The 278,475-nt window shown below is 42.3% G+C and overlaps 3 protein-coding genes across 13 annotated transcripts; 2 read left to right on the top strand and 1 right to left on the bottom strand.

Annotated features, from left to right (window-relative positions):
* Positions 1-36,713: 36,713 nt before the first annotated feature.
* Positions 36,714-193,900, bottom strand: SLMAP (sarcolemma associated protein). Of its 8 annotated transcripts, none has more exons than XM_090021064.1 (24): positions 193,766-193,900; positions 192,659-193,687; positions 128,797-128,950; positions 123,240-123,312; positions 119,157-119,193; positions 114,177-114,239; positions 103,767-103,862; positions 103,328-103,399; positions 102,042-102,182; positions 99,863-100,000; positions 97,989-98,157; positions 97,853-97,903; positions 97,227-97,277; positions 77,925-77,981; positions 73,964-74,044; positions 73,634-73,693; positions 67,337-67,459; positions 66,440-66,514; positions 61,762-62,082; positions 56,798-56,915; positions 53,825-53,996; positions 50,890-51,024; positions 46,905-46,994; positions 36,714-45,848 (listed from the first exon to the last, which is right to left on the bottom strand). In XM_090021064.1, the coding sequence occupies exons 2-23, from the start codon at positions 192,854-192,856 to the stop codon at positions 46,911-46,913; spliced, it is 2,469 nt and encodes an 822-aa protein (XP_089877190.1). In that variant the 5' UTR covers positions 192,857-193,687; positions 193,766-193,900; the 3' UTR covers positions 36,714-45,848; positions 46,905-46,910. The 8 variants fall into 8 exon arrangements, with proteins under 8 accessions (XP_089877190.1, XP_089877192.1, XP_089877188.1 ...); XM_090021066.1 differs by having other exon boundaries at positions 128,803-128,950; XM_090021062.1 differs by lacking the exon at positions 46,905-46,994.
* Positions 193,901-211,117: 17,217 nt separating this feature from the next.
* Positions 211,118-252,366, top strand: DENND6A (DENN domain containing 6A). 4 transcript variants are annotated; one of them, XM_090021800.1, is made up of 20 exons: positions 211,120-211,546; positions 214,114-214,152; positions 214,249-214,291; positions 223,838-223,950; positions 224,600-224,680; positions 226,925-227,030; positions 230,436-230,515; positions 231,990-232,052; positions 236,083-236,138; positions 237,150-237,272; positions 237,567-237,662; positions 240,602-240,696; positions 243,896-243,961; positions 244,054-244,118; positions 246,117-246,206; positions 246,940-246,993; positions 247,077-247,186; positions 248,360-248,462; positions 249,522-249,596; positions 250,405-252,366. In XM_090021800.1, the coding sequence occupies exons 1-20, from the start codon at positions 211,376-211,378 to the stop codon at positions 250,534-250,536; spliced, it is 1,761 nt and encodes a 586-aa protein (XP_089877926.1). In that variant the 5' UTR covers positions 211,120-211,375; the 3' UTR covers positions 250,537-252,366. The 4 variants fall into 4 exon arrangements, with proteins under 4 accessions (XP_089877925.1, XP_089877926.1, XP_089877927.1 ...); XM_090021801.1 differs by lacking the exon at positions 211,120-211,546 and adding an exon at positions 211,659-211,720; XM_090021799.1 differs by lacking the exon at positions 248,360-248,462 and having other exon boundaries at positions 211,118-211,546; positions 250,405-250,543.
* A 5,645-nt stretch (positions 252,367-258,011) lies between these two features.
* ARF4 (ARF GTPase 4) lies at positions 258,012-274,467 on the top strand. The gene is made up of 6 exons (XM_090022025.1): positions 258,012-258,267; positions 267,021-267,101; positions 267,478-267,587; positions 271,819-271,890; positions 272,218-272,343; positions 273,495-274,467. The coding sequence occupies exons 1-6, from the start codon at positions 258,201-258,203 to the stop codon at positions 273,579-273,581; spliced, it is 543 nt and encodes a 180-aa protein (XP_089878151.1). The 5' UTR covers positions 258,012-258,200; the 3' UTR covers positions 273,582-274,467.
* Positions 274,468-278,475: the final 4,008 nt, after the last annotated feature.

Genomic DNA, 278,475 nt, shown 5'->3' with positions numbered 1-278,475 from the left:
AATGGGCAAGCTGGGCACGAGCCCAGGGGGCTTTACCCATTCAGGGCCCCGGGATCCTTATCAGCAGGGAAGTGAAAGCTGCAGTTTTAAACTCAGCACCCTTTTTTGGTGCCAAGTTTAAAACTGCAGCTTTCACATTTGCTCCCCTGGGAGCTGGAAGCAGAGCCCCTCCACCAATGGGGCTGTGGGGGGAGAACAGGCAGGGCTGGGGTCAGGCCAGGAGAGCTCCTGGGGGAGCGGAGCGGGCTGGGTGGTGCTGCATCTGGGGAGGAGGGGCCCGAGCCAGGCTGGGAGAGCTGTACCCCACCTGGCAGGGAGGTGGGATGGTTAGAGCGGACCAGCCGGGCCAGGAGTGCCATGCCACGCTGCACCTTTGCAGGTGGCAGCGCTGGGAGGGACTTGGGGGCTATAGTCCCCCATGGCCACCCCTCCCAGTGCTGCCGGCCACCTGTAGAGCCACGGTGCAGCATCCTAGCTCAGCCCACCCCAGCCCAGCCTGGCCTTCTGTATCAGTGCGGCTGCACGGGACAGCCGGGCAGCAGCTCCCTGCAGGTAAGTGTAACAGGGGCCAGGTAGGGAGTGAGACTGAGCTGCAGGCGGCTCGCACGCGGGAGCGGGATGTGCAGGACTACCTCCGTGTGATCGAGACTATGTGTCTGTGTGTGTGTGTCTGTCTATGTCCATGTGCAGAGTGAGAGTAGAGTGCGCACACCTGTGTTTGTGTGTGCCTGTGCGTGTGCATGGGTGTGTGTACACTCGGCTGTAGCAGGGGCGGGGAGCAGGGAGAAGAGGAGGGCGTGTGCTACCCAGCCTGGCAGGGTCCACCCAGCCCTGCCTGCCAGCACTAGGAGGGGAAGGGGCCCCTCTCCCCCCGTGCAGCCCAGCCCTCATAGAGGAAGGGGGCTTCCAATTTTGTGCTTGCCCAGGGCCCCAGTACACCTTAATCCAGGCCAGGGTTGTCTGCATACTGATTAAGGCATCATGGTGCAGCTCAGTGGAAGTTTGCTTGAATGAAAACTGAGCAAAAGGGTCTCCAGGATATGGCCCAAGCAGTGAAAGGTCAGCTTGTTAGACTGTGAGCTTGTCACATTGGGGACTTAGTCTTCTTATTGGCCTGTCCATGGTAGAAAAACTACTGTGATTCTAAGAGCAGGTAGTTTTGTAGGACAAACAAAGAGCTGGGCACCAGGAGGTCAGCTGCTTATTCCTGGCAAAATGAAAAAAAAAGTTGTTGGTTGTGTCCTTGACCTCCTGCCACACAACATAACCCACAAGCTCTACGCTTTCATTTCCCCGTCCGTAAACTGAGGATAACCCATTTGGGCTTCATGAGTCTCTAGAATCTGACCATGCTGGTCATGAAGCACAGAGGGACTTGAGGGCCGTCCTAGGGGAACTCAGTGTTTCACAGAAATGCAAAGCAGTGTTGTAGCTGTGACTGCCATGGCTTCACCTTCGCCAGGGGCCAGACTTGGGAAGGGTTTTGCTTTCCCTGACAGATTCTCACCCCTCTAAGTACCTCCTCCTGCCATGGGCAGTCATTCTGCTGGGCGCCTTTTCCTTGGTTGAAGTTTCCCTCTCTCCGTTTGTAGTGAAGGTATCGAATGTCTCCCATGCAGCCAGCCTGGAGCTGAGAAAAGGAAATATTTTTGGCTCATGCATATAAGATAAAGTCGCTGCAGGAGGCCTGAGCCTGCAGACAGTTTGATGTTATTAATAGCTAAGGGAGGTCAATTTTAATGTGAGAATATTTGCTATCTGCTGTTGACACAGTATCACCCTCTGAAGGTGACCAGCCAAACACAGCTTACGGCAGTTGATTGGGGCTGGCCTATCCCTCCCTTTTCCCCTGCTGAAGGAGGTTAGGAAACCACAGCAGCTTGTCCTGAGGGAACAGCATGTTCCACCGGATGAAGACGGGGGAAGAGATGGCCAAAACAGGCCACCCTTTAGCCTGGGACACAGCAGGACACTGGGAATCCTTTGGGCTCTCTCTGCAGCCTGTTCCATTCCCTGGGATGCCTTCATGCTGGATGACACTGTTAGAGCCTGGTTTTTTCAGAGGGGATGCGCATTTGCTGCTTCCCCCAATATTAGAAGGGCATGTCAAATATGGAGGCCCTTAACGTGTAGGCAGTGCAACAGGACAGGCCTGAAGAAGGCTGTGGTGTCCCCCGGGTGGCTGCACAAGAGCTGTTCTCACACTCAGGCTTCCCCAGGGCTCTGCCCTGTCAGCTTGCGTGCCAATGCTTTGATGTAGAAACTGAAGTTAATTTGGGAGGCTGCCCTCAGAATACCAGAGTCAGCCTCAGGTGCTTCATTCTGCCCTGCGCATCACTGCACTGCCTTGGTCTGTTCTGATTAATTCGGCTCCCTGTGCAAGGCATTTCTCTGTGTCCTTGGCCTTGCTCCACCTCACCCTGTGTGTCTCTGTTCTTGGGGCTTGCCCTTCCTCTTAGGGTCTGCTCTTTCTCCGATCCCACAACTGGTTCCCTCTGGGTCTGCGATCAGTACCACGGACCCAGTCTCCCTGGGGCCTTGTTTGTAGCTGTTTTATCAGACAGCCGTTATTCTGGCCCTGTTGCTAGCGCTGCTCAGTCCATAGAGTTTGCTTGCTCCTCAGCTCCATCTACTAGGCTTAGATTCATAGACGCTAGGGCCGAAAGGGACCTCAACAGACCATCAAGCCCAACCCCCTGCCTAGCCAGGAAGGAGTGCTGGGGTCAGATGACCCCAGACAGATTCCTATCCAGCCTTCTCTTAAAGACCCCCAAGGTAGGGGAGAACACCACCTCCCTTTGGAAGCCCATTCCAAGTTTTGGCCACCCTTACTTGCCTTCAACACAGCCTTTCAGTCCCCATGTCAGCCCTACCTCAATGCACTGGGACCCTTGTCAGCACTACCTGCCTGCTAGTCTTTCCTGGGCTCTCTCACACTAATCCCCTGACCAGTAGCCTTGCACCAGCCCCTTGGTTTGCTAGTCAAAATGCTCAGTGCCCTCCCAGGCACCCACCATGGTCCTTCTCCCTTCCAGCCACTTACCTTATATAAGGTATATATGATTGCTTTATAATCATAGCAAAAAAAATCCTTCCTGAATAAATACAAACAAAGGCACTTCTTCATATCTGAAACTGAAAATAGGTAGTAGTTATAGAACTGTAGGGCTCCAACCAGACACCATCAGACTAAGCTTCGTGGCATACAAATTATGTTGTCTTTCATCTCCTTGCAATACATAGGCCTGGTAGGTTACATTTCAGACCAAAATTTGCCCTCACTATTGGAAGCATCTATGAAAGAGGTGAGAGAGAGAGGAAAGAGTCTCTTTCATGCCCCCATGTTCCAGACCATGTGTGTAGCAGAGTGTAAGAGGATCCAGACCCATATCATTAATTCTAGATGACATCTGGCATTTCCCTGATTTGACCACTGAAAGAATGGCAACATTTTGAAGCATAATCCCACAATTGTGGGATTGCACAGCAGATACCTTTCCAAAGGCTAGATCAGCTTTTGATCTGATATTCCAGATCTGTCGCACTCTTTTGACTTGACTTAAATGCCAATAGTTAATATAATTTTTCCAACCTTGTTCTGGCAGGATGGCTACTGGGCTTTGTCTTTCAAATATGAAAAAAAAATAATTAAAGATGATTGTGACTCTTGCTAGAGGGGGAATGCAAGAATCCCCTCACTTCTCATATTCAAAACCTCTCTGCATTTCATAGGTCTTGCTTGTGTGCTAAAATAAAAGGGGTTTCTGCTTTCATTACAAAACATATTTGTATTTCAGTCTGAAAGGGCTTCTCATTTGGGAACTCCCTGGTGGCCAGCAGTCTTTCCTGAGTCTGGTGTTACTTAGCCAGCATTTTTTAAATGTATTGCCTTAGGGGCAAAAATGCTATTCAATAGGCAAGACAGGGGTTAAAACTGCTTAAAGAACAAAACTCCATTAGAATGCTTTATTAGTATCTTGGGAAATTACTTTAAAAATATATGCACACAATATAAGCAACAGTAACATACTTTTAACAGTCTATAGGTAAAAAGTAATGATGTTTTAAAAAATTACACCAGTTTTTCAAACTCAGGTGTACCGAGGGCATGTGAAATACAACTTATATTTTTGTCATATGCAGGGTGTACAAAATACTCTTCAGTTGGCTAAATGTGAATGCTTTAACGGCATATTTGTTATACACTCAGACACTTCTATTTAAATTAGTGTTTTCTTTAGCAAACCCAAGCTTTCAGCATTATACAATAATGAGGATGTTTTCATAAACTGCCTTCATTTCAGTAGTTAACAGACACTTATATAAATAGCATATGACAACAAATTAGTCTAACCCAGAGATGGTGGGCAATTATTCCAGCTAGAGGGCTGCTTGGTGAGCTTTCTAGGGCCACAAGAGTAGCCCTGTCCCTTGGTGGAAGCCCCATCCCAGTCACCATCTTGGGATCAGAAGTCCTACCTCTGCCTCAGAAGTATTCCTTTTGGGAGGGAGGGTGCTGCTCTCTTTAAAATACTCCCCCCCCATCATATCCTAAAAAAATAAAGCATTTACTATAATGTATTTTAATTTAATTTAAAAATATTTTTGTCCTGATTTACATGTGCTTACAGAGTGTATCTAGAGGCAATTGCATAATAGCTCAAAATACAGTCCTACTCTTGTATAGCATGTGTGGGTGGTAAGGAGGTGTATGTGGGGGATGTGATTGGGCAGTGGATCTGTGTGTGTGGTGGGGTGTGGGAAGGTGTGGGGTGTGGGTATGGTGGATGGGTGTGGGGTATGTGGTTGGGATGGGGGTTGTGTGGGTGTAGGGTTATGGTGGGTGGGGTGAGAGAGAGAGAGAGATATGGGGCTGGGCTGCTTGCTCCATTGCACATGTGGCTGTCACAGACTGCATGTGAGCCTGACACAGTGCAGCCAGGCAGACCCTGCACACAGGCTCCGTGATCCTGCCACCTCACCCTGGGTCCCTGCTGTCTCCAGTGCACTAGCACAGGCTTTGCACTCCTGCCCACCTCCACCACTGCCCTGCCACTTTCCTACTTTCCCTGCCACATGCCCCATCCACCACTTTTCAGCTGCTGCTGCCATTCCCCACACCTGCCATGGCTTCCCACCACCCACCGCCCCACTCCACCATTTTCTGCTGCCCACCTGGCTGCCTACCACTTCCCACCACCCCCTGGCCCACAGCTGCCTCTGCCTGTCGCCACTTCCCACCACCATCCTTCCCCTCCATGTGCTGTCACTTCCTACCCTCCCCCACACCACTCTGGCTCCAGCCCACTCCAGCCAGCACCACGCAGTTTCCATCTGCGTGACCAGGGCCCCACTGTGTGGCATAGAACCAACCTGGCCTGGCATGGGACCTGCAGCATGGGTGGATCATGGTGGTTTCTGTCCCCCCCCCCTTGGCCAGCTGCCAACTCCATGCATGGCATGGATCCAGTCTGGCCCAGGTTCTGCAGCATGGGCTGATCATAGTGGTTCCCCCCCTCCCTCTGACTGATCTTATCTGACTCTCCACTTGGACAGAGAGAGGATGAGGAACAGCAAAGGGTCACCAAGCCAGAAGCCACAGAGGCTTCCGTTGGGGTTGGGGTTGGGGTAGGGCCAGGTGGGCCTTGCTGCTCAGTCACTGGGTCCTGCCACCCCCTCCTCCTGGGTCCTGCTGCCACTGGTGCCTTGTCACCTTTGACAGGAGGCCATGTACAGATAATAATTAATTTTCTAAATTTTTCAGGGGCTGCATGGGTTGGATAGAATAGCCAGAGAGAGTGCAGAGACAGGGCTGCAGAGAGCCCGGCGAGGACAAGGGGCTGAATTAATATGAGGCCTAGGCAAGACAACACCAGTATCATCTGTGAGGCTTGGGGCATGGTAAAGGGGTGGTTGGAGCCACGCATACCGTCCATAAGGCTGAGAGACTCGGGAACCATCCACAGTGAAGTGGGATGTCAAGGGGTTTAGGAACAACAGGGTTAATAGGATCTAACCCGACCATATCCAAAACTAAAGCTCAAGGGCAGCCTCCCTATATTCATCATACCAACAAGATGTGGCAGGAGAGAACGAGGGTGCTTGCAGGGCAAGACTGGCACGGTTAAGGACCTGGGGGTAACACATTACCATCTTGACTGCAAGTGGGAGGATCAACAGAAGCACCAAGGCTTTCATTCTCATTCATATGTGGAGATTGCACAAGAAGATACAGCAACTTGAATGAAGAGCAAGCCCAAAAATGTGTTTCTGATAGCTAGGGACCTACCAAATTCATAGTGGGAGTGCACTGTGCAGTGGCTCCTTTAATTTTGAAGGTTCCCCTGTGTGTAGCCACACTGTTAATTGGTGGAGGGGCCCCACTGCTTGATCCTGATGGGTGGGGAGGCAAAGTTTTAAATATGGCGCTATTTTTGCCACTCACCACTGATTGGCCAAGGGGCCCTGACAGCCCTGTGGTCCATTGCTGATTGACCAGGAGGCAAAAACAGCACTATATTTAAACTGTGGTTTTTGCCTCCCCACTGATCAGGAGTGAGCAGTGACCAGTGCGGAGGGGAGGTGGCGTGCATGTGGAGGAACCTGCAAAATCAAAGCAGCCACCATGCACCCCATTCCTACCAATTTTGCAGATTCCCTTATGTGCCCCCTGCCACCACTTGCTGCTTACTCCTGATCAGCACTGAGGTGAAAACCATGGTTTTAAATATAGTGCTGTTTTTGCCTCCTGGCTGGTTAGCAACAGACAGCAGGGCTGCCAGGGCCCCTCAGCCAATCAGCAGCGAGCAGCAAAAATGTCACCATATTTAAAACTGTGGTTTTTGCCTCCCCACCCATCAGGAGCAAATGGCAAGCAGCAGGGCCCCTCCACCAATTAATGGTAGGGAGGCACACAAGGGGAGCCTTCAAAATTAAAGGGGTCACTGCACAGCCCACTCTGCCATGAATTTGGTAGGTCTCTACAGATAGCCTTTATACATTGATCCGTTTGATTTTGGAAGATGACAATGATGACTTAGATGTTGAAAGTTGTGCACAAGATAAGAATATAGAGAGGTATGGAATCTATGTCAGGATTTGGTTTACCTGCAGTCAGAGGGCAAAAAGCTAACACCAAAACATGTTGGGTTAAGCTTGCTGATACATCACACAACTAGATCTAAGAAGTTGGTGCCAGAGGCTGGGCTGGACATGCAATGGGGCCAGGCAGGGCAGCCATGGGGGCTTCTCCAGTGGCTCTTCCAGCTGTGCCTACCTCTGCCCCAGTGGGGGGGAGCAGCAGGAGCTATGCTCTGCTGCTGCTTGCCCAGCTGGTGGGCGCGGGGAGGGGTGGTGCAATGCAGGCACAGTTCATTCTGGGTGGCAGCAGAGCAGAGACCTTGCTCCCAGCACTGCCATGCCTGCATCCCATGCCTCCTCCCCCACCCCCGCCTCTCCAAGTAACGTGCCCCCTGCCCCAGCTGGACAGCTTGTCCCTCCCCCATGCCCCTTCCCCAACAGACTTACCAGCTGTTTAGTCTATGCCCAAATTTCCGAATCGGCTGAAGCTTTTCTGAATGGATTCAGATGCTTCAATTAATTCACAGCTTTTACTTGATCTCCCAATTTGATTCGGATTTGGAGATTCAGTCTCTGAATCAGGCCAAATCTCCTCCGAATTGAATCAGCTACTGAAGCTTCACACAGCCCTAATAATAATTACAGAGATTCAGAAATTGATTCAAGTGATGAAGAGATCCGAAAAACTGCAATTACCCATTGTATTAATGTTATATATACCATTGTATTACTGTTGTATTACCATTGGATTAAACTATTATATTTTCCTATTGCCTCAAGCCAAGCATATGTTTCATTGTGTGTTTCATTGCCATTGAGTTACACATTATTAATATCTAACTTATCCGCATTCTGAAATTTTAAAAAATGTTATTGTCTTATTTAATATAACGTAAAATAAGTAGTCTAGTATGAGTTGTAATATTTTCAGTTCTCTAGGCCTGCCATGAAATTTGTAGTGATAGAATTTGAGAGGTTTTAGTATTAGAGTATTGTTTACTAGGATTTTAAGTACACCAAGTCATTACATACATGCCAATGTGTCAGCCATCTTGGAGTCTAATATGGCTACCAGGACAGAAATGTTATGATTGATTTCCTCAGTTCATACAAGTTGGCTTTACCATTGGAATTAATTTCCTAACCCTAGTGGGGGCTGAAATGTTGACCAAAATATGAATTCATGACAGCTATCTTGGATTCCAATATGGTGGCTATAAACACTACTTGCCAGATTGGCAACATGACTTTTTCTGACATAGGTAGAACACTTCTATCTGAAACATGCTGTTCCCCCTTGTGGCAATGAGCTGCCTAAACACATGCATGGGAGAGGAGTGGGAGGGGTGTTAATGTCCAGGAAAGCTGCTCTGATTAAAACATCCGAGTCACATGTATTAAGCCCGAGCACATTTAAAAAAGGCCACAGAACACTTTAACTAACAGTCATTCAATGAGTTTTAGTTAAAGTGCCCCAGCAGCCATTTTTAAACCTACAGGGGCTTATACACATGATACTGCGGAAATGCTAGAGCATTCTAATTAGAGCACATCAAAGCACGTGTATAGGCACCCTGATTTTCTGATGTAAAGATCCAGATTAGCATAGCCTGTAGAGATATGGAGGATGTAGTGGAGGTTCTCAAGGGGCAACAGACCCTGACCTATTTGAGCAGGTCATGATCCAGCATGAAATGGCTCCAGGAACCACTTTATAAGTCACTTTCTCCTTACCAAACTTTCAGATGCCACTAGCTCCAACTAGCAGGCATCCCATTGCAGAAAGAGGTGGGTGATCTTGAGAACAATTCTTTGTGTTGTAAGGTAAACCCACGTTCCATTCTGGTAGGGAGGTATCATATGCTGTTGGAACACAGGAGCAGAGATACTCTTCATGTCTAGGTAAGCATGGTGAGATTGCTCCAATTTTTTTTAAAAGGAGACACCCCAAATGTTAATAATACAATGAAGTAAAAGTAAAACTGTGGAACAAACAACAGCAAAATAAGCAGTGATCAAATAAATGATCATTTTCCTGGTTAATTCTGAGACATCTCCTACTTTTAGAATCATCTCAATTTGAGGTCATATTTCATTACTTTTTGTTCTCTATCAATGCGTAGAATATTTTTCAGCCTGCATTTTCAGTTTTACAGTTAACCAAAAGGACCATCCAAAGTGTTGTTCTCATTAAAAGTTCTACTTCTGTTATAAAAAAACCCCCTTTGTATATTCTTACTGGACACGAGGACAAATCCGTGATCTGATTTTTCTGTTTTCTACATTAGAATGAACATTTCTAATCCTTGTTACCTCCGATAGTTCTGGAAATCAGGCTCCAAGGGAATGGAGATGTGAAATATTTCTCTCCCTAATGTGCAGTTTTCTTTTATAGCCTCCCAAGAACTTGGTCCAAATGCTAGAAATGCTGTGGAACCTAAACCTAGAGGAGAGATGAGTAACACAAAACTGTTGTGCCCATTTAGTGCCTCCAAGAGCCTTTCATCTTGTTCTGAAAACCTCATTGTTAATCAAAATAATTGTATGAGAACCTATCAGGAAATTTCTAAACATTCAAAATGAAAACTTGTCACTACAAATTCACCAGGCTGGTTAAAAAGCAGATTATCTCTGTCAAGCTGTGTGGGAAAGTTTGCTTTACAGCAATGGGGGCAGAAATAAATATTCTTCCAATCTATCTTGTTTACCTTTAAAAATAAACATACATACACAGCACTCCAGCCAAACACTGCTTTCTTTCCCCCCATATGCCTATCTTTTAAATTACCAGCTGAAGCTGTTGAAATGCACCTCTCCTTGGAATTGGGTTGCTGGCTTGTTGCCAACAAGTCAGTCATATGATTAAATCACCATGGGGCAGGTTGGGCTGCTTTGAATTTTAAGCATCACTTCTTTGCTCTCACCTCTGATCCTATTCAGCTGGGACTGACCCCTCCACTGTAATTTAGAGAGATTTAAAGCAGATGCAGACTCTCACTGAGAATATATTAAGGCATTTTTGACCATAAATATATCACACATTCACAGCCTGGTTTGGAGCACCTGAACTGAAGACAGGTAAGATCTGCCAGTTGTTCAGAAGTAGTCACAGGAATTTGAGTAGCTGGGACCAGCTTCTTTTCTTTTCTGCCAGGACATTCTGAGCATTTGCCAATGTTTGTTTAAATGGTTTAGTATCCCTACACTGTCCAAGGTCACAGTGTATGCAAACAGAGGTGAAGTGGGCAGGGAACAGAAATTAATGGAACAATTTTATCCATGTAGCACTAGGGCTGAATGGGTGCTTCTTAGGGAACTTCACTAAGAGATAGGAGATAAGCAGACTCAGATGTCTGTCTCAGCAGGACCATAACCTTCCTACTACCCTGCTGGCTGACATCAGGGTACAGATACTTTCTGACACCAGTGGGCTTGGGCAAACACTTGCACATGCCTATTTTTTAACACACTCATATCACTCATGGCAGTCAAGTTAAACACAGGTATAAATATTTGCAGGAACATGCCCTTGGTAAGTACTGGAATACATTCCCTGCTAGCAAGCCGATGGCCTCATTATTTGTATTTGTATAGTATCTAGGAGCCTAAGTTTTAGTTCAGGACTCCGTGATGTTAGAGACCATAATATGTCACCTCATTTTTCTGTCCCCCTCTCCGCACTCCCCTCCAGTACCACATCTTCCTCATCCTGGGCCTGATCATCTAATCCGATGTACTCAACCTGCCCACTGCTAGATCCAGGACAACAGGAGGGTTAGGAATGCAGGAAGAAAGTGAGTGCATCGGGACTGGCATCTCCTGAGACCAAGAAGCCTACCATCCTCAATAATCATGGATTTTATTTATTTATTTATTTATTTATTTATTTATTTATATTCCCACTCTTGAGGCTGTACAACATTGCTTTGATACCCCTATGACAAGCAAAAGCTTCAGAAGCGTAGGTGAAAAGTACATTTTTTGAGAAAGAATCACTCTCTAGACTGCTCAGGGATGTCATGCTAGAACAATTGGGTTTAAACACAGCTGTTCCCAACATAACTTCAGCAGGATGTGTGGTCTTGATGTTATGGCTTTATGACTTAGTATCCCTAAAGTAGTTCCTTTAAAAATAAGCCTTTTTTTTCTTTAATACTGCTTCTCCTAGAAGCACTTTCACAAGGTGGGGTAGGTAGTTCCAAGCGTTGACCCATTTGGTATCTTTCCATAATATCTGTTTGCAAAGTTAGCTTGAGCTTCATTTCAGAATGAAAACATCATTGTGAAAAATCTGTTTAAAATGAAAATCAACCCCTAAGGTTTAATATTTCTGAGTAGCCCCTACAACAATGAACCAGTGTGTAAATACTGGCAGAAGGGGGCAGGCATCTATTAATAAAGATGTGCATCTGATCTTCAGATTTCAAAACACCTCTTAGACACAACATGAAGGAAAAATAATTTAAAACATTATGAAAAATATATTGATGAATAGTGCTTAAAACAGTTGCCAGCCGTCTTGATGTTGCTGCTGTTATCAGAATAGAGAGCACCTTTCTTTCCAGAGAAGCTTGCCAGACTCTGTTCATAGCACTGTGGGACAGTGCAAGGGCACTTGTTGATCTCATTGGCATTAGTTTAAAGTGGAACAATCCTTTGTAAGGTACAAAGACCTTTTATAAATGTGTTCTTCCCTGGAACAATTTGCAGAGAAACAAAATAAAAGTGCAACTTTGTCCAGACCTAGCCAGTTTTGGCTCTTGTTCCTCCCAGGAGATTAGGAGCCTGTTCCTCCCACTCAAGTCATTGGGAACATTGCCATTGGCTCCAAATGGGAACTAGATCATATCCTAGATGCTTATCTACTTAGCTGACACCATTTAATTTCCTATAGCCCATGTTAGCCATAAATCTACCAGAGATTGGGGCCTCATTACATTTAGAAGTAAAGCTAGATACAGTGGAGAAAAGAACATTTTGGTTCCCATTTCCAAGTCAGGTGCCAATGTTCACTTTGGAGTGGTAAGGATTTCTTTCTAGGAGTTCAAATTCCCAGTCACTAGTGAAAACTTTGCAGACAACCTGGCACTTGACAGTTACTCCCATGCTGCACGCCGTGGGCACTTGGCACATCACAACAATAGTGGAGGTAATAATTAGCTCTGTCCTACTCCAAAAGCACAGTGACTGGAGAGCTGCTGTTAACCACGTGAGTCCTATAACTCAGGGTCTGACACAAGGCACTAGTACACGTACACACTATCAGCTTGGGACAGTACACCATGCTCTAAGCACAGGCTCTGTGCAAGCACCTTTCAGGGTGGAAGTTCACAGCTGGGGGCCTGGCAGGTTGTGTAGTTGAGAAGCCTGCCAGGTTTTTCCAGAAGAGCAGAATTGGTAGACAACTTCCCTTTCCCTCGCTGCTCTTCATTATGTCACAGGCCATTCTCCACTTCAGTGTTACATGCATTGGGCTGGGAGAATAATATTCTTCAGGCCTGCCTGGACATCCAGTTTGAGCAATTCTGTAATTTTTCCTGTTTTCATCTAATAATCTCCCTGACTACAAACCCTTCAGTTCTTCATTGTAGAGCAGTGAAAGGCTCAGCTCCAGACGATTGCGACAGGTGTGGATCCTGCTCGAGAGCGGAGATTCTCACACAGGTGTGGGAAGTCCTATCGGAGGAGGTTTGATACGGCACCCTGTCTTTCAGGAAGCCGTGTTGTGTTCCTATCGATGGAATTCAAGTGTTGAACTATTTGTATAAAACATGCATAAGGCAGTGTTAGGAGATTACAGACAATCAGACAACTCCTATGCTTTGACCACATTTTCTCCACCACAGCTATTACTACCAGAGCTAGGCTCTTGCAGCACTTCCAGTTGTTAGTCCTGCTACCAGCATTGTTTTGGCATCCAGCACTATTGCTGCTGGCTGCTGAGAGAGGACTGATCAAAGCCAACTGACAGTTCAACTGCTGAACAACACTTCATTTTCCAGTGTAGGCTGAAGATCAACCTCCTCAGAAAAAAATTTGCCGGGGAAGTGCACGCACCTCCTCACCGACATGTGGTGGCAAGGTCTAAGACAGCCAGTGAGGTCTCTTCCATCTACATGAGGTGAAAGGAGAAAAACAAGCTTGAAAGAGAAGCCAAGCAGCCCCTAGAGAGGAATAGGAGGAGATGGGAGGTTGGGTTGGGAGTGGACAAGGCAAAGCAACAAGGTTACAGGTTAGTAACGTGTGCAATATGATTTAATCTAGATTTGTTTGAATTTTATAATAATGGGAACAGCCTGAAGCCATACAGTGTGGTGCTGCGATCCTGCTAGTTCTCACAAATGGAGCAGGGCTAGGCTTGCTTGGGAGAGCTCCAAGGAACACGTAAGTGCTGCAGGAAGTGGTGCTGGTGAGTCACTGAGTGCACTCCTATTTTTGTGTCTAATGAATGAATGCCCCCCCACTACAGCCCCATCATACTAACTTCATGGTATAACTGGAGAAGAGCCACTGAAGTGGGAGATTCCCACAGGAGAGGTGAAGAGTAGGTCTGAGACACACAGCTCCCAGTATCAGGGGGTTCCTGGGAAGAATGGGGGAGATTCACTCGGCATGTTGGCAACTTGGAGCTGAAAAGGAGCAGTCTAGGACAGGCTGCCTGAAGTCAGAGAAGCCCCAGAGCTGCTCTGATTTATGCCAGAGCAATTGGTGGCTCCATTCTTCAGCTGGGCTGCACCTTCAGTGCTGTGCTGGAAAGTATGGAGCTTTGCTGGGAAGGGGCACATGCTGCTGAGGCTCTCTCTGCCGCAGGAGACTTTGTTCTTGAGGCATTCGCCTTAGCATCCTGGACTTGCTCCAGCATGTGTAATTGGCTTACCCAGAGACCACCTCTAATTTAGCTCAATGTGCTACTTCTGCCTTTCCTCCCCTGGGCTGCTGTGCATTGCAGCTGTGTGCTATTACACTATGGCCACAGTCCCTTCCAGAAGGAACCGTGTTTCTCTTGCATGTGGAGTGATAGGAATAGAAACTCTGCCAACCGCTCAGAAATGAAGCTTGCTTAAATGTTGTTCACTTGGAACCCTTGTCTGAAAAGAGCTATAGAGAAGCAAATCACTATTATTATACCAAAGAGAGATGAGATGCAAGGGAGACAGTCTCTGAACAATAACAGATGTATGATTATAGTCTTCATTGTTCCTCTCACCCAGAAGGATCTTACTGATAACCCAAATGCCTGAGGTACTGTGCAGGAAAACTCTTTGCTGGCAAGAGTTCACAAAGAGGCAGGAAATAATGGCCAGTTGGACTATCAGAGCAAGCTAGTGCCTCAGGTGCAATGACTAGACATCTAGTTTAAAGCCATTCTTTTTGTGTGTTTATTACATATTTATCCAATGCAGTAGATTGCAACTTTATTTTGCATAGTAGTTATATATACACACACATATATATATATATATATATAACACAGATTACATATAGCACTATGTCACAGAATGCTTTACAGAGCAAAGCACTAATTACATGATAAAAATAGGGAGAAGCGATGAGGTCCTGTCCAGTACCAAGCACACAACACGCTTGCCAAGTCTCTAATTTTCCTTGTCTAACATGGTTCTCTCTACCCTGCTCTTACTCCACAAGGGAACTCCCTGATCTACAGGGAAATTCCCACTTCATTTACTGCTGTGTCCCCATTCCCTGTCTCTGGGTGAACAGCAACCTTCTCATGTGCAGAAAAATAACCTGGCCCCTCACCAAACAGAGCTAGTGCTTTCTCCCCTCTCCTTTGTGCGGAACAGAGCTATTTCTGCCTCAGTTCCCATCTTCTCTTCACCCAGTGTAGAGAGTCAATCCATCAATGCTCCTTAACCACTACACTAATGCTGTGTTATCATGAATTACGGTTAGAAAAAATCATGACTGCCAGCCCTTTAAGCACTCACAACAACAGTACTGACAAGGGAAGAAGGAATGTTTTCTGGGATTTGAACAAAGAAATGGCCACGATGAAGCAGAAGATGGTAGCAGGAACTCCAGGAAGTAGCAGGCTCTCCTATCAACATTAATAATAAAGCCTGCAGGATGAGAGAGAGGAAGGCTGTTGTTAGATAGTGTGGGGCTGGAAAGAGACAGTGTTGGCTAAATAGGCCACAGTTAGCATAAGAACAAGGAGGAAAATTTACAAGTGGATCCTAGAATGCATCTCTATATGGATTCTGAATGAAATGCATGCAAGCATGCAAACAATATCTGCAATTAGGAGCAAGAGGAAGAAACTGGTCAGTTATAGAGAATGCTACACCAAGGTGTCAAGTGCCACATCATGAATACTGCACTGCTTTTAGAATTACTTTTATTGTGCAGCGGGGTGATAAGCCCTCACTTTCTATCCAAGCCTTGTTCAGTGGTGTCCAACACATCTGTTTCCGCAGGCCAGATAAATGGCACAGGCTGGTCCACAGTCTGGATCTGAAGCACACAACCAGTCTGCAGCCTTGGATCTGGAGGGTAAAGCTGCATTATCTGGCCCACAGGGCTGGAATTTGATTGCAGCAGCATTAATTGCTGTCAATCCCAGGCTGCAGCAGCTGCTGCTCCTCTCATCACCAAATTTCCAGCCCTTGGAGGAGCCTCACAGGCCAAGTGATGCAGCTCCATGCTCTGGATCTGGCCATGGGGCTCTGGCAGGCATGACAATTAACACTTCCACAGTTTGCCACACTTCCAAATTTCTGGGGCTCTAAGATGGAAAACGTAGCCCCACAAGTCATATCTTGGTCACCCCTGGCCTAATGAAATACATATATGGCTATCAAGAATTTGGGAAATGATGTAAAAGTATTCAGCATGTATAAAAACATGGAAGGATCACATTCCCTGCCATGAAGAAATTGTGGTCAGACACATTCAAAGCAAAATTGGGGACAATCATCTAGCTAAGCAATGAGGGACGCAATGCAAAAATAACTGATAAGATAAATATAGGAATGGCTTGCAGAAATGTTTCGAATATAAAGAGAAGGGGGAGAAGATGGCTGGTGGTCAAGACATGATAGACCCTTTCTTGCCTCAGAATTTAGCTAATTCCCTCTGTCCTTCTTTGCTCACACACCTATCACAGCCATGACTTTAAACGTACATCTGTTGCACACCTACACCCCATACCTTGGAATGGGAGACTTAGCCAGGCAAATGCCTGCTAAAATAAAATAGATTGTTTTAAACAGTTTCCAGCTATGTTAAAAATTTAGATACTCCAGTTTCTTGGGTTGCAGATGAAATAGACTTTTCTCCCCTTCTATATCTCATCCCCCCCACAAACTAGAAAAATTTCAAATCTGCATCAAGTTTTTGTCAGACCACTTTTTCCCTAAACATAACCCTATATTTTGTCAACCAAGAGGAATTCTCTGCTTAAAGGATCTCTCCATTTAAACTGCACCTCCTCCAGTCCTTGAAACCACTTCAAGTAGGATCGGACTCCTTACTTACCAGTGTGGTTCTTCAATATTCAAAGAATTCACCCTGGCCAGGGACCAGGATTTCTACTGGCCCAGGAAGCCAACCTACATCAGCTGCATTTCATTGTCTGGTGCTCTCCATCTGACAAAGCCTTGGATTCTAACTATGCACCTAATTATAATTGCGTTTGTTATGAAAAAGAAACAGTACAACCCATGGCATCACAACGTGCCTATTAACTTAAAATACTGTGTCAGAGCAACAGTAGACAAGTGCATATGAACCAGATAACCCCAATGAATTCAATGAGACATGTTATACAGAATACCTTGCTCCAAGGGCCTGGTTTAAATCGTGGGTCAATCTCACTAATGTAACGGAGGGGTTATATATTGTGTTTTTTGTGTGTTCTTTTTTTTTTGTAGGCAAGATGACCCATGTTTTGCCCATGTGCTCAGCACATAGCAAGTTGGAGTCTATATTGGTAAAATATGTAAAAACCTGTGGCCTTACTGGCCAGGGGAAGCAGAGGATTCCTCAGGCTGATTGGTTGGGAGAAGAACCGGAGTGAGGTACTCCCTGCCTGGACAGGGCCAGGGTGATGTTGTGCAAAGGAGTATAAGAAGAGCTAGACTGGTTAGGGGGAGAGAAGCTGCCAGGGGCCACTGAAGAGTCAAGTCTCCTCCAAGGGAAAAGGAGTTGCAGATAGCAAATAGGGAAGCTCAGGTAGAGCAGAGAGAGGGAGAAAATTGTCTCAGTGTCAGGGAACTCCTGTCTCCTCCTTTTTTTCCCCTATTTCTCTTTTGAAGTTTTAAGGTGTTAGAAATATTGTTAGAACTGCACAGTTTGCATCTCGTACCTGATAAGAAGAAACACTGCCAAGGACATTTTTTTTTTTCCCCTTGGCCATTGCTAGCTTTTCTAATGCTAAATTACTCTCTACTCCCACACTCCCCCTGACTTTCACATGCAGATTACAGAAGCTGGAATTCAACTGACTGTGTCCTTGAAAGGGGGGTGGATTTCAACTCTTGGTGACCTAGAGAGCTTTCTGAGCGTGCGTAATTAGCTGATGCATATATGCCTATCCGCCCCGCATACTTAAGTAGTTAATTAGAATATACATGCGACGGATGAAGTGACGTGATTGCATATGTGTTTGTATGAACCGGAAATGAGCTGTAAGAGTTCCTGTTTCTGCACACGTGCCCAGGAGGGAGAGCATATAGTACCTGCTGCAGATTTCCTCAGGGGGCGGAGCAATTTGAGATTTTCTGTCTCTGCTCTGACCCTATTTGCAAATACACCTTTTGTGCTGCTAATAGTGTGTGCCTGAGAATTATTATTTGCGAGCCTCCAAAAGAAACGAACCGCAATATTTTGCAAGAAAGGGATAAATACTGGGAGAAAGAATATTGGTTCCTTGAGTTTGCTGGCCAGGATTTACGCCTGGCAGCTTAAATAGGGCTGGAAGTTGGGAGTTTCTAACCCTGCCAGTTTGGGGCCAGGGCTGAGGCTTGCCACTTTCTGCTCCCAGTGGAGCTGAGAGCCAAATCACCTGCAGCCCAGGCCTAGAAGGGTAGGCCTGGTCTTTCCCCTTGTTCCTTTTGATAGTCATTTGCTTTAGTCACCTGTGTGGGTGGGCCAGCTGTAGCCATTAATCAACCTGTTTCCTTTGGAGTTTGTCTGCAGTTTTCATTTCAGCAGGCCGTATAATCCAGCCCAGAAGTGTGTCCATGCTGTCTGGAGCTGCAGTCATTCCCCCTATATACATACAGCCCCTCCGTGGCAGCGAAGATTGTCACACCACTATCTCTCCGAGAGCACCAAGGGGCCCCTTGCACAGCCAAAGGACCTGTGCTCTCCAGCAGCTTCCCCTGGGGCATTGCAACCTACAGATGGCATCATGTAGTTACTAGCATTTCATGTTGAATTTGTTGTTTTCTTCTGTTTTTTGTATTAAACTTATTGTTATGGTTACACTGCTTGCAAGGAGGGTTTTTTTGTTTATGCAGGACACCCTAGTAATTAATTTAGTGCTCCCAGATTTCTGTGTGGGGGCTCGAGCCAAGGCAAAATATATTTACTACCCCAAAATTTTGAACCCGGTGCCCAGCAGAAAGGTTACACTAATACAAGGGTGGGCAATACTTTCAGGTGGAAGGCTGGTTACTGAGGTTTGGTGAGCTTTCGGGGGCTGCATGGGTAGCCCCATCCCTTGACAGTTGCCCCACTCCCTGGTCACCATCTTGGGGTCTGAAATCCCGCTCTAACCCCTAACTTTTGCCACCAGAAGTCCTTCCCCTTATCCCCTCCCCCTAGAAATACTCCCTTTTGCGGTCGCCATCTTAGCAAAACAACAGAAAAAAACAAATCATACACCAGAAGTCAAACACCTACTATAACGTATCTTAATTTTATTACAAAAAAAATGTTGGCATGGTTTGTGTACTGTATATAGAGGTGATTGGATAAGAACTCAGAAATAAATTCTTAGTCTTTTACATTGTGTGTTTGGGGTGTGTGTGTAAGGTGGGGTGCATGTGTAGGGTGGGGTGTGGGGGAGCACAGGGTATGTTGGGGGATTGTGTGGTGGTTGTGGAGTGTGGGGATGTGGCTCTGGAACACACTGCCCTGTGCTACAGTCAATGCAGGTAACACTGCAGTGTGGGTGTATGGCATTTGTGGGGTATGAAAGAGGATGGAAGTGGTGCAAGGACCCCCCCACACACACACACTCGCCCATGGTGCAGCAGCAGGTGGAGGCACTTGGGGCACTGGTGCCTGTCTCTGGAAAGCGCTGCACATGACAGTGAGAAGTGCAGCTCCTGCTAGACAGTCCCTATTGCCAGCACTCCCTAGCACTAGAGCCAGCTGCCTTCCCCACCCCAGCCAGCTCCAGCACCTGGGGCTTCTCTCCTGTGCCATGTGAGTGCAGGGAGAGCTGGTGATACAGACAGCCTGGTGGGGGCTGCAACCCTCACTGGGATGTGCAGTGCTGGCCAGATCCAGGCACCAGTGGTGAGCATGAACACCTCTGCCTGCCACCACTGCTGCTGCCCCCACTGCCTACCAGGGCCGCACACCATGAGGGAAGTGTGGAGGGGTCCCCACACCCTCCCTCACACCCACGCACTGCCCAGCTGAGCTCCATGCTGCTGCCAGCCCCATGCTCTGTGCTCCCATCCACTGCAGCCGCTCCCACCCCCGCTTCCCTACCTGCTGCCAGGAGGAAGCAGGATGCAGGAAGCCTGCAGCAGCAGCAGTGCTGCCTGGTGGTGATGGGGCCAGGCTCTTCTGCCCACAAGGGTGGAAGGAAGGCATAATAGGGGTATGCTGGGGGCAGGTTTAGGTGCCTCACTCCCACCCTCTGGTTGGAAGAGCTGGGCAGGTACAATTCATTGGTGGGCCCTGCAGGCCAGATGAAAGTCCCTAGTGGGCTACATGTGGCTCATGGGCTGTATTTTGCCCACCCCTGCACTGATATCATGGCCTGATCATGGTGGAGGCTTCCATTTTCATGCCCAGATTGTGACACCTTGCTCCCCACAAGGTTGTCTGATTGTCTGAGGGGGCAGGTTTAGGGCCAAATTTAATTGCAGTGCCAGAGGCCTTGCTACCAAGGTGATCATTGCTGAAAAACCCACAGTCTCCCTTCCCCCTGTTCTCACTAGAGGGGTTGCAAAAGGGACAGGAAGGAGAGAGCTTGGGGATGGGTAGGGGAGGAGCTGTTTGCTCCTCCGGGTGGGAAAACTGGGGCATGGGGGGTTGGGGATGCCTGGATGCTGCCATGGCAGATGACCCTGGCATTGGGTAGGGGAGGGGCTGTTTGTTCCACCACGTGTATGTTCTGTCCCCCAATCCCTGGCGCCCCAGGTTTCCTGCCCAAAGGAGCAAACAGCCCCTCTCCTACCCATCTCCAAGCTTTCTCCTTCCCCTGTCCCTTTTGCAATCCCTTCCCCGCTCCCCTGGGCTGCAAGGCTTTTGCTGCTTTCCCCAGCCTGCAGCAGCCATCTTGTTGCAACAACATGCTATGATATGGTCACTTGCTGGGGAACGCCCCAGCTAGCAGCCATATTGTGGTATTTCACTGAAAACTGCATTTTTCATGAAACTCACTTAATTTCATGATTTTCATGAAAAATTAAAAATTGCAATTTAACCCAGGCCCAGTTACTATTGTCAAGCTTTGGACTCTAGCTGTTTCTTAAATGAACTAGGGTTTAGAGTAGACACTATTAAGATCAGACTATGCCTGAAACATACTGGGGGTAGGAAATGTACTGTCTGGATTCTATTTTAAGTTTTTACAGGATCTGATATTTTGTTTGACTAAATCTCTGGCCATGATGCACTTACACTTATCATAGAATCATAGAAGTAGGGTTGGAAGGGACCTTGTAGATCTTCAAGTCCGACCCCCTGCCTGGGCAGGAGAAAAACTGGACTCAAATGAGTCCAGCCAGGTAGGTATCAAGCCTCTTCTTAAAGACCCCCAGGGTAGGAGCCAGCACCACTTCCCTTGGAAGTTGGTTCCAGCTCCTAGCCGCCCTAACTGTAAAGCAGTTCTTGTGGATGTCTAATCTAAACCTACACTCCAATAATTTGTGTCCATTATTCCTTGTTATGCCAGGGGGCACTAGGGGAAACAGTGTCTCCCCCAAACCCTTCTGGTCCCCCCTAGTGAGTTTATAGACAGTCACAAGGTCCCCCCTCAGCCTTCTCTTGTGAAGGCTGAATAGGTTTAGGTCCCGCAGTCTTTCATTGTAGGGTGTACCCTGTTGTCCCCGGATGATGTGGCTGGCCCTCCTCTGGACCCTTTCAATGTTGTCCAGATCCATCCTGAAGTGGGGCGCACAGAACTGGACACAGCACTCCAGCTGTGGCCTGACCAGGGTCGCATAGAGGGGGAGGATCACCTCCCTGGCTCTAGTTGAGATACACCTGTGGATGCACGACAAGGTCCGGTTAACCCTGCCAACCGTGACTTCGCATTGTCGGCCCATGTTCACCTTGGAGTCAATAATGACTCCAAGATCCCTTTCTGCTTGCGTGCTCTCAAGAAGGGAGTTTCCCATTCTATAAGTGTGCTGCTGGTTTCTACTGCCTAAGTGCAGCACCCTGCACTTGTCAGTATTGAAACGCATCCTGTTTATGTTAGCCCACTCCTGTAACCTATCCAGATCTTGCTGCAGTCTTTCCCTCCCTACCAGCATACTCACCTCACCTCAAATTTTGGTATCATCAGTGAATTTAAACAGGTTGCTTTTCATCCCGTTGTTCAAATCGCTGATGAAGAAATTGAACAGCGCGGGCCCAAGGACCGAGCCCTGGGGGACTCTGTTGCCCACTTCCCCCCAGGTGGAATATGACCCATCCACCACCACCCTCTGAGTATGACCCTTGAGCCAATCTGCAATCCATCTGACTGTGTAGACATCAATGCCACAGTCGCCTAGTTTTTTAATGAGGGTGGGGTGGGAGACGGTGTCAAAGGCCTTGCTGAAGTCCAGAAAGACTACGTCCATGGTGACACCTGCATCCAGTGCTTTTGTGACCTGATCATAAAAGGCAATCAGGTTGGTCTGGCATGACCTGACCCTAACGGAACCGTGCTGGTTGCCCTTAAGCATCATCCCTGAAGCTGGCCCATTGCAGATGTGCTCCTTGAGGATGTTCTCAAAGAGTTTCCCTAGGATTGATGACACTAAGCTATGGGGCGAAGTGGACACGCCGGAGGGCAGGGAACAGCTGCAAGCAGACCTGGACAGGTTAGACAAGTGGGCAGAAAACAACAGAATGCACTTCAACAAGGAGAAATGCAAAGTGCTGCATCTAGGGAGGAAAAATGTCCAGCACACCTACAGCCTAGGAAATGACCTGCTGGGTGGCACGGAAGTGGAAAGGGATCTTGGAGTCCTAGTGGACTCCAAGATGAACATGAGTCGGCAGTGTGACGAAACCATCAGAAAAGCCAATGGCACTTTATCGTGCATCAGCAGATGCATGACAAATAGGTCCAAGGAGGTGATACTTCCCCTCTATCGGGCGCTGGTCAGACCGCAGCTGGAGTACTGCGTGCAATTCTGGGCGCCGCACTTCATGAAGGATGCGGATAACCTGGAGAGGGTCCAGAGAAGGGCCACTCGTATGGTTAAGGGCCTGCAGGCCAAGCCCTACGAGGAGAGATTAGAGAAACTGGACCTTTTCAGCCTCCGCAAGAGAAGGTTGAGAGGCGACCTGGTGGCTGCCTATAAGTTCGTCAGGGGGGCACAGAAGGGAATTGGTGAGTATTTATTCACCAAGGCGCCCCCGGGGGTTACAAGAAATAATGGCCACAAGCTAGAGGAGAGCAGATTTAGATTGGATATTAGGAGGAACTTCTTCACAGTTCGAGTGGCCAGGGTCTGGAACGGGCTCCCAAGGGAGGTGGTGCTCTCCCCTACCCTGGGGGTATTCAAGAGAAGGTTGGATGTGTATCTAGCTGGGGTAATGTAGGCCCAGCACTCTTTCCTGCTTATGCAGGGGGTCGGACTCGATGATCTATTGAGGTCCCTTCCGACCCTAGCATCTATGAATCTATCTATGATTGAGGTAAGACTGATGGGCCTATAGTTGCCCGGGTCCTCTATCTTCCCTTTTTTGAAGATGGGGACTACGTTATCTTCCAGTCATCTGGCACCTGGCCCGAGCACCACAAGCGCTTGTAAAGCCGTGCCAAGGGCCCTGCAATAACCCCAGCTAGCTCCTTCAACACCTTATAATAGCAGAGAATTTCTTGCACCAAGTACAGAGTAGGTGGCAAAAAAACTTTTACCACCCAGCAGATGTTACAACCAGGTACAATATTTGGTTTTTCTTTGGTGTGATTAAAGAAGACCCCTAACAGGAATGGAATTTGTGGAGAATTTTTATAATCTCCGTTTTCTTAATATATCAGCAGCAGATCTGGTGGCTATTTTAAAATCAAGCCTAAGGAAGTTCTTGGAACCAGTTGTTTAGATGGGACCATTTCTTGGACCATAGCAGAGAGGTTATTCATTTCAATATGATCAAGTTGATGGCTACTGTACTAATGTATGAGGCTCTGCCTGTGGAAAATGTCATTGAGATTTATATATTCACATCACAAATGGAATATTAAGGTAATACTGTGAGTGTTTTCTGGAGAGCCTCAGGAAAAGCTCTGCAACCTTGGCAGAAGTTAGACAGACACTGAGGTTTTCATATCTCACTGGGCAGAAGGGCAATTTCACTGCAACTGCTTTTGCCTCTTAAGGAGAATTTCTTAGGCTGTGAATATGACGTTTTCTTTAATTTAACCCTAACAAGAAACAAGAGAAAACAGGCCCGTCTACAACACTCTATAAGCTTTTTGGAGGTAGATCGAGGTTATACTATCTGTAGAAACATTCGCTTGCCCAAAGAACTGGCAATCTAAAGGTCCAGTCCTGCAAAGAGATGCATGCAATCAGGCCTTTGTTCCCTTATGGATCCTTATTGGCTGTAAGTGAAACCATCGCTATAGTAACCAGGTCTGCAGAGATGTCTCTTGTCTTCTGTATCACAGACCGAAAACCTGTCTAAGACTTGATGTAGACCTTTCATGCATGGATGTGTTCAACCAACATCAAACCCAGCAGAATCTTCTCTGAATCCTTATAAGTTTATATTATGGCTTCATGAGTGAGGCCAGACAGTGAGGCTTACACAGCATCCCATTCACCCTGATGAGACATGGTAAAGGAGGCAAAGTGCTCTCCAACAACAGGCCCACTCCCTGGCTATCTATTTCTTCTGGCATGGAACAATAGAACCCAACTAGCTAATTTACAGCTATAAAATATTTTGGTTTTGATTTTTAATTCTAAAATCTCTAGTAGGGCATTTCTTTCACTAGAAAATAATCTCTCTCTCTTTTTTTTTTAATCAGTTTCAAGTACATTTTTTTTCAATGTGTAATTGTCAAGCATGAGATGTATGCTGTCTGCAATGGAAACAGTAGGTAGTTCTGCTGAAGCAGGACATTCTTAAGCCTGCAGCGTCATTTCCTGGTATTTCAAAAGGACTGTGCAACAGAACTGGCCTTTAACTAAGAGGTAGCAAAACAGGTCTCAACACATCTGGAAAGACTGGAGAGATCCCCAGTGCAAGCAGATTGCTAGGCAAATCTTGCTTATAGAATCATAGGAAGTTAGGGTCAGAAGGGACCTCAGGAGCTCATCTAGTCCAATCCCCTTATGTTTGTTTTATTAACAGAAAATATAGGAGCCTTTTAGTTAGCCCTAATAATATGCTTGAAATTCAGTATATGCTTCCTGTGCATACTAGTGGACAAAGTATCTATCACACGCATTGCAAAAGTCATGTTTTTCCTCTTGAGAACATCTATTCTATCCTTATTTTCTGTACATTTATTCCAGCACTGTAGACAAGGACATCTTACCATGTTTCTAAAGCAAAAGTATGTGTCTATTGCAAAATAATTCAGAATTTCTAACCAATCTCGTCAGAAAAAGACCAAGGCATCCATACAGAGGTGTGAAGAGGGTTCCCCCCCCCCCACTACAGCATAAGCATTGCTTCAGGCTGAACTGACAATTAAGGGCAGCTGCCCAAGCCCCCAACAGCTGTTCTTGGAAAGAGGGTTTTGAGTTTCAAGCTGGCCCGCCTTTCATTTCTGGTAAAAGATTTATGGCATAGGTATAGGGTCTTTAACCAATGCCATCTTGTAAAACAGCATTCCTTGAAAAGGCTGAAATGAGAAAGGAAACTATATTTGTGTATGCACTTCCCTCATTTCCTTTCATTTTTTATTTATTTAGGTTTTATTTGCAGCTTTTTTGTGTGTTCCCATTATATCATAAACATGCAAGGAGATACTGTGAGGTCATGGCTCTTTACATGTTGTCACTGAGGCCAGGAACAACAGGGCAGAGATTCTGGGGGTGACATCTCTAATTTAGGACTTTGGATTGTTGAGGAAATATCAAAATGAACTTAATAGAGAGTTCACAGACAAGACAGAGGAAGAGCATAACTGCAGAGATCTGTGAAAAAGAAACACTCATGCTCCAGAGAAGATATCAAATGCAAGACTGATAGGACTCCTTACTAGACTGTCACCCATTGCCAAAGACCAATCAACTGTGGAAAGGGAAATGAGACAGAAAAATCTACCTAGGCATTTATTTCTTGATGATATCTTGATGTCTCTTGAGAGAAGAGAACAGGTGCTTTTTTGGAACCCTTCCAAAAATCTGTGCGTCTAATTGCACCAGCTGTTCTGTGCCCGCAAAAACATAAATTATGTCCTGCAGCACTGGCACTCTAGGAAAGGGTGTGTTTAAGCAGCTGGGGAATGTGAAGCATCAGCACTGGTCCTGGGAGCCAAAGGCAAATGAGCTGTGAGATCCCTGCTGTGAAGGATTAACAAAAAGGTAGCCTATGCCCATGTAACATGGCAGAGAGGCCAAGGAAAGAGGCAGTACTGCAGCCTTATCAAAGCAAAGGCTGCTTCAGAGCATGAAGGCACTTGTGTCTGGCTCCAGCTACAAAACATCCTGGTGAATGTCTAGCTGGGAAAATGTCCTCAGGGCTGGGTGATAGCACCACTTGCCAGAAAATGGAAGTCAGAGGTGACTGAAAGTGGTGACAGCCATTCATTCATCCAAAGAGCTACAAGATGATATCACAAACATGAATCCAAAGCCGGTTTAACTGAGAAGAGCTCATGCTTCTAGAATATCTTTGAATCAACAGAAAATGAAACCTCTGGGAGTGGTTCTGAATTGGAAGAACTTATGAACAATTGACTTTGCTTCTCTGTCTTGGTGCCAACAAGAAACATTCATTTTAGACTTTGGTAAACAATGTCTTTCCACTACTCCCTCCCTCTCCCCTTAAGCTCGACTAGACTTCACTTGCCAAGCATTTTTTGCTCCTTGCTGCTTTTATTATTCCTTGGTCCATTTCTTTGTGGATTTGATTAAATAATCACTAACCCACCTGCAAAGGATGTGAGTTATTTTGTGAGGAAGTATAAATGTATCACATTTTAGAGATATATGTGTGTTTATATATTTTTCAAAGGCTAAGGTTATTTTTGCAGCTAGAAGCAGCAGTTACATGAGCTTGGAAATTCATTTTAATTTCCTTTCTAACTTATTACTGATAAATAGACCAAAGGTGTACAATTGAGAGCAAGAACTTCAGACATCTTTGCTTTGTCTCTAACTAGAGAACTTCTCTTCACTACAGGAACTGGAGACAAAATGAGGGGACTTTGAGCCGCCTCTGTAGATAGGGTGGGAGAAGGGAAGGGAATCATTTTATACAGGGTATGTAGGAAAATATATATAAATTAGGGTCCACCAGCTTTTTGTCTTGAAAGACCACAGATGTACAGCAAGAGGAGAAAAAGATGGGTCCCTTCTCCAGGACCACCAGGATAATTATGGCAGACTTTATTTGCTGTGAGGATTATAAGTAGGTTAAATCAGTCTCAGGAGAGCTCCTTTTTAATCACCGAATGCTGAGGTATGGAATCAGTGTGGCGTTCTCAGGACTTGTCTTTCATGATTGGGGATATCTAGTTGCTAGAGGGCATTAGAAATAGTGCACAGAAATAAATTTTAGCTCATTATCACAATGACAGATTTGGCAAATTAATTCTTTAAGTAACCATAGGGAATGAGGGGGAGGAGAGGGAAGTTATTAAAATTTTACCTGGATGTATCAGAAAGCCACTAACTAAATCATGGACTGAAACATCTTCACATTACAAAGGGAATAAGCTCCTTTGTATATAAATTCTGATCCAGACCTCCTTTGTCTCTTCCCTAGTTTCATTCTGTACTGTGGTTCCTGACTCTGAATGCCACTCCTTTATCTACACTGTCTTCACCCACCCATAAGGCCCTATTCCCTTACTCTGACTTCTTTGAAGGAGGGAGATTGAGAGAATAAAATAGACACATTTTAAAGCTTGTTAGGAGGCATCCTATAGCTCCCCAGCCCAGACATTTATTAGTCTAAATTATGAGCTCTTTAAGGCAAGAAAGGGAGAAGTTTAAATCTTACTCTGATGCAACTACTAGACTTTGGGCTCTAAAAATGAGTTTCTTCTGCAGAGGCTTCACTGAGGCACATATGGGGAAGGGATCTGGGAACCAGAAGACAGTGAATGCTAGATTTACTTCTTCAAATGCTGTCATTAATTCTGTGCCCTTTCCACTGAGTAAAGCCCCTGCTCCATTGATAGGGAGGGAAGTTGCATAGAGTAGAAATCTACTGCTCAAGCTAAAGGACATATCCCTTTAACTGGAAGTTGTAAAGGTCTATTATCCTCTGTGCTACAAGTCCAGAAGTAGAAAACACTGCAATAAAAGGGTGTGCATGCAGGAGTACCATATTTCAATCAGTACTGAGCAGTGCTGATAACTTGATGATTTGCTTGGAGGCAGGAGGAATAAGTGGATGAGATCTGGGTTCTAGTCCCAGTTTATAAAACAGCTGAAGGAGATCTGAGATGCTCTCAGTGACAAGGGGTTTGGAAAGGTGCAGCTTTATGAACACCAGCCAGTAGAAATGCCAGGTCCAGAAGATCTGGTCTTGTGTACTTTCCCCTATACCAAAAAGAGTACTTGGGTCTTGTGCTATTACTGTTAGTGCTCCTGCAACAGCAAAGGGTATGCACAAACCTGGGAAAACGCTGAGGGATTTTTGGTAGCAAACTAGGAACCAGCTGTAGGGGAAAAAACATGGCCAGGAAATGGCAGTTTCCAGTTGTTTATAACTTGGCCTAAACTAATGGATTTTATGATTAGCAAAAGGCATGAAGTGGACACCGAGAGTGAAATGTGGCAGGAAAATAAAATCCTGCTGCAAACCCTGGAGGAGATTTCCCAAACCACATATAGGTTTTAGCAGCAAGAATCCCAGTAAATTTTCATGGGACTTGTACGTCTAAAGCCCTTTCGAGGTTTTCAAAACTCCCCTGGAGACGTGAGAAGTAATGGCACAGGACATTTTTATAATAAAGAATCAGTCAACTTAAAAGCAGTTAGAACCTAGTCCATTTTCCTTTAACAGTTCAGTGTGATCACCACAGGTTGGTTGGTTTCCTCTAGATGTTTTGGCAGAAGCAACTCTTACAAAGGTGTCTGAAAGAAGAGAGAGTAGTAGCTTAATAGGTTGGTTTGAGAAGAACATTGCATGAGTAAGGAGTATCTTAAACAGAATTTAAAGTTGGTTGCTGTGCTTCAGAGTTTCCTGATGCATGCAAAGAGAACCCCACTCAGCTAAGAATCTAGGCAGGTACAGCTAGGAAGGAAAGGGAGTGAGCAAGTTATAACACATGGAGTTCTGAATCTTTTCTTAAGGGAAAGTTACTTACCGGTAATGGAGGCTGTATAAGCGCCTCCTTTTTCCCTGCCTGCAGGTGTACAGAGCAGATGATGGCCAGCACACGTGTTATCCACAGTGTGGGGGCAGGCTTGTTTGAGATGCAGGTCCGAATATTTTTATATCCCAATTCCTGTCTCTCCAAAGGAGTCAAGTTGCATCTTCTACTGGTTAGTGAAGGCGCAAAGTCAAGTCCCTGCCAACGAGTGGAGAAACCCCCTTTTGGGGTATCATTTTGCAGTAAGTTCCGGGGCTGTTTCCTGCCTGCTAAGCCAGCTTTCTATACCAGCTTTCAGCCAGCTGCTAAAATAGGCTGATAGTTAGTTCAATGAACTATGAAAACAAAGTTTCTCAATATTTTCTGAAAGACACAGAGCCACATTCAAGAAAGGATTAAGACATCTAAAACAAGTCTTAGGTGGACACTTGAGGTGCCCAGATGCCACCTCCCAAAAGTGTCTTAGCCAGCAGAATTATGGCCAAGGCTAAGTGAGGGCACCCTGCACCCCTTCTCTTGAAGCTGCACCACAGTGCAGAAAGAAGGGCAAGATTCATGGAGCTAGAAAAGAGAGTTAGCAAAGAGCATGACTCTTACTTAGCAGTTAAGGTATTTGCCCAGGAAGAGTGTGTCCTGGGTCCTTGTCTCTGGTTCCAACATTGTTCCAGTATTTCAAATTAGACATTATCTAAAAACTAGAGATAGTTCCAGGAGTAGGACTCCTGTGTCCAAAGTAGGCATTACCCCACTTAGCATAGCATGTGGGTCTTCTGGATTATCCTTCTGATGCACCTCACTCCTCCCGTGCACTGTGCACAAAGCTGAAGTGCCTAATTCTGGGTTTTGGATTCCACTTCGGAGGCTAAGCACCTGAGACCTTAGTGTTGCAGCACTTAACTTACAGGCACCTGCCTCTTTTACCAGGATCTAGCGCTGTGTCCAAATACACTTGATTGTTTTCTTTGCACCTAGACTATAACACCTTTCCTGAAAGTAGTTCAGCCCTTCAGAATGATAATTTGAGACAATAGTGACTATCAGGGTGAATCTGAGAGTTACTCATTATAGCACTGTATATCCAAAAAGTGCAAAGGGAGACTCGGGATTTGAATGAAAAAAGACAAGCCCCCCTTAAAGTATAACAGTTGTTTAATGCAACTTTTTAGGGAAAAGGGTCTCAGAAATGTATATAGGGTAGAAATCCAGTGTGCTGTAAAAGCTCAAGAAACCAGAGGTCTGCACTACAAGCAATGTAGCTAAAAATACTTGCTGCCACCGATAAAAATAAATTGCACATTACGCTGATAGAGCCATGGGAAAGAAAAATGTTTCATGGAGCAACAAGCACAAAAGATGTCTCAAATTCTAGAATAAATCTCACTGGATCAGATTGCCCAACTACCGACAAGGACCCCTAGCAATGTCAAGGAAGAGGCATGGGTTCCTGAAGCCCACTGAGAAAAGAAAGTCCTGCAGGTAAACAGAATAGAAAACACTTTGGGGAATCTCCATGTGAATATGGGACGCGAAGATCCTTTGATTGAGGGCAAGTGGATCCAAGGAAGGTAGGATGCATCTTAGGCTCCAGAGTCAATCTCTAGATGCGATCACACGGAAATGATGTGGGCTTTTTCAGGGGAGGGGGATGGGAAGGAAAGTCAGGGCACCAACACAGACGTTCTCTCATCTCAAGATCAGCTAAGATTTTGGTACATGCTTATGAAATGCAGCAGCCTTCCCACAGCAAGAGGGTCAGCCTCACTGCTGTCAGCCCACCTGTGTTTAGAGAAGCTCTTTGGGCGCTTCTGCATCACAGGCAAAAGACGGGAGAATGACAGACAACATCAGAGTATTGCCAGGGTCTAGTATGAAGCCTGACAAACCCAACTCTACCAGAATTCCCATTTCCCAGAAGCATTGCACCAGGAGGACAAAACTGCTTTAAATATGGGATTCCTGAAACCTAAGACCTTAGCCTGAGTTAGGCCTCAGCCTGCAGAGGAAGATGGTATCCTGGTGCCTTCCTCCCAATCCTTCTCAAAAGTGTGAATCCCCAAAAGGAAGCAAACCCTCCAGAGGTTGAGCAACAACCTCCTACCTCCTAAGAAGCAAGAAAAGTCTGAGAGCTGTTTAGAGATCAGGGGAGAGAAGAGAAAGCTGGGAAGTGAGCTCTGCCACCCTGAGCTAGGGATGCCAGGCAGATGGGGCCATAACAGACTGGGGCTGCAGGCACCATGAACTGGGTCATGGTGGGAAGGGCCAGGGACTAGAAAATTCCTCATGAGTAGAAAGGGGCCCCCTGTTCCCACCCAAATTACCGCTTGAAGTAGGACAGGCTGATGGGTCAGCCTGCAAAGTCTGGGGGAAGCCAGCTACATGGGGGAGAAGCCATTCTAGCGGGTGACAGGGAGGGAGCCCAGACACATGCCTCCAAGCAGGCACTGGTGCAAGGGCTGCTCTCAGGAGCCATGGGGTTGGGGTAGGGGTTGGGGCAGGAGATGAGGGAGACTCTTGTCCCTGGGAGTCTGACTGTCCCTGTGCCGCAACTAAAAGGTGAATCCCTTGCAGAGGGAAGCTGGGTGCACAGGCCAAGAGAGAGTTCCCCTTTCGCCTGGGAAGTCCGGGGGCAGCATTCAGTCATGCTGTTTGTATGTCAAGCCATCTCTTCTCAGACTCCAGGCTTCCCAGGTTGGGGCATCTCTTCAGTGGACCTGCACTTGCCGGAAAAGAAAATGGGAAATGGACTCAACAAAAATACCTGGCCCTTTCCTGCTCCATTTGAGGCTTCCATTTCATTTTTGTTTGGCTGCCCTGGCAACAATAGCATCTTTGCCTTTCTCCCATCCTCCATCCTTTTCTTTCTTCACAAGGGGCAGTCGCATCTAGGCCAGCAGGGATTAAATGTAGAGGCTTCAACCCGCCCTTGCTTCCTTTTGACCAACTTCCAGCTTAGAGCAGTGCAGCTGGTGTGTAGCCAAGGGGGTTTTGCAAGGGCACGCAGCAAAGTTGACCTCCATCAGCCCAGTGCTCTCTGACATTCACAAAAAGTGTTTAAAAAGGTGAGTAACTTCCCTCCGCAGAGGAGCTATTCACCACAGAGACATTCAGGATGCAGACCTCAGCGCATCGTTGCTTTCATTGTCCCAGCACTTTTCTAAGATGCAACATTACACTGACAAACACAGCATGATCCTGTTGATGCTGTCCGACAGGCCTGAATATCCTTTCTCCAGTAGAAGTACAGCATCACCATCAGTTGAACTGTCATGGGACACTCCCAGGGACTAGGCTGCCGAATCATAGGAGCAGAGCAGTTATTGCTATCCTGTGCTCTGGGTGTGATTCACACATTTCTAGAAGAAATATCTGGAGCTTAAGAGATAAAGTCTATGCTCAGAGTATCATGTGCTTCAGTCAATTGCAAGTATAAATTTTCATGTACTTTTGCAACGATTTATAACTTTCCGTGAACAAATTATAATTCAAGGTGGTTGGCAGCTGTTAAAATCAGATATGGAAAGATAATTTGACCCAGACTAAATGGTATTTGATAGACACACATGATTCAGGATGGCCATAAATTTTACAGGGACATCATTCCTAAATTTTGCTCTCTCAACCTCTTCTGTGGTTGCCTGTTCTGCAATTAAATAATCAGAGAGAAGATAATATCATTTTATTTATTAATAAAATTGGTGCTAAGCAGCTTATTTCAAGTCAATGAAGCTGGTTTTCTCCCTTGCAAGCTTCAGTGAAGATCTTTAACTCGCTTACCAGTAGGAGAAAGCAAGCTGGCCAGGACATAAATAGAAGCAGAAAAAGGCATGAAACCGACTCCCCGCAAATGCATGCTTAATGTATTCTCTTCCTTGTTCCTCATTCTTAGGATATTGGCTGTTTAAGTTAAAAGTGATTTCATTTTCATGGTGCTCTCTCCCATCTGTGAGCTTAGATTTTTACAAGAGAGCTATCACCAAAAAATATTGCCATTATATTAATCACAAACAAGTTTGACTGTAACATCAAGCATGCAGGTGGTCGCCCCCCCCCCCCCCCCATCTTTCATTTTTATATGAGAATTGTGGACAATCTCCTTCAGGATGATTAGATAGGAAACTCCTTGAAGCAGGGATACTGTCATCTTCTATGTATTGCACAGCACTGAGCACGCAAATGGCACTTAAATAATTATGCATGAATTTGTCTCTGTCACTGTTGCTCAACGGTAGTGATCCAGGAGCAGGTCTTGTCTGTCATGTTTGCAGGTGTTCTGTTAAGGAGCAACTACTAGTGTTTATTTCTGCTTTGCAGGAGCAATTCTGTTCAGGAGAGAATAGAAAGGGATTACTTTTACCTTATAATTTAGTCTCCCAAGGCATGACCTCACTCATCTCCCACCCATGTATGACAACAGTAAGAATCAAAATTTATATTAAGTACAACACACTGAAATGTGGAATTGGTTCCCTCTGGACACTGGTCACAACCTTTGTGGCTGTTACGATGAAGGAAACAAAGGTTCAATCCCAAGGCCACATCATTGAATTGACTGTTGTATTTAGACCACACATGGGCCGTCTGGAGTGTTATGAGACTAGTGTACTTGACCTGTCTTGCTCTTTATAATGCAGGAGGCTGTCTCATCTACTTGCATTTTACTATTATTAAAAATTAAAGAGTACTACATCTGTTATGCTGTCTGAATCTGTGGGATCCTAAGGGATGCTCAGCAAAACTTTTTCCACTTGTGTTTAAGGAAAGTGCTCTACTCAACTCACTGTAGATATTTTTCCCCATATATTATAACTTTTATATCTTAATATATTATAATATATGAGGGAGTAAAAGGGATGAGAACAAAAAGTGACCAAGAGCAAAGATCCCGTGGAGGCTCACAGGAATCCTTGTCTTTGTAATAAGAGGAAAGGTTTAGTGAGGTTCCATGGATGGGATAATGAACAATGAGGTAAACATGATGGGTAGAAGTATTCCAGCCATAACATGCAATGATTTGGCCTAGGCAGTGCAATCTTGCATGAAGACAACTTAGAGGAGATGCCCTACATCAGCTCCATTTTTGCTTACACAAGACATTTTTTACCAGGAAAACTCAAAAGGCACAGCCAGACACAAACCTATGTTTAAATGAGTCTCCCAGATAGAACCCCTCCATTTTTGCTGAGAAAGTCACAAATCTTCCCTCAGCCACACTGGACCTCACTGTAGTTCTCCTGGCAATGCCAGCATAGTACATACATACACACATACAAACACAACTGTAGGCTGATATAAGCACACCCCTAGCAGCAATTCCACAATGCAACATTCCCTTTACCAATTATTTTTTCTGGTGACCAGAAGCACACCTCCCATTTAAAATGCCCTGTGCTTCTGTTCTCGTTACTCAGTAAGTGGTGCAAGCACAGCTTCAGGTAGTCTTCATGCTGCTGCACAGGACCAAGGGGAGATCTTGATGTTTCTGATGCTGCAGGGAAAGGGTTGTACACAGCTAGCTATGGCACTGCCTCAGGACTGAGAACCTGGGACAAGGGCATCCCAGGAGGCTAAGGAGCACAGCAGGAAGTCTGATGTTCCTCTTGAACCCCGCCTCTTTTATGCAGAGCTTCATGCTGTATTACAAATGAGCAGAGACACCGCACACCCCTGGCCCCAGTAGATAAAGATGTGTTCACCACTGGCCAGGAAGGGGAGACAAGGCAGATAAGAGTGAGCCAACTGCCTCTAGGTCAATGTTTCTCAACCCATGGGTTGTGGCCCAAAAGCGGGTTGCAAAAATATATGAAAAGTTCACAAACAAACTTTAAAAATGGATTCTTCTTTAAAGGAGAAAAATGTGGAAAATCATAGGTTTCCCCTTGCAGGCTGACAGAGTTCTGGGCTGCAAGGGGCTATTTAGGGCTGGCAGGAGAGGGAGATCAAGTAGGGGGTGCCATGAGCATGTGCATTCACATAGCAGCCAGGCAGTGTGGAGAGCAGCTCTTGCAGGTGTGTCTATGGGGGCACAGGTGACACTGCTTGCCACCCCACCTCCTCTCTGGGGTAGAGCCATGGCCAGACAGGAGCGGTGGTGGCAGCAGCCAGGCCATGGTGGTGGGGTAGAGCCACAGCCCAGTGCATAAGCAGCTAGTGGGGGGAAAAGATGAGAGCAGCATGTTTCCCCCACAAACCCCTCCATCTGTTACTCCTCATGCTACTGGCAGTGGCTGGTACGGGGGTTCTGGTGACAGCGGCAGCAATGAGTCTCACTGCTCCGCTCTGCTGTCTGGTGCTGTCCCGCTTACCAGGCTGCTGAGGTGGCTTCTGCCCATGCCAGTCCAGCCAGGCTGCAACCCTTTGCCTGCTGTGGGTACACAAACCTGGGGGAGCATTTGCCTCCCACACACTGAGGGGGCTGGGAGCAGCAAGTTGCAAGAGGAACTGTGGGTTGGGAGTGAGGAGCGCCAGAAGGGTCAGGGGGCTGTTTTCTACTTAATCTATTTGCTGGGTTGGGACTGGCCTTCAGTGTTTACATATAGGTGGTCCTGGTCCCAAAAAGAGGCTGAGAACCACTGCTCTAGGCAATACATTCAGCATCCCAGGAGGAAGAGACCTCTCTAGTAGGTACAATTAGCATTACTGCCTTGTAATATAAATTGTAATCAACCTCAATAATTATGGGTCTTTTTACTTATACTGGCAAAAGGAGTAGCATGCAGCCATATGCACTCCTCCCCAGTATGGCTAAAAGCAATGTCTGTCAGTTCTCCAATCACCACCTACCTTTATGTTAATATTTTCTGCTGAGTCCCTTTCTAAATGCATCCCATTTAGTCAACCTGTTATTGTGCCTAGGCTAACCCCACATAGAAAAGGCTTGAGATGCTGTTCAGTGAATCAGGTAAATGTCACTTAATGACACTTACTAGTATCTAGAATGGAAGGATGGTCCAACAATTAAGCAATAAGTCTAGAACTTGATTCATATCCTAGGTCCACCACCAATTTCCTGTGTGATGCTGGAGGAAACCAGTTCTCTGTGCTCCATTGCCCATCCATAAAATAAGGCAAGTATAAGACTGTGAGGTGCTCAGGTATGATGGCAATAAGGCATATAAATACCCAAGATGCACAGTCTCCTTCAGCAAAAGAGAAGAAAACTCAATCACATTTGGCTCCTTCAAAAAAGCTGAACATGCAGCATTTTCCACCAAAAAAGATGTGCTGTCAACTTGCTTTGAAAATTAAGTTTGGGGCTTTTTAGGTTGTCAAAGGCTCTGTACTTTTAAAAGTCATAGCCTTCATGTAATACTTAGGACAGGAGGGAGGGAAAGAAGGGAGAATAAATAACCTTCCCCATTTTGAACAACCATAAGAGTCACAAGGCAGCCAGTCTGTAAAACTGCAAAAACCATCTCTTCCAGTTGGACCAGCATTTGTGTACCCAGAAGGCCTCTATCTATCTGAAATGCAGTGGTGAGATCAGTTCCCTTTTCACACTCACAGCCCACAGCTTCAGCAGAGGCCCCAGCACATTAAACACTAGATGCCAGCTACTTCCCACGTGCTTCTGACATCCTGAATTTTAAGGACATGACTAGCTTCAATTGTTACTTGAAAAATTCAAATGATAATTTGTTTCTAAGCACAATTTCATTCTGCCACTGTGGGATATTATGTAATTAGTTTCCCTATAAATTCATTTGTATGAAGGGCACCAGCACCAGGCTGTTAGTGACATAGAATGGATTTGAATAAAAAACAGTCAGGAAAATGCACATCTTTTTTTTACAGTAAGTAGCTGAACACACATCCTTTGAGTACAAATGGATTGGTAAACCAGTTAGCTATTTAATACACTTAAAGCCAGGGCTCAAGTGGAAAGAAGAGCTGTTATTTCCTTTGCTCCACCCACAAGTCAAAGTTCAGCACCTGAGATACCAAAATGAGACACTCTCCAGAACATGCAGGTGTTCAGTATTTGACCACTCGGGTCCTCAGCCCAGGCTCCCTCTCAGCAGAGTTCAGAGCCACATGATGGAGCAGACTAGGTATAGGCCCTCCCCACATTTCAGGAAAACATCTAAAAAGCCCTTGAGCAGCTTTCTGAGAGCAGCAGAAACTTGGGATTTGCATTTTTACAAATTCTAGTCCCACTGATTGCAAAGAAAACCCTGAAAATGAGAACAGATTTTAATTAATGCCACCATATCTGCCTCAGGCTGTGGGAAGCCTCCAGAGCCTGTGACCATGTGGGCTGCCTGGTCCCACACCCTGCAGAGCAGACCTTATCCCTTGCTGCTCTCCCAGGACCAGGACTGGCTGGTTTCAGTATTAAAGCAGCCAGTGGTGAGGGGATTGGCAGCCCCTTAGCAGGGCTCTTTCCTCTGTGTTTTTGGCTCCGTTGGCAGTGGATAGGTGGGGATCCTTCTCAAACATGCTCAAGACACCAAAATTAGATGCCACTCGCAATAGCTTTATTAAGATCCTGCCCTAAATGACTGCACTGCTGGCAAAATACATAAACTACCACTGCACCTACATTGTCACTCACTGAGAGTATGGGGGCAACTGCTTTGACAAGCTCCGGTTTCAGGTTCAGCACATGGAAGAAGGGATCCCCACATCTGTTTTGTTTGTGAAGAAAACCTTAACAATACTAAACAAAAAGGACTACCCTGACTTCAAGGAGAGCCTGCACTTGGCAGAATGAAAGAGCTGCTGCACTGAAGGAGGGGAACAGGTCACCAACCCAGAATGATCTACTCATATTTACAGGATGGGAATTTGTTCAAACACACAGACGGGCAGCATCTTTCTAATATATCATCTGTCTAAATTAAAAAAAACAAACAACAAAACTCACCATGATAAATAATCTTCACCTAGTAAAGTTTATTTCTGGGGAACTGAAACAGCTGACTTTAAAGAAACCAAGTTAACCACACACTATTGGTCTGTTTGTGTATAGGTGACCAGATGCATCTTTAGCACTGTAGTCCCATCTCCTAACCTGATGCATATTGTAAACAAAGATCTGCCCAATTCCCTTTGTTAAGGGTGGTAATGAGGATAAAAACACATATTCCTAGGAGATGCAAGACTCCATACATTTGTTAGAAGTGAATCAATGAACCAGAACAAATCTCAATTGCATTCCCTACCAGACCACCTTTCCCAATTACTAGTTTTCTGTCAATGCTGTTAGTAAGGATGTGTGGCAACTGTGATCCAAATAAGACCATTTTATTTCATATTAACCCATCAAATGGTAACAACCCTTATGCATTATCACCGTTCTGTAGGTTTGAAATAAGCAGCTGTATTTAAGTCAGCATCTCCTCACTAGTATCTTCTAAAACTCTCTTAGTAAAATAGTAAGGATGTAATAAAAAAACTTCCATTGTGTATTATGAGGAATAATTTTTCCATAAAATACTAATTAGGGAGATTATTAATAATGACTTGCTTAAAGCTGAATAGATCTGATGAAAGGGCATTTATAAATCGTGCCAGTGAAGCAAAGGGGTAGGAACAGGGGACAAGGTTTCCAAATTTGTAAACAGATTTGTAAGAATCAGATATAACCATGAGGTTTGGAAGCCAGAGTTAAATGGCTTTCAAACAGGCCTAACTAGCAGCCCACAGGCACCCCCAAAGGGATAACTTGCAGCCCCCGGCTCCTGATCCAAGAGTTGCTCTCTCCACTGCTCCAGCAACTGCTTCTGCTGGACTCTCCAGGCTCCCCTCCATTCTCCAGCTTCTGCTGCCTGATCCCACCCCCAGAGGACCTGTGGCTGGGTGGCTTGGGTGGACCCAGAGAACCCATGTGGGGCTGCACAGGGTGGCAGCGTGGTACACTGGAGTGCCTGAGGCAGTGTGACACAGGGACCCAGGTGACATGGCATGGCATGTATGGGGCCACAGAGGGTGCCCACAGTGTGGGAAGTGGGCATGTACAGTGTGGCATAGCATGCAATATAGAAGGTGTGTGGGACCAGGAGGCCTGGCCCCCACAGCCACTCAGAAGTTGGACAGCTCTGCTTTAAATGCATGAGGGACAAAATGAAAAACTAGTAATACAAGAGTCCAATTATAGATAAAAGTAGCAAAAATGTTAATCATGCTGCAAAAAAGGCAGAAATGTTCAATAACTTCCTGGTCTCTATTTGGCAAGAAGCAGGATGCTGTATTCATATCCTTAAGTGATGAGGAAATACTTTCTATTCCATTAGTAACTTGGGAGCTATTGCATTAGCAACTATACTATAATATAAACATTTTAAATATGCAGGACCAGAAAACTTCCATATAATACTATTAAAAGGATTGGCAAAGGAATTCAGAACTAGTCAAGATGATTTTTTAAAACAGATCTTGGAACACTAGGGAATGTCCACAAGACAGGGAAAAAAAACACAAATGCTGTACCCATACTAGGGGGAGGAAAGTCAATTAAAGCTGATATGAAATTGGGAAGAACTGGTAAAGTGTCAGTTTGCAAACTGTAACTGTGATACAGCTGTTACCAATAGGGTCCTGTGGGGATCTGTTCTTGACCCAGTGCTCTGCAACATTTTTGTTAGTGACACTGAGGAAATGATATATGCATTAATGGTAACATTTGCAAGTGAAACAAGAATTTGTGGTCAGACAAATGACAGGGCAAGTCAATTGTTCAGGCTGACCTTGGTCACTTGATGGGTCAGGCTCGTTTGAGCAACAATACTATCAAATGCAAAATTATATATCCAGGAGTGGAGAATATAGGTCTCGTTTGCAGGACTAGAGATAGAAGAGCACCACTGCATTTCGGGATACTAAGTAACTTAGGGGCTATGGTAAATAACCAAAACTCTCAGTGTGATATAGTAGCTAAGAAAGCTAAGATGATCCTTGGACAAGAATGCAGATAAATATCAAGTATGAGTACAAAAACGTCACTATCCCTGTATATAGCATTAGTGAAATCACTATGGAACAGCAGATCCAGTTCTGGCATTCACACTTCAAAAGGGATAGTGAAAAATTGGAAAAAAAGTTTTTAAAAAGACAAGAACAATTAGAGGTATGGAAACCCTCCTTTGGTCATTTAGCTTATCTAAAAGAAAGTTAAAAGGTGACTCAATCATGGTTTAAACATATGTGAATAGGGAATATATTTGCATTAGTAAACTTGAATCTAGGGAAAAAGGTGTAGCAAGAATGATGGGAAATGAAAGCTTGACAAATTCAAATTAGAAACAGCCTCAATTTTTAATACCAAAGTTAAAGACTTGTTGCAGCAATTCTTCCAGAAGCGTGACGGATTTCCCTTCACTTTAAATCGAGACTAGATCTCTTCCTAAAATAATGTTGCAATTCATCTGGAGATCATAGGCTCAATGTAGAAATTAGTTTGTAATGCATTATGGTCTCTGTTATACAAGAGGCTCTACAATAAGCCATGAACTAATTTCAGCTGAGACCAGGGTCAGCAACCTCTGGCCCACAGGCCAGATCCAACCATTAGATCAGGCCCATGGATGTAGGGGCTTGGCAGCATTCAGCAGCAGGGGGTTTCGGCTGCAGATGTTCTCCCTATGTTGCTGCGGAAACAACCGCCAAGTCCTAACACCCATCCACTCACCTCTAACTTGGGGTGGGTCATTCTGACGTGCAGCTAGGAAAGGTTGCCTACCCCAGGTTGGTCCAGTTTTACTTTGCTTGTTAATTTCTATTCTCTCCCCCAGTCCTAAGATAATGAGTGGGTAGTACCCACTGTTTCTAAAACAACCTGCAACTCTCTCTCTCTCTCTCTCTCTCTCTCTCTCCAAGTAGCGGTCTCTGAGTTTTAATGAGTTAAATGTCATTAACTAATCTGACTGAAATAACACAGGGTAAAATCCCAGGGAAGACTAGACAAATTGTAGTTTCCCCCCACACATCAGCAAGGTCAAGGTAAACCCTAAATTACTACATCCTTAACTCTACCGCCTCACTAGTTATTGAAAAACTACAAGTTTCACTGTCTTCACTAGGATTCCACCTTATGTTAGCCAACTAAAGCCAGCAACACTCCTTTCTCACTTAAATATGATGCACTCTGTTAGAAAACCAGTTAGAAGTCAAGGCAACACTGACCTATACTCCACCAATCTGGAGGAATTGTTGAAAAGTTAAACAGAACAATAAGGGGGGAACTGATAAAGGTGGGGTGGAAATCAAAACAACTGTGAACTACAGAATTAGCCACTATATTTCATTTTCTCCCCTACATACACTGAACAGGCAGGATGGCCTGCAGGGTTCTAAGCAAGCATCAGTGGCCATTCTGTTAACGAAATGCTAATGAAGGAATTGAAGACAGCACTGTATTACTGCCATGCATTTCTTATAGCAGGCTCTAAATCCTTTTGGGATCAGGGCAATACTTATTTAGGTAAGTGGCATCACTGACAATAAATTAGATTCCATCATAGCTTGGGATCAGATCTAAGATACAGCACTTGTAGTAGCAGAAGCTATGCCATGCTGACTAAAAGAAGGAGGAAACTAGAAAAACGGATAATGTCAAACAAAACACACCCACTCGTAAAGACTCCAACCTTTAAAACTTGTCAGCAATGACTCTGGCAACCTGGTGTTTCAGCACAGTCTGATGGCTTGGCGGGAGGGGGAGGGTCCTAAACTAAAGAAGCTACTGTCTTAAGCAATACAGTTCTATAGAGGGAGGCCAGTAGGACAGATGGTCAGTGACAAATCAGTTAAAACTGTGACAGACATTTCTACAGGATTTGGTTAAAGGTAAGAAAATAAATTTAGGGCTCAGGAATTCACTCTCAGAGGGCTAGTTACATTTACTCCAGCCATCATATAGCACTTTATCTGATACTGAATCATTCTTGACAGACTGCTGGTTTTCTTCTGAAATAATTCTGTGCAAAATACACTCTGCATGTTCATAACTCTGTGCTCATTTAACAAAAACAAAAGAAACCCCAAGAACAGATGGCTCAGGTCATTGATTTGATAGCAAGAAGAATTTCAACCATGCTACAGAAAAGAGAGGTTATATTTAAACAGATGGAACATGTAAAAAGTCCACCATTTTTCTTTTAATTTATTCTATTCATAACTCAAAGGAGTAAGAGGCCTGACGGTATAATTCTCATGCTGGTAGAACTCCCCCTGAAACAAACACTTTTCATCAGTAGGGACTGAAGGACAAAGTTAAGCATTAGAACAGGGGTGGGCAAAATGCGGCCTGGGGGCCGGATGCGTTCCACCAGGCCATTCTATCCAGCCCACAGGGTCCCTAAAAATTTTAGAAAAATATTAATCTACCCTGGGCTTCCTGTCATGTGGCCCTCGATGGCTTGCCAAAACTCAGTAAGCAACCCTCTGCCCAAAATAATTGCCCGCCCCTGTGTTAGAACATAGAGCAGTTCTAATTTATTCAGACAGGAAATGTTTTATTTGTGTAACTCTTCCTAGCAGCCCTATGTCACTGATGAAAAAGGTTGCTGGAATCCATCCTGGAAGCTGTTGAGGGCCTTTCTAACCTCATCAACTTCAACGCAAGTTGAGGGAACTCATCATTTTGCAGCAAGAATCCAGACTCATGGAGGATTGTGAAAAGCTCTCCTTTGGGGCTGTCATAACCCCTTAGACCAAGCTAATTAGTTGGCTATTATTAAACCTTGCAACTCCAAAAGGATAAGTGTGCATGCAAGTGAGCAAAGATATATAGCATAAGCGAAAGTAATGACATTCAGTTGTGAAACAGGTTTCCGGGTGGAGGGTGTTTTATGTTGGGAAGCTTTTTTAATCATGTTCCCTTCAATGTAAAAGTACTTGTGACTGGAAACTTCTCAACAGTACTCAATGGTCTCTCAGGGATCACCCTAAGAAAGTGAGTGCACATCACATATTAACTCACCCCTGACCAACTTTTTAACATGCAAAACCCAGTAGATCCCAGCAACACCACTGTGCTAAGGAAATACAGCAGATGCAAATGCACAAATCCATGCAAAAGTGGATTACTTATTTAAGCCTGTGTTCATGATATGAATACAAATATGCACACATGCATGGAGTTCCAACAAACTAAGAACCTGTTTTCTTCCTTGAATACAGACATACTGGATTTATTGTAGCTGTTTGGTATTATGAGGACTTGAAAACTACGTCAAAAGGTCATTGTTATAAATAAGATCTATGGCACAGTAAAATTAAGTTGCCAAGTGTTAGGCAGCTCTTGTGACATATTTGGTAGCCCTGTCATGCAAGACCTACAGCTGAATTGCAAGAGATTGTGAAAGGGATTGACTACAGTTCTTTCTAGCCACTAGGAGCTACTGGTGTTTCAGATATCCAGTCCCATTATGATACACCTCCCTTCTGCTCCCCCTACTGACATGAGAGTTGCATGGAGAAGCATTAAGGATGGGTGATGGAGAGATGCAAGTGAATGAAGGCTGGGGGCAAAGAAACAAGGGCTGAAGTCAGAAAGAGGTAGAAATGAAAAAGCCTAACAAAGAGAGGTGGCAAAGTACAGAGACTACCTAAAGCTCCTCATGCCTTCAATAACTCCCTCCCCAGCTCTCTCAGATTTTCCCTGACCACCCTACCCTGGCTTTCCATCCTTACCACAGGCTCTCACTAAGTTCCACCTTCTAAAAAATCCCTCCCCCTGATTTTTCTATGGCAGTAACCCCCACCAAGACCTCTGTCGGACCTTTCTTTTTCCCTTAAAACTAGACGTGAGTGTGGTGTACAAGACATTCAAATCTAAACAATGCATATGTGAGATGCAAGGTGAAATCTTTTGATTCTCAGTCCTACCAAACATGCTGTGTATGTTGTGCCCAATAATTGTAGCAATGCCTAAAATGAAATGAACTTAGCACAAATATATTGTTTTCAAATGAGATTCAACTCAAAACATGCACAGGGAGAGTAAAGTTATTTTATTAAATCATGCACATCATGTGTGTTAGTGCAAATAGTTTAATCTGTACTCCAGAAATTCTAATGTACTTTTTATATCTTTACAAAATAGATTTAAAACAATTATTTACTTTAAAAAATGTAATTCTGAAGTTAAGCATTTCAGAACAATATTTGCAATAACCTATATACAAGAGGTACTGAGTACCACTGGCAAACAAGTGTTTTGTGGTTGGGTGGCTTCCTGCAACTGAAAATGATAAAAGAAACAAACTAGATGATAACAACACTTTCTAAGAGTCACTTGTGGACTATTTTTTCCAAAAATCTAATGATCCTCCCGTTAGCAAATCCCAAGTAGCTTAAGATAGAACCTTTAATTAAAAGGACAGATAATGACCCTCAAAACCTCACAAGGCAAATTATATACTAAATTTCTATTTAAATATTTAACTAGATCTGTTGATTGCCATTAATCTTTTAAAGCCAAATAAATCTTTGAGATAATCGTCCTATTTTGAAGTCTCCCTTAACCAAACCATTTTCCTTTGCAATCCATTTTAGCATACTGTACAAGTCCTTAATAAACATTTTTGTTAGAACTGTTTGAGTTGCGCAAGACAACTTGTAGCCAACATTTAAATTCAATGCTCAGTTACAGTGGTTCTCATTAAAAGTCAATAATTAACAATAGTTAACACTCTTAAACTAGGAAAATACACTTTTTAATGGGGACCACTGTACTGTATTTTAAGACCATGTTGATGCAAAGCTTCTAATTACCAAAATGAAACCATCTCATCAACTGATGCACACTTGATCAGTTAACTGATCCCAGCTTTGCAATTACTTTGTCCACCATGGAATCTTTTTTCTCAGTTAATCATATATGTGCTTTTGCAGTTTTCTTAATGAAGTTATGTCAATAAAAGCTTATCTGAAGAGACAAATATTACTTCTCCAGCTCAATTTTGAAAGTATTAAATGATTGAAAAAAAAAATGGATAAAATGTGATATGTGAGAAAGTATTCATACTTTTAAAGAATGTCTCTTTAAATATATGAAATTTAATAAATTACATTCAAACTAAAAGTTGAATCACTGCACTATGTCTATCAAATGACCAAGTATTTGCTCCCAGAAATACCTTTTAGTTCACTCAAGAACACACACATGCTTGCACTCACGCACACACAAAATATTCTAGGCTGGTGTATGCCATCAATGTCTTCTCTATCTTATCTCTTTAAGGCTGGACATGAACTGTATTTATTCCCCAAAATCATTAATAAAACAAAATCCTCACCAAAGAAAATTATTTGCTTCTTTCAAAAGCCCTGGAAAGAGACATTATCTTGTTCCCAATAGCTCAGTGACTGACAGCAAGTCAAATGGTATATATTAATGTGAAAAAAAACCCAAACTGAAAGGCACTGAGCACACCACATGTGTTCCGAGTAGCTACACGGTTATTTGGCATGGGTATCCAAATCAGGAAAGCATGTTTATCCTTTAAACCTGGCAATCAGATTCTAAAGCAAAATATCCACAAACCTAACCATTATAAATAATTTGGTACCAAGAAGCCTATTTTAGGCCACCATTATAGTATTCAAAATCCCAACATACCAATTTAAAAATTACATGAACTTGTAAGCAAAAGTATTGCTCACAGTAGAATGAAGTCACAATTTTATTCCCTCTTTATAGACAGATACATTTTATACAGTTTAAAGCAAATGACTCTACTGCTGTTCTCACGCAGAGCTGCATTGTATTAAGAGGTAAAAAGGAAGAGAATTAATCTGTTTTCCCCCAGTATGAGTGATGCCAGCTTCTAAAAGGGAGGACGGTGTATGGATTCAACAACAGTTCTCATGGAGAAGCTCTGGTTAGGCCTGGGTACAGCACCACGGCTGTTACAGCAACCAAAGCTGCCATCACAGGCATCCAAGGCCACTGTCTCTGTGTGGAGAGAAAGAAAAAATCAATGTCATATTTGTTCTAGTTCACACTAGTCAGTTAACCCTTTGGTTCCTTAAGTCCTGAGCACCTGTTGGTAAGTATCACTAATATACTTCCCATGAGCCCTTAACTGCTGGGAAATCTTGACTCTTGGCACCAAGGGGTTAACTCTGTTTTCTAGCACAAGGTATTCCAATAGACAAATCTTCATGATGGGACATCAGCAAGAGATTTTTTGTTAGTGCTGTATTTCCAAGTGCATTACAACACACCCCAAAGAGAACATCTCCTCTTAAACAATGGAGGGCTGAAGATGCTCACAATATAGCTTGTGCCAAAGAACTGCTAGACAAAATGACGACATTTTAAACTTCTTTGTTTTTGTGTTTTTAAGCTGAATCTGTGACATAAGTTCTTAGTGGAACCTATCAAGATAATTTTCAATGGGTCTGAAGGATATCTTAGGTTGAGGACAATATTTTACAGAAGACACTAAGAGACACTGGGGATTGTAGTGTAAGGTGAGAATTAAAAATACAAACCCACCACCTATTTGTCATTCCCATCTTGTCCTTTTTCCATCTTCTTCACAGCAATAGTGAGAAAGTGAAGAAGTGTTTAAAGTTGGAAAAGAACTTCTAAATCCAAAAAGTAAGAAAAAAGGGACCAAATTTCTATTTAAAGAGGCAAACTCTTCATTTTTCACATGCGATTCAGCAATCAGTTTTTTGGGTTTTTTTTCAGGTCCTGACATTGCAACATTGTATAAGAATTTACCCCATTTTGCTAAAGACAAACAAGACCAAGTGAAAAGAGGTACATTCAAAACTGGTTAGGGTTGAAATTAATTCACTGTTAGAATTAATCGCCAAGAAACCACACAAACATTAAAATGATTAGTAGTTGCTCAGCTTGTCAGTATCGCAAGTATGGTATAGTAAATGAAGGGTTTGCTTCAGGTAAATCCTGTGAGCACTTCACCATGCATATTTTACAGAAATGGCACAAACAGGTGAGAGGGACAAACATACATTAACTGAACAGTAGTGCTTGTACCTTTCTCTACCACAATGGGCCGTAACACCAATACAGGAAAGCCAGGATTAGGCCGATGAATACGGCTGGGACGGGTTGTAATATGGAAGGCTAAAGAAGGGAAGGGATATTAAAAATCATTTTGTGCTATAAAATCAATCAGGTAAAGAAGATTTAGATAGGGGGAAATAAGTCACAGAGTGAGATTTTTTTTTAATTGAAATGAATTAAAGACATCTACCACGATACAGCATGATCTAATTTGGTATACAAAGTTAGTACACCACTCTACTCAAATGAACATGGATATTTAAAAATACAGTGAAGTAAGCAGAAAAATGTTCTAAAGAAGCCTTTGTTGCCACTTGGAATTTAGAATTTCAGGTCAAAGTTGAGGCTTATATTTATACTGATTGCAGGTCTTCATCACATTAGTGTTTTGGGGGTTTTTCCCCTTATTTCAATGGTGCAAGATGCAGCATGAGTTTTCCTTTATATTGCGTCACCTCATCCAGGCATCCCTACACACCAGAATCAGCATATTTGGAAGGTCCAAGCAGCATAACAGATTTTCCACCTTTTCTTCTTTTCCTTACAATTTCAAGACCCATAATTACTTTTCCTTCTCCAATGAATCATTTATGAATCACCCCAGCAAGCCATGTAGTCAAGACATGCATGACACTGCAATATTGCTCAACATTAGCAATGAGGTCCTTCAAGTGATGGAGCACGGGTCAGCTGGGAATCCTGAAATGTGACTATCCCTACCTGTGAGAACCCCAAGCTGGATTTAAATCATATTCCCCTGGGCTACAGCAATGCTTTTTAATCTCCAGATTCAGGTCATCAAGACACCATAACTCATTTAACTTTGTCACCTTGTTTCCACTGCACACACACTTGTTCAGTTAGGGTGCTTGTAGACATGTGGGGAGGCTGCTCCGATGTGCTGTAATTATAATTACTCCACTAATCGAGTCTGCTGGAGTGTGCTAATTAGTGCACTACAGCAGCTTCCACATCTCATGCATCAGCATCCCCATACCTCAAAATGGTGGCGGGGCACTTTAACTAAAGCTCATTTGACACTGTGGGCACTTTAATTAGAGAATCTCAGAGCTGCTCTAATTAAAGCACCCCCCACCCCCACCCCTGGAGCATATGTAAAAACACCCTTAGTTTCAAGACTGCAATGCTTCAGGCTTGGACTGGATAAGAATTATCCATAGTATTATAAATTGAATAACTGTTTAAAAGAGATGACTGTCAAAGTCATGATAATCGTATAGTGATTTTTTTTCTTAAACTAGCCTTGAAAGACACCCGTTTTCTCCGTGTCTCTGCTACACACAAACATCCCCCCCTCCACCTCCCCCCTGCCCCCTTCAGATCATGATAGATGTCTTTTTTTGGAGAAATTTGGTTGTTTTATTTTTTGTTTTTGGGGCTGAAGCCAAGTTGATTTTTCACAGAGCTAAACATGAATTTATATTTAACTCATGTTTGAGGATTTTCTGGAATACATTTTATGGGAAATTTTATGAAAATCAAGACAGTCATTTCATAGTAAAACAACAAATTTGGCCCAATAGACGTAAAATGTAGGTGTTCTATCCTGGACAATACAAGCATTGATCTCATGTTAGCTGACATTTGTTTTAACTAAGGCAAATATCCTTTATTCAAATTATATGAAACTATCATAAATTCATGTTCATGCAGCATTGTCTTGCAGTTGCTGTCACAAATCAAAGAAGCGTGTTGTTAGAAATAATCAATGCAGTATCCAAAAAAGTTGACATTAAGTGAACCAAAAGCAGCTAAATGTTCTAAAACCATTCACAAACAAATCCATCCAGTCAAATCTAATCAGTAACTACAACCATGCAAACACATGTAGCACACCATAGTGCTATGCTTTCAGAACATGACGTAACTTTTTTACATTCATGCTTTACCTATCCAGGAGGAAAAAGGTGATGCGTAATTATAAAACACCAAACACAAAGGAACTTGTGGGCATCTAAAATTATTTCAACTGGAGTAAAAAAATTTTCTCTGCTCTAGCATTTATAGTACACAGAAGGTTTTATGGCATTTATTTTATTCATTATATGTATGTATATATGCCTGTGGCATCTAGGTGCATGACAATTTATAACCAAATACCATATTTAATGCAAGTGTCCAAAAAGATGATAAATTATACTCCCTTATCAAGCATCATCATGTAATGAAAGTCTCCTTTCTTTTGATAAACAGGCAAATACTTGACTAAAAATATGCCCATGAACTCAGGTGCTGACATGCCCAAAAGGGAGTAAGTTATACAGTTGCGAACCTCCCTTTGGAATATCTTGGCCTTCATACCTCAAAAGTGAGGTAGAAAAAAGAGTGGACTCTAGACACCAAATGATCACTAGCATCTGAAAAAGCTTCCAGCCCCTGGGGCTGATGCCAGGTGCAGAAGGATGAGGTACCAAGTGAGATGTTTCTTGACAATCCACAAGTGTAACTAAATTTTAGGATTTTTTTTTAAAAAAAGTCACCTCATGAGTGTGTCGAATAGAAGTTTCTTCAGTAAGGCCATAGCCCAAGCAGTAGTGCTGCTTGTACCCTAACTAGTTCCTCCAATCCTCCCTAAAAGTGGTTTTCAGCTAGTGTTATCGCTCCTTACTTGGTTGTATATAACTTCAGTCCCTCTTTTCCCCCACAAGAATCCCCCTATTTCTATAAATACACCCCCTTCTCTCCCTGAAAATCTTCCTCTTTTCCTGCGTAGCTCTTCTACCCCATTGTCCCCCTTTCGATTATTCAGTTTGCTTTTGAAAGACCAGGCTCCTAACAAGGCAAAGGCAAGGAGCCTACTACTCACAATCCATCCACTCAAAACATTATGAAATAGCAGGTGGTTTCTTTCTGTTTGTTCACACTCTAGCAGGAGTTTAGCAAAGGGTCCCAAGCAAGAAGCAGAAGGTGAGAGAAGACTATTACCAGGCATACTTCCAACAGCAGGAAGCAGCAGCATAATGAAGTGGGGGCACTGATCCTTGGGTGGGCACAAAACTAGCAGCAGCAGTGCTGCAGGCCTGACGTAACCACTGGCGCTAGCAGCACAGCTCCTGATACTTTCTTGCATGCCACTGCCACTCAGGACACCCAAGTGCCCAGTTATGCCTTTGGCAGGAAAATTAAATGTGGCCTCCCATTCACTTTCCTCCTTTGTCAACTATATCTTAAAAAACCCTAGAACAGTGGAGCTAAAGCCGCCCTGCCACTGTTGGTTGCATCTAGAGGACTTCAGCCATCATAGCACCATCACAGGTCTGGCTGTTGGGTTAAGCCTGCTGACAGCCTTTCAGATTAGTTACTCCAGAAGAGGCCATTCCAAATAGTGAGGTAGAAACTGTAGTGCATTTCAACTTTATGGTCTTTAATATGTGTAACAGAAGCCAAGCACCCCAGGGACCTGTGCCCTTAAGAGGCATGACCATGAATTAGGAAACATAATCTGCTTGAAAAATCACCATCCAGATAGGACATCTTTGGGAAAGTTGGGTCTTCCTTTTATTTTTGAAAGTTGTTTTTGGGTCCAGATCTCTTGGCTTTCATATAAAATTTTTTCTGCATCATTTTATGAAGGGAAATGTTTTTCCAGCTTCTGGATCACTAGTAATTAGGCCAGATTTTTCCAAAAAGGCAGCAGTCAAAGGACAATTATAAGCCTTTGTATGCCACACACTTCACCTGTATGCACACTTAATGGAATGGCATACTTAATCTACAAATTTGTATGTGCAAATGTCCAATTCAGAAACAAATGATCATTTGCATTTACAGTGCCTGCATGGCCACATCAGGCATGCAATTTCCTCCTATAGTTTTGTGTACAACTCTTGAAAACTCAGCCTTTATTGTATAAAACAGAGATGTTCTCACTCAACTGGGAATTGCCACCACTGTGCCAAGACCAGAGGCCCATACACAGTTTGTACAGACTTACATTGTTTCTTTTTTCTTGTAGCAGCTTCAGGTTTTCTTTACACTGTTTGAGCTCATCTGTGATTGATTGCTTTTCCTGCTCAGTCATCTCAAGCTTCAACTTCAGCTCTGAGAGTACAGCCTGTGTCTTTTCATACTAAAGGCAAAGAAAAAACAATCTACAGACCCATTTTAAAATCGGATGCGAGAAGATAAGCCCTGTTAAAGCAACTTTGGGTACAATACTTTCATTTTCAGCAGTACATTTGAAAATAATTTGGCTTGAATTAATATTTGTATTTAAAAAGACAGCAGATAAAAGGCCTGTTTAAGAGTAGTTAAGACTATTTCCCAAAGAGAAACAAGAGCAAAGCACTCTGTTCTCTTTTTTACTAAAACAGTCTGCTTTTAAACTTGAATTTCATCCCCACAAGATGAAACAGTATGCTTGCTTCCTCCTTTTGATAATAAAGGGAACTTTAACACCCTGCTGGAGGTAAGACAAAAAAGCAGTCTTACATTCACATAATATTTTATCTTGTAAGATGACAATGATTTTAACAAATGACACGTACTTCAAGCAAAAATTATTTCACCTATCCCTGGAATGTAGCCTCTTTCTTAGATCAAAGGGTGCTGCTAAGAGTGGGCAGCACATTGCACTACACATCAGAAAAGTAAGTAAAAATTAAAATTTTTCAAAGGAAACTGCATGAGAAATGAGTAGAGTACAATTACACACAGTCAAGAAGTAGAAGCTAAATGACCCTAAATACCATGGCGCACAACCTTCACTGACCACAACTTCAGAACTCTTAAATCTCATTCAAAAGACAATAATATCCAACCATACTCTGCCCCTACAAATGTGATGGCCATTAGTTCAGAACTCACTCAAAAAGAAATATTTTTTCACTCCTTTTCTTAAATCACTTTGTATAAGACTCTGGTGTTTTTGCCTTCTAAGTTTCCTGTCCTGGAACTGAACAAATCAGACCTGCTTTGTTTTAACAGTAAGAAGCAATACTTCCATCATCAACTTTTAATTTCCCGGGGTATTCTGGAGACAAATGGTTAGTGGATTCTTTTACCAAAGAAGTTAAAATAATACTCTGGATAAATGGTGTTATGCCCTTTTCAAGAAGAATGGTGAACGTCAGTGCAGCATGTTGACTCCCAACTACATCATAACAGTACCCAAACATATTCAATTTATGTAGTGTACCAAGCACAATGCATTATTACCACGTTCATCAATAATTGGGAAGGACAACAATGCATTAATGATATTAACCCAGAAGTGTTATAGTCTATTACGTATCCCTTCTGTGGCAATGCACAGAACTCTACATTTGAAAAACTCTTTAATGGCAAAAATCTCCAAATCTACGAGACATTTTGTGAATGGCTGATGCATTGGTATTAGTAAATACAACACCACCAAGTGAGTACTCATTGAGCTACAAAGTGCCGTACAGGCCAGCCATGGACTGGAGAGAGAGAAGCCTACTTCATTTCTGGTTAATTCTCACATCTGTAATATAAGCAGGTATCTGCACCAGTCAAATGGGTGCAACAAACTGAAGGTCAAGTAAGAAGGTCAATCAAATCCTCCCACCACAACAAAGCTGGGCTTGAGACTAAAATTGAAAAGGTTACAAAAATAAACATGGGTTCTTGGCAGATTTCAAAATATTGTGCGCTATTAACATCAGGCTGTTAACCTCTATGTGGCCCAAATATGGGCACAGGCTTCAGTCAATGTTTTACATTCCTGCATCAAGGGAAGCTTGTCCTTAGCATTTAAGGGGTAAGCAATGTTTTTGGGCAGAAAGCCAAAAACACCTGCAAGCTCAACTTGTAAGATGTTGGCGTGCCAGGAGCAGAGCATGGGAGCCATGAGGGCCCGATCTTTGTTATGACAGCACAGTCCCAGCCCCTTCCCTACCAACTGTCCGGAGGCACATGTGCCAAGCAAAATGCCTTTCCATGCCATGCTCTGGCACCCTTGATGAGGGTTGCCTACCCAATTTAAGATATACTTAGCTTCAGTTTTTTTGCTGATGCCTACCAGAGGACATTAGGTATGAGAGAAGCCTTGACCATTGACACAGGCCTATTACATGAGCTATAAAGATTAGTTCCTTCATGAACACACAATATCCACTGGTTTTAACATTTGATGTTAACAAGATTAACTTACATTATTTTCCTGAAACATGAAAATGGCATAAAACATCATGGTGGTGAATTCATGAGAAAGCAAGGAAAGAAAGGGATTGCTAGAAGCATATGGAAAATAGCAGTGATTGGACAAAAATTAATAGCAGTTGTGAGAATAAGGCAAGTAACTATGGGAGGTTATAACTTTTATCTAGATACTTTCCTAAGACCCTGGGCTTCAAACAATCTAATTTGAAGGATTTCTGGCTCTATCATATGCACTTGCTAACTGCCTGCCAAAGCCCAAGGATCCAAGACAGACCCTATTTAACTATAAGGGGCCCTCACCTTTGAAAAAGATGCACATCCCTAACCTTGAGAAAAAGTGAGTGTAATCTACTGCAAAAGAGCAGTTAATTCATACTTGTAAGGTCTACTGAGAATCTGAGACATTCTGGCAAGGAAGACTATGGACCACCTCCTACTTAAATCATAGCTGTGTAAATGAAGACTGTCAGCGCACAGCTTAAAACAGTGCATCACTAATGTAGTTCAATAGCATACAAGAGGAAATATGCAAAATATTTTCAGACACACAACTTAAGATACACTTTCTATTCTAAGCGTGCAAATCCCCACTTTGTAAATCATGAACAACTAACATAAAACCACTTGTATGAACAGTGAGGAGTTTTGATATTATAGCTGCTTCCTATTCTTTTTATTTGATTTTCATCTAAATAGCATAAAAGCAACTGCTAGGTAAAGAGTCCAGTCATAACAGGAATAAATACCTCTTTCTGTACATCCTTTGCTTGATTCTCAGCCTCAGTGAGTAGAGATTTTAGACTCACTGCATCCCGTTGATGCTGTTCCCTCAAAGTTCCCATTTGATTTTCAAGTTCCTTGCGAGTCATTTCAAGAACACTTAGATCACTGGTTAGCGCTAAACTCTGTTTCTGAGAGCTGCAAAACAATACTCAATTTATGTCTCATCTTAAATTATTCAGATAACTTGTAAAGTCATTTTTCATCCTCAAAATCTTTACGTGCTATACAAATATCAAAACAGTACTATCAAAACTTGGAATGGTCAGCAATATTGTTACCCTGTATATAAAATGAACTGGGAAAATTTAAGCCAAAGATTTAAATTTTTCACATAACTGCGTAATATTTCAAATGCAAAATGGTCTTTACTCAAAATATTTGCAAGGAACTCACAAAAAGAGCAGTGGAACTCAAGGAGCTAATTACTAATAACAGTTTTATAAATATACTATATTTACTACCTATACTATATACTCTTTATATTTTCTACCTATACTACATTTTATAAATAGTATAATAGTTATAGTTTATTTTACTATAATTTATAACAGTATAATTGATATAATAAATAAATTTAATGTAGTTAATTATAATTAATTATGAATGGGTATGCTCTTAAGTAGAAAATGCATCTGTCTTCTTAAAGCTCTGAGAGAAAAATGCATCTGTAATCTCCTCACAAGGAAGTTCATTTTATTAACATAAATCTAAGTTGAATAAATATTGAACTAATGATGTATATCGATGTTTGCAGTCAAGCCCCATACCTGAACAAGCATTTTTTTCTGTGAAAAAACAGGTGCAAAAGTGATCATGCATTTCTGTGCACAGACTATTACCTCTTTGTCAAGAAAATCTGGCTCTGAATTTCTAATTTTTACTCAATCCTAGGTAAGCAGAATCTGACAGGGAATGGATTGACTGGTGGGAATATATCAGCACACTGGATAGTGTTAAAATGGGCCCTTGAAATGGAGTGAAAGAGGACTTGCTGGATTGGATGCAGTAGAAAGAGATGGGGAAGAGGTATGGAATTAACAGAAGATGGGAAAAGATGTAGAAAGGCTTTCCTTCTGTTTCCTTAGCCAATTGATTTATCCCTGGTCTGGAATGTTTTTCAGTACAGGGAATCTTTCATTAGTTCAAACAATGCAGCTAGAAATTAGGGCACCCTAAGCATAGGGACGGGGGAATGGGGAGATCAAAGCAAAAAAATACAGACACAGTATTGTCCCAAGATTACACTGTAAATTGAATCAAACTACAAGATGTCAAAACTGAAAGACAAGAATAGCAGCAGGCAAGGGGATAACACAGACAAATTGCTATTTATGTTACATGTTTCAGGCATTCCTTAGCAGTGAGGTAATAGGTTTGAAGAGTGCACAAAATGTAACGCATTATGAATAATTCTGCACTCTATAAAAAAACTGGATGCAAAGTATACAATTCATAAGAATGTGTGGTTTATTTTTATCCACTGTTTTCATAACATAGTAATGAAATGCATTACATAAGATTACTATAGTTCTCTATGGCTATCAATATTGTGACCATATAGAGAATAACAACTCATCTCAACGTTATTTGCAAGCTCCAAACGTTAGAACTTTGCTAATCCAAGTTTATCTATATTGGGTATTGTCATTTTGGGTAACAAAAGAAGATGCTTTTTACTACTTTTAACCAATGTCACTAGCATATTCCCCAAACCCTAATTAAACAACTAAATTATTAAAAATAGAACCTGCTTTGGATAAGTTCTTATATTTGTATGCAACAAATACTAGAAAACAAGTTTAAAATTAGTAAATGCAACTAAGGATTTATACAAATGTTCATTTCTAGTTACAGAAAATTTCCACTGCTAGCAATGTTTCTGAGAGAGGGAGCAATACAGATATTCAGCCTGCAATGGCCCCCTCACTGTTCCTTGAGCCTTTCCCAGCCTGAGGAAATTGTGGGCCTCCCACAACTGGAATGTCCTCCCATTCCCAGACAAGGCATTCCCCTTGTCCACTTCTTAAACTGGGAACTCTAGCATGAGAAGGAGACAGGGGATAACAGTGGCGCTCCCTCTGCTCAGCTTTTAGTACACATAAAGAGAGCAAATGCAGAAGTGGGGCAAAGTCCCCACATGCTCCATACCACTTGGGACTCCAGTGTGAGGAGCAGGTGAGGGTCTTTGTACCATTATGCCAGAGATAGCTTCCTTGACCCTGGCTTCCCTTTGCCCTCCCTCTCCCAGCTGCTAAGCGGGGGGGGGGGGGGATGGGATGAAGTAGGGAGAGGCCAGGGAAGCAGGCAGGGTTCAGTGCCACTGCTGGACACTTAGCTGCTTGTGCTCAGAAGCCGAGCAGAGGGATCAGTGCAGCAAAAGCCCTGCTCACTTCTCACACTGGTGTGAGAAGCAGGCAGGGAGATGCTCCTTCCTTCCCAGTCTACAGGATGGGCAAGAGCAGCTGCCCCTTGACCTTCTCCAAACAGGTGATCCTTGCCTTACGAAGATACAGGAGCCTTTCCCCTCATTCCACTCCTCCTGGACCTCAGGAGGACTAAAACCATGAGAAAAGTCTCCTGGGAGAAACTCTGCGAGGAATCATTTAATCCTGGTTGTTTCTGGGTTATTTTCCTCCCGGAGTGACCATTTTTGCTCAGAGAAAAAGCTTGAACATCTGTGCGCTTGTGGTTTCTACCAGGAAAATGGTGATTCTCCCAATAGAAACTGAACATCTGTACCCAAATAGAATCTCTGTCTTAAGTATAATTTCTGCTTGACCAAGGTCATCCCTAAGCTGAACCATGCATTTTAGCATCCTGTATACAAGTTGTTTTTGAAAATAAAAACAAAACTACTGTCATTAAAATAATGCTAAAGTTTCAAAGTCCTTTTCACTTGCTATAACAACTTTAAACTAAACCCTTTCAACTTGTACCTGTGTAGCTCCTTCTCTTGTCGCTGAAGCTCAGATGCAAGCAAAGTATTCTCTTTCTTTAGAGTAAGGCATTCGGATTCTAGAGCATTCCACTCCTTTCTCAGCTTTTCAAGTTCACCTACAAAAAAAAGGGGAAAGGTTAAGTCACCGAGTAAAACAAGCAAACAAACAACAGCTTTCAAAGACCCTAACCAGTAAACGAAAGAACTCTTTGAAAATATCTGTAAACTGTGACTTGTCAGGCTGATTGTTATTACCATAATTATCACATATACACATACCTTCTCCAAAAATCAGCCCCCACCAAAACTGGGGAGCATATCTTAAATAGGAAAGCTGATTTTCTACCCAGGACAGAAACACTCTACTTTGATTCCTACTCCACAGTGTAACAGTTGTGGCATTACTATTCCAGGCAGCCAAGGAAGTCAGCTAACATAATGGCTCACTGTTCTTCACTCCACAGGTGTTAAAGATCATCTCTTCTTTTTAATGGTCTTGATGTTCCACTAATCAAACTACCTTTCTAAGTACATTTTTTGTTTGTTAGATGTCCCTGGCCTCTCTCCTCCTACTTTACAGCCCTACAGACCATAGCTCTTTTTAGAATCATAGATTCACCCATGAAGACCAGTCTTCAGGAGCAGTTAGGGTTTCACCTTTATTTCAACAGGAAAGGGAGGGTGCATCTTATGAAAACTAAGCTCTGTGTCTGACCTATGCAGCCAAAAATTCAGAAAAATCTTTCTTTATTCTGCCTTTCAAAACTGCAGGTGTGCTGTATATTATACTGCAAACTTTGCTAGATGTGAGAAAATGCAGTATGTCATGTTAATTTCTGGCATAAAACTAGTAGGTAGCACGTCCCAAACTATGTGCCAATACTATGAATCCCTTGAGATGTTTGTTTAAATAAGTTAGTGCAATTTTTTTTGGAAGACAAGAACTTGGTGTTGGCTGTCGGGGATGACCTGATAGGAGAGCTGCAGATTTGTAGTCACCCTGGGGACAGTGATCAACAATCAACTGAATTCACCATACAGCATAAGGTGAGAAAGATAACTAGTAGGGTGGAAGTGCTCGACTTTAGGAAGGCTAACTTCAGTTTGCTCAGGAGTTTAGTCAACGATGCAATGAAGGATTGTCGTTCCTAAAGGAAGTGATCCTTCACGCACAGAGAGAGATGATCCCATTGTGAGGGAAAGGGGCCAAAAATGTTGGCACATGGCAGCATAGGATGGGTCCATACTGAACAAGCAGGAGCAACTAGTGACAGACGGGGGGGGGACAAAGCTGAGCTCTTCAATGAGTTTTTTGCCTCAGTGTTCCTGAACAACGGTCAAGAAAAGTCCCCTAATGGGTTTTCAGATGGGCAGAGTGACACCAGCCCACCAACTGTCAACGCTGGCTTGGTGCCGAGTCCCTTGCATGGACTGGATATGTTCAAGTCAGCAGGCCCAGATTTGCTGCATCCGAGAGTACTAAAGGAACTGGCCAATGTCATAGCAGAACCACTGGCATGGCTGTTTGAGCGCTCAGGTCAGGTCCCAGAGGACTGGAAAAGAGGCAATGCGGTCCCTATTTTCAAGAGGAGGAGAAATGAGGATCCGAGTAATTGTAGGCCAGTCAGTCTCACCTCCATCCTTGGAAAGGTATTTGAAAAGATTCTGAAAGATTATATTTATGGGAGTCCAGCAGGAAAAATAATATAGCAGGGAAACTGGCATGGAATCATGGCAGGTAGATCATATGCCTGACCAATCTGGTTTCTTTTTATGACCAAAGTCACAAAATGCTTAGACACGGGAGTAGAGGTCGATGTCATTTTCTTGGATTTTAGGAAGGCCTTCGATACAGTATCTCATCATCCCATTCTCATAAAGAAATGAAGAGGCTGTGACTTAGATGATTACACAGTCTCATGGGTGGCAAACTAGCATGAGGGTCACACCCAGAGAGTGGTAGTAGATGGGTCAGTATCGACCGGGAAGGATGTGGGCGGTGGGGTCCCACAGGGCTCAGTCCTTGGACCTGTACTCTTCTATGTCTTCATTAGTGACCTGGATGTGGGCATGAAGTGTACTCTGTCCAAATTTGTGGATGATACTAAATTGTGATGTGACGTGAACACACCAGAGGGTAGGGAACAACTGCAGGCAGACCTGACAGGTTGAAAATGTGGGCAATACACAGTAGGATGCAGTTCAACAAGGACAAGTGCAGAGTGCTGCACCTAGGGTGTAAAAATATCCAGCACACCTACCAGCCAAGGAATGACCACCTCGGCAGCACAGAAGTGGAAAGGGATCTTGAAGTCATAGTGGATTCCAAGATGAACATGTCTTCAGTGACGAAATCATCTGCAAAGCTAACTGCACTTTATCATGCATCAGCAGATGCATGACAAACAGAACCAAGGAAATGATACTTCCCCTCTGTGTGGCATTGGTCAGATGCAGTTGGAGGAAGGCATCCAGTTTTGGGTGCTGTACTTTAAGAAGGATGTGGAGAACCTCAAGAGGGTCCAAAGGAAGGTCCCTCATATGGTTAAGTGTTTGCAGGCCAAACCCTATGAGGAGAGACCAAAGGACCTGGATCTCTTCTTTGTCCGTAACAGAAGGCTGAGAGGTGATCTTGTGGCCACCTACAAAATCAATGGGGGGGGGTGTGCAGCAAGGAACCAGAGATGCTCTGTTCACCAGGGTGCTTCTTGGGGTAACAGGGAACAATGGTCACAAATTAACAGAGAGCAGATTTAGGCTGGACATCAGGAAGAACTTCACAGTAAGGGTGGCCAGAATTTGGAATGGGCTTCCAAAGGAGGTGGTGCTCTCCCCTACCTTGGGGGGTCTTTAAGGGAAGGCTGGATAGGCATCTGGATGGGCTTATCTATCCTCAGTACACTTTCCTTCCCAGGGCAGGGGGTCGGACTCCATGATCTGTTGAGGTCCCCTCTGACCCTAGCATCTCTGAATCTATGAACTTTATATTAAAAAAAAAAAAAAAAAAAAATCAGTCTAAGTCTATCACTAGCATTTTTAAATTGAAAAACTGTGGCAAAACTTAGTCTCCTTTTGTAGCCACACAATTACTACCACTGGTACAACTCAGGAAATAAGGTGCTATTGGCAGTCACTATACACCACACACATCCCAGAGCTAAGTGCCAATACATTCGAAGCAAGCATTAAAAGCATAAATTCAACCTTTTGATTATCAGTGACGAATGTATTTAATAGAAAACAAAGTTATACAAGTCCAGTAGATGGAACAAAAACAGATTAGAATTGGACTATACAAAACTTTTTCTCAGAGGATTTTAAAAAGAATAACCAATGAAGAATTTTAAGTGCATTTTATATGTGCTACCTTCCATCCACACACCACTGAAAGAGTTTCAGGGTTAACAGAGTTAGCAGTACGCTCTGTCATTATATATTGTTATCTGCATCCTGCAGCTCCTCAAAAATTTTTCCAAAAGGTATCAATATGGCCAACTTCCTAGCACTTGTGCCTCTAACTAAGAATCACAAGGAACACCACTACTTGGGTACAGATTGAAAGGTGCTAGTTTGGTGCAATACCATGTGGGCAAAACGATCACATTTTTTGTACTGGAACTTCTCTAGAATGTGATTCCCCTGTTGCAGAGTCAACTCAAAGGACTCTAAGAGTCTTTGGCTCTCTCAAAATTCCTTGATCAAAGAAGTTCCTCTTGCAGTAAGAAAGTAGTAGTAGCTGTCCTAAGTATCACTCTGGTTACGGTAGAAAAGCTTTAAGGGAGAACAAAAAAACGGTCTAGCAGAAAGGCCTAAATGTACCAGATTCTGGGCTTGTTTTATTTCTCCTGGGCATCTGCTACCTCTATCTAGATTCCCTTCACTAGGAAATACAACAGGACTTTGTGACCTGCATTACTCTAGACAAGTGCAACCATGTGGCAATTGATACATGCCTTCAAAAAACTGGATTAAATTCTTAAACTGACAGAAGAACTAGTCTGAAACTTAGTGGACCCTCCAGGAGTAATATAAAATGTCTCGATGATGACACTACAATGAGCCTTAGCTAAGCGCTCTGCAATCCTATAACAGCCTTGCAAGTCTGCCAAGCTTTTCATCCACCATATTTTCTTCTCTTTAGCTATTAATGTGCCTGTTCTAATGTGCATTAAATTTAGTACCTCTGAGCGCCTATACACAAGTGCAGAGGCTGCTCCAACACACTGAAATTCCAGCATGTAGGAGCAGGCTCAATTATTAAAGTCTGTTGGAGTGTGGCAATTGCCATGCTCCAGCAGCCTCCTGTGTCTCATGTATGAGCATTCTATACTTAAAAATGGAGGTGGGCTGCTTGACCTAAAGCTTGAACTAACTTTAGTTCACATCCCCCCACCACCATTAAGCATGGGGACACTGATACAGGAGATGCAGCAGTGCTTTAATTAGAGCAGGTCTCAGAGTTTTCCTAATTAAAGTATTGCCTCTCTCAACCCTGGAGCACATGTAAATGTGCTTTCCAATATGAGGTACTAAATTAACGCACATTAGGCTGGTCTGCAGTGTTTAAGTGACACTTAATGTGCAGTAGATTATTTTACTGTGTATTAGCATAATGTCACATTTTCTTACGTGATACTTTAATGTGCAGTAAATTAGTCTACTGGACATTAAAGAACATATGTAGATGTGCCCACATTTAACTATAACCAATATATTCAAGAAGTAATTAAGGCAGAATTTAAAACTGCTCTCAGAAGGAAGGAGTTTACAAAACAGATGTACAAAATTATTTTGTAGTATATTCACTTAAATTTCTACCTTGTTTTTTCATGCAATAGACTCTGATAGGAAATAAAGTGCAAGTGAGTAAAGACCTGAGTAATTTAATTCTAGAATCCAGGTCTTCAGACAATTTAAGGCAACTACTGCTGTTAGCACTGGTTTGAGATACTGCCGCCTTACCCTGTAAATGATTAACTGCCTCCTTCTGCTGAACCTCACACTGTTGACATCGGAGTTGAAAGCTGGCTTGCAAATTGACAATTTCTTTTTCATATTCGGAGGCTTCTCTCCGCCATCGCTCAAGCTCACCCCGTACCTTCTGCAGCTCTTCTTGCAAAGTGGCGATATCAATGTCTCTTTCTGATGCAGCCTTTTCTGCCATTTGTTGGAGAAGCAAAATTTCATCCTGAGCACTGAGCAATTCATTTCGAGTGCTTGAAATTTCATTCTCTTTTTCTTCACGAAGATTGTCAATATCCTGTTGTAACCTTTGTAGCTGAGCTGGAAGAGATGTACAAAATACAAACTTTCCTAGGCCATATTAAAAAAGCTTGCAGGGAAGCTCTTCTTTTAATCAGCTGAAGCTCCATGCAACTGAAAACTAACAACCCTCTCGAATAGAAATTCAGATTTAACTTCATCCATACAGAAGCTTCCTTCTAGCCTTTTAGAATCCAAAACATAATAGACAACCGATCTGCTCTCAAAAGAACAAAGAACAGCACTTGTGTCGTGTGATAGACTTAAATTTATAGGACTGTACTGAGAATTCTTATTATAATGCTTCCCTGTTCATCATTTAGCTTTAGCTTGTCCTGTCACTTAAGTTCATAAATAATTAAGATATGTAGTATTCAACTTTCACTTTATTCCTATAAAACAAAATATAGATTAATTTCCTCTTAATGACAAAGCACTTTCAGAAACATCTGGATTCAGGATCCCAAAGGGAGCTGAGCAAATGGTCTGAAAACCATTCCTCTGTAAATTTAGCCTGCTTCTGTTTTCCAATTGTCTGTGAACAAAATGTTTTTTTATATTCAGTATTTAATATTATCCAATTAGTGTTTGCACTTCAGTTTCCACTTAATTGCACACGGTCCATTAGCCTTCACAAATTCCTTTGACATTCCTAATTACAAAGCTGAGGTTATATAATTGAGAAATCATTTTTCAGGTAGTGCAAATAAACTACTGAATTTGTTGATATTTCATTACCAAATAAATCTTTGTTATGGGTCCAAGATGTCTTTGCCAGCAAATCTATGTTCAGACTTTCCAGCAAAAAGTATAAGAAGGGGGGCACATGAAAACAGTCAATACAAAATTATATTTAGATTACTTGGGTTTTCTTTGGTTACAAAAAAATCCATACTTCATTGAGAATTTATCCCTGTTTTATAATATTCTCCACTTTCCAAAGCTACATACACAGAAGCAATAAGTGAAGTTTCCTTGACTGCAAAGCACTAATAGGTCTCTCCAAAGCCCTAGATTTAGCAAAGCATTGAAACACACTCATAACTTTAATCAGGGGCTTAAACCCAATCAAATCCATGGGCTTGAACAACTTGATGAACAACAACAGTATTGAAAATGAAGTTATGAATGGTTTTATTATTTTGTTTTTCACCTGAATTAAAGTAAAAATGAGGACAATGGAAAGAAATGCAACAACAGAGAAAAAACAAAACAGAACCTAATTTTGTGGCCAGAATCTATTCTATTAGGTGCATAAGTAAACTTAGGTGCCTAAGTGTAATTTCCTGCCTGGGTCCCTGAAAATCCACTGATGCATGTGCTTTTTAAAAACACCAAAACACATGGAGATTGAGTCACAGAAAGCTAGTAAGCAGGAAAAAGACCCACCTACTTCTTGCTTTAACTGTTTCTCAGGGACTCAGTGCGGAATAGAACTGCCTTTAGGTGACTATTCCTTAAACCCATAATAGGCGGAACAGAATCGGGCTGTTCATGTACACAATGAGCCATGGGGCTCTTTAGCCTGGAAAAGCGCAGGCTCAGGGGTGATCTGATGGCCACCTATTAAGTTTATCAGGGGTGACCACCAGTATCTGGGGGAATGTTTGTTCACCAGAGCACCCCAAGGGATGACGAGGTCAAACAGTCAAACTACTGCAAGACCGTTTCAGGCTGGACATAAGGAAGAATTTCTTTACTCTCCAAGCCCCCAAGGTCTGGAACAGCCTGCCATTGGAGGTGGTTCAAGCATCTACATTGAACACTTTCAAGAGTAAATTGGATGCTTATCTTGCTGGGATCCTATGACCCCAGCTGACTTCCTGCCCTTCGGGCAGGGGGCTGGACTCAATCTTCAGAGGTCCCTTCCAGACATAATGTCTATGAAATCTATGATATATCAGCTTATGCAGCACAGTCCAAGAGTCTGCCACCTCTTCTGTGATAGGCCCAACAATGGAGAAAAATGCTCCCACAATATAAGTGTCTAAATGGATTACTGATGACTCAGTTCTCACGTGCTAGAAAAAAAAATAAAAGAGCAGAGGAAAATTCATAACAAATGCCATATACTGTAATAAGTAAGATGAGACAAGCATGCTCTATATATCAGATGAATCAGCCTGTCAACCCTAGAATGAAGATGTTCATAACAGAGCCTAGAGACAAGTCTCAAAGTTTGTGGAAATCTATACCTTGCAGTTATAATGACTAAGAGAAAGAATATAACCTCTTACTTTTGTTTCCAGCTTTGGTTAGAAAGTGTTACTACCTTTGTCAGGTTGCATCAAAAAGGTAGCAAGTTAAGACACACAGAAATATTATTTTGTCTTCTGAAAGACATGAGCTGCATGCAGCACAATGGAATACAGGCACCCCCTGCTTAACACCGTTTTGCTTAGCGCTATTTTGCTACAGTGCTCATTTTAAATTCATACCTGATCCCACTTAGTGCTCAGCAAGTTTCATTATAATGCTCTAGCATGTGGTGCCAGAGCAGCTGGCAGGCAGGTGGGGAGAAGTAGTGGCGGCAGGCAGGAAAGCAGGGAAATGGTGGCAGCAGGCAGGGAGGCGAGCAGCAGTGGAGTGGGCAGACAGGCGTGAGCTTGGGGCCCATGTTGATGCCCCAGGGCCAGAACCAACAGAGGCCCAGGGCAGGGCTGCAGGAGCATAGAGCCCAGATTGGCAGGGGAGAAGGGGAACTGGGCTGGAGTGACCACAACTGTGGCTGTGACTCCCCACTCCCCGCCCACTGCCCCACCCAGCATGGAGGGGACCACCAGCACCACCCTGGTAACAAATTATATTTAATTACATTAATTCCTATGGGAAAATGAGTTTTGCTTAATGCTGTTCCATTTAACGTTCAGCTGTTCGAGAACCAATTAAGAGCTTTAAGCGGGGGTTGCCTATATTAACAATCACTTTGCTGTACGTTGTGGCAGCAGTCCCTGGGACACAGACCCTGATTCTTGGAAGCAGCACATTATGACAGAGGAGGCAGAACTGCATTATAGTCTGCTAACCCAACAAATGCGCACTAGAGGGTTGGGGGGGCTAGTGGGCAGCAATCTGGGGGGCTAGGGGAGTGGGCAGAGCTGGCAGGGGGCTCCCCATGGTCCCCTTCTCCAACCCCTCCATGCCCCACTTACCAGTAGGAGCCTGGGTCCAGCTCCCTGCGGCTGGCACACTGCCTGCCCCGCATGGGCAGGCAGCATGCTTTAGCACTGGGGCAAGGGCCAGCCATAAAGACACTCTGGCAGGCTACCAGAGCGTCTCTGTGGAGGACCTGCGGCACTGACGAATGCACAGTCACATGGGTGGCAAACTGGCTCCAGGGGCACACCCAGAGGGTGGTGGTGGATGGGTCGATGTCGACCTGGGGGGGGAGGGGGGCGGCGGCAGAGGAGTCCCCCGGGGGGGGGGAGTTGTTGATTTTTTTTTCTGCCAGAATCAAATTTCCTACTTTTCCTACTGCTTTGGGTTGGTTGGAGACCATTTTCTGTGGGGTTGTGTCAGAGTGACAGCAGGCCCAAAAAATCAGATTCCTTCCCACATTCTTTTGTAGAAGGCTATTACCTGAGCAACAGAGAAAGACATATATATTCTTTGCTAGCACACATTACTGGAGAGCTGTCCAACTGGCAGCCTGCAAGCAGCTGTTACTGCTGCTACAGTATTTCACTGCCTATCTCCAACACTGCTGGCTCACAGGTAGGCAGACAGTAGTCCTTCTTTGGAGGGGGGTCAGTTCATGCCAGGATGGGGGTGCAGTGTAGGCAAGGGTAAGGATGGGAGGCATCATGATGTGGGGTGTAGTCAGGACATCCAGTATGTGGGTAAGTAGGGGACTCCTGGGATGGGGCAGCACAGTGTAACAGCATTGCTGCAGTCAAGCAGGGTTGCCTACCCAAGATTTTTTTTTAACACTATAGTTAGCATTAAACCCCTAAATATGAGCCTGGCTCTCATCCAAGGCCCAGCAAAAGAATTACATTTATGCTATGTAAAACATACGGCAGTAAAACAAGTTTGGTTGCCAGTAAAAAGTTTGCAGATTGTCAACAAACAAAATTGGGTTAGCAACCCTGGAAATGAGTCCAATAAGGAGTTCTTATTGTAGACTCTGAAGTTGAAAGTCTTTCTAGTGTCAATAAAAACTTATTTAGGGAGGGAAAAACAGTAATCAGAAGTGTATTAATATATAAGAAATGTACAAACTCTCACCTTATTTCATGAGAAATTAGACTAAGACTTATGGGTAAATATCTCCCTGTGCAAGCTATCCAGTGCTATTTGATGATTAAGAAATTATTAAAGAGTCTTTCCTTTTGGGCCTGCAACATAGAGAGCAAGGAGAAAGACAGTTGTTTCATACCTTGTAGAAGCTGTATTTGCTTGCTGGACTCCTCAACCTGCAGTCGGTATGCTTTTCTCTCTTCTTCCAATAATGCTATAAATGAAAATGGAAACTTGTCTGAAGTTTTTGTTAAATATTAATAAGAAATTATTTCCGTTTTGTAATTTGTCAGTTTAAAAGGTAATCTTAAATTATCTCCCTCTTTTTTTTTTTAGACTTTGAGAGATTAGATCGATCAAATTATCCCAAAAAGTTATCAGAGCTGATAGTTATGTGAGTGGTTTAATAAGTTTATATTCAATAAAATATTCTATTATTTTTGGTTGTAGCATAATTAATCTTATAATTAATATTGTCCATCTTTTGACCTTAAAAATGCAATTTTGCATTATGTGGATTGCTGTGGGAGGGGAAGAAGAAACAAGCTTGTGGAGATTTCTCAAAAAGAACACTGAACAGGATGAATTTGAAGCATACTACACTGTTTTCTGTAAAAGGAAACCAAGACTAACTGGTGACACTACAAGCAGGGAGTATGGATGACTAACCTAATGCATCAGTAATTCATACTCATGTATTCAAATATTTTGCATTTCATCAACTTACCTAAATGTATACTGATCACAGAATATCATGATTAATTTAGGTCTCTAGCAATTTAAGTACTGGAATAAAAGCCACTAACCTGTCTGCAGCTTCTACATAAACATACCTTTTTTTGACATTTTAAACAGCATACAAATAAACACTGTGCTAACAGAATATTTACCGTAGGTTCAAACAAACAAAAAAATAATGCAAGCATTCCCTTTTAAGATTACTTATTAAATTTATTTAAAAGGACAAGTATTTGGGATAACACTTAAGTAACATTTTAATGGGTACCCTATATAGTCAAATTTATCTGGGTCTCACCTTGAAGTTCAAAACATTTTTGTTTACTTATTCTAGCAAGCTCTTGGGCATCAATCAGCTCCTTGTGCAGATGCTGAATTTCTTGTTTAGCCTCAGTTTCTGATTGCGCACCCTGCAAGTCATCTGATAAAAGAACATTTTTATTTAAACCATGAGCCTGCAAAACAACTTAAATTACACTGCCATGTGAAGAGTGACAGTTTTTCGACTTAAGTCAAGCAGCATTAGTTATAGTAATGCTCACCACTGGGTTAGGCAGAAGTTAGCAGAAAATTTTAATATCTTATTAACATTTTGTTTTACTTTTGAAAGGAAAGCAACATTACATTATATTTTAAAATCAATATACAGAGAAATAGGAAAACAGAATTTGTACATACATATGATCCTAATATATGGGATCCTAATGCCAAGCATACCATTTGAGATCCATAGTACTAGCAAATGTTTGGCACTACTGAAGATTTTGTCTTAGAAAAATCTAGTTGCATGCTGTTTCACTTCGATATTACTCTTAACATTTTTTATATTTCCTTAATTTAAAATGATGTCCATGCACATATTTTAGCTCAAATAAAATTAAGTGAACAACAACAGCACAAGTGTTCTTTATCATTTTAACATCTTTGTTAAACAGCAAAAATAAAGTCTTCTGGGAATAAGAAAAAAAGACAAAGCACTGGACCAAAGGGCTAAAACAAGTCATCACTGACTGAAATAAATACAATATATATTTAAAAAAATAATATACATTTTAGCAGAATAGAGAATACAGGAAGCAAATGTATACAGATATTCCTCACTAAAAACAGTGCATCAGCTACTTCCATCATTTATTGATAGTTGAATGCAAATTGGCATGATAGACTGTGGAGGAAAACAGAGTTCTAGCACAAAATATTCTGCAAAATGAGGACTAGGATTCTCAAAGCCCATACTCAGTTAAGATCTTTCAAGTAAATGACAACCAAGAAAGGGATTGCACAGCATAGTAAACAATATTGCCAAATGTCATAAGACATAGGGGAAAGGATGAACTTTAAGCAATGCACATCAGTTGTTTGGTTGAGCAGGGGAATGCTAAGGAGAAAAAGGAGAATGAGACAACCTGGCTATCTGTCATGGGAAACAAAAAGCATGCATTACATGGATTATAAATTCTGTGTCAGAATTCATACAGGTTTGAAGTTAACACCTAAAGCATAGAAAAAAACCTTCAGTTAAGACCCAGAGCTGTTTTTACTGAAGAATCCAGATACATTAATTAGGACTGTTATTAGTTACGTTTTACTTTGGCTATGTACAAATATTTATACTTGTTTATACACTTGGGTCTACAGCAGACCACAGAAATAATTGTTTTGGTTGGCTTCTTTTCTCAAATTATTATTTTCCTTAAAGAAGTTATTTATCTTGTCACCACACCATCATATCCCTTTAGAGAAAGATCTTGTGTTTCTCTTATTCTTATATTAATTCCATTCCTTGAACTTCTTACAGTTTCTTTAACCATGTTATTTTTGCATATTTTCCCCTTGAATGCCAAAGTAGCGTTCAAAGTTTACATGCTATAGTAGTTAATCTTTTGAACAGGGATCCTTCACTGCACCTGATACTGTGGCAGCTATGTCCCCTAAAAAAAATAACTTGTATTTTTGTCTAACAGTACAAACTATATTTTGTTTCAGGGTCCGCAGCTTGAGGGGCAGTTCCCCCCAAGCCCTTGCACCAATATTCTTGAAACTTGGCAGACTTTGTGGCCTCAGTAAGAGCTACCACCCCTGCAGTTTTGACCCCCGTGTTGCAACACACATGACGGGAGTTTTGCTTTCAAGAATTTGGGGTGCCATTCCTCCCAAACCCCTGCACCGATCTTATTGAAACCTGGCAGGTTTCATCCTCTCTGCAGAGTCTACCACCCCTGAAAATGTCATCCAAATTGGACAAAAAACAACAAAGTTATAGATATTTTATTGTTTCCCCATTATACCCTATGGCCAGATCTCCAAGGAGGCTCCAAAGTGCTTCGGAAGCTCCAAACTGCTTTGGGAAGCCTAGCGAGGCCAGCGCTTCAACCCGGATGTGCTACTTCGGACCCCAAAGCCTCCAAAGCTTCTCCGGATCCGAAGCTCTGTCCGAAGCCTCACATAACCCTATTTCAGGCAAAAACGCCCTTTGTCAGGCTGCGGAAGTGCCTGTAGATGGTCTGTGCTCCTCCTGAATGGAGTGGTAAAGCAGCCAGAGGCCAGAATATATGAGAAAGCCAGTGAAGTTAAAATGTAAATTGTAGAGGTGCACTGATGCATCAGTTCAATATCGGATCAGCACTAATATAAAGAAAATTGACAATATCAGAAATTGGTCTGATGTGACCAATAAATGCCTATGTGTGCATGAAGTCACAGTGCAGCACACAGGCAGCAGGACGTAGAGCCCGGCAGGGTGCAGGTGGTAAGTCTGTTGTGATGAAAGGGGAGGGGGGGGAAGAAAGGGGCATGGTGGAGGGGGAGGCAGATCAATGCCCCCCACGATAAGGGAGGCAGTGGGGCTGGGGCTCAGGCAGGCTGCAGTGTTGCAGTTGGGATGGGTGGCAGTGATGCTGAACCCACCCAGATCTAGTGGCACCCCCACACCTGTGCCCTCCTGGACAAGCGGTGGGAGCAGTGGTGGGAGCCACCCTGCCCCTCCCTGTGCCCCCAGATGAACCACAGCTCCGTCCCAAACCCACCTCAGCTGGGTAGCACCTACCCGAGCCCCAGCCCCATTCCCTCTCTCACTGTGGGAAGCACTAATCTGCCTCCCCATGTCCCTTCCCTCCCCACTCCCCTTTCACCACAGACTTACAGCTGCATCAGAAATCAGATCAGTATCGGCCAATATGCCTCCTTAAATATTGGTATTGGCCCCCAAAATCCCTATCTCTAACTAGTTTAACAATCAGTGCAAACAGCAGCAATTAAAAGTATCCTTGCTAAACAGTTTTCAAAAGCACTCAAAGTTGGCCTAACCGTTCTCACAAATCAGCAAGAGTTGTATCACTTATTTCAAAAGGAACAAAGTTAAACTGGCAAAGAAGTTCTTTGAAAAACCCAAGCCTTTGTTTTTCAATCATTTAATCCTACTGATAAAAAAATTCTAACTATGATCATATAATTAGGTATACTTCATTTTTTTCAACAAAATTATGCTTTTTGATCTCACAAGCAAGTGTGACTTACAGTAGCAAATCAAATAATTTTGTCAAAAGGCAAAGCTAAAAAAAAAAGCAAATACACAGATGTATGTTTACAGATATACACACACACCTGCAACAGAATCTGGGAAGATAAGAAATTTCTGAAAAGTGAGAAATAAGTAGACCCATTTCAAGAATTCTGAAACTCTGATGAACTGAAAGGGATGTAAAAAAGTTACTGCTAGTACATAAGATTTCCAAACTCCAGCATATCTAGAAAGGGATAAAGTATATTCCTACAATAGCAGTCTCTGTCAGTAGTTTCTCAATGGCTATCATCTATGTAGCTCCATGGTTCAACGTTCAAACAGATTTAAGAAAGGCATTTCGAGTTTTATGCAAAGATAACTGCTTCAGGGACATAAAGGCGTCTGTGCTGAGTACAATACATCTACTACTGCTTAGTAGATGCTAGGAGAGCTCCTATCCTATACAAGCCTTAAAAGAATAGGTTATGCCTTCCTTTTGCATACTTCTACTTTGCCTCTAGGGCTGGACTTAGAAGTGCTGTTAGAAAGTCAGAACAATCTGTGCTAAAGCATTCTCAAGGCATACAAGACACTTACTTTTCTCCAATTTGGCTAAAACCAAGAACTACAGTTCAGACTTAGGGAGACTACCCATTTCTCAAACTAGTCAGGCATAACACGTGGTATGAGGGAAACTTGCAGAAAGACCTTCTATGCAATTTATAACTGCACTTTCTAATGTCCGAATTAGACACTAAATAAATTATAATGCGCATTAAAACCATCGTAGGAAAAAGAAAAAACTCAACCGAGACCAAAACGTCTCCACAATGATGGAACCTAGACAAATAAAGCACCAAGACAGCTCCATCTGTGTAGCTGCCCTCGCAGAAGGCTTCTTGGCGTCCTAGTGTGAAATCTACACTCAGAACCATGGGTACATTCTGCTTTCTAGTCACCCCATGTCCAGGCACAGCTTGAAGACTATCTGGGGAAACAATTTAATTAAGACAAATCTGTACAACTCCCACAACAGTTAATTTCCAGAGTTTTTGAATGACCCTATCCAATATCATAACTCGGGGGGGGGGGAGGGCAGACATGTTGTCCAAATGAAACCAAAGAAACTTAATTAAAACTTCAGTTTTCTTCAATATTTTGAAATCCAGAGCATGTAAACTACATTATACAAGTAGTGAGCATATTGCTAAAGGAAATGTTAAGAATCTGATAAGAACAAAGGCTTTTGCCTTCCTATATTTCTACTAAGGCAGCACTTCTCAACTGGTGGGTCGCAACCCAAAAGTGAGTTGCAAGAATATTTGAAAGGGTCATGAGCAGGTGCCCAGCAAAACACATGAATGCACGGGTTCCCCCAAGCAGGCTGGCACTGTTCCAGCCTGCAAGCAGCTATTTGGGATGATTGGAGGCAGTGGGCAGATACATGTGGCCAGCAAAGAGAAAGGCCAGGTTGTGGGAGCAGCCCCAGCTGCTGGATGCAGGTAAGCATGGGGAGCAGGGGATGGAAGTCCAAGGGACTGTTGGGGGGGGGGGAGGGGAGAGGTTGTGCATGCCTGTTTGGGGGGGCAAGGGAGGGAGGTTGTGCTTGCACACATATGTATGTGTACATGTCTGTGTGTACCTGCATGCCAGCACTGGGGACAGTGGCTGAGGTAGGGCAAGGGGAACAGGGAAAGAATCAGTGAGGGAATGAGGTGGGGGTGGTGCTTTGCAACAGGGAGCTACATGTCTGGGGCCAGTGGCACGGAGCAGTGCACATACATGCACGGGCCTGCACTCATTGCTCACACTCTGGCCCAAGCAGGATGGAGGCAGCGGGGAACCCCCTTTGGCAGGGCTTGGAGCGGGGAAGAGAATGCAGATCGGGAGTGAAGGGCACCAGCATGGGAGGGGGGGGCAGGAGACTGTGGACTGGGCGCAGCGAGGGCCAGGGGGCATGGGTCAGGAGAAGCCAATAATCTTGGCAAATGGGTCCCAGTATGAAAAAGGTTCAGAACCACTGTATTAAGGCACAGCAAAACCAACTGCTAGCCCTGAAGTGGCACGTAAGATCTTAAAAGCAATAAATGCTCTGACAAGCTGTGTTGAATAAAATGACTGGCTAATAAGCAGCTATGGATGAGAATTACAACAGATATTGCTAGTTTATTGCTAACAAATCTCACAAGATGGGAACGCAAGGGAAAATATCATCTGGTAAATAAACAGAGTTTTCCTATTACTAAAATCATTAAAAATAATTCAAGAGCACAACTGCTTCTGCAGGGAGGTAAGACAAAACAGATTCAACAAACCAAAATACAATAATGAAATTATATTCCTGCTTTGCAATAATTTATAAACTTGGTGATGACTACTTGAACTTTTAAATACAGAAGGTCAATATGGGAACAACGGGTAACCCAGAAGAGTTAAAGAAAATAGCAACAGCAAGGGAGTGGCATCTCTGTTTCAGTGCCTGAAAGCATCAACATACGTGATTTTTTTTGTGGTCTGATAGGCCAAAGTACTATTTTTTCATATGCAATAAGCAGAAATGGGGCTAAGTAAAGCACACACACAGACATTCAGTAGGGGTGAACTTACATATTACAAAAAGTGAACTAGATGATCGGCTAGATCATTTCCACTGTTAACTATTTTCATCAAAACCAAAAAAATATGTACAACTATGTTAATCTTCCAGAACTTTTTAAAGAAAAAAAATAGTGTATTAAATTGTAAAAGCAACGCGTCCCCAATACAAAGTATCCATCGTTCCCTATAAGACACCAGGAGAATTTCAAAGGGTAGCCAAACTGAACTCTGCCAATAAATTAACTCTTTCCTTCTTTGAGACCCAATATTACACACCAAATCTGGGTAAATTTACATATTGCAAGTTATTTTTTGGCTCCTGTGCATGAAGGACTGCAGATGCAAAGCACCATTACATTCTTACATACACGTCATGCGCTTTGCTTATTAAAGTTCTTCTACATGAAGAAATGGAACAATCAAAATGCACAAGTTATGTAAAACGTAGACCTTTCTTAATGCATCCAAAATTTTAAAAAGTAATTTTCTGTTTACCTTTTAGAAGCGATACTTTAGCAATAGGTTCATTTAGCTCTTGTTCATCCATCTGGGCATCTAAAAAAAAAAGACGTTACATTGCACTGGGTAGACTGAAGTCAAGTTCTGTAATCAGATTCTGTAAACAGATCAGAGGAACTTTCACTGTTTCTTCCACCCCTTACAATTAGCTCCAGGGCAGCAAGATGCAAAAATCAAATAATGTTCTCTACTTAAAAGATGCAGTTGGTTCAATTTAATAAATTCTTAATGATAAGCTTAATGCTAGATGAAAAGAGAACACTTGAAAGCAATGCAATCTTGCAGAAGCTTATATCGAACACTTACCTGTAGTGTCGTCACTGCTTTTCTCCTTGCTTGGGCTGAGTGTGTCTGACAAATCAGATTCTTTTGCTTTTGCTTGGTTTTCTGTAGGAAACAAGAGGAAGCTCAATTAAAATTCACCTATGTTCCATACAACTACCCCCCACCCCCACTATAAATTCTAGGTCTGCCATTACTTCTAAGTTGCAAGTGCAGAACTTCAGAAGACAGGCACATTTGTTCTTTAAAGGAGCCAAAATTTTCCTTAGGTCTTTTACAGTCCTCCAAAACTGACCGAATAACCATAGGGTCACATCTCAAATGCTATAGTCTGTCACGGGATGTAGCAGTCTCACACATAGCCAGAGCTTTTGTTTAAAGCTGTACTCATGCCAGTTGGAACCCAGCGTAAAAGCCGATTGTTTTATTCCATCATTCAGGGAACAAATCAGGAAAAAAAATAGAACAACCTTTCTAGAACAATACAGATATTGTAGTATGCAGGAAAGAAACAGCTATTAAGAACAAAACCCTATTTTGCAGCATTTTGGACAAGTAAAATAACAGTAACAGGTGCCTGTATACATTGTAATGGAATAAGAATAGGAAATGAACCATAAATAAAGAATCTGTAACATGATCAACATAAAAATTAATAACTATAAGTCATTTTAAGTTTTTGTTATATTACTAGGAAATGAGCTACATCCCTTCCACTAAAGCACCTCTGAAGGGCTTGTGAAACAGCCTTCCCATGCTTTGCTCATAATATATTAACATGACATGTACCATGGCCACAGAAAATAACATTTTAGTTAGGTCAAGGGGCTAAATGAGGAGAACAATGAGAAGGGCTTAATTATACAAATTCATCCTCTTGCCCATGCACCTGTCTTCTCAACTCAAAGAGGCTAAAGATTCATTTTTACATGCCTCCTTAATTTTATTTCCAAACTTCAGGGTAGCTCAGATGGATGCACACCTCATTAAACAGACACCGCAGGTCTGGACCAAAAAACACTAAGGATGTGTCAGTTACAAATTATGCCCTTAAGAAAGACTTGAGGTATATATAATGAATTTTTGGCTGAATACACTCTGCCTTGGTTTGGCTGCCTACCCCAAATTAGTGGACACTTCTTCTAAAGCATGACTTAAGTAATGAAGGATTTAAACAGAGCTATTATAATGTTACCAGCAAAACAATCTTTTCTTCCCTACAAGTACACAGCATTTCTTCACCTACTAATACAGTACATGCAAACAAGGGATCTGGACAGAAAGAAGGAAGGAGACCGTGCAATTATAGACAAATAGATGCATGGAAAATTCATTAGGATTGGCAGGCTGAATCATGTGAAAAAAACCCCCAAACAATTCAGCATTGTGAGCTTAGCGTTTTATGCCAGAAAACAACCTGAAAGAACTGATGAAGAGAAAGAAACCAAACCACAAGCAGCAAACCTTGACAAGAAGACTAGACCCAGACAAGTTAATGATGGAAAACACTTTTCCCCTTTCCTCCAGGACAAAGAAAACAAAACTGTACATGCTTGCTGCCCCAGAATACCCAGGTGTGTGTGAAACAGAGGAGACTAAAAACAAGCCAGCAAGGTGTCTCATTCTGGCTGATTTACATCCATCTGTTAACAAAGGTTGCACAACCATCCACATAGGGGAAGGGTGGACTGGTGAGCAGAGCACAAGACTAGGGGTTTAGGAGACCTGACACTAATGGCTCTAATTTAAACTTCATAATTCACTATAGACAAATTGCGTAAGCTCTAATTTGTTTGCCTGGAAAATAGGAATAGTACTTTTTTTTTTTTTCTTCTCTCTCTCAGGCATAAAACATCTAATGTTTTTAAAGTATTTTCTCATATTTAGACAAAGGAACATTACACTACTGAATACTTATAATCTTGCCATAACGCTAACCAAAGCAATATAATTTTCCTTAAAGACAAGCCACTAAAGTCAAAACTAGCTGTAAAAAGCCATGCACATGAGTTATGTCAGTGGTCATTTGAGAAACATTAATATGAACAATTCTGGCATCTGGTTTATTCAGGTTTCCACATGGCCATATATGGAAATGGAATTTTTTATTCAATACAAAATGGGAGGCAAAATACTAATTCCAAACCTGGACTCTGTACCTCCCCAAGCCCTCCTTCAAAACTTTGAATCCTTGAACAGGGTTCGACTTTACTGGATCTTACCAAAATCATGTGACAGTTCTAAACCTGAAACGGCAGAGGGCAAAGGCTTAAATGGCTCAGTAGGTCCAAGAAAAAAAGTAGGATTCAACAAAATACAAGGGACTTTGGTGACAATCTCATTTTCTCATTGAGAACTGCTTTGCACCGATGCCCTAATGGGTTTCTCTGTGACACAAGACTGCTAAGCTGAAACACACTACCACTGCTTTGCCAATGGTAGCATGCAGTTGCACGACTTCTGCTTTGGAGGCTGTTAGTGCAGAGCTACACACAACAGTCAGCAAATTTTTATGTGGAGGACTTTTTGATTATCCTTGGTTAAGCTGTCAGAGTCAATACTGAAAACAATAGAGCCATTTACAGGTCAGGACTGAGGTGCACTAGCAAAATCATGGGGGAAAATTCACTAGTTATTCTAGGTTTACATCAATTAAACATATTTCAGAGTCTAGCTAAGTGAATATTACTTAGTATATCAGTAATTAAACTATACTCACCTTTTCAAAATTTGCAAGAATAGCATTTTAATAAAAATATTCATTTTTATGTAGCACTCTAGTGGCACATTTTCCTCAACTTTCAATACAGTTTAAAAAGATAAAATCTTTTGAAATTGATGACATGACACTTATTAGATGAGATGGAATGCACTGACATCAATACTAAAAATAACTCACCATTTTGCAAGATAATTGGCATGCAAGTGTGAAGTTACAGTTGTGTTTATTGTATGCATTCTTTTGCCAAATAAGGCAAATAAAGCAAGTTGTCAGTAGTTTATACAAGCTCAGAAACAAGCTAAAATGTAACTGCACAAAGAAGATAACAGAAAAGAAATCTAGATTTTAACTAATAGGGTTTAAAGAACAAAATGCTGGACCCTAAAATGACCAAAATTTGTTTTAAAAATAAAAAAAATCAGTGATGAGTGAAGGACAGAGGAGTTAAAAGAAATTATCCTATACTGAACCATATCTATGAAAAGCATTAAAAAAATAAGTAATGAGTGTCAGCTATCAATTTACTGCCAGAAAATAATCAAATAGCTAACAGTTAACAAAACAAAGAACTATCAAATTAGTTATACACATTTGTAGCAGTCTTGATTTTGACTTTGGAATTTAGGACTGATCAATACTTAGCGATCTAAGTGGAACATAGGCATTTGAGTGCTTTTTAAAAGAAAAAGTTTGTTAACGTTCTGTTTCTTAAGGGAAGCAAGCACCTTCATATGCTCTTGTTTTTAAAAGCAGGTTTATAAGGATGGAGATCAATTTAACACCATGTTACTTAAATTATTAACAAGTTAAAGCACACACTTCACTTTTCCTCCTAACTGTTAAGGCCAGACAGTGTTTCCTGGTTTTCATTACAGTGAACAATCCCAGTTTGAGAGGCTACCCAAGCTCATTAAAACACACCCCAGCCTTTAAAAGACAAAAAAAACCCCAAACCCCCTAATAAAAAACTTTGAATAAGAAAAAAAAAAATCAGTCAAGTCAGTCGAGACTAGTCTTTCATGCATCCCTACCCATCAATAATACTTTCATCTAGACATTTTGCTAAACTAATCCATGAAGTGGAGGTTCAGCAGATACAAATATATAGCCCCTTTAGGGTCTTTAAAAAAAAGAAAAAAGAAAAGACTAATTCAAATATTTAATAAACCACCAATAATAAATCAGAAACTGTGACAAAGCATCATTCAGAATATGTAAAGCACATTTTAAAGAAAACAGAGTTATATAACCGAGAAGTCTAACCTTTTAATAGCTTTGCTTCTTCCACTTTGGTTAGATGTCCCTCGTCTATGAGCTTGTCTGCCAAACAAAACAAGTGTTACTATCCCAGCTCAAGTTAAGCATTTCCCTGTACACGTCTACACAGTCTACATTCCATGACCAAATTAAAAGCTGATAATATTAGTCTATGACCATGCTTGAACAAAAAAACTTTTTTTTAGTCTGACATAGCAAGAGAAGCAGATTATCAAAAGTCTGCTGTAATATAAAGCATAATGAACACAGCAGAATTTATATTAGACCTTTGCTCTACAATTTGCTGAATAGCTTCCACAGTCAAATTCTTCAGTCCTCCAGGAAATTAATGAAGGACTAATTTTATTTTAAATAAGTTAGGCAGAACTTCTTAGAAAAAGCTATTTTATAAAAAAACCCAAAGGTTTAAGCATTTACTTCCACCGTAGACTTCCATGCCTGGTACTGTGACAATCTAGAAACAAATTGCAGGTGGTGTCAACAGGCAGGGAGAATCTAAAAAAAGATCTCTATATCTAAAAACTCTGAGATTTGCCAAACAAAACTGTTTTGGTGCTAACTAAACATACTTTTGTAAACTGCCCAATTTAGATGTGGGAAGCTCCTTATCTGTATGCAGTAGTTAAGGGATGGGGTTTGCTTGTCTACATCATATGCTAGCAAATGTGCATGAACACTTAAGGAATTGGCAAGTTTGTTGCTCAATTACAGCCACACCATAGAGCACGTAAAGGCAAAAAAGAAGGACACATGGAGACTAAGTATGAATTTATGAAGGAAGGAATTGTTAGAACTGTTGACCTAGTAACTAGCTGGTAACTTCATGAAAGGTGCTTCCACAAAGGTCCTTCAAACTTAAAAAACATCTAGTGGTTCCAATTCTCAGAACTGCCATGTGTCTTGCATCTTACAAGTCTCTCTCCTACCATCCATCTTTGGCATCTGGCTATGTTTTAGACACGGATCAGGGAATATTCCCTTGCAATTTCTCTTATTGGCTGGGAAGAGCTACGGTGGCAACAGGTTTCAGGCTGCCTCTCTGTCTGTTTCCTGTGCCCCTGCCCTGCTGGATTCTAGCAGAGAAGCAAGAGCTTTAAACAGAATGGGATGCCGTTAGATGACAAAGCAACTAGATGTTTAGCCTCATGTCCTACTTGTGGAGAAGCAACAAGGTGCGATAGGAGTACCTCGGTGGTAATGAAAAGGGTTAGAAGGCTCACAACTGAGAGCTCATATTGGAAAAGGACAAGAGATGTGGAGTACAGGATAATGTGAGGGGGAAAACAAAAGACAAATGGTGAAGTACAGATTGGGAGACACTCAGTTGTATAGAGATTAAAAAGATACATAATGATATAGAAGGAATAAGCATAGAAATCAAAGCAACATTACAACTTTAAAACTCTACTACAGAAAGTTTGCTTAGTCGATCATCTTCCCTTATGACTCAACAGAAGAATGTGCACAAGTAATTTTCATGAAGAATTTCAGGGTTTAAATGATGATTACACCATTTTCTTAAAATTTCATATCATTATTGCCATCTTACATAGACTTAGTAGATTTCCAAACAAATAGCATGTGGTTTGTCATGACTAAAGACATCTCTCTCACCTCAATACTAGTTCACAGTGATGTGCCATTATCTCTTGTACTAGGTTACCTAGATGCATGTCAAGTCGTGTCCTCTTTTAGTCTAGCTCGCAGTCAAGGCACTCTCACTTGAGATCTTCAAAAACTGAAAGGGAGCAACATTTGGCCTGCACTCCCCTCTCTGTCTACTTAAGTTCATCTGTGGGGTGTCCACACTAGTGATATCATCCATTCAAAGAATACAAAATTATCAAAGCAAGAGATTCTTGATATTTGCTTGTTGAAAGGCACCAGCACAAGTCTGACAAAACCATACCAAGATACAGTATGGAGAAACTAAAGATGAGCTAGGAGAAAGTGAGAAACTGGGGGAATATAACCCACAGAAAGTGGACCTCTCACCAAAAAATGCAAAGCAAAGGGTGGGGGGAAGTATTCTTTAAATTTCTGTGCAAAAAACCCTTTGAGAATTTATCTACTAACAGGCTGCATGCACCAATAGATGCATGTAAATCTGGCCTAAAATTGCTCAGAACAGCATGAATAAAGCAGATGGCATCATGGCAGAACTTGCCCACAGTGGCTCCTGTATGCTGTGCTCTAGACATGATATTGGAAGAAGATAGTGAAATTAAAGCCTCCTGGGCAAGGGAGATCTGAAAGGAAGTAGACGTGTTGGAAATGGATGCTTATTCACTGGAAGCAATGTAGCCACAACTGTGCAGACAGACCAATTAGCTTGGGGACAGCTATTTGGCTTGGACACCAATTAGCTTGAGGAATTAATAAAATAATTCCTCAATTCTCTCTCAAGCAATTCCTCTGAAGCAAACTTGAGAGTGCTGCTGCTGAACAGTTTATGGTGAGGACACAGCCAAAGACAACAGCTTGAAGAAAATGGCTTCGCCTCCTTAGATTTCCATAAACTACTGGACTGTCACACTGGAAGCATATAGTGTAGAAAATGTAAATGACTATAAATAGTACATTACGTTCCTACTGAGCTGGTCACAAAGGAATACAACCTCCAGAAGTAGATCTTAGCACTTTGAATATTTAGGTGAGATGGACAAAGGCTGTAGCTCTCCAGAGTCCAGTTTGAGGATCATGAAGTTCTTGGAAGAATCACACATTTACACACCATCTTCTCAAAAGGAAAATGAACAAAACCAATTTCTTCCCAATCATCCTCCAGGGAAACAATGGAACCCTACACAGAATCTTCCAAAGGAATCTGCCTTTCTGGAGTAAATATCTAAGATTTTGTTCTACTGGGGATACCAACCAACTCCCTCCTGTGCTATTCTATGAAGAAAGACACAACAGAAGGCCAGTCAGGATCCAGGCTAACCCATTCCTTTTGCAAGCAACCCCTTTGTGACAGGGAGTGTGAAAGAACAATGAGGTTGTTTCTATTCCTAGAGCTGCAGAGATGCCTTGAAACAGAGAAAAAGGCTAAAAAGCCTGTTCCCCAAGTGCTATGGTTGTGTTTAGCAAGTTTTTTGGAGAAGCCTTCAAAAAGAACCTTTGTAGATAAGAGTACAGAAGAAGAAAAGATGTTACCTAACTAGGTTATGAATTTCCTTTAAAAAAAAAAAAACCAAAGGAGACAACTAGAAGACAGCAGAGAGACTATCTAATATAACAAGTGCATCAACTTGTGATGTGCAGTTTGAGTCTCTGAACTCCTGGAAGAATCATTCTTGGGTTCTGGTCTCAGGAGTCTGCAGGGCTTCTAAAGCATAATACAGTAAGCAAGGTCAGAGCTGGTTCTACCCCTCTTTCAAGCCTGAATATAGAAACTGTCATTGAGCATGCAGATGGGTGGAGCAGATCCTTAAGGCTGCAGGAAAAAAAAAAAATCTACAGGAGAGACACTATCAGCCTTTCATTCTGGATCGTGTGTGGTGGGTCTTTTTTTGTTGTTGTTGAGAGGACAGTCCATTTGTCCCTCCCTGATAGATGCCATTCCAAAACTCTACTGAGGTTTGGGATAAAGACAGCATTTCAGTCATATACCAGCTGCAGCTGCTCCCAGGGAAGGGTGCGAGCAACTGGGGAAATCTGCCTGCAGGCTTCGAAAATGTCACACTCAGATTAGCTACCACCTGCCTGATATAAAGACAAAAATGACTCATCCATTCCAGTGGCAGTCAACGCCATGAAGCAATTACTCAGGATAAGCTTGTAGCCTGGCTCTGACAACAAATGATGATTTTGGAACTTCTACAATTCCCTGAATGGTAAAAATTGAAAGCCATCTAGAGAGAAATGAGTCTTTTTGACCTGTCTCCTCTTCCTGGGGGGGGGAGGGGGGTACTTATTTCAACAGTCTCTCTTTTTTATTATTTATTGCAATTAACATTAAGGTTAAAAAACATGCTTAGCCCACCATAAAGGTTTGTTGTGTTTTAGTCTGTGTGGACAAAGTATTTTAACATAAACGTCATGAACTATAGCTCAATTTTATTTTATTTTTAACTGACGAAGCAGTGGCAAATAGAAGCAACCTCATTCAAACACAAGTGAAACAATTCAAAGCTGATACCGGTAACATTATCTACTTTTAGTGACTAAGGTCCTCCTGTGCTATACAACAATTTAACAGCAGTAAGCAATCTGAGAGCTAAAAACATGTAAATCCATGCAAAGTGCAATGAAGCATTAGTGTATTTCAAAACAAATAGTGAACAGTTTGTTTCAATTCGTCCATTTTTATAAACTAACAGGAACAGATTATCACCCTCTGAATTAAGCATAAGATTACTCTGTAATTTTGTAGCGAGTTATAACCCAACATGACTAAGGGTGACAGAACCTGGATCACATTCAGGGAATATTAAGTGACATTTAATACAATGCTGTTAGCATCTTGTGACCACTTTATTTTAGAGAGGGACTTAGGAGGCAAACCAGATGCACAGTTTGCTAAATATATGCATTTCTATTATCAGAATAGAAAAGCAAGTAAAGATTTCAGCTTTACTTTTTCATGAAAGTACAAGTAGTTTTTAACTATTGTATTATCCAGCGACTGTCCAATGAGAAGGCAAGACACACCAGTACAGCAAACTAGCTTACTGTAACAAACTATTTACTTAAAGAACAGATTTTTCAGTTCATCTTTAAAGACAGGCTTGTGTTGGTACATTTTTATTTATGTCAAGTGAAGATGACCTGGTGTGGGTTTTTTTCCCCCTCCCCTTTTTTCTTTTTAACAAAGGGTAGTCTACTTTTTTCTAACTGAGAATTACCCTTGGTCTTTGTTTGGACCAGGGTTGGGTAATTATTTCAGCTGGAAGGCCACTTAATGAGTGTTGGCGAGCTGTCAAGGGCCACAAACAATCTTTCATAAGGTATCACTGTAATATATTAGAGTTTAACAACAAAGCATATTAAAAACATCAAACATCTACTATACTTTTATCATTACTTTATACACTTTATACCTTATATAATTTAATATATGCATTTTATTTTAACAAATATTTTTGTCCTGGTTTATGGGGGGATTTTTTAGTAGTACATACATGGAGGTAATTACATAATAGCTGAAAATAAAGTCTTACTCTTGTATACTGGGGAGGGCTGTGGGAGGTGGGGAGTGTGTGTGGGGAGGTGGAAGGAGGAGTGGTGGAGGGTTGTGTGGGGGTATGGGCATGTGGGTTGGGTGGGTGTAATGAACACGTGGGGGGGGGGGGCCGCTGTCTGCCTGCTAGGTCCTGAAAGCCACCCAGGTTGGGGGGAGAAAAGGAGAAGGGAGGGGCAGAGCATGCATGCAGCAGAGCTCGCTCAGTTGGTGTGGTGAAGATGCAGGTTCAGTCTGCCCCACCATCCAGCCCATAGCACTCTGCTGGAACTGAGCCCCACCTGCTCCCGCCTGGGGCAGCCCACACCTGCATTCCTGCACTAGATGATATCACTGCTGTGGACACCCCAAAGATGAACTTATGTAGAGAGAGAGGGGAGCTAAGGCCAAATGTTTCTCCCCTGCAGTTTTTGAAAATCTCTAGTAAAAGTGCCTTGACTGAACGCTAGAATAAAAGAGGATGCAACTTGAAGCTCTGCACCTTCCAGACAGCACCACTCTGGCCCTGGCCAGAGAGGGCCAGCTTCCCAGGAGGGCTGCTGCGGCACCCACCCAGGTACTGCTTGGCTTCATCCACCTCCAGCAGCTCCTCCACCTCCTCCTTACCCCTGCTGCACTGCTCCAGGCAGCAGCTAGCACAGGGAAACCATGGGGACACATGCTGGGCAGCAGCCGGCGGGGGGGGGGAGGAAGCTATAAATGGGAGGCTCCTGCCCTAGTGGAAAAGACTTCAGCTCCAACTCCCAGATGCCTTCCACCCACTCAGGCACCCACAGGTGGCTGCTTATCACACCAGGCAGGCAGCTAAGTGGGTGGAAGGTGGCTGGGAGCTAGACCCCACATAATAGGGCAAGAGCCACCTGGCTGCAGCTTCCCTCCACCCTGCCTGGCAGGGCATCTACTGCCCGGCAGGAATCCCCATGGCTTTCCATGTTACCTGTTGCATGGAGTGTTGCAGCAGGGACAGGAGGAAGAGCTGCTTGGGGCTGGTGGGGAGCCGAGCACCTGCCAGGAAGCTGTATGTACTGGCCAGGACCAGGGTAGTGCTGTCTAGCACGTGCAGGGAGGGTGCAGGCATGAGACTATGATGGCGTTGCCTGCCCCACATGGGAGCCGGCAGAGCTCAGCCCCATGTGGAGCATCATGGGGACAGCTGTGGGCCAAATTCAGTCAACTGGTGGGTGCCTGACAATGGGCCAGATCTAATCAGTTGGCGGGCAAGATATGGTCCACAGGCCATATCTCGCCCACCCCTAGTTTAGATTGCAAGAACTTTAGGATGAATACATCACTCATGCCTTACTACTCTCCCCTGCCTGACTTCCTATTAACATGGCTAACTACCTCTCTCAAGTTGCAACATGCTAACACCTCTGTTACTACCGGTAAAAGTCATTTTTTTTGGGGTCAGAACACGTTCATGAGTTAGCACCTATACAGAAAGGCTGGAGTAATTGCGTCTTCAAGTAGGATATCCTTATTCCAAGATGTCACCAATGTTAACAAACAACAAACCAAAAAAAAAAAATCCCCTAAACCTAAACAGCAGAAAAGAGCAGAAATATTATGAAATGCACAAAAATTTTAGCTATTTAAATGGCTTTGCGTTTCATCACTAATGTGCCCTATACATAATTTAAGAAAATATTATAAATTGAATATCATAATGAAGTTGGTTGTGTTGTATAAGATATAGCCATGTTTATGAAAACAGAAGAAAAAAGTTATGATGAGTGGTGATTTCATAGACATTAGGGCTGGAAGGGACCTCAGAAGATCAAGTCCAGCCCCTCGCCCAAAGGGCAGGAAGTCAGCTGGGGTCATAGATCCCAGCAAGATAAGCATCCAATTTACTCTTGAAGGTGTTCAATGTAGGTGCTTGAACCACCTCCGATGGCAGGCTGTTCCAGACCTTGGGGGCTCGGACAGTAAAGAAATTTTTCCTTATGTCCAGCCTGAAATGGTTTTGCAGTAGTTTATAATCGTTCGACCTCGTCATCCCTTGGGGCGCTCTGGTGAACAAATGTTCCCCCAGATACTGGTGGTCACCCCTGAAACATGGAAGAGAAATTGTATTGCTTTCCTTCTCTTCTGTCTGTGTGCTGTTTTGGGCACTTTTAGTAGCATCATGTGTCCCCTCTGATAACATTATAATAAAACATTCACAGACCTACCCCATGAAATCATGGGCCAATGAAGTCAATGAAATATCAATGGGGTTAGGATTTCACCTTATAATAATATGGTGAAAAAGTTCTGTAGTTAACAGAAATTTGCAAACTAAGGGAAACGAGATGTATTCAACAGCCATATCAAGCTACTGCTGCCCAGGATCATTCAGAACACGCGCTCATAAAATTTCACAAAGGGCAAGCATGGAATCTTGAAAGACAGAAGCTTGTTTTTTAAAAAAATTTGTGAAAATTAAGGGTCTACTCTGGCACCAGAATTTCATTCAGTCACAAAGCAAACTCCCTTAGGCTTGTTCAAAATTCCAATCCTTTATTACCTTGTAAACTAAATCTCCCTAAGGGCAAGCCATTTCATGATCACTCAACTTCTTTTCAGCCTGTTAATAAATGATTGCATAACAGAGAATCACAGAAAATTAGGGTTGGAAGGGACCTCAGGAGGTCATCTAGTCCAGTGTTTCTCAACCCATGGGTCATGACTCAAAAGTGGCTCATAAGAATATATGAAAGGGAAGCGAACAAACTTTAAAAATGGATCAACAAAACGGAGTCTATTTTAAAGGAGAAAAATGTGGGAAACCATGGCTTTTCTCTTGCAGGCTGTCAAGAGTTCTAGCCTGTGTGGGGCTGCTTAGGATCCCCCCTGTCCCCCACACACTCCCTGCCCCACACACTGGAGGGCTGGGGTCTGGGGGTGGAGGGGGCAGTGGGTCAGGAGTCAGCAGCACTGGGTCAGGACTGGCCAATGATTACAAATGGGTCCCAGTACAAAAGAGGTGGAGAACCGCTGATTTAATTCAACCCCCTGCTCAAAGCAGGACCAGCCCCAACTAGATCATTCCAGCCAGAGTTTTGTCAAGCCAGGCCCTTAAAAACCTCCAGGGATGGAAATCCTACCACTTCTCTGGGTAACCCATTCCAGTACTTCACCACCCTCCTAGTGAGATCGTTTTTCCTAAGAGACAACCTAAAGTTTCCTTGCTGCAACTTGAGACCATTGCTCCTTGTTTTGTCATCTGTCACCACTGAGAACAGTCCAGCTCCATCCTCTTTGGAACCCTCTTCAGGTCGTTAAAGGCTAGTAGCCCCTCAGTCTTCTCTTCTGCAGATTACATAAACCCAGTTCCCTCAGCCTCTTCTCAGAAATCACGTGCCCCAGCCCACAAACCATTTTCACTGCTCTCCACTGGACTCTCTCCAACTTGTCCACATCCCTTCTATAGCAGGGGGGGCACAACACTGGACATAGTACTCCAGATGTTGCCTCACCAGTGCAGAAAAGAGTAGAATAATTACTTCCCTCAATCTCCTGGCAATGCTCCTACTAATGCAGCCCACTATGCTGTTAGCCTTCTTGGCAACAAAAGCGTACTACTGACTTGCATCATCTTACTGTCCACTGTAACCCCCAGGTCCTTTTCTGCAGAGCTGCTGCTTGTCCAGGCTATAGCAGTGCACAGGATTCTTCTGTCCTAAGTGCACGACTTTGCACTTGTCCTTGTTGAACCTCATGGGATTTATTTTGGCCCAATCACTCTGAATCCTAGCCCTAAGCTCCAATATATCTACCACACCCCCCATATTGGTGTCATCCACAAACCTGCTGAAAGTGCAACCAATTCTATCTTCCAAAGCATTAAAGATATTGAACCAAACCAGCGCCAGGACCAAGCCCTGGGGGACTCCACTTGATGCTGGCTGTCAGCTAGACATTGAGGCATTGATTACTATCTGTTGAGCCCAACAATCCAGTCAGCTGTCTATTAGGGCTGTGCAAAGAGGCAAGTATTCAATTTGGATTTGGCTGATTTGGAGGGACAGTGATTCGAGTCACTGTCACGATTCAATTTGGCTGGACTGGATTTGAAGATTCAGTGCCAATTCAGAGATTTGGCCATAAACTGAACAGGCAGCAGTCCCCACCCCACTGGACACAGCTGCCTCCAGCTGGTAAGTCTGTTGTGGTGGAGGGAGGAAACAGTGTGTGTCCAGCATGGTCAAGGATTGCTGTCTGTTTAGTCTATGGCCGAATCTCCAAACTGGCACCAAATCTCTCCAAATCAATTTGGAGGCTGTCAATTTGATTTGGACCTTTTAATGGGTCTCCTGATTCAGTCTGGATTTAGATTCAGCTGCCGATTTGAGCCGAATCTCCTGCGAACTGAACTGGCTGTGAACTGAATTGGCTGAAGCTTCACACAGGCCTACTTTCTATCCACATTACAGTCCATTCATCCAACCCATACTTCCTCAGCTTCCTTACAAGAATGCTGTGGGAGGCAGTATCAAAAGCCTTGCTGCAAGTCAAGGTATATTATGTGTACTGTTTTCCATGTATCCACAGAGACAGTTATCTTATCATAGAAGGCAATCAGGTTGGTCAGGCATGACTTGCCCTTGGTGAATCCATGCTGACTGTTCCTAAATCACCACCTTCTCCTCCAAGTGCTCAAAAATAGATTATTTGAATATCTGCTCCATGATTTTTCTGGGGACTAAGGTGATGCTGACTGGTAAGCAGTTCCCCCTGGATCCTTTTCCCCTTTCTTAAACATGGGCGCAATATTTGCCCTTTTCCAATCATCCAGAACCTCCCATGATAGCCACGAGTTTTCAAAGATACTGGTCAACAGCTCTGCAATCACGAGACAACTCTCTCAGCACCCTTGAATGCGTTGCATCCAGCCCTATAGACTTGTACACATCCATCTTGACAGACTGAGAACATCCTGGTAACTGGAATACATTCTTACATGGAAAAACATCACCAAGTATTCATGCATTTAACACAATTAGCAGATTGTCCTTTTTCTTATGCTCTTCATTTCATTTTCTATCTGCTTTCCTTTCTTTCCCCATCTCTTACTTTGAAAGAAGGGGTGCCTGTTCTCTTAGTGAGAACATGCTTCCTTCCTTCTCCTCTCCACCCTTATCTACCGGGGCACCCTTTTATAACATTCTACAGGGATGCCTCACTCATATTCCCTGGTTATTTCTCACTTGCTTGTCTGGCAGCTCCTGTCTTTAGAGCTCCTTTATGTCTCTTATGAAGTAGCAGAACCAAGTAAACATCACTAGGCTGGTGGCTCCTTATTTCCAAGGATTTTTACAGTTCTCCAATTTCCCTCTTTGCAATAAAAAAACCTGGACAATTCAAAGAATTTCTGGAATCTAGAAGGAAAGTATCATATCACCAGTTCTGAGGATTAGTCATAGTCCTAGGTTGGGACTGTCAACTCTAAGTTTTATTATGAGCCCCATAATATTCAGTTACATTTGTAAACCCCTATAAATACGTTGAGCAGCTAAGCTTTTTTTTTTTTTTTTTTAATTAAGTAGTTTTCTAGCCTTCATGGCTTCTGAAAGGGCTTTAAAGCATAACTGGAGGTGTTGTATGTGTATTCAAAATCCAGAAGGTAAACAAAAGGAGCCTATTTTTAATTTCACAGCTGTTTAGGGCCTAGCTGAATGCTCGGGTTGGCAATGTCTTAACTGACAAAATTACATTTTGGGAACTGCTGATTAATAATAATATCTTATTTTGTTTCTTGTTTAGTTGGAGAGATAAATTTACCTTCTGCTGGAAAAGCAAGTGCATTTACATTTATATACATTACTATCCATGATGTTGATGGCTAGTGATTTTACAAACAATGTTACTGTTATAAATAATATCTTTGTAAGTTTTTGTCTGTGCTTTCAATAAACAAATTCTCCCTGCCTTTTTCTACATGTTTTATATTCCAGGCTCTCTCCCTGTTTTCCCTCTCACATTCCACTTCAAAGACATGTTGGAGTCTTTTCAGTTAAATAATCATAGTCACTTTTGCTTCCCAGCTGCAAACAGACTATTCAGCTTTGGTTTGCAGATCTTGGCTAAAATGATGTTAATTGGCCGGGTTAAATTAGAGTTGTCAGTAAACAGTGATTACATGTGCACACGCAAACAGAACATCCCTGTGATACTAAACGTGAAGCTCCTTTGATCAGCTATACAAAACTCATGTATATTCACTTTATCAAACATTTAGTAGACCAAGTTCACTTTCACCATGCCTTGTGTTAAGAAAAAGAAGCTTATAAAATCTGTTAGATTTACAGCTACTAAGAAGAACTTCTTCTTTAAATTCTTTTGGGGAAATTTTGGAACATTCCATAAATTCAGGTAACTACAGCACATCATTAATTTTAAAATGAACCTTTGCTTCATTTTTATGTTCTCATATACTGATTATTTTAAGTGAAGCAAACCTCACACGCTAACCTTAATGATTAGTTTTTGTTTCCATAGTTTGCTCAATTTCAGTAGTTCATAAGCTAAGTTAAGGCTTCACAAAAGTTGTGTCTAATGAATTCTGTAAAGTCCTCTGTATTTCAATCGAAGTGGGGGGAAAAACCCTTTCTTTTTCTCATATTGCCTGGCTTTTTAAAAAAGGCCTATTCTCTACTTACATTTTGATAGCACGTTCAGCTTTCTACCAAGTTGATATATTTGACCTAGATCTCAGAGGCAGCAAAATAGTAACATCCTGATCATCTTTTTTAGTAATCAATCTAATTGATTTCAATCAATCTGCTCCAAACAGACTGAACTACTTTGCTACTTCCTATCCTCTCAAAGTAATTTGCTTTGAAAAGCAAGGTGTTAGAAAGTCAGTGTTACATTCCACAAAGCATTTCCTACTTTTTCACATAAAATTACAAGCCTCGCTTTCCCCACAAATCCTTTTCTACAGTCACTTGATCTAGTGCAATTTATACTGTAAGACTTTCAATTATCAGATACATTACAGAGCTGTGCAGAGGAGAGAGAAAAGGCACCATTACCTCATTTCTATCTCTCTGCTGCAGCCTGCAATATTTGTTTTAATTGGCAAAAATATTGAGGTTTGAAGGTTCCCTTATTTTCCATCAAGGTTAAAAAATTAGGTCAGCCTTAAACTGCACGGGGCCAATTTTCTCTAGTTGATAGAAAGCAATGGTAAGTTAACTTTTAAGCACAGACAGTCATAACTTTACATGAACAAAAAGGTATTCCCATCCCAAAAGAGCTCTGCTTGATTACAAAGTGCTTCAATTTTACACTACAACACATTTTGCTACTGACAAATATATCCTCATTTTAGTTGCATATTTTATTTCCATTTTAAAGTGAATGTGATGAATGCTCTGTACTCACTCTGGCATTCTATGAACTGATGAATAAAAGTGCAGTCCCCTCCACTCTTTGAAAGAAAGTGCTCTAGTAAAGACAGAAACACTTAAGTTTGCATTATCTTATCCTAGAATTGATGCACACCAAATTGTATACTAATAATATTTCTTATTCTGTTGCAAAAAAATTTCAAGAAGCTGAGTCAGTTTAATATGCAAACAGACATGACCTATTCTTTTTAAATAATCAAGAAATCTTTTTGGAGACAGAGGCATATTGATTGTCCTTTAGACCTAGCTGGTGAAAATATTGAGAAAGTATATTTTAATTGAGATTATTTTTCATGTGCAGCTACCTTTGAATACTAGTAAACTCTAATTGAAGTTGCTGAATGAATGGAAAAGTACTTTACCTAAAGCAAAGCTACTGTTTTTGAAAAATCTTTGACAAATTCAGTAGCAACAATTCATTTGACCAAAAAAACATTCTGCATCATTAGAATAGTTTAACTGGTGGCAAATGGCATCCACATCATTACCTCTAATCATACCAAAAATATTCAACCAAGTGCTCACCAATAAGTTTTAAATTACAAATAAATTTAGAAGGAATAAAATTATACAATATGGGAAGGTCTCAAGGATTACAGTTTACTTAAGTATTCAGCCCCACAAACTGATGGTCCATCCTTTTCCTTTCGATTAGCTTAAAAATTAGAGCTGAAAAATAAAATAGTACCAAACCCCAATGCTAAGCCCCCTAGCACACACTGCATTTGGTGAGTGTTATGTAAGAATATCATGCAACAAATCATAACATGCCAACCGGTCACATGTTAAAATTATCGATACTTCCGCACCACAAAAGGTGCTGTTTAATGAGGAACTTTTTGTGTGTGGCCGACTTGCCATTTTTGTCCGGGAATAAAAAACTGATTTAATGTCTAGCTTGTTAAGATTTGTTGCGTAATTTTTGAAAATAACATGCAACAAGTGCGTGTGCCAAGAGCCACAGGGTTTAAGAAATCTTTTTACTGTACTTTATTCTTAAGCTTTACATACTGTACCTCCTGGGAGTTTCTTAGCACTTTTATAGTACAAGCAATAATAATAATGATAATATAGCTTCAACTTTTAAAATAAACAAGACTTTTCAACTAACAAGTTGATCCAATGTAAAAAGAGCATACTGAATGGAAGCTAACCTACATTGTGAACATTATCCTACTTGTAAACGACTCTACAATCTTAAGAGTTGACTCAAAAATTCCTGACCTGCAAGGACAAGTATGTTGGCTCTTGAAGACAATACTTAGTGTTTATCTTCAAAGAAGGAGGTGTTATTGCATGTTTTTATATAACTTTTGATAAGATCACCACAATTTCACTGATGGATTAACTGGCAGAAAAGATGAAGCAGTTTTATCCAAGTTGATATATGAAGTCAGTATCAAAGGCTGAACAAACATGGTCCACTGAAAAGATACTTAACTAGTTAAATTAATTTAATTAAATTACATAAATTAACTAGTCTCAAATTCTGTTCTCAGCTATACAACTGATTTACTTCTGACTCTAGCAAGTCACTTAACTTGACTGTACCTTCATTTCCCAAACTATAATGTGAGAGTATTAGTGATTACTCACTTTACTAAAATAAAGCACTTTGTGACAGAGATGAGAAGTTCCTGGTTTCTGAGCTTACACTATTCCTTCTTCTGCACTGTGACCAAGGAAATCCTCATATGTAAAAATGCCACAGATGTTACATTCCTTGCAGTAGTTAAAAGTAATCAGCTGCACCAAGTTAAGTAAACCTTCAGGGACTTAACTTAGGATTTTACAAATAACAAGACTCTGGAACTTTAAAAAAAATATGTTGCGCCTAAAATATTTTACCTTCTTTTGTCCCAACTTATATAACTTACTTCTAAACTGTATGTCAAACATACAGCCAGAGGAGGAGCCACTCCATCTCATCCAGCGAGCTATGCTGAGGCCAGAAAGTCTGGAGCATGGCTAATGGTAGGTATGCCCTGCAACAAAATTTGAAGCCCTTGGGCAGATACATCCCTCACTCATCCTGCAGTAACTTGGCCCACTGCTGCTTTGAGCTACACTCACCACACCAAGTGGCTGCCTGCCCCAGGATAGCTTGCCTTCCTGCCACAAGGGTGGTCCTGTGGTCTGGATCTGGCCCAGGGAACAAGGCAAGTTTGACCAGCATTGCAAGATGTATGATAATAATCATATTTGTACAATCATTTCAACCTTTCTACGATGTACGATAAATAACACAAGTGATCAAAACGTACGATTATTTGATGCAGTTAATTGATGCAGCATATGAAAAACCCAAGTCACTCAAGGAGCCTTAACCAACTTTCAGGTTTGCCGTCAGCACTCTCTCATAATTGCTTGCCTCAGAATAAGGAAATGCTTCAACTTTGATGACCCACTTCTCACTTCACTCATTGAGGATGTACAGTGAGCAATATAAAGTAACTGCATAACAATCACATAACTAAATCTCATTATGTAATAATACTAAGAGCTCTATTTTAAATGCTACCGATGCTCTTAAATAAATAGAACAACAGTATAAGGCAACCTGATGTTACTTAAAAAAAGACTACTTATTTGCATACTTCCCCCCCTCCCCCCAATACAATAATTTGAGCTTCCAATACAATAATTTCATATTCAAGACCTGGCAACACCGAGTTCGACATCCCTAATGTACAATACTGCAGCATTTGATGAAACAGTGAAACTGGCTGTGTACAGAGCCTGGCCATGCAACACTAACACCAGCATAATTTATATCAGCTTTAGACACTGGAGTAAATTACACCAGGAGCATGAGTGCACAGACGGCCAATTTTTATTCTAGGGTAGGTGCTATTTTAGCACTTGACCACTAGATGACAGGGGTGCAGATAATATAGCCTGTTTGCCTACAGTGAAATGCTCCCCTGCAATTAGATATCAGGAGGCACTACTTCCCAGTCAAGGCAGCTAGGATCTGGGACCAACTTCCAAGGGAAGTGCTGCTCGCTCCTACCCGGGGGGTCTTCAAAAGGAGGCTAGAGAATCACCTAGCCAGGGTCGTTTGACCCCAGCATTCTTTCCTGCCCATGGTAGGGGGTCGGACTAGATGATCTGCTCAGGTCCCTTCTGACCCTACCAACTATGAAACTATGAAATTTAAGTGGATATTAATTTGTTCACTCAGACAATTAACTGCTTGTCACGTAGTAACAAGGTGCTGTAATAGAACCTGCTATGAACAGATGCCTCTGAGTCACTGCTTTTCTACCTGCTCTCAACCCCCTGTAATCCATATGGGCATATAGCACACTGGTAGAGGTATGTCATTTGACCAGACCCTTAGTCACAACACAGACAAAGCATGAGAGAATGTAGAAGTGCAAGAAATTATATTGTAATGAATGCAAAAAAGGGAATGCATTAGGACAAGGATGCTCAATCCCTGGCCTACAGGCCAGATCCAGCCTGCAGAGCCGTGTCATTTGGCCCACAGAGTTCCCCACAGGTCTGCAAATCTGGCAGCGGGGGATCAGTGCCACAGCTCCCCTGCTGCCTAATTTCCAGACCCATAGGGCTGAGCGGGGCCAATGCTGGGCCCCAATTCCAACATGCAAGAACCAGGCAAAGGCAGCATGAGGCATTCAGGGCTATTACAGCATGTGGGACAGATAAAGAGTGATGCCAGGCCCCAGGGCCTGATCTTGTTATCCAGGGCTCCATCCAGCCTGTGGACTGGCCCTGGGCCATTAATTTGGCTCACAGCCAAAAGGTTGAGCACCACTGTATTAAGACACAGGATGCAAAACCACAAAGTAGTCAACGAAATTCAGGGGGCATCAGAAAGAACAGGGGCACAGGAGAACATGGTATAAGACAGGGAAAATGGGAAGGGAAGGAAACCTGTTGAAGAGAGTGGGAAATATGCAAACACAGTGAATAATAAGAGAAGATGACAATATAATAACCTTAGTGGGAGAACAAACAGGCCAGTTGCTAGCTTGTTAGTCTAGCGAGTGGCAGAGAGAAGGAGAGGGAAAGGGAGAGGGAGAACTTGGGTTTTTTTAAGCTTAATTTACCATTATATTTGGGAGCCTGCTGCTTAAGCTTTGAACAGTCAGAGATGGCAATACTGCTATTACAACAATAGGGAAAAAAATTTCTTTTTTTCTAATGTAAATATAACTTTCAATATCACAAGAATTGCTATGGGTACAGTACTTAGAGATATTACTAATTAGGGATAATTCCTGAAACTAAAGTTAAATTTGTGAAACACTGGATTTCAATACAATGGATATTCTGATACCTATATGCTTTATTTTCTTTTTAAACAAGGAGTCCAGTATCCTTTTTTGAATAAATATTTCAGTTTTCCGCAAACACTATTATTTATTGAGGAGGAGGAGGGGGTGAAAGGTTCCTGCCCCCTGATATTTTCCTATTATCAAGAAAATGTAAGATTAAAAGGAAGATTCATAGTGCACCAAAATGTTTCTACATAAAATTTCACAATGTCTAGTGGCACAATTTTAGGAGAAAGAACATGGCATTTCAGTACAAAAAATATGAACACATCTTCTCATAAAAAATACAAATCTATCATTTTGGAAACTGAAAACAAACGTAGTTTGAAAAAATTCTTAAAGGTTTATTAAAGTTATCACTATGCTAAGTAAATATACATTCAATCTACTGTTTAGGTGAGTAGCTCAGAGAAACACTGTATGCAGTAGATATTAGACCTCTTTCTTCCCAATGTTAATATGAATCACTGTTAAATGCTTGGAATGCCATGGAGGTTAGCAGACATGACCAGTACTCAACTTAGGGAATTTTACAGCTAATCAACCTCTTCTTTCTATAGCAAAGAAATACGAGGGCCGACAAAGTCATCCAACAGTATTAAGGTTAACTATTTATTTTCTTCACAAGTTAGTCAGAACCATGAAACATCAGCAGAAGTTCCTTCTGCTGCCCAATTAGAGTAAAAGGCAGCAAGAAATCTTTTAGTGAAAAAAAATTGAGCATAAATTGAGAAAGTGTAGTTGTAGAATGTAGAAACAATTTGGAGAAATTCAGAAGACTGGAATAGTACTTGCCTGGCAGGGGGCAACATTAAGCATGAGAAATGGAGAATGTATGCTTGGAAGATGAAAAAAGCCTGCATATTAGGGGTGCGCAAAACAGGCCATATTTGATCCGGCCCAAATTGGGGCAAGTGATTCAATTTGCTGATTTGGATCACTGTCCCAATTGGCCCAAATCCAAATCTGAAGATTTGATGCCGATTTGGAGAATCAGCGATTCGGCCATAGACACAGATTTAGATGATATTTCTACATACCTCGAGATACCAGACATGGCTCATGAACACTGTGATGCTGGGGCAGATGGAGTGTCCCACAGGAGTGCAGGGAGGCCCCCACATGCTTGGCGGTGAACCCTGAAGTGGTTCCAGGTCTGCCACTGAGTGCATGGGGGGCTCCCCCCACCCCTGCATCCCTCCCTGGCTGTGCAATCAGTCGTTGGGGGACCCCAGGTTCTCCCCCCGGACCCAGGAGGCACCAGTCGCCAAGCTGGGTGGTGGGGTCCCCCGCATGCTCCCTGGTGGGCTCAGAAGCGGACCAGAAGTGCACGTGGTCCACTTGCAGGTCCGCTGCCAAGCTCCTGTGGGATGCTCCATCCACCCCAGCACTCACAATCTGCCTGGTACCTTGAGGTATGTAGGAAAAAAATGTTTAAAGCTGTGTCTATAGCCGAATCATTGAATCTTTCCAAACCTCTCCGAATCGTTTCGGAGGATTCCAATTTGATTCAGAGATATTAAAGGGTCTCCTGATTCGATTCAGATTTGGAGATTCGGCCGCTGAATTGGGCTGAATTTCTGCCAAACTGAATCAGCGACCAAAGCTTTGCACAGCCCTACTGGATACTAGATATTATGACAAATAATTAATGTGCAATGAAAATAAAAGGTCCAAAAAGTAACAACTTTGTAGAAAAAAATCATTTGGTTAAGGGCACTTATGATCATTTTTAAAAGAGCACTTATATTTAAAATATCAGGTGCCAGTTTATTTATGAAGATTAGTGACCAAGCACGATAATTTCAAATGATAAGTCTTAAAACAGCAGAGAAAAAGAACACCTTAAAGGGTTTTTGGCCCACACCAAAATAAGTTATTTTAAATTCCCTTTAGTGTAAAAATATTTTCTATTTTAGTATAATTTAGAATGTGTTTTCAAAATACCAATTCTACAGCATAAAATTCTATTAAATTTGGATTCTTACCATATACAATAACATGCACACAGGAAGAAAGACAAACCTTGCCAAAGCATAATTAAATTAGATCATTCAAAAGGTTTACTGAGTATAATTCAGAGGGACATTAGCAGGACAAAGATAAGTTTAAATTTGTTTTTTAAAACAACAGATCTATGTAATCATTTATTAGAATTGTAGATAAAGTCCTGCTCGAGTTTCCAAAATCTGATTTAGTTTATGCTGTTTAGATATTTATACTTTATATTTAAAATATTATATTTATATCTATAACTTTCTTAATTTCTTTCTTTAATTAAAAAGAACCCAACAGGAAATATAAAATATACAACAAAACCAAAAAAACTTTGAATGATGAATAGAATTTGTGCACTTTCAGACAATAACCATAGGAAAAAAGGTAGTCTATTTTTATACACTACCTTTTTCTGTGCTCCCATTAATTTTAGGTATGAAGTCATCAACTTGTATGCCTAGGATTGAGAAAGGGTATTATTTCTGGAACCAAGCAAAAGTTTTCTGGTTTTTTTCTTTTTTAGTATACAGCATTATGGAATTTAGCTGGCTCTCCCAGCTGTTTTATCTCAAGTATCCAAGTAGTAACAACTCCAAACAAGCATGTAATGCCCCCTAATGAAATTTTAGACAAGCATCCCACATCACATGCTCTATTTCATTGATCAAATGTACAAAAAAACCCCACTTCCCAAAAGCTACTGTCTATTACATAAAGGTCCTCTTTTTTCACTTTTCTTTGGTACAAACACTACTGAGCTCTGAAAAAAGTGAAGAACAGAAGTTAGTCTGGATAAACAGTTTAAAGTAGCAGCACCCTCTGCTGGCAATTGTTACATCTGTGCTTATTTAAATGTTAACAAGTGATACTAAAATGCATTCAGCAATTAAAGAGAAAGAGCTACTGACTGTGTAATCTGAAACTCTTTTTCCTAATGGTCAGAAGTACCTGGAATATAGCATTACAATAATAATAAATAGAGTAAAGTGAAGAAATCCAGCTTTAAACAAAAACCATTAATATTACACCTACCTAAACTGTTGTGTTCTTTAAGAGTTTTCTCTTGAAGATGTTCTAACCGTACTGTAAACAGAATTCCAAGAAAAAGATATTTCACAGATTAAAAGAAAAAATAAATAACCAAAACATTTTTTGACTAGCGACTAACCTTGTAAAGCAGTTAGCCGTTCATTGGTGAAGTCACTGTCAGCTTGCAAAGCTTCTATTTTTGCCTGAAGTTCTTGTTCTCTCTCTTCCATTTCATCTATTTTATGTTGCAATTCTTTTTTCTCAGCCAAGCCCTTCTGCTGGATTTCCTCTTGTTTTCCTTCTGCAACCTACTCAAGAAAAATAAAAATCAACTGTTCATTAAAAAAAAAAAAAGAATTACATTTTCACATAAATATTCAGGAGCGACTTCTTTATTCACCACCATTAGAAACATTCATATACTTGTGTAACTTTTCTCAAACTCATTTCCAGTAGTAAACTCACAGAGACCTCCTGTTTTCACAATGTGAAGCTCCTTTTTCTGTATCCCTGTTTTTTCCCCAATCCCAGGGCTCTAAACCCTACAGGCTTTTTTCATCCAGATACACCTTGCTTGGAACACAACAGAGGAAACAACTTGACAGAGCAATATTTACAATTTTAATTAAGTTTATCATTTAAAAGATCAAACATTACAGTTTTATTGGACTAGTACAAATGTTCAAGAACTTTCTACAACACCATAAGTGTTTCTTGGTTCACCAGCCAGAACAGTCAGGTTTGTCAAACATGGACACTGACAAATGTGACAAATGTGTGCGGCTTCTTCCTTGTTAATTTAAAAAGAAAAGCTGTCATAGTGGTAACAGACAAAATAAAAAGGAAGTTTTGCAAGATTTCTCTCCATATTCTAAAAAAAAAAAAAAAGCTGTAACCCTGATCCTTATTTAACAAATCGTTCAACATCAACAGTAAAATTGTATTTGTGAAACCAATACTCTAACACTGGAATGTTCAGTGTGCTCACTACTTATTTCTTTTAGGATACTTTTTATTGCCCATGGAGGGTGTTTTGTACCCAAACGCTTGTTCAAAAGGTCTCCCACCTATATAATCTATCCAATAAAAGATATCACTACAACAAACCCTTCTCTCTCCTATGTAACCATCATGGCCCAGGAAAAAATACTCTACCCCTACGACAGGGAAGTTATCGAAATCTGCTATTTATAGGGAAAATCCACAACATTAAGAGAAAGAATCCAGGCTACACAGTGACTTCTACTTCCTCAATTCGTGCAAGAAACGTAACATTATTCCTAGATGACTTACCACCTACAAACCTTAGGCTAACACACACAACTCCAAATATGCAACAGAGGACATCAGAAAAAAATGGAAGCACCGTCTTCCTCTCCTCACCTAACCTACTGCAAAAAAGACAGCAGACTTGAAGCACGCTTTTGGGCCTGAAAGCTTGTCCAATGTCTCTCCCAACCATACAGGCGATTTAATAATAATAATAAATTTTTGCCCCAGCCACCCACACTGCACACATGGTTTAATGTGCAACGCGTGGGATTTGTGGTACCACAAAGAGGTTTGGGCAGCACCACAAACTGCACGTACCCCCACGTCAGGATCCAGCTCACGAGCTTACATATTATGTGTTATTTCATTCTAGTTGCCATTGCACAGAGTTGCGTCATGAAATAGCAAAGTCTGTCTGTTTAATTCTGTTTAGTTTGTATTTCCTATAACTGTAAGAAAGGCTTACATCATATAGTTACTTAAGCAAATAAGAAAAGGAGAAAATAACCCCTTTTTTTAAAATCATCTCAAAGGAATTTTCTTTTCAGAAGATTTCAGGTATGTTTAACTAAAACAAAGAAAACAGGGGTTAAGGGGACTGAGGTATCTATTTCTCCATTTATCTGTTAGTTTAAGCAAAGTTTTCTTTACTTTAAATAAATGTGACACATCTGTACTTAAATATGTACTGCTTCCATTGTAGTTTTGCAGGTAGTTATTATATAAAAGGTCTGTCCTTACCTTTAGCTTGTCAGAGAGGTCTTTAATTTCATTTACAGCTCCATTGTACTTATTGGCCAATTCTCTCAATTCTTCCTGAGTCCGCTCATTCATTTCTTTCAGGTGAGTACATTCATCTTCCGTGTTACTTAAACTTCGCTGTAAGGAAGGAATTACTGTCTATAATTGCCAAAAATATTTTGTCACGTGAGTAATCAGTTACAATGACTTCTTTCAAATGCTTGTAAAATGCCTCAGTTTCTAATTTCTGACAGTAATCATAACATTAAAATCACCTTTTTTCTATAATTTTCTATAAAAGCCAAATGGATATGTAACATGCTGCCAAAACAGAACCTATATTAATAGCCTCTGTAAGAGGAATCACATGTTAAGTGGAACGACATGAACTATCTGGGTGTAAAAAAGTATTAAAGTAAGTTTTGGGAATAAGTACAATTACTAGCAATAAAGAAGGGAGGAAGATGTTCTTTTTCTTGGTTCACACATAGATCTCCTTTAACAATAATGTAGCTTTGCAATCCTCTGTGGAAGTGAATATTTACTGTAGAGTTCAGACACACTTTCATTTGGGATAAAGTGTGTTTAATATATTTTATAGAGCACACAATTACAAGTTAATTTGTTACCTGCAACTAGATTGTATAACCTAAATCAAAATCTATGCTAAGATTTCTTGGATAACTACATTATCAAAGTGATTAAACCACCTATTTGAAAACAAATGATTTAACAATACATAATCTACACACTGATGGAGGACTCAGGCTGGCACTGATTTGGTAGGTGGAGGATATACACAAAACCAAGCCAGGGTTCAAATAAATGTTCTCTCTTTGAGAGAGCAACCCAGGAAATAAATACCCTATGAATGTGCCCGATATTAAGAGTTCTGACTATTACAGAATCAAGAAAGAAGAGGCAGGCACACTTGTTGCAGCAGCCACTACAATATTTGACAAACTTATCCTGAAAAGTTGCAAAATTAAAGCAGCAAAAGATAAGCATATTAATATCTTCAGTCTCATAGATTATGTCACCTTTAAACTGAATAGCACTTTGCATAAATGATGAACTGAGTATTACCAAACATCTACTGATCTAAGGAATATGCTTGAAAATATATATGCATATGTGCAACTTTCCTCATATTACTAAAGCTAATGAGGCTATTTATAGTAGCACAAGCTATTCTTTGTAACAAGCTAATCTAGGATATGAAGATAAAGAAAAAGGAAAGCAGAAAAGCAGATTAGAAGGTGAGCTTAATTACAGCAAATAGAGTTTAAAAAACAAAAAAATTTTTAAAGAGAATGGAATTGGGCAAGAGGGAAGAAACAGATAGCAAAGGAGCAGAAGTCACTGGTGAAACAGAAAATAAGTCAGTTGGCTGAGGATGGATTTGAAGACATGGAATGAGAACCAGCTGTTGGACTGCATCTAATAATTTAATTTTAGATACACTCTAAAATGGTTAAGCTTGCAGGTCCAAATATGTTTTAGAAATCTTATTTAAAACCAGTTAACCTCCATATTTCATACAATATACTAGTTTCAACATGAAAACGCTGAAAAACAAGATTTATGGCACATTATAACCTGCCTGCCATCTGATAACCCCAGGTAACCTGTCTGCATTTCACCAGCTACTTTCTACCACCAGTTCTACATTCCCACCCCCATCCCCCCTCACCCGTCTCACACCGATTGTCTCCCATTCCCTCCGACTATCCCTGGAGCCCACACAGAGAGCACATGATAGCTGACAGCCAATCCCCAAGTGGCCAGCCCAGGAGGGCAGAGGAACAGGCAAAAAACCCAGAAAACTGGCTCTTATTTTAAAAACCTGCCCAGACACAGCACAGGGGGCCAGAAAACAGGACATGTCCAGGAAAACCCAGACATATGGTAACCCTACTTATGTCTTTAAACCAACTTGACTACAACTGAAAAATAGGAAGCTTAGTTATCAAGTTCTTCTTACTTGCTCACTATGCCAGAGACTGACTACCAGGAAAAATATGCATCCTCAAAACTTCCTAACAAACTGTACCTGATCCATGAATATAAACACTATCACACACTGGTGCAGTGTAGATGCCAGACAGGCTTGAAAGACTAGCACTTAGAAAGACTTAAATGGTCCTACAAAAGTGGTCATAAAATAAAATCCAAATACCTCCACTTCAGAGAGCTTTCTGACCACTTCAATTTTTTCCTGTAGGACCCGCCTCAGGGACTCTTTGGCTGTTGTCTCATAATTGTGTTTGTCTTCCTGTAATGCTATAAGTTCCTTTCGTATACTGTCTTCTGTTTGATTCTGTAAGTAGCAATATAGAAGATAGTTAGGATAACTCAAAAGCAGCAACTCCTAAAATAGGTTAACAGTCTGATATGTATACAAAAAAAAAATCCGTATTAAATTTTCATCAAGACCTATTCTGTCAAGGACTGCAAAACAATTCTGGCTACGGTAACAAAACAATAAGGACAATAAAATATTTAGAGCAATTGGTTTGACTTGGTATAATCTAGTACAGGATTTTGAGTATTTAGAGTAGAAAAATCTCTAGAACTAGTTTTGATTATAACAAGAATTCAAACAATCTGTGTATTCCAACTGATGCACTAACAGTGCTGTGCCTAACTCTCCAGCCCTCCAATTTGATATGTTAGCATAGTGGTCCTCAAATCTCTTTTTAAAATTTGCTATGCGTCATGGATTATAAAGAAGTAATGCTATTGTACTACTATGTCATTATACTACAACAACTGTAAACTCTCTACTCTTTCATTTGCATTTTCCCCTTTTCTAGCTTCTGTTTTCTCATTCCTTCCCTTTGGGTCCCCTCTAGCACTGCACATACTCCAGTTTAAGAAAGTTTACAGGTCCTAATCTGAGAGGCCTGAAAGAGGATATGATCTCAAAGGATTCTTTATAATCTATGTTACAAAAAAAAAAAAAAAAAAAGAATCAATAAATTACTTTCAGGGTACTAGTAATCTGCAGCATGCTTCTGCTTCTCTAAAATCTCAAATACCATGCTTATCATGCATTATTTTACATTTAAAAATGTGCATCCACAGAGAATACCGTATAAGATGTCAGCATATACTACTGCAAGAAAAAACCAAAACTAGATTACCTACATGACTGACAAATGCTGAAAACGCAACTGTCTAAACTAGATTTAGTTTCCTTATGTGTTTTTGGCATCATAAGCGGTCCCAGAAAATACGTAATCACGAACAACTGTAACCAAAAAATTTTCCAGTTTAACTTAATGTTCATCAACAATTACTTAATGAAACAGTTCAGTGTGAACCTTTGCAAACCCCATTTGAAATTTCAAAACTGCACTGAAAGTTTGATTTAGTACCACTATTTCACTTTAAAATGGTTCCAGAGGGCTGTGGTTCAGTATTTCTAAAAACTATACAACCAGTCCAAAAAAACTGACATACTTTTGAACAAGCTTGTAATTGGTTTCCCATAACCTCTAGTCGTGATAGCAGCCTGTCTTCATCTATTAAAGCCTGTTGGAAAAAGTAATATATTCAAATTAAGACAACATATTTTAGAAAGCAAAAAAACCCAACAGTGAGCATCTCAATAATGTTCATAACAGTAACATTTTGAAAAAGATGCAGAAATTCCCTTAGAAACCTTCAGTTTACTGGATTAAGAGCAATGATTAGTTCTAACACAGATATTCACCATGTTACTTCATCAATTAAAAATGTTGTCTCTTAAACCAAGTTGGAAAGAGCCAGTTTTAAGCCTTCAGTCATTCTGCTTTAAATTTTTCCTAGTTAAAATTAGTTATAAGTTGCCAGTGATGATTTATAGCCCATGTATATTAATTCTTTTAGGGCTAAAAATGAAAAGAAACCATGCAGATACCTGCCAACTAGTATCTGAAGCTTCCTGCGTGACAGCGAGCAGTCGCTGAAGGGTGGCCAACTTCTGTTCCAACATTTGTTCCCGATGTAAGGCTTCCTACGATGAACACACAAACCAACAGTTTAAATTAAGAACAACAGAAACAAATGGAGAAGGTATCAAAACACTGTTAAGTTGAAAAGGGGGGAAAGATGACTGGCAGACAATATAAACTGTATGTTCAAACATTATTTAAAATTATGGCAAAATGAGAACATTTATATTCATTTTATTTATACTTATTTCTGAGGATGAGGAAACAAAGATGGTGGCCAACAAGATTATATTCTTAAGGGTTTCAGTTTCAAATCACTACCACATGTGTTGTAAATATATTCTGTGACAAAGAACGAATAAATTATTCCTATAATTTTAACAACTTCAGGCAAAGTCCTATTAAAAGTGATTGAGAGTTAATGCTGGAAATAGTGGAACAGAAATTGATTTTTCTTTTTCAGAAGTGAAATTTTACAACAATGTTAAAGTTATATTCCAAGTACATGCTTTAGAAAAAAGTTAGGTTACATTAATAAGTAGCAGGCGTTACCTTCTAGTCCAGCCCATACTCATAAGGGAAACAGTAATAATATCACTGCATTTTGTTATTTACTCTTATCATGCATATGAGTTCATGATGGGATCTAAAATGATGCAAAAAGAAAAAGCAAATCCACAGAAAAGTTATATTTTTAAATTAAGCCTGTGCCAGAATTTCTTAAGTTGACAGTTGGTAGCAAAGGCTGTGCAAAGCTTCAGTAGCCAATTCGATTTGGAGATCTGGCCCAATTCGAGGACTGAATCTCTGAATCTGAATCAAATCAGGAGACCAAGTAAAAGCTTCAAACAGATTTGAAGCATCTGAAATGATTCAGAAAAGCTTCCAAAAAGATTTGGCCATAGACTAAACAGGCAACTGATACAGCTGCCTCCAGCTAGTAAATATGTTGGGGTTGGCAGACTGGGGAGGGAAGGGATGTCGGGGAGGGAGGGAGGGATTGGGGCTGGGACAAGCTGCCCAGCCAGGGCAGGGGGGGCATGTTACTCAGGAAGGTTGGGGGGGGGGGCATGGGATGGAGGCAAGTCAGTGCTGGTAGCAGGGGCTCTGCCCTGCTGCCGCTTGCCCAGCCAGGACAGGGTATGGTGCATGATACAGGTGTGGCTCACTCCAGGAGGAAGGGGGGCAAGCGGCAGCATGGCACAGCCCCTGGTCCCAGCGCTGGTACACCCACATCCTGCACCCTTCTGTGCCAGCTGGCAAACAGCAGCAGGGCAAAGCCCTTACTCCCACAGCTGATGAAGGCATGGCAGCACTGGGAGCAGGGGCTATGCCCCCTGGTCCCACGCCAGCTGGGCAAGCGGCAGGAGAGCATAGGCCCCACAGCTCCCCCAACCCAGGGAGATCTAGGCACAGCCAGAGGAGCTGTGGGAGAAGCCCCCATAGCAGCCCTCCCCAGCCCCAGCTTCTGCCTGGTTGAGCCTCTTGGCTCTTCAAAAAAAGCCCCATACTCACAGATTCTAGCTGGGGCCTCTGAAGGCTCATGGCCGCAGCATGAGGCAGTGGGGGGCAGCGAACATCTCTCCCCCTGCAGTCACAGCCTGCACAGGTGCAGTGTGGCTCGGTAGGTGCCACATGCTGTCCAGGAACTGGGGCAGCTCCACCTGTCAACCAGAGCCTGGCAGCACTCAGCCCTAGCGGCCTGAGCTCCCAGACTGTGCATGGCGCCCTGCTGAGCTGCGCTGGACCTTCACAATGCGACAACTGGTGCATGGGTGCCAGGTGGGGGGAGGGTGATCCCCACTGCCCCCCACAGCTCTACCATGAGCTCCCAGAGGCCCCATTACTGCTGCCAATCTGGTGAATGTGGGGCGCCTTTTTTTTTTTTTTTTTTTTTTTTAAAGTGCCAGGACTAGGCTGGGGCCAGGCAGGGTAGCCATGGGGATTTCTCCTGCATCTTCCCAGCCCAGGTAGAAGCAGGTATGGCTGCCTGGCTGTGCCTGCCTCTCCCTGGCTGATCCAAAACACCAAATCTTTCTGAATCAGCACCAAATCTTCCGAAGCCAATTCAGCCGAATCGATTCAGGACAGTGATCCGAATCGAATCACTGTCCTCTGAATCTGCCGAATTTGAAATCAAATCAAATACTTCCCTATTCATACAGGCCTATTGCTAGCACCTCCACTAGATATCACTGTCTTCAAAAATATTCCCAAAGAAACCATTGCTATTTTAACCTTTTATTAAAAGGTTACCTCTTGTAAGAAGCAAATTCTGTTGGTCCTCTGTATAGTTACCATACAACATTATCAAGCAGAGTGTCCAACAGCAATTTAGCTATGACCACGCAGATTTGTAAAATTTCACAAATGACATGCCTGAACAAATGACCACTGGATGTCCAAGCGACCCTCCTTTTTACATAATTATCAGAATTGCATGGAAATTATTCTTGCACATTTTTAAATCTGGATTTGTTCCATACTGTTCCCCTCTTCTAGTGAAATGTGTATTTCCTAATTTGAGTTATTCTCATTTTATTCAAAAGTAATAAGAGTTCAGTGTTGTGTTCAGTGTACCGTAACAGAAATATACAACATGGTAGCAGACCACAACTTGGATCCTCTCCCCAGGCAGTTCATTTATTAATGACGAATTTTGATTTATAGTAGTATATACGTAGGTAATATTTTACATATTGTTATATATAAGCATAATATTATACTTGTATAATATTATTGTTATATATAAGCATAATATTATACTTGTATAAAAGATTCTGTGCATGGCTTAAAATAAAGTTTTCAAAAGTAAAAATATATGAAGTACAGTATTGTGTTTCCACCCTCTAATGACAAACAAATAAGAAACTCTTTAGAAAAGAGCCTCGACAGAAACATCTAAGCATTAACACAATGCAACAGTGATAGACACTGCACATATACAACGAAGGGTCACAGTCTCTGCCTTAGTCAAGGTAAACAAGATATAAATGGGACAAGTAAACTAAAAACAAATCAGGTAAAGTTATGGGTAAATGGAAAATACACAGTTCACAAAAGTTACATTCAGAGACATTTATTCCACACACTGTCTCGAAAAAGATTTATACTGACACTATGAGCCTGTCTACACATGCACTGTGATTTCAGGAAGGATGCTCCTAAGTACATCTTGCCCATCTGCTCCTTGTTAAAACACACCAAATTGAGAAATGCAGTAGCAAAACTACCCTGGGGGCATCCCCCTACCACACTCCAGTATGCCAGAACCTGAGGGAGCTCCCTCAAATCAGCTTCTTTATTGTCCTTCCAGGTTTGATGCCTGTGAGCAGAAGCAGATAAGTGAGGTATGCTCAGCAGCATGCCTTCTCATCTATGTCACATAACCAGCGTAGATACACCTACATGTGCTTCATTTGGTGGCTCCCATGTTGAGGTCTCTCAGTAAATGAAACTATCATTTCTAGGGTGATAGATTTGACCTATATAAGCTGTTAAGCATGTCAGCATCCAATCCTGTGAAGGAAATTCAAGGGTTAAGTAGTCCAATGCCAAGTTTAAAATAAGCAGAAAGAGTACACAAAACAAGGTTAACTCCATGAAGACACAGATCTCATTATTAAAGAGCTAAGCTTGGAGAAAATTAACTCTTGGCCTGGTAGACAGCTCCCTTTCTGGTTCTCCTAATTTCCACCCCCAAATTTTGATTCCTACAGTAAGAAAACAGGAGTGAAAATGTTACAGAAGGGGGAAAACAAAGGTAAAAATTTTAACTAAGCCTCAGAAAAGTGCTGGTTTTATAGCTGGATGCTAAAACAGGAAATAATAAAATACTGTAATGTATTTAACAAACCCAAGGAGACTCATTTCTCTAAACGAGGAGTAATTGTTCAAGACAAAAGTAAAACCAACATACATGAAAGATAAATTAGGGCTTAAGTGCTCTGCAGGAACACCTCTCACAGCACATTTACAGTTGACATCCTGCCTAATTGGATTATAATAAAGTTCACATGAAAAGAAAAGTAGTGATAAATCAGCCTACTTGTGTAACTAGAAATTAAATAATCTAATAAGTTTGTGTAAAACCACTAGGGGGTGCCATTTATCCTCCTCTAATCAATTACGTTTGGAGCATACACCATTACATCTTAAGAGTGTACCACAAACTCGGAAATGATTTTTGACTGACTCGGATTTCCAAAGCATCTGCAAGGACAATTAACATAACTTTCTGTATGTATGCACATTTGCACAACCAAGTATGTGCATAAAAATCAATACATGAAATACTTACCAAGACCTGTAATTTAACTACATTTCTGGAAAGTTTATTCTCATGAGAAGAGTAGTTTTTGAGAACAAAATTTAGAAGTCTTATGCTGTAAGGAGATCAGTTACTCTGTAACAATCTGAATCCATTATCTCTAAGTGGATTTGCAGTGTTCACAAAATTTAACAGGAATTATCTAAATCTTCTCTGTAGATATTGAAGACATTTGCTAGGTAAACCCTAATACTGAAGATGAAATTGTTAGTGGTTCTGCTAGTCAGATGATATTGCTTCACGTTACATGTCCAAGTCTTCTGTTTTTAGGCAAGCAAAGGCAGTATAGTCAATTCCCACAGGAAAGGAGCGTTACGTTTCAATGGAGCTGATTAAGAAGCAATGGCAATTATTTCCAAAGTGAGACCAACTAAGTTATTCTTGGGTGCAAAGGAAATGTCACTGAGCCTACTTAGTGACATGTACATTGAAGTTGGGCTATAAAACAGGATTCCAACATTTTAGCAGAGACCAGATGATGTTCTCTTCCCCTGCGCAGGATTCTTCAGAAGTATCTGAAGACCCACTTTAACGGCTTGGATCTTGCATAAGTACAGCTTTGTATACAAAAAAGTGGGGGAGGAATACATCTTGTCACTCCTAACATTTAAATGTTTTGCTCACTGGAGGCGGGGTGGGGATCAGAAAAAGCAAAACTTCATGCAACTTGGTTGAATTAGCAGCACTCCTAAAAAAATCAGCCCATCTGGAAGGATAATCAAAGGTGCTTCCCAAAGTGCCAATTGGAAAACAGACAGACTAGCAATATAGTAGCATCAGGATTTAATAGATTATTTGAAGATTAAGCACAGCGTAAACAAAACAATAACCAGTAAGGAGAGAACTGGGAAGTACAAGAGATGCATGAGAAAGGGGACAAGGGAAAATTACAACATCAAATTACTCTGAAAAGAACAATATTAACAGGTCTATATAATTTATTCCAGTCGATGTGATTTTTTTTCACGCTTTCCTGCCAAATGACTTTTTATTATGTGATTAAGACAAAATAAGGAGAAAATCTCTTTTCACAAAAAGGGAGTATGACCACTTTTGAATAAGTGGTTCTATTTTTCAAAGCCATTTTAAAAAGGATAATACAAGAGTAAAAATGTATTTTTATGCATTTAAGTAGTTTGGTTTGCATAACACTAAAATTAAAATATAAATTCATACTGAACACAAGAAAGAACTGCTTGATTCTTGCTATAACAAGATTCAGGATGTCTATCTTCTTTAAATGAAGATAAAAACTTCAATAGTATTCACTCTAAGTGATATGAGAAGACAGACGCAGAGGATCTCATACAACCAATATACATATTTTCATCCAAAGCAGGAAGTACTTCCTTAAGAATAGCTGAAATCTGAGACACATTTATTATAACAAATCTCTATATCATAGAATCATAGAAAATTAGGGTTGGAAGGGACCTCAAGGGGTCATCTAGTCCAACTGCCTGCTCAAAGCAGGACCACCTTCAACTAGATCATCCAGCCAAAGCTTTGTCAAGTTGGGCCTTAAAAAACCTCCAAGCATGGAGCTACTACCACCTCTCTGGGTAACTTGTTCCAGTGTTTTACTACCCTCCAAGTGAGAAAATTCTTCCTAACACCTAACCTAAACTTCCCTTGCTGCAACTTGAGACCATGCTCCTTGTTCTGTCATCTACCACCACTGACAACAGTTCAGTTTCACCTTCTTTTGAACCCCCACTTCAGGTAGTTGAAGGCTGCTATTAAATCCTGTCTCCTCTTCTCTAGACTAAATAAGCCCAGTTCCCTCAGTCTTTCCTTAGAAGTCATGTCATAGATAATCACCTTGCTGGGGTCACTTGACCCCAGCACTTGTTCCTACCCAGGGCAGGGGGTCAGACTTGATGATCTGCTCAGGTTCCTTCCGACCCTACCAACCATGAAATTATGTCCCCCCAGCTCCCTCACCATTTCTGTTGCCCTCCGCTGAACTCCCTCCAATTTGTCCACATCCTTTCTGTAATGGGTCCAGAACTGAACACACTCAGGCCCAGATTAACCCCCTAGTGGACCCTGTGCAAACAAACTCAGGAGGCCCTACTTAATATTGTATACAACTTTTTCACTTAATAATTATAATACAGGTTTCCCTTGATTTATGCAGAACATGCATTCCTGGAGAATGCCGCATAAATCAAATGTGTGTCAAGCAAACCTACTTTATAATGCGACAAATAGGGATAGGTTCCCCTGCTGGCTGCTCCCAGGACCACCTGGGGTGAGCATGGATAAGTGGAGCCCTGGGTGGTGCAAGGCACAGCACTCACTTGCAGCAGCTCCAGGAGCTGCTGCTGGGCTGCGCCATGCCCCAAACCCCGCCAGGGCTCTGCTTCCCCGGAGGCACTGTGCCGAGAACCCCCCAGCATGGCAAAGCTCAGCAGCTGCAAGCAGGCAGTGTCCGTCACTCCCTGGGCTGCAGCAAGAGTGGGCAGTCGCCTGCAGCCAGACAAAAGCAGGCTGGGGCCAGTGGCCGCTACACGCTCAGGGGCTCCAGGCTCTTCCCGGTGCTCTGCCAGTCTCCAACCCAGCCCTGGCTGCAGCGGCTCTGGGAGCTGCCGGCGCCAGCTGCCAGCACCAGGGCATGGTGCAGCCTAGTGGCTACAGGGAACCAGCATCGGCTGTTCCCAGGAAAGCTGCAGCAGGAGCTGGAGCGAGTGGGGACAAGCAGAGCCCTGGGGGGCACGGGACACAGTAAAGCCCAGTGGCTGCCAGCAACTAGTGCCAGCAGCTACTGGAGTTGCTGCAGCTGGGGCTGGGGTAAGTGCTTCCCTTGACCTGCTGGCAACACTCTTACCAATGCAGCCCAGTTTACCATGAGCCTTCTTTGCAACGTGGGCACACTGTTGGTTCACATTCAGCTTATTGTCCACTGGGACCCCCAGGTTCTTTTCTGCAGAGCTACTGCCCAGTCAGTCAACCCCCAGCCTGTACTGGTGCATGGGATTGTTCCATACTACGTGCAAGACTTTGCACTTGTCCTTGTTAAACCTCTTGAGATTTCTTTTGGACCAATCCTTTTGGCCTAGGTCACTCTGAATCCTAGACCTACCCTTCAGAGTATCTACTACCCCCCCAGCTTGGTGTCATCTGCAAGCTCATTGAGGGTGTGCACTCCATCCCATCTTCCAGGGCATCGATGAAGATTTTGAACAAAACCAGTCCCATCATTGACCACTGGGGCACTCCACTCAATACTGGCTGCCAACTAGACATGGAACCACTGATTACTACCCTCTGAGCCCGATGCTCCAGTCAGTTTTCTGTCCACCTTCAGTCTATTCATCAAGCTTGCACTTCCTTCGGTTGCCTGAGAGAATGTTGTGGGAGACCGTATCAAAAACCACATCTATGGTCTCACCACAGCCATGGAGCCAGTCACTTCATCATGGAAGGCGATCAGGTTGGTCAGGCATGACTTACCCTTGGTGAATCCATGCAGACTGTTCCTAATCACCTTCTTCTCCTCTAAGTGCTTAGAAATGGATTATTTGAGGACCTGATCCATGATTTTTCTGGGCTTGACGTGAGGCTGATGCATCTGTAGTTCCCTGGATCCTCCTTCTTCCCTTTCTTGAATATACGTTTGCCCTTTTCCAATCATCCAGGACCTCTCCTGAACACCATGAGTTTTCAGAGATGATGACCAGTGGCTCTGCAATCTCACTAGCCAACTCTCCCAGCACCCTCGGCCCCATAGACTTGTATACGTCCAGCTTTTCCAAATAGTCCCTAACCTGTTCTTTCGCCACTGTTGGATGCACATCTCCGCCCTGAACTATGCTGCCTGGTGCAGTAGTTTGGGAGCTGACCTTGCCTGTGAAGACTTAGGGGAAGAAGGCACTGAGCATTTCAGCCTTTTCTGCATCCTCTCTCGCAAGGCTGCCTCCCCCATTCAGTAAGGGAGCCACTTTCCCTGATCACTTTCCCTGATCTTCTCGTTACCGAAATACTTGTAGACGCCCTTCTTGTTACCCTCATGTCCCTTACTAGCTGCAACTCCAATTGCACTTTCACCTTCCAGACTTCATCCCTGCATGCCTGAGCAATATTCTTAAATTCTTCCCTAGTTATTTGTCCAAGTTTCTGCTTCTTATAAGCTTCCTTTTTGTGATTTAGTTTACTGTAGCGTTCCCTGCTAAGCCAAGCTGGTCTTCTGCCATACCAGCTAGTGTTCCTGTACATCAGGATGATTTGTTCCTGCGCTCTCAGTAAGACTTCTTTGAAGTCCACCCAGCTCTCCTGGACTCCTCCAATTGTGCTTTGGCCTTCCTGACTTCACCCCTGCAAGCCCAAGCAGTGCTCTTGTACTCCTCCCTATTATTCCTTTTTCTTCCCACCAAAAAAGTAAGAATGCTAAAAGGCGTGTACGTTGAGGCTGAATTATTTGCTATTTAAAAATGTCATGGTTACCAGTAAGAGTACTAGACAGAGTGAAGCTACAATCAGTTAGTCAGTAAACATTACTACAAGCTGCATTTAATTGGTACATGGAAACTACTGCAGTAGTATATCCTAAAATGGGCAAAGAGCCTGGAGTAGATAGCAGCAAAATTATTAACAGCAATACAAGTGAGAGAATTCCACAAGTGCTGGTATTCCAAAAGCTAAATCTTCAAGAGAAACACAATTATTAGGAGATCCAATTTCAGTACATGAGTGAAAGAGACATAACAGCTCAGCTGAAGAGCTAAATAATTTCTAGATATCCATAAAAAGTATATTTATAACCATTAACCATGCCCCCAGAAGAGTCAAGTGCATTAATCTGATGTTCACTTTGGGAAGAGATAGAAATAAAAGACAACACAGTACATGAACATAAATTTATTTGTCCCTTGGGTTTTTTTTCCCCCAATACACTGAGAACTTTTTTTTTGCCTGACTTCTCTATTTTGAGTGAGACTGCAGAAGACAGAAATTATACTGACACCCAGTCTGTAATTCAGGCAGTCACATAAGTGGAAAAACACAAGGAGGGTTTTTGAAGAAGCAGTAGTCTTCAGACATTCCCATCTAAAGCAGGAAGTTTCAATATCAATTGTCAGCACTACAAACTGCATGCTAACAACATAAATGCCATACTGGGTCTTGTTTTCCAGAGTAGAAAGTTGCAGATCTTTAGATAAGTGGTCCACAAAAGATGGCTATGATCAATCAAAATTATATGAATTTACATAGGGATCCACACCACCATTTAAAATTTCCAAATGGGTCCACACCTCCATTATAAATTTTATGGGTCCACATATGAATAAAAGGTTGAAAAACTACTGCTTTAGATGGAAAACATATGTACAGAGTTTGTCTAATACAGTGGTTCTCAACATTTTTAGACTCAAAGCACTCCTCAACAGACTCAAGCACCCCTTGGAAAATGCCAGCTCACAGTTTTCACCTGAATTGTTTACTACAAAAAATAATAAAGCCAATCCTTCTTTTGCAGAGAATGTAAAAGACCAAAACAGATCAGAACCCGTTAGCACTATATATTCCAAGTTGATCTCTCTGGGTTTTATTTTGGGAATCATGTTTGCACACGTAACAGTGCTAATGCTGTATGGTACTTCACAGCACCCCCAACAGGATCTCAAGGCACCTTAGGCTGCTGCGGTACCTTGGCTGAGAATCACTGGTCCATCCCTTGTCTAACCCTCTCTGGCATCGGCCATTTTTGGTTTAGGGATGTCAGAGAACTGTTTCATTTGATAGCTATCAGTGGATCTGACCCTCTATGAATCTGACCACGTGCAAGCCAGATGCTGCTATATTATCTGTAATATATATATTCACACAGGTAACAACATACAAGTGCAACTCCCATACACTTTTTATGCTGTTTGAGGGAACAAGCAGTTAGTTCTTACCTGTCACTGTTTATAAAATTGCATTCTGAATGGAAATGCACAAGTATAACAAATATACAACATTTAGATACTGAACAAAATTCAAGTACTTTGCTGCACAGAACTGTCAAATTAATGACCCAGAATCTTAACATTAAAAAAATTACCTGTAGATATTGTGAAAGCTGAAACAGTTCCTGAGAGTACATACTGGGAGTGTTAGCAGCAACCTGTGAAATGAAAGGATCAAAACTGTGTTGGATACTCTACAAACTCAGATAATTAAAAAAAAAAAAAAATCATTTAAATGTCTAGAAAATAAAATATTTTTATGAGAAAGTTTATCATCTACAATTTCTTTTCTATTAGTCCTTTACTATTCTATTATTACTATTCTTTTGTATTTTAGTATCACTTACAAACTTCAGTCAGGAATGAGGCCCCATTGTGCTATACATATTGGATAGCAGACCATGGCACTACTGGAACTGAAACTCAAGTTTCTTTGAGCAGTTTTACACATGCAAATGCCACAGCGCTAAGTGTACAGGGCCACCAGGTAGCCTAGAGATCAGCTCCTGCACATAAGTCTGGCGGGGCAGAGGGGTGCAGACTGAGGGCCCCATAGGGAGGGAGGGAGTTGGGCAGGGCTGGGGGTGCTGCCCAGCTGGGTGGTGCATGAGATTTGGGGCCTGGGGCCAGAATGAGCAGGTGAGGAGTGGGACGGGGCCGTGGGCACCTTGTCCAGGGGGGGCAGGGGGTGGGACCAGCTCCCTGCCACTGCGCTCACTCCCGGGGCCCACAACCGCATGCCACTGCCCTTGCTGCTGCCATGCAAGCAGGGAACACCTCTCCAGGGCAGCGCGGAGATCAAAGAAGCAAGGAGCTTCCCTGTGCAACCCCGCTCTGCCCTGCCGTGCCAGGTTGCACCCTCTGGGCTGCAAAGGGATTGGGGCATGTGGGGTGGGGGAGTGAGAGGCCTGGACCTGCATTGTTAGCAAAGAGGACAAGGAGAGCTCTGATTTTCCATGATAAAAAAACCCAAAATCAAATACCAAAATTTATAGGTATTTAGAATTTATTTTATTATAGTGATTGAGGTACTAGTAGGCTTCCAATTTGCTTTAAATTGTCAACAGATCAAGTAAACCTTATGTTCAACTGATACGTGCATATATAGTGGCCTTTCATTTTAATCACAGATTTTGGGGTTTTAAATCAGAGAATTTGCAATTTTTAATCGAGGGAAAACCAGGATTCCTGCTTATAATCAATCTCTTTCATAAACCTGTCATGCTAATGGCCCCACCCAGCCCCAGCGAGGGTGGCAGCCTGGGCTTTGGCACATGAGGCTGGTCCCACCGCCCCTAAGCGCAGAGGTGCTGCCTGGTACGGAGCGCAGCCCACCCTGTCTCTGCACACAGCTTTCAGGCACACTGAGAACTGTAGTCTGTGGAGCCAGGTGGCATGGCAGCCAGACTCAGCTTCTCAGCAGCCCCCACAGCACTGGTTTGCTCCACCCTCCTAGTTCTGGCTGCCTCTGCCAGCAGTACCATGGTAAGAAATTTTGGTACCTTGGGCAAATCCTGCAGTGGCAGCTGCCCTCGCCCCATGCACATATCTAGGGGGGACATGCCCCCATGCTTGCATGGGAGCACATACAGCAGCAGAAGCTGCCCTCTCCCGTGTCCCCTCCCCAAAGCGAGCCACTCATGGCTCTGTCCCACATCCTGCCCTGGCTGGGTAGTGCCTGTTGGCGCCCCCTCGCTTCAGTGTCCAGGGCGGTCACCCCACTCACCCACCCTTGCTACAGCACTGACTGCCAGCATCTCTGCCACTATCACTGGACCCAGGCTGCTGTCTCAGCCCCTAGCCCACCTGCCCCACACCCAACACTGCAAGCACCAGGCAAAGCATGCAAGTGGCAGATGCCTGTGGGAAGGGCATGCTCAGCCAGGCACATGTAATGGGGTCACAGATGGGCAGGGCGCAGTGTCCGGGAGTAGGATGGTTAGCCAGGGCTGGGGCTGAGGCCAGGGCCCAGGACAGAGCTGCAATCCACTCCCCCGGCATGTCCTTGCGACAGGCACTGGTTTTGCAAGCAGCCCAAATAATTATCAAGCTGCAGGTTAGGTGGTAGCTAGTTGAGATAGTGAGGACCTTAAATTTGCCTTTGTTTTATCTTCAAACTATATGGTCAGTTTTTTTATCCATAATTCTTTTCTCTTAAATAATAAATCCTTTTGTTGTTTTGATTTCTTATTGATTGCATGGGGTAAGATGAGATCTCAGAGCAAGTGATATTCCAGGGTAGCCCATTCAATGGAAAGGGAGATCTAAAATTCTTTCACAGCCCATGAGGAAATTACCTGGAGCTGGCAAAGATCCCCTGCTACAGCTGTGGGGTCTGGTATAACGACAGCGGAGCTGAAGCTTAGGGGAATAAGGAGTTATCCCAAGGTAAATCTTGGTCTGTTCCTTGGGACAAGCAATGGGATGGCAGGGAGAAATTCAGGGCTTTGAGGGTACCTCATTTGGCTTTGCGACATTCATTTTAAAACTGGTTAAGTTCTTTTGTTGCTACTATTCTTTTAGAAGGCCATTCCAGAATGGTTCCAGGAACCATCATTCCTTTGATGGTTAGAAACCTTCTCCAAATTCCATTTTCAATTTCTCATGGTCAGTTTGCTCTTGTGTCAACACTATCCTATCGCATAAAATAGCTTATCTCCCTCCCTGATGTTTACCTCTTAATGTACAGACACAGTGTAATCACATAGCCTGCCAACTCTCCCTTTGCAAAATCAAATAAGCCAAGTTACTTTAGTCTTCTTTCCCAAGATATACTCTCTAATCCCCTTCTTAGTAGTCCTTCTCCATCCTAGTAGCTCTTTCTCTGCACCTGCTTCCAGTTTCATTTAATTTTCTTAAACATGGTGACCAGCATTGTACATAGTATTCCAGGTGAGATTTCAGTACTACTTCCCACAGTGGCACGAATACTACTTTTCTTACTCTACTAGAATGAACTTGCCTAATCCACCAACAACACTGGTGGATCATAGTCCTATTCTAATCAACCCACCTATGAGTCTTCCTTTTATTTATAACTGATGGGATCACAACTGTAGACCTCTGTAGAACAGGGATTGGAAACTTACAAACACGTGGAGCCACCGGATCCAGCCCATGGATGTGGGACTTTGGCAGCAGGGGGCTTCAGCATCAGACCCTCTTTCCCTGCTGCCCTGGGGAGGAGTGCCAGCTGCAGGCACTTTCCCTGTGCCACTATAAACAGAAGCATCAGCTGCAGGCAAGTTGTAGCATCTACTCACCTGCCTGCCTCTGACTGGAGATGGGTCATTCTACCCACTGGCAGAAAAGATCGCCTAGTGCTGCTGTAGACTAACCACAATCCAAAATATCTAAGACCTACCACCGTTAGTAGCATTTGCTCTCCAATCTGTGTCTGGGAAGTTAAAAATCCTCATTAAGGATGAAGAAAATGCACAGATTTGCAGAAAACCTTTTTTATATATCAACTTCAGTGTAATGTTTATTCAGTCTATTTAATAGGTAAGAAGTCTTTCAACATACATTTTATATAACCTGACTGCACCCAGCATAATAGTTAGGCTAAAAGGAAAGGAAAAACATGAAATGAAATAACAGGAAGACAGGTGGACTAATTCAAATGAAAGGTTAAAAATATTTTAGTGAGAAATTTTGAGTAAGGTTCTCATTGCTACATATTTTTTGTGTACAACAAAGAACAAAAAGTTTGATTTTATATAAAGAAATTTTGGTGTGGGGCTCGGCTGACCCTTTGAACCATCTCAGAAGATAACTTACAGGCAGCACAATGTTTCGCAGAATGCCTCTCTCCAAATCAGGGTAGAAATACTTCCTACCCAAAAGATGCACATTCTGCGATGCCTGATGATTCAAATAAATGTCAGAAGTAGTAGAGACATTTAAATTGAGTTTTTTTGTTTTGTTCTGGAAATACTACTAAAGAATGCATAAAAATGGAAGGTTGCATTGCCTAACACAGAGAAAAAGACAGCTTTCAAAGACAGGAGCAACAGAAAGAAACTGGGAGACCAGTTTCCCACTAATTATGCTTAGAGCAGGTAGTGACTTGAAGAACATACATACACTCCATAGATATCTTCCAAATGACAACAAGTCAAGTCAACAAATAAGCTATATTTGGACTGGTTAAAATATATATCATCTTTAAATCCATTGAGCAAAAAGTTTCAAAACAATTAAAATAAAAAACGAGTAAGGGCTAACACTGTCTTAAGTTTTAATTTAAATATCCTGCCTTAATTCCTGAAGCATTTACCTCTCTGACTTCCCTCATCTTCACCTTTACTCCGACCTGTACAAAATGCTACCACAAATCGTCTTTGTACCTCATTTTGTTCATTGTAACCCCCTTCTTTAATCTCTCCCTGAATTTGTGTTATTACATCAATTCAAGCTTCTTGCTACCACCTTTGTAGCTTCATATAGCCCTGCTGTCTTCCACTAATCCAAGTATGTCATTCTTCATGTTTTTTTGCCAATGTGCCCACACTTGACCAGCTGTTTTATGGTTTCTAGCAAATGCAAAACATGCATTATCTTTTTCTAATTTTTCCTTTAGGCCCACACACACACACACACACACACACTTATTTATTTAAAAACTTAAGCATTACCCTCAACAAACCCCAACATGCCAACTTTGGTGATGTGACAGTATATTACTGCACAGTAAACAAAAACAGCTGAGGAAGGTTTTAGTTTTTTATGGCAATACTAAGTTGTAACGGAATATTTTTCATGTATAAAATCTAACACTCCCTATTAGTTCATGAAATATACAATGACAGCAAATATTAACTTTTACCACAGCCCTTTCTAATCAGTATTCACTTGCTTAGATCATGACTGGTATAAAAACCTCAGAGCACCCACCCCTATAATTACGATATTTTGAGATTCAGCAACATTTATGTTTAAGAAATAATAAACAAAAGATTAAACCATGTGAAATTTTTGAATGAGTGGCATCTCAGAAAGTAATTAGGTTTCTCTCATTCTGTTACCTTTTTCATACTTTTTAACTGAGAAAACTAACGATGCAAAAACCGTACCTTGTCAACAGGACTTGGTAACGGAGCATGGATAACACTGAAAAAAAAGAAAACATTAAATAATAAAGTCTTAAATTGTACTATTATGAAAGGAAAATGGAACACAAAAGTAGTTCAAATATGCACAAAGTATTTACCTCCTGTTAAATATTTAACCTAATCAATGTTTTATGGTGTGCATGCTGAATTCCTTTTTGTGAAATGAGGTTGTAGAAGTAGGTTTTTCAAATCCTTGCTTTCAATTCTAAACTGATGATAAACAAATCAATGACGCATCCTCTAAACTTTTATGACTTTAACAATAAACAGTACAAAACATTTAGAAAAATCTGATTTTTTACAGTCCAAATAAGTAAAAGCAAGCTTTGGTTAATTTGCCATTCCAAGGGAATACAAATAGTGGTGAAGTATCCAGTAGCAACCAATTATAAGAGGTTGACAGTTGGGGTAAAGGATGCTGGTAGGGAATTGAAACAGCAGCAAATTCGCCAGAGCTTACACTTCTCTTTGAATTCAGTGAGATTTGTGCTCCTGTCCTTCAGGAATCAGCAAGGAGAATCATATGGGCCAACGTGCTCTGGCATCCAATGCCATTTTGATCAGTGAACACACGTGTACAAGAAGCCTCCCAAGATCATCACAGTAAGAGGCGGAAGGTGGCACCACAAGCAAAATGCCCCTGTCAAAAGCAAGCACCAGGTAAACACAGAAAGAAGCCTAATTATTCCAAACACCAGGTTGTTGGGGTTTTTTATGTTTGTTTTGTCTTGTCTTGTTTGGTTTTTTTAAGTAAAAGAAAGACAGGTCTTGTCTTGTCCCTTCTACCCTCAAGACTGTTCCCAAACTTATCTTAGTTTGGTTGAGAGAGAAAAAAACCCCCAAAAAACAAGCTAAAGATAAGAAACTGCACAGTTCCAAAAATGGGATGCTCATTTATGTGTGCTCCTCTGCCTTTAAAACTCTGCAGCATTCGCATGCAGTGTAGGTGATAGCAATTGTGTTTCTGTTTCATTCATTAGGCCAAACTTAAAGACCTAAAACACATTCAAAAAAGTGTTTCCCCACCCCGTGTTTTTCCCCCAAAATACGATTCTACAAGAATGTTTATAATTTTCAGAGAATTATATTAATATTCTCCTTATGTACCTATGATACAAAAATAAAGAAAATTTACTCCATGCTTCACTTTCATGCTAGTAGCTTCATCAAAAGAATGGCATGTACATTTACTCTAGTACAACTGCTGTAAAAAACAGCACTGCATTATTATGCACCTTGAGATGCTGAGCTGCACAGTGCACATGAACTCTTTAAAATCAATTTGCGGAAAACTCAATTAGGGCAATAAAAATCAATGTAAATATTTCATATTTCAATCATGCTGCTAACGTAAAAAATAATATTTGGTATAAATAAGTGGACTGATGGAGAACCGGGGAAATTTGAAGTTACTACAGTTAGGCAAAAAACTGCTAAGGCTCCATGGCCTATGGATGTCAATAGAAATCTGTAAGCAGCTTTGAGCTGTTTTTCAATCAGACCTCAAAATACTGTGGATAAGCTTAAATATCTGCACAATTTCCCATAAAATAGTAATAACAATTATTTAAAATTTACAGTACTAGTCATCTGCTTCAAAAATTTTTTGCTTATATTCTGGTGTTTAAAGCAACCACTGAACTTGGGGGGGGGGGAAGCTTTTCTTTAACGCCTGCTGTCCTGTCCATACATAGCTTAGTTTATGTCTGCAGAACCCACACAGAATCAGAAAAAATTAAGGTTGGAAGGGACTTCAAGAGGTCATCTAGTCCAACACCCTGCTTAAAGCAGGACCAGCCCCAACTAGATCATCCCAGCCAAGGTCTTTGTCTAGTCAGGTCTTAAAAACTCCGAGGACGAAGATTCCACAACCTCTCTGGCTAGCCTGTTCCAATAGTCTGATACCCCCTAAGTGAGAAAGATATCTGGTTCCATTTTATATACTTCTATTTCAGCACAATCAGTACCCAAAGGAACGAATACAGCAAAGGAACTACATCCTCAATTACCTTCTGTGCTTACAGAACAACAAGAATGGTTCACATGTTGATTTCTTTAGGGAAATGTGTTTTTTAATTACAATAGATGTTAACATAATTTAGAAACAACAGGCAGTTCACCAACAATATGCAAATCTTATTGGATCAGATTAAAGTATAGAATTTTCTTAAATATTACAAAACACAAGTGACAAAGCAGTGTTTACCAACAAAATGCATACATGTGAAGTTTGATGAAAACCAAACAGTATTGCATTAATTCTTCAAAGAAAATATAGCATATACTATTATATGCAGATCATGGTTTTCAGCCAATGTATGCAAAAATTATCTATATTTCCTCAGTGCTTATTTATCACTTTCCTTTTTAAAAAGCAGATTAACTCTCATAAAATTTTCAGTTATTGTCCAAATTAGAGACAATGCCAAATTTAAAAAAAATTCCAGTGTTGAAACAACTATTAATATTCTTACCACTACCACCTACAGTATTAAAAATTTAAGGAACCAAAATTATTACTTATGTGTAAAAAGCTATATGTGTGTTCCATAATATTTTACATGTATTCCAAATCAGTTTTTCTCCAGCAAATCATTTTTCCCCTATCTGTGTGAATCTTCATGTAACAGCTCAAAGTAAAATATTTTAATAAACTACAGACAGCAAATGAAACAAGTATGAAGAAGCTCAGTGACAGGCAAACTAAGATACAATTACAACTCCTTATAAAACAGTGACAACATCTGTAATTCACAATTTACTATTTAAAGATTTTCCATATCAAACTTTATAAAAATATATAAAAATGCTTAAAATCATTTTTATAAAAAGTTATCACAATTACAGGAGTCAACAACAAAGATCTAGAAAACCCTCTCAAATTCTAGCCCAAGTCTAAAAGAAATTTGGTCTGGATGGTTTGCGTGGTACTCGGCAGAAACTGGCTTCACTCTCTGAAGGAGGAAACAAATAGAAGCAGTTTAACTCCAAGTGGTAATCCTTTTGGAAGTGTAAAAGGCAAAAATGAAATATCAGCCACATTACCCATAAGTGAGAGCAGAAAGGTCTGAAGCACCAATTTACTACAAAAATGGGAAGCAGAATAGATCTCAGAGCTTCATACAAGCCTAGAAGAGCACCAGGAAAAAGATAAAAGGCAGCAGCAGGAGTTGCATAGCATAGTAGTATAAAGCACAAATGGATTTTATCCAACATAAAAAATTAGAGAAGAGAATCTTTTTCAGAGAGGGTACACAAGCTTTTTGTTTTGATGTAAACTGAATTTCTCCAGCTTTTAAAGGCAGTAGCTACTTTTTCCAATTTGGTTTTAGTTTCTCAGGTAGAGAAGGAAAAGAGTTTTTTCAAAACTTGCTTGATAAGCAGCAGACCATAGAGTCTTAACAGGAAAGACAAAAATCATATAATTTACTAAACTAATTTTCCAAAGTACTTTAATCAACATAAAATTAATGTTTTCACCAGCACTAAAAAGCTGGAAACTCATTCAAACATTTAGATTGGCAAGGGTAAATTAACAAAGCTGTAACACTAGTGAATATATAAATCCTTACTCATTTTCCAAAATGTGGTTATTTATAAATTCAATTGCATTAACAGAAGTTCCCAGCTATGATCCAAATTCCTATTTTATACATTCATCTTGTTGAGCAACTGGATAATACACAGCACCATTTTGCTTATAAAAAATAAATTATTTTAACTTATATTTGACTCGCAAGTGTTAAAAATTACCAGTATTACTGATAATAAATTTGGTCTGGATGGTTTGTATGGTACTCAGCAGAAACTAGCTTCACTCCACTAATCTCCCTTTCACATCAATACTGCCTTTAGTCATTTATCATTTATTAGATTACATACGCCTAGATGGGCATAGATTTTGCAAGTTAGGTTACACATTTCTATACAAGTATATCATTTAACATATTTAAATTTGTATTTACCATCATCAGAATTTAACACTTAGATGCTCAGCATAAAATAGTCTAATTTTAACAGATACAAGTAAATCTGTATGCTTACTCTGATCGTAGTCGAGCTTCCATACCATCTGGGAGAAATAGTTTAATTGTGGAGACTATACATCCATGGGTAACTGGAAAGAAATAAGAACAGGAGAGTCTTAATAATCATTTACTAATGAATAATTTAAAGAATGGAAAATGAAAAAAAATTAGGTTTAGGAAATATGTTATACTGTAGTAATTACTGGGCCAACCATGCAACTAGGAACTGTGAAGTGAAGGACAAGAGAAGATGAGAGATGTCTTCAAGCATTGACTTCTATTGTCCGTCTGCCTTGTCAGACATCCCAATGAGAAAGCAAAGGCTGGCCGATCACAAGCTTGAGGAGTTGACACTGCGCCAACTCCTGACTTAAGGTGTTCCAGGTCTGAATCTTCCATACCCAGTGGACTTCACAAGATTTCTTTGAGATAAATGCTTATGAACCGACAAGAAACTTAACTATAAATTTTAAACGCATTGACAACATGAGAGATCAGGCAAAAAATGGAATATGCCCTCATTGAGTGAAGTGACAGGAACAGAGGTATACTAGATATGCTGAACTACTGTTTACTGGGAAGAGTTCTAATAATCTACACCTGGAAGCAGAACAGTTCAAAGTTAAAAAGACATATCTGTGCTGCCAAACATCAAATTCTAATTCCTGGGATCTGCCTAGAAATCTGTATTTACAAACAAAGGAACCAACAAGGGCAGCACAGAGGGTGAGTCGAGAGTTGCTACTCATTGATAATATTCCTGAGGTTGCATCCAAGGAGACAAAATCTCAATTCAGAAATACTTCTAGAAAGCATACAGTGAAGACCTCAGATCTTACCTTCAAGGCTCTAAACAAAGGGCATTTCATATTAAGGACAGGGAGAAAGCCATTCTTCCAGAGGAGTGGGATTTAATTATACTTCAAATCACAGATATGACCTAAAGAGTGAATTTGTGGTCATATAATACTTGATTCACGTGCATCACATTAGAAACAATCTCGCTATAATAAGCTTATTAAGAAAGACCTATCATGGTTCTACAGATACTCATTTAGCAACCATATTTTTCTGTACGATTCAGAAATATGTGACACACTGAAACGGACTTGGGGGCCCCTCAACAGCTCAAGGTCACCCACCTACAGTCACAAAACAGCCACAACAGTCACTTTATTGTAATGGTTAATAATTTAGCCCCACTGTTGGGTGTGGGTCTGAATCCAGCCTGCAAGGAGGCCCATTATCCAGATCTAGCTCAGGAGGGTTAAATGAGTTGTACATCCCTGCACAGAAAAGGGATAACATTTTGAAGAGGATTCTGAAAATAGTAAATGATTCTGAAACTAGGAGAAATGAGTCATTTTTTTCTACACCCAATACTAAAACATAGACGTATTTTCTTGTTTAGAGCACAACGTTCGCTTCAAGTTGACCTGGACAAATGCATGCGACTCCTTGGCTTCAGACTTGCTGAAAGACCGAGCAACTTTGGAATTCTAAATTCTTAATAAAACATTAAGCAGAAAGAACAAATTAGTATACTACTTCTCCCTATAAGTAACTGTAACATCTTTCAGACTACATAATCTATCTTCCTAGTCAATACTCACTTAGGAGTATTCCTTTTGAGGTAAACCATTTGCTCCATCTGAAATAAGAGCACACAGCCAGCCTGATCTTCAAGTAACATCCAGGATAGTCCTTTGGAACTTAAGATCCATGGCTCTTAATTCTCTTAGACTTACTCAGTCACATCACTGATATAGATATCCCTGACATCTATAAAAGTAAATAATCCGCTGCTGACTGTATAAGCAGAGATTTGTTTTCCTGATACAGGGGCACCTGAATGAGAAACTTCTGAGATCGGGTTTTTACAGAAATACTGACTTTGCAAAAGGTGGATATTAGTTATATAATATCCTATGGATATTAGTTCAGCACAACTTGGAGGAACCAGTGGGTGAATCTACATGTGCCATTAAGGCGACATGATAAATTCCAGCACAAATGGCACCAGAATTTATCACAGTGCCTTAATGGCATGTGCAGATGTTTAAACTGCTGTGGTTCAGGGCATATGCTGGGCAGGCTCTGGCTGGCAGGAGACTCCGGGGGTCAGATCTGGGCTCCAGGAGGTGGCATCAGGGAGTGGAGGAACTGTCTGGGGCACAAGAGTGCCCCAGTGTCCAGAGCCCTGTGGCTAGATGGCAGGCAGAGGTCTGGACCCCTGCTGCTTGGGCTGATCGAACACAATGTATACCCAAGTCAGTATTTACACAGGAGTTTAGGTGCAGTTATTTTCACTGCTGTAAGATAGTACCATCTCTGACAGCACTCCCACAGTGGCAAAAATTCACTTGCTGTGGTCTAATAGTGTTGCATGTGTAGACTGTGATGCTTTACACCACAGCAAATTAGTTTACTGCGCAGTTCAGCTCAACTGTAGATGCATCCAGTGTCTATGCTGCAGTCCTGAGGGTGCAACATTATACTATTAACTGTGCCATTTGTAAGATGAACCAAACCAAGGTCGTCTTTGCTTTCTGTGTGGAAAATGGATAAACCAACCAAAATAACACAATAAAAAGACTAGTGACTGTTTTTATACCCAAGCATATTTGAAGGCACACACTACTGTTTGTCCATGCGGTCACAGTATTCTCCCCACTAATTTTTTTTTTGCAAAAGGTTCAGATGGTTTGTGTAAAGGGCTACTGAAGTATCACAGTGGAACTTGATATTAAAGGAATTCACTACTTTTTATACAGCTTTTCTATAGGCATTCTTCTTACTATTAAGTGTAACAGCTGAAATTACTATACTGAAATAAATAAAAAGGGTATTTTTCGATGCATTTACTATGAGCATTCAATACTTGTTCATATTTTGCATATAATCATTTTCACTGAGCTGCTGTTGTAATTCAATTGTAATTTCTGTCATATGGACCAGCATGACCATTTAAATCTTATTCACTGGTCTGGATGAGCTAATGTTCCTCTCCAAGAGTTCCACAAGAGCACTCATTAACAATACAGCATTATATTGTATGCTCTACTTTTCCTGTCTGTAGCAACTACAGCCTTAAGTTCCCTACAGAATCTGGTGGGAAGAATTTAAAATTATGGAAATACTTATTACTATTGCCCGTTTCTAGCAACAGACCGAGATGCATTTTCTAGAAACCTTATATAAATTTGGCTTTACTGTCAACACTGATAAAAGAACTGAGATTTAAATTCCTAATCAAAATCTGAAAGGTCTTTGAGCTTTTATACTGTCTTACACTCAATTACTCCACAGCAGCCCCTTGACATTTTAGTGAGAGTTGCAAGTTTTGCCAAATAAATGTTTCCTAATTGGTCTGGGATACAACATATTCTCCTAAGAATTAATTTAATTTATTCCCAACATAAATTTCACACAGTATTGAATGGTTGCTAATTTCATGACACTGTAAAATAATTTAGTATTAATGTTTCTTCATGTTCATCTCACAACAACACCAGCTCTTCAAGAAAATCTAGGTGCTCATAAAATGAAGTGGGCTGCACAGGTCTGAAAATTAAATTGGGCATGTTAGAAAAAAAAGTTCCGGTATTCTTGGTTTAGAAAGCAGCTCTGGGAATATGGGACAAATGCACACCTAAAGCAGCTTAAGAAGTGAAGGAGGAACCGCTGCTGCTCAGAAATGTGCAGCAGCTGTTATCCTGTGATTGTTATGTGTGTATAAACCTGGAGCCATTCAAGTGAGCTGAACAGCTCCAACACTGAAACCTGGATGAAGAAGGGTTAAGTTGGATCAATTTTGCTACACTTATACTGCTAAGTTTCAGGCACACCTACAGCATAGCAGTTGTTGTGCTAGTTTGGAACAGCAACTCCTCCTTCACTTTTGAAGCCACTCCAAGTATATGGGGATAGAATAAAAACAGCTGAGCAAAGGAAGTGAGCAACAGAATTACTTTTGCCCATATTCAGAACATTCACAGGCATAAAAATTCTCCATGACACTTGGTTTAACTGCTCCCAAGTTCCTTTGCACATATTCTTTAAGGCCTTAGTAATCTTTTTCTTTACTATTTCATGTTAGGGGCCAAAGTAAATTCTAGGCTAGAGAGAGACCATATTTATTTATATAGGAGGCAAAATACAGCCAAACAGCAGCAAAATTCATAATATTATTCTTGTTCATTTAAATAACCTGTAAAAACCTACACTGTTCTGGTATCATCTGGTTTTAAGGAGTGCAATCATCACCAGTTAAATACCATATTATTTCCCTTAACTCAGGGGTGCTCAACCCTTGGTATGTGGACCAGATCCAGCCGGAAATGCTGTCATGTGGCCCATAGGGCTCCTCATGCATGTGGATATTTGGCAGGAGAGTGGTGGCACTGCTCCCCTTCTACCAAAATTTCCAGGCCCAGGGACAGCTCTAGGCCATATATGCTGGATGGGGTACCTGATCCCAGCACACAGGGCCAGGCAGTGGCAGTGCCAACTCCCAGGGCCCAATCCAAGTATGGAGGGACAGAAGGGGGCTGCACCAAGCCCCCAGAACATAATCCCAGTGCACAGGGGGCAGAAGAGGTTGGTGCTGGGCCCCCAGGGCCAAATCCTGGTGTGGGGATGGGGGGCAGGAGGGTGCACCACCAGGCCTCTAGGATCCAATTCTGGTGCACAGGGCTGGAGGGGGTGGTTCTCAGCCCTTAAGACCCATCCTGGCACATGGGGCAGGAGGGACAGTGATGGGTCCCTGGTGCCCAATCCTGCTGTGTGGGACATGAGTGGGATGGTGCTGGACCCTGCAGTCTTATCTAACCCACAGACTAGCCCCTTACTACTCTTCTGGCCCACAGGGTCAAAACATTGAATACCACTGCCTTAACTCTATTCAGCTTAACACTCTGGTTGACAAACTTAAGCACTGCTAAATTATTCATGTAAGACTTCAGAAGATGGGCAGCTTGCTGATGCTGAAGAAACCATATGGACAGTCATTTTCTCAGGAAATTTCTGAGGATATTCATTACAGGCCTGCAGTTGGTCTCTAGTACAAGCTTAACCAAGAACAATAACTAAGTAGGGACTAACATTGTTTGAAGAAAAGGAACCTCTTTTACAATTAAGAGAGTCAATCAATCATCAACAATATTTTAACACCCCTCATCCCTTCACTTTCATGAGTGTCCCCCAAACCCTACCACCACGTCCAGTAGCAACAGCAGGTATGGCAGAAAAAAAACAAGTGTGCCCGAAAAAACATAGCTCACTTCAGAGTTCTGCGGACCATGCAATCAAGCAATTCCTATTGTTCACACCAGCACCATCTCACTAGTTGAAGATACCTGGGATTCTCCTACGTGGAGGGTAAAAAGAGCCTGCATAAAAACCTAAAAAACTAGCAGAAGTTCTCACACAGGAACACTTAAGACTGCCCTACAACATACTTCAGAGTGTTAAATTGAGTATTATGTTTCTCTTTTAGAGTTTCTTTTCAACAGAATGCTTCCAATAGAAGTGTTTGAGAATTGAAATTAAATTGAAAAAAAAGTGATCCATACCCTTACCTTTCCGCGTGTTCTCAGTCACATCTACACCAAACTGGATGATGTCACCAGACATGATCTCACATGGTGGGCTTTCCTCAGATCCTCTGCTCAGTCTCTGACTGTTTATAAAGGTACCATTACTACTTTTAGTGTCTTGAAGGTAGAACTGCAAAGAAAAAAAAAGTTATACTGCAGTAAGTTTTCTGCAAGAAAAAAAGTTCAGTGAAATGAAAGCTAAAGTCCATTTTACATAACAGAGTCAAGTTATGAATGGGAAAATATAGACTACAGACAAATTACCATTTCCTGAATATATTTCTAAATTTCAGATTATGTCTATCCATGGCTTTTGAGTTTTGCTCAAATAAACTGAAGCGTTAAGTAACATATCTGTACATTGCAGCATAAACATTAAGCAAATTTGAGTTGCATTTAACCCATTCGTTACAGGAGAAAGTTTAGCGTGACCAGCAACCCCTCCCCCCCAAAAAACAAAACACTTTCTTGCAGTGATCATGCTAGCATTTACGACTGTATTAAAACATCTAAAAATTAAAGTTGCACCTATATTCTTAAGGTTCCAGTTTTCCCAGATGCAAATAAGCCTTGCTGTGTAACATGGCACTGAATGCAGAAAGAAAAGGATGAGGAACTAGGACACAATTATAGGGACATCTCTGACAGCACTCCCACAGTGGCAAAAATTCACTTGCTGTGGTCTAATAGTGTTGCATGTGTAGACTGTGATGCTTTACACCACAGCAAATTAGTTTACTGCGCAGTTCAGCTCAACTGTAGATGCATCCATCACCACCATGGAATCCCATGAGAAGAGTGAGCTAGACTAGAGGGATAGATGTTGCACCCCACATGGAAAGGTTAATGAGCTGAAAGGAAAAAACAGAAGCGGCCCATCTTCCCACTGCCCTTGTGTGTATACACCTGCCTCTTCAATATCTGATTTCTTACTGCCACCTGTAAACTCACTCTTGCAGAATCAAAAGGTGATGAAGGTACATAAGCTCCACAGAGGCAATAGGGGAAAAGGGGTCACAATTCTAGTACATGAAAAAGGAAACACCCACAAGCATAAAGACATGAGCACACAGACAGCCAATATGCACATGATCAGAGGTCAGGAAAACAGACCTTAGGACGAGAGGCTGAGAGCTATGGGATTCTTCAGCCTGGAAAAGTGCAGGCTCAGGGGTGATAGCCACCTATAAGTTTATAAGGGGTGCTCACCAGGATCTGGGGGAATGTCTGATCACCAGAGCACCCCAAGGGATGACAAGGTCAAACGGTTATAAACTCCTCTAAGACCATTTCAGGCTGCACATAAGGAAGAACTTCTTTACTGTCCAAGCCCCCAAGGTCTGGAATAGCCTGCCATCAGAGGTGGTTCAAGCACCTACTTTGAATGCCTTCAAGAGAAATCTGGATGTTTATCTTGCTGGGATCCTATGCCCCCAGCTGACTTCCTGCCCCTGGGGCAGGGGGCTGGACTCAATTTTCTGAGGTCTCTTCCAGCCCTAATGTCTATGAAATCTATGTGTGCAAATTAAACTAAAAAAAACCTCTCATACATAAAGCTACAGTAATCTTGTGCGTTACAATTAGCTACAGTAGAGAATTTCAAATGGAAAACTGATTTTCAATTTGCTGTCCTTTTATATGCAATCATTTTAGTTTTCACTGCATAATTAATGCATTTAAGTTTTAATTACCCTACACTAAAAATTATAAAAACCACAGTAAGAATTAAAATAATTTATTTGGATAGTGCAACTAGTAAAAGAAAATCCCCCTGTAGATGTTTTAATCAAACAGATGCTCAAGTGTAGATGCACAATTTTTCAGAACTAGAGATATCAAAATCCTACAAAGTCATCTTGCCTTCAAGATGGTTGACAAATCATTTGATCAACGGTGACTTTTTTCTTTACAGTTGTTAGTAGCAAATTCAAGGGTTTCTTCCAAGTTTGTTTCAATTTATTCAAATGATCTTTCTTATAATCCCCTCATCATTTTAGCTTTGTCTTACTAATCCTGCTTTAAAACTTAAAGGAAAAAACCAAAACCAAAACAAACACGCACCTTCTCTCTTCCAAAATTGCTACATTTATCTGGACAGTCCAGTTGTATGCCTCATGCAACAGGTTGCATCCCTGGTTTAGAACAGGGGGTGCAGAGCAGAACTACAGCTCCAAGCTGTAACTCAGCACCATTTCTGCAAAGCACAGAGTTATAACGTTACCCCAGAACAAACAGAAGTTCACTGTTGGTTCCAGGGGACAGGGAATCTAGGCCAGCTGGAAGCCAGCAGCCAGGATCCCATAGCAACGGTCACAGCTCTCTGCCAATGCTGTTTGCAGAATGGGAGGTTTGCAGAATGGGAGGGGGGAAAGGCAGAGAATGAAACTCATTCTTGGGGCTCCCCAGCTGGTGCTGAAAGGTGGGGTGGGCGAATTGGAGCCCTCCCCCCCATGAGGGAGCTCCAATACACTTGCCCCACTGTCTGGGAGGGGGCGGATAAACCCCCAGACTAAACTCCCCCCATTCCTTTCCCCTCCCATTCTGAAAATCATGACAAGTTGGGAGGCTCTCCAGACACAAGTTACAGAAGACACAACATTATGAAACGTCTTTATCTGACACCTCATGCAATGTGAAGTCAGCTTTTCACCCAAGTAGCTTTTTTTAAAGCTGTCTATAGCCATGCATTTGTGACAGCTATAGACTGCTTTTTGTGGCCAGATCAGGCAAAAATTGTCACTTCTGTCTGCACCTATAATACCTACATGCCTGCGCCCCTAATACCTACATAACCTGTTTAAAGTTGGACTTTTCTTTCACCCTTCAAAACACATGCATGTACCGCATATCCACTTAGACTAGTGGTTCTCAACCTTTTTTGTACCAGGACCCATTTGTAAACTTCAGTGGCCACTCCCAACCCAGTGCTCCTCACTCCTGACCCATTACCTCCCACCCCACCAGGCACCAGCTCCCCAGTATGTAGGGCAGAGGGGGGATGCGTGGGATGGGGCAAGGGGAACGGGGGACCACAAGCAGCCACTTGCAGGCTGGAACTCTGCCAGCCTGAAAGGGAAAAAGCCATGGTTTCCCATGTTTTTCTCCTTTAAAGGAGAATACATTTTTAAAAGTTGGTTGATTCAGTTTTTAAAAGTTTATTTGTGACCCTTCCATATATTCTTCCAACCCACTTTTCGGTCATGACCCACAGGTTGAGAAATGCTGGACTTGGACAGTTTACTGTCCACGAATCCTGATTTTAAAAAACTCTCAAGCTGAATTATATATCATATTTCACAGTGTGCAAGTCAAGTTTTGAAGCCCAATTTGTATCTTAAAACTCAAATTCTACTTATACGATGTACCACGTCAAAAAAAATTAAATAAAATTGGGGACAGCAAGTAGTTGGCAGAGCCAATTGCACCTTGTCGTGGATTTGTAGGTGCTTCACAAACAGGTCCAGGGAAGTGATTCTCCCTTTCTGTGCAGCACTGGTCAGGCCGCAGCTGGAGTACTGTGTCCAGTTCTGGATGCTGCAGTTCAAGCTGCAGACAACCTGGAGAGGGTCCAAAGAAGAGCTATATGCCTGATTAGAGGCCTGCAGGGAAGACCCTACAAGGAAAAGCTAAGGGACCTTAACTTTTTCTGCTTCTCCAAGAGAAGGCTGAGAGAAGACCTTGTGGCAGCGTACAAATTCATAAGGGGACAGCAACATGAAGTAGGTGACAATCTGTTCACCAGGGCACTCCCTGGAATAACAAGGAACAATGACCATAAGCTACTAGCGAGACGGTTTAGGCTGGACATTAAAAGAAAGTTCTTCACGGTCAGGGTTGCCAGAATCTGGAATGGGCTCCCAAGGGAGGTGGTGCTTGCCCCATCCTTGGGGGTCTTCAAGAGGAGACTGGACAGGCACCTGGCTGGGATCACATGACCCCAGGTTTGGTGACCCTTTTCTTGCCTGCCAGGGGCAGGGGGGTAGGAATAGATGGCCCACTAGGTCCCTTCCGACTATGAATCTATGCCCAGTTGTCTATTAGTTTTGCACTTGAACCAAATGAAGAGTGGCTTATATATTCTGACCTGTACTGAATGGAAATGACAGTCCTCATTTTTCACAGTTTACCTTCTATGTCACGACAGCCATTATCCCCACTAATAGCAGTACCAGTAACTTACTGAAGTAGCGGTCTACCCCTAATCTAAATATACAAATGTTTAAACAGATATTACTACACTGCTTTTCTAGAAGTGTCTAGAGGTTACTTGTTTAACTGGTGAGGTACAAAGAAATGGGATTCTTCTTTAGGCTGAGAATGGCTAGTGCAATAATCTGGGGAATCTGCAGGTATTTAACTTGAATTTATTGGCTGTTCTTATGTGTTTTTTGAATCACTTATTGACTCAAGGGACTAACTGCCATGAGGAATCAGCATGGATCCTAGTTTTCCATAAAAAAACAAAATACTCCAATAAAAAAATCTGTTTTTTTCTGCAGCAAGTCTCCTCTTGCCACTGACTGGCCAAGAGTGCTGCTCTTCAGGTGGCAAAACCCTTCACTGCTGATTGGTAGAGGCTGCACAATGGGCAGACCTCTCAGCCAATCAGTGGTAGAAGTAGGAGGATGGGGATGCCATTTTGGCTACTTTCCGGAGTGTCAGCAGCTTCTTCCCTGGAGGGCTGCTGCAACAGCTATAAGAACTGCTGGCTCCCACTGGAGCATTTTATTTTCAGAAAGACTTTTTTCCAGAGATTATAAATATTCTGTGTAAAAGTGCAACTTCTGTGTTTTGCTGAGGCAAACTGATTTCTAGGATCCCTGATGATCGGAAAGGAACTCCTTCCTCACACCCGTCAGTTTCTATAGGAAGTGGAACACTGTCCCAATGAAATCTGAAACAGCTACATTTTGTGTTAGTTTAAGCTACTGACGTACAACCTCAGGCTAATCAATAAGTAAAGAAGTTCAGATAATATGTTTTAATGTTTCTGTGAACAAAGTTCTAACTTTAGGAAACATGAACTGGATCTTGTCAGCAGACCAAATTCAATGGAGAATAGTTAAACCTGGCAGCTGCACTGATTGATCAACTGGTATGGTAGAAAAAACAGCTCCAGCTACTTCCCTTCTCAAAAGTGCAGCGAAGGGCTGTGTGAACTGGAAATTTCCCAAGCAGGTCAAAGGGAAAGAGATGACAAAGGAGGAATTAAAAAGGGACTCTCAAAAGGAACAAAAGGGGAAGTCACACACAGGAAGTCTCAGGCAGGAGGAGGGAAAAGCTGAGCATTCTTTTGCAGCCATGATGAGGGAAAGGGAACAACTGCAGCATAAATTAAGGTCAAAGAAGATGATCAGAGCAGAAACTACTCCATGGATCAAAAGACAGACAGACAGTTGTAAACAAAATTGATAAACTGATGCATGATGGGTTTATGATGTCTACATCTGTGCATTTCCTATGCTGTTAAATGACCAGCAATAGAGGTTATAGTAGTATTGGAGCAACAGTGTGGCCCGCCCAAAAAATACACTACATTTAAAAGCTTGTATAAACCTATCGTAACTATGCTATTGGTCCAATAAAAGGCATCAGCCACAAAAAAAACCCTGCTTCTCGCTGGATATCAGCTGGATTAAACCATGTAGTCTAAGTGGTCAGCAGTAGTAAACAGGTGCACTGGCAGTTGGACAAAAGGTTGGAGCTTTCATCCCAAGTGTTTGCTTAGAGGTTTGAGACATGCCAGGCCAAATGGCCTGGATCCCAACACTGTGTATCCTCCACTTGTGCGCATGCCCCAGGTGCATAGCTGTGCCTTTGTGTGTCCAACAATTCCTGCTTATATAACCAGCAGCTCTTACTGTAGTCCTCTAATGTTCAAGCATAAAACTTTATGCAAGGTTGAGTTTTTCTGCATATCATTTGGTTTTTTTTTTTTTTAAAAGCACTGGTCACCAAGGGACTTGTATACTCTTGTGGCCTATGAACAACTGTATTGGTATGTAGTTTCTTGACTGCTGCTTTTCAATTTGCCACTTCTATGGACTCTCTCACATTGTTTTTACTAGGCACCAGAACTAGAACTTAAATTAAAACATCTTAAAAGAAACAAAGTAACGAGCGATTTAGTAGACCGGTTAACCAGCTACAAGAAAGCAATGCTTGCTTACTGTTCTAATTCTGGCTCTCTCAGAACAGGATTAGCAACATAAAAATAACACTGCAATATACAAGGTAAAAACTTTCAAGTTCTCGCGGTACATTAAAAAAAAATCTTCCACAGCCAATTGCCAAGGATATCAGCAGTCTTGTAATGGCATAATGGTTCGTTTACATTCTAAAAAAAGGCAAGAAGGGCTCCATAAACATTAATCTGTATATATCAATATAAAAATCAAGTGCTCCATTAATGAGTTTTTGATGATTTAATGGCATTCTGTACAAAGTTCCTCTGACATACATACTACCAGAACATAATAATATGCTAGTCCAGGGGCGGGCAATTTTTTTGGGAAGAGGGCCGCTTACTGAGTTTTGGCAAGCCGTTGAGGGCCACATAATTTTCTAAATTTAGGGGCCCCATGGGCTGGATAGAATGGCCTGGTGGGCCACATCTGGCCTAGTCTTACTCCTTATGTTCAGGAGCACAGCTGGTTGAAAAATGATGGGTTTTTGCTGAAAAACTTTAAGTTTGTAAAAGCTCTAACCCTAAAGTGTTATGGATGCCTTAACTATCCTGCAATAAATCATTACATGGAGAAAGTTACATGTGACTTCTCTACTATTAGCTATCTTAAGCTAATGTGGTTGCCTTTTCAATTTTGAGATGACAGAAATAGAAAAAATAGATCATCCAATCCAACAGCCCATCCCAGATAAGTGCAAGTACCAGAAGCTTCAGAGAAAGAAAAAAAAAAAATCTCTTTGATGTATAGAACAATAGAAGGATCTACCCACATGGAAGAATAATTTAGCCAAATTTATTCTGAGGATCAAATTCTATATTAATTATGACCAGTAAGCCCAGGTCTACATTTAGAAATATATTCTATCCTTAAGCTCTTCCTCTTTTCAACAGAACGTTTTCACAAATGCCAAAAGCATCAGTTCTTAGTATTCGCTGTTCATTCCATACATTATTGTTACACTGACCATCACTGTGGAAAAATGTTCTCATCTTTTGGATCACTCCCAATTCTGCCCTTTGTTCCGTTTCTCACTTCCTTTTCTATTTCCTTATAGAAAATATATAGTAACAGCAACTGCATTTCAGCCCTCATTTCCCTTCTTGCTCTATCCACTTAAACAACACTTGAATAATTAACACTGACATTTAGGTAGGCAACCATCAATCTTCTGGATCATAATGTACACATAAGAGGTCTAGTCTGATGCCCAATGAAGCCATTTGTGGCTGACAAGTCCAATTCAAGAGCAACATGGCTTGTAACAAGTTTCACAGATCCATGTGGTGTCTGAGTTGGAGTCCAAGTTTACAGCATGCCGCTTTCTTTCCATCCTCTGGATCAAAGCTGCTTCATGTTGAGCTGCACCCAGTGCCTGGTGTTCCCTCCAGATAGGACAGGATTCTGTGCACTCCTCCCAGCTGTCTACGCTGATGTTGAACAACTTCATATCATTTTTGCACATATTGTGTTACTGCCACAGAGGGTGATCCCTCTTTCTAGAGCCATCTTGAATCTTGCTATACAAAATATTCTCAGGGATATGGTCTCCTCCCATTCTCCTGACATAGCCAAGCCATCACAGCCTCCTCTTGACAGTGGTTTCTAAGTACATCAGTTCTGGGCGTTCCAGTACCGCTGCATTCAGTATTTCTGCCTTCCCACTTTATTTTCAGGAATTTATGTAGAAATCCCATCTGGAAGCTGTTCTTTCTCTTGATGTGCCTAGCATATGTAGTCCACATTTCTGAACCTAAAAGCAAGAATGAAGAAGGCCACGTCATCTGCAAACAGGAAAACTCTCAGAACCATCTCTTTCACCTTGGTTTTCATTCTAAATCTTGCAGTGTTAAACAAGCCTCCTTGTAGTCTGGTTCCAAGGTAAATGTCAATATTGCTGTCCTTGAGTGCATGAACAAGCAGGAATGAAAAGTAGATGTTAAAAAGTATGGGGACTAAGACATATCCCTGTTTCACCCCACTGATGATGTCAAAGGCATTTGATTCTTTGTGTGCATATGCTACAGTTGCCTTCATACCTTGATGTAATGAGCAAATGAGCAGTTTAGGGGAACCACCCAGCTATACCCACAAACCCTGTGTTTACATATGAATGAAATTAGAAGAAGGGACATGGAAAGAAACAATTCACATGCTAGAACCACTTTCCAGAATTTGAACTCAGAAACAGTTAATACACTAGCAGAGTGTACTTTAATATTAGAACTTAAAGTTGCCCCTCTTTTAAGACGCAAGTCAAAAGTTTAACTCAAACTTTCTCCCCGGTTACTCCCTCAGTTCTTTATTCTGGACCATTCGTGTATATGCTAAACTCCTTCTCTTTCTCTGACCCCATGCCCCACCCACCTATCAGGGAGGGGAAACTGACAGATGTGTAAGCAAGCAGAATGCATGGGGAAAAGTGACTTCAGGCAAATTTGTTCTGTATTTTCAAAACAAACTGATTTAATTGCTTATGGCTCTCTCCAGCTCATTAAATTCTACTCCTTCAGAGATTTAGTAGTTTTAGCTGGTACATTACATGTTGTGCAACTAACAAGCCTATTTTTTAAAATGACTGTAACAAGTCAGTGATCAGAGATACTCTCTTCAGTTTTCAGCTTCTGAGATCCAGGACTAGCCTACAATTAAACATTTTGCTGCTAAAGTTATGCTGGCACAATTTTTCTCATCTAAACACAGCTTATATCAGCATAAGAGTGCTTTTGCTGACATAGCTTAGGCTCCTTTGTCAAGTGAAATAAGCTACGCCAGGAAGAGCACTTCAAAGCCAGTGTCAATTTGCACAGTGATGTACTAAGACTCCTGCTAACATAGAAAGGACCCTTCACCATCCCTTCTATATACTCTTGCCAGAAGATGACCATTCTTGCAGACATCGCTGAACCATGCTAAATTGGTACGCGCGCGCACATGCACACACACACCTGGCTTTCCATGCATTGTTTGAACTATTGTGCAATATTATCTTCAGGAAGAAGTATTAGAATATTTTTGCATCTCATAGATTTCATAGACATTACAGCTGGAAGGGACCTCAGAAGATCATCAAGGCCCGTCCCCTGCCCAAAAGGCAGGGAGTCAGCTGAGGTCATAGGATCCCAGCAAAATAAGCAAGCAATTTTTTCTCGAAGGTGTTCAATGTAGGTACTTGAACCACCTCCGATGGCAGGCTGTTCCAGACTTTGGGGGCTCAGACAGTAAAGAAATTCGTTTCACGCTGGACCTAAGGAAGGTCTTGTAGTAGTTCATGACTACAAGTAGTTCAACCTCGTCATCCCTTGGGGTGCTCTGGTGAACAAACGTTCCCCCAGATACTGGTGGTCACCCCAGTAAACATATCCATCAGATCACCCCTGAGCCTGAGCTTTTCCAGGCTAAAGAGCCCCCTAGCTCTTAGCCTCTCGTTGTAAGGTCTGTTTTCCTGACCTCTGATCAAGCGCGTGGCTCTTTTCTGCACCCTATCAAGCTTCTCCACATCCTTTTTGAATTGTGGGGCCCAAAACTGGACACAGTATTCCAGCTGCAGCCTCACCAAGGCCGAGTACAAGGGGAGAACGATGTCCCGGGATTTGCTTGAGAAGCATCTATGGATGCAAGCCAGCTTTTTGGTCGCTTTACTAGCCGCAGCATTGCATCGAAGGCTCATGTTCATCTTGTGGTCTTTCTTTTGTAGTGCTAGCCAGGGTAGCACTGCTGAGCCTATAAGGATGCTGCAGGTTTTTCAGAGCCTTGGGGGACCCCACTCGCCACAGGACACCATGATGATCGACTTCCATCAATTAACTACCCTCTGGGTCTGACCACGGAGCCAATTTCCCAGCCAGTGGATCGTGGTGGACCCAAGGCCACAATTGGCCAGTTTTGCCAAGAGGTGATCATGGGAAACCAGATAGAAGGCTTTTCTGAAGTCAAGATATAGGACATCAATCTCTCCTCCCTTGTCCAGGTGATAGGTCACCTGGTCGTAAAAAGGAAATAAGACTGGTCAAGCAAGACCTACTCGCATTATCAGGCCAATTTCTGATTATGTAATTTACTTACCCTTCACACTGTTTTTCACTAGAGTTTACAAGCATATAAAAGGATGGATTCTGTCTAATTTAGACAATGGTTGTTAGAAATTCTCTCAAGATATGAATGAGGAAGACATAACAGGAGGCGCAGCCTTGCTATGTACCAGCTGCTCTGCAGTAACTACCTGCGTGCACATATACCAAGGGTGTGCAAAATATGGCCTGCGGTCCAGATCCAGCCCATAAGGCCATTCTATCCAGCCTGTGGGGCCCCTAAAAATTTATAAAAGTAATATTTATCTGCCTTTGGTTCCCGTCAAAAATGACAGGAGCCAGGGGGAGTAGGACCCTGGGGAAACCCTGGCGGGCTTCTGTAACAGCCCCGTCCCAGCTTCTGCAACAGCCCCCTACCCAGCCCTGCCCCTCCATGGGCCAGAGACCATGTGGCTGCCCCACGCAGGTAAGGGATGGGGGGGGGGGAGGAAGAGCTGGGGAGGACCCTCTTGCCATGCTGGGCAGTGTTTGCTGCTGCTACCTGCCCAGAGCTCCCACGGTGGGCAGCACAGAAACGGCAGTAGCAAACACTGCTGGGCGTGGCAAGGGGAGGGGCTGCTTTCCTCTCCATCGAGCAGCTGCTGCCACCACCGCACAGCCCCAACGGGTGAGCCCGGAGCCCAGGCTGGCAGTGGGGATAAGTTACAAGCTGGTGCTAAGCACGGGGAAAAGCAGCCCCTCATCCGCCCTGTGGGTGGTGCTCCCTGTGCAGCTGCTTGCAGCCCACATGTGGCTGCCTGTGCCTACTCAGAACAGCCTAATGTGGCCTGTGAGTGGCTGCAGCAGGGAGCACTGGCCACAGGGTGGGTATGGGGCCACTTTTCTCCATGCTCAGCACCAGCTCCTTCCTTGCCAACGAGCAAGGGGTCGGGGGCTGCACACTGCCCCTTGCCTCTACCGCACAGCCAGGGGACACTGGGAGTAAGCAGGTGCAGGAGCATAGGGCCCCCACTGGTGTCCCAGGGTCAGCACTGGCAGGGCCCAGAGCAGGGCGGCAAGGCTACAGGGTCCTGGCCACCAGGGTCTGTGGAATCGGGCCAGCTCCCCGCTCCCTACTGGTGTGGCCCAGCCCAACTCCACAGACCCCTGCCAGCCTGTGCTCCACCGGTGCTGGCCCTGGGACATTGGGCCCAAGATGGTGACCAGGGGGAAGGACACCTGTCAAGAGGCAGGGCTACCCATGCAGCCCTCGACAGCATGCCAAAACTAGGTAAGCAGCCCTCTGCCCAAAACAACTGTCTGCCCCGACATACACTGAGGGTAAAAGCAGATTTCAGATGACCTTGGCTTAGGACGTTGAGACTACACCCCTCTATCTCACCTTATGCTACTTGGCCCAAGAATATGAAAAATCCAAATGAGGTTTCCCTCAAAACACAGTGATATTACTTGTCTTCCCAGAAGCATCCTATGGAGCAATACGGCTAAGCCCTTCCAGTACAGGGAATGAAGAAACAGAAATAGATTAAAGTTTGCTTTACAGTTCAATTTTATTCAGCAGGACTGACTCATGAGCATTAAACAAGAGTAAGAATGAACAGCACATAGCTAATTATTTTGCTTCTACAAAAGTGCCCTATGACAACTCAAATTCAGTGTCAGCTCCTGGTAGACACTAAAATAAAAACAACAATTTCTCAGCCATATTTTTTGTTCAGCTAAACATAGTTCATGCTCTGCACTTATCTTGCTGTGCTTTAACAGGAGGTTCAAATTTAAAAAAAAAAAAAGTTACTGGCAGAAGACTTAAATCTGTAGTTCCTTAACTTTTAGTTTAAAACCTTAGTGAAACATCTACTTTTTGGGTGCAGGTAAAGGAAGAAGTACCACAGTTCCTGAAATTTTGGATTGTGCAAGTCAGATGGGTCAGTATAGGCTTCTTCAACATAACCTGCAATCTAACAGGAAAACTATTTGTTTTCTGTTTATTTCTTTGCAGTACAATACTGAACTACTTATAAACAACACTCAAAAAGCTACACCCAGGAGGTCTAGCTTACGTTACCAAATTCAGTGGTCAGGAACAAACTGGCTTATTACTCTGGCTAAGAGGAATTAGAAACACTTTAACCCTGTTGATCACCCCCGTTAAATAACTGAACTCCTTACTGGAGCAAGGCAGTCACGAGTAATTTGCAAAACTGAGAAACTTCTTTCAAACAAAACAAAACCTCTAATTTTTCTGCATCCATGGGAGATCATCACTGCAAATCTCAGTAACTTGAACTTCACCTTACAAGCAGTCAACCTCAGAACAGTAAACCATGTAACTGAAGAGTTCCCCAAAATCTTAAAAATTTCCCTCCACTGATAAGATATAAAATAACAGGTGAAGAATGTTGTCTGAAGCAATCCCATTCTCCCACAGAAAATACACAGTGTATGATATTTTCCCTCTTAATGATTTTTTTTTTTTTGCCTATATGGTAAAGAGAAGGTGCTTAGTATAAATATAAATTTATAAAATAAAATGAATGTGCAAAAAATATCAGGTATTCTTTATATCATTCAGAAGATGCCATTAAATTGCAAAGATTTAACAGATATTGAAAGGAAGAATACTGTGAGGTACTCCCCCCACAAAAAAACTTTTACCAGTTTAAACACACTACATTAGTGTAAAGATAAAAAACTTTTACAAAAATAGATCTTCCTTAACCATCAGTGTCACTAATTTTGATGCAAGGGGCATATTTAAAAAAAACAAAAACACAACAGATCTTAAGGAAGAGTTCTAATTTACAAGTAATTTGGTTTATACATAGCCGACTGACTTGCTATAATAAGACATTTGTCACCATAGTTACTAATTGCTACATTTTAGAATACCTCTCTCAATTTGTCATTGAGTTTCAAAATGATTTTGGAAAAGTTAACTTTTTGCTACATGTATGGGGTTGATCCAATACAGGAATTAACAAATTTCAATTCATTTTCTTAATTATTCTTAGATAAACTTTCTGTTGTTTCTTATATGCCTTGCCTTTACAAACCCCCTTAGCAAATATGCCACAAAACAAACAAAACATTTAAGGAAGCTGACTGACACTCAGAAAATGTGGTACAACTCCAACTAATAAGTTTCCTAGTAGAAGTCCCAAATTGGATGTAGTAGCAATTGCATACCCATTCTTGAATAAAGATTGATTTGAATAAATCAACAGACTGCATAGACTGAATATTAGATGTCAATCTAAAGATTATTAAATAGCAAAACGTTGTTTAAAAAACTCTAAACAAAGAATACCTTAGTGGCAAAGTCAATGTCACCAGATAAAAGAGATTACTATTTATATCATAATAGCTCTTCAAGCTGTCAAGAGGGGGTGGTCCCATAGCGCTAACCACTATACATATACATACTAAGAGACTCTCAAAACACCTATAGTTTAAATAGGCAAGACATAAGGCAGGAGAAAGGAAATATCTCCATTCTACCAAAAGTGATCTGAGCAAAAAAACAACAAAACAAAACAAAACAAAACAAACAAAACCACACCACAGACTTGCCTGAGGCCTCTCACAGAAGTAAGTGGCTAGGAATTGGGCTCAAACCAAATACCCATCCAGTAATGTCAAGTGCCTAAAGAAAAGAGTGACCTTGAAGTTCTCTCTTAATAATTCTACATAAGGTTTCTAGGGCACTTCTCAAAAGGCCTCTGATCCAAATGAAAGCAAATGAACCTAAAGTTTTGCCTTAAACATCTGACTCCTACTGTGACACTGTAGTGCAATAATTGTATTACAAGATTTACCACTTTCTACAATAGCTTCATTTAATTCATTCAATAGACTGTAATACAATGAGGGCTGTGATGGGTTTATACTCTCTGGAATTTTTAAATTAACATCATTGTCTTTTTGCCTAAAATATGTTTTAGTTTGAATAAGAACTGATTTGGGGGACGTTCTGGGCCTTGCATTTTGCAGGACATCAGATAAGATGAAGCTAAAAGGAGACCACTATGATCATAGTCTATTAAATTATTTGATTAGTCCACACTGCCTCTTACTTGTAGCTGGGACCAGAGCCAAGAAGTTTGCTCACCCATTTGCTCCCACTCATAAGTACTGCCAAATCCTGAAAACAAAGCAGTCCAGCCAGTTTACAGAAGCCTCAAGTTCATGCCCCAGCACTGCTCTCAGTCTCTGTTCTGGGTGTGCATCTTGGCTGTCCTAATACAGTTACACAAGACGAAGAGAGAGAGAGAGAGACAGACAGAGACAGAGACAGAGAGAGACTGAAGTAAAGCAGAGGGCAAGATAGAATTGCACGTTAAAATAAAGCAGATATGGAAAGCATAAGCTTTCCTGCAGTCCCTTCACAGCATCTAATGAAGTAAGCCTCCAAATATACCATGCACTCATTTTGAGAAGGCTCAAGGAGGAAGAGAGATCTTACCACAGAGTACAAGTAACGATCAGAGGTCTTGGGTCTCCGGGGCTGAGAGACCGCACATAGGATCCAATCAAGCTGTGCCTGCTGGGGCCAGAGCTGACCCAGCCGCAACCTGGCAGAGGGCCCAGAGCTCGAATGCAGTCCCAAACCTAGTCAGCTACTCAGCACCTGGCTCCAGAGACACTCCATTAGGTTGGATTCAGCACTCTGGGGCAAGGGCTGTGCACCAGGCTGGATCAGGTCTGCCTATAGGCCAACTCCACATGCCAGCCCAGCCTAGCACACACCACAGTTGGGGAAAGGACCTCCCCATAGGCCCAGAAATTTGGCAATGGGGTAGGGAAAGGAGGAAACAGTATCAATGTTAATTGCCAGGGGTCCCAGAGACAGGGATTAACCCTGCCAACACTGTCCTCCCTCTGCCAAATTTTCTGGCCCACAGGGAGGCCGTTTCCTTGTATATAACGTGCACCATAGTTTTCCCCAGCTGGTTTTGGGGGAAAAGGTGTGGGTTATATAAAAGAACTAAACTAGAGACAAAAAAGAAATCACTCAGTTGGGTCTGTATCTCTAGCTAAAGAGGGATTTTTGTGCCCATTTGTAGGAGATGACCCAGAGTATTTCCAAATGCTCTATTTTTTTTTTTCAGTAAATGCCACATTAATTCTTCAATAATTTAGGAAACTGCCCCCAAAATAAATATTTTTTTCCACACTTTCCAACCTCACTTTTCTTCTCAATACATGATTTCTGATCAACAAGTTGCAGAGAACATGAGCCAAAAATCTAAGGGCAACAAGGTATGGCCTCAGACAGACTTTAGATGACAAGGCATACTGCAGCAATAATAATCTGCACCAGTTTTTGGAAGTTTCATACTATAACACCTCCATCTGGCAGCATCTCAACAAGCTCGTTGTCTTAATGGTACAGCAGTATCTACAACAACAAGCCAAAGGCTAGCTAAGCGCCATAATAATAATTAAGGATTTCAAGTGGACCCAAAATTACCTTGAAACCTAGTTGATCTTAGAATTCAAGCAAAGGATACTCATTATTTTAGAATGAAGGATGATTTTCTATTTGCCCTTTACCTTAACCCCAGATAAGAGCATGCTGCAACAGATGAATCTGGAAGTGAAAAATGTGTGCATTACTGACTAGGGCCCTCATCTGTAAAGATGGAGCACAACCTCTTAACTAAATAAAAACCAAGGAAGATATCTGTCCTTACTAATAGACTGCTTGCCTAGGTACAATGACAATGCTGAAACTTGCAGTAAAATTGAGAGGAGAGATGCTCCTGACAGAGTCCCGGACAGTACCTTAATACATTTCTCTCTTCCCAACCAGCAGCACCTTGCCTGAATTTCAGCTTACCTGGAATATCTGAAAGATGCTACTAATTCCTATATGTCTGCTAAGAGAACATAACACTGGGTACTGAAAACATATTTCTTGTACTGAAGCACACAGTATCTCACAAGTTTCTCCAGCGGTACCATATTATAAAATGATGAAGGGACAAATCCACAAGAGGACTTAGAGGACTACAAGGAGGGCATAAACAGAATTTTAAACACTTCAATTTAAGAGTATGAGCCTCAAAACACACAGCTAACCCCACAGACATCTAATACCCAGCACTACTTAAGTTTTCATCAGCAAAGGTTTGCAGGCCCTTAAACAAGCACAAGTCTGAACTGTGTCAAAAAAAAAAAGCGCCCTGAACCCAAAGCACCCCACATCACAGGCAGGTGCTCTAATCACTAAATTGTACAAATAAGGGACACATCATCCTTTTCCTCCTGGCTGTTTTAAAAGAGAGAAGTGTTTCTTGTTCTATTTTTTTGAAAGGACCAATGTAGGAGCAAGACTCCAGGAGAGGCTTTGGCACTGTGAATCCTGATCTGACTTAGTCACCTGGGGTGTGTACACATGTACCAACTTTCTGACAGTTAAGCCAACTTAAAAAAGTTAAGTCGATTTAATTGTCAGAGTGCAAAGTGTATTATCTTGAGTTGCATTGGTCAAGTCAACTTTGCTCAAAATATGGCTGCCACCATGTCTAGGAGCTGTACGTGTGTACACTCTGATGTGGCTTAGGTCACCTTACATTAAGCCACCTTAGTACACATGTACTAAGGCGGCAAGTGGCCTGGAGTTCCATGCTTAAGTCCATAAAGGTATGATATTTCAGATGCACCTTTTGCACAAGTATTTCCTACTGGGTAGCTCAGGTGGTTTGCAACAGCATCTTGGCTACTGCAGATTCCACTGTGAGACTCCTAACTCTAACCCAATGCATTACAGAGGGAACTTAAACAGCTAAATCTGATTTACTAATTCCACTCCAGGAAGAAAGTGCCTAAGTTAGGCTTAGCGGCATGTCTTAATTGATCTTATCACATGAAGGGTTATGAAGATCACCAGTATTTGCCCAGCATGATTCTAGCATCTGTCTTGGAAGTTCAATCCTTAACAAGGAGCTCATCCCATACAGGTCAAGGGCATTTTTAAATCATCTGCGAAATAGGCAGCTAATATATTTTATAATCTCCCAGGAAACCTGTGAATGATAAATTAGCATTTTATTCATCTACTAACACAGCAGTGCTCAACCTTTTCCCCCTGTGGGCTGGTTGAACAGTGTTCCATCCACCCACAGGCCAGATCTAGCCAGTGGTCACCATCTGGAGCCTGGGGTAGGCACACCATTTGGCCACACAAAGGACAGCCCAGCCCAGCCCCAAGCCAGACCCGCAAGCAAAGGGGGTATGGCTTGGCCCCATGGGGGGATAGTGAGTGTGGCCCAGTCCTAACCCTAACCCAGCCCTGCAGAGGGTAGGGGGCATGGCTCATCCCCAACCTGGCCCCACAGAGGGAAGGGGGCATGGCCCAGCCCCATGGAGTAGGGGGCATGGCCCACCCTCAACGCAGCTCTGCAGGGATGAAGGGGTGTGGTCCAGCCCTGATCCAGATGTGGAAGGAGGAGGTGTGACCCAGGCCCACAAGGGAAAGGGGGTGCAGCCAGGTTTGGTAAGCCACGCAGGGCTTGAGGTTTGGCAGTTTGGCCACATTAATGGCTACTGCTTCCCTGCCACCAAATTTCCTGAGCTGCGGGGAGCCCCATAGGCCAGATACCAAAGTTCTGCGAGCAGCATTTGGCCTTCAGGCCAGAGTTTGAACACCCCTATACTAATAGGGGTGTGTGTGTGTGTGTGTGTGTGCGTGCGTGCGTGCGTGCGTGCGTGGAGTCCTTCACCACAATAATCATGTTAGATGCAACATTAGATTTCATAGACATTAGGGCTGGAAGGGACCTTGAAAGATCACCGAGTCCAGCCCCCTACCCGAAGGGCAGGAAGTCAGCTGGGGTCATAGGATCCCAGCAAAAGATAAGCATCCAATTTACTTCTGAAGGTGTTCAATGTAAGTGCTTGAACAACCTCCGATGGCAGGCTGTTCCAGACCTTGGGGGCTCAGACAGCAAAGAAATTCTTCCTTATGTCCAGCCTGAAATGGTCTTGCAGTAGTTTATAACCATTCGACCTCATCATCCCTTGGGGCACTCTGGTGAACAAATGTTTCCCCAGATACTGGTGGTCACCCCAATAAACATATCCATCAGATCACCCCTGAGCCTGAGCTTTTCCAGGCTAAAGAACCCCATAGCTTTCAGCCTCTCATTGTAAGGTCTGTTTTCCTGACCTCTGATCATGTGCGTGGCTCTTCTGTAGACTCTCTCAAGCTTCTCCACATCCTTTTTGAATTATGGGGCCCAAAACTGGACACAGTATTCCAGCTGCAGCCTCACCAAGGCCGAGTACAAGGGGAGAATGACGTCCTGGGGTTTGCTTGAGAAGCCTCTATGAATGCAAGCCAGCATTTTGGTTGCTTTACTAGCCACAGCATCACATTGCAATATGTTGGATCACAAGATTACTATCCAGAAGTAGCTCCAGTTTAAAAAGACGGGATTGAGCTTTTGCTTTTTAATTTAAAATGGGATTCTTAGGAAGTTCTTGCCAGCATCTTTTCCCCCCCCTTCTCCCTCTTCTTCCATCACCTGAGATCAGGCTGTCATGCAAGTATCCTCCATGTTCATCTGTCCAAGACAACGCCAAGATCTCCCAGCTTACCATCTTCTAGGACAGGGGTTGTCAACCAGGGGTACACGTACCCCTGGAGGTACTTTTAAAGGTCCCAAAAAATACATGGGGGCAGGCAGGGATGAAGCACCACCACCCCCTCACAGGAGCAGGGCCAGGGCAGGGCGAGAGCCAGGCCACACAGATGCTGCACTGCCACCGCTCACCACTCCCTGCACTCTGCCCCAGATACATTTACTAAAAAAGGGGCCACCAAGGGTAAACTTATTAAAAAAAGGTTGAAAACCCCTGTTCTAGGGTCTTCAACTTTTCTCAGGGTTTCTCACCTATCACCCTATCCTGCCAAGCTGTTTTCACCCATTCCTCTTCATTCATCTTTAGTATGTGTCCATATCAGCAAAATTGTGTTTCCTCACCCTTTTAATCTGCTTTTTTAAAAAAAATCTAATAAAAAGGGCAGATCCCTGAGGAGATGGTTATTTACAACATGGACATATATACCTAGCTAGTTAATGATTTGGAAGAGACTTTCAGAAGGAATTACTTTTATAAACATTACATTAGGAAAATGTGATAGAATGAAAAAAACATTCTATAGTACTTTACATATCAATGAGGAGATCTTATAAAAGATGGGTAGATTTTAAAACAAATTTTCTGCACTTCCACATTAGAAACTAATATCACGAACTCATACAGTTATAGATAAAAATGAATCTCTAGGATGATGTAATTCTCATCTCAGCAGTGAACTGTTCTGCTGAGGAACACCGAGACAGCCAGACAATGGTTATTACATACAAGACCCCATTACTAGGATATGTGAGTAGAGGTTGTGTCACTTACACTAACACAGATTTTCCATCAGGATGGAAGCATTTTAGATACATTTTAACATACAAGTATACAGCAGAACTTGAAAAGTTTGCCAGGCATGTATTAGCCAAAAGACTAAATGTCCTAATCAGAACACAATAGGATACAAGATAAGTACCACCAAGGCAAAAGATTAAGAAAAACATGAACCTTCCCAATCCAAGATATTTGAAAGAAGGTAAAGTGCTGGCAACATTAACCAGGCTATTACCCCTGGACCTTGCTCAGAAGTTTTATTTTTCCAGTTTGTGAAAAACCACGAGATCTCTTATGAGCAGGAAGCCTCTAACTTCCATAGTAGGACAGCCAGGACATCTCCAAATACTGTATTTTTAATATTTAATGAATAATCTTAACCATAAAGTCCAAAACTCTCATTAAAATACAGTAATAAAGAACTTGCTGGTGGAGTTCCCTCCCACCCCCTTGGCATGAGCTACTTGCTATTTGTAAGTAGATTTTGCAAACTTAGTACAGTATTTTCACAAACATATTTCACAGAAATAGTTTCACTAACTAGTTTCTAGCAGATTTGGCTCTCGTGTTATGCACCCTACAAAAACTGCCTGGTTGCCGACTATAATGGTCAACACTACTCAGCTGACAGTTGCCAAAAATAAACTATGTTCACCACCATATCAAAAGGTATAGTTGAAGTATCCCAGAAGTATCTTCACATTAGGATTTAAGCTACCAAAATAGCTACACAAGTATAAATCTCTACCAAAGGAAACTGTCCAGGTAAAGTAATACTGCATCATTTTAAGTCATGTCAAGCTAAAGGTTTGTATCATATCAAACACAGGAGTATATTTACAGTAGTCTCCAACAGAGTTTCATCTGCAACTCTGTCACGGATGGCCCCGCGAGCGGCCGTGAGCTCGCGAGCGCCCCCTTGCCGTGCCAATTAGGGTGGTCTGGCACCCTCTTCTCGCCCGCCACGTCTTTGCTGTTAAAGTTCAGAATGGGAGGCTGCCTACTTACGCCTAACGGCACCTCGATGGTATCCCCTCCGTTCCAAAGTGGGGTACTCTCACCCCGGCCTTATGGGCAAATGTGTGCCTCCAAAACCTCCCCTTTAGCACGCCCCAAGCCTCGCAGCTGTCCCGGGGGACGTTGTCTGGTCCCCTTCCTGTTCTGCGCCCTCTCCGGGCCTCGGCCTCTCTGGGGCCTGTCCCGCGCTCTCCGCGCTGCGCCCTCTCCGGGCCTCGGCCTCTCTGGGGCCTGTCCCGCGCTCTCCGCGCTGCGCCCTCTCCGGGCCTCGCCCTCTCTGGGGCCTGTCCCGCGCTCTCCGCGCTGCGCCCTCTCCGGGCCTCGCCCTCTCTCTGGGGCCTGTCCCGTGCTCTCCGCGCTTGGGGCTCAGGTGGCCGTAGCCGTGCCTGGCCCCCTTGACCCTTTCTCGGGTCTTTTCTCGCCACCCACCTGGGCAAAGTGCTGTCCTTACGGGCCGGGGTCCAACCCCGTGCTCCGTGCCACGCCAGCACAAACCTGTACTGCGCTCTCCACGCTGCGCGCCTCCCGCGCTTGGGGCTCAGGTGGCCGTAGCCGTGCCTGGCCCCCTGGCACTGTGCCCCTACTGGGCACCCGGAGCCCCCAAGCTGCTGGGGAGCCCCGCTGAGGCCTCCTCGCTCCCCTACAGCCTCACCCGGTCCTCCGGTGTAAACTGTAACTCAAACTCCAGCCCTCTGGCTACAACATAACTATAGAGGCTCCATACGCCTATCCATAACTCCAAGCCCTGCCAGGGCTCTCAGGCCTACCTGCAGTCAGGGTGATCTTGTTCCCTGCATCACTGCAGCCAGGTAGTGTGGTGAAGTGGCAACCACTAACCCGGGCCACTCAGCTCAGCCGCAGAGCTCCTGCTCCTGCGGCAGCCAGAAGGGAACTGTGTCTCCAGCTCCGGCCTCAGCTGGTTATAAAGGCCTGGCCCTGCCCCCTCCTGGCCACATGACCTGCCTGGTTGTCCTAGCAACCCCCATCTGTGTTGCTCCAGGCCTCTCCTCTTCCTGGGGCATCTCCTTAGGAGCAGGGCGCAGGAGTGCCCCGCGACAAACTCCTAATATTTATGACACTGAAAACAGTGTTGTTAGAGGGCTGCCAAGTGTAGCCCTCCTGCCAGTACAGGCTAATGTTTTTGAAATGTTTTCCCTAGGACAAAGAAGGTGCAAGTACCTAACAACAAGTTCAGTCAAAAGTAAAGGTATTCTCTGAAAAGAACTAAATAATCTGTGAAAGTTGTAGAACAGAGGAGGGCAATTATAAAGTTTTATGCTAAGTCTTTAAATGTCTCTAAATTTCTGCTTTATAAAGCTTATTCATTTTTTTAATAAGAATACCACCATATAAAAACTCACCACTGGGATGGAGATTTTCTATGAACACTGAATAAAATTTGTTTTCATCCTGCATTTCAAAAGTTCAACAGTCCATAAAAAGGGGTGAATGTACTTAACTGGACACAGACCTTAATCATACGAGGGTGTGGTCCCATCCAAATATGTAGAACAAATTTTCCAGCAAAGAGAACAAATGTGACAGTAGGGAGTTAACCATTTGAACCCATGTCTTTGCCAACCTGTACTCTCCACAAAGCAAAAAGTTAAAAACAGTTTAGTGGGCAGTTAGATTTATTTCAAATTTATCTGAAATCTCCCCAAGCAAGAATTTCTGAAAACAAATAATAAATGGACCCAAGGACTCCTTGAGAAAAGCAAATTATTCTGGAACTTCCTTCGATAGCAGCAGACATTTCAAGATACACACATAGCTATTGTCAAACCTGACAATTGAGGAAATGACTTGTAATGCACACACCTTGCGTAAGTGGCACTGCCAGTAACTTGATAATCTGTGAGTGTCACATATTTGACCAACTCACCTGTACTCTGCCCACTCATCTAACTCTGCTGGGATTGTATTTAATATTCCACATCTGAGAAGCCTACAAATGTGTGCGTGTGTGTGGGGATGTTTCACATTTTAAACCAACATGACTCAGCTGAAGCAATGGCAGCTTAATGACGGCTGATATTCTCCACAAGTTGACAAGGTCTTAGCCTTGTTGACAAGGTTTTTTCCTCCTCTGACTGCAAACCAAGAGAGTCCGTTTCTCCTACTACTTATACCTGTTTCACACAGGTGCAACTTTACTGACCTGAAAAGTACTGACTTACACTTTTGTAAATGGGGGGGGGGGAAGGGGAGGAATCACTGTCCAGCAAATAGAGCTTTAAAATGGAAAACACCTGTTGAGAAAGCTAAAAGATACAGATCTTCCTGCATACCAAGCAGAAGAATAGGAATGGGACAATCAAGGAAACCCTGAAGAGAAAGAAAAGACAAGATTAATGGAATTTATAGCGAGACCTTATTTCTACTGTAAGGGATTTGCCTGGCTTCCTAAGAGTTTTCCAAAGAAAAATTATTGTAAAGTCAATTATATTCTATTTAATTTGTGTTGTATACCTTGCTAAGGAAAGCCAATTGACTTTCCACTAAATTATGAATTACATTTTAGATACTTGGGCTATTAAAAACATTACCAACATTATATATTAAAAAGGGTCGTGTGAACAAAACTATCATTTCCCCTCCCCTCTACAATTCTCTCTCCTCCCCTTTTTAATTTGCATTATGTACAACCACTAGGGGGAAACATGATTACACTTTTCAGCAAGTCTGACAGAAGCATCCCATCCAACAGAAAGCAGTATTTAAGCTGTAGCTGAATGACAATTTTTTTATTATGTAGGTATTCTCATATTGTCGATTCATTTTTACATTATCTTATATCAATGTGCTCTATATCTGCCTTATTATTTACACTATGTGTGCTTGTTTAGAGGCTGTAAACATGCTACTTGAAACCATGTACCGTGCAATGATTAAATTAACAATTCTCTTCCTACTTATCAGATTCATTGGGAAAAAATCTGCTATCCTTCAAGGTACTGCTACTACAAGTTTGCAGCTAACTCTCTCTCACTCTTAGTACAGAACATCCTTAAAAGTGAAACATGCATAATTACAACTTATTTTTCCACATTAAGAAAAGGAAGCAATTCTGAAAAATAAATGCTTAGCAATGGCAAACCAAAGTCTGCCCAAGCTTTCCAAAGTAACAGGAAATTAATGAAATGTCAAATGATCAGTTTTATATCTAATCAACAACATCCAGCATTGCCGGTTTTAACACCAATCTGATTTTTCTTATGAATGCTGCTTTTTTCAGCCATGTACTTTTTATATCTAATAGATAAGACTTTTGTCATTAAAGCTCATTATCTAGACATAGAAATAACACAAAAAAGAGAAAAAGTTACTTCTATAAGTAACTTATGGAAATGGAACGAAAGCTTAAACAACTTTGGATACTAAATTGTGCTATTTTAATAAGGAGAATAAAAGAAAGGGTTTTCCTTCAGAATTAAGCCATTTGCAGTAAGCATAAGGGGACTAATGTGGAAGTGCTCTCAGAAAAAAGTTACAGTAGCAAACACAAAGCCAGTAAAACTTCAAAAATAAAGAGATTAAACCTAAAATTCATCCCAGAACCATAGTTTAAACCACAATTGCACAAGTCCCTTTTAGACAAGCAACCTTTTCGATTAAGCTGTTATCTGAATTATTTGAATGAAAATAAAATTAACTTTTACAAAAATAAAATTATTACTAGTAGAGATGAAGCACCTCTCACAGAAGGATAAAAGAAGATCTTTTCACTAAAATTACCAGAACATTGACAGTACATTATACTGTTAATAAGTATTAAAAAGATTAATTATATTGTGATTTAATTGGCTTCCCTACTTAGTAACAAAAAACCTAAATATTTATATATCTGCCATCACTGTAGCATATGAAGCCCCAAATCAATCATAAATACAAGAACTTATTTCTGTTCCCTTATGTGTATGTGCAGTAATGTAACTCGGGGTAGCTGTGGGGGATATAAGCACTAGGTACTGACTCAGGGGTTGAAAGGAGGCAAGCCAGAGCAGAGGCCAAGGGGCTCCAAAATGGTCATAAGCAATCAGGGATCCCAGCAGCTGTAGGTTCCAGCTGTGCAAGAGCTAGGCAAAGAGGGGTATAAAAAGCAAGAAGGCTCAGGGAAAGTGTTTGCCCCTCCAACCAGATTAAGGGTTTCATATAGTTGTTGCAAATAGGATTCAGCAACATGTGCATCAAGGGGGGCAAGGTTAACTCCCTGAGACCCTGTGACATAACCCACAAGTAATGGTCAGAATGTAACAGCTGCTACGTGCCCCCAGTTAGTAGCTCCAAACTCCTCTATATGTATTCATCCATACCTTAACATGGATTCTCCTGAAGTAATTGACAATTTTGGTGTAAGAGTTCAGAACTTCCAAAAAGCATAAAAATGAACACTGAAGATTTGGCTGGACTGTCTTCCTTATTTTATTAACACTTATTTGTAGTTTGATCATTATAGATCAATACAAAAAATATAATACAACATTATAATTATTATGATTGTACAAGTGTGTGTGTATATATATATATATATGAGAGAGAGTGAACTGGACATACCAAATTATTTCATATAATACACATTAATACTATAATACGTATTTCCATATTATGGTTTGTAAATATTTAATTGTAAGATATAATCATATACCAATTACTTTTATCATCCAAAACTGGTAATGTTCAGGGGAAATATAACATGGTAAAAGGATGTGGCAAGAAAGGAAAAAGGAAGACAGTTAAAGTTGCATAGTGTGATAATTGCGGATAATGATAAGAAGCATTCTTGTTGGGGGAGGCATAGAAGATAAATACTGGTATGTGGTTTAATATTTCATTTTCTTACTTCTGTAGGTTTTAGCCTTGTATGTCCTATGTGAAACACTGCTGTTTCATGATGAAGTCTGTTGCACACAATACTTAATGTTAAAGAATCATTAAGGTTGCCTAACTCAGTATTTAGCTTTGCAGTAACGGAACCAAGTTGCCTGGGTAACCTTAAATCTGCTTCTTTGGATGCATGCATGCATCCATCATGATACAGTCCAACTATACAATCATATGCTTCCCCCTGTCCCTCCATTAGCACCTTTGGCTTATTCCATGCATCCAGACTATATTGTTTACTGCATTAAAAGGTCAAAGATCATCTCCTCAGGCCTACTAGTACACAAGGCTTGCACAGTTAAAGAGCACCTATGTCTGTAGCCAACACCGCAAGTCACGTGGCCTGCCACCTTTAATAGCCCAAGTGACCCGGCACTCATTTACAGCTGGGTCAATTTAGGAAGACCTTAAGTACAAATCTAGAGTGAGACAAACTCATGCCCCTGGAGCCCAAGTAAGATATCACTCAGACACTGTGCCTCCCGCTTAGTGAGTGGGTATTCAATATTTTGTTTCCTTCTCATTCATAATTCAGGTTTTAAAGTTCAAGGAAGACTATTAGAACATCCATGCTCTCCAGGTGTAAATTAAGTTCTAGGTTACAGCCTCTGGGTACCACAGAATTAAAGAAATAGACATTAATAAAATATTTTTCCTCTTAACAGAATGGCCTCTAAATGCTTCAGAAGTGTTTTCTTTATTAAAATAACAAACAAAAATTACTGATAGGAAGAAATGTTAATAAGCAAAATGTACACAAGAAAATTTCACAATGCATAATGCTTTTCACAGCTCTCACATTTGTGAGGATGACAGGTATATTCCTATCACATAAGATGGAAATGAAAGTATTTCGGAACTAAATGAGATTTTTCCCCTCCTCCAAAATTTTAAATTACTAACTTTGATGGAGACCAGCAGATAGCCTATAAATAGTAGTGGTGTGTGAAATGGGCTGTATTAGATTCGGATTCAGCCCAAATTGGGGATAGTGATTTGATTCAGATCACTGTCCCCAGGTTGATTTGGATGAATCCAAATCTGAAGATTCAATGCTCGTGCCCCCCCTGCAGCTCAATCGGCCGTGGGGGGGGCCCCCATACCCCCTAGCTCAGTGATCAGCCATGTGGGAGCCCTAGGTGCCCCCCCCCCCCCGGACCCAGGAGGCACCGGTCACTGAGCTGAGGGCAAGTGGGGGCCCCCCCCGGCATGCTCCCCGGCAGATCCAGAAGTGCTTTTGGACCACTTCCAGGACTGCTGCCAAGCACACTGGGGACCCCTCACACACACTCCTGTGGGACGCTCCTTCTGCCCCACCATCTCAGCATCCACGAGCTGCCTAGTACCTTGAGGTATGTAGAAAAAACATTTAAAGCTGTGTCTATGTCCAAGTCTCTCCAAATTGATTCGGAGGGTTCCAAGTTGATTCAGATTCGGCGACCAAATCAGGGCAAATGTCCGCCAAATTAAATCAGCGACCAAAGCTTCACACAGCCCTAATAAATAGGCCAGTAACAGCTGAATTCAACTAGTTACTGTAAATGTCTTAAAACTGTTCCCATTGTCCCATTCTGAATGACACTTCATATTAAAAAAAAAAAAAAAAAAAATCTACTCTTTACCACACACAAAGATTAACAGCTAAGCCTTTCTTTAGCACTTAATTCAAAAGGCAGAAAAAAGATTCTTGCTTTGATACCAAGAAACATTTCCTATCAATATGAAACATCACCATTAAATAATGGAGACAAGTCCATCTCAGAAGCTTGTGCTTCAGTGGATTCCAAGTTTTATCCTGCCGTCCCCCCCTGCACCCCGAATAAGAGACTACTGTGCTCTTCTGCACTGAGGTTAAGCAAGTTGAATACACACAAGTTCATAAAATTACACATGCCAAGTTACTTTCTTTAAGCATATTTATTCTTCAAGCCATGTAGAAATATGTATTACATCAAAAAAGAAAAAACCTTCCATTCTGTATGTCAGAATCGCTATACTTTGAATCCCTGCTGTGCTACGAGTTAAACCTATTACTTTATTTACCCTTGAATACCAATTCATTTGCTTCTCATTGTCTTTGATAAATCCATCAATGTGCCAAAAATATGCTTAATATTGAGCTTTTTAAACATGAAAAACTTTCTAGTCATCTCTGCTGTCTTCCATGATTTTACTTGCATCAGAGTTCATTGCATGAAAATTGTGGAAAGTGCAACTTCCTTCATAAACACAGATTTAGAGGAAATTTTAGAAGAGAGGGAACTGTTAACCCTGAGTGCTATATTTTTGTTATGCTTTGTACTTAAGTTGTATAATTATGAACCATATTGTCAGAAGGCTTTAACTTATTCTGAATTGGCATCACATTTTTAATTTTTTGTACTAATCACAGAACTATAAAGACATTAGTAAAAACTCAGTTTTTATCATGTCCAAGTACAGACATATTATATATCAGGGACTGGATAAGCAAAGGATGCTCTTACATTTCCCTGAACTTCGGAAAGTTTTAAAAAGGAACTAGCAAAAATGGGTCTACTGAACAGCAAAGACATTTTGAGAGTTGTAAACAAGTGGGCTGTAAATACAGATAATGTTAAAAAGTGGGTTGATCATGCTCTATTTTAGCATTGTGACTGGCATAACAGATCATTCCTTCAGCATGGTAATGTATCATCTTGTCCCCTTGAAAACTGATTATACTCCTTTAAAGTCCTAATAAACTAAATTAAGCGTGGCTGCTTTGGTCTGTTGGGACCTTCTAAAAAGGCAAACAGGTAACAAAACAGACTTGAGATTCTGCTGACAGTTCTAGTTCAGTCTTTCATATTTTGGATTCAGCTTACTTTTAGCCAGTGTTCAATTCCAGATGTATCAGTACACCTGTAATCTAAAAACATGCATCAGTCCGACATCGGATTGGTACCGATATAAAGAAAATTATCTATACTGGATATCCGCCTTAAGTGGACAGTAATTGGGCTGATAAATGCCCGCACTGCACACATCCACAGCACAGGACGCAGGCAGTAAAGATAGCCCGCAGTGTGGAGACCTGTCTCCAGGTGGTAAGTGGGGTGGTGGGGGAATGAAGGGAAGAGGGGCAGATCAAGGTCCTGCCACGAAGGAGGGAGGGAGGCAGGGGCTGGAGCTGGGGCAGGGGCAAGCACTGCCTAGTCAGGGAGGGCAAGCCAGGGACTAAGCCTCAACTCGTACAGGGGTGCAGGATGGAGCAGAGCTCATCCGGAGGGCACAGGGGAGTGAGAGGACGAGGCAAAGGCAGCTCCCACCACTCCTGCTGTCACTCATCCGGGGAGGCACGGGGGGGGACCATGTGCCCCCAGATCTGTGTGAGGTGGGGTAGGCTGGGCCCGGGGCTGTTCCCAGCAGAACTGCAGTCGGGCAGGGCGTGCAGTGGTGCCGCTTGGAGCAGGGGCTATGGTGAATTTTGGGGTGGATGAAGTCCCCCCCCCACCCCTCCTCCTACCACACCAAACTTACCTGCCACAGGCAGTGTATCAGATCAGTATTGGCCAATATGCCTCCTTAAACATCAGCTATCGGTATCAGCCTCAAAAATCCCTATCAGTGCACCCCTACTTTAGTTTCTCAGACCCTCTATCCTGTCCTTCTGTGGTTCCAGCTTTGTTACCAATTAAGTCAATTAAAACTTGCATCAAGATTCTAGTAACAGTTAGAACTAGTAAAATTTCCTTCAAAATCTTCAACATCTTGTGGCTGATACATACTTTAAAGGCTACAGCAGGGGTGGCAATCCCCAGCACGAGTGCCAGAGCATGGCATGTGAGGCCATTTTGCTTGGCACACCACAACTGGCCCGGGCTCTGGGCAGCTGCTGCCAGCTGCGGAGCCCAGACTGCTTGCAGCCAACAGCTAGGAGATTGAACAGTTGTACCAGGCTCTGTGGCAGCAGCAATGACTGCATGCATGCCTCCAGGCAGATGGTGGGGTGGGGGCAGGGGCCTGGGACAGCACAGTCCCAGCCCCACCCATGCCCTCTGCACAGAGGCACGTGTGAAGCTGCCACCAGTAATTAGGATCAGGCGCCTCGGGGTGCCCCCACGGTCTGGCCCTGCCATGCCAAGTCAAGTAGGTCAGGGTTGGGGTGTTTCTGGCACTCCAGCCCAAAATGTTACTGACCCCTGGGCTACAGTTTGAAAAGGAGAGACTGGCCACATAACAGAGACATGGGCTTCAATAGCCAATAGCTCTTACATAGCAGCCACTGACTGCATAATTCCATTTCAAGCGCTATCAAGATTGGTTTATCCATGAGACTTAACAGAAAGCAAGTCTTTACCTGGTCCAAACTAAGGTCGCCAGAAAAATTCACCCCAATGGCTTCATAAGTTTGACAGTGGCTACTCTAAAGATTCAATAAATGGGTGCTCTGGCCTGGCTCAGATCCTGGATGGTGGAACTTTTTGGGTTATCTGTATATTGGGACACTCTTCACTTAGTGCAGCCAGAACTATAATTTACTGGTCAGTTAATTCCACAGGTGAATTTGCTTCTCAACTCCTTGTCAGAAGGGTTACAATGTTACCTACACAATTTGGTTGGGCTGAGAATGCTGGTGTCACTGCTGTGATTTGCAATTTGAATCTTCAGCATTTCTTTTACAGTATTTTAGCTATGCATAGTAGGTCCTAACACATGAGATGCAAACTTTCATTTTCAAACACACTTTAAGAACTAAGTGGTATATGGGGCTAAGAATCTAAGAAACTCATTTTCCTACAAATCAGACATCAAAACTCTCTGCTGCTACACAGAGATTGCTCAGGAAGGAATCCCTTCAAATCCAGTGTTACAAGACTCAGTAGACATTCTTGAAGAGTAGCAAAATCCAGGCCCTTGCAAGCCTGAGCCACAGGACTCACATGGAGCATGGCCTAGGTGGCTGTAGAAAAGACTCTATATCAAAGTTTTTAGGCAAAGCAGGGGAGGCAATCCTCTGTTGATGCAAGGACAGCTCACTTCTCTTCAACTGAGATGTGATTTGTTTAATGCAGGATGTTAAACATGCAGTTTATGGGCCATATCTGGCCTATACATGTTAATCATCCAGCCTTCAGGTGGCAATCCCAGTACTGGCAGCATTAATCCCCACTGATTTACCACAGCTCCAGAACCCAGGGCCCTAATACTGCTAGTCTCTACCTCCTTTACCACTTTTAACTAAAATGGGTGTCGGGGAAGAAGGGGTGGGGGCAAGCAGCAGCTGTGTTAATTCCCTGGACTCTGAAGTCATACCAAAATAGCAGCTCCAGCAGTCCTGGGAAGCCCCACAGTCTACATCTAGCCCAAAAAGTTTGACACCTCTGGTCTGGTGTATTAATATTACAGTTATCTATCCAAAATTTTACATCCATCTCCGCTCCGAGTGACCTCCCTGCCATTTGAGAACTCCACTAACTTTGCTGCAGTTGCACATGGAGAAGTGAAAGGAGTTAAAGGTCCTCAATCATCCCACGTTCTTCAAAATGTACCTTAGAAACTGGGGAATCAATCCTGATCTTTCCAACTAACCATAAAGCTTATGCAGGACTTTGACATCTTTCTGATTGCCCACAAATGAATGTCAACAGCTTAGGAACTTCTTAGGAATTAATTCTCTCAGAAAGACTTACTATATTTACTAGATTAGAAGACAAGATACCCCCATTCCCCTCCGTCCCCCACATTTAAGATGGGGAAAATTTAAGATAGGGGAAAAAAAGCCCCCCACCTTACAAATGAGTACGAGGCAGCAGGGAGCAGGCAGCTGCCTGGGGTTGAGGCTGGAGCCGCAACTGCCACCTGCCTCCCACTGCTTTTGCATGCCCTGCGACTCCCTCCCCCACAGCCAGCCCCCAGCCTTCCCAGTGCCACTTTGCCATCTTTCTTCCCCTCTGCCACATCCTCACCTTTGCTCCATGCTGGCAGGTCCAGTCCTCACTGCAGTCCGGAGCACAGAGCATAGAGCATGTGCTCCAACTCAGCCCTGTAGCAACAGTGCCAGCTACACACCACTGCTTTGAGGCCAGGCTGGATCCATGCTCAGTGCCCCAGGCTGCTGCAGGAATAAAGTCTGCTGATCTGAAGCAAAGGTAAAGGAGGAGAGGCAGGCAGATGAGAGAGACTGTGGGGTGCGGGGAGACAGTTGGAAGGGGAGCAGGGACCTGAGGCTGCAGAAACAGCAGAGGGGGTAGAGGGTGTAGGGGAGAGGGAACAGGGTAGTCTGAGGCTGCAGGAGCAGGGACAAGCACAATGGGGGTGGTAAAGTAGAAGGGACAGGCAGCAGGGGGGCAAGCTGCCCTCCTGTGTCTGCCTGCTCCACTGCCTATCCCCTATCACTTGGCCCACTGACTGTCCCTGTACCACCTGCCCCATTGCAGCCCCCCTCTCTACCTCAACCCCCAACTGTCTGCAGTAGTAGAGGGTGGGGGGGACAAGTTTAAGATGGTCCTCCAATAATTAGTTGTAATCCATGAAAAATTTATAAATTTCTGTGTATAAAGTGCAATTGCGGGGGTAGTCTTACATTTGGGGCAAAATATTTGTATTCATGTAAATACAATAAATTGTGCACTGAAATTCTCACATCACTATATTTACTCAAATAGAAGACACACTTGATAATACGTCGATCTCCTAAAGATCAGATTGTATAGGTAGAAAATTTATAAAGTTTGTTATAATTTTCCAGGTACAGAATCTAATTATTGAAAGTTTGCCTTGAATTTGTCCCCCTCCCACTGCTACAGCAGGGAAAATAAAATAAATCAGGGAGAGCGGGGTCAGGTAACGTTTTTCCTCTCTGCTTCCCTCATCTCCTTACTATCAGACCCTGTTCTCCCTGACCACGTGGAAGTGAGGAACAAATTTGAAAACAATGACCTTGAAATTACACATGGCAGTAGCTATTTGCATATAGAACCCATACACTTAGTTCATCCAGGATTGATGCATGTTACCTTTTTTGAAACTGCTACAAGTTTAACACACTTTTAAGCAGCACTTTTGTACCTACTTATATATAGTACAAACTATGCATGGTATTAGTTCAATGCCAAAGGCCCATGAATTACTAAGTAGTTTATTGGGCTGGGCTCCAGAAAAGTCAACAGCAGTTCAGGAAAGGTACAGCTCAGCTGTGGGAGTGAAGAGGAAGTAAAAATGTATGCAGTGTAGTGGCTCACTTACTTTAAAGAGAGTTGGTCATGAGTGGGACTGCACTTAAAATGGGCACTACCATATACCTTATTCAGATGTACTGCACTAACCTATGCTTGCAGTAGTGTCCCATCGGCTGGGATGGACAGGGACCTCATGACCCTCTTGCACAAGAAGGGTCCAAGGGAAAAGCTGAAGAAGAACTGGAGGCCTAGTACTCTCCTGAACTTTGACCATTAGCTACTAACCAAAGTCTTGGCTGAGCAAGGACCAGTCATGTGCAGTGCCAGAACATCAGATCCATGAAGCCCTGCTGCAAATAAGGGATGTGCTCCACCTTGAATGGGACACAGGGCAGAAGGTTGCTATGCTAAACCTGGACCTGGAAAAGGCCTACAACAGAGTATCACACCAGCTCCTCTTTAAGACAGAGGCAAATGGGCTTCCCTCCAAATTTCATCAGCTTGATAAGGATGGTATACAGTTACAGAGACGTGAGCAGCAAGGTGCTGGTCAACAGGTTCTTGAGCACATGGATCACAATAGAGACGGGGGTCCACCAGGGTTGCCCGCTTTCCCCGATCCTGTTCATCTGTGCCACTGAACCCCTGGCCCGATACATGAGGCAGGATCCCAGGATTCTGGCCTACAAAGACCACCTAAACATCGTGTGCCAGAATAAGTGTTCAGTAGAAAGAGCCCTGTAAACACACAGGTCTACAAAGTGGCAGCAGGGGCCAAGATCAACATGAGCAAGAGCACCTGCCTGGCTATGGGCAAGCTCAGGGACCTAAAGTCCCTGGGGGTCTCAGTTCCCCACAAGGGGATCAAGATCCTCAGGGTGGAGTTCGACCCTAAGCTGAGCAGTAGGATGTCCAGGGAGAAGGAGGTGACCAAGATGGAATAGCAGAGGTTGGGTCTGTGGCACATGTGCCTCCTCTCCATGGGGGTGGGAGTGCGTGGCACTCATGAAGGCGGTGTTGCTACTAGTGCTTCTGTACACCACAAAGCACGTCACCCACAGAATCCAGAGAGCCATGTGTGTCTTCTTCTGGAGATCCAGAGGGGAGAGGGTAACAAGGAAGACCCTGTACCAGAAGAACCAGACCAGGGACAGAAGGATTCCAGACATCCTCCTGTTCCTGCGGGCAAGGTACACAAGCCAGATCTGCAAGCTGGCAGCTGGTGCAGAGACCAAAACAGCCAATTTCATCAGGTATTTTGCAGGCCACCTCCTGAGATGGTGGGGGATGTATGCACCAACCAGCAGGAGTCCGTGGACCATGGAATACCCCTGGTTCTACAGGGTCCTGAATGAGTTCCAGAGCGAGTATGGCCTACAGAATGAAAGCACAGCAACTATGTCCAACCACAGGAAGATACACATATACATACATATGCTCAGTATTGGCTGCATTTAATCAACTTCATAGTTAGTTTCCATTGCTGCTTTTGGCAGTAGTTTAATGATAGACAATGTATTTAATGAGGTTTCCTTGTATGCAAATGTAAGACTAGGAACTTTTTTCTCCAAGCCAATCTGGGGGAAAACCTTGTCTTGTATTCAAGTAAATACAGTATTTGTATTGTTGTATTTTTCAGTGACTTGGTGACACGGACCTCTTTGTCATTTTTTTCTGCATTGCTAATACCATCTTCACAACTTCAGTGAAACAACACAGCGCAACCTGAGAAGCACAGTGCAGGCAGACAGGCAAGCTAACATAGCTACACTACTTCTGGCACCCATACCGACTCATTTTAGAGACAGTCTAAGTATTATTTTGCAGCACTGGGCCTAGAAACATACCTTTAGATACAATTAGAAGTTTTCTTTTCTGACAGAATCAAATAAGCATGTATTCATGTATATTTCTAAACTTTTTCACATTTAACATGTATTTCTTGTTTGCTTAACTATATTGAATTGTTCTAAGTTGTTTATTTTACCACTTCCTTCTCCCACTTTTTTTGCTTATAGTATCTTTTGGGGGCCAGATGTTTCAATTTTCTGGAAAAGTCCATCCAGGACACAGAACTTCAATAAGCTCTGTAAGATGGTCATTTTGTGCTACAATGAAGGTGAAAATGACAGCATAAAGGCAGGCTGCAACTTGCCTTTCTTGTTCAAATCTTTATGTATGAGTGTCTGGACAGCCAAGAACAACCACCTAAATTATCATCATGTGTACATGAAAACTATCTTACTTGCATGATCCAAGACAAATTTTCTGCTTCCCCTCTTCAGGAATGACGGATTGTAAATATGAAAAAGAATGAACGGGAACTTTTGCACTCCTTGAGATGTGCACAAATACTTTGCTGCTTTTTCTCAAAAATTTTTTCATTTTAGAATAATTTTTATTTTTTCATTACTTGAGTTTATTCCCTGGCTCCTTCCTGTCATTTTCCTTCAGTTTAGGCATGATTCAGATAAATGAACACTTCTTGGTAACCACTAACCCCTCATTTTTAATATTGTTCAACAGCTTTCACACAACAGAATGAGCATCACTTAGAATTCAGATCCTTGGGGTGATTAAAAAAAAAAGGAACTACTTGCCTTCGTACAGTATCAAGATACTACATGTTCCTGGCCCACTCTAGAACTATCCAAATTCCAGCAAGCCAATGCTGCCTAGAGGTGACCACTCCACTCATTCCCCTCTCTTTGCAAAGATGCAACGATTCATCCAGATTCCAAGTGGTTCAACAGTTTTATGAACTTTTAGTGTTTTCACATATCAAACCTTGTCACAAGACATAAGAAACTTTGATGCTCCCATCACTTCCCATTTAAAGCCTTTGTTTGCATGTTTAAATATTGGAAACATTTTTCCAGCCGGAGGTGGGGGCGAATAAATCCATGTTTATGTTCACAAGAATATTTCAGAGCAACGTAGTCTAAAAGTGAAAAGTCCTAGAATTAACAATAGAGATTTTTTCCCCCTGGAAGAATCCCTGCCAGAATTAGACCTTTCCTTATTAAATGTTTACTGAAGCATATTTACTCTAAATTGTAAAAGGGGTGTGATTTTTGGGTCGAGTGTTTACCATTTTCTAACTTGTAATACTGTGAAATAAACCTAGTTCAGAATCACTGCCACCTGTGCTTTTCATCCCTCTTTAAAAAGCTTGACTTGCTCTGAACTTTTTACAACTATTTTGCCCCACCCATGTAGAAGGAGCTGCACCCACAGTGAGTCAAGGATTCGAGAAATCTCAACAGGAAATGTATTTGCAGTCTCAATGCCTGGGGATAATAGACAGGGAGAAGGGAAGGGTACAATCTTCTTCTTTATAAAGTGATGACTTAACCCTAGATTAGAAACAAAAGACAACTAACTAATCTATTCCTTCCTCTGTGTTTTCGAGTTTGTTTGTTTTTTAAGTTCATCAACATCATTCCTTACCTCAAATATTAAGAATTCTTACAAACTACCTTTCAATATTTTTCCCTGACCTGAAATTATTAACAAGTGCTCTCTCTCAAACTGTTGAATTCTGATTTATCCATCAGAAATGTACATACATTTCTAATACGTTATTCATGTCAATGGATAACATATCCAATTAAAAAATTAGAGACAATTCATAATTCTATGCACACAACTAAATTAGGTTTTTTTCAGTTAAAAAAAAAAATCATCTTAGTATTGCAATTTTGTTCTTAGTTTTAGAGCAACACTTGCTTTGAAAGACATTTACATTTTTATATCCAACTGGCAATAATTATCAGACAAAGATTATAGATGATTGTCCAGAATAATTTATAAACATTAGATTTTGCTATATAGCATGAAAGCTGTTTTTCATCAAAAGGTCATATTTGGTTTACTATAAATTACAGATCTGTTAGTTATTGCTATCCCAATCCAGAAAATGTGATATATTCCAATAAACAGAATGAGACAACAAAAAGCTATGAAACTGTGCCATAGGTAAACAAGTAGTTACCAAATAGGTCAGCCTCCTCTACCAGGTATGAAACAACAGTTTTGCAAATACTAACACACACACAGAGCCCTATTATCTGGCATGAAGGGAATGGGGGGTGTGGAGTACCTAAAAATTCCGGTTACCTGAGGCCAGTGGTTTTCGGTCAGACATGGAAAGGGGAGGGAGTGGGGTTGGCATGTACAAGTGGCAAACAAATAGGAAACTACTAAGCTGTTTACAAATATGAAATATTTAAATCAACAACTTGAAAGGGTAAGTTTAGAAGGTAAACCTTTCTATGGAACGGAAGAGAGGTTGCTACCCTGTTTAAATAACGTTTATACCATGTAGCATCTCAAAAACAGCAGCACACACTTTTCACACTGAGACAGAGAGCTAAAACACAGAGGACCTAGCTATTTAAGGCTAAGCATGGCAATGCATAATTTTTAGGTGTCCAGATCCTGGAACCAAACCCATGACCTTACTTAAGTACTCGCTCCAGTACATGGGAACCAGCAGGTACCTCAGAACAGGACTCAAGAGACAGAAGACTGAGCAGGAACTCATCAAATAGCAGGGAATGCTGAAAAGAAGAGTGTATGCTAAATCCAATCCCTCAAAAGGGCTTGACATTTTCCCTGAAACTAATCATTCTGAGCATATATCATATTGGGATTTACAGCCTGATTTCTTTTTATTTATTTTTTTAAAGAAAAAGAACAAGTAACAGAGTTAGGGTTCTCTTATTTCCCCTTTTCTTCCTGACTGGTTTTAATGTCCTCCTTCTTCATATGGTGGTTATTCCACTTGAGCAGGAATGGGAAGCTCAAGCTCAATGCTGTCTCAGTCTGAGGAAATTTGTACTCACACCTCATCTTCCTGGACAGTGCTGTAATCACTTGGTTGTAGGCTGTTCTGGGTGGGATGCTCTCCACCCTTCCAGTTGAAGTCGTGCCACTGTGCAAGAGGATTCAAGATTTCTTGGATTAGATTAGAGGGAAGTGTAAAATGCTGTAGCTGAGGCGTTCAAGTCACTCACCTGGGAAGGAGAAAGACCTAGTTTCTGGTCCCTTGCCACTCTTCCAAGGACTGTTTTATACTTAACGAAGGAGATAGTTAGTCATATTAAATCTCAAGTCAGGCAGACAGCAAGGAAGATTTGTTCTATAAGGTCTAGTCTACAAGGTACAAATTTCCCCTGCCATTTGCCTTGCATATAACAGTCATTGTATAAAATACATAAACAGCGTTTGGATCGGAGACTGAAATCGAAGTCTACCTGTACCCCTTATTCCCATCCCTTCCTTGAAAGCATCTCCATTCCTGGGTTGCAGTGCCATACTCCCTCTTGCTAGTTTGCCCTGGTCCAGTGAGGCCTAAATCCTCTTTAAATTTTTCCCTTTTTTTGAGAAATGTCCACAAACACTGCGTTGTTTGCAGGGCTAACTTACATAGATAACACCACAGACATGCTCTGAGCATACCTATCAGATGGGACCCCCTAGGGAAGGATTTTTTGAAGCACGCTGAGCAGGCAGAGGCATGAGATTCTTGATTACTGAACAGCTCAGCCCTGACACGACAGAAGCAGTATTGCATTTGTGCAGAAGTAGATCCCTAACACTTACACACACGCGGGGGCGTGCTTTGATGCACGTCACAGCAGCTTCAATCAACCGAATTTGCTCGAGCATGTAAATTGACGCGCACTGGCAGCCTTGTACGTCACACGCATCAGTGGCGCAGCATGCATCAGCACTGAGAAAATGGTGGCGATGCGCTTTGACTGAACACATTCAATGTACTTTAGTTCAAAGCACGTTGCTGCCATTTTCTCAGCACTGACAAACTGCGCCACTGATGCACCAGTTTTCAACGCAGTGCCAGGCGCTTCTAATTAGCGCGGCTCGCTAATTAAAAGTGCTTGGTGCTGCGCTGGGAACACATGTAGAGTCTAGACCCTAGGGCAGGGGTAGGCAATGTTTTTTGGCTGGAGTGCCAAAAAACACCACAATGCCTACCTCGGAAGGTGCCAGAGTGCCAGCATGGCAGAAAGACAAAATGAGGGCAAGGGGTACATAGCAGGATGCCCTGCTTGTGCCCCCTGCCCCCACCCAAAGCCCCTGTTCCCCCATTCCTCTCTCACTTGCAGCCCCCAGCATTTAGGGTCCAGACAGAAATGGCAATTTTTTCCTGATCTGGCCACAGAAAGCAGTCTATAGCCATGACCAAACAAGCACATGACTGTAGACTACTTCAAAAAGGCCAATTGGTTAAAAATATGAATCCGCATTGCATAAGGAGTCAGATGAAGACATTTCAAAACAGCATCTTCTGTAGCTTGTGACTACCTGCCTGCCAGCCTGTCACTATTTTCAGAAGGGGAGGGGGAACAGGGAGTGGATAGAGTTCAGATCAGGGATTTTTCAGCCCCTGCTTGAGAGCGGGGTGGGTGTGTTGGAGCCCTGCTGCGGTGGGGGGGAGGGCCTCCATTTTACCCACCCTCCAGTGCCGGCTAAGAAACCCCTAGAACAGGGGTGGGCAAAATGCAGCCTGCCAAGCCATTCTATCCAGCCCGCGCGGCCCCTAAAAAATTTAGAAAATTAATATTTATCTGCCCCTGGCTGCCTGTCATGCGGCCCTCGATGGTTTGCCAAAACTCAGTGAGCAGCCCTCCGCCTGAAATAATTGCCCACCCCTACCCTAGAACAAGCTCTTTCTGCTTCCTTTCCCACTACCATTCTGAAAACTTCACAACCTGGCAGAGGGGAGGCACCATTATTAGAGGAAACCATCTGCAGGCTCACAGCCACCAGCTAGATACCCCTCACCCTGGAACCAACAGTGAACTTCTGTATGTTCCAGGGGATCCTTGCAACTCAGAGCACTTCCTGCAATGAGCTCTCCGTTACAGCAGGGAGCTGCATTTCTGTCTGCACAAATTAGGTCTAGCAAGTTCTGATTCAGAGGCTAAATCCCTAATAACCATGCTCAGTAGCTAGTGATGCCCCCTTCCCCCAAGAATTTTTCCAATCCCCATTTTTAATCTGGCTAAACCATGAACACCCACAACATCTGGTGGCAATGAATTCTACACTTTAATGACATACCGGGCAAAAAAAGAACTTCCTTGCATCAGTTTTAAACTTACTACCTACTAGTTTCATGTATGGTCTCTAGGGCCGGCTGGTAGGCAGGCAAATAAATCCCTATTTACTTTCTTTTCACCATTTAGTATTTTTGTAAAGCCTCATTATGTTCACCCTCAAGCACCTCTTTTCTAAAGAAAACAGGCCTAGCCTCCTCATACATACACCCTTCTATACTACTAATCATCCTTGTTGCCTTTCTCTGTACCATCTCTAGTTCATACCCTTGCTGACGGGTAGTGAGCAGAACAGGGTACAGTATTTACGGTGTATTTAGTTTTATAAAGGGGGATTATTATACTTTCTAACCGCTTCTAAAGATCCAGGAAGAACATACAGAATTCTCCTTAAAACAATCCCACATTTTTATAAAAAAGCATTGTGTTGGGGTTTTTCTGTGCACGCATATGTATAATATACACATACCAGATAGTTAGCTAGCTAGAAAGTTACAGTAGTTATGGATAACAACAGATTGTAGCTTTGCTTTCATTTACTGTTTACTGAAAGAAAAAGAATGCATTCCTATCTTGGATACAGAGTTTAAAAGTGATTTATGTTGATGAAAACATCTGTAATCCTGAACATTTTTCTTTAAAAGTATTTTGAAAATGACCTGAAAGAATTTTGCATTAACTACTGCATAAAACAAACAAACGACCTTTAAGTGTACAATTATTTTTAGTTATAATGGAAATAATTACTATGTAAATAAAGAGAAATAGTTCCAATAATTAAAAAGCAATAGCTGCATATAGCTGAATTCAAATAAAAAACAATGCAACAGAATAATAAACTATTAGAATGAATTTTCTAATTAACACATTATAGCATAACCCTAGAGAAAGTGGTATTTAAAACAAGCAAGGATGTTACTAAAAAAAGTTTCAATAGAGCTTAATAGTTCAAATATTGGCCAAAACTTTATTTTTAATCCTGTCAAGAAGCCATGGTCAAGAAATTAGAACAACAGAAAAATAAGGCTGGAAGGGACCTCAGGATGTCATTTAAGTCCAACCCCCACTCCCACTCAAGGGAGGATCATCCCTATCTAAACCATCCTAGGCAGCTGTCTGTCCAAACTTTTCTTTAAACTTTGCAAACAATCCTCTTGCACAAAGACCAGGCACAATGCCCAAAACTTCAAAAACACTCCAACTTGCCACGGGTAAAGCAGGGAGATGAAGCCACTGTCCTTGTCCTGCTACCTCAAATGTGGGAGAAGGTGTTAAAAATATGCTCAAGAGAATCAAGGAAGAAAAACATATTTCCACCCTCCCTCCCCTGCTAAAGGAAAGTAAAAAACCAACAGTCCATGCCAATCTGAACATGGAATACAATTCCTTCCTGATCTCAAATGTCATAATGCATCTGACCCTGAGTGCAAGCAAGACTCTCCAGTCTTGAACCTCTGGATTTAAGTCCCAGCAGAAACATCAGAACACCTTATTTCAAAGAATCTGTATTCCTTGTTTTCTAGTTTATTTTAAGGTTCGTCTTACTTTACAAATATCATAAAATTAATCTTTCCAAAATCCTGTATTGGAAATCAACTACACTACCTGTTAAAGGAACAGTTCAGTGACTAGTTTTTCTTTGTTTAATTTTAAAAAGTTCTTTTTGTTCTACATAATGACAGAGTGCAAAATCTTCTTGTGGTTCGCAAAGTGACAGTTCGGAAAGTGACAGCTCTACTTCCCATATTAACAATAATATATACAACTAAAAAAGTGAAGGCAATTAAAATATTCATAATTCTATGCACACAACTAAATCTTAATATATGATTTTTTTCAATTAAAAAAAAAATCCCATTACCTTAGCATTGCAACTTTGCTGTTATCTTTTTTCTTGACACCATACCTAAAACAACTGCTCCTCAAGCATCCGTCAGTAATAGTAGATGTGGATTTAAAATGAGGAAGTGACAGTGCATATTTCCTTTGTTTTTAAAGCAACGCTGCAAACTAAAATGTGCAATAATAACTTCGCTTATTTTGAAGTCTTATTGTTCCATCTGACACCACTTCACCTCTTTCAACACTAGTTCCTTTAGGCTGTTTAAGTTTCCCCTCATCCTTGAGGGATTCAAGTCTGTGTTCAGTGCTCTCTTGTTCTGACTTGGGCATCCTTGTGGGAAGGATTTTGCAGTGGTAGAGATTAAGAGCCATCTCTCCAAACCTCAAACCTGGCTCATTCCCCAGCATGCATTTCCTCTACTCCTCCAATGCCTAAGAACTCTACCAGTAGACAACACCGCAAGCCACACAGCCGAAAAAAGGGCAGAACCAGACATAAGACACTTTAAGCAGCCCCCATATTATAGAGCAGTAGCAGGACCCATCCCAAGGCCAGCTTTAAGCCTCTTTAAGCCTACGAACTACCTTTTAGTTCACATATTCCACACACTCACAGCACTTGTTAAAGCAGTGGAAACCAGCCATGAACCAGCTGAAAACAGCCCCGTACTCAACACACATTCAGTCACCAGCCAAAAGGTCAGCTTAAAACAGCAAATACTGCCCAACTCTGCCTTGCTGCAAGCACCTTTGAAAAAAGTCTCGGACTATGCAGCGTTCTCTCTCAAAATTGTTTTCTCCGACAGCAGTTTTATCATCCTCCTTGCCAAACACTATTTCTACACTTTTACTCTTTCCCCAACCATAACCTCATTTGATTTGCTTCCTTTTCTGGTCTCAAAAACCCTCCTACCACTTTGTAAAATGTCTCATTTTTTCTTGAACCCCAGAGCTGCTTCCCTTAGCTGCTGCACATCTCAGGGATAGCCCAGGGAGCAAGGGAAATTCCCCTCCAACTACTTTTGCCTTGGACTTGCAGCAGCTGTGGAGGAGCACGAGAATCTCCCTTCACTTTGAGACTCGCAGGGGCTGAAGCAAGCAGCTCTGGGGTTGGGGAGGGGAAGAATTCCCATCAAGTCCCTGGGGCTGCCCCAGGCTAGGGGACCCTGGGCTGGGGAGAAGGCCCCCAAGGCAGGGGCAGACACCTGTCCTAGAGGACTCCTTCTCCCTCCTTTCTGTGGCAGCCGCTGAAGAAAATCAGCAGCTGGGAAGCAGAAGGCTCCCCCAGTTCCCCAGGGCTGGGCTGGGGTGAACCTCCCAAGGGGGAGGGCCCCCCCAAGGTGGGCCAGGATCTGGACAGGGGGCTCCTTAATTCCCTGTGGGGGAATAGCAAGGGGTTGGAAGCATGTACTGGGGAGACAACCGGGGACATTCAGCTGGGCTGGCAATGGCAAGAAGACAGAGACATGCTTTATTTAGCACACCCCAGGCCTTGATCAGTGCAGGCCTCCCCCTCCCTTTCCCAACTGAAAACTGAATATTAGTTCAGTTGGTTATGGGTTCAACTTATGCAGTTTAAAGGAAGCTACCTAGAGTGAATCAATTCTGCCTTGGGCTTTTTGACAGTCTGTACCTGGCCTGGATCCTCCATTCTGAGCTTTCTTGGAAAGATTCCCTCAGAATTGCACCCTACATTGATCACTTATTTTCAAAGATGCACTCTCGACCCCAGTCTGCCTTTCCAACAATAATTCTACCTCCTATATTTCTTTCACCTTTTAACTCCAGTTTACCGTGTTTTTAGTTCCTATGCTTCAGTCCCATTTTTGGAGCCTCTTTACTATGCTAGGGACCTGTGTTCCCTAGTCCATTAAAATTTCTCTTACATCCATGCTCTCAAAATTTCTAGTAATCACTTCCTCACCAGATTTATGGATTTGTACTCCATGTATTTTTCCTCAACTTTTCTGTTGCTCTAAGTCCTGATTATACTTCACACCTTGAAATCCTATCTTCCCTTGCCTTTTTATAACTACCTCTTAATTCACATACTTACCACACATTAGGCTGCTCTCTCAAATTTATTGTCAGGGGGTTGTTCTTTAACTCCAAACTGTGGGACTCGAAAATACTCCACCTTCTCATCTTACACATTTTGATTCATGTAGCATCACTGTTTACATTAAAACAATTCCATCCTTCAATAATTATGCTATTACAATTTTAAGTTTTTAGAATGTATAGACTTCAATCAGTATTATGCAGCAACATTATAATAAGCATTTTATCAGGGCTCACTGACACAAAATGGTGAAGAACCTACTGATAACTTAAGGATTTATAGGAAGAATAGACCAATAAGTTTGTTTTAGAGGTGCACCAATATATTGGTTGCCTATCACATCGGCACCAGTAAGTTTGGGGACACACACACACACACACACACACACACACACAATGAGCTATTGGGTTTTTTCCGCCGTTATAGCCAATAATTATGCCTTCTGGCCAGGGCCCTGGACACATGGGTTCCCTCTCCCCAGACGCCTGGGTTCTCTCGGGAAATGACGGGTTTCCCACTGCAGCACTGTAACCTGCAAGGGGTCCTGCTGAGGGCTGCCGAGAGTGAGACACAGGGGGTGCCATGTGCAGAGTCACATGCATGCATGTGGCAAGGAATACAGCCGGGAATTGTGGGAAGCAGCTCCCTGCAGGTAGTCTATGCAGGAGAAGAGGCATGGGGGAGGGGGGCAGATCAAAGCCCCCACAGTGAGGGAAGCAGTGGGCCACAGGCTGGGGACACTGCCCAGCCAGGGCAGTGCATGTGGCCTGGGGCTGAGGTGGACAGTGGGACAGAGCCACAGGCAGCTTGTCCTGGGGACGTGGGAGGGAGTGGCTCCCCCCTACTGCACACCCCCTGCCAGGGAAGGCATGGGAGGGCATGTGCCCCCCAGATTTGTACATGGGGTGGATATGGGCTGCTTGCTGTGGGCTCTGAGCTCTCAGCTCTGCTCCTTTACCCCAGAAACCCCACACCAGCTGCACACCCCCTGCCCACCCAGAAGCAGTGGAAGCGGTGAGTTGTGCCTCCTGCTGCCAAATGGGCAAGGGGGTGCATGGCCGGTGAAGGGCTCCTGTGGCAAAAGCAGCAGAGCAGAGAACCCCGAGCCCACAGTGGGCAGCCTGCATCCACCCTCGCCTCACACTGCTCTGCTTAAAAGAATCTCTGTGCTTAAAATGGTGGAAGTGGCACTTGAACTAAAGCTAAACTTCCAAGGGAAGTGGTGCTCGCTCCTACCCTGGGGGTCTTCAAAAGGAAGCTAGATAATCACCTTGCCAGGATCATCTGACCCCAGCATTCTCTCCTGCCCATGGCAGGATGTTGGACTTGATGACCTACTCAGGTCCCTTCCGACCCTACCAACTATGACACTCTATGAAACTATAAATTGGTTATTAGATCGGCATGAGCCAATATGGTTGGTAATAATTGGCTATTGGTACTGGCCAAGAAAATCTTTATTGGTGCACCCCTACTTTGTTCCTTTATTGCTAACTAGTCAATTTTATTTTCTATCCTCCTCTACTAACATACTACAACAAGGTTTGCATACACATCATAAAATTTTAAAAGTTTTCATTGGCATTTAAAAATTTCAGAAACCAAATGCACAGTTTTATATGTCTCTGTTTTCACAAGACATGTTCTAAAATGACTGGATAGCCTTAAGATTTGTTTTACACTATTTATCTTAATTACAGTGGAAAGGAAGTTAGAAAGCTGAGAAGGATATTCCATAATTCAATAATCCTGACAAAAGTACCTGGTCGTTTCTCTTGCGTTTCTCTGATCTAAAATCTAGAAGACAGGATTTCCAACTAATGAGTATAGTTCATTTCTGAATGCAGGACTTAGCTTTGCACAAAGCACAAAGGCGATTCAAGTTGTACTTTAGGGGTCTGCATTCTAACACAGCTTCATTTTAATCATCTGATTTCCCATTAAGGTCTTGGCACACTGAGATGGATGGCTTTCCTTCTGTTGAGCATTTTATAGTTTTATCCATGATAATAAACTTTCTGAAGTAGAAATTTCTAATGATGCTTTATTGTACTGAGGTGGATGATCCAGTTGTTTGGATTGCTTTCAAACAATTCACTTACCTCATCAATCTTCAATGCCCAGCTTTCTACTCTTCCCTCACACAAGGCTTCCCCCAACTTTTAATATGACACTCCAATATGAAGTAATGAGCAACATCTCAACTTTATCCTTCTATTTAAGTTAACCATATTTTGAGAAGAAAAAAGAAAACAGGCCTATATTGGGTAACCAAAATATTCTCTACCAATGTTCATGAATTAAACCTATTTTATATATCATTTTTAAAAAGCAAAAAACTTATTAAAATATTTGATAAAATAAACACTTCCAGAAACACTTAAATGTTAGAGAAAAAATAATTCAGATGTTACATATCAAAGAGTGAAAGATAGCTTTTAGCAAGGAAATAAATGCTAGATATTTTCATTTAAATATGAAATGCAGGGGAAAGAGGGGAGAACTATTTCTACCAGGAGTGTCAAAGATACAAACCATGGAGCCCTGTCATCCAGCACCCAATACTACCCATGGTTCTTGGAGCTGACCCACATGTAGCACATGGCACCCAGACCAGCCAGCTTGTATGAGTTTGACACCCCTAGTCTATACCTTCCCTGTTCTTCAAAAGACAATTTTGTTCTCTTTTAAGTGGGGCTGCTGGAAGTAGATGTACTGCCACCTGTCTTATCTCTCTTTCAAGGTGTCAAACAGATTTTAAACAGGACATTATTTTTGCCCTTGTCATTATTTATTTATTTAAGGCTCACATATGTCCTCCTGAAGGCTTGTTTTTTTATTAAGGAGTTATCAGAGATCCAACATGTGAACCCAGGCAGGGGCACTAACACAATGGTGTGGGTTTCTAGGAAACTAATTTAACCATACATTTTATGAAATAAGTAAAAGAAAATCTATTGCAATAACAGCTCCAAAGACAATACAGGAACTTCACTGCACAGATTTAAGTCCCAAAACACGTGTGTACATACACACATGCACACATACGCACACACTGTACCGTGCATGCATGTACGCAAGTCCTTTACTAACTGGGACAGAAGAGTCTCAGGCCCGGTTATTTGAAAAGATTAAAGCAGTCAGAGTTCGTTTCAGGATGCAGGATTGTATTCAGTGCATGTAAGCAACTAAGCACCATCTGATACTGTGTAAATTTATCACCACCATCCTTCTCTACCAGGAATAGAGGATGGCCCATCAGGAATTACAAATGGCACTGTTACTGAGAGATGCTATAATGGCAGATCTCAGCAATATTTAAGCAAATGGACCCAAAAAGGAGGGGAGCAACTGTGAAGGAAGAGTTAGGAAGAGGAGGGGGAGGGAAGAGAGAACTTGAAAGTAAAAATTTTTATTCAAATATATAAAAATCAACCATGACCAAATATTACTTTGTTAACAGGAAAAAACCCTCAAGGTTTCAAAAACAGTACATATGAACTCCTCAAAAAAATTCTCTCTTTCCCTCTAACAAATATTTTATTGATATATTAAATTTATATTCTGCCCCATCTTAAAGGCTGAGGGGCCACTTCTATTCCAGGACTTATTTAAGTTTTTAATTCACAACGTAAGTTTCTTATTCTTTCTAGACAAAAATAAACTTTTGATCATTTCAGTGATTAATTTTACCATATTTCTGTTGCATTTAAAGTAATCAGTGCCCCCCACAAAGCATTACCTTTACTTGCATCTTAAATAACCTCAGAAGTAAAGAAGCTGAACTCCAATAACTTACTAAGCAAATTTATCATTTACTCTTTCACTTAACTAGTATTTTTGGTTGGACTAAGCAATGAAGCCCATTTCTTGTTCAAGCTAGTTTAGAGACATTTCTGTCCAGCCAGACTACAAGCCGATTGTCCCAACTAGATTTTTTTTTAAATTTTGAAATAGGGTAAACATTCTAAACTAAAAAAAGATGATTTTTTTAAACTATTGGTATTTACCTAAAAAAATGTCAACTTATCTTTCTGTATTTTGGTAAAGCAAGGACTAGAAGTCATTTTTTTTCTCCATATGCAACTTGAACGACCAACAAGTATATTTATATTTGAAAAATTTACATGGAAGTATTTGAGCCTTAAATATGCCAGATACAGCCAATTTGCCCAGTCAGGTAATGGATACAAGGAGTTGATCATGAATCACCATGCAATGCATTTTATAATCAACTACACCAGCAGTTCTCAATCTTTTTGGCCTAAAGACCACTCCCCCCACTATAACTTCTCTCAACTAGGGTGCCAGGAAATTCAGAATCAATGAACTATAACATACATTCAGAAAAGATACAGAGCAGTACCGTGAGGCTAAAAAAGGTTAAAGGACCACAGATCTAATTGACGCCAGATGAGGGCAGTGGGGGCAAGATCTCACCCTGACTTACCTCACATCCACCCCCAGTCTCTACCTGATGGGGCAAGAGAAGCCCCTGCTACTGAGGCTGTTCCTGTGGGAGTCCCATGCTGACAGCAGTCCCAGGGCCACTCTCTCCAGTCCCTGGAGTATGATGAACGGAGGGGATGAGACAGGCTGCAAAAGAGCTCTGACACCATGTCCCACACCAAACATCTGGAAGCATGGTGGCAGTGGCAGCACCCAGAGGAGCAGCTGCAGGTGCCACTGAGTAGCTGGGATAGGCACAGGACACCGGATTGGGGGAGGAGAGCTTTTACCTCATCACACAAAGGCCAGGCAGTGTTGTACCTTTAACAGGACCCTGGGGCACCCCAACTGAGAATCATTTGTGTCCTGTATTTCAATTTAAGAATCAATAGCTGGTGCTGTCATACTATGGAGTCATTCCATAATAATGAACCCAAACCAGGCTCATAATTTCCCAAACCATTTTACCTGTGCCTGAAGACAAAAAAAAAAAAAAAATGTCTTGCATTTCATCAAATTCCCTTTCAGACATTTTGGTTATGCATGGATTTAAAAATAAATAAATAAATAAAAGAGTCCTAATTTTTAAAACAACAGGTAAAATATTTAAGCAAAGTGTCTCAACTTTGGAATACCAAGCTTGGCGTATCAACAGTCCATAATGAGTAGTATATATTTTGCCAGTTTAAAATACTGGAATATATAGTTCTGCTAGTAGAAAGATCAACTACACTGAATAATGAAAATAAAAAGTACATATGGCTAAGAAGTTCATCATTGCATAAATTAAATGTCTTAGCTGCTGATATAATCAAAGAAGCCACCTTTTTCCTCTTTAAAGCTATACACTTCGAGGATTAGGCACAGCTAAGAACAAACAGGTCCTGTTTTATGGAAAAAAAAAATCTCATAAAATTTACTTCCTTACTACTGTACAGATAAGAAGGTTTTTATTAAATGAAGTTTTATTAGAGATTACCCTAACACAAAACATTCTGAAGTGTGGAAGAAAGGCTGAAGTGTTTGTTTTTTTCTAAACTGCAGAAGTACTCTCAACCTGTTTGTACTGACAATCATTTTAGTCTGCTCTACTGAAAAAGTCAACCACATATCTGTGCTTGAATATTTTCACAAATGGGCCATGAATTTTGCAGTCCAGCACAAGTTCCAAAAGAGTTCTCCTATACCTAGAGGGCAAGATGTTAACCAAAAAAAACCAAAAAAAACTAGGCGTAATCATTGAGGTTCATTAAATAAAATAGCCTTATTATATACACATTAAGTTTTAAAAACATTGTTGTGTGATTACTGTACTTTGAAAATCCAGAGTATTGTGTGGCAGACTCAAGAGACTTATTAGCTGGACAACAGTTGTAGGTGGTTTAGAGACAGAATCCTTAATAAAAAACAATATAGCAAGCACACAGGATGTGCTACCTTGATTTTTCCTAAATCAGTTTCCTGTGATTGTTTCCTCTTATTAAAATGAATGCAGTTACCTAAAGGAGAAACAATCAACTTGTTCAAATTTGGAAAGTTTGCTGTGTTAGGTGCTCCAACATTTGATGAATGCAGTATAAACCACTTCCATAGAAGAGCACTTGGAATGTTCTCATCCAATACATTGAAAGAACAGCTAGGGAAAAATGCTGCATAATAGTGGAATCAAGTTTCTAGACTAGAAACTCTGTTTGAGAAACTATACTCTTTCAAAAAGTGACCTAACCATTAAAACAAAACAAAAAACAAACAAAGAACAAAACCATACACTTCCCCTTTGGTTCTGTCCATTCAAAATTTTAATTTAGGACACCAGTATTGTAGTCAAATTTCCAATCTGCCTCCTAAGAGATTAAACTTGGGCTATTCTTTTTTTCTTCTTCCTACTAACAAGCAGCAAAAAATGTTATTATTTACTACTTTGTTTAAATGAGGACTACAAAGATGTGCTAATAGCTTTTGCAATTATTTTCTGATAAACAAATCAGAAAATACCAATTATGTACTGTCCATGCCATAGGAAGAAATTTCACTGTGTGATAAATGAGTCAATTCCCTAAGCAAAAACCCAAGGCAATTTTTAAATTATCAGCACTGTTATGAAACTAGTTATTTCTCACAGCAGCACTACTTCAGCCATGCCACAAGAATCAGTCATTCATACTTACAAAATGTATAGAATAAAGACTCTCTCAGCTCTAATTTGGCAATATTGTGTATCTAAATACTACCAGTACAATCAGGTACAATAAAGAGAGAGAATACCTATACATCTTTACAAAACCTCTTCCCTCAATCATCACTTAAATACCTTAAACTGACAACTTAGTTTCCACACAGCTCATATTTCTAACCCCATGCAATTTTTAAATGGGTACCAAATCAGAAGCACAGAACACTTCTGCTCCATGACCAGGAACAAAAATTTGATTTTCTTTTAATTGCAAGAGGATTAGAGGCAAAACTACTGTATTGCAATAATTACTAGAGATTAATTAATCAAATTGTTAAAAAAATTGACTCGCCTGATAAGCAGGTATTTCCAGCTTATCTTTATCATATCAAAATAGCTTGCATGTAAAGCACCGCTGCAAACATTTTTGTGGCAGTAAATTCTGTTCATCTGCAACAGAAACTTCTGGCAGTGACTCCAATCCCAGTAATGTTAGTAAGGAAATATTTATTAACAGTAGCAATTAAATGGTAAAGACGGTTTAATTATCCAGCAGATGTCCCATATTCTAATGCAGACAGGGACTGATTCAAACTATAGGCAAATAACAAAAAATACCTATCTGGAACACTTTCAGCACAATTATAGCATTGTCACCTAGCACACTAAGGTCCTGGTCCATGACTAAGATACCCTGGCACTACACCAATATAAATATTATTGACAGTAATACTAGTGGCACCCATACAGTCACTACAATGGAAACAAAACCTCTATTTTTCAGACATAAGTAAGGAGTGCTCACCAGTAAAAATAAATAAATACACACACACGATATCTGAAATATAGCTTACTATACTGGATAGGACCTCCATGGAATACTGAAATTTCTACTTGGCTGTAGGCCTAGAAACATATAGAAACTAAAAAAGTTTAATATCACAACCATTTGCAGTAGCGTTAGGAAAAATCTTTTAAGACCGTAATTGACTAGTTAAAATATGGGATAAGACACTTCTGAAAGAACCAATCTGAGACAACATCCTCTAAGATTATAGCCATTATAAAATGAGACCCAGAAACCTATTATGCTGATGCAATTTAAGGGATTTTACAAAGCACTAATTTTTTTTTTTTTTTTATTGAAAGCTCTGTGCAAACAAGGCTGCAACTACAAACATGGCAGCCTTGTTTGTAGCTGCTGCCATGTTTGTACTTGTAGTTCGCCTATAAATACTACAGAAGTTACAGATTTCAAAAGAGGGAATAGTCATTGGGTACATCTATATGTGCTATTAGCACAGATAGGTAAACTCCAAAGCATATTGCACTGCAGTTTACTGCTCCCAGGCACTGTGTTCACCTGTGTGCCCGGAACTGCAGCTCACTGAGCCAAGTTGGAGAAGTTGCAACCAGCAGGAAGTCTGGGGTTCTCTAACCTGGCCCAATGCGCTGCAGAAGGGCTAGCTGGGTAGCGTGGGGCTAGCCAGCAGGCAGCCCCACACTGAAGCGCCTTTGTGCCACAGGCAGCCCTGTCAGCATCTACACAAGCATTGCTGCGCACTAAAGAACTCTGCTGCAGGACAGTACTTGTATTTACAGGTACCAACCTGTGGCAGAGTTAATTAGTTTCCTGCAGCCTAACAGGGCCACGAGATGTTGAGACTTTACTGTGGAGCTAATTAGACAGCTCTGCAGTAAACATCTTGCGTAGATGTGCCTATTAGCAACAACAGCCAGATGCTTAAATATATATAGCACTTGCTCTAACTCACCATCTAGTATCATGTACTGCATCCAGTAAATGTTAAGAAGCAAAACTGCTATGGATGTGTTTAAATGTCCAATATAAATTGCTTATGGGTGCAAATGGGAATAAGGAAGTCCGGTTTGTAGGAGAGGCATGCTAGTCATGCTGTCACTTCAGGGAAGCAAACCCCCCCCCCCCCCGCCCAGTCTCATTTGTTTTGAAAACACATCACCCTTTTTCTAATCGCATGCTAGGAAACAAAACAGACAAACAAACAAACAAACAAACCCCAAACAACACCGCAAGACCTTGATTGGCATAGTTTTATCCTTTGTTATTAAGAACACTGATGGCAAACATACCCTCACACTAGCAAAACATGTCCCTATGCAGGCTATACTTTGGCAGGAAATTTGTGAAAATAAGTTTTATTCTTAATCCATCAATTGGCAACAATCAAACTACTTTTAGTCATTTCCTGCTCTTTCATTCTGACAAGCTTCGGGGTGCACAAGCATGTCCACTAGGGTGAGGGCTTTCTGTACCTGTCAGGCAAAAGGCCAGAAAGACACTTGCAGGGAACAGGTGACAGCTATGGAGAGGAAGTCTGAGCCAGAGAACGGATGAAAGCCTGGAAAAAACCCAGCAAGGACTGCAAGGGGCTGTATAAAAGCCGAAAGGGCCATGAGGAATGTTGCGCGTTGCACTGAACTTCTTGTTAATAAAAAGAATTCTGAAAAAACAGAATGGAAACAAAATTTTAAGAGTTATTTCTGATTACAGATCATCAAGTCAGCTCACCACTTTAGGACTGATCTACGTGAGGAAATTGGTCAGAATAGCTATAATGGAATCAACTCTTCCAGAATGGCTCTTCATGTGGACATCTCAAAAAGTCATTTTATTCAGACATCCATTAGTGCTTCCCAAGGAGCAGAGTTCTAAAGATGTCAGTTTGACAGTCTTCCCTGACTAGACAGTCTTTATATTCAAAGGCATTTCCAAAGCCTGCTAATAGAAATACACTGTATGAAGCTCTTTCCAATCTAGCTCCTACAACAAACTAAACACTGCTGGTGTATAAAGGGCACATCTACACCTGCATTAATGCACTGTAGTTAATGTGCATTAAATCTAGTACCTCCACTCTAATTAAAGCACCTCCATGTCTCCTGTATCAGCATCCCCAGGCTTAAAAATGGTGATGGGGTGCTTGAACTAAAACTAAGTAGGCCATTCCTGGTTTTCTAGAAGATAACCTACAACCAGAATTTTACTTACAATGTAACTTAGGTAGTGTATTTTGTGAACGTTTTATGTTCTTACTAGACCATCTTACTGAGAAAGCAGACAGTCAAAAACTATTAACTAGCAAAAACTGCAAAGTAACAATCTTGTTAGCTCTACACTTGATCTGAGCCAACAAGAAGCAACAAGAAACCATCTACGCAAGATGTTTACTGCAGAGCTGTCTAATTAGCTCCACAGTAAAGTCTCAACATCTACACATGCGGCCCTGTTAGGCTGCAAGAAACCAAGAAGCGACCATATATTGCACTTGTCCAACCTAACAAAAACCATTGTAGATAGGTTAAGCATAAGCTTGTGAAAGAATGTATATCTGAGAACAGAATTTGGCCATTAATACCACAAATACATTGAAGCCTGAGCCCTGCACATACTGTAACCCAGAGCAGAAATCAAGTTCTGACACAGGTATATCAGTACAGACAACCCCTGCTTAGCACCCTTAATTGGTTCCTGAAAAACTAAGCGTTAAGCAAAACGAACAAAGTGAAACCAATTCAAGATGGCGATGACAAGCGTTTTTAATGGCCCAAGACTGCAACCGTGAGTGTTATAATGAATCTCACTGAGCGCTAAGTGAAATCATGTATCAATTTAAAATGAGTGTTATAGCAAAACCGCGCTAAGTGAAACAGCATTAAGTGGGGGTTGCCTGTACATGCATCAATCCAACAAAGACTATGTTTCATTGTCCTTTCTGTGCACTAAATTAGATGGCAAAAAATATCAGTATACCATACAGTTAATTAAGGGTTCCAACGAACTATCCAAGAGAGATGAACAGAAAACAAGGATGAAAGACTTAGGGAAGAAAATGGAAAGTAAGCATTGAAATATACAACATATCAAAGTATCGAACATTCAATGACAGTTTCTATATCATATGTAATATATTCTGTATCATTGACACTGTTAAATTTAATCATAATAAAGTGGTCTACCAGAGTTTTAATTTTTAAATGAAAATCCCCCTCTACAACATAAATTTCTGACTTAGGGCCATGGACAGGATTTATCTTTCCGAAGAACATTATGCTCAACAATATGACTGACTGTATCCAATGTCAACTTCCTGCACAAACTATATCGTTTCAGTAAAGATGCACATTCCCAGCTAATACCCAATTTCTCCAACACTTGTACTCTAGGAAAAATTTTCCAATACAGAGGAAGACAAAAACACATGAGTTTCCCTTTTAAGATTTTAAAAGGGAAGTAGTGGTTGAGAGCCACCAAGTGAGAGTATTCTATTATTTCCAGCCTTATGGAACAAAATAGTTGTATTTTCATTCAGCAGTTCTATTTTCCTCCAGATGCACTTTAATAAACTTTAATGATTTTTGGTGTGAACTTTGATTACTGGCGTCCGGTGTGAAAGAAAATCATCTAGGCATTATACAAAACTAAATAGGTATATAAGCCAAAATTCTAGCGCTTCAAAAGTCATAATAATATAAAACAGTAGCTACATAAGTTGGTCATCTTCATTAACATACCTAAACTTGTTCTGCGAAAATTGTTTTTAGTGACAAAAGAGACTATCTACACTTTCATTCCATACTTAGCTGACAAGACTATGGGCAAAACTGTCAATTATGGTCATGAGTTTTGAGATGTGGACATAGACTCTGAACAAAAGTGAAAGGACAATCACCGTGGTTGATGACAATACCGAAACCACAGAAATAAAAAGACACTCAAACTAACCATAACTGTAATAAGAATTTTAAGAGAGCTTTAGGAAAGTTATATTTAAAAAGTCCTCTTTCAATCTCAGCAATTTTTTAAATCATGTTGTCAGCACAATAGGCTCCCATAACCAAATATAGCAGAGTATTAGTACTCTTGAAATCAAGTAATATTCTTCATACTTTTTAAAAATCAAGATTAGCATTCTACTTCAACATATATGCTTGTTATACAATTCAGCTTCAATAACTGATTTTTGTATCATATGTAATGATTAAAATACACTGTATATGAATGTAGTTGACAGGCAAGGTTTAATGTCAGCTAGCTGTACAAGATCTTAGGAGCGTTTCATGTTTTCATTTGCAACTTACACATACAGAGAAGCAATATTACTAAAACAGTGATAAACACTGAAGATAAATCTACTTATAGTAAAATGGAAAATGTCCAATCAGATACTAAAATACATGACCAAAATAAAGCTATCACACATTCAAGTTATGAACATCTCCCCTCCCCCCACATCTGATGTTTAAAGTATGTGGCCACCTTCCCAATAAGTTTACTACTTATCCTTTTGAAAAGAACTGTAGTTTTAAACAAAAAAAAAAAAAAAGTTATTTTCCTACAATTTTAAGTAATACTTGGCTCTTTTATTATAATACAGGTGACCAACTGTTATTATACTATTTCTTTACAGTTAAGGCACTGAAAGCAGCATTTTCTATTTAGTCATCTGACCTAAAATTACAAAAAGACAGGTCAGTATCAGGAGGTAAATTAGTTACAACTGGAAGCTGCCTTAAAAGAAACATTAAATTCGTCTCCTAGCTTTTTCCTGTTCTTTGACAGTATTATACATTCATTTTAGCAAATAAAATAGCCAATCAGAACAAAACTAGGTTTGAAAAGCACTGTTTAGAAATTATTACTTTCCAAAAATATTCCTAATTCTTGGTAACCACCTCCTCTCTTCAGAAGGTTATCATACCACAATAATATATCTGCCTCTGTCCTATTACGTTTTACTCTTAAGTGGGAGAATCACCATGCATACAAAGTCCCAGCCATTTGAAAATGCAAGTCAACGTTGCACATTTTCTTTAGTATCCAGAATCCCCACGCTCAAAAATGAAGAGACCCCTTTTTCTAGTCTCTACACAAATACAATCCCTAGCCTCAAGTGCTCAAAATGTCAGAAAAAAAGCACATATGGAACTCGCACACATTTTTAAAGTACTGAGAAATATGTATTTTTAGTTAGAGTTTATAAATTACGATTCATCTGGCTGCAATGCCTGCTGGAGATAGATATTCATCGATGGTACCCATATGGCTCTGTAAGATTTAAGCATCTCTTAAAGTTTAATTAGTATATCTTCATAATGCCCACCCCTAAGAAGCAGAGAGCTTCTATTTTCTGGATTAGAAACAAGGCACAGAATGACTAAGGTCATGAAATTGTAGCAGAGCAGAAAAATTAACCTAGGTTTCCCAAGAGCCAAGCAGGCATCCTATCCACTGGCCTTATCCTTCCTCTGACCTCAAGATACCAGGTACATTTATTGCCCTCCACTGCTTGGTTCCAATAATAACCTATTCTGTAGTTTTTCAGAGATCCAAAGACTACAGGTGGCCTATGTATTGGTGTGACAAAGAATTTAAATTAATCCTCATAGGCAATATATTTACCCTTTTGTAACAACACTTACTTTTAAGAAACCACTATAATTTCTCCCAAATGCAATAAAAGTTAAATACCAAATTTCCCAAAACCCTGTCTATAAGATCGTAGTTTTCTTGGATAGTGTGGATAAATACTAAAATAAAATAAGCCACAAAATATACCTTAACACCCTGTAAACCTTTAGCAAATCTGCATTGTATGCAAGTAAGATATATAAAGCCTTTATTACAAGCCTGTCATTTACTACAAGCCTGTAGTTTCAGGCTTGCATCTGTAAGAAGTGGCAAACCATAACACTAGAGAAAAACACCGTCTGTGACTGACACAGTGCCAAGTGAACCTGGAATGCCATTTCATTGAAAACACAGCTAGTCTCTGTAAAATAAGAAAGTCTGACAGAAAAAAAGTACATAAGAAGCGTTATTGAGGTCTGTCACCAAATGTTTCAATAAGCTATTAACAAAGAGAGAGACCAACAGTCTGGTTTTACAAAGCCAGAAGTTCTGACCAGTGCCCAAGTGCATGTTCCACATGCAACCACTATAGAAAACAAATTAGTCAGTTAACAGCCATAAGTGATTCTACAGCTATATAAAAACCTACCCTGAAAAATAAATGCATACAACAGACATTAAAAAAGATGTTCTGCAAAATACTTGCAGAAATCTAATTCAGTGTCTAATGTGGCTGAACAGTAACAGTATTGATTGCCTTAAGTCAATACACTGCAGGGCCACCTTTACACAAGATGCTACATAGTAGTATGCATTACTGGAGTCACTTCAATGAGGTATACCAAATTAGGGAGGTTGCAGGCTGATAGCAAAACAGCCATGATAGGACAGAGGCTCAGCCTGGCTGCAAAACCTGTCCCAGGTTCCATATGTTGCCATAGCTGTACTGTTAGGAGCACATAAACAAGTTAAATTTTATAGTGAAGCTTAAATATGCTTCCATGGCTACAGTGATGGCAATATAGACATATCTTTAGCAAAGACTTCACAATTCCATTGCAAATGGGGAAAACTATGCAAGAGCAGGAAGTTTATCTCACTTTCCCTACATTAATATTGCTGATGGAGACACTGCAAGTGACACTTTAGAGCACTTCTCAATCTTTTCAGAGTCATGATACTCCATCTCCACTTAAAAAAAAAAAAAAAAAAAAAAAAAAGTGGCCTCACCCTCAGCTGAGAACCCCTGTTTGTGCTGCCTCAGCTTCCCTCAGGACTTCTCAGTTGTTTTCTGCTGCCTCTAGATTAAATTGTCCCATCCACCTGCTGCACAGCCAGCTTGGGAAGGGCTGTGCTGTGTGTACATACGTCTCTTGAATCATAGCTCTCTAATCAGCCTAAAGCCTGCCTCATGCTATGCAACCACTCCTGGTCTGGCATTCCCTGCACTCCTCCTGGATATAAGAGGACAGGACAGTTCCATGCATGCTTGTTACTGGTAGAAGCGTTGGGGTGGGGGGAGACCAGGACAAGCACCTTTGCTGCCTGCTTTAGGATGATTAGGAAGGCCTAATGCAAGAGGAGCAGGTGGGTCAGGTTTACCTGGCTGCTGCCATCACAGAAACCCTGAGGGGGCCTCACGGCACCCTGGTTGAGAACCAGAGTTAAAGGTATGGGTATCACTCGCCCGATGCGAACAGGCTGATAATTTCTGTAAATGAATACCCTCCTGTTGATTTCTCATCCCAAGAGAAACAGCAACCTGAACCCCACAAGGACCAGAGAGTTTAACTGGCTAGAAACCAAGGTGACAAAAAAATCTATTTGCAAAGTCTACAAGCAAAAAGTTAAAGTGTACTGCAAAAATAGGCTTGTTTCCTTAAGTATTCAATTGTAACAGGTGAAGAGGAATGAGTGAGTTAAGTAACTGTACACATTCTGTTTAGTGTACCATTAACTTTGGATAGGGGTTTTTTGGGTTGTTTTTATACAGCTTAAATGCAAGTCATTTCTGGAGCTTTAAATATGCAGTGGATACATGCTGGAAAAAGTGAACACACCCTACAGAAAAGCCATTATTAATAAGAGAAACAGTTCAAACAGTGAAAAAACAACAACACAGATGTCAAAATATAAATATTTTGAAAACAAAAAAAGGATATTGACTAGATTCACAATGCCCAAAAGCATATCCTTGGTATATGAACATCATGAACCCAGCTCTGCCACGTGCACCCCTCTCAGTGCACCACAATTCTGTGACCCCTGCTCCCTCCACTGCACTAAGCACCTTTGACAATGGCCCCCTCCTCCGCCTCCTGGCTGCACTGCACATCCATGCAATCACTGCATACTCCAGGTGTACCCTCAGCTCCTCATGCTGCTGCACTGCCCTGACCCCTTGGGCACATGCAGGAAGCAACAGCCAGACAGACTGGGAGCCCAGAGACTGCAGCTACTTGTTACAGCTGCAACTATAGGGGGAGGGATGGCTAGACAGGGAGTCTGGACCATTGGACAGCCCTGTCATAAAAATCCTACTCAGCACCTAAAAGACAGAGGTTTCTTTCCATTGTAAAAAAAAGTGCTGATGTAACCCAATATAAAGATAACAGTAACACAAACACAATTATAAGCTGTTGTACTCAGGATACTTTACAGCAAAAAGCTGCTATCATTATATTTGTGTGCTAAAAATGAATTGTCCTTAGTTTTAAATTCACTGCCTTTCAGTTTCACCAAATACATTCCTGGCTTACTACTGAGAAAGAATATTAATTCAACATTCATGTTTATCAACTCTGTACACATTATTGTTTTATATATTTCCTCTTAACTAACAATGCCGATTATTTCAATCTTTCTTCACAGACAAGCCTTTCCATACCTCTATTCCTTCTCATCACAGGCCTGAACCCTTATTTCAGCTACATTTTTTAAGATTCAATTACTAAAACTGAACAAAATGTTCCAGGTGACACACTGTCAATTTAAAGAACATCATAATATTTTCAGTGTTTTCTGTTCTACTTGTACATCTTAACTTCTTCTGAACTACTGCTTAATACAGTTCAAATGATCTCTCTCAGAACAGACACTTCTCTCTTTCCTGATTGATTCAAGTTAACTTAGAGCCAACAAATGTTTTATAAAGTTTTGTCATTTTTTCTTCAGCTGTGTATTTACTATGCATTTTATTTGTTTTATTTCGTCAGTCTTTTTTTTTTGTCATTGTCCAAGCTAATCCTGGGGTTTCAAGATATGTACCAAAGAAAAGAAAAACTGTTGTAAATATGAATAATATTCAAGATGCTGACAGTTATAAAAATTAATTACAGTTTTTTAAAATCTTATTTGTTTCACAATAGCAGGTAACTGGATTTGAGGTTTTTTTCTAAGTAGCATGAATATCTAATCTACTGAAGATTAAAGTCTCCCTCTTCACTGTTCTAATAATAATTTGACCATTATTTGATACTGTTTGACCATCACCTGACCTAGTATTTTTGACCTGTCAAATCAAATACCCCATGCTCCCAGTTGATATCATTTGATGAAAGGAATCAACAAAACGATTAACAGGGGGAAAATAATGTTCACGCGCTACTAGTCAATATTATTCACAAAAGAGTTACATTTAAAGTAATTCATTTAGGTTAGAAAGTCAAGTCTTCCACAGTTAGGAAATATCAGATTAACAGTAGCCCAGGTGAAAGTAATGCACGCAACTGGAGATAAATCACTCCAGGCTTATGAAATCTCATTTCAAGTACTTTTTTTTTTTATTTTAAATCTAATCAATATGTTGGTGCTCCTGTCTCAGGATTGATGCTTTACAATTGCTTTGGATAAGCTCCAACAATTAGAGTATTAACCCTGCAGCAGTTGCTCTGGTTGGTACCTCTGCAGGGAAATCTGTATCAGCCAGCAGTAACTTCTCATGCCTAGCACCCCTTTCATTCCAGGGTTTAAAAAAACAAAACAAAACAAAACACAAAAATCACAAAAAAACAAAAACAAAAACACAAAAAAAACCCGCTCAGCAAAAAGCTTCTGCGCGTCAGTAGCTTACAACAGGGCATGTACTCTGGATGTGTTTTTGGGTGCATAACTGTTCTGTTGTGCAAAAACCCAAAAGCAAAGAGGTGCTATCTATACAAAGAACAATAAAAGGTGATTATTTATCAAGTCTTTCCAAGAACAGAGAGGAAACCTGAAAACCAATCTTAGTCCCCCTCTTTTACTTAGTGATTTCATTGTTACTTTTAACAGTAGATAACTTTCTTAAGATAGAAGTTCAACTTTCAATTAGACACTTCCCTTTAAAAGCCATTTTTATTTTACTTACTCTCAAGAGGTCTCCCCTGAAAACACGCTCCCATTTTTGCACCTTACTTTCATTGTTAATACTGTTTGGTCTTTGAACAGGGAACTTTTTCAGACCTCTTTGAAAGACCCTATTCTCAGTATAGCACACATTTCAACAAGCATCATGTCATTTTTAACTGTCACTTAGTGCTGTGCATAAAGCAGCCACACTAACAGTGAACTACTCATTCCATGTAAGCCTCGGTACCTCAGATCAGTGTCAAATCTTACTCATTTCTAATAATTTTCTCCATTACACAGTACTTTAAAAATATTGCCTAAGCTTTCATAAAAAGATAAGAGTTTTCAGAAATCTCCAGAAAAAATTTCAATCATGTTGAACAATAAAACAAAAATTATCTACTTTTAAGCTTACATTATGGATGGGCTAATAAAGTATTCCTGGGCAATAACAACTAATTTAAAAAGTTGGCTACGGTAACATGTTTGTCTGCAGATGTTAGCAACATGCTTTGATTCCACTGCTGTTTTTGTTTCTATTATGCAAACACTGCAGGTTTAAGAGCAAGGAATTGTAAACAGAGCTGTGTATTTTTGTGATTTATTATAGAAGGAAGCTAAGGATTTTCCCTCTCCACTTGTTTTCCTACTGCATTTTCCCTACAGCGTTTTATATCTTCCACATTGTGATACCAATAAAACTGTATTGTCTGACAAAGCACATCTTTCCTCCTTTCCCAACCACCACTTCACCCTCTTTGGAATTTACTTTTCATACAGAAATTCAGACAGACATAGAAACTCAATACTCCCCTACAGCCAAAGGGTTCAAGCCTCCCTTCTCTGCCATACAACCATGCCTCAACTCTGTTTCAGAACAGCTTCATCAGAGAAATAGGAGGCAATGAATTTTCTAACCCAAATCATTCTTCCATATAGGCTGGAAGTGCCTGCAAGCTTAATATTTGTGACGATGGGTTTATGAGGGAGAACCCTGTCCAAGTTAGAGGCCCAGCAATCACATGGAGGCATCAGATAGACTTGGGTTGATTCAAACCAGCAACTTACAGAATAAACATGAAAAGGCTATGTTGAAAGCTCATGTTTTACTTGCATTGGTAAGTCTAAAGCTAACTGCACTAAACTAAAACAACAGAGCTGTTTATCTTTTAAGCACTCCCAACAATTAGCTGATCTGCCCAACACCAAAGCCTCCCTGTGAATGAAATGAAACTTGTGTAAAATGGGCACCTTTATTCCTATCACAAGAGTGTTGAGCGGCTTAATTAAGTTCGTAAAGCACCAAGAAGCTCAGACAGAAAGCAGTATAGAATTGGAATGTATCTGTCAAAATGCTGGACTACACCAGATAATTAGTTGGATGCAGTAACTTAAACGATGTCAAACAAGAAAAACTGCATTATTAGCTCACACTTGAAAGCATCCCAAGTCTTTAAACTGATGTTATAACCTAAACAGCCTATATGCAATGCATCAAGTATGGAATCCTAACGTGTCAAAGAAACTAGCAAAACAAATAATAGGTTAATGAGCAATTATGCGCAAGTAATCTACAAGTCATGCCCCAGCCCAACCTAATAAAGTTAAACTCATGTCCTGTCCCATCATGCCTATGTATTGCATAACATTGTTAACATCTGACGCTTTAAGAATTTGTAGGGTCTCACACTGGTCCTCATGCTGTGTCATGATAATAAAGAAAAAAACAAACAAACAAAAAACCTAGTGCAGCTGCTTATTCAGGGTATTCTGTTAGAATACAAAGCAATAAAAAGAGTAATTAATAGAGGAACACATACAGAAAGACAGTCACCAGACAACTGAATTAGATTACAGTATGTAAAATACCACACCCATTTTATATCCATTTTTCAAAATATTTCATGGTACTTCGTACATATTTTTGAGAGACTGAAGATTTTGAGGAGAAAGAAAACAGCTGTCACTACTAGTTAGCAGTTTAAAAATTTTGTTTGACAGGTTAAGCAAAGTGATTTTGCCTGTTCCAGTTCAGGCCCTAGTGGACATAAACAAGTATTACAGAGCCCCTAAACTTCCATTTAGTGCTAGCTGTTGTCCTCTTTTGAGAGGATTATGGCCAGGTTAACACCACATCAGCATATTTTAATTCCAGTTCACAAGCAATGATAGCAGATATTCCAAACCTTAAACTACAATGGCTCCTGCTAGTGATACAGTGACTATCAGCTTAGAATATTAAAATATATTGTTCAAAATTTGATAACATAAACAGGCAGAATAGCAGAGTAATAAATTTTTTCCTTTGCTGTTTTCCTTTTGGCATGACAACTGCTCAAAATTAAGAGTTGTTCTTCTGCGCATATGAATACCAGATATATATTTAAGTATTAGGAAAAAACTAAATGTCGATACATCCACTTTAACACAGCATTGGAGCAAGATGCCAGTTCCACCAGAGTAACAATAACTATTCATGGTTACCATGATGAGCATTTATTTACCTTACTTCAGGTTTGATAACTCAGTTCCTTGAGTTACATAAAATACTCCTCCCTGAAAGTCATGCATCCCCAGAAATGAGAAGTGATCATGGGAACATCTACCAGCTTCCTCCAGTACTTAATGTATTTCACAAACCCTGCTCTCAGGGTTTTTTTGCCTTTAGTAGAATTTAAGTTAACTAAACCCCAAAAACCCTAGCCACAGCATAGTTTGCAGCCAAGTTCAAGGAAAAACACAAGTCACTCACAATCTACAGTGACTTGCTAAAAATAACCTGTCATATATTATTTTCCTCTCTAGGAGAGCAAAAATGGCCTTACCTTGCCTGTCTTGTGGTCAAACCAGACAAGTGCATGGTTCCTGGACAGCACCTTGCAGTCAAAAGTAGCATTATTCTGAGCTGGCCGACAGCGGGCCACTGAGCGGCCAATTTTGACGGGCTCGTCCAGGTAGACATGGCGCTCCTGAAACGGGTGAGAGTTCGGGCGGCAAGCGAAGATGGCCAAGGCTGAAGGCATCGAGGACAGATTGCGGTTGTCACAACAACCAGGGAGGAAGAGAATCTCTTCTGACGCAGGCTACCCTCCACAATTTTTAACCCAAATCTCCACAGAAACTTTACATGAACGCAAGACAAACATAACTTGCACCCAGCAAGGCCTAACAACGCGCGGTTTCAGTGTGTAAACTAATCCTGGCAATAATCCAGTGAAAAAGCCCCATCATGTCCATGAAGATCAGCACTGCCTCAAGCAACGCCCAGAAAACGCAGCTTTCAATCCATCCTCTTCAGAGCAGACAGGAACAACCATGGGGCTCCTCTGAAGAGGAGTGCGCTCCTTTAAACGAAGCAAGGGAGATCTTTAAAGCCAAGCTGATGAGTCACACGCCAAGACTTCTGTTTGGGATGGATGCAGGCTGCCTCCCCCTTGATTTTTCCCCCACTCCCTTCCGTAAACAAGGCTGACTGGACACCCACAACGTGGGAGCGAGGAGAGGCGTGAAAGAGGAGCCAGGGAAGGACACAGCACCGTGTCCAGGCACACGGCAAATGAAGCCTTCAAGGGGCAGGTGGTTTAGCTGGTCCCCGTGACCTGCCGCATCCCGCCGCCCTCATCCCTGGAGAGGAGCCAGTGGTCCAAGATTGCGGGGAGGGGGGGGGACACGGCTGCTCCTGCCCAGACCGGCGGGGTGCGCGGAGCGAGGCCGCCTCCACAGTTCTTGGGCGCGGGGCGGCGCTCAGGGGCCCCGCAGGTGGCTGCGCATCCGGGTGGAGCCCGCTCCTGCGGCCTGGAGGCCAGGCCGGGTCTCGCTCAGGCGGCCGCCGACGCCGAAAACTTTCCTCCGACCTGCAAAGCCAAAGAAACGGCGTCAGAGTCGCCCAGCCCGGCCCGTGTGGTCGCCGCAGCGCTCCCCGCCCTTCTTACCTTCCCCGCTGCAGCCGCCATAGTGACTGCAAACCTACCCGGTGCGGCGGCGGCGGTAGGGGGGCGGGTGATGGCGGGGGGAGGGGGGGGCAGTAGGAGGAGGGAGGAGCCGCTAGCACCCGGCCTGACCAAAGGGAAGGTGCCGCGCCCGCCTCCCGCTTTCTGCGCAGGCGCGGGTTCGGCAGGGCACAGGCGCGGGATTATGGCGCCTGCGCGCTGAGTGCCGTGAAGCCGCGCTGGAGATGGTGCCCGCACTTCCGGGCTGCACTTCCGGGTGTTCCATGCGGCGGCGACGGGCCGCAGGTGCAGGGCGCGTGGCGGCGGGAAGGAAGTGTCGATAGTCTCAGCTGTCTGCAAGCCGCCGGGGCCCGGGGCCGCTCTTCCACGTGGGGCCGCTCCTTGTTGTAACTAAACCGAGCGGACAGCATAGCGGTGGTTGTTGTTCCCCCACCCCCAAGGCCCTGTCTTCTCCCTCGGGCTCTCCTGCCCCGGCCTTGGCTCGGAGGTTTTGCTCTGCGCGGCTGCGAGGCGTGTCTCACTTTCGCAAAGCATTCGCCTATCTGTTCGGCTGGGTCTTAACCCAATTAAAGCCCCAGATTGCAAAAGAGGGAGACGTGGGAAGGATAATTGCAAAGGCAGGGCTGAGCAGAGGACAGGAGAGGACAAAAAAAAAAAAAAAAGACAGTCAGGTATCCACTGTGCAATACCCACCTCTTACTCAGCATTTTCTGTCTAGATTATAAAGGTCAATATGTATTTTCATTTTACAAAGAGAGGGAACTGAGGCCAAAGAGATTGGCTCAAAATCAAGTAAAATGCAGTGGTGGAACTGATCTCTCGAGTACTAGTTTGATGCTCTGTTCCATTGGGTCTCCCTGAGGCTTGCTGGCAGCTTGAGTGATACAGATAAAAAATGAAGTCCAGCCATCAGGTAAGATCATCCTGTGACACAGTATGCAGAGAGGCAAGTTAGGGATACAGTCCTGAGTGGAGGTCTGGCAGGAAAAATAAGAACAACGAATGAAGAGAGAGAGGCCATGAGCAATCAATGAGAGAGACTGGAAATGTGAAAAGCGTCAGAAGCTGAAGAGGAAGGAAGAGTGGTGGATAACTGTGTCAAGGGTAACAAAGGTCAAAACAAGATTAAAGTGTCATGGGATATGGCAGAAAGAAGTCTTAGGAGAGGGAAGAGACCAAAAGCCAGGTGGCACCAAACCAATTACAGTGTTGGAAGCAGGGAAGTGATATCCAAGATGAGAAACAGGACTGCATAAATTTTGAAGGCAAAAAGGGAAAAGTGATAGAGGGGTAACTGTACAAGAGATATGAAACTATGGTAGTGATTTTCAAACTTCAAGACATTGCACTGTTTCCGAAACTCAAGAGCTTGTGGCATATAACCTACAAAATTTTAAATCAGTATATTTAAAATAGATGCTTATTTTGCTGACATCTCAAATTTATCTGATAGTGACCCAGAACCCACAATCAGAAAATCAGTTTATTTAATGAGTGTCATTATGTAGGCTGTTTGTAGCAAGTCATGGGGAAAAGGAATCTTAAAAGAGGATTAGGGACAGGGCAAGCAGAATTCAAATGTTACAGCAGATAGATTGGATGAAACAGATCGACTCACTAGAAATAAATTAGGACATTTTGAAGGTGGGGAGAAAAGAAAAAGAGATGGTAGAAAAATATATGCTCATGGTGCAAAGAATAGGACAGAAGTCCTGTGAGAACAAATCCTTTTAAATATTCGGAAGGATCTGGATTGATCGAAAGGAAAGGGCGTTTGATGGACATCATGGCATGGGGTTTAGGAGCAGCCGTGATCCCTCTAGCACCCCCTACCATGTCAATTAGGCAATCCAGCACCCTCTATCCTTGCCTGCCATGTCTTTGCTGTTAAATGGTTCAGTTAGGGAGGCTCCCTTTTATCTCCTAATACATGGTATTTGCTGAACTATCCCCTGTTCTGTATGGGGTGACTCAATATACCCCAGCCTTAAGGGCTATGCGTGCCTCCTACCTCCTCTTTAGCACCCCCCAAGCCTCGCAGCTCTTCCAGATGTTGTCAGGTCCTTCTCTTGGTCTGCGCCCTGCCCCGCGCCCCCGGGCTTGTCCCACAACCGGCACCCCTTACTACTAATTAGCCCTATCAGGCTCATAAATGGTATTCTTCTCCACTGGGCTAGTGGCCTAAGCCTCACCTAGCCCCTCTAGGTTCTTGTCAATAACAATTATCCAATTAGGCTCAGGTGACCTAAGCCTTACCTGGCTGCTCTGGGTCCTGTCAATCATGTGTCCAGTTAGGCTCAGGCAGCTGGAGCCTTACCTGGCCCCTTTGGTTCCTTGGGGTGCCTATTACTGTGGAAACCCCCCGGAACACCTGCTAGGCCACACCCTTCTTGGGGTGACTGTCAATCATACACATCCCTCTTGGGGTTGCTTCTTACTACACGTGCCCTGCCTGGGGCCTCTCCAACACATACCCACTCCCACGGCTTCTCTGCACTTTTCTCCAGGCTCTATATAGCCACTGACGCGCCCTCGCTGGGTTAGTCCTCTTTACACCACCCACCCTGGGCTTTCACTCGGGTGGCTCCCACACCTGGGGCCCAACACGAGTCCCTACAAGACTCACTCTGGTGCTAGGACCCTTGGGCAGAGTCCTCTGCCCCGTTCGGGCCTCTCACTATCGCCCATATAGGGCTACCTGCTGTGCCGCCTCGGCATTGAACAGCTGTGCCATCCCAGGCATCACTCATTTGCCCACACAGGGCACCAGGAACTCCCAAGCAACTGGGGGGGGGCTCCCATGAGGCCTCCTCGCACCCCTACAGCCTCACCCGGTCCTCTGGTGTTAAAGTAATAACATAAGCCAATCAGCTACAACTCAACAACAAGAAGCCTCCTGGCTTATAACATACGGTCCACGCTCCCTTGGCTCTCTAGCCGTGACCTCCCAGCCTGGGTTCTCTCTACCTTTACCATGCCACAGCCACTTAGGTGGTCAGGCTACAACCCCCTGCCCCTGCCAGAAGGGAACTGCTTTTTAGGTTCTGGCCTGGGCTATTTATAAAGGCCCGGCCCGGCCCCCTTCTGGTCATGTGACCAGCCTGGTTGCCCCAGCAACCGGCACCTGAGCTGCCCTGGAGATTGGCAGCTACCCTTCTCCACTTCTAGGAACAAGGCACCTAAGTGCCCCTGTGACAATGGACTCAAGGGGAAAAAACTTCATAGAAAAATATTATATTCTGTGGAAGTGGGGAATAAAATGATTAGAGGACAGCAGAAATAAATGGAGAAATAACATGTTCTGATCACTATATGTATGTTTTACAATTACAGTTTTTAAAACCAAACACACACAGTGTTGTCTTATATTCTACATATTTTCCTTTTTACTTAAGTTGTTACTTAACAAACTGGAGAAAGTGGGATAGCAAAACAGCTTCTGGGGTCTTTGATACCTTTCAAAGTGTCCCTCTGACCAGCAAAAGGAACAGGTGGCTAGGCATCTTTAAGGGGTGTCTGGTGCAGAATTTGCAACTGTAGATTAATTGCCAGGAGTAAAGATGACTTACAAGCACATGCTCAGTTCAGGCAAACTGTCATTTGCCACGATCCGTAAGAGGTGAAATTTGACAACCATGTTAGATAAGGGCAGGAGGACCACATTCAGTGGCCATCATAGTTAAGGGCAGAAAGTCTATGTAAATGTTATATATGACAGCCATCACTGGTTAGGGCAAAGACAGTTGTCAATAGCCATTTTGGATAAGGGAATGAAGGGCAAATCACCTTTACCCTTCTAGGGAGATGACATGTGCCAGACTTGTGGAATGCAGCATCTTTGAGTCATGTGCATACCTGCCTAGCATTAGGACTTTGGCCTGAATGTCTGGAGAGTTTCTTAGGTCCTACAAAGTGCTCAACATTTAGAGAACTTTTTATTGCAGGGGTACAGCCATAAATTCCAAATTAATGAGGATCACTTGGGGGAAAGATTTGAACAGCACTGTGGACTAGGTGATCAAAAAAATCAAAATAAATAACAGGATATATCAAGTATAGAAATTATCACTTGGCACTTTGAATATATGGCAGGGGAATTATACTTACCCTGCCCTTTTCAAGTTGATACATACAAGCTATATCCTCCCTAGATGGGAGTGGGCATCTTGAGTGGGAATTCTAGGACAAGTTTCAATATAGAAAAGTTCTAGCGCCTCTGATATAAGGAACAGGATGGGAAATGATATTGGAAAATATTATGTTGCTATTAGATGAGCCAGTAGTACACAGAATAACGTGTTCATTTTTTGTCATTCTATATCAAATAAAATAGAGCAGGACTGGGGCTATAGGGAACAGAGACATTCTAGAGAGACTATTTCCAGGAAATTAAACAGAGGCAATTGAGAGACTTCCAAATGACAAGAGACTGGAGAGATTGAAGAGACTGAGATTCATGTTGCCTCTAAGTCTAAAAGGCTTCAGTGAAACACACCTTCACTTGTGTCAGTAGAGCCTGCCTGCTGTACTTGGGAAACTGCATCCCTTCTAGCATTCTGCTTTCCAAACAATTAAAACAACCATGGGCAGATATAGAATTTTGAAAAGGGGGTGCTGATGGTGAGGTCCATCATCCCACATATTTTTCTCTAGTTAAAAATAAATTAGAAGCTTTACTAATATATGTAATAACTTGTAATAACTATCATTTATAGTTTAATTCAGTTTAAGATTCAAGAAAAATGTAAGTTGAAAAATATAAGTAACTGATATTCAGATGTAAGTTGGAGTGAATTAAAAGCTCTCTTCAGAGCTGTGAAACAGGAGCTTCATTACAGGAGCAGCAACTAATAGATGGTAGAATTGCAGAACAAATAATAACTTGATGAGTAGGATATCCAGACCTTTGTATTGGCACCAATGTAAAGAAAACTGATTGCATCAGAAATTGGCCTCATGTGGTCGATAGTTTGGCCAATAAATTAGTAGATTAATAGATTATAAAGATGAAAGGGACCTCAGAAGATCATTGGGTCCATCCCTCTGCACCAAACAGGGAAGACAATTGGGGTCAGGTGACCTCACCAAGGTGCCTGTCCAGTCTCCTTTCAAAGATCTCCAGCGAAGGGATTGCACCACCTTTGGAGGGAGCTTATTCCACAGTCTGGACACACTAATTCTGAAGTAGTTTTTCTTAGTGTTGAGCCTGAAATAGTCTTCCAGGAGTTTGTTACCATTACTTGTAGTTTTCCCCAGGGGTGCCCTGGTGAACAGTTGTTCACCGAGTCCTTGATATATGCCTCTGATGTAACGGTAAGCTGCTACCAAGTCCCTTCTCAGCCTTCTTTTTTTCAGGCTGAAGGGTCCCAGATCCCTCCACTTTTCCTCGTATGGCTTGTCATGCAAGTCTCTGATCATACAGGTGGCCCTTCTCTGGACTCGCTCAAGCTTTAGCACGCCCTTGTTAAAATGCGGTGCCCAGAACTGGACTCAGTACTCCAGCTGCCATTTCACCAATGCTGAGAAGAGTGGGAAAATCACTTCTTTGGTTGTGCTGGAGATGCATCAACTGATGCATGCGAAGGTATTATTGGCCCTGCTGGCTACAGCATCACATTGCCAGCTCATATTCATACATATTACCCCTGTGCTCCTGGTACATGGGGGTTGCGCTCAAGGCTATGGTCAGGGCAGGAGGCGGTGGCACTGAGATGGAAACCACAGTGAAATTTGGGGTGGCTGCAGCCCCCCCATAACCTCCCTCCCAGCACTGCCACCACCCTCCCTAAATGTAACCCCAGCCCAATCCCCCCACCCACGCGCCATGAAGAGTCCAGCGCAGCCCCAGCCCTCCCTGTCCCCGCCACGGTGGATCCAGGGGCACACCCCCCCCCCACCCCATAACCTCCCGGGTTACACGCAGTGGCAGGAGCCACCCCACGCCCCCTGGACAAATCATGGCTCTGTCCCTGCCCCAACTGGGCAGTGCCAGCCCCTGCCCCAGCCTCACTCCCTCTCTCACCACAGGGGCCTTGATCTGCACCCCCACATCCCTTCCCTCCCCTCTTCCCATCCACCACAACAGACTTACCAGCTGCACTCAGCTGTAGCAGAAATCGGATCAGTATCAGCCAATATGCCACCTTAAAAATTAGCTGTCTGTATCGGCTCTCAAATCTCTATCGGTTCACCCCTAATTAAAAAAAAGAGAGAGGGATGTTAACACCTGTGGAATGATGAGCTGGATGGAATCAGGTAGATTATAATGACCCAGGAAGTGAAATGACTCCTTCAGCAGTGCCTGACTAGAAATGCTGCTGCTACTGCCACATAGTTGGTTTTAAACTTTGGGTAGAGCAGGAATCAAAGGGAGGTGGAAGTGCACCAGGACACTTCCTTCCCTCCCCCCCACCCCACCCCACTTTGCTCTACCCCTGAAAACAGCTATTTTTTGAAAGGAAAGCTAGTGGTAGAGTGTTTTCCCAAAGGAATCCTCATTTCTGGAACTCACTACTCACCCGGATGTATAAGGTCTAGATTTTTGTAATCATCCAGATATGCTCCAAATCTCATCTATTGGACATATTTGAGGAGAAGTTAAATTGAAAAAAAAAGATGCTATGCAGACATTGGCTATTTTGTAGGGTGATTTGGAAGTTCATAGCAGAATTCAGCTGTAATGAGATGTACATCCCAGTCCAATACCTCAACAGTTACCTGTTGAGACATGTGGAGGCAAACTGTATTTAGCAGTACTGTAAAACCTGAAGTGATTATTTCTGGGGAACATGTACATTTTACTGTGCACTGTAAAGCAGCTAATCCTCACATTCAGCTGCAAAAACATTCTTGGTTCACAACAATCTCTTGTTACCCACTAGAGCATTGGCTGTGTGTAATCCAGAATACCTATTACCTAATAGGTTTGAAACTCTACTATGTTATATTGTAAGAAGCACCCTTTGCTTTTTTGCTGCTGCGATGCAGAGGTTGGGAAAGCATTTTTTCATTAGTTAGCAGAAAATGGTTTAATAAAATCAGTAAATCAAGGAAGATAGGATGCGACAGTGTGGTCACCCTTTGTCAAAACGATTATGTTGCAATGCTTGGTAAACAAGTCATTATTCTGTGAATGCAACTTAATGTAACCTCTGGCCCATAAATGATCAAAATGATGTAGTAGCAGAGCATATTGATACAAAATTGTGTGACAATCTAGCCTGAATTTCCACAGATTTGATTTTTTTTTCTTTTTCCCTGGGAGCTGGAAAGTACAATAGTCTGAAGATATGCCCTCTAGCAGCTTGGCACTGTCTTTACTGATGTATCACTGGAAATAAATGATGAAAGAACATGTCTACAGAATGCTAATAATTTTGGGATTGCAGTGACAGGTAAGCACTTGCTAATGAGCTACAGTATTTGCTGTTTTCCTGACTGATGCTGATACAGGGCCAAAAGTGTCAGAAAAGTAAAGATTTGGGAAGGTAAGAAGCCAGTTATAAATGCAGAACAGCTAAAGGCTGGTCTCTATAAGGAAGTTTTACCAGTGTGTTTGTCTACAACTTGACCCATAGGAGTTACCATCCTTGACCATGAGGGATTGCTGACAATGACTATACAGTTATTTCACCAGCCACCAGCTGATGGAAGCAGTCTATAAAAACATAGGCTCATACAACTACAAGGGACTTCCTGCATCAGAAGAGCAATCTCCTGCTATCATTTGCAGCCAATTCATGTAATTCCTTTCATAAATTGAAGGAGCATCATCTTAAAACTGTAAAAGGTTGAGTGGAGATGGAGGGGAAAACGTTCTCAAGCTCCTTGCAGAATCTCACTCTTTTGGGGCCTACAAATCTTCAAATCACCAGCCTAAATGTATTCCTGTCTGGTTTATATTAATTTATAATGTGCTATCATTGTTTAGCTTAAATAATTCTTTTCCCTCCCTTGTGTTGGCCCTTCTAATGTATTTATAGAGAGCAATTACAGCCCCTCCTAGCAATTGTTTTGCAAGGTTAAAACAATTATGAACCTGATAATTTCCTTTTGATTTCATCCATTTCTCATCTCCCAGACCCTGATTTTGGGTAGCCCATGTTGCATTTTTTTCTGTTTTCCATTGTACCATTCTGCATTTATTCTTTCAGAATGTGTTCTAAAGCCTTATATTTTATTGAGGTTGGATTAAGAAACTTGTAATTGTCCAGATCAGAGGTTCCCAAACTTTTTCTTACTGCATACCCGCTTGCAGATTTACCAGCTGCCCACCTACCCCTACCAGGATACGTTTTATGTTTCAACCCCTTAAATGCCTATTATTATTATTATAGTAAAAATTAAATCTGCCATTACACAATTTCTCCCACATATGCCCCAGAGATGTCCTGTGTATCCCCAGGGGTACGTGTATCACAGCTTGGGAACTCCTGGTCTAGATCATTTTTTCCCTTAGATATGGATATTACCTTCTGCTGTTCTCTAGTTGCACAGTCTTACCCATGACTCTAGATTTTTTTAAATCCTTGATAACAGACCTGTGATTTCATATGCCAGGGTTTTGTTTGTTTTTCAGATTTCTGGGATGGAAAATTACCCAGACCTGTAGCTTGAGTACATCAAGCTTTTTTAAGCTTGCCTCCATCCCATCCTGTATGTAATCACTTTCATTCTTACTTTCTTGTTCCCATTAGCTGTCCTGCCTTTGCCCTCCTGCTCAACAGAGTTGTCTTTATTGAAAAGTGAGGCAAAATATTAATGTCGGGGTTGTACCTAGGTTACTCTCATCTCTATCCCATCCTCACTGCTTAGCGGCCCCAGTTCTTTTTTTGTTCTGTGTTGTTGATGGCCTTTTTGCTATTTTTAATCTTTTTACATAGTAAAAAGCATGCCTAAAGGGAATGCTCACTTAATTCCTACACTTCCTGGCCTCTGAGATGTACCTTTCCTTGTTGATCAATCCTTTTTTTCTCCTGAAGACACATTGATATCTTGGAACTACATCCACTAAACAGATGGCAATAATTTAATTGTATCGGTTTCTAAATCAATATGCAATAATTAAATACATGCAAAAAACTGTATAGATAAGATACCCCTAGGTACTGGGGAGAGACTTTGTCCCATTCTGTATTGGCCAACAGAGGTTATTTGAGCACATGGGGGAATACCAAACTGTTCTAAACCTAAGGAATAATGCCATACACATGCTCTCAGTGGGCACTGGGGAAATCCTACACACAGTAACTCGCTGTATTTCTGTTAGCATAACTTTGTGTATAACTTGTACAATCCTAAGTAGGCATTTTGTTAAATGTGTGACAAGTGCTGGTTAAAAAAATAGAACTTATTTTCTATGCAAAATGAAATGAAAAATTAAATAAAATGTTCTTGTCAGCCATTTAGATAGTTGAAGAGTGTGAGGAAATTCTGTAAAAATAGAGAGGTTTTGCTATTTAATCAATGTAATTTTTTAATTGTGATTAGTTCTAATTTTAGATATAGATAAAATGCTGTTTTAAATCAAAATCCCAATAAATATGTAATGTAACAATTTATTCTTTAAAATATTTCTATCCTTAAGTAAAAAAATGACATATAATTATCATAAGGTGGCAAATACTGGTATTTGATATATGTATGACTGGCCTGACACTCCTGTTAGGAGGGGAAAAGGAGTGTGTCAGTATTTAGTATTGTATGGCAGATGGGAGCAGTCAGCATCTTCACTTCCCACTCAGGCTAAAGCATGCCAGCAGGAAACTGGGAAATGCTCAGGTGTTGCTAAAAGGAGAGCTGCATGCAAATAAGGAGATAGCAACACTAGGAAAAAAGTAGGTGGAGCAGGAAGTGTCAGAGAGAGAGGCACACAGGCTGGAATTCACCATTAGGACTATTCCTGAATTCACTGGCTGCCTATATACATGCTCCTTGGCTTTCTAATTAGAACACAGTGGAGCAGACTTGATTAATGGAGTCTGCTCTCCGTTCTAATTAAGGCTCTGTAGTGTCATTGCAGTATCACGTGTATTAAGCCCCATGCATTTTAAAATGGCCACAGGGTACTTTAACTAAACTTCATCGACTGAGCTTTAGATAAAGGGTCCTGTGGCCATTTTTAAACACATGGGGGTTTAATGCATGTGACACTGCAGCATTTTAATTAAAGTAGTTGCCCAGGAGCTGGTCTAATTAAAACACACCCTTCTCCCACCCTGGGGCACGTGTATAGACCTGTTTCTACTGCAACAACTTATGTCAGCAGATATGCTTTCCCTAATAGTCTCTATAGCCCTGGTTCTGCTATCTATACATATAGGCAGGGCAAATTGGGATGACCGCCCCGCTTTGCGGGGGGTCTGCAGAGCTGGGCGGAACAGCCATGGCCACCCCATGCTGCCACCAGCTTCACATCTGGCTGCTCAGCACCCTCCTCTGCCCCCCCTCCCCCCACCCCCAATCTGCCACTAAATCTGCTGCCTCTGGCTGCTCAGCACTCCTCACCTCCAACCCCACAGCCAATTCTGCCGCCAGCTTCCTCGTGCCTGGGGATGGGGCCACGCACGGGCTGATTTGCCCCAGGCCCCGCACTCTGCTGCTTGGGTTCCCTCTGCATATGGGCAATCATATGGCTGGTGTCATTGTTCTAAAGCCTCAATGAAATAAAGTGGACAGACTTTTTCTTATGCAAAGTCCTATGATTCGCTAGAAATCGCCTCAGTTTGTAGCACAAAAATCATATTATAATAAGTTCTTAGCTTTGGAATTTGCATACCCTGTCAGTCCATCAGACCCTTCCTCAGTTTTTCATTCACCTAGCACACAGACCTCATCTCTGTCATCTTATTTATCTTGCCTTGCCTTCCTCTCAGTCTTCCCAGACAACGTGCTACTGATGGTATAGAACTTTCTCTTCCTAGCTCTTGCCAACCGGAACAGCCTTTCTGTACCTTATCAGTTCTCCATTTCAACTCAAGATCTACCGTAAAAATATCTCCCTCTCTTTTGTCCTGTACTCTTCATTTCTTTCTTCCTACTCTTTATTACTTAACAGCGGAAAAGATTTCAGGATATTGTTCTTATGAAAGAAGCTTTGTTTTGCTTAGGTTTAATGCTACAGTTGAATTTGTATGGCTAGAAGCAGATGTCTTCAGTGGGCAATTGACTCTGCCACAACATGTTACAACACAGCTGATTATGCTCTAAGGACATATATAGATTAGGGCTGTGTGAGCTTTGGTTTCTGTTTCAATTCGGAGGAGATTCGGCCTGATTCGGTGGCTGAATCTCTCAAGTCCGAATTAAATCTGGACCAGTTAAAAGGTCCAAGTCAATTTGAAGACCTCCCAATTGACTTGGAGAGCTTTGGCAATTCGGATAGTCCCTGCCTGCTGCAGCAGGGAGCTGGACCCAGACTCCAAGCTGGTAAGTAGGGGGCAGGGGAGCAGGGGCTGGAGGAGGGGGAAGGAAAGCAAGCCCATGCTCACTGGGTGCTGCCAGGTGGGGTGATCCCCAATGCCCCATGCTGTATGGAGGGTCTGCCATGAGCCCCCTGACCCCCGCCTGTTCTTCCAGCCCCCCCCCATGGCTGCCCCCCCCCAGCTCTGGCCCTTTAAGAAAAAACAAAAAAACCCTGACCTCACCAGCTCCTGCAGTAGCCTCGGGGTTTCTGGGGGCACATAGAAGAGCCCCCCATGCAGCGTGGGGCAGTGGAGGGCAACAGGGATTGCCCCTCCCTGCCAGGCAGGAGCCAGTGAGTTCAGGGTTTTTTGTTGTTTTTTTTCTTTTAAAGGGCTGGGAGCTGAGGCGAGCAGGGCAGCCATGGTGGGGCTAGGAGAGCAGGCAGGAGTTCTGGGGGCTCATGGCAGAGCCCCTCCATGTGGAGTGGGGCATCAGGGATCGCCCCCACCGCCTGGCAGCAACCGGGGCTTTTTTTCCCAAAAAGCCGGGAGCTGGGGCGGGCCAGCCATTGAGAGTGGGTGGGGGATGGAGCCTGTGTGATTCGGAGATTCAGCTGATTCAGGGCATGTCAGCAGTGGAGGGAAAATGCCCCACTTGTAGGTGAGCCCCCTCTTTTGGGGACCAGGAGAATCTCCTGCAGTGGATTTCCCTGCATTCTCTGCAAGCGTGGGTTGGGGGGACACTCAGACAGGGTTCCCACCCTCCATATTTGCAGGCATGTGTAGGGAAATCTCTCTGCAAAGGATTTCCCCTGACTATGTCCACAAATGCAAAGGGAGGGGGGACCCACACTCTCCACTCCATGCTTGCAGGCGCACCCAGAGAAAGCCCCTGAGAAGGATTCCCCTGTGTACAGCATGGGCTGAGTGTCTGCAAGCAGGGAGCCCCCCATGCACCCCAAAGTCCTGAGGTGCAGGCACTCCCCAGACTTAAGGGGTCCAATCCTTCCCAGGAATTCTTGGGGTTTGCAGGACTGGGCCCCTGAATCCCAAAGATCCCTTGCCTCAGGGAGGCTCCAGAGCCATGAGCAAAAGCATGAGCAAACGCATAAGCAAATGTACATGGGTTGCAATAAAAAGGTCTAGTTTATTATTGTGTTCTGTTGTGGCCACAAATCGGAGCATTTATGGCATGACAGAAGATACGAACATCTACTTGCTTTCACTCTGTGCCTACATAAAAATTCTTATGGTGGCACAGGTGACATCTACTTCCCCACTGTGGGTCAACCTTCCACCTGCGTGAAGTCAGCTGCAAAACAGAAACCTGAGTTGCAGAAAACAGAAAAGCATGCTCTGCTGTAAAAGATGCCTAAACTGAATGCTAACAGTAGAGTGCCTATTATAGGTGAAACATAAGTTAGGCCTATGTTTACAAGACTAACTAGGGGATCTGATTAGTATCTTTCAAAAAATCCCTGGGGATCTTTAAGAAGAGGCTTGATAACTACCTGGCTGGACTCATGTGAGTCCAGTCTTTTCTCCCACCCAGGCGGGGGGTCGGACTTGAAGATCTACAAGGTCCCTTCCCACCCTACTTCTATGATTCTATGATCTTAATAATGACAATACTGTTAGTTCTGTTTTATCACCCTCAATGCATCTTGTAGTTTCAATGGAAAATGGTCTCTTTAATAATAAAAAGAAAGTGTAGTTACCTTGGAAATAAGGGTTGGGGAAACCTGATACTTCAGAAGAATAAAGTTAAACCTTAAGAAAATGTTGTGCATTTCAGAAAACCAGAGTTGGTTGTTGATGCTTCTTGAAGATTGCATGGACATGATAAAGCCAGATGAATGCTTTCAGAAGCCAGCCAGCACAGGGTGTCAAACTCTGTAGTGCTCAAAATATATGCAGAAATTCTTTTTAATTTCTTCTCCTGACCTAGTCCCATAAAGCTGGTCAAGGGCACCACTGTTCAACAATACTAAGTTATTGAAATCTCTAGGCCAAGATGTTTTTGATTGATAACATTCCCCAAATAGTTAAGAAAATGTCCAGAAACTGAAACTACCTCCCTTTTTGAACCCCTTATTCTCAAACATCTTGTCTACTTCTCTAAAATGTGATAGGAAAAGTCTCCTGCCATAACATATTGTATATGACATTTCAGAATAAATTGGTTTTCCTGGATGTCAACCTTATCTATATGTAGCAGTAAAATACTTCATGCATTTATATACATGTAATTGTATACATTTTTATGGCATAAGTTATTGAGGGGACAATAAAATATTAGAAGGAAAGATTGTCACAAATACAGTAATTTTAATCTTCCTCAGGTCTGAGTGTCCTGCAGCATCCTGGACTTAGCAGCTGGTTCAAAGATTGAATGAGCTGGGCCAGAAGTTGATGTTGTAGTAAACACACTTGAAGCAACTGGAGTCTACTGAATAGCAGAGCTATTAAACACCTTTGCTAATACTGATGTAGCAGCGCGGAGTCACCAGTACTAGGCAGGCCCTGCAGGAAGAGCCGTGGCCACTCTGTCCGTCTCCACGGGGTCCCCCAAAACATGGGGCCCAGGGCAGTCGCCCCAATTCGCCTCCGCTCTTCCCCTGGGACAGCCCTGGCAGTTGTGCTGTTTTTTTCTGAAATTCTCCAACATAGACAAAGTTTTGTACTTTAGTTTCTAACTGTAACTTGCCTAGTTGTTAATGATTTATGAAGAAGTTAAAATTGCTACAGCTGAAAATATTAAAATGTTAATTTGAGTATGTCATATTTTATGAACTGTAACTTGTTCCCCTTTACTGTAATTATCAAAGTCCAGTTTAATTTCTCATGATGTGGTTTTTCAACAGACAGAGGATACAGAAAGATGAGAGAATGGAACTCAGTAAAGGAAATGGAGTCTGATTCAGTAGCCTTGAAACTTTCATTCTTCTTGTCCACATAGAAGATGCAGAAGTGGTGTTTTGGGATTCATGTGTTCAGACCCTAAGCGTAAAAGGACACATTCCAAAGTAATTTGTGTAACTTGTCACTGAATCTGCTACAATTGAAGGAAAGGGCTCAAAGGAGGAACTGTAGCGTACAGTTATGTGGTAGAAGACCTATTTACCCAGTGATGTAGCTCTTTAACTTCTGTGTTTCAGGTTCATGAACTGTTTTTAATATGATATATATGGGACTTGCCTGTGTTTGAAAACTCTTACTCTTACTCTTAAAGAGTAAGGCTCGTCTTGTTAAAGCACTAGCCTGGTACTTATCAGCTCTATCTCAGCTCTTCTTCATATTTCTTGTGTTATCTAGGGGAAGTCATTTGATTGATCTCTGCCCTGGTTCCCTTTTTGTAAAATGAGGATACATGTGGGGACAGGACTAGGAGCAATGATCTCAGGCTGCAGCAGGGACATTACAGTTAGAGATTCGGAAGCACGTTGAGAGTGGTCAGGCATTGGAATGGGCTACACAAGGAAGTTGTAGAATCTCCATCCTTGGTAACGTTTAAGAGCAAGATAGATAGACACTTGGCAGGGATAGTCTAGTCAGGAAGGATCCTGCCTTGAGCAGAAGGCTGGACTAGAAAGCCTTGTGAGCCCTCCAGCCCTACTTTCCTGTGATCCTGTGCTTCTGTTCCTCAGGAGCAAATGTTTAAATGAAAGCTGCATGGAAACCAGCTAGAGAGTTGTTACACATTTTCAAGCACTAACTTTGTATTTGGCTGGCTCTTTTCACACCCGGCTAGACATTTTTATGGTGTGATATAATATGGCTTGTCTAAATGTATTGCATGATTGACCAGTGACTTTGTATCATGTATGTGATGTGTGGTAGAGGCCTCAGAGAAGCATTGCAAAGATAAATGCCTTGTTTGTACCTGAATCTACTCCCTGCCCTCCAGAATGTTTACTTTGCCCCATAATTTGGTATAGTCCACAAATTTGGACAGAATGCTTTTCACACTCTCATCCAAGTCACTGATGAAGATATTGAACAGCACTGATCCAAGAACAAACCCTGGGGAACTCCACTGCCCTCTTTTTTTCCAGGTCGAACACAACCCGTCCACCATCACCCTCTGTGCGCGCCCCATAAACCAAGTCTCCACCCACCTGACTGTGTAGTAATCTGTCACAACTTAATTTGTTGATAAGAATGGGATGTGACTCTGTATCAAAGGCCTTTTAAAATCCAAGTAGATGATATTTACCTCAACTCCCGCATCTAAGCATTTTGTGACCTGGTCATAAAAGGAAACAAAATTAGTCAGGCAAGCTCTACCTGCTATGAAGCCGTGCTGGTTGCCCTTCAGCATTATTTTTTCTGCTGGACTCCCACAGACATGATCCTTAATAATTTTTTCAAAGGTTTTCCCAAGGGTAGAGGTGAAGCTAACCGGCCTATAGTTACCCAGGTCATCCTTTCTCCCCTTCCTGACAATAGGGGCCACATTGGCCCTTTTCCAGTCTTCTGGGACTGAGCACCATGAGTGCTCAAACAGCTGTGCCAGTGTCTCTGCTATGACACTGGCCAATTCCTTCAGCACCCTTGGATGAAGATCATCTGGGCCTGCTGACTTAACACATTCAGCCTCTCCAAATGCCCCTTCACTAGGTCAGTGCTTACCGTAGGCGGGTTGGAGTCCCTCTTGTGCCTGTCTGTAGTCTCTTTGGGAGATATATCTTGATTTGTGTTCAGGAATACAGATGCAAAGTATTAAGAGCTCGTCTTTGTCCCTCCTATCTGTTACCAGTTGCCCTAGTCTGTCCTGTAGGGGTCCTATATTGCCATGCGCCTTCTTTTTTCTCCCTATATACCTGAAGGACTTTTTGTTGTCTTTAATTTTTGTTGCCAGCCTGAGTTCCAGTGCTCCTTTGGCCTTTCTGACTGATTCCCTGCAAGCATGAGCCAAGCGGATATATTCCTCCTTGGTGGCTACCCCCTGCTTCCACAACCTGTATGCCTCTCTTTTCCTCCCTAGGCTCTCTTGGATTTTTCTGTTCAGCCAAGAGGGTTTCTTGGGTCTTTTGCCTCTTTTTATGTGCAGTGGGATGGTCCAACCCTTTTGTGCCTGAAGGATCATTCCCTTGAGGAACGCCCACCCTTCCTGGACTCCCATCTCACCAATGCTCTTGCCCTTCAGTGCCTTGCTTACTAATCTGAGCTCATTGAAGTTAGCCTTTTCCAGAACTGCCTTTATAAGAGGTTGACTCTTTTTTACAGTTATTTTTATCCTGTGACACTGACTTTGCAGGTATGGCTGGTCCAAAGAGAGGATTTAATAGCAGCCTTCCACTACCCAAAGGGGGTTCAAAAGAGGATAGGGCTGCACTGTTGTCGGTGGCAGCAGATGACAAAACAAGAAGCAATGGCCTCAAGTTGCAGCATGGGAGGTTTAGGTTGGACATTCGGAAAAACTCTCTCACTAGGAGGGTGGAGAAGCACTGGAGCAGGTTAGCTAGAGAGGTGGTGCAATCTCAATCTTGGGAGGTTTCTAATACCCAGCTAGATAAAGCTTTGTCCTGGATGCTCTAGTTGGGGGTGGTCCTGCTCAGAGCAGGGGGCTGGTTGGACTAAATGTGACCTCCTGGGGTCCTTTCCAACCCTCATGTTCTGTGACTCCATGAAATGCCTGGCCTGATTTAACTTGTGAATGGCATCATGCAACTAACATGGGGCAGGGGCCACAAAACGAGCTGTATGGAAAAAATATATGATAAAATAATATTGCTTCAAACTATTTTATCCTTAGAGAACCCTTTTCTCGAGAGGACGGTCCCTAGGCCGGACACGGAAGACCAAGCTTCGCCGCCGCCCAGGGTAGGACAGGGCATGGCAGACGAGAGCGCTCAAGCGCCTGCGCGCGGAAACCGGGGCAGCCGAGGTCGCGCTGGGAGGGGCGAGCCGCCGCTGGGGACGAGGTAGGCGGGTCCTGGCTCTGTCACAAGCAGGGGGAGAGGTTGGACCGCTTCATCTCCCCGCGCGGCTGCGGGTTGCTTGTCCCCCGCTATTCAAGCCACGTTGGACTCTCTCGGCCTTTCCTCCCCGCCCCCGACTTGGTTTGGACTCTCCCGGCTTCCCCTCCCCCCTGCTGGTTTTGGACTCTCCCACTTCCCGCGCCCAGGCCGGGGGCTTGGAGGGCGCGAGCGGTGCGTCACGTGGCTCGGCTGGCTGCAGCGGCGCGATGGCGGCGGTGGAGGACGAGGAGGAGCAGGCCCAGGCCGGGCCCGCGGCAGGGCAGGAGGCGGCCGGGCCGGGCTGGGGCCTGGCGCTGCTGCCTGGGGACCGCTTCTCGGCCTGGATGCAGTGTGTATGCGTAGTGGGCTTCGACCTGGAGCTGGGCCAGGCCGTGGAGGTGAGCGGGGGGCGGGAGCCCTGCCTGTGCCTGTGCCTGTGCCCGTGCCTGCTTCGTAAGCTGTCATCTAGGCGGACATCTGAGCATAGGGTTGCATCGAGGGAGGTGTGCAGCTGTTCCGGCACTTCCGATTAGCCGGTGGGATTATTTCGTTTCTTCCCATTCAGCAACCTGGTGAGATGCCTGGCCGACCTGTCGCTCTTCATGTAGGAGCTGAGCTGGTTAAGAAGGCATTAAGGCAGGATAGTCAAACATGCCATGATGCTGCTTCAGTCTTGGTTTAAGACAGCGGTTTCCAACCTCGGGTTGCAACCCAATGGAGGCTGCTTGGGCAATGCTGACGGCACCGCACACAAAACAGGAGATTGCCGGGAGCTCCTCCCAGCCTCTGCCACTCTCCTACTCTTCTCCCAGCAGCAGGTTGCAGCTAAAAAGGTTGGGAACAACTAGCTTAAGATGTAAAAATGCTTCTGCTCAGTAGAAGGTAATAGTGACTGAGGAAAATCAAGGCAGGTACTTCTAGAGGAAGTGGTATTGGTGACTTAGTACTTCAGAGTTTCTATTACATAGATATCCACTGTGGGTTTAGAGCAGCAGTGTCAACCATGTTGCCCACAGGCTGAGTCCAGCCCATAGAGCTTCATAATTTGGCTCTGGGTGCTGCCCATTGACCCACATGCTGCACAGGACCAGCCCCTTACGTGGTGCTGGGTCTTAGGTCACATGGCACCCACTTGGGCCAGTGTCCCTGACTGGCCCAGGCAGGTGCCATGTGTGCTGTATCTGGCAGGTACATGTGTTCAGGGCTGGGTGGGGGGAGAAGAAGGTGGCGAGGACCCTTTGCACACCACTCTGGCCCTGGGGCCAGATGGGTTTGACAACCCTGCTGTGCTGTTTTAAGTCTTGTATTTTACCTGTGAGGTCCTGATTCTTATGACTACTACATTTCTGTGTCTCTTTTTTGCAAGATTAGAAGATAGAATTTGGGCGGGGGGCTGATACCGATAGCCAATTTTTAAGGAGGCATGTAGGCTGATACAGATCTGATTTCTGGCAGGTATACTCCTCCTTGGTGGCTACAAACATACTGATACAGCTGTGTTCAGCTGGTAAGTCTGTTGTGGTGAAAGTGCGGGGAGAGGCAGGTCAATGCCCTCTGTGGTGAGGAAGTGAGTGGGGTAGGAGATGGGGTGGGCATTGTCCAGCCAGGGCGGGGCAGGGCACAGGACGGAGCCACAGCTTGTCTGGGTGGGGGGCAGCTCCCACCACTGTGTGCACCTTAAGGGGGCACTGGAGGGGGGGTGCCCCCCTGGATCTGCATGTGGAGGCAGGGGCTGCAGCTGCAGGCTGGGGCCAGGGCTGTGCTGGGATCTTCCTGGCACTTAGTGGGGAGGGAGCTGGGCCAGGGCTGTGTTTGGGGCAGGCGGCAGTGGTGCTGGGAGGTGGGGCTATAGCAAAATTTGGGGAGGCTGCAGCCCCTCTGCCCCCATAGCCTTCCTCCCAGTGCCTCTGCTGCCCGCCCTGAGCTCAGCCTGGCTCACCCTCCTGCCGCAAAAATCCAGTACAGCTCACAGCTGCAGTACCTGCTGTGCAGATCCAGAGGCACACCATGTCTTCACCCCTGCCCCTGGTGCCCTCCCTGGGTGTACGCAGCAGTGGGAGCCTCCCCCCAGATGAGCTGTGGCTCTGTCCTGTGCCCTGCCCCACCCCAGCTGGGCAGCACCTGCCCCACTCCCTTCTTTTCCACAGGGGGTGTTGATCTGCACCCCCCACATGCCCTTTCTGTTCCCCTTCCACCACGACAGGCTTACCAGCTGCACGCAGCTCTCCAAGCTATTGGGCTGTGCTCCTTAGTGCGTGTCTGCTGCATTGCAGCTGTGCGCACGCACGGGCATTTATTGGCCACACTATCAGCCAGCTCTGATGTACACTAGCAACCAAGGATTGAACATTGATATTGACTTAATTGCATACAACAGTCTACCTGATTCTAGATAATCTTTCTTCAAGTTGCAGGTAATAATGACCTTCTTCCTTTTTGAAAAGTCTTGATCTTTCACTAATATCCTTTTTCTGTGATTTAGGTCTCTGCTACCCTTTGGAATTTCTCTTTCCAGTTTTACATTCCTGCCAATTGTTTTAGTTTTTCACCGCACTCATTTTTACCTCAGACCTGAGGAAGAATACATCACTTTCAAAAGTTTGTCTAAATCTATCCCAGTTTGATTAGTAAAAAATATTCACAAAAATTCTTGCCTTGTATTTCTTGAACCAGCACAGCTACGCTACCCTCAAGACTAGTTAACGACAATTAAAGTTATTTGAATAGGGAAGAGCGCTGATTGGTTTTGTTCACAGTCCAGGATGTGAGCCTGCAAGTTCTATCCAAGCAGCTGGGAAAGGGTAGCTGTCTAAAATACAGTTGCTGTCTTGTATTGGGAACAATAAACACAAGTAAATCAGTGAATGCTGCATCACAAAAGGTAGTTGAGTAGTTAATCACTTGGTGTTTTTAAATTGTGCACCCTCTTTTCAAGTAGAGATAATTGTTTTTTTTTTGTTTATAGGTGACATATCCACAAAACTCAAAACTTACAGATAAAGAAGTGAGTAGAAACTGTTTCCCTTATGTCTTTTTATTTAAAAACAAACCAACCTTTGTTTTCCAAGTAAAAACCTGTTGTTTTTTTTCCCCTCTCTAGAAAACCAATATTTGTTATTTATCTTTTCCTGATTCAAATGCAGGTAATTGCTTTTTTTTTTCTGTAATCTAAATTGTGAATGCATGTACTCCTAGACCAAACTTTGGTAGAATGGTGTTAATTTTAACTACACAATTAAGTTTGGCTAAAGTATGTTGCAGGGATGTTGTAATGATCCAAAAAAAGTGTTAAGCTATGAATAAGATGAAACCTAAAATATTAGTTATTTATATAGTTGTAGAATGCAGGAACCTTGGTTTTATTTTGCTTAAAGTGAGAATTAATATATGTTGGTGGTACTTTAGTATTTCAGTAGTTCTTGCCATCTGTAGGTCCTCAAGCATTTTGCAGTGACTGAAGGTATGGACAAACATACACTTTAGCTTGCAGCATCTGTTACAATTTAACTATTACCTCTTGGATCCAAAATGGGTAAGGGATGGAGCAGTTGCAGTATCATGCAGACATAACAGTTGTATCATAATAGCTTGTATTGGCATTCTTTGATAGAAATACAACTGTTAACTTTGTGATTCTCAACCAGGGCTTTCAAGGGTGCCTTAGGGTTTCACACAAAGTTAGTTTAGCACTGTTAGGTTTAAAAGCCAGATTCACAAGACCCAGAGATTTCAAATATAAATCCATAGTTGTGGTCTTTCTGAGTTCTCTACAACAGAAAAACTTCTACTATTTTTTTCTATAGGCAGAAAAATAGCGAAAACTAAGAGCTGACATTTTCTGAGGGGTGCTTTGAGTCTGTCCAGGGGACAGTGCCTTGAGTCTAAAAAGGTTGAGAACACTGGTATATCTTAAGCTTCCTAATATCTGTAATATGTGGAACTATTGCAACCATTGTATTATTTCCATATTCTTTATGGAAATTGAAGCACAGAGGTTGAGTGACTTAATGAAACTAATATGAGGGGGGGAGTACTGAATTAAAAGCATTAAAAAATGAAAAAGACTTTTAATGAATTAGATTTTTTTAAAAACAAATATGACCACAATTAGAATGCTGTGGTATTTTATTTCTTTCTCTCTGTCCTTTACATCTGCAACTGTGTTTGGTCCTGGTTGCTGAACTCTTCTTGCATTTACTAAGGCTCAGATCGAGCGAAAACATTTCTTTACTCTTTTGCCAAAGTGGAGCAGAGACATGTGGTTAACAATCTGGAGCATCTGTAGAAGGGGATGACTAAACTACAGACCCCCCTTGCACAACTTACAGAAGTTCAAACTCTTTGTAGATGACATTTTTCTCTAGAGGTTCTGATCCCTTTTTTTTTTTTTTTTTTAGAGGCTTTACATTATGGCAGTTTTGTACAGAGGTAGAAGAAACACGTTTGAAGTGTAAGAGTTCTGCCATGAGTTTCTGGCTAACCTTCAAGTTTTACAATCTGCTTACTTTATTTTATGTCGTAATGTGGTTAAAAGTGAGAGAATGTATTTTCACCATCATCTGTGAAAGTAAGGGAGTGGTTCCTTTTTGGCTCTTGCATGTAAAAAGTATATATGCTGAACTTTAAGTACACACCTTATTGTATGTAACAGTTACAGATTTATTTAAATATTACATAGGAATGTATTTATTTAGAATACTTAAGTATTTAAAATACAACCTCAACTAAAAATAATGCAAAATTACTCTTGGAAAAATCATGTTAAGTTAATAGTGTATAATGTATACAAGTAAAGAGAAACCTTTGTGGGCAGGGTTGATAGCATCACTAACTGTATCTGATTACTCTTATGAACGTAGAAATTATGTAGAGGCCTTCCTTGGATAAAAACTTTATTCCAGAGGTTAACCAGATAAAAAGTTTATATTAACAAAGGAAAGCTGTTCTACCCAAATATTTTTCTGTATTCTGTGTCTTGATATTAGTAGAAAAACTGTTTATGACCCAAGAGCAAACTTATGAGGAAATTATTAGCTTGTAACTAATTCAGCAGCCATAGCCAGCAGATCTTCAGTTCCTCAGAAGGCCACACAGGGCATCTAATGCATTGAAAAATGGTTTTGAAACTTGCTAAAAGGTTGTGTTGTTTGATTTATTTTTTTGTGTGTTCTTAAAAAAACAAAATTAGACATTTGTATTGATAATAGATTTGTGGGGGTTTTTTAAAGTAGGATATGACTGCCATTTTCCTTGAACAGTTGTGTAGAACAACCTACTACAATGTGCTTTTCAATTTAAAAAATGAGCAGATGATGGGGAGAAATATGCTATAGAACTGCCTGTATTTTCTGCACTGAGAATGTTATAACATTTCTGTTTTGTTCGTGTCTCTGCCATTCAGCAGGAGGGAATAGGCTTGCTAATTAAATTGTTTTCTTGGGTTTTTTGAGCCACCATAATAAAAATTACTTCTATAACTGGAAATACACTGTTTAAGATAATGGAACAATTGCCGGTGTGAGAGATTGGTGGCATTGCAGCTTTTTTCTTTAGTTTTAAACAAATGGAAAAAGGAGAGCGGGGTTTTAGCTGATGTTGCTGTATAACATTTTTTTTTTGAGTAAGTCTTTTGTTTTGCATGCTATGTCGGTGGCTGCAGAAAAAACACATCACCAGCCTTTTCTGTCACACCAAGCAGTGAAAATAATAGTAAACAGCCTTTGAGTTTTGACCAGTGCTTTGTTGGCCAACTCAATTGAGTAATGGTGGCGATGTTCAAAGATCACTTACTTTCACATATTGTCTGTTGAATGCCTACTGGAGCCTACAGATATTTTGGGAATTAAGGGTCAAACTAAAAACTTTGTTACTTTTTGTGGCCATCTGTGTTTTGCCAGTGCCATTTCTCATGAAGTGTGGAGGACCCAGACCGAATTGACGTGGTTTTGATAGGTGTTAATTCAAACAGAATAATGCATGTGGATTAGCATATGCACAACCGAAAGAATTTGATATAGAGGTTTTGGATGCTGCAGCAATATGATTAGACAGAGCAGGAATGCAGTGTGAAACTGAGCAGTTATTTCTGTGGGGCATATATCTGGAACAGCTTCATTTGAAATGCTGCCTCTGGGCTCAGTCAGCGAGCACTGACTGAACAAGATAGTAATACAGAATGGTGATAGCCAGCGGTCATTTCAGAACTTCAGGACACAAAAAATACTTTCCTACAGCTACATTTTGACCACAAGTGGATGCTGAAAGATTAACTCAGCATATTTCACAGATGGGGAACACCCATGGTGAACTCCTGTTCCACCACTCCAAGTGATACATGTTAGAGACATTGCTTGAGAGCAGGCCAAAGTCCAAATTTTATGTTAAACAAATTATTTTTCTGTGATCAAGGGAACTTGCATAGATTTTTGTCCATTTTTTTGTAATTTCCAAAGTAAGACCAAATGAACCACAATGATACTGGTAGCAGCAACATGGCTGAGACAGCACTGATATATTGATCTGTGAGAGCCACCCATATGATTAGCATGGGCACTTTCATTTATGTCACAGTATATGTCACAGGCCAGTTCCTTGATTCCCTATACTCTGTCTCATGGCATAGCTCGTCAATGGCTGAATTCCTTTGAGAGAGCTGGTTCCTATGAGGTCTGATTCTACTGTTTCAAAAAGCAGAAAAGATTCTGTAAGAAATGCCTGTCATACAAATATTTTCAGTTTGGCAGCCATTCCACCCAGTCCAGACAGGAGCTTCTTGCAAATATCTTGTGATGTTTGTTATATCTAAGGGGCACTGAGTTCTGTTGGCTCAGATCAGGTTCATTTAGGACACGTTTTGGCCACTTACATTTCAGTTGAGTAGGCCTGTCTTTTCATACTGCAACATAAAGATTCTTTAAAGGACTCCAGATCTATTCACCAATTTGAGATCTGATTCCATTGTGGGAACCTGAAACTAGGTCATCTTGTGAATCCTCAGTTTAACTTTATAGTCTCTTGTAGCTTTCTCCATCTTCTATAGAAGGCAGCTGTGTTACTTAGGGGAATCTTGAAACTATAGTTTCTAGGGTCGGAAGAGACCCGAGTAGATCATCTAATCCGACCCCCTTCCATGGCAGGAAAGATTACTGGAGTCAAACAACCCCAGCAAGGTGTTCATCTAACCTCCTCTTAAAGATCCCCAGGGTAGGGGCCAGCACCACTTCTCTTGGAACTACAATTATTGATGGCAGAACACCCAGCAACAACATTTCACAAGGGCAAGTTTTCCTGGAGCCGCTATCCAAATTATTTCAAACTTTAATTAAATTGAACAATAAATGTAACCATGGTCCGTCCCATTTCCCGCCCCACCCCCCAGCAGCTTCACACTCACAGAGATAAAGATTTTACTTTTTAGCCATTCACAGAGCTTTCTCTCCTGTCAATAGAGAGAGACTCTTTTCTGTTATATAAAGCATAGTAGGTGCTCTAGCACAGCTGTTGGCCATCCTATTGTTTGTATTATCTTTTTTGCGCCTGTGTAATTTCTTCAGGAAATCATGACTCCAAAGTTTTTGGCCTCTGCAGGTGTGTCCTATCATATAGTTTGCTAATTAATTCTTGAGCACTTCTTTCTTCACCCTCTCTTCCCCCTTGTATGCCATATGCATTTTCTTTTCCCATTTGAGGGTTCAGCTCAGAATGGCTGGGAGTTTTCTGAACTACTTTCTCTTTGTATCTGATCCCATAATATGTTGAATTGGGTTGAGGGCCAGTATTGACTTTAGATCAGTAATGGAGGGAGAAGAGGACAGGTGCACCTCTGCAAGCTGTTAAATTGGAAGGTATTATCCTGAGGTTAGTCCACCAAAGACATGCATAGGGTTAAGTTCCAAAAAGCAACAGACAGAACCAGGAAGATATGCAGACTGCTGCTTACCAGAATGGTTTGTTTTTGCTGGTGCAGGAGCAGGTTTCCACCAGAGCTGCACTGTTTTGCAGTGTGCATGCAAAATAGAGCTCTGTCTCATATCTTCTGTTCTGTTACCGGCAGCTCAGCACAAAGTGTTGTTCAGCATTTTAAGAAGTGTGGTGAGAAACTGAAGAGGATTAGAGCATCAGAAGATGATCGTGCAGGGATTGGAAAGTAAGCCACATGAGGAAAGGCTGAGGGAAGGTAGGTATGTTTAGTTTGGAGAAAAGAAAGTTAAGGAAAGACTCAGTAGCAGTTTCCTTTATGGCAGCCTTCCAAATGTTTGAAGAGGGAGGAAGATGATTTTCCATTGACAGAGAGGGCAGGATAAGAGGCCAGATGAAGTGTGGTCTGCCTTAAACCAAGGCAAAGCAGATAAAATTGCAGGCAAAAGTACCCTATAACAATGATAATAGGATAGTGGACTAAGCTGCCTAGGGATATTGTGGAATCTCCTTCATTGGTTCTTTACGAGAAGAGGCTGGGCAGGTATCTGTCTGAGATGGTATACTTGCCCACCCACCCACCCGCCCATGGGCCACATCTGACTTGTGAAGGCTGTCATCTGGTATGTGTAGCTTCACGCAAGTCTGGACATTTGGCATCAGTTAGTTAATGCTGCCACCACTCCCCAGCTGCCAAATTTCCAGAGCTGCAGGGAGCCCTGCTGGCTGGATGACATGGCCTCTCGCACAGGATTAGGTCAGTGAGCAGGGTTGCTCCATAGTAGAATTGGGCTGGCAAACCAGCTCTGTCTTGCTTATCCAGCCCACAGAGCTGGAAGCTCAGATACAGAGGGCTGGACTAGGTGTCCCTTGTGGCCCCCTTTGTATGGAGTGAAGTAGTCTGCAGAAGAGCGTTCTGCAACAACTGTTCTGAACCCAAGTGTCTGGAATTTTAAGATATCTGTGGCTCTTTAATTGCAAAGATAGTTGGTCTGAAGCCTGATATTGGTGAAATTACTTGATGATACATTTCAAATTAGCTAAAAGTTGAAGGTAGTTTATGAGTGGTGTTGTAGCCTTGATGGTCCAAAAATTATGCAAGAGGCAAGGATTTTTTTAGGGTGATTATCTTTTTATTGGACCAACTGTGTAGTTGGAATAGTTAGATAAGCTGTGAAATGCAAGACATCTTTCATCAGGTCTGATCATAACATGATGAAGTTCTTCTAAAAGCTGAACAAGGTTCTTTGGGTGAATCTGATATCTTTTATTAGACCAACTTAAATAGTTGGAAAAAAATGTCTTGGCAAGCCTTCGGGTTTAAAAACCCTTCATCAGGCTGAGGAAGCCTCTGCAGTTGGTGTGTGCTCTTTCTGGGTGGAATGAATAGTAAAGAAGCCAGAGGCTGGGCTGGTATGCATGCAAGAGAGACAGTTAGGGAAGTTGTAAATTGAGGAGAGACAGGCTGGGTGGATGGGGTGGGGAAGATGGGGGGCGGGGGGATAGATATAACAGGTAAATAGTGGAGAGGTACCTGGGGAGTCAGATGTCAGGCAGGTTACAATCTGTCATAAATCCAATGTCTATATTTAGGCCATGATTATTTGCATCCAGGAGGTGGATTAAATGAAGTTCATAGGCTCATCTGTGAGAAATATTTTGTAAGTTTCCCTTGAGGATTTGAGCTGAGAGTTTGGGGAGAGAGTGCTTTTCTTGTGAGACTATGCCCCCACACGTAATTGGTTGTTCTTGTCTTTGATGGATTTCGGGTGTGCATACTTTCTGGTATGCAGTTATTGTTTGGTGTCTCCTATGTATTTTTCATCAGGGCATTTGGTTCATTGGATGAGATATCACATTTCTGGAGGTACAGTTGTAAGATCCAGGAATGCTGATAACTCTGTTGTAGGGTGTAGCAGTTGTGGGGGTGATGGAAATGTGTTGGCAGGTTTTGCATTTCTTGTCATGGCATGGTCTGGATCCATTTGGTGTGTTTGCTTCTGGTAGGAAGTTTGCTTCTGGTGATGAGATTAGTGAGGTGTGGTGCATGTTTAAGGGCTAGGATGTGTGGCTCTGGGAAGATCTCTTTAAGAATATGGTCTCCTTCTAGTATAGGTTGCAATTGTTTGAGAATATTCCTTATGAGTTCAAAGGAAGGGTGATGTCATAACCAGTGGTGTGCAATTTATGGGGGGGCGTTTCTTCTGTAGTGCAGCAGTTCTTCATGTGGTATCTGGGTGGCTCTTTCAAAAGTGCAATCTATCTCTGGAGGAGTGTCCTTATTGAGTGAAATCCTTTTAAAGAAACCTACACATCTGAAAGCTGAAGGCATTTAGAGAACTGTGACCCAAAGTGTTTTTCCCAATTTATTTTTCTCTTGTATTTGGATTTGCTCCACATGAGATTTGTTCTGACTCAGTGCATACGAATCTCACATGGGAATGGATGCGTGTCAAGTTACCTACTACCTGGCTGCCAGGAAAAATCTAGTTGTACCCCTTGGTTTATGTGACATCATGAGTGCTATCTGCAGGAACGTGGATGTTTTCTGAAGAACTGTTCGTGTGTCAGTTTTTGAGTACATTGGTAGCATTTTGCTTGCAAAAATGGTGTTTTGTACCTTACACCGTAGACAGGTAATGGGGATATTACTGAAGAGTCTGCTGCTTCCTTGTCTTCAGATACTCTTGTTGGAATGCTTTTGTTTTGACTCTGTACTAGGAGCTAGTTTGGAAAGTGTCCCCTGTTCTTCATCTCTGCTCTAGCAGTGTCCTGTAAATATCTGCATCTTGGTGACTTTTCTCCAGATTAGACTAGAGGTGGAGCCCTGCTAACTGGTGGTCAAGTCCAGCTGCTGTGGAATCATGGGGATGGGGATGGTTACTTTATTGGTCACGTAATGTACACAAATATGCTGCTGCCTGATACCAGAAAGGGTAATAGGTACCATTCCAACAAGAGGATCTTGAAGTAATGGGTTATGCAATTACACGGAATAAACTGTTGTACATAAGGAAGAACTTCTTTATGGTAAGGGTGACCAGAATCTGGAATAACTTCCAAAGGAGGTGGTGCAGTCTGGAATCTTGGAAGTGTTCAGGAAGAGCCTGGACAGACACCTTGCTGGGATCATTTGATTTCAGCATTAATTTTTGGCCAGAGCAATGGGGTTGGACTCGATGACCTTTCAAGGTCCCTTCCAGCTCTTGGTTTCTGTGATTCTCTGGGTGGGTGTTGCAGGGTACTAAGGTGCCTGCTCCTTTAAGAGTGGAAGCAGCCTAGATCGGGGTGGGCAATTACTTCAGGCGCTTTGGCAAGTCATTGAGGGCTGTGTGGCAGGCAGCCCGGGGCAGATAAGTATTAATTTTATAAAATTTTTAGGGGCCCCACGGGCTGGACAGAATGGCCTGGCAGGCCGCATCTGGCCCACGGGCCGCATTTTGCCCGCCCTGGCCTAGATAGAGGGCCCTAAGAGCCAGGCAGAGCCTCACAGCTGCAGGTTGCCAGGGCAACAGGTTAAGGGAAGTATTAGCTGGCATCTTCACCTGATCAGGTGACCAGAAGGAAGCAGGGCCCTGAGCATATATAAGCCCCAGCAGTGGGGCTAGGAGAGTTAGTTCTCTGGCACCTGCCAGGGGAAGGAGGTCCTGCAGGGGAGAACTACCCAGAGACACTGTGGCAGCCTGAACTGCTGCTTATATGGTTAATGGGGCTCTAGGAGCCCATAAGGTACCCAGGGCTGGGAAGCACTCAGTGCTTGAGGAGAGGTTTGTCTTTTTAAAGAGACAAACAATGCAAGCCACACTCTGTATTATGTTATAGCCCAGGGGCTTGTTTCTCTGTTGTCTTTTATCCTGGTGGACTGGGGTGAGGCCCACTGGGGAGGAGGAGGCCTCATAGGGGGCGTACTACTGTGTGGAGCCCCAGGACCAGAAAGGTCACAGTGACAGGGCTGCAGAGAGCCCAGCGCCAGGGGCCCAGTGATATACCATCTGTGAGGCATGGAGCAGTTTTGGAGCCATGCATCTAGCCCATAAGGCTTGGGGTGACCTTCAGGGACCCAGCTGGGGGTCTAAGAACCCACAGGGTTTAGTGGGGTCCATCAGGACTGTGACTGCACAACAACTTGAGGGCAGCCTCCCTATCTATTATCTAAACCAACAAGACATGGCAGGTGAGACTAGAAGGTGCCTGCAGGGCGAAGTGGGCATGGTCATGGAGCCCTAGAGGCATCACAGCCATCCTTGGGGATCCCACACCTTGACAGTGGGTCATTCTACTTGGGCAGCCTTTTTTCTTTCATATGGCATCATATATCAGCTTCCAAGTCTACAAACCACTCACTGTCTGGTATTAGCGTTCAGTGTGCAGATTCTGTCTGCCCCATCTGGGCATTTGTAAAGATTACAGCTTTTGATGAAGTGCTGTACTGTTCGTTGGATACCTGCATTCACACAGGGGGCTGTCCAAAATGTTCATCTTGTGAAATGCTGCAGTTAAGCATGTAGTAGTAGTGAGAGAACTGTCATCAGGAGAGTAGTTAGGAATGTGTCCATGTAAATCGAAGTCAAGTATGTAGAATTTTCTTGTTGCAGAAAAGGTTATTTACTGTAGCTGAAAGCACCAAATAGCAATTTTTAAAGGCAGTGTTGGATAAACACACTAAAGCAAACAAAGTAAAATAATTTTGATATAACAGCCCCATGGAGATAGACCCTAATTTAAATGGAAATATGAAGTTAAGCCATTTTTTCTCCTTTTTTTCCCAATAGGTTGTCTGGGAGACACCCAGTTTTGTTTTAGATTCCGACGGTCTTCTGGCAGGAAGCTCTCAATGCATTGTCATCTGGACCAGTTGGACAGAGATTTACCGATCTACTTAAAGGTTGGAAATATGCTAAAACTGAAAAAGAGTTCTGTCATATTTGTTTTAAACATTCAGAAATATGCTTACATTTTGGTATAGATAACGTAAGTCTGATCTAAACTCTGGTGATGCAGTTGCATTGCCAAATTTTAGACAAGTTATTTAGGAAACCGTCTCAAAGAGATGTTCTTCTGGATGTTTACTAGAAATTCTTTAATTCACCTTTGAACTTTACACTTATAGTGTGTATAATGGTGTCATAGCTTTCTCGTTCAATCTTGGGGCTATAGACTTTTTTTTCTGTATTAATAACATTACCCAGATGTTAACAATCTGACTGCTAACTGGATAATATAATTTTGACTGTGTTCCAGCCAACTATTTCTATTTATGTACATTTATAGAAGACTTTTGGGTGAAATGTTTGTGAGATGATTGAAACCTCAAGCTCACTGAATGAACAAAAATCCTTCAAATGTTACAAAGCTAGAATCAGAACTGTCTTATTCAAATGTATAGAATCTTTATAACTGTGGAGTAAATTATCTTTTTAGTATGTGTACTTGCACTACACACTTATCAACAATGGATTTTATAAGAACAACACAGAACACTTAAAAATAGGGCATAATTTTTACTTTCAAATTATACCCTTTTTTTTAAACAGAAAGACTCTGCATATTACTATGGCTACGTGTATTTCCGACAAGTTCGAGACAAGACCTTAAAAAGAGGCTACTTCCAGAAGGTAATTAAATGTCTTTTTTTTTTTAAAAAAAAATATCTCCAGGGGGCCATTACACTGTAATTAACCTCACTGGTGTGGGAACTGCATCTTCATAGTTTCTGTACAGTTCCATGCACATAACTGTGATTTGCCACCATGTACTTATAAGGCAGGGCTCAAGCTCTGCCTGCGTTCCATCCTGGGGCACAGAGAAGCTCCAGTCCCTGCCTGGCCATGCAAGTGTCCCAGAGCCAGAGCTGCTAACACTGATATATGGCTGGGCAGGGGCCAGAGCTTCCACATGTTCTGAGCAGGGGCTGGAGTTTCCATGTGCCTGGAGGGACTGAAGCTATAACTTCACCTGACAGTAAGCGGTGGTAGGCAGTTGCACAGAAGGTATGTGTGTTTGTGATTGGGGGGTGGGGGAGGCGGTAGAGAGCAGGGGTGGGAGACGGAGGCTGCAGGATGGAGCAAGTGTAGGGGCAGGCACTACAGAGGGGAAAGGAGCCAGGGGCAAGCACCAGAGTGCAGGCACCATGGGGGCAGGGGGTGCATGGTGCAAGGGGAAGAGGATAAGGGGAGGGATAGGAGGTAAGGAGGTTCCACCATCTTCCCTTCCATCTCCACTACATGCCCCCCTGCTGCTGCTTTTCCTGCTGTAGCAGTGGAGAGGGAGAAATTTAAGATGACCCTCTAATAATTAGGTTTTGCACATGGAAAATCATACGCATTTTATAAACTTTTCATATAGAAAATCTAATTACTGTAGGGGTTGATTTTATTTGTAGATGGGACCAGCTTATTTTGAACTGTTTTCCCCCACTTAGAAAAAAACAGTTTTGAGACACAGCAGGTAGTTTTAGTTATTTGACAGCATTAAGAAAAGGCTTTATTCTTTCTACACAATAAAATGAAACAGTGTGTTAACAGTGTCATTTAAATGACACTGTATGGTCTCAGGTGCTTGAGAGTATTGTCCAAGTGCACACGTTCTTCAGACCTAATTTCCTTTTTCCAGTAACAATAGTAGAACTTGTTCACAAGCTTGTTAAACAGCTTTAGTATTTGTTTACACAGCCCGTAAAAGAAAGAAAGAAATAAGCTATACCAGAACTAATTGGGAGAGAGGTAGCATACAGTTTTAAAACAGAAGAACATTGTCTTTGCTAAAAAGTGAAATCTTGGCATCATGTTGGAGCATACTGTTCTGAAGAGAACAGGAATAGCAGAGTTTTAAGCCTCTCTGTGGACCAAGCTTTAAATGTTGTTCAAAATATCCTTTCTGCTTAGTTTAGTCTGCTGTGTAAATTTCATTCTTTTTGTTGTCTACTGGAATTTGTTGTCTTGTTGGTGCTCATCTAGACTTTTTATACTTGACTGTCTGTATAGGAAAGATGGGTGTTCCTGACTACTTTTGTGGCCCTAATGAGCCAAACTTATCACATGTGATTCTTGCTGTAAGTTTGAAGAGTTGTAACTGTGGGTAGAATTTGGCTTACAGAATACAAGTTGCTTTTGATGGTGATGATGCAGAGTCGGAAAGGAACTCAGTTTCTTTCAGATTGTGGATTGAGTTGGGACATTTTCCCGTTATTTAAGTCATTTTGTTATTTGAGGAAAACTTGAAAAAAAATTAACACAAAAGTAGGGTTGGAGTGTTGCTGTAGCTGTGATGGTCCAAGAAATACTTGAAAAGCAAGGTTTCTTTTTATTATACCTTTTTAAGGGGGCAGAGGTAGTAAGTCAGGCTAGAAGGCAGGGTAGATTTGTACTTTATAGATTAACTAAATCAGAGGGAAGAGAGACGGAGTGATTTAGTTGGTCTATAAGCCGCAAATCTACCCTATGTTTTATTGGACCAATTGTACAGCTGAGTGATGTTAGGCAAGCTTTCAGGCACAGAATGTCTTGTCCATATATCATTTTGAACCCAAAAGCTTGCCTAACCTTTTTCTCAACTTTACTGTTGTGCCAGTAAAAAAAAAAAAAAAAAAAAAAAAAAATTGCTCTAAAAACCTCGCGTCTTGATGCAAGTCATTTTTTGCAGCCAGTCTGCTTGCATGATTCTGTTTCTAGAGCAAGGCTACAAATTATGAAACAAGTTGGTAACTGGTGTTATTTGTAGGTCAGTTTGTGGTTGTTTTGCAACAAAAAGGTAATTAACTAAAAGTCTTCAAGTGTGAACTTGTAAATTGTATAGTATTTTAGAAAGAGACTAAATTAAAATGATGTAATTATGCAGTGGTGTTCTATGCTCTCTTCCAGTCCTTGGTTCTCATCAGCAAGCTACCGTATGTTCACCTCTTCCACACTGTGCTTAAGCAAATAGCACCAGAGTATTTTAAAAAGAGTGAACCTTTCCTGGAAGCAGGTTAGTAATAATAGTTCACTATTCTGCAAAAGTGTTTCATAAAAATTGCAAAACTTCAGAGAACAAGTGAACTAAACATAACATTTCTTAATCTTATTAAAAACAAAATAATATTGCAGCTTGTATACTTTTCTATCTGGAAGAAATACTAAAGCTCTGAGAAGCTAAGTTGAAAAGTTTTTACCTTCTAGACCCTATAAAAATTTACTAATCTAGTTCTTTACAAGGATAATTTGATGTTTCCCTTTGAAGAGCCAAAAGCCTAGTCTTCTAAGTATAGGGATCACTAGTGCAACACAGATTGCTGGCCTTAATTTTGTCTTCCCCACAATTTGGATTCACTGTCTGTAAATAAATTTGCTGCTCTTGAACTGAAAAGAAGGGAAGCATATGAAGAGAAGGCAGTTGGCCTAATGGCCAGTTTATCCTTACAGCAGATACTGGGTGGTACTTCTAAATTTCTAGAATAGCTGACAGGGAAAGTGAGAATTTAGGTTTGCCTTTGTTTCACCAGAAGCAAGAGAGTATCAAAAACAAGTGCTTTAGCCCCGTCTCAGTTGTGAGAGACGTTTCCCGTTCTGGTCCTAATATGGTACGTCTCCGCCTGAACCACATCTTGTTGCTTTGTGCTTCAGTAAACAGCAATCTGGGAATCCACTTTTGGTGGGATTTGCATTTGTATGTTGTACAGCCGTTCAAATGAATGTATTCCAACCTTTGATCAGGAAAACAAATATTTTCTTTTGTGCTTAAACCTGGCAACTTGTTGGACTCATTAATGATAATAATAATAGTGGTATTTCATAGATTTCATAGACATCAGGGCTGGAAGGGACCTCAGGAGATCATCGAGTCCAGCCCCCTGCCCAAAGGGCAGGAAGTCAGCTGGGGTCATAGGAGCCCAGCAACATAAGCATCCAATTTACTCTTGAAGGTGTTCAATGTAGGTGCTTGAACCACCTCTGCTGGCAGACTGTTCCAGACCTTGGGGGCTCGGACAGTAAAGAAATTCTTCCTTATGTCCAGCTTGAAACGGTCTTGCAGGAGTTTGTGACCGTTTGACCTAGTTATCCCTTGGGGCGCTCTGGTGAACAAACGTTCCCCCAGATCCCGGTGGTTACCCTTGATAAACGTATAGGTGGCCATCAGATCACCCCTGAGCCTACGCTTTTCCAGGCTAAAGAGTCCCATGTCTCTCAGTCTATCATCATAAGATCTGTTTTCCTGACCTCTGATCATGCGCGTGGCTCTCCTCTGGACTCTCAAGCTTCTCCACATCCTTTTTGAATTGTGGAGCCCAAAACTGGATGCAGTACTCCAGCTGCGGCCTCACCAAGGCCGAGTACAAGGGGAGAATGACGTCCCGGGATTTGCTCGAGAAGCATCTATGGATTCAAGCCAGCGTTTTGGTCGCTTTATTAGCCGCAGCATCGCATTGCAGGCTCATGTTCATCTTGTGGTCAATGATGACCCCCAAGTCTCTTTCTTCTGTAGTGCTATCCAACGTAGCACTGCTGAGCCTATAAGGGTGCTGCGGGTTTTTCCTCCCAAGGTGGAGAACCTTGCATTTTTCGGTGTTAAACACCATGAGGTTCTCATCTGCCCATTTGCTGAGCTTGTCCAGGTCAGCTTGGATCGCCCGCCTATCTTCTGGCGTGGATGCTTTGCCCCAAAGTTTGGTGTCATCGGCGAACTTGGCCAGTCCACTCCTGACTCCAATGTGTCCACATCATTAATGAAGATGTTGAACAGTATGGGTCCCAGGGCAGAGCCTTGAGGGACCCTGCTGGTCACAGGGCACCACGATGAGTGACTGCCATCAATTATAACCCTCTGGGTCCGACCACGGAGCCAATTTCCCAGCCAGCGGATCGTGGTGGAGCCAAGGCCGCAACCGGCCAGTTTGGCCAAGAGGTGATCATGGGATACCAGATCAAAAGCTTTTCTGAAGTCAGGATATATGACATCAATCTCTTCTCCCTCGTCCAGATGATAGGTCACCCGGTCATAGAAGGAAATGAGATTGGTCAAACAAGACCGACCCGCAACAATCCCGTGCTGGCTATCCCTTAGGATGTTAGCCTGGGCCAGTCCCTCAAGGATGGCCTCCTTAATAAACTTTTCTAAGATCTTCCCCAGGATAGAAGTCAGGCTAATGGGCCTGTAGTTAGCCGGATCCACTGTCCTCCCTTTCTTGGAGATCGGTACCACATTGGCCTTCTTCCAGTCGAGGGTATTCATATTTATAATTCTATAAATGCTAGAAAATCCAAGATGAAAATCTTTACAGACAAATTGCTTTAATATTGATGTTTCACTAATACTCCTTGTTTGTATCTTCCTTTTTTTTTAATTACCCAATGTGAGTTTTGTGCACAGAGCTAATTTACCTACAGTATTTACTTGAATATAAGGTGAGGGTTTTCTTCCCCCCCATTCAGCATGGGGGAAAAAATTGAGAACAGGCCAGTCAAGCAGCTGCTGTGGCTCTGGGGGCAGCCCAGGATAGCTCATGTGGCAGGTAGTGGGGGTGTTGCAGAGCATGGAAAAGGGACATGTGGTATGGGGGGAGCACAGGGGAAAGGGTGGAGGGGGGTGGTGTGGGGGAAAGGATGCACTAAGTGAGGGGGCGCAGGGAAAGGAACATATAGAGCAAGGGGAGCACAGTCTTTCCCCTGTGCTCCCCCCTGCATTGTACACCCCCCTGACATCCCAGCCCCTTGCTCTCTGTGTCGTTTCATCTGTGCTCCCTCCACACTGTGTGACCCTTTCCCATGTTTCCTCAACACCGTGTGTCCTTCCTCCTGCATCAGGAGGTGTGTGCAGTGTGGGAGGAACCTGGGGAAGGTGTAGGGAGAGGGCACACAGTGTAGCTGGGAGTGCAGGGTTAAGGGTGTGTGCTGCTGGGGGACTCGCAGAGCAAGAGGAGCATGGGAAATGTGGGGAAAGGGATGCCTAGGGCACAAGTGGAACACGGAGTAAGAGGAGTGCAGGGGGAGCACAGGGAAAGGGATATGCAGAGCAGAAGGTGTCGGGAAGGGACACGCAGAGTGGTGGGGGAGCTGCTGGTAATCATTTATTCTTTTTACTGTCTCTTAGATAAGTTTGAACAGTACCCAGGGCTCTGGACTCGTTACCCTGACTGGGGACTCTGGCTGCTACTGAATACAACTCTTAAATTAAAAGTAGACCATGTGTTACCCTTCCTTACTAAACCAGCTGAATAACTTGAGTGTAGTGATAAGTCTCTCAAATATTTAATTGAAAAGGTAACATGGGGTGACATTGGGGATAAATATTCAGTTAAGACTTGAATTTTGTTTATATTGAACAGTTGATTTGAACAGCTTGGAGCGTTGCAGAGATGGCCTGTACATATGCTGAACATTTAACTGTGTTTTTCAGTTTGTAGTGATGTTGATCGTTGGCCCCCACCAATTCCAGGGAAAATACTTCAATTGCCTATTATGGGCATTATAATGAAGGTAAATGTGTTAATTTTCAGCTTGGATTTAGTTGCATTTACTGTATATATTCAGTGTGTTCTGTATTGTTTATGCTTAGGAAAAGATATAGATGTGCCTGCAGCTCTTGATTAAGTTTGGGAGGATCCAGATAAAATATTTTGGGTTCTTTGGAAGCAAGAACATAAGTAGGTAGATGCATCTATGTTATCACTACATTTTCATAAACAAATATAATTCTAGTCTGCTATTGTTCTAGAATATACTTTCCAAGAGATTTTCATGCTGATTGTTGTTAACGAGTCAAAATGGGTGTTAGCAAAATCTTTGCAATATTTAGTACCAAACTCTACTACATAAATGGAACTCCAGTGTATGCTTAAAAGAAAATATGCCCTATCCCAGAAGTTTTACATTAATAATATCAAATAGCCTCCCAATCAGTGTGTGCTTTGATAGTCTCAGAAGTTAGAAAGTTTCAAAACTGCATCTATTGTCAATCTTAAACACAATTAACTATTTCTGAGGAAAGCTATAGAAGAAGCTATAGCTAATGCACACTAGTCCGGGAAAACTGCAGTGAGCAGATGCTCAATTAGAACAGAGGGCAGCTGGGTGCCAACATTCCTTTGTAGGTTTGAAAGGATTCCGTGCAGCACAGTTAGAAATACGGATGATTTTCAATTTCATGTCTAAAGGCATGTGCGTTTCCAAAGAAAAGGCTCTCTGAGGTAATTGTAGAGAATCAACTGTCACTAATAAACCAGTGATTTCTACCTGGCAGGTGTCAGACTGGTCCTTTTAAAAGGACAGGAAGGACCCCAAAAGGACAGTTCAGACACATGAATGCAGAGTGCTGTTTTATAATGGCCTTGTTATTTTTGCCTCTTACATACAAGTGGTAATCAATATCAGGGCTGTTTTTCCATTATTGTTAGACAATTACAGCTTAATTTTAGACTGTACTCTTGATCCTCCGTTCCATAGGCTCTGCAATGCATGTGTGCCTTCAGGCAACCTAATAACAGTCACAGATTATGAGGGCAGGAGCTACATTACAGTTTTTCAATTTGGCTTGGTTGCAACCAGTACTTGCCAAGAAGTCTGGGGTTTGGGGGAAAATTTTCTAATGGTAATTTTCAGTTCAAAGTGAAAACCATAAACCTTTCTGTCCTCTCCTCAGTTCCTTCTGGACAGCAAAATCTGCGGTATTTTAGAGATTTCTTATTTTTGCTTTGTCTTTTTTAAAAGTGACTAGATGAATTATTTGCTAGGAGGTTGTTTTTTTCAGTAAGAATAAAAGTGACCCTGAAAAATTCTTAGCTATAACATTGCTGGGGGTGGAGAGGGAATTATGCATGCAGGTGCTAGAAAACAATATAAGCACCACATGAGTGACCTTTTTGAACATTGCATCCTGTCTCATAGGTGATGTTTTAAGCTTAGGTTGAGTTGGCTATAAGGGAAATTAATTCCTAACTTTTTAATTTCAAAGGTGCGGATTCCAACGTGTCATGACAAGCCTGGAACAACTCAAATAGTACAGTTCACCCAACAGGTAGCGCTCAGATATTGTTACGGTTCAGAACAATGAGAGAGTTTGTATCTTTGGTTTAAGTGACCCTCTCAGTTGTGTAATCTACTGTGTTCTGAAGGATGAATTATTCAACATCAGTTTTCTTGGTTGGCTTTTCAAGATAAGTGAAGGTGGCCTGTTGTGGCCTTACCTGTACAAATTTTAACAAGCTTGGTAATAAATCCATGTCCATTTTAAGTTGTTTATTTTTGATTTCTAAATAGGATGAGACAGTAACAGATATGTTATTGTTTCTAGGGTCGGAAGGGACCTGAGCAGATCATCTAGTCCGACCCCCTGCCATAGCAGGAAAGAGTACTGGGGTCAAATGACCCCAGCAAGATGTTCATCTAGCCTCCTCTTAAAGACCCCCAGGGTAGGAGCCTGCACCACTTCTCTTGACAGCTGGTTCCAGACCCTAGCCACCCTGACTGTGAAGTAGCGCCTCCTGATATCTAACCTAAACCTACCCTCTGCCAGCTTGTGACTGTTATTCCTAGTCACTCCTGGCGGTGCTCGGGGGAACAGTGACTCCCCCAATGCCTGCTGATCCCCCCCTGACTAGTTTATAACAGGCCACAAGATCCCCCCTCAGCCTTCTCTTTTGGAGGCTGAACAGGTTCAGGTCCTGTAGCCTCTCCTCATAGGGCCCGCCCTGTTGTCCCCTGATCATATGAGTGGCCCTCCTCTGGACCCTCTCCATGCTGTCGATATCCCTCTTGAAGTGTGGTGCCCAGAACTGGGCACAATACTCCAGCTGTGGCCTAACCAGTGCCGCATAGAGGGGGAGGATCGCCTCCTTGGACCTGTTCGAGATGCATCTGTGGATGCATGCCAAGGTGCGGTTGGCCTTCCTTACTGCTTCTCCACACTGCCAGCCCATGTTCATCTTGGAGTCAGTGATGACCCCCAGATCCCTTTCCGCCTCCGTGCTGACAAGAGGGGAGTTCCCTAACCTGTAGGTATGGTGCCGGTTGTTCCTCCCGAGGTGCATCACCTTGCACTTGTCTGTGTTGAAACCCATCCTATTCTCGTCCGCCCACCCTTGTAACCTGTCTAGGTCTGATTGTAGCCTGTTGCACCCTTCCAATGTGCCCACGTCCCCCCACATCTTAGTGTCATCAGCAAATTTGAACAGGGTGCTTTTTACCCCCTCGTCCAAATCATTGATGAAGATGTTGAACAGTGCGGGCCCGAGGACCGAGCCCTGGGGGACCCCACTGCCCACGTCCTTCCAGGTTGAGAAGGACCCATCCACTACCACCCTCTGGGTGTGGCCCACCAGCCAGTTGGCGACACATTTGACTGTGTGGGTGTCTACACCACAGCCCCCCAGTTTCTTAATGAGAACAGGGTGAGAGACAGTGTCAAAAGCCTTCCGGAAGTCCAGGAAGATTATATCCACTGCTACCCCTGCGTCTAGTGATCTGATCGTAAAAGGCTACCAGGTTGGTCTGACAGGATCTGCCACTGATGAACCCATGTTGGTTGCCCCTAAGCATGCAGCCTACTCCTGTACTCTTTGAGGCATCATTATGTTTCAAGGAAAAGTGGTATTGTAATGAATTTAGTCAGGCCCCAACCTGTTGAAGGTTTTGAAGATCCAACTGCATATATTTACTTGAACATGGAGAACAAACATCAACAACCTCCTCTTTACAAGGAGCACCACTGTACTATAGTACGTGTCTCTGCATCCTTGTGTGTCGCATTCTCTGTGCGGTCTGATTTATTTCCCCATGCACTGCTCTTTTAAGCAATGTTTTAAGCAGGAGCAGCAAACCTGCTTCTTTCATGTATTATGCTGTGATTTACATGTCATGCTCAAGGTTCCCTCCAAGCTGCGCATGTGCACTGCCGCACACAATTAAATACCATGCCGCGCACTAACTTATTAACACCACACACCCACCCGGAGAGGAGCTGGGCTGCAGCGCTGCAAGGCAAGGTGGGTGCTGGGGGATGGTGTGGGCTCTGCTGGCACTGCGGAACTGCTCTGCTTCCCAGCCCCAAGGCCATGTGCCTCCTCACTCCCAGAGCAGGGACGCATGCAGAACTTGACTTCCCCAGATCTCAGATTAAATGCTGCAGGCAGCAGTGGCTTAAGGCAGCCAAGAGCACACCCTGACATTTCACTCCTTCAGACAGCACTCCTAGCAACTGTATTTACAAAGTCCAGTGCATCATGGTAGATTTATTTTGGTTACCTGCATCAGGGAAAAGTGTGGGATAGAGCAGGATGGTGCAGAACCTGGGTCTGCATCAGAGGAACAGGAGCAGACGTGAGGAATCATTCCTAACCATAATGTAGTTTCAGGGTATGGTTACACCTGTGTTGGTCAAAAGACATAGACAGACAAGGTGATTTCAGTAAATTATGTGACATTTACCCAAAGTGCTTTGTCTAACTATGATATAAGATTACTGCATCATGAATAGGGAGTCCTCATTACTGGCTCTGAGGAACTGCTCTGCTCTCCCCAGTCTTGTGCTTGGAGGATTATTGCAAAATCCATTGCATGAGGATCCATTATATGAGGATTGAGTTGACTGGCAGAAAAGCAGCTATATTTGCTGTGATTACTTACTTGGATGTGATATGGGAACATAAAAGCTGCTTGCAGAAGTTTAAAAAGACAAAAACCCAAACAAACTAGCCACACTTTACCAGAAGAAGCCACATGTTACTTCAACCTGGCTCTGCAGTGTCTCTGTAAATTGGCTGCTTCAGTGGGGCTCTTTGATGCATTTCTCAAACACGGAGTCAATCAGCTATTAGATAAAAGCACCAAAAGAGCCCCATTAAAGCACCTGATCTATACAGACCTTGGACAAGCTGGGTCTAACTAACGCTGTGCCTCCTCTGGGCATGTCCTGGGCTTGGTACAGGCGTGCAGCAAGTTTAAAGTTGAGCACCAGGGTTGTTTCTAACATCTGCAAGCAGCCAAAGGTTTCTGCAGGAGAGATTGATGACTTACAGACATGTAATGATTTGCAGAACCTGTTGACAAATCTCTCTCTGAAATGGAATTAATGAAGGGCTTATGTGATTTGTTTCTGGTGAATGTTCAATGGACCAAAATGTCAGTGTATTTTTTTTTTCTCCTTTCTAAACATGTTTTCAGTTTCTGTAGTTTTGATACTAGAGCAATGGTTTTGTCTAAGTGGTAAAACTAGAGATGATTGTAGAACTAATTTTGTCTTAATTTGTCAAAGAGGAAAAATGGGATTTTTTTATTGCTTTGTTCAGTTAGATATTTTATCTCAGTCTAGGTGAATATGCAATTACAACATGAAAAATAATGGAGCAAAAGGACTGACAGTTGATCTGATAATTCAGTCCCCCACAAAATTATCACTTCCATTATACTAATTTAAATCCCTCTCTCTGGGCTTAGGAAAGTTACCTTTTCCTGTGTCCTTTTGCAAGGAATGCTTGCCATCATCCTTGTTTTAATTATGGAGCTTTGAGCTTGAGTTTGCTTGAAGTCTTCTTTTTAACTGTGAGGTTTTGATGTATGGAGTACAGTTTCATTAGCATCTAGTCACTAGCTCTGGCCTTTCTCCTGTGCTCCTCCCATACCACATGCCCCTTTTCCATGCTTTCCAACACTCCCACTACCTGACTAAAAATTGCTACAAATTGAACAAACCAAAACACCACAAGCTTTGTTTTTAGCCATAAGATGAAAGCAGGTATACTTAGCTGACCTGTTTAGCTATACTTTCAGACAAAAAACCAAACAAACCTGTGTTGGTTGAAACCTCCTAAATATTTTGCAATCCTTCTGAGCTGAAATACTTTGCAACCCGTCTGACTTGCACTAGTTCAAGAAACTTGTATTGATGATATACTTCGGTTACCCTTAATACAATTAAGTAACTGTTTTGGAGAGTACAGAGCGCATACTCTATTGGAATAGTGTCTGCAAAACAGGGAGAGCAGCTGTTTTAATCCATATTCATGCCACCTTGCATTATGTATGCTGTAAGTTAATTTTCTGTCTTTCAGACAGACTCTCAAATTGCTGTTGCTTTGCCCACTGTTCATGAAGTGGATCTTTTCAGGTAAAAATTTCACCTAATTTTTTTCCCCCAGTAGTTCTGAATGCCTACACATCCAGGTACACATCCAATGGCAGCTTCAGAAAACATGACTTAGAGTTGACTGTTTAAAAGGTGCTACACCTGCTCTGCCTTCTACCTAACTACATTTCCAGTGTAACAAATAGGGATGGGTTCCAGTGACAGCGAGGGAGGGAGTGAGGCTGGGACTAGGGAAGGGGCAGGGGGAGGGGTGCTGCTTCTGGGGCTACACAAGGCAGCAAAGCAGAGGGAGCAGAGTGGCACTCACCTCAGCCTTGCCTGCAGCAGCCCCAGGAGTGGCCAGTGCCAGCTGCCTGCAGCTGCTGGGCTGCAGTGTGCTCTGCCTGTTCTCACTCGCCTCTGCTCCTGGGCTGCACCGTGCCCTGGTGCAGGCAGCTGGCATTAGCTCCTGGGGCCACTGCAGCTGGGGCTGGGGTGAGTGCTGTGCCCTACGCTACCTGGGGCTCTGCTTGTCTGCACTCACCCCGGCTTGTGCTGGAGCAGCTGACGCCAGCTACCTGTACCATGGCACAGTGCAGCCCAGGGGCTGGGGTGAAGGGAGGGGCAGAACACAGTGCAGCTCAGGGGCTGCAGGCAGCTGGCATCGGCCACTCCCAGGGCTGCTGCAGCTGGGGCTGGGGTGAGTGGAGCCCTTTCCCCTTCCCCCACTGAGTTACCTGCGTGGGTGGGGGGTGGCATCTATGCTGATTGCATAAGAGCAAATTTACCTTGCATATAATGAATTGTGGGTCTAAATGTGCTCAACATATAAGAGTGAATTTGCATGTAAAGAACTCGCATAAATCGAGGGAAACCTGTAATAATCAGCTTGAAAAATGGGAGAAATCTTAATATAATTTGCTGTCATCCTTTTATGGCTAGATATGTAATTTAACTAAAATTTGTATTGCTTTTGGCAAGTTAAGTATATTGAAAATGTCTACACACACACACTGTCTCTCTCTCTCTCTCTCTCTATCTATCTGTTTTCAGGTGTTTCTGCCCAGTGTTCTTTCATATCCAGATGCTCTGGGAACTTGTGTTGTTGGGGGAACCACTTGTTGTCATGGCACCATCACCTTCTGAGTCTTCAGAAACTGTTCTGGCTCTTGTGAGGTAACTGTGACAGCTTCCTTACAGTGATCAAATGATCAGAGGCACATTCAAGTTAAATTGAAGCCAAGAGCAGCATTGGATAACCTCTGTTGAAGCTGTACATATTTCATGCTGTTTTGTCTTCCTCCATTGAATACTGTAATGTATGTACACGTACATGTATATATGCATACATACATGTATGTATGTACACGTACATACATAATACTCTTTTTTTTTTTTTTTTTTTTTTTTTTTTTTATATATATATATGTGTGCATACTACAGTTATTTTTCTCTTGTTCTGTTCCACAGTTGTATTTCACCTTTGAAATACTGCAGTGATTTTAGGCCGTACTTCACAATACATGACAGTGAATTCAAAGAATATACAACACGTACACAAGCCCCGTAAGTATACTTAAACTACTGTTGTAAAACTATCATGTGCAAGTCATGATTTTGTATAAAGCTGACAGTGTAAACTAACTTTTCAAGACTGGAAGGAAACCTATTTCTTGTTTTGACACTAAGCTATAGCTGAGTATTTTAACTGGAGTAATTCTTACTACTAAAGATTAAATAAAGGTAAAGCCTTTTGTCGTAATCTTGTAATCCTCTCATATTTGGAACAATACTTGAAGTCGACAGGACTTCTGTATTCAAGATTAGTAAAAGGTTTGAACTCTCACTTAAACCTTTGAGCCAACAGTGTGCCCTTATTGTTAGTAGGAGTGTTGCCAGCAGGGCAAGGAAGATGATTCTTCCCCTGTATTCAGCACTGGTGAGGCCACATCTGGAATACTGTGTTCTGTAGGCCCTCCGCTACAGAAAGGTTATGGACAAATTGGAGAGAGTCCAGCAGAAGACAACAAAAATGCTGAGGGGGCTAAGGGAAATTTGAGATTGGATTTAATAGCAGCCTTCAACTGCCTGAAGTGGGGTTTGAAAGAGGATGAAGCTAGACTGTTTTCGGTGGTGACAGATAACAGAACAACGAGCAACAGTCTCGAGTTGCAGCAAGGGAGGTTTAGGTTAGATATTAGGAAGAATTTTCTCACTAAGGGTGTAGTAAAACACTAGAACACGTTACCTAGAGAAGCTGAATCTCCATCACTGGGGGGGTTTTAAGACCCAGCTAGACAAAGCTTTGGCTGGGATGATCTTGTTGGGGATGGTCCTGCTTTGAGCAGGGGGTTGGACTAGATGACCTCCTGAGGTCCCTTCTAACCCTCACTTTCTATGATTCTCAATAACAATGTATCTGCCCAGAAAAATTGCCCAGAATAGCATATTCTGGAATGAACAGTAGCTCCCTGTGTGGACCCTGTGTTCCAGAATAAGACGCTTCTTTATTCTGGAATAACAGTTACACAAAGTGACTCTTATTCTTCAATCCATACAAGCAGCTTCTACAAAGCTATTCCAATCAATTTATTTGTGTACATAAAACATAAGAAAAGAATACATGGTTCTTCAGGGTATCTGGGTGGGCATATCTCTCTGATTTATAAGCAGACATAGTTCAAATTAATAAAAATAGAATAATTCTATCTCACCCTTGCAGAAGGTACTGAATTTTCATAATTGCTTATAGATCTTACTGTGACATTTTAAATCCACATGCAACTCTCCATGGGACTTGTATTAAAAATATATTTTATTGAAATATTGTAACTTAACTGGGGATGTACTGTTTTTGTTTGCTTTACTCATCATTTTCAGAATAAGATTTCTTTAAAGTCTGAAGTCACTGTTATATTGAAATTTATGTGTTTGGTTGTTTTTAAAACTCTTTCCAGATAATGTTCCAGTGGAACAATATTTAAACATGGATATCGTATTTTGTGGTCCTGTTATTTTTAGAAGCTAAATTGCATACTGCATTATCACTCCCATGGAATACATAGTAATATTTGGTTAAACTTTAGTGCCCTGTCCCTAAAGACATAGTTCACTGATGTATACCAGAGTGAGATTTTTTTTTTATTTTATTTTTTTAACTTCTGGTTTAGTATCATTGGTTTTGTGAAATGGGGCTTGCATCTATGCAGTTTTTTCATTAAAAATTTAAGAGACTAGAAATAGGTTTCTACTTTTGAGAGTGCCTTTTTTAAAGAGGAAGAATTCTGACAAAGCAGTATATCCAAAATACTTTAACATCAACTTTTCAAGAGGATTTTTTTCTCATAATGGGGTTTTGTTTTGGTGTGCTATTCCAGTCGGAAGTTAGAGACTATTATTTTTTTTTAAAAAAAGGTAAATTAAATCTAATGACCTTAATTCTGGCGAAAACGAGTTGTCGTAAAAGCCCTTTAAAGACTGAAAATACCTTTTCACAGAACAGATGCATACAGGTAGCACCAGCACACCCTTCTTCATATTTTAATGCCAGCGTGCTTTGCACTTGAGCTGGAGAAGTGGTTTGTACAGGTGAAAGGACATTCTTTCCCAGTGGTAGAAGAAGTGCCAATGCAACCATTTTTTCTTTTTTGTAATCTAGATACCTGTATCAGGAACTGGAAAAGACGACTTAACTCACATGAAATAGGACTTGGTAGCCATGAGAGGATCCAGTCACTAGGGGTGTCTACATGTGCTCTGGAATGGGAGGAGGGGTGTTTTAATTAAAGTGGCTCCTGGACAGCCACTCTAATTTAAAACGCTGCAGCATCACGTGTATTCAGCATCCCCTGCTTCAAAATGCCCATGGGGGCGCACTTTAACTAAAGCTTATTCAAAGAGTTTTAGTTAAAGCACCTGCACCCCCTCCACGCCATTTAGAAACATGGGACACTGAATACATGTGATGCTGCAGCTTGCTGGAGTGTTCTAATTGGAACGCTCCAGCAGACTTGCTTATTTGGAGCACATTGTATAGACACCCTAGCAGCTTAGGCTAGGCTAGATTTGAGCCAATGATGTAAAAGAATCTCTCATTATTGATCCTTTGAGACATCCAGTGTTCTTATTCTTGTACTGCTTTTACCACTTGAGATGAACCTGGAAGTTAGTGTAGAGCAAGATATGGTGTGTTTGAGTTTCTAGGGGTTAGGTTTTGCGATGTCCTTCATGAATATCTATAGATGTTAGAAAAGCTGAGTAACACAACAGTACAACTGGGCAGCATTTAGCTAAGAATCAGCAAAATGTAATATTTAGTAGTTGTGCCCCTCTTATTACTTTGAAAGCTTACCAAAGGAAAGCTCTGTAAGACAGTAATGCTTTGTCATATGTTGGAAACTTCTTTCTTTGTGTTAATATTAACTTTGAATAACTTTCAGTGTTTGTATTTACTATGGGGAGACAAGCTATTGTTTTCATGTTTGAAGAACCCTTTTTCTTTTCAGACCCTCTGTCATCTTAGGAGTGACAAATCCTTTTTTTGCTAAAACGCTTCAACACTGGCCACACATTATTCGAATAGGAGATATTAAACTTCCAGGTAAAGTATAAACTCTTCTACAGTACTCTACTATAGGCTATATAAAATATCATACCTTTCTTTCCTTTAATGAAATCTTAGATGTTAATACAGGAGCCTTTAGGTTTGCATGCTGCTTTATGAAGCTGTTTGTAGGTCTGAGTTTATGTAAAATAACTCAATCTACGTTGCACGTGTAACTTAAGGATGATAAGTAAATTCAAATGCTTTGTGTCACTTGGTCATATCCATCTAGTATCCATCTCTTTGTCTTCAAGGTAGGAAGCAGTAATAGCCATTAGCTTCCATGTTTGTTCATTGATATTTAAATATGTTCTGCTTTCATACCTCTACTAAGAGTGTAACAACTGAAACCACCTGCTCAAAGGTAGCATTTTACTAACTGTCACTAAACATGACCTTTAGTCTATGTGTATTTTTCTTGCATTTTTTTTATTTTAGAACCAGAAAAATATAGGAGTGACAGTTGCTAAAAAGTACACACAGTATTACCTGTAACCATAAAGCTTAACCATTGATGCAATAGTAGTGTGAAATTACACATTCACCAGTGCAGCTTTTAAACATATATTAAATGTTAAGTCATTATACCTGTTAAGTTTGATTTTTTTTCTTTACCAAAGGCTAGCTTCCCAGCCAACAGTAGTAATATGCATCATTATGATTGTGATGTGAAGTAGAATCATAGAAAATTAGGGGTGGAAGGGACCTTAGGAGGTTATCTAATCCAGTCCCCTGCTTAAAGCAGGACCATTTCTAACTATATCATCCCAGCCAAGGCTTTGTCTAGCCAGGTCTTACAAATCTCCAAGGATGGAGATTCAGCAACCTCTCTGGGTGACCTGTTCCAGTGCTTTACTACCCCCTTGTGGGTTTGCGGGGTTTTTTTTCCTAATATCTAACCTAAACTTCTTTTGTAGCAACTTGAGACTGTTGCTCCTTGTTCTGTCATCTGCCACCACTGAGAATGGTCTAGTTCAGGGGTCAGCATAGTTTTTAGGCAGAGTGCCAAAAAACCTGGAAACCTCAACTTGCAAGATGTTGGCATGCCAGGGGTGGATGACAGGGTGACCTGGGTGGGGCCCAATCCTTGTTGTGGCAGCGCAGCCCTGGCCACTTCCCTGCTGTCCACCCCAAGGCTTGTGTGCACCCACCACTGGCAACAAGTCAGGCCAGGTCTCCATGGACCCCGGTGCAGATACTTGTAGCCTCCCTGCTGCATACAGCCTGGGCTCCATGGTTGGCAGCAGGGGCCTGTCCAAAGCCCAGGCCATCTGTGGTGTTCCAAGCAAGATGGCTTTGTATGCTATGCTCTGGCATGTTTGCCAGGGGTTGCCGATTCCTGGTCTAATTCCACACTCTTTGGAACCACCCTTCAGGTAGTTGAAGGCTGCTATTAAATCTCTTCTGTCTTCTCATCTCCAGACTTAGTAAGCCAAATTCTCTCAGCCTGCCTTCAGAAATCATGTGCCTCAGCCTCCTAACCATTTTCATTGCCCTCTGTTGGACTTCCTCCAGTTTGTCCACATCCTTTCTGTAGTAAGGGGCCCAAAACTGAACACAGTACTCCAGATGTGGCCTCACCAATGCCGAAGAGCGGAAGAGTCACTTCCCTTGATCTGCTTCTACTAATGCAGCCCAGTATGCTGTTAACAAGGCCGCACTGGCTCATATTCAGCTTACTGTCCACTGTAACCCCCAGGTCCTTTTCTGCAGAGCTGCTGCTTAACCAGTTCAAGTACCTGAACTCAATCCCCCTTTGTCTAGGTATGTACATTTATTCTGCTCTGGACCAAGAATGTAGATGTTACTTAAGGTCAGCATATTTCAGCCTGAAATGCTTTTTTTTGTAAGAAAATATCCAGTAGTGTTCCACCTTCTGAGCATAGTCATTGGTATTAGCCTTGGTACTGTTTTCACCAGACCTTGAGAAGCTTTTGAAAGAGGAGGAAAGATAATTAAAGTAGAAATTCATGGTCCCATAATAAGGTAGTAGAAAATAGATTACCTTTCAAGCTTCTTTAAAATCCTATTGTACATTGAAATTTGTTTTAAAAAGCTAGTGTACCACTTCAAGGTCAGAACACTGCTCAGCCCAAACTTATGGCCATTTTAATCAAGTGGATCCTGATGTACAGATATCCCTAAAGTGTTTTTTAACTTTATGTGCAAAGGTGGAGAGAAATCTCTGAGCAATATCTGTACAGCTTATAGTACTGCACTTGACTGCCCCTTTTGAAAGCTAGTGTTCAGCTCAGTGATTCACAGGTAGGCTGCCACAAGATCCTTTGAAGGGTGCATCTGGGGCATCATGAGAGGTAAGCCAGGTGTGAGGAGGTAAGCGGATAAGGGCAAGCTCAAGCAATTCCTCCACTGCCTGCCACTCTGCAAAGAGATGAGCACTATAATAAATAAGATGCTCAATTCACAGAAGTTGTGAAGGGGGTGCCTCAAGTCTAGTGAGGGGTGCTTTGCATCAGAGTGGTCCCCCAAATCTAAAAAGGTTGAGAACTGCTGGTCCAGCTAAGCATGACAGCAAAGTTGTCTTATTTTTGGCTCTACAGAACAGCATCAGGCTCCTTTGAACTGTTCATGAAATGTCAACAGGGTGCAGAAATTCTTGGCTAGAGGAAGAAGCAAAAGGTCCTACCTCAGAAACAAAAAAAAGTCAGTACTTGCTAAAGGGAGCGTGCCCTGGGTTTGGAAACTAGGAGGCTGAGTTCAGGTCTTCTCTTCTGACTGCTCTTGATGTTTCTGGGTACTTCACAGTTTTGTGGTTGACCAAATGTTTACTTTCACTGAAGGCTCCTGCCCCAGGTAGCCCAGAAGGGGAACTGGATAACATTTTAGGAAATGAATGCAGAAGACAATTCTTCATTACTATGCATGGATTATTTTTTTCTTTTGTGACCATGCTACAGGCATCTTGAAAGAAAAATGGACACTTTTTTTTCACATTTTCTCCAGTTGAGAATATTTTTATTTGTAATGCACATCATTTAAATGAAAAGCCTGTAAGACTATAAGCAGTCTATTAAAATTTTTATGAATATATTTTAGTTCAAATGACTACCTACATTTGATACCTTTTATTGTACAGGTAATAAAAAGGTTTTGTAAATATTTGTTGTATTAATTGTGGTTGCATGCCTTAGAAGAACAGAACTGACAGTTGTGATGGTATTAAATATACTTGCAGGAGAAGTTCCAAAGCAGGTGAAAGTGAAAAAGCTGAAGAACCTGAAGACTTTGGATTCTAAACCTGGTAATACACCATTGTTTGCACTTAACCTAAATCTTACTGTTGATTCCTTTAAAAATATTCATGGTTTGCTTTTTGTTGTTTCTGTCTTCTAGGTGTTTATACGTCTTATAAACCATACTTAAACAAAGATGAAGAAATTATAAAACAGTTACAGAAGGTAACCTTTTAAACCTGTTGACTGAAACTAGTTTGAATGCTGCTTGTCCGTCCGTCCTTCCTTCCTCTAAGAATCTAGAGAACTGAGATAATTAATCAATTTTTTTCAATACTATGTTTCCAAACCTGTAAACTTAACAGGTGTGAAGTTTTCAAGATGGCACTTTGAAGCTTTAACTCAGGGGTTGGCAGCCCCCTGCACACAAGCCAAGTATGGCACGTGAGGCCATTTTCCTCGGTATGCCACTGCTGCCTCCTGGTCCAAGCCCCAACGGGCACAGTGCTGGCACCTGCTGCCTTCCCAGACCCTGGGGCCAGGGGATAGCTGGGACAGGGAGATGGCAGCTGTTTGCAGCCCTGCTGCAATCCTCCCAGCTGGCTGTTGGGAGCAACCTGGGCTCTGTGGCTGTCGGCAGCTACCCAGAACCTGGGGTGTCTGTAGCCGGGAGGCTGCAAATAGATGCTGTCTCCCCAGCCCCAGGCTCCAGGGAGGCAACAGGTGCCGGCGATGCTTCCTGCTGTGCTGCCATCCCCGCTGCTTCTGCAGAGCAGCATATGGAACCTAGAGCAGCAGCGTGCAGCTACCTGCTGCTCCAAGCTCCCCGCTGCCCTAGCCACGCTTTCCTGGCAGGCAGGGGCAGCAGTGAGACGCACAACCCTGTGTGCTGCCCATGCTGTTCCCCTGCACACAGGGGAAGTGTGACCTGGGCAGCGCAGAGCTTGCAGAAGCAGGCAGCTTTTCTGTGCGTTGCCACTCTGGGTCTCGCATGCTGCGCTCTGGAGGGCCCAGGGAAGGGCAGCAGGGCCAGGAGCACAGCATGTGCGACCCAGAGCGGCAGTGCACAGAGGGGCCACACAGGGAAGCTGCCTGCTGCTGTAAGCTCTGCGCATGTTGCCTGGGTCATACGTCCTCTGTGTGCATAGGAGTAGCGTGGGTAGCACGCAGGGCTGTGCCTCTCACTGCTGCCCCTGCCTGCAGGGGAAGTGTGGTCAGGGCAGCAGGGAGCTCGGAGCAGCAGGCAGCTTTTCTGTACCCTCTGCTGTTCCCAGCTATGCCAGGTTCCACATGCTACTCTGCAGAGGCAGCAGGAGAGGGCAGCACAGCAGGGAGCACAAGCCTGTAGTGCGCACCCACCCTGCTCCTGCCTCACCCTCACAGATCTGGGGGGCACAGATCCCCCCTACCCCACCAGAAGTGTGTGCTGCAACTGGGACCTGGCCCCGCCCAAACTTGCATCAGACAACAGTAGTGGGGGAGCTGGCTTCTGCTGCACCAGGCAGTATCTTCTGTTGGGGGCAGACAGGGAGCTGCGGACCTGGGTCCCTGGCCCTATAGCCCTGGCAGGTGGGGGGCAGGGACTTTGGGTGGGGGGCAAGGGGCATGAGCAGGGCTGGGGGGCTGTTGTGGGGGGTTCCCCACAAAACAGATACACAAGATCAAAGGTAGGATCAGAAGTTTTATTTATTGTCACCAGGTTTACAATTTTTTTTTAGAAAATCTGGTATTTACCGTTTAAAAAAAAAAAAAGGCAACATATATGATTATTAACTATACAAATATGCAGTGCACCCTGCCCTTGTTTTGTTTTTCTGCCATGCCAGCACTCAGACACCTTCCAAGGTAGACATTGTGGGGTTTTTTGGCACTCCGGCCAAAAAATGCTGCCTACCCCTGCTTGAGAATAAACTTTCTCCTAGAATTTCTGTTTCTGATTCTAGATGAACTTAAGGTGTAAGCTCTGATACAACTTAAATAGCAAAAAATCATTAGAAGCTGTATTAAGACTATTACACTTAATGTTCCATTTGAATTTTTTTTTGACAGTGCCTTAAATTTATTTGTTGTTTACTTTTTGGGGGGTTTTAAATTTTTTTTGATGGACACATGCATTGATGAAGCGTCATGCAGTTTCTCCTCTCCTTAATTATTCAGTAACTAAAAAGAAGTCTTGTTTCTACAGTGGGTATAATAGGTTACTACTGTGTCTACTTCTCATAGGGTGTACAACAGAAACGTCCTGCAGAAGCCCAGAGTGTAATTCTTCGACGTTATTTCTTGGAGCTGACACAAAGCTTCATTATTCCATTAGTAAGCTGGCATTTATCATATCTGTTACTTAACATACATGATGTATTTCTCTACAGTGTCCAGTTCTTACAAAAAGCTAGCATTCTGCACTAACTTTTTTATTAATTTTTCTAAATGTAGTATTTCTTTTATAGAAATCTTTCTTTTACAGTGCTAGAACAGGGGTTGGCAACAAGTCTTAATTCACATGTGCCAAAGTATGGCACATGAAGTTTAGCATACCACAGCTGGCCTGGGCTCTGGGCAGGTGCCACTGGCTATGGAGTCCAGATTGCTTGGAGCAGGGAAACTGCAAGCCCTGCTGTGAGCAGCCCAGGCTCCATGGCAGGCAACAGCTGCCCAAAGTCCAGGCCAGACGTGGTAGACAGACACTAAACTGGTCCCATAACTCCACACACTGAGTACCTACCATTCCTCATTCTCAACCCCCTTAGTTCTTGGAGTGAATTCTTTGCTACCTTTGCTGTTAGCTGGTTGGTTGTTTTCCTTCTACCCAGAACAGGCTACTTTGTAAAGTATAGTGAAGGCACACTCTGTGATTTTTATATAAATGCAAGCTGTTAAACTAGTTTGTTACAATAGCTTGAAAAGACTGTTTTAGGTACCCTTTGGGGGTTTTTTTGTACAGCTGCACGAACATTTATTTGAACAAATGAACTATTAATGTAAACTGATTTTTTTTATACTGGCTGTAGCATCACGTTTTTATTAAACTATTTTTCTTTCTCCTCAGGAACGTTACGTGGCTAGCCTTATGCCCCTGCAAAAGAGCATATCACCATGGAAGGTAAGGAAATTGTATTTAGAGGACCTGAAAATACTCTGAAGAAAGTTAAGGTTGTAAGTGGCTAAGAACTATTTCTCTTGTAGAGTCCACCACAGTTGAGACAATTCAGTCAAGAGGACTTCATGAAAACACTGGAGAAAGCAGGACCCCAACTCACCTCAAGACTGAAGGGAGACTGGATAGGATTTTACAGGTTGTTTATTTATTTATTTTTAATAAACCTGAACTCAAACTAAACATATTTGGAGAGAAATCAGTAATGTTACGTTCTCCTGGGTGGACTGTTTTTTGGCTGTACTGCAGTATTAAAATTTCTGATAGATAAATAGAGAAGCTTTAGGGAAAGACTTCTAAATAGCTGAATGCAGAATTTCAAAATGCCACTCTAAGTCCTTGTTCTCCTTGAGATCCCACTGCAGTGCTCATCTCTGCTATGATGCCTCTTGAATCCTGGTGACTGGTTATGGATAGGCAAGAGAAGGGCTTTGTATTTTCCTTAGACCCGTATGCTTGGGCTTGTCTGGTTTTCGAATTATCTCCCTCCCTGACCTCTTCCTCCACCCCAATAATTAAAAAAAAAAAAAAAAAAAAAATACCTGCACCGTATTTATTTGGTGTATGCTTTATCTCTTTGGCCATTTTTTTTCTTTTAGATGACAAATCCACTAAAATTTGGGATGATCTCTTACCAAAGCACACAGCATACAGGCACAGTGGTTCTGATATATGGTGATGCCATAGTACAAATATTTACTAATCTTATATAAAGCAGGATTGAATGTACAGTGCCTGTATACATTCCAATATGTTAAATAAGAACCCCAAGGTCAGTCTGCTTTGCTAACTTTCTAAACTGAGTAGTTAGCTTCTGAAGAACTAAATGTTATAATAATCACCATGAAACATTTTAATTATTGATCAGTCTTCCTTTCATTAGAATAGAAACTCCATTATCCAAAACATTAATGGCAAGGACCACCGAATTCTTTCTGATATAAGCAGCCTTTCAAATGCACAGTCAGAACCTTTTGGGTTTAGGATTGCTTGTGCCTGAAGTTTTTGAAAGTTCATAAGGATTTACGGTGTGTAAGCTTAAAAGATGGACACGTACGCACACACGTATGTACGTACGTCCAGGGAACACAAACCTGCAACAGACATTCCATTACAGACATTTCTTCTTTCCCAGCAGAAAGTACTGAAAGAAATTAGAAAAAATAATCGTCATATCCTCCTCCACTCCACCACAGAACTACTTTTACTGAAGCTATATGCAACAGTTGACAGAGTGAAAAAAATGAAAGAAATGGACTGGAAATGTCCTTTTCACTTTTCTTTTTTCTTTTTTTTTTTTCTTTTTTTGTAGGCATTTTTTGAAATCTCCAAATTTTGATGGCTGGTTTAGGACCCGGCAGAAAGAAATGATGCAGAAGTTGGAGGCCCTTCAGTTAGAAGCTCTCTGTAATGAGGTTGGAAAGCATATCTTTGTTTTTGTTTTGTGTTTCAAAAATGGGCTCCTGCCCTTTTTCTGTCAAACGCAATTACCACAAATTCTGAAAATACTCTGTTAGGTTCAGTTTTGTACAGTAGTTTATTAACTTCAAGAAGAGCTCATATTGGAACAACCATACAGAGAGCAATTATATTACGCTTGTATTGCAAAGTACTGGCTCACAAATTTGAGCAAAATTTCTCATTGTGTAGAAGACTGCCTTCTGTAACCTTCTGGGATGACTTTCACCATTTGTGCAGTCAATTTCCATTCATTCTTTTTCTTTTTTTAATGTGTGTGTATTTTGAAGGCCATTTTGCACCTAACCCCATATTTTTTTGTTTTTAATATAATCTACTTAATTCAGTAGAACTCAGTTTTCTCCTCCCATTTGTTTAATTTAGGAAAAAAAACCCTTCAAGAACCAAATTGACTTTAAAATATCTCTAGTTCGTCTTGCTGAGCATGCATATAAATTTATTAATGACAGGAGAAAATAACAATTTATTATGGTGAAGATGCTGAATGAGGGTAAGAAAACTACATCCTAAAATGAATCATTGTAGCCAAAAGCTCCAAAAAAGTTTTTGGATCCTTTTCTTGATTAAGAAACACAATGGAAATGATTTTGGAACATGCCAAGGCTGTTTGGTCAAAAGAACTGGCTGAAATGGATAGCAACATCATAAAAGTGAATGGAATCATAACATGTTCTGTGAGAACAGAAACAGAGAAATTATCATGGTTGACGACATTCATTGATCTAAAAGAACTATGAAAGAACTAGCACCCCAAGCATAACACAGGTTTCAGAACAACAGCTAGGTCCGTGGTCTCATCGATAATGGCACTGCTATCTTTTAACATAATTTTACTTTCGAGAAAATGACTTGCACCACAAAATCAGCATTGACTTCTTTCTCATTCTAAGGAGTGAAGAAAATGGACTAGAAGGGATTATAATGGGCATAATCAAAGGTTAAAATGTGTGTGTGCATATGTGAAATAATACAGTGAATATTTTTTATTCCAATAGGACTTGCTTTTCTGGAGTCAGAAACACACAGAAGTAGAAACAGTAGATCTTGTCTTAAAGCTAAAGAATAAACTGGTATGTAACCATTTTAAATATATTCAAAGTAATTTATCTTCATGTTGTATAACATTTTATAGCCACATCAAACTGAAATGTTCTTCAAAACATACAAGTAGCTCACTCAGTTTCCAGAGACAGTCCAGGTTGCTAACTCGAATGTAATCCAATTCAACACTAACTGTGAATTAACCAATTGTTGAACAGGCAAAGTTGACATTCTAATCCAGTGCATTTCTGACATCCCAAAACCCAAGAACATGGGCTTTTTATGAAAATTAACAAAGATTAGTAATTCTGTCATGTTTTCATTTAAGCTGGTGACAGTTTTGTAATGGACTACAGTAGCAGGAAGAGCGATTTGTAAAAGTACCTGGAAACTATTTCACTTTTTGATTCCTGTGTGTTAAATGTATGCTGATTTAGGGAGAAGCTTGCACTTCTGCTGTCCAAAGTTCAACACTGGATGGAAGAAGGATTTCAGCTTCTATATCCATTGTTCTGTCTTCTCTGTGAACATTAAATTAACTTGCAAACTTCTAGGCTAAGTGCAGTCATTCAGAAAGCTCAAGGCAGAATCTACTTAAGTGATGTGGTTTTCTGTAAGTGGTATGGTTCACGTCAGTAATGAACAGAACATACGTTCGTCCTTGGAGGAGGAGGGGATCTTAGACTGGGATCTACCATTTTTAAACCAATCGGTTTGCACTGAACTTTTGTTCTTTTATGGGTATAGACCGGTTTCTGGTCACTTATGCTGGTAAAAGTATAATGTCTATACTGGGCTTAATTGAAAACACTTTCTTTTTTTTTTTATCTCCTGCAGTTACAGGCTAGCAGGGAACATCTACCTGTGAAACCTGACACTATAGAGAAACTACAGATGCACGTTGACTCAATTATACTAGCACTCCCAGATGATTTACAGGACATCTTGCTTAAAACTGGCACAACATGACCTACTTGCATGTTTCTGTAGCAGATCCACAACATATTTCAAAGTTTCATGGATGTTGGCAGCTAACAGTTGAAATGCAGCTCCAAATAGTCTATTAACATTAGCAATAACTGTACTAATATCAGAAAACCATTTTTAGCTTATTTTTTAAATAGAAACCTGCATGGGTTAAATACTTAAATACTGATGGAACAGAAGGAATTTCTGTGTTAAATCATGTTAAAAAATCAAGTGCACTTATGAAATTATGAATTATGCAGGACCACAATGCAGTGCTGGCATTGCAGAATATTTTTATTGGTGTTGCTGTGTTCAGTCATTTGAACTCAGGGGAAAAGCAACAGTTGCTTTGGCTCTGTCAGGAGATTGTCCCATTAAGGTAATATCCCATTGTTCACAGTGCCTTCTTTCTTTAGAAGTCTTGTATCTGATACTAGAAACCCAACTGTTGTGTTTTTGGGATGTGGTTAGACACAGTACTTGAGATGCATTGTTGATAAATCATTGCATACAAATCTGTTATGGCTTTACAACCATTATTAATAGAAATGACTGAAAACATTGTAGTAGGGCATTTAATCCTATTTTTACTCCTTTTTATTATTATTTAAGATTTGTATTACTTTTCAACTGTGCCCAGGGAAGAAGTCATCTGATGTTAAATAATTTCTGAGGAGAAGCTGGTATCTTTTCCATGGAATGTCAGATAATATGGGTGCTTGTATTCACATGCCTTACTTAAATTCAAATTTAAGTGTGTTTTTAGCATTATTATTGAACAATTTAATGGCTTTAAAGCTGAGCTGCAAAAATTCAACATTAGATATGGTTTATTCATGATAACCTAATTAACTAGTGTTCCCTACAGAAAATATGCCTAGTAGTACTGCTTATTAAATAATTCAAGTGTAAGATTAGTGTTGCTCCTCTCGTATCCAATAACACTACTGAAATCTGTTACAAAATCTACTTTCGTTGGGGAGTATGTTGGTAAATTCCTGGTATTCTTCTTTATTAGTCAGTTAAGTGTTTTTTTGAGAAGTAGGAAATACTGTTTTCGGCTTGAAGGCAGCCTCTGGATCTGTATGACCTTTTTTGGATGCAGTTTGAGTACGGTGAACCTAGTTAAAATGTATGTGCATATAGTAGACAAGCATAAAAGCCATTTTTATTAAATATTGAGCAACAAGAAACTCTTGCTGTGAGATCTCCTTAAACAAGAAGCCTTGGTGGTAAAAGAGCTCAGTTATTAGAAGTGCAAAGTTGTACTTTGCCGAACCATTTGCAGCAGGATTAGTGGTGCTATAGTGAGCAAAACTGTACAGCACACATTTTTATGTGACAAGCAAATAGCAACTATCAAAGTTCTACTTTAAGTGTTCTGGGTAGAGTAAGAATAATTTTGTAACATTGCTATCCTACAAAATGCCTTTGTATAATAAATATTTCATACCCTCTATAAACATCTTATTTAGGTATAAAGACATGTTTGTATTTTTAAGAAAATATGTATTTTAATATTTTTTCAGTTCATATAAAATTCATGGCCAGAAGTTTTGGTGGAATAAATTCTGTCTAATCAGTCATTTAAATTGTACCACTATGACAGTAATCTCTGACTTGCATTTCATTTTGCACAGCTAACTAATAACATTTTCTAACCCCGAGACTAAAATGTAGCCATTAATACATGAAATTACCTTCTGAATATTTAACTGAAGCACTGCATGGTATCTTGAAACCATGTAAATTTGCACCAACTATGTTAACCTATTGTTACTTAACTGCAAATACATATTTTTGTAAAGGAAATAAATTTCATTTTTGTAATGCTTTGTTTCCATTACTTATTCCACAAATCATCACAGAGTTTCTTATCCTTATTTTCATCTTGGCCAGCTTCCTCCTCATCTGTCTTACTACAGCAGAGGCGGTAGTAGGCTGCAGCACCTGCCATCAGACCTCGGGTGGAGGAATACTCAAAGAAAGGCTCAAGAAAGGTAAGGGGTTTTGGATGGGCAAAATGGACTAGAAGGAGAATTCTGGACAAAAGGATCAAAGGGAGGGAAGATGGTGGAAACAGAGATAGTGGAAGAACAATGAAAAGAAGGAAAGCTTTGGAAGAGAAGAATAAGAACCTCATAAGAAAAGAGAGGAAATGAGGCTAAAAGCTTCTGCCTGCTTTCTTCTCTCTGAAAATTGCCTACAGGAACTGCAGCAAGGGCTTGCTTAGGTCTTTCTTCAGGCTAACAAGTACAGACTGCTTTGACAGATTTGGAATTATTCCATGATTAAACTGTGAATGCTAAACATTGGCCTTGCTTTTTGGATGTTAACTTTTTTATTAATATCGATTTATTTGAATAGGTAGTTATCTGGAAAAACAGGCAGGAATGAAAGGAATGGCTAAAATTAACCCCCTTTCAGCACTTAAGAGTACTAAGGGACACTGACAGAGCTATCTGTTTTTGACTCCATCTCCAGCCAACCTAAACTAGCTTTAACTAGGACAGAAGAAAGCCATGAACACAGAAGAACCAGAGAACTTACGTAGAATTAAAAAGGGGCACTCCCTGAAGAGTGCAGCAGTTATTCGGGGAATGAGGCGAGACATGGGACCCTCCCAAGTCCACATGGGTTATCCACGTAGGATGGGAAGGCTGTAGGCAAGATAGATACACCTAGACTGTGATTTTTAGAATCCCTACTCCAGAAGCCTTGTTTTGTTTGCTGACATAAAGAATGCTAGTTTTAGAAAGTGTTTTCCACCACCATATCCACCAAACCTTTGAAAGGGAAAACAAACCTCAAGTGGCTGAACTCAGTCAGGCATATTAGGTAGTAACAGGTGATTCTCAGGGGCATTATAGTCCCTGGTTCAACTGGAGAATGGAAAAATTGCAAAACGCCACCCCCAATGTGGATAAAAAGAAGCAAGGTCGCACCACCTGAGGGTGAACAGATGGACTAGAAAGGAGACGAGTATGGACTAAAGAGGTAGGATTAAGTAATGGTGGTTTACCACTCTGGTGATCAGTTTTAAGTCTGCGATTTGTTGATAGTCATATACACTCAAAACACATCAAGATTGCTTTGAACATGATGTGAAGGTGAAACGATGTTAATAGTGTTCCCCATATATAGTACATGCCACAGATTAGCCCTTTGCTCTCCCCAAGTGCCGCTCCAATCCCCTTCCACTCTGCCTGATCTCTGCTTTCTGCTCCCTAGTCTGTGCATGATCTCCTCTGCCTTGTGCTTCCTGCACCTGTTGCCTGCTATGCTGCCTTTCCTTGCCCTATCTACAATGTGACGAACACAAGTTGCTTGCGTCACTTGCCATTTGTGTCGCACATAGGCCGTCCTGATATGTGTCATTTAAACTTTCCCAAATTAAGTCAAAGCATAAGCACTCTCAACTCAAAATTGAGCACCATGAGGAGAAGATGAATATATACTGAAACTCCGGACCAGTGCACCATAAATCTTGGTGGGGATAAGTGCCCTGCTACTTTTAAACCACACTGCCAACAGCAATAAATTGAAGTAACTGATTTCTTTTTTTTTTTTTAACTCAAACTTTTCAGTTCTTCTAACTTGAAAGTATTGTGTTAGCTGAAAAGTGGCCCTTTTGTTTAAAATAAACATGGTTTTATATTGTGGATTGGACTAGATCACCCAACACCAAGCCTCTGATTTTCATAATTTAAATTTGTAAACTAACTCATGTCTCCCATCGATGCCGCTGTTGCCATGGTATAATGGAGGCTATCCTTAGTTGGGCAATATTTTTATTAAGTTGCAAGTTGATTTCTACATACTGGAATTATTTTAAAATAATTAGTATTAATTCTGTAACCTGGTATTTTTCTTAAAAACCACAGTAAAAATTCCTCATTCAAGGACAAAACATAACAGTGCAGGATGATTATAGGTAGTAGTCCCTGCTGGCAAACTATATCTATTGAAGTTGCAAACTGGGGGAGCCTTTAATCTATCAATGTGGTTCCTGCAATTTTTTTTGAATTCTACCTTTATGCCACAGGGTGGCTACAAACAGTTTGAATCAGGGTTTCATCCTAGATAATTTTAATGTTTAATGTTTATAAAGACATGATTTATGTGCATAAGATATTTTTTTTCATCTTCAGTAAGCACTACGCAGCTTCAATATGGGGTTTGTCTCTCTCTAACCACTCTGGTAGCAGGGCAGTGACACAGATAAACAATCTGCTGCTTAATTATACTCCAGATCTGGCCCAGCTCCGCTCTGTCAATGGAAATATTTTTCTTTAGACATCTTTGGAAGTAATCACATTGCTGACCCGCAAACTAATTTGTTGTCCTTTGATACATATATGTGATACATTTAGGGAAAAAATGCCTGTGCAAAAATAATTACAAAGGATTTCACTGAAACCTTAACTTTCATACAGACTGGTTGAGATAATACTGAAAAATATGAAGCTGCAAGTGATTTGAGCTCACTCCCTTACTACATTGGGTAAGCACTGAATTCCAAGTGTTTTGAAGTCTGTATGTCTTTTTAGCACAGGCTTAGATAAAGGGTGTGACAGGTACACTTTCTTTTAAACGACATGATGGGATCTGTAGACACAGCACCTACTATGACGTATATGGACATCTAAGGAGACAAATATTTTTTCTTTCTTTCTTTCCAGAATATTTTTAAACGGGAAGACGTATAGAGTAAGTTTATGGGCAAATTAAAGAGAGACTGAGGAGGGTATCAAAGAAATGGATAGGATCCAAAGAAAGTATGGGGCATTGTTCTGATTGTGTGTAAGAGAAACTGGATAAGTTGAGTTCTACATAGTTTTCTGTACAACTTTGGCAAAAGACCTTTTATAAACATAAGTCCTATATCTCAGGAAAATAGTTTGTTTACAAACATTACCTAACATGTTCTAAAACACTTAGCAGTAGTGTAAGCAGGATTTTAAATTGTTCTTTTGTCTTTTGTTGACCATAAATTCCTTACAGGATCAGTTGATCATTTAAATACTAAATGTATAATATACTGCCCTTTCATTCTCACTGCTCTAGGATTTTATATTAAGTCTGTACAACTACTTATAGGAGCCATTATAAGAAAGGTGGAACAGTGAGAGCTGGCTATGAAATGAGGGCTTTTAGTAGCAAAGAATTGTTCTGTTCTTGATGAAAAGAAGGAAGCTGGCACCTTCAGGCACTGAGAACAGGGGCAGATTTTTTTGCAGCAGTACAAATTACTTTAAATTTAAGAGTAATAGGGATTTCCTATTTTGTACCCCAGGAGAACATAAGGCAACTCTGTTCTACCGTATCAGTAAATTGACAGTGGAGAATGGAGTTTTTCTTTGCAACTAAAAAAGATTCTGGAGCAAACTCAAAACAGAGCACAGTTCGAGAACAAGTTCCTACATAATTGTTCATGGGCCCTAGGCCAAAGAAACACTTTTAACTTTGGTTGCAACAGTGTGACCTGTATTGTTATGTCATTTGCTGAACTCCTTTAGCTACCTGCAGTTAGACGGATGTGCAAGAAACGCTCATGTTTAAGTGGCAGAGAGGAAGATTTGGGTTTAGCTTGGTTACATTGTCAGAGGTAGGGGAGAAAGGTTGGAAACAGGAGAGTTGATTTACGAAAAATTTTGGAAAACTTTTGAGAATTGATCCTTATAGCTTTTAAAAGGGCCAAAGCTGGAAGCTGTATGTGGGGACTAGTGAGGAGTTGGTGCTATCCCCATTCATTGCTGGGTGGCTTGCACCATTTGCTCCTCTGGACTTTCCCTGTTTCTTTAGGAAGGTGACTAAATGTCTAGAGAGGAGAAGACTCAAAGGGCGCATCCAGACGCGTATGGATGTTTAGTTCCCCAAGGACAACCAGCAATGGTGCACACCTCGCACCACAGCTACTTGTCCCTGGGGAACACCTGTGCTTCAGCATGTGGCAAGTTACCCCTGGCATGGTAGGGGAAGCCCCAGCAGCCTTACCTGGGGTTTTGGGGGCCTCCCAGGGCTGCAGCTGCAGCAATTCCTCTGCCAGGCAGACCCTGGTCTTCAGCCACAGTGAGGATCTGGGGAGCCTGGCTCTGCTTTTCAGCAGCGTATGCTGCTCAAGTGTGCACTACTGTTTTATAGTTTGTTTGGTTTTTTTCCCCCACCCAGCTTGTTTTGGTTTTTTGACCCCTGGATATCTATGGAAAAAAAACAGAGCAACGTAAAACCAAAAAGCGCATCCTTGCAGCACAGAGAACACTTGCAGTATGTGGTGCTGCAAACTGTTTGTGGCTCTACCTACCGCATGACTGCGCTCATCTGGTTTGTGGCTCTTCCTACTAAATGACTGCACTCATCTGGATGTGCCCAGAGGGAGCCAATGGAATGTGCAAACAGGCCAGGAGAAGTGATTGCGGGGTTCAGAACTGAAGTAAGCCGGTGTGGAGGAGATGAGTAAATGAGATGCATATTATTGTCCTGCCTTGTCATTTGGTAGTCTTGAAAAGGTGATCGAAGAGAAGAAGTTATTGTCTAAATTTTGCTCCCCCCCCTTAAAAAAGGATGTGGATAAAGGGAGAGTCTTGTAGAGGGGAATGGAAATAGTGTCGGGGTTGAGACACAGAACCTGTGAGGAGAGGATGAGGGGCCTGGGTTTATTTCATCTAGAGAAGAAAAGACCAAGCGCCATTTAACAGCAGCCTGCAACTACCTGAAGCGAGGTTCAAAAGAGGATGGAGCAATGGTCCATCAATGGTCTGTTGTCAGTGGTGGCAGATGACAGAACAAGGAGCAATGGTCTCAAGTTACAGCAAGGGGGGTTTAGGTTAGATATTAGGAAGAATTTTCTCGCTAGGAAGGTAGTAAAACACTGGCATAGGTTCTCTAGAGCAGTGGTGGACTATCCATCCTTGGAGGTTTTTAAGACCTGGGTAGACAAAAGCCTTGGATGGAATGATGTAGTTGGGGCTAGTCCTGCTCTGAGCAGGGGCCTGGACTAGAGGTGACCTCCGGCGGTTCCGTCCACCCCTCATTTTCTGTGATTCTAAAAAAGGAAGGTAAAAGTTTGAGGCGGGGCAAGCAAACAACCGGGGACGGGAGAAACGCTGAAGGCAGCAGGGAGACACCTGGTGCAGGTGGAGCCAGCCGGAAGGGCGGGCAGGGATATGCGGAGCGGCCAAAGGTAGCGCAGGGAGTGGCCGGCCCCCGCTCCCCCAGTTCTTGCGGCCGCTGCTCAGCCCCGCCTTCTGACGCGGAGGCGCTGCGGGCCCAGCCGCGAGGACTACATCCCCCAGCGCGCGGCGTGGCAAGGAAGAGGGCGGGACTACAGCTCCCGGCATGCCTTCGCTCAAGGCCGGCGGGCCCCGGACAACGTTTCCCATCATGCCTCGCGCTGGCGGCGCCGGGCGTCGAGGCCTGGCTGGGCGCGGGGGCCGCTGGGAGCCGTAGTCCGGCCGGGGGGCGGAGGCAGGGGTGGCGTCGCGGCGGGGAGGTGGCCGCGTGACGCGATTTTGTCCGCGTTGGAGCCGGCGGCCGTGGCGAGCGTGACGTGGCAGAGAGCGAGCGAGGCTCCCGGACGCACAGGCGCCGCCGCCTGCCCTTGGTGCTGCCGGGCCGGGACCCGCGGAGCGATCCGATCACAGCCAGGCCCCGCCGCTGCCGCCATGGGTCTCACTATCTCCTCGCTCTTCTCGCGCCTCTTCGGCAAGAAGCAGATGCGCATCCTCATGGGTACGGCCCGGGCTCCCCCGAGTCCCCTCCCCTGAGCTCCGCGGGCGGCAGGACACCCCCGGCCCGAGGGCCTGCCGCACTGGAGGGTCGTGCCGCGGGGGGAGGGACTAGGCCCCGCGGGCCGCGCTGCCGTCGCCGAGCCATCTTGGTTTTGTTGTTCTGCCGCAGCCGGCCCCCCCACCCCGGCGGAGCCTGCTGGGCCGCGGCTGGTGCGGGCGAGTTCGGTCCTAGGGCTGGGAGCGGCGCGGCGCGGCGCTGCGGCCTGCGCAGTTCCCTCCCTCGCCTCCGCGCTACGGGCCCTGTGGGGGGCTGGGCTCGCGATCCGGGGTTCCCCGCACCGCCCACATCTCTGCCCTCCCCCCGGCCCAGAGACGGGTCCAGCCCCACCTTGTGGCAGCGGGAGCTGCCCGGCATCCAGGGCAGGGCTTTTTCGGTAGGAAACCGGCCTTTTCCTTTGCACGGCTGCACACCCAGCGTGGAAGCCGCAGGGCTGCTTTGCCAGCCTTAATTGGACGGTTGCCATCTTCATTTCCGAAAGTAAGAATTTGAAATGAGAGCCTTGTCCGGCTGCCTCGAAAGCTGGGTGAGAACAGCCCTGGCTTCCAGGGAAGGCTTGTCTCACTGGGACAGTTGTGTTAGTAAATGAGCGGTATGTTGTTTTTAAGGGCAATATTTTGTTCCACTTTACTTGCACGTGGACAGCGATTCTTCACAGGCAGTGAGTGATCGGTGACTTACGAAATCCTCGCAGGAGGTGGCCCTAAGCCATGCTGGAGGAATGCATCGGTCATTGCTGTGGGTATTCCTGTTGTCTCTTCATCATTTGCAAGAGTAATGCCTGATGAGGTGGTGTTCTGGAGGTCCTCCTAGCTCTCAGCCCTTTAGTCTCTCTATCCCTAGGTAATTAGCTGAAATCTAGGTTAGCTTTAAAGTAATCTTGCTGGGGTCATTTGACCCCAGTATTCTTTCCTGCCATGGCAGGGGTCGAACTAGATGATCTGCTCAGGTCCCTTCCGACCCTAGAAACTATGAAACTATAATCAGCAATGCTTTTTAATAGCTGGCAGCTTGACATTAAGTGACTTGGTTTTCACCCTAGTTTAAGGTTTTGGTTACAATAGATGTACAGCTGGGTCGAAGAACAAGCACTTTTTATATTTCTCTTCAGCAGCATAACTGTGAAACCCTATTTGTGTGGAAGGATCTACAGCTAGAAGATGGGGCCTTGGACTTGTTTGTATATGTAGCATGGAAGGCAGAAATCTATATAAGCAGTTGTCCATGTCATAATAGGTAGCTGTCTTCACAGACTTAATTTGAATGGATGTAAAGACTGAATTAGGGTCTATGTCAAAAGCAGCAGTTTGGGGTTAGGATTTTGTCCTGTAGACTGGACCCTGTAGTGTGCAGGCTTTTAAATGTTAATGCTTGTGCTTTACCTGTGAAATATGACCATCTGCCTCCTTTACCTGAATTAAATTAATTTTTCTAAAAATGGCTGTAAATTAACTTACCATGTGGGTAAGAAAACAAACGTCTGTTCAGTGATATATACATGCAATGTATTTCAAACACTGTAATAACAGAAAATAAGTATGATGAGCAACTTTCTTTACAGCGCTCCCAAAATAAGGAAAAAGTATAACTTATCACTCCATATACTTTACATTTAAGCTTTGCAAGCTCTTTTATTTTTTGCCTTTTTCAAATATTTTGTAATCTTATTAAATTGTATAACATAGGCAGAGAATGTAAAAGGATGCAATATGCTTAATGGTAGGCCATTGCTAAACCCAAGATTGTGACTGGGTTTTTGACCAGGGCATTTGTGGTAAGAACCATGAATGTATGTTAATACTTTGGTCTGCACTTTCATGAGTGGTCTGTGCACATCAAGGATTCTGCGAAACACTGTTGGAGTACAATTCTGTTTCCATTTTACAGCTGGGGGTGTAATGAAGGAAGGCCAACCGAGGCATGGGATTCAGTGTTTTGGTACAGTCCCCTTAGGTAACACTCGGATTGGAGTAGAAAAATCCTGGACTTTCAGTCTTATGCCTAGTCAACTAAAGAAAAACGTGTTTAAAAGGTGTGTTGTGTTGTGTTACACTTTAACACATAACTGAAAACCTTGTTTTTTTTGTCTTGCACCTTGCACAATCCTAGTAAAATCAAATTCCTATCTTAATATATTGATATGGCCATACAGGTGGGACTTGAGAGAGCATGTAGCCAAGCCTCAGTCTTCAGAGAGATTTATTAACTTTTCATGTAATAAGTAGTTAAGTTCTTGTCCACCAAATAATCCTGGGGAAACAGACAGTGGTACCAGCTTTGGCTTTTCACACCAAAGGGCAGTTCCTTTGGAAAATTCGGGAATCCCTTCTGTGTGTTCAGAAACATTTGAAATTGTAATTTAAGGGGGAAACCCCTTTAACGTAGCTATCTTAAGAATAATTGTACGTGTTCTTAATCACTTAAAGCTTTGTGTTTTATGGTAGCTGTTGCAAACAGCAAAGAAATTATAGTATAGAATTTGTTTTGTATGATTGATAAAGTAGGCATAGTTCTGAAGTTGCATTGTTCCTGGTTATGACTCAAATTGAGCCTGGATGTTTCAAGGTGGATTGCTCTGTCTTTGTCTGTTTTTAGAACTCTAAATTTAATTGCAGCAATGCATTGGTTTTGGTGGCTATTCCATTTAAAAAAACCTAATCCCTAAGTTTTTGTAGTTGTTTAATTTGTGTGAAGCTTTATGTGCATCCAGAACAGGGGATTGCCATGTGTAGCAGCAAAGACTAGCTGGAAGGAGCAAAAAAAACAAAACAAAATTACTTTCTCTTGTTGAAAGAGAGAACAGTATAACAGACTAACATACAATATACAGTGATTGAAATCCCTTCTGAAGGGCACATTGGTTTTAGCAATACAATTTGACTGGCTGAGAACAGCCTTTGAGACAGGAGTTCCTGCCATATACTAGTGTCAGCAATCCAATTCACGACTCCAAAGCAAGCATAATTCATAAAAACGAACAAAAAATTCAGTGGTGGTAGACAGAGTTAACTCTGGAAAAGACAGAGGTTATCTTATACAAACCTGTCAACTTCTTTGGGAAGCAGTCTGTGGGTACTTTTACACATGCTCTTGGGGTGGGAGAGTGCTTTAATTAGAACAGCTCCAAGAGCCTCATCTCGCGTATCAGCGTCCCAGTGCTTAAAGATGGCAGCGGGAGCTCTTTGTCGAACAAGTTTTAGTTCAAGTGCCCACACTGCCATTTTTAAGCACCAGGATGCTAATAGACAAGACGCAGGAGGTTGCTGGAGTACAGCAGTTGCCACCCTCCAGCAGACTTGATTATAATTGAGTCTTCTCCAGTGTGCTGTAATTACAGCGTGTCAGAGCAGCCTCCGTGCTCGTGTACAGGCACCCTATATGACCGTCGCATACTGTTTTAGAGAGGCTGCTTACTACTCAAGTAGACATGGCTATGATAACATAGGGGACTCTGGAAGTAGAGGCTCAGAGTTGAGTGTATTGTAAAGCTGAGGTTTACAAATCTGACTGGAGAAATCATAAGTAAAAGGGAAGTTCTGAGAGGGGTAGAGTAGGCACTGCAGATATCAAATGGTTGCCAGGGCAAGGTGCTCTTTGCTGCTTGACCCTTATTGTTATCCAATGTGTTCTGTCTGGAGATTTCACAAAAGAACCCATGGAACTCTTGAGATTACTGTACAGGCTGGAATTAAATGCAACAGCAGCGAAGAAGAATCAGAGAGTTGAATGTTGTGGACTTGTCTGAAAAGAACCTGTCCTTTTATTTTGGATTTTGGTTATGGGTTTCTGACTAAGAATGTGGTTATTTGGAAATAATAGATAACATCAGGAGCTCGTCCAAGTTAAGTGAAATTTAATATAGTTTTTGTGTGATGAAGGGACAGTTTACAGATTTTTAAAATCATAGTCCCAGGACACATTTAAAAATAAAATATTGCTTTTGTTTTACAAGATTAACAGAAACATTTTGCCCTTACTGGATTTAGAAATGGGGGGGCTGTTCAATTTTTCAGTTTTCAAAAGCTATGTATTAAGACATTGAAGAAATACCTGGCTTATGGTAAGCATTTTATGCTACTGTATTATTTTTTTTTTAAAGAAAACTTGTTTTCTGAAGTATGTATTAACTCATAGCAATTAAACATGGGATTTAGTATTCTAAGGGTTTTAAAATGCAAGGTGAGGATATTTTCAGTTTGGAAAAAAAAGTCTATGCAGAGTGATTATATTAGTGAGATGGCCAGCAGAAATTCCAGCTTCATAAGACCTTGTTAATTCTGTGAATCATAGAAAATGAGGTTTGGAGGGGACCTCAGGAGATCATCTAGTCCAAAGCAGGATCATCCCTAACTGTATCATCCCAGCCAAGGCTTTGTGTACCTGGGTCTGAAAAACCTGATCCTCATAACTGTCTTGTATAACTACTTGGCAGTTGTCTTGGGAGCCAGTTTACTCTGTATTTATAATAATACTAGCTAATTGCCCATCAAGAATGTTGGGGGGGAGAGGGCTGGGACGGTGTGCCGCCACCGAGTGCTGCATGCTGCCACTGTTCTGCCCCTTGTGGGGTGGGGGAGCCAAGGCCAGTGCTGCTTTGGAATCATGGCGGTGCTCCCCCATGCTTGGGGCACTCTGATTGGCTGTTTCCATCGGCCAATCAAGCGCGAATCAATGTGTGACAGATGGACTAAGTTTTTTATAACAGAATGCTCCTGGAAATATTAGTAGCCATGTCCTTTGTCCAAAGACTTGTGGGCAGAGTTTATTCTTGGGATAGAACAAAATTGTGGTTTCTTGGAGATCTGGCTGCAGTATCTTTTCTACACTGGAGCATAAACTATTTTAGGAAGAAGAGTATCTAGGATTCTTCATTGTCATTCCAGTATTGCCAGCCTCAAGAACTTGATTAATCTCTCTGTCCCCACAGAAGCATGGAATTGATTTACATCAGGGGTGTAAAAAATCTGGCCCACAGGCTGGATTCAGCTCTCATATCCCTAGGATCCAGCCTCCAGTGGTGCCCATTGGTTTCAGAGTTAACTAACGGGCAGCATGTGGGGCATGCTGGATGGTCCCACGTGCTGCTTGTTGGCTCCACTCCAGATCCAACAGCACATCTTGGAGCAGCTACCATTTCTTTAAAATTTTCATGGAGAAAAGTTCCTTGTTACCTTATGTAAAGATATGCACATAATACTTATGACTTCTCTTAAGGGTTCGGGTACCCTGTCTTCCATCTGGCAATGCCCACTAGTGTGGCTGAGCTCTGAAAGAACAGCCTTGGACTGTGATACCTTGGGCTATTAAAGACATTACTTCTGTACAGCTGGCATATATTTGAAGGAGTTCAGAGTTCCCTACAAAGTCCTTTCTTTAGAAGCTACCCAGTATTCGTAGGCATAAGGAAAAATGCTAAACCAACGTTTGTATTTTATAATATTGCAGTATCAGGATGAATGTTTTGTGACCATCTGTTGCTCCTACTAATCATTTAGGGGAGTGAGGGAGGAATGGTTATTGGAGTTATAAGGGATCAGCATCTAGCAATTACAGAATAAAAAAGTAACAACATTTAAAAAAAGCCAGCTCTTAAATTGACATTTGGAAAATCTTTTTGTTTCCTTGCTCTTCAAAAAAGCTTGTTTTTGGCTTTTCCAGTTAAAATAATATCTATAAAAGCTGTGTACTAACATGTGAGGGAAAAGTACTGGAGAAAATGCCTTAACTTGCAGAGCCAAACTTAGGGGACTGCCTAGGGTGCCATAGTCAGGGGAAGGCATTGGGAGGTGCCACACATACACCCCAGCACTCTACCCCTGCCTCAGCCTATCCTCACCTCCAGCCAGTACTGAGCCAGGCAGTACAGGCAGCTGGAGGAGCATGTTCCCCACCCCCAGTTATGGGGTTGGGGAAATGTCCACAGTGATGGAGACTGAACTAGGGACAAGGCCACCTGCCTGGGCAGCTGCCCCCTCCCCCATTCTGTTTGGGGCTGGCCACACAGCTGCTCCAGGGATGTTGCTGTCATTTCCTACCTCAGCGGTGGCTCCAAATGGGTGCTCAGGCAGCAGTGGGTGAGGCTGACAGGTGGTGGGTGACTGCACCATGGCAGCAGCTGGGGCTACCTGCATTAACACCTTTGAGTTGGGGGCAAAGGGAGGACACCAAAATACAAGTTTCCCCAGGGCAGCTTTTTCCCAAAGGCTGGCTCTGTTAACTTGTATGCATTAATATATATTGTTGCTTATTCATAAATTACCCCAAATACTATAGAATGCTTATGGCAGGGGTGGGTAGTTATTTGGGCTGGAGGGCCACTTAAGGAGTTTTGGCGAGTTGTTGTGGAGGGAGACAGGCAGTTGGTCCTATCTAGTCCTGGGCCATCTGTCCTGCACCCATGGCTGGGTCACAAGCTGGGGTCTCCATGGAGACTGGCCTGGGACCCCTGCAGGAAGGGCAGGCTTGGCTCGGCAAATAGGATGGGGTCAGGGTGGGCGAGGAGTGGCATCTGGGAGTGGGATGGGGGTGACTAGGTCCAGGATCACGGAGATGAGGATCAGGATCACAGAGTAGTGACAGCATTGTGCTGGGGCCTGTACAGAACTGCGATCCACTCTCCACACCTGCCTGTCCATGAAACTGGTGCTTGTCGCAGAGATGTGGGAGTAAATTGCAGCTCTACCCTGGTCCCTGGCCCTGTGCTATCACTGCACTACAATCCCAGCCCCACTTGCCTGGAGCCCCATCCCATCTGTCCAGCCAAGCACACCCAGCCCATGGGGGACTCCACAAAGAACCTGCCTGCCTGCTCTGTCCAGCACCCCCACTGGTGGGTGCGGGGCAGACTGGCAGCAGGAGCTGGGCAGAGGGAGCTGCTGCTGTGGGGGCTGCTGGGAAGCTAAGCCCAGCCATCTTGGTGCCCCCACCCCTCTGCGTGCCCTGGGACCAACGTTGTGCGCCATGGCCTGGGCTGTCCCCCATCTGTAAGCTAGGCAGGGCCAAGGGACGTGCTGCAGGCTGGATGAAGTCCCTCGATGGGCCCCATCTAGCTTATGGGCCATATTTTATCCACCTCTGGCTTATGTGGAAGTTTTGCTCATAGGAAGTGTGCCATGCCAAAGCAGTTAGTTGTATGTGCTTGAGAAGGAAGAGGCTAGCGGCTTTTTTATTGTGTTAAGGTTTGGTTTCATTCTGAATAAGTAGTTGAGCAATCTCAAATTGCACTATATTATGTTGTAATATAAAAGAAACTGACGTAATACCCAACTAGTGCATGTATAATTAAATAGTCAGGGACCTCAAGTATGAGTGCAGGACAGCCACAAAAATAGTAACTAAGAAATGAGTACAAAACATGGTACAGTGTTATTCAGTAAGGATATGCCAGTATTCATACAGAAATTGCTGCTGAGTGGGTTGGCAGTGTTATAATGTTCTTGTGATTTCCCTCCCCTCCTTCCGCTTCAGTTTCATTTTTTTCAGTTTGGCGGAAAGTGTAACAAAAATAATGCGTGGGGGTTTTTTGTTGTTGTTGTTGTCTTGCCTTCCAAATGCCTTGGGTTCTCATGGTGGTGTTTTTAATAAGTGGTATATGTCTTCGTTGAATGTTCACTCGTGCAGTTTAAATACATAACTATTTCTTTGTCCACTGACATACTGGATTAAAATATATTTAGAAATGTAAGGTGATAAATTGGTTTTCTGGGTCAAAGATTGCATAACCACTCCATAGTATAATGAAATAGCATTATGGTCCATGAAGTCTTAGTAGTCTATTTGGGTGTGTCCACTTTAACTTAAAATAAACTAACAATCTTCCATTCAGAAGAGCCTTCCCATTTACCCCTTTCCAAGTTCACTCTTAAAAAGGTTTCCTCTGTAGTTTGCCTTGAAGTTCTGCAAACTTATGTTAATTGCCACACAGAGAAGCCATTTCTGCAGTAGAGCTTCCCCTCCTCTCCCCCTCCCCTTAAGTTCCAGAATAGCTTAGATCTAATAGATTTTAATGAATAGGAATAATGTTTGGGGAAGAAAAGTGTATAGCAGGTAGGCCACAATCCTTTGATGTTTTATGTGTAAAAACAATGTGAATTCTGCTGTTCCACTAACCATAAAGCAATGTATATAAGGTATTGCATAGTGGACTGCTGCATTTCAAGATAGCTGAAACAGCATAAGTAATCCAAAGTAAATCCAAATACTACACAAAGCAGTAGCTAGATCTGGAGGCAACGAAGAGATCAGTAATAGATAAGGCCACAATTTCTAATCTAGATACTGAATGATTGAGGAGGAAAGAAAGCATAGTTCTGGCGGCTGTCTAGAAAATAATGCTAGATGTAACAAATATATGAAAATATTCAGGAGAGGATTAAATTTCAACTGCACATTTAAAAAAAAAATCCCATTTTATGCAGTTTCTGCGAAAGAAGAAATACGAAGCTTTCTAAGTGTGTAGGTGGAGAGAATCTGGGATTTGACTTAAATTACTAGCTAATTGGCTTATATATCAGTGACTTAGTGATAGGCAGAGGAGAAATAAGGAGGAAACCTACTTAGTGTTATATCAGAACTTTCTGAAAAGACAACTTCAAGAATTGACCAGTTGCTCACTGAAAAATGAATTGCTTCCCTGTTACGTCTAATGAGAATATCTTAAATAACTAAGGTTGTTTTGTGAAACTTTTTTTTTCTAGTTGGTTTGGATGCTGCTGGCAAAACAACTATTCTGTATAAACTGAAACTAGGAGAAATTGTCACCACAATTCCCACTATTGGTAAGTAAACAGATTTGTATTATATTTCATCATTACTGTGAAGTTTTCTGTAATCTAGTCCAGTCTTAAAGTTAAAATCCCCTGAAGCAGCAAGGACACTTTTGTGTTACTCTTTTTAAGACCTTATTTTTAAGGAAAGGGGTTAGTTGTTGGGTTCTTTCCCCAACGAGCATGTAGGATAGAGTTAGACCCCCTCCCAAAATTTACTGTTTTATAGAATGTGCTGCCATCTTAACAAAAGCCTGCTCATCAAGCTTTCCTTTTTGAAAGTGAAATATGGTAAATGATCATGAGAGCACAGTTAACATTTTATAGCAGTTATGTTTATATAGTGTCATTGTGAATATTTAACTACTTTTCTTTTTTTTTCTCTTAGGTTTTAATGTGGAAACTGTAGAATATAAAAACATTTGTTTCACCGTTTGGGATGTTGGTGGTCAAGATAAAATTAGACCTCTTTGGAGGCACTACTTTCAAAACACGCAGGTTGGAAGGAATTCTTACATTTTATCTACGGAGATTTGTTTTGCATGTTTTTAGCTTTACAGATCTGACATTAAATTTATTTATGTGTATAAAGTCTTCTCATGACTTCCTTTTCCTTTCATTGAAAATGATCATTACCATCTCACTGCTGAATTGTGATGATTCCTGGCTTTGTTTCTTTCTTTGTTCTAATTGGAGCCTTTATTCCCAATCCTGGATTTTATATTTGCTGTGGGGGGGGGAAAAAAGTATTTTTTTTCCTTTCATAGTTTCTAGGGTCAGAAGGGACCTGAGTAGATCATCTAGTCTGACCCCCTGCCATGGCAGGAAAGATTACTGGGGTCGAACGACCTCAGCAAGGTGTTCATCTAACCTCCTCTTAAAGACCTCCAGGGTAGGAGCCAGCACCACTTCCCTTGGAAGTTGGTTCCAGATCCTAGCTGCCCTGACCGTGAAGTAGCGCCTCCTGATATCTAGCCTAACTCTACCCTTTGCCAGCTTGTGACCGTTATTCCTGGTCAGTCCTGGAACAGTGGAGTGCTCGGTGGAACAGGGACTTCCCCAGTGCCTGCTGGTCTCTCCTGACTAGTTTGTAACAGGCCACTAGATCCCCCTTCAGCCTTCTCTTGTGGAGGCTGAACAGGTTCAGGTCCTGTAGCCTCTCCTCGTAGGCCCTGCCCTGCTGCCCCCTGATCATGCGAGTGGCCCTCCTCTGGACCCTCTCCATGCTGTCCACATCCCTCTTGAAGTGTGGCACGCAGAACTGGACGCAGTACTCCAACTGGGGCCTGACCAGTGCCGCATAGAGGAGGAGGATCACCTCCTTGGACCGGCTCGTGATGCATCTGTGGATGCATGACAAGGTATGGTTGGCCTTCCTGACTGTATCCCCACACTGCTGGCTCATGTTCATCTTGGAGTCATTGATGACTCCAAGATCCTTTTCTGCCTCTGTACTGACAAAAATGGAGTTCCCCAGCCTGTAGGTATGGTGCCGGTTGTTCCCAGGTGCATCACCTTGCACTTGTCAGTGTTGAATCCCCTCCTATTCTCATCCGCCCACCCCTATAACCTGTCTAGGTCAGATTGCAGCCTATTCCTTTCTTCTAGCATGCCCACATCCCCCCACATCTTAGTGTCATCAGCAAATTTGAACAGAGTGCTTTTTACCCCCTCGTCCAAGTCACTGATGATGATGTTGACCAGTGTGGGCCCGAGGACCGAGCCCAGTGGAACCCCACTGCCCACATCCCTCCAGGCTGAAAATGATCCATCCACCACCACTCTTTGCGTGCGGCCTTCCAGGCAGTTGGCGACCCATTTGACTGTGTGGGTGTCAACACCACAGTCCCCCATTTTCTTAATGAGAACAGGGTGAGAGACGGTGTCAAAGGCCTTCCGAAAGTCCAGGAAGACTATGTCCACTGCTACCCCTGCATCTAATGATTTGGTGATCTGATCATAGAAGGCCACCAGGTTGGTCTGACAGGACCTGCCACTAATGAACCTGTGTTGGTTGCCCCTAAGCATGACCTCCCCTGCTGGCCCCTTGTGGATACGTGCCAGAATAATTTTCTGTTGTGTAAGCTTTATCTTTAGGTTTTGCTGTGTTCAGTATCACCTGAACTTTTCAGTTTCCAGGTAAAATTCCATTTAGGGTTAGCAGCTTGCTAACCCTTGATATTATTTCCAGCTTGATATTATTTCTGTTGTCTGAAACTGACATTTGTCCTTATTCAGTTTAAGGCTGTTCACCCTTGCAACGTTAACTACTTTTTTCAGTCATTTTTGGTGTTTAATGGCAATACTGCCCCAATTTATTATGTCAACAATATAGACCTTCCAACATGCTAGATGTGATTCCCAAAGGTTGTGCTGTGGAAAATGGGCTGGATGAGGCTCTGGCTGAGCTGGCACTGTGCTCAGGATCAGGCCCATAGACTGGTGAGTGAAGTGTACCAGCAATTTTAATCAAAGTGCTCCAGGTACCAAACATCTAGGAAAGGGTGGATTTTTTTTTCCTTTTGAAGGAGAAAAATGTGGGAAACTCTGGGTTCCTCCTTGCAGGCTGGCAGAGTTCCAGCCTGCTAGGGGCTGGGGAGAGCAAGAAACAAGGGGTGCCACATGCATGTGTGCATGCGCACACATGTATGTGGCCAGCAACAGAGCCAGGCAGTGGTGGAGAGAAGCTGCCTGTAGGTAAGTCTATGGAGAAGCAGGGCAGATTGCCCCCACAGTGAGGGAGGGAGTGGGGCAGGGTTGACAGCTGGGGGTGGAGGCGCTGCCCAGCTGGAGCAGGAATACGTGGCTGTGATGCCTGGCCAGGGTGTGGCCTTCCAGATTTATGGGTAGGGTGAGAGCAGATGAGGGCTGCTCACTGCAAGGCTCGGGGCTCCCTGTCTTGTTGCCCCCCTTCTGGGGGCCATCGCAGTCCAGTAGGTGGGGATTGGCACAGGAGAGTGGAGAGAATCAGTGCTTCTGCTGCAAACCCTGCACCAGCTGTGCCACCAGGATGAGGCATCTGCCTGGCTGCAGCAGAGGGTACAACTGTGCCACCACTGGGCTCACTGCCAACCAGTCAGGGAGTGCCTCACCCTGGTGGCATGGCTGGCAAAGGGCTTGTGGCAGCAACAGCACCAAGCCTCTTTGCTCTTCTGTGTCAGATCCTGCCCACTATGTTGTGGAGGCCCAGGGGAGAGGACAGCAGGGTGGGGAGACCAAAGACCCACAGCAGGCAGCCTGCATCCTACCCCCACAAGGCTCTGCTCCAGCCATGTCAGTGGCGGAGAGAGTGGGGAGAGAGCCTGGGCTGCAGCTGGATCTGCATTCTGGTGAACAAGGAGGGCAGGGAGAGCTCTGATTTGCCATGATAAAAAAACAAAATCAAATGCCAAAATGTCATAAATATATTTAGAATGTATTTTGTTGTGATGATCAAGGCACTGGTAGACTTCCAAATTGCTTTAAAATTGTAAATATGTGAATAAAATATCGTGTTCAATTAATACATGCATGTGCACACACATAGGTATAAAGCAGCATTTCATTTTAATTGTGGGAAAATGTGGATTTTAGGGTTTTTTAAATCAATTTGGGATTTTTTTCCCCTTTAAATTGAAGAATTTGGGGGTTTTAAACTGAGAAAACCCAGGATCCCTGGTCATTATTTTTTAAACTGTAGGGAAATGGGGCATGATTTATTCTATGCTCACTTGATGAATAGATAAAATGTTTCTAGAACACTTTGTATTTGAGATCCTGTTTCTGATTATTCAATCTGTATCATTTCAAGTTCACTCTGCTGCTGCTGCTCACTACTGCAGGGAAGTACTGTGTGCAGCAACGCAAGTGTGAGCCTCTGTTAAGATGTTTATCAGAAAGGCAAGTAGTTTATCATGTCTGTTGGCAGTGGAGGATACATGCTTGTTGCTATGCTGCAGTGTGCTGGGAGCAGAATTATTGTCAGGAAGCTTCTTTCAGTAGCGGCACATGTGTGGTACTTGAGTAGAGAAGCAAGTGTGTGGATGAACAAAAAAGGGGACTGGTTCTGTAGTCTAAGGGTAGTTCATCTGAGGACCAAACATGTTAGTGACTACTTCCAAGCTACCATAAGCAAATTGTCAGTGACCTCTAAAGAGAAATGTTTGTGTTTGCTGAAACAAAGGCTGTTAGGTTGGAGTTTCTGGAGTAGATGACATTTTGGAACACTTTTGAACAAGAGCCTTTCCTTTTTCAAATGCTATTAGGCACACTGATTAGTGAAACTTTAGGTTGTTAATGTAAATGTTGTGCCTGAGGGTAAGAGTTGTTAAATGTCCACCTGTGGAACACACCTTATGTCTTGAAATAGTTTACATGCTGGAAATGTCTAATTCAGCATGATAAGGATGGGAAAAGGAAAATAGGAACACTTGAATTAGCTTTCTCTCCTTTGAACCCTAATAGTGTGTAATACCTCATTTTTGGGAATCATCTTTCATTTTAAGTCTCTTTTTTTTAAGTTGCCCAAGTAATTATTAATTAGTGTTTGTGTTACATCTACAGGTGACCTACCTACCTAAAGAATGTCTCTAATCCTTACAACTTCGGTAGATGAAAAGATTGGGGGTGGGGGTGGAATAACACACAGCAGCAATGGCACTCATTTCTAAGTGTTGATTCTTTTATTTCATTCTTCAGATAATGGTGTATACTTTAAGATGACTCAAGGCTGCCTTTTTTTTTTATGCAGGGTCTCATTTTTGTGGTAGATAGCAATGACAGAGAGAGAATTCAGGAAGCAGCAGAAGAGCTGCAGAAAATGGTAATTATCAAAACCTTTCAAACTGAATGTTCATGTGTTAAGTTTACTCTGCTAAGTTAGCTTTTCTGAAAATGGTGAATATGCCAGCCTCTCTAACAGTGTCTCAGGGTTTTGAAGTTTCAGGAAACCTTAAAATACTGTAGATGTGTTCTATAATTCAACATCACTGATCCACCAGGGTTCTTGATTAACTTGACAAACAGCCTCTGACTGTTGATTGTGGGGAGTAACTGTGAAGTTTACAAGACTGCACCCTTAATTGTTTTTTCTTTAGTTAATTTCAATTACCTTCTTTCATTTTATTTAACATGCTCTCATTTTGATTAGCTTCAGGAAGATGAGTTGCGAGATGCAGTACTGCTTCTGTTTGCGAACAAACAAGACCTGCCAAATGCCATGGCAATCAGTGAAATGACAGATAAACTAGGTCTTCAGTCTCTGCGTAACAGAACTGTGAGTACTCAAGTATTGTTTGCTTATCAGGTAGTTCAGTTTTTATATGGTATGTGTAGATTTCCCTTCATCTCTCTCCCATGGAAAGATGTTAAATGTGTTGTACACACTTATTTCTGTGAAATAAGTGAAATTTGAAGCATGAAGCTGGTTCTCAGTAGCATAGCGAAAGTTGCAGTTGTTGTAAAGAATGTCATTACCTACCACGTTTTAGACAACTGAGTATCCTAAATCGTGACTAGAGAGATACCAAAATCATAGCAGAAGTATGCTGCTCAGAGCTGCTTTCATCTTGCAGTTTCCTCTGTGCTCCCCCTTCTTCCCCCTCCATCACTGATAGGCAGAGGGGCTCTGCTGCTTATCCTTATTGGCAGAAAGGCAAAAACTGGTGTTAAGTGTGGTGTGCTTTTGCCTCCTGGCCTTTCAGTAGCAAGCATCTGGGCTGCCAGAGCCCCTTGGCCAATCAGCGGTGGAAGGCAAAAACTGTGCCATATTTAAAATGGCATTTTGTGCCTCTGCTGCTCAGGAGCAAGCAGTGGGGCCCCTCTGCCAATCAGCAGTGAGGTAGAAACTGCAAAATTAAAGGACCCACCATGCAGTGCACTTCCGCTGCAACTTCGGTAGGTCCCTAACCATGATGTGTTAACAAAACATGGTTACTTTTCTTCTTGGTTATTTGAAGAAGTTTGAATACTTCACTGTTTCAAGGTAATTTGGGGAAAATGTATGCATTAAAATTGTTCCTATGTGAACAGAGGCTTCATCTGCATAAGTATTCAATTTAGAATTACTGAACGAATAAATCAGTTGCAACCTAGCATGTCACTTCCTTCATCACTTCATATTGACAAAAGTACTGTATGTCTTTATAATTTCCCTCTTAAATTCCCTAATGGGTTTTAAGCAGCTTTCAGTAAAAGCGAGTAGCTAGTTTACATCTTGCATTTCCCCTTGTTCTTTGAACTCATGCAGTGTTAAAGTACTTGGGAGGACAAATACAATAGTTGATGTTTTTTAAAACCAACTAACTACGTGTTACTTGGGCATAAATTACCTGTAAGTATTTATCACCATTATGTTCTAGTTATAATTTATAGTCTTTATTTTACCAATTTTTTTTTAATTTTACCTTTGTGTTCCCTATTTAACAGTGGTATGTCCAAGCTACCTGTGCTACACAAGGAACTGGTCTGTATGAGGGACTCGACTGGCTGTCAAATGAGCTCTCAAAACGCTAACTCAAACTGGATGACTCTTTCACCAGGGACATGTTTGATATAAGTGGTCTAGGCTTGTTACAATAAAAAAATTAGTTTGCATCTTGGTTATTAAACAGTATCTGGAACTGATTTGGGCAGGATATTACAGCGTTTCAACTTATTTTGTTGCCAATTATTGTTTACCAAGCTACATGTTGCAGAGGTAGCAATGGGCTTGGGTAAAAATATCTCCTTAACTTGGGGGGGGGGGGGAGAAAGAAAGAGTGTATCTTCTGATTTTACTACCCTTGTTAGCCTAAATGCCTGAATATAGTTCTTGTGACATCTTCAGAATCTGTTTTAAACACTTTCTGAGCCCCAATAAATTAATGTTTTAAAGTCTCTTTCCCTGCTACTTTAGTTTACTGATACCTTATTTCATTCCTCAGACAGTCTGCTGACTTAAAAATGTAGCATTCCATTTGTATTTATTTCTCTCCCTTGCCAAAAAAGACTTCCTAATACTGCTTGTTCCAGCCAAGAAAATTCTCTAAAACACTATTCAGATCTACTGCACTGGGGAACATTTTATTAACCCTTGGGTTCCGTCAGCCCAAATTGCCTTTGTGTGAATTGGATTTGTTGAGTAGAATAGTCCTGCGCTGGTTGCGAAGAGCTCATGTTTAGGTTGTTTTTAATATTCAGCAGATTGTCTTCCTTTATATTGTATCTTTTTTTTTATGTTGCATGTTGCTTTTTGGTATCAGCCTGACTGTTTTTGCCCAGTGTATAATAGTTCTGCTGAAGTTTTACTGTTTATTGGTGAACATATCTTCATAAAGAGATTTTGGAAATTCATCAAACTCTATGGATTAGTTTCTTCATAACCCACTTGGAATTATTCCTAATAAAATGATAAAATATAGTTTTGTGTATGCTCTTCTTGAATCTTAAAATTGTGGAACTGTCAAATTAATATTATCACTGTTTTTCTTTAACAGAGTTTTTTTTCTGTAGCTTGAACGTGAATACAGATCTCTGATTTTCACTTGTTTGGAGCGATTTGGGGGTGGACCCTCTTGGGAAGGGGGCAGTTAAGTTGTATACAATGCAGTAAGTAGTCATCAACAAGATTTATAATTCTGTAAAAAGCGTCTTTTGAAGTTGTAAATCTAAAAAATCCTTTTAAGATGTCCAGATATGAAAATACTAACAGCTAAAATTGTAATAAAACAAGTACAAACTGCCCAAAAAGCATGCATGTCTGTTTTCATAGTTATGTGCACTTAAAGTACAATATGGATTGCAGTAGCAATGTGACAGATGAGTTCTGGGGGTGGTTGCCTGAGCAACAAACTTGAGCATATAGGGATTTGTTCTGATGTTTCAGTAATGGTGACAATCAGTCCTCAAAAATCCCAGTCAATCCACGTGAGCTGTATCTCCACGTTCTTTGCTTAAAACATTTGAATGTAGAGTAGCAGCTTGAGGCATGAAACTGTTGGAGTTTTCTGATGCACCTCTCATGTCTGCAGAAATCCTTATGTTTTACTGCACGATTAGCCTAACCTCTTCCTATTTCAGTCTGCTTAGAAAAAACATCCAGCTGGACTTCAGTGGTGTTTAAAACCTGAGATTAGTTGATGCTGTGGGAGTATAGGTTAGGACAGGGTGAGCCAAATGGCAGATCTGGCTGATGGCCAGACTCCATTTCCCAGCAGCCCCTGCCTAGGTCTCTGCAGCTGGTTTCTGTGGAGACCCCAGCAGTGGTGAGCTGGTATTTCCATGGAGACCAGCCCCAGCAGCACTGGCAGGGTGCGTGGCTGGCTTGGGAGCTAGGATCTTGCAGCAGTGACAGAGTGGTCCAGAGCAGAGCTGTGATCTGCTGCCTGCACACCCCTGCCCCAGCAGATCGCAGCTCTGCCCTGGCTCCAGACCATAAGGTTACTGCCACAAGATCCTAGCCTTGAAGCAGTTCCCTACCCAACTGTGCATCTGCCAGCACTGCTCCATGGAAACCCTCACCCTGTGCTGTCACTGCCACCTCTGCTGGGGTCGCCATGGAAACCAGCTGCAGCAGATGGTAGGCAGGGGCTGCTAGGAAATGGAATCTGCTGTAGGCCTGATCCAGTCCACAGGCCAAACTTCACCTATTCCTGGGTTAGGATCTGTCCTCTGCTTTTGTGTGGGCCAGAACCTTCTCACTTCACAACAACAGCAGATGCAATAATGCAGGTTTGGCTTTCTTCAGAGGATGCTTCCACCTGAGCTATTTTAACCTAGGTTAGTGCTCCCACCTAAACTGACAGTTTGGATTAACTGTAGTGAGACTCCTCTCCACAGTCAGTAGCTCTGTTGCTGATAACAATACCGAAGCAAGATAAATTTTCAAAAGGAATTGATATGTTCTGATCGGAAACCTTTTTGGTAACTTCCATGGGAGTGAGAGTGCAAGCGGCTTACAACTGAACAGAACTTGGAAGGAGTTAGGCCCTCAGCCTTGGAGCCAAGAGCAAGTTGAAAGCAAATGCTGACTGTTAGAAGGACACTGACTAATTTCCTTGGTGTTGGAATCCAAAAAAGTTGCATCAAAATCTTGAGGCCAAAATGCTTCAGTCAGCGATGATGTATGCCTTGTAATGTTTTTAACTCTTCCTTTCTGATCGGTGTTCACAGATAATTAAATAATGTTTTTCCAAGTTGCTGAATTTCCAGGTTACAATTCAATGGCAAGTATAGCAGGAGACAACACAACTAGAGCTGCTGAGGAAAATCGGATGCCATAACCTGGAAGATTAGGGTAAAAAGGTAAATCATATGGTTCCACTTGGAGAGGAGTAGAGTTGTTCAGCATGTTCCTGGAAAGGGGTGCTTGCTGAGAGATGGACAGATCAGAGGTGTTTTTGCTTACTGTCCAGGTAAGATAATGGTGGCACATCATTAGTTAGTTTGGCTATTGATGGAATTGCTGCATTGTTCCACTCAAAGTATTGCTAAGGTATTTGGAAGAACTGAAATAGTATTTAAAAAGTCTTTCTAATGGGTCATAATAGATCACATTCTTCCTCTGTTTCTGGAAACATGGCCCCATCTGCAAGGTGCTCGCTAAAGACATGCTGGTAAAGAGGGGAGCATGGCTTTTATGTCCTGATTTAAATGGTGTGGTAGTGGTTGTATGTTACTCTGGAGTGGAGTACAAAGTAATATCCTAGCTGATCAAGGTGGCTTAAATACTGGCATTTCCTTTTATGATTGTCCAGGCAGATCCCTTAGTGTGTGAGCTCCATGTGTATAGGATCACTTTTCTGTAGTGCAGTATCTGCTAAGGTACTTACTGAGGCATCTCTTGTCCCATGAGTCCAGGGCAAAAAACAGGGCATACCCATTGCTACACACTCCATCTTGGAGGCCATGGCTCCAAGGTGTAGCCTCTTGATGTCCAGGTCCCTTGCCCTGAATTAGATAGCTGATGCTATTTAGTAGTTTGTCTGTGGCTTTGAAAGAAACTAAACTTAAAGCAGAGTAGTGTTAAGTGTTGGGGTTTTTTTTTAATTATTTTTATTATGCCCCGTCTGCCCTGGTAAAAGGTCTTTACCTTGCTCTACATGGGCTCTGGCATGGCTAACTCGCTGGGTGTTAAGGTGAGCTCCTCTTGTGATGCAGAAAAATGTCTGCAAGTGATGTGTTCTAGAGGTCTCAGCTTCGAGAGAGGGACAGACTCCAGAGCACTGCTCCATGGCCATCTTGGAACGCACACAAAGAAGTCTCAAAGTGGTGTCACTCATATAGAATAACCCTGGTAGTGTTTAACCTGTGAAGAAGTCTGTGAAGTCCTTTCTAGCCCTAAAGCAGTGGTTGGCCAGTTATGTAAGAGTCTGTCACAGATCCTGTACTTCAACTTAAAAGACTCGCTACATTTTACCCAAAAATATTGTCACCATAGAGGGCTGCAATGTGTCCCCTCTTGCTCTTACAGCAGTGGTTCTTAACCATGGTGATGAGATCTTTTAAGAGTGCGCTAGAGAGCTGCACAGTATTATTGGCATTAAGTATGAAAACACTTACATGATTCACAAGATAAGCCCAGAGAGATCCTTCAATGTGAGGTACTAAATATGCACATTAGGCTGCCCTTATGCACAATACCAAAAGTGCACATTTTTAAAGTGATGCTTAATGCACAGTAGCCTCTTTTACTGCGCATTAGCATAATTGCACAGTTTTTATGTAATGCTTTAATGCACAGTAAAATAGGCCACTGCGTATTAAAGCAATGTGTAGTCTCTTGTCCCCTCCCCTCCTCCTGTCAAAAAGCTACGAGCTGACATTTTCTGAGGTGTGCCTTGAGCCTGAAAAGGTTGAGAACCACTGCTCTTCAGAAAGAGTAGGTACAGGCATATTTTCCAAAGCTTTTCCATTTGGCTGATCATCTTGACTCCTCTGCCTTTCTACTAATTCCTGTGATACAAAGGGCAGTATCAAAAGCAAGAAGTATGAAGTGTCGTTGTCATGACTGGTCCTTGCTAGCCACAGTGATTTTTGGTGGTTTAACTTGCTGTAGGTGTTCATGTGCCACATTATACTTTTGGCCTGGTCAGAAGCATTACCTTGGAAGGTGTCGGGGTTCCAGGCTTGTTCATAGTCATTTTGAGTTAGTCTGCCCCAGCTGGGACCAGTGACATAATGATTGGTGAGCCAGTGTCCTCAGCTGTACCTGTTAAAGTAATTGAATTAGCTGTTGAAACAGTTCTGATCTAATTGGGACCTAATTTAGCTGTGTGACACATGACTCACCCCAACCCTTTGCTTCTCTTACTTGGGATGTCTCTCTGTTCTTACTTAGGTGGTTCCTGATGCTCACATGGCTTCTGTGCTTCTGCCAATATCTGATGATATTAGGCTTCTGATCTTGGCCTTTGCACTGAAAACATAT

This window comes from Crocodylus siamensis, chromosome 11 (genome assembly GCF_052110815.1).
Source record: "Crocodylus siamensis isolate JL-2025a chromosome 11, ASM5211081v1, whole genome shotgun sequence".
NCBI classification, from domain to species: domain Eukaryota; kingdom Metazoa; phylum Chordata; order Crocodylia; family Crocodylidae; genus Crocodylus; species Crocodylus siamensis.
Note: the sequence above shows the minus strand (reverse complement) of the source record. Positions and strands in the feature narration are given on the sequence as shown.

Excerpts from the sequence above, each read along its gene's own strand:
- SLMAP (XM_090021062.1), bottom strand. The coding sequence starts at position 192,856 with ATGCCTTCAGCCTTGGCCATCTTCGCTTGCCGCCCGAACTCTCACCCG. Across the intron at positions 103,863-114,176 it reads AGCTTTCACAATATCTACAG|GAAGCCTTACATCGGGAACA; the intron begins GTAATTTTTTTA and ends TGTTCATCGTAG. Across the intron at positions 62,083-66,439 it reads GCAAATACAGCTTCTACAAG|CTCAGCTACAAAGGTTACAA; the intron begins GTATGAAACAAC and ends CATCTCTTCCAG.
- DENND6A (XM_090021800.1), top strand. The coding sequence starts at position 211,376 with ATGGCGGCGGTGGAGGACGAGGAGGAGCAGGCCCAGGCCGGGCCCGCG. Across the intron at positions 223,951-224,599 it reads ATTTACCGATCTACTTAAAG|AAAGACTCTGCATATTACTA; the intron begins GTTGGAAATATG and ends TTTTTTAAACAG. Across the intron at positions 237,663-240,601 it reads ACAACACGTACACAAGCCCC|ACCCTCTGTCATCTTAGGAG; the intron begins GTAAGTATACTT and ends TTTTCTTTTCAG.
- ARF4 (XM_090022025.1), top strand. The coding sequence starts at position 258,201 with ATGGGTCTCACTATCTCCTCGCTCTTCTCGCGCCTCTTCGGCAAGAAG. Across the intron at positions 267,102-267,477 it reads CACCACAATTCCCACTATTG|GTTTTAATGTGGAAACTGTA; the intron begins GTAAGTAAACAG and ends TTTTTCTCTTAG. Across the intron at positions 267,588-271,818 it reads ACTACTTTCAAAACACGCAG|GGTCTCATTTTTGTGGTAGA; the intron begins GTTGGAAGGAAT and ends TTTTTTATGCAG.